At 40.2% G+C, this 226,435-nt stretch overlaps 3 protein-coding genes and 1 pseudogene across 14 annotated transcripts; 3 read left to right on the forward strand and 1 right to left on the reverse strand.

Moving 5' to 3' along the window:
* The first annotated feature begins 6,552 nt into the window (after window positions 1–6,552).
* Window positions 6,553–31,125, forward strand: TM4SF18 (transmembrane 4 L six family member 18). Its single transcript, XM_059064232.2, has 6 exons — window positions 6,553–7,250; window positions 7,343–7,536; window positions 10,221–10,310; window positions 24,407–24,549; window positions 29,064–29,244; window positions 29,997–31,125. Exons 2-6 carry the CDS (start codon window positions 7,360–7,362, stop codon window positions 30,009–30,011), a joined length of 606 nt encoding a protein of 201 aa, XP_058920215.1. The 5' UTR covers window positions 6,553–7,250; window positions 7,343–7,359; the 3' UTR covers window positions 30,012–31,125.
* Window positions 31,126–44,486: 13,361 nt separating this feature from the next.
* Window positions 44,487–78,023, forward strand: LOC131757607 (ceruloplasmin-like; annotated as a pseudogene).
* Window positions 78,024–96,694: 18,671 nt separating this feature from the next.
* On the forward strand, window positions 96,695–221,138 carry LOC131757030 (ceruloplasmin). Of its 9 annotated transcripts, XR_010840608.1 has the most exons (22): window positions 96,695–97,100; window positions 105,367–105,614; window positions 107,639–107,851; window positions 108,216–108,389; window positions 109,990–110,244; window positions 111,757–111,928; window positions 116,401–116,540; window positions 117,700–117,837; window positions 118,872–119,086; window positions 139,113–139,263; window positions 141,140–141,352; window positions 142,164–142,371; window positions 143,868–144,007; window positions 145,087–145,215; window positions 148,417–148,523; window positions 149,975–150,191; window positions 150,619–150,758; window positions 152,101–152,263; window positions 157,435–157,570; window positions 163,856–163,960; window positions 172,643–172,768; window positions 206,070–206,232. XR_010840608.1 is itself a non-coding variant. In XM_067033598.1 (20 exons), exons 1-19 carry the CDS (start codon window positions 96,955–96,957, stop codon window positions 163,957–163,959), a joined length of 3,273 nt encoding a protein of 1,090 aa, XP_066889699.1. In that variant the 5' UTR covers window positions 96,695–96,954; the 3' UTR covers window position 163,960; window positions 176,002–176,022. The 9 variants fall into 9 exon arrangements, 4 of the variants coding, with proteins under 4 accessions (XP_066889699.1, XP_066889698.1, XP_058920174.1 ...); XR_010840607.1 differs by lacking the exons at window positions 157,435–157,570; window positions 206,070–206,232 and adding an exon at window positions 221,015–221,138; XR_010840604.1 differs by lacking the exon at window positions 157,435–157,570 and having other exon boundaries at window positions 206,070–206,229.
* Window positions 157,671–200,842, reverse strand: HPS3 (HPS3 biogenesis of lysosomal organelles complex 2 subunit 1). Of its 4 annotated transcripts, none has more exons than XR_010840610.1 (17): window positions 200,492–200,842; window positions 186,925–187,416; window positions 186,198–186,369; window positions 186,008–186,093; window positions 182,760–182,952; window positions 178,231–178,312; window positions 175,615–175,769; window positions 173,850–173,958; window positions 172,573–172,754; window positions 171,533–171,713; window positions 170,298–170,531; window positions 169,130–169,315; window positions 168,398–168,586; window positions 167,218–167,325; window positions 162,638–162,844; window positions 161,946–162,040; window positions 157,696–158,490 (listed from the first exon to the last, which is right to left on the reverse strand). XR_010840610.1 is itself a non-coding variant. In XM_059064194.2 (17 exons), exons 1-17 carry the CDS (start codon window positions 200,706–200,708, stop codon window positions 158,363–158,365), a joined length of 3,012 nt encoding a protein of 1,003 aa, XP_058920177.1. In that variant the 5' UTR covers window positions 200,709–200,842; the 3' UTR covers window positions 157,696–158,362. The 4 variants fall into 4 exon arrangements, 2 of the variants coding, with proteins under 2 accessions (XP_058920177.1, XP_066889704.1); XM_059064194.2 differs by having other exon boundaries at window positions 161,946–162,036; XR_010840611.1 differs by lacking the exon at window positions 162,638–162,844 and having other exon boundaries at window positions 157,671–158,490.
* Window positions 221,139–226,435: the final 5,297 nt, after the last annotated feature.

Raw genomic sequence — 226,435 nt, forward strand, 5'->3', positions numbered from 1 at the left:
CACCCCCTCCAAATCTGCATGACTATCTGTGACATGAAAGCGTCATTAGAGACATCTTTGGGGGCTTGGCCAAGACTGGGATATACTAGTCATGCATGTTTCCCTTCCCTGACCCCATCTCCTCAGCAGACATCAGTAATTTATCTGGCCTGTATGTCTCTCCCACTGAAACCAGCGTGTCTTCAAAATAGCAATGTAGGCAGCCACTACCAAAGAATCCAAATATCTAAACTTGAAACCTATTTGCAGTGAAGAAGAGGGGGTTAACGCCTAGACGTGTATCAGGCCAGGGTGAACATGGTGGAAGAGTTCAAAGAATATGTCTTAAATCTTGGGCTTAACTTCTAGTTCCTGGAAGTTTAAAATTTTTTCTTAGATCCATTGTTTTACATGCAAAAATGCCTTCACTTTAGTGTCATTGTGAAAATTTATTTTTTGTTTGTTTTTAATGTATGTGAAAGCTTCTAGTACAGTGCCTAGCACAAAGATACTCAAGAGATGTCAATTTATCATGATTATTTTGAGGGGGGCCCTGATTGGGAGCTTACCTCACTGACACTGAAAATTCCTGGAAGCCACAGCACTGATAGGTGGGAACTGCTCAAGGATTCTACCCTCCATACATTTTAACAAAAGGTATTCTTTTTTTCTTGTATCTTATTTATTTATTTATGGCGGTGTTGGGTCTTTGTTGCTGCACACGGGCTTTCTCTAGTTGCGGCGAATGGGAGCTACTCTTCATTGCAGTGTGCGGGCCTCTCATTGCGGTGGCTTCTCTTGTTGCAGAGTGTGGGCTCTAGGTGTGTGGGCTTCAGTAGTTGTGGCACGTGGGCTCAGTAGCTGTGTCTCACAGGCTCTAGAGCACAGGCTCAGTAGTGGCGGTGCATGGGCTTAGTTGCTCCTCGGCATGTGGGATCTTCCTGGACCAGGGCTCGAATCTGTGTCCCCTGCACTGGCAGGCGGATTCTTTCTTTTTTTTTTTTTTTTTTTGGTTTTTGTGGTACACGGACCTCTCATTGTTGTGGCCTCTCCCGTTGTGGAGCACAGGCTCCGGATGCACAGGCTCAGCGGCCATGGCTCACGGGCCCAGCCACTCCGCGGCATGTGGGATCTTCCCGGACCGGGGCACGAACCCGTGTCCCCTGCATCGGCAGGCGTACTGGCAGGCGGATTCTTAACCACTGTGCCACCAGGGAAGTCCCATTAACAAAAGGTATTCTTAATCACTCCTCTCCAAAGTACAAAATATTGGCAATAAAAACTTATGAAGTCTCAACTAAACCCTCTTAGAACCTCGCAAATAAGTCTGTAAAACACTGTTCTTTCTGGGTTTCTTGGTAGCCAGTTACCCTCTTCAGAGATTATCCTGTTCTCCCCTTTCCTTTTTACCTTATTTCATTGCCTGTTAGAATCTCTATGACTGATGTCTCAAGGTGAGAAATACTTAAAGCCAAGTTAAACATTTTCAGTTTTTTAAACATCTTTGCTTAAAAGTTGATGGGAGAGGGGTGGTTAAATATTGGCTGGAGAGACTGTAAATTTCAATGCTGGATGATACTGTGATCATCTCCCACCCTCAGTTCATTCCCCCTCAAGGTTACTTCCTTTGGTTCCTTGAAGAGTTTAGCACCTGGCTCTCCAAATGCAGTCGTTCTCTCCCAAACTACCATTGTTGTAATAGTTGATTTTAATATTCATTGCAAGGAACCATTCCAATATCCAGCCCTCTCAGTTGCTTTCTTGCAATCCTCCTGCTTTCCACCCTACTTAGGCCACTCACTCCCATGGTCACACCTACTAGTCTGCTAGGGATGCCATGACAAAATGCCACAGAATAGGTGACTTAATCAACAGAAACGTGTTTTCTCACGTCGAGGAAGCTAGAAGTCCAAGATCAAGATGTTGGCGGGTTTGGTTTCTCCTGAGAGCTCTCTCCTTGGCTTGCAGATGGCTGTCCTCTTTCGGTGTCCTCCTATGTCTCTGCACACAGTCACCTCTGGTATCTCTCTGTGTGTTTAAATTCCTTCTTCTTACAAGAACACTAATCAGATTGGATTAGGGCCCACTCTACCAGCCTTGTTCTAACTAAGGCCCTCTCACCAAATATAGTCACATTCTGAGGTTACGTGGCATCAACATATGAATTTCAAGGGAGCAAAATTCAGCCCCAAATATACCTCTAGACTTTGTCTCCACCAATTACTGAAACATCTTAATCTCTAATTCCAGCATCCCTTCTTCCCAATCACTGCCTTCTATCTTTGCAGATCTTTTTTGTTTCCATTTTTAAAAATTGAAGTATAGTTGATTTATAATGTGTTAATTTCTGCTGTATAGTAAAGTGATTCAGTTATATATATATATATATATATATATATATATATATATATATACATATATATATTCTTTTTTTATATTCTTTTCCATTATGGTTTATCGCAGGATGCTGAATACAGTTCCCTGTGCTATCCAGTAGGACCTTGTAGCTTATCCATTCCATATGTAATAGCTTACATCTGCATCTTTCCAGCTTTTTATCTCTCTGCTACTCAAAACCAGTAATTCTTCAACCACACTGGGACACACAATCTACAAATCCAACTTCTTTTTTTTTTTTACTGTTCCTCATATTCTTTCATGTCCTTACTTCCCTCCTTCTTCCTTCCACAATCCATCACTGTAATCACTCTCATATACATTCTTGATTCCTTTGTCCCCTCCTCTCTCTTTATGATAATCGCCTGGCAAACTCCCAGTCCCGGTTGACTCCAGCTTTCTTACTACTCTCTGCCCGCACCTCTGCAGTTGAACTGTACTGGGAAAAGCCCTTGACCACACGCTGCCTCGTCTCACTATAAATTCATGACCTCAAGGGGGCCCTCGGTGTCTGCCAGCAGCATCTGCCACATCCCTCTAGACCTTTCACCATCCTGCAACTGTTTCACACCTTCTCCTCTCCCTCCAGACCTGGAACACCCTCTCTCTCTGTCTTCATTCTCAGATGATAAGCCTGCTTCTGGTTTTCCTGAGAAAGCAGAAGCAATGAGCAGTTCCCACACCTCCAATTCCTTATGCTCTGTCTTCCTTCTGTTACTAAGACAGGGCTGCCCAGGCTGCTAGCTCAGGCCACCTCCTCCGTCTGTGCACACCTTCCCACTGGTTCCCATTGACTCAAGAACCCAGCTCTAGCAATTCTCCCCAGTTTCTCTCTTCCACACCCCTCCCCTCCCCAACCCTCAACAAGACTATTCCCATCAGTATAGCAATGTGCTATAATTTTTTCCTTTAAACTTTTTCCCTGGACTCCCACTTTCCCTCCAGCTAAACTCTCCAAAAGTGTTACCTCTTCTCTCTGTTTCCCACTCCTCTTTTCTCATTCTCTCACGAACCCATTCCAGTTGGACTCATGTCTATCCCACCGCTAAAGCGCCTCTTATCAAGCTCATTGGTGGCCTCCACATTGCTAAGTCCAATAGCCATTTCTCAGTCCTCCCACATTACTCGCTCTATAGGCAGCCTTAACTCTAATTGAACACTTCTTTCTCAACTAGGAACTCGACTTCCAGGATAAGCTCTTGGTTCTTCTAACTCCCTGGCCACTTCTCAGTCTCCTTTGCTGACTCCTCCTCTTGTCCCCAAACTCAATTCACTGGACTTCCCAGGACCTAGTCCTTCGGTCTCTTTCCTAACTACACTCATTCACGCATAGCGTTTCATGTCTTTAAATACCATGTATACACTGACAACTCTCACGTACTCCATCCCAGACCGCTTCCCTGAACTTCATATTTGTGTATCCAACAGCCTAACTGCATCTCCACTTGGATTTCTATTAAGTGTCTTCAGAACTTGGGATGTCTGAAACTGACCGCCTCATCTTCCCCTTCCAGACCTGCTCAACCTGCTGTTTTGCTCATTTCAGTAAATGACAACTTCATTCTTCACATTGCCTGGGCCCCAGACCACGTGGTCATCTTTGACTCCTCTCTTTCTCTTCCATTCAAGCTGTCACCCCGTACTGTTGGCTCTATCTTCAAAATATAGACAGAATCCAGCCTTTTCTCACCATCTCTGCTACTCCTGTCATGGTCTGAGCCACTGTCTCCCATGGGAAGCCTGGGTTGGTGAAATGGCTTCATCTCCTTTCTTTCACCCATACCCTTCACAGCCTAATCACAACACTGCAGCCAGAGTGAGCCTTTTAACGTGTCAAGTCATTTTTCTACTCAAAACTAATCTCAGATATTACTGCTCTTCCCCTCCCTCTCTTGGCTGCAGCGACAGTAGTCTCCTCACTGGGGTTCATTCTACCTCAGTGCTTTTGCACACTTGCTATTTTCTCTGCCTACAGTTCTTTGTCCCAAGTTCTCTACAGGGCTCACACCCTCTGCTTCCTTCAGCTCTTTGCTCATGTCACCTTCTCAGCAAGATCTTCCCTGACCACCCATTAGAAATGACATCCCCAGCCCCATTCTCTGGCACTCTTGCTTGTCCTTTCTTGACTTATTTTAGCCACACTTACCACTACCTGATAAGCTATATGTTTTACTTATATATATTTTTTATTGTTAGTGTCCACTATGGTAGAATGTAAGCTGCATGAGGGCAAGGATTTTGGACTGTCTTGTTCAGTGATCTCTCTCCCCAACCCTTAGAACAGTGCCTGGCACATAGGAGGTACTCAATAAATACTCAACCAAAGACATTGTTGCTCTCCCCATCATCCCCAAAGCTCTAGTAAATGTGATTTTAGGTTGCTTCTATGTCCCTGGGGGGAGGGGGTGCGGAATCTAGTGACCAGACTTTGTTGATGCACTTTGCCAAAAACACTAGAGGAAGAAAAAAGAATCACATCCATCAGGGGTGCCACGAAACCTCTTTGGAACCCACCATAGTTTGACTACTAGTTTCTAGTTTGTTTTATTTGAATCCGAATGTGGCTCCAAGTGGCTCAATTTTTTTTGTTGTTTGTTTGCAGTACGAGTGCCTCTCACCGCTGTGGCCTCTCCCGTTGCAGAGCGCAGGCTCAGCGGCCATGGCTCATGGGCCCAGCCGCTCCGCTGCATGTGGGATCTTCCCAGACCAGGGCACGAACCCGTCCGTGTCCCCTGCATCGGCAGGCGAACTCTCAACCACTGCGCCACGAGGGAAGCCCAGAGTTTTTAAAAAATATAAGTATAATACAATTTAAAAGTATTCATATAAAAATAAGTTTTTATTCTTTTGAGTTAAAAGCAGTTATGTTATGGAGTGTTAATACTTTCTGGAGGATAATACAAATTAAATATAAATACTTCTAGGGTTAAGATTTTCAGGGTTCATGATACAAAATTCTTTGGGTGTTGAGAGGAATAAATAAGCAGACTTTACTTCTGATCTCCGTACCATTTTGACCATTATGTTCCTATAACTGCTTTTTTATTATTAACGATGGTTCCCATTTACTGCCTGCTCCTTCTCTATCACCTGATACTGTGCTTTGCACACATAATCCTGTTAACCCACACATTATCTTTGTGGGGAAGGTACTGTTTTTTAATCCCCATTTCACAACTTAGGAAGTTGAGACTTGAGAAAGTTAAGTCAAGCAGGGTTCTGAGGTTACCAGCAGAAAGTGGCAATGAGGTCAGGCAACCCTTGAATTCTTTTGTTTTGTTTTGTTTTGTTTCGGTTTTGGCTGTGGCACGCCGCTTGTGGGATCTTAGTTCCCAACCAGGGACTGAACCCCGGCCCTACGTAGTGAAATCACAAAGTCCTAACCACTGGAACGCGGGGGAATTCCCAACCCTTGAATTCTTTGTTTTTAAATTAATTTTTATTGGGGTATAGTTGCTTTCCAACACTTGAATTCTTTTTTTTTTTTTTTTTTTTTTGCGGTATGCGGGCCTCTCACTGTTGTGGCCTCTCCCGTTGCGGAGCACAGGCTCCGGACGCGCAGGCTCAGCGGCCATGGCTCACGGGCTTAGTTGCTCCGCGGCATGTGGGATCTTCCCGGACCAGGGCACGAACCCGTGTCTCCTGCATCGGCAGGCGGATTCTCAACCACTGCGCCACCAGGGAAGCCCCCAACACTTGAATTCTTTACACCACTGTCTACATTATCTTTAACATATTAGTGCCAAGATTCCTTCCCATAATCCTCTCCTTATGTCATCAGAACTACAGGGATCTGTGGCTCTTTAAATTTAGGGCAATAATTTGGAAGGGAGTAGAGCATGGACTTGAGGACACGGGGAGGGGGAAGGGTAAGCTGGGACAAACTGAGAGAGTGGCATGGACATACATGCACTACCAAACGTAAAATAGATAGCTTAGTGGGAAGCAGCCGCATAGCACAGGGAGATCAGCTCAGGGCTTTGTGACCACCTAGAGGGGTGGTAGAGGGAGGGTGGGAGGGAGACGCAAGAGGGAGGGGATATGGGAACATATGTATATGTATAGCTGATTCACTTTGTTATAAAGCAGAAACTAACACACCATTGTGAAGCAATTATACTCCAATAAAGATGTTTTTTAAAAAATAATAATTTGGAAGGGAGAATTCCTAAATTCACTTCAAACTTATTACTCATAAAGTCTTAATCAAATTACCCAATTTCTTTTACCTCTTTTTCCTAGGCAGTAAGAGATATGAATTTATTCCTATTATTATTTTATTGTGAGGTAGAGATAATAGATGTGAACTCTTTAGAGGAAAGCTGTACCAGTCTTACAACAATAAACTCATCAACTGTGATGTCTTGTTTTCCTAACTCACCAGTCTTTCCCTTTCTTTGTCCTTTTTGTGCCCCCTGCAGTTTAAACAGTGCTTGGTGAATAGTGTGCATACAATAAAGAACACTGAATAAAAGACAGATACATAAAGTCAGAATATTTGAGCAAACCACACATCCGGTGCCCGTATAAGATCCCTTGGTAGTTTTCTGTTTAACCCTCCTGTCCACTGTGGGGTGAAATTTGCCAGACTCCATTCCAACCGCCCCCCTCCAACTTCCTTCTGCAAACATGCCCAGGATTCAGTCTTGAGTGCTCTAATCCAGAGGAAAATGACTTATTTTAAAAAGCAGTAAAAACACCACATTCCTTTGGCACAGGATGAAGACCAGCTCAGCTTTTCAGCCGTTGATCTTTGTCTATTGTTCTCCAAACAGTAAACCACTATTTCCACACCGACAGATTGCAGGCTGCAGTTCTGTCCGAGTCCTGGGCTCCTCATGAATATGAACTGAAGGGCTCTGACCCAGAAAGTGGTAGGTAATCTCGGGGGTGGGGGGAAGGGGGGAGACGGGTAAGGAAAAAAAACAGGCTTGATGTAATTCTCCACTCTTGAAATCTCCTGCAGGTTCTGAGCAGGGTAACATGGGGTCTTGGAAATGTGGAAGCTGCCTGAGTAGTCTGCTGATTCCTCTTGCACTTTGGAGTATAATTGTAAACGTATTATTGTATTTCCCCAATGGGCAAGTTTCCTATGCATCCAGCAATAAACTCACCAACTACGTCTGGTATTTTGAAGGAATCTGTTTCTCAGGTATTATGGTAAGTGTGACTTTGGAGACTTCGGATTGCAGAAGGGGGCGTTTTTACTAAGAATTAACTTGTTCCTAGTGAAAATGATGAATCATGGAAAAATCATTCTTCTAATCCTTGGTTTGGGTTTGGAAGATGGATGGGGGTAAAAAGGCAGGTAGTCCATGAGGACTTGGAGGGTAGCTTTGTTTTCAGTAAGCTGCTTATTTATGTAGCTCCAGCAATGCAGGAAATTAGTCCTAATGAAAGTTGGTGGGACACTGGCCTAAAGAAATATTATATCCTCATGAAAGCTGTGTGTCAACTTATGCTATTTAATCTCCAGTGGCATTGCTCTTTCCTAGAACAGATTTTCTGTCTGTACTCAGGATTTCTCTAGCTTGGAGTGGTATTAAGACAGTGGGAAAAGCAGAGATTTGAAGATTCAGACAAACTTGAGTTCCAATCTAAGCTCTGTCATTTGTGTCATGAGACCTTAAAGCAAGTTACCCCAATGTCTTTGGGTGGGTGTTTTTGAAAACTAAATCTAAGTATCCACAGTGAGAATCCATGGATGTCTTTCTGGTGACTTTGTGCTCTTTAAAAACAAACTGATAGTAAATCATGTTGGCAACTCAGAGGAAAAGAAGTTTTTCCTGATCATATCATTTCTAAAAAAAAAAACCACACTGTGCACTGCAAACTTCCTATACCAACAAGAATGCAAAAAAAAAAAATCCATTATAATCTACCCCTGCATCTTTGTGGGTGTTTAATTATGATAATATTTGAATAAATATGTTGGAAAGCAGTTTCATTTATTTGTCATTTTGCACATTAAATTAATAAACTTTGAAATATTAATACACAGTGCTACTGAAGGTGCTATGTGCTAGGTACATAATGACTGTTGGTGGTGGTACTATGAATAAATACAAGCTTTGGGGAGAAATTTTCCTTATGATATATTAAGATCCATGAAAATGCTTATGTCTTTTGACTTGGTAATCCTAAATCTGAGCATTCATTCTGAGGAAATAATCCAAAATTAGGAAAGAAATTTATACATAGATGTTTATGGCAGAGTTATTTATGATAGCAACAAGCTAGAAGCATCCTAGCATAGACATGGCAAAATAGATTATGGTCCATTCACTTTATAAAGGATGAAAATTGTAGTTATGAACATGTAGCAACATGGAAAACACATGTTATTTTATATTAAGTAAAAACAGATATAACAAAATTGTGAATACATGATGATTGAAATTATGTAAAATATACACGTGTGGGAGTACATACTTAAAAGCATGTGAGAGTAGTGGTATTTGGGGTAATTTTCCTCCATTATTCTTGAGCCCTCTGTATTACAGCTATATTTTACAACGAAAAGAGAAAGAAGTTTCTCTTTAAACACGGGCTATGCCTGTGTTTCTCCTTTGGCACAGGACTCTAGGGTCTACGGCTAATTATTTCTAACAATATTGTAATGAAGCTGGTTACTGCACCTGGTTTATTGTGGCTTATCTTGTCATTGTTTCTCTCGATATATAATTGTAATAAGTGGAAGATTTGTAAGACATTACTAAAGTTAAACCAGAATCTCTTTAAAATTGTGTTAATTAATGGTGTTGAAAGGAGGAGAATGTAGGACTGTTTGCTTATATTCCATGTAAAATTTAAAACTGTGAAAAGAACCTATTCTCTATTTTTCACTGTCTAGGAATTCTTGAAAAATATTCTTTCAAGATCAAATCCTTTTTGGAGAAAAGGAGAGGAATAGAGATAAATAATTGAATGGATAGATAAATAAATGACGGCTGAAGGAATTTGGAAACTGGAAATATTCACTACAAGGAGTAAAATAACAATGAACTCAACTACAAGATTCAGTACTGAACAGTAGAAGGAAAGGATAGGTGGAGAATTTGCCAGAAGCAATTTATGGTTCATACCTGCCCAAACCAGGACTATAATCTTGGGGTGGCCAAAAAGATAGTTCAGGTTCTTCTGTACCTGAACGAACTTTTTGGCCAAACCAATAGTAAAGAAATCCATGTTCTTTCCGGAACTTGAGCCCTTTGTCTAAGATACCAAGAAAGGGAAGTAGACTACACTGAATTCTCCCAGTTTGTTGGCTTCATACAGACAAAACCCACTGGGAAATCTGAATCTAAGATGATCTGAATACTCGGGGAAATTGAGTTTACTTTACTTTGGATTAAGAGATTTCATTTCAGATTCACCATACCTTTCACCTGCACGCGCAGAGGGGATGTACGTAGAAAGAGGCTGGCAAATGGCAAAGTCTGGTGACTGGTTTTCCTTTGTCCTCCACAACTGAGTCAGTGAGAAGTGCATGTTTGCTGCAGAGGGTGGCATTCTCATGTCTGTACCATTTGTCTCTCCTTAATCATTAGCTTTTGGTAACTATAATAATAACAGCTAACATTTATCAATCACATGTTATGAATCAAGCACACTATTCAAAGTTTTACATACAATAGCTCTTAACAACCCAAAGAGGTGAGTTCTCAGCACCATTTGATAGGAAAGGACTTTGGAGTTCATACAGTTATTAAGTGGCAGAACTGAGATTTGAACCCAGAGCTACCTGATCCCAGAGTCTATGCTTTGAAGCACTGTGCTCTGATTATGAGCATGAATGCAAACTAGTATCCCATTTCTGATATTTTTTCTCTTCCCTACCGTAGATGCTTATAGTAGCAGCAATTCTTCTTGTACTGGAGAATGATAACAACTATAAATGTTGCCAGAGTGAAAACTGCAGCAAAAGATACATGGTAAGAACAATAGTATTTTGAGGATGGTTGAGTTTGCTCTGGCTTTCTTTCCTCTCACTTGGAAACGTGAAAGTATTGACACTATTGTACCCTCTCCATCATCCTTTCAGTTCAGAGCCCAAGAGTTTACTCCAAATATTATCTATTTTGTCTACAGTTTTCCTCCACTTTTGTTCTGCTGATGTTCTTCTAGCAATTCAAGATTTAAAGATACATGAAATTAGAAACTAATATTACCTTTTCCTAACTGGGTTTCTGTGAGTCTATTTTTTCCCTTATCAACTTTATTGAAGACTAATTTACATATAATAAATGCCATCCATTAAAAGTGTAAAATTCCATGAGTTTTGACAGTTAACTCCACCCATGAAACTACTGTCATAGTCAAGATATGGAACATTTTCATCACCCCCAAAAGATAATCATTGATCTCTTTGTGTCATTATAGATTAGTTTGTATTTTATATAAATAGAATCATACAGTATTGGTCTTCTGTATCTGGCTTCTTTCACACAGCATTAGATTTATCTCAGAGTTGGGTATATATGATGTACATTTTTAAAAATTTTTATTTATTTATTTATGGCTGTGTTGGGTTTTCATTTCTGTGCTAGGGCTTTCTCTAGTTGTGGCAAATGGGGGCCAGTCTTCATCGTGGTGCGCGGGCCTCTCACTATCGCGGCCTCTATTGTTGCGGAGCACAGGCTCCGGACGCGCAGGCTCAGTAGTTGTGGCTCACGGACCTCGTTGCTGTGCGGCATGTGGGATCTTCCCGGACCAGGGCTCGAACCCGTGTCCCCTGCATTAGCAGGCAGATTCTCAACCACTGTGCCACTAGGGAAGCCCTATGATGTACATTTTTAAAGCTAGAACTTTAAAAATAATTAAAATAGAGTCAAGAGAGAATAATACAACCACACTTTCTAAGCCTGTGCTCTACACGTAAGCACTGGGTTCCTGTATTTCCACCATCATCCCCCTCCCCCTCCTCACGTCATCATTATTTATTCATATTTGCATAGCAGTTCATAGTTTGTTCACATTTACCCAATGAATTATATCATTGCTACTCCTGGTTTACAGATGAGTCACCTGTGACTCAAAGAGAATATGATTCGTTAACTAGGAGGAGCTTTGCCAGAGGTCTGGGAGACATTCTTTGCAGCAGTGGTTCCACATGTCGTCTGCACATTGCAATGATCTGGGAGCTTGGCCTTAGAGTCCCACCCCCAGAGACTCTGACTTAGTTGGTACGAGGTGCAATTACATTTAAATATGCAGCCAAGATGGTATGGCTTACTTTCTTTGTTGCTTTTGGAAGATTCAATTAGTTGTTTAGTTCACCATTGTGCCCCTAGTGGGGAAGAATTAGACCAAAATACTCTCCCTCTATGTGTGTGTGTGTGTGTGTGTGTGTGTCTATTTTCTTAACCAATTGAATCAAACATCCCCCAGTAACTGTTGGTATTATACTACAGGAAAGCTTTCAAAATGGTCTAGGTGAAGCAATGGATTCAGGTAAATTTTAACCTATGTACTCAGGGAATTTCTAGAAAAGAAATGTTTGTACCATTAAGTATCTAATAAAAATCCATGTGTTCAATTTGCCTTAACTCATTATCAGCACCTCCAGCACAAATGGATGCTAGAAATAGTGTAGAGTCTGGACACTGTCTTATAATCCACATTAGATGAGTTGACTGGCATCTCAGTGGGAAGAGCAGGAGGCAGGGAGAGAGGATCCCCTGGGTTTTCTGCTTGGTTCTTTCAAAGTGTGCTCTAGGGTAGCGGTCCGAACTGATATGCCCCCAGATGCCAAATACCTGATGGCAGTGAAATATGTAGACGTTAGAGAACATTTTCTATTCAAGGAAGAGAGGAAGCTGCTACTCAGGTCCAGCCAGTTGCTACCACCGCAATATTGGGCAATAATTCTCAATTTTCAATAGGAAGTAGAAATATGGGGTTTTAAGTAAAACTTCACAATTATAAAATGTTGGCAATGAATTCTCATTTAAACTAAAGAAGACACATCTTACAGGCCAAATTTGAGTCCGCACCAGGTTGTAACTTCTGAAGCTCTAGAATGGAAATTTAGGTCATCTAAGATTCATTCTGTAGAGGAGAAAACAAGTTTCCTCAACCCTCTTTGGGTCCCTGGTTGGGTCTGAAAATTAATCTGATAACAGGTGAACATGAGAAAAGCATACAAATTTCATTGAATTTTTACATGTACACGTGTGATTTCACAAGAGAATGAAGACCCGAAGATGTGACTAGAGCAGGAAGCGTCTAAACTTTTTAGGTAAAGAAATAATAACTTTGTGAAGAATTGACAAGACAGAGAGATTTGGGTTAAGGATAGAGAAGGGTGAAGAAGTAACTAGGAAGATAAGGTTTAGTTAAACAACATTTATTTATACAGAGTTCTTGGCCCCAAATTTTAGTCTCTGGTGATAAGAATGTCTTCCTTCCTCCTGGTACAGGGAGGGTATCTTTCACCTGGGAGGTTTTATGACTTGTTTCAGGGAAGAAGGGTGGGAAGGTGGGGGAGGTCAGAGTGCACTTCCTGCTTCTGCTATTTCCTCAGACCCCTTCAGCTTAAGATATTAATATGCCAATGTGCTGTATTTTGGGGTAGTGTGTCTTGAACCCCATCATTCTTCTGTCTGAAACTTCCCTCAAGAAGATTCACAGTCCAGAAACTGAAGGAGTAGATTGTCCCATAACCCAATGAACCGGTCCCTCAGCCCTGGACATTTGTATGTAAACAAACAAACAAAACAAAAAAACAAGTTAATGGTTAGAACAAACTATAAACTCAGTTTTTGAGTCTAGAGGGCAGCCAGTTGAGAAGATTTCTAGATGTTGGAACTCCAAGCATCTTCAGATGGAATGAGAACAGGAAAAGGTAATCTGACACTTCCCTGGTTCATAGTTTGAATGTCTCTGGAGATGTCATCAGAGACATCTCCAGAATGATGTTCATCATTCTGGTGAACTCTCTGAGAGACCTACACAGCAACAGGCACAAAGACTGTCTAATATGAGCTATGGCGGTGCTTCCTCTGAAGTTTATATCAAGTTGTCCAGCTTTAGCTTTGTCCAGTTTGGGGAAAAGGGCAGTTTTAGTTCTCAAAAATTCCAAATCAGAAGGATAGGAGAAAAACTGGAAACATTAATTTGGGGGAATTGTAGCCAGATACTGGAGGAAACTAAAAGAATTTAGGACTCAGTGCAGTGTATAGGTAGATAACAAAAACTCAAAGACAATGAATAGGACTAGAATCTGATATCCATGAGGGTGTGTTATGTCTTTCCAATGAAACATATTTTTTTCTCTTCAGTCACCCTCATTTCTATCAGAAATAACCAAAGTAAGACTAATTTGTTTGTGAAATAAATCTAGTCTCATTAAACTTGGCCTGATTATTTACATAAGTGCAGCAAGAATAGTGATGACCATATAAGCTCTTTTAATGTCTACTTTGCTGGAACTTTTCATAAAGAAGCTCAGATCAGACTTTTAAAATCCTCTCCAGGCTAAGAAGACAAGCCATCAGACTTTGTATAAAATTCCTATAGATTTGGGTTAATTTCTCTCATCTTTAGGTCCCCCAAATATCCTGAGATTTCTGGGCCTGCCAGGAAGTGACTTTCCTTACTCACCTGGTAAAGCTGCTGGAAACCCTGTAAACAAGGTACCAGGCCACCTTTTCCAAGGAACTTCATTGGCTCCATAAAGTCAACCCTAGATCCTTAAAGTTGTCTGGTCAGATCTGATTCTACGAACATTCTCAAATATGACATTCTAGTCAAAGCCTTGGTAATATAACCAATGTTTCCAACTGTGTCCTATTGCAAGGAGAACAGATTCTTATTGAACTTATGCAAATAATTATATTGCCATAAATATAAGAATAGCCACTAAGGGTTTTCAAATTTTGGAGGGATCAGGTAGGGAGAAAAAGTAATTGTTTCATCTTTGTTCATAAAGGTATGCTTTACAAAATTGCTCTAAGTCATAGATAGCTGAAGAGAAAAAACAGTTTCCTTAAATATGGAAAGCAAAATATTATGGAACCAGCAAAGTTTTAAAGAGAAAGTAATAAAGAATTATAACTCATCAGTTTATTCAGTCCCATGTAATTAATTTTTCTTCTGCTTGGTTTTGTGTTAGCCGTTTTATGAATCCATCAGTTTCTCCATTAGTGTTTTGGAAATTTTTACTCAGTTCAGTGATATGATCTTAACATTATCAGAAACCTATACTTGTTACAGTTCTTTCCATGAATCACCTTTAAGATGAGCACTTCTGCAAAAGCATCAGAGTAAAAAATAACTCTCTGTAAATGACAAAAGACTTTAAAATGGCCATGGTTAAACATCTGATGAGAGTTTATTATAATGCAAAAGACAGTAAAATTTGGTTATTTCTGAGACATATGACATTTGAAGATAATAACTAGAATTATGACTGATAACGTTATACCAGGATATAGATTTCTAGGAATGCCATATAATTTCTGGAACACTTATATAATAACATGTACCCATACAAATATAACCTAAAAAGGTTAAAAAAATCACTTCTTATTTGTCAAAGCTTCCCATGTAATTTAACATATCAAGTAAACCTAATTAGTTTGGTATCTCTCTGTCTCTCCCTCTCTCTCTCTCTTAAAGGACAGAAAACAAATTACTGAGATGTTCCAGGGGACCTCTGGAAAATCCCAAAGTTAGTTTGAGGTCAAGAAGACTTCATTTAGAATTTAATTTGGGGGGAAATTTGTCAGAAATATTAAATAGGATCATGTCACTGTGAAACAATACATAGTGATCCATTTAACTCAAGTTAAACAATTTCAAAGGTAAATACAGAAAATTACATAGTTGTAAAAAAAAAAACCACTTGACTCTTTAAGTAGAGAAGACTCAGTTGTCTTAAGTAATCAAAGATGTGGTAAAAACAAACAATTCCCTGAAGTCCAGGGCATTATTTTGATAATATACAAAATCTTTGCTTTTTGGGTAGATTACCCAAAAGGTTAAAAGCCTTTCATGATTTCTTATCAAGAGGAGACTAATAGTCCAATAAAATGTGTCCTTTTAGGGGTGATAAGACCCAATTCTAGTTTTGCATCAGTGTACTTTTTTTTTTTAAGCATCTTTATTGGAGTATAATTGCTTTACAATGGTGTGTTAGTTTCTGCTTTATAACAAAGTGAATCAGCTATACATATACATATATCCCCATATCTCCTCCCTCTTGCGTCTCCCTCCCACCCTCCCAATCCCACCCCTCTAGGTGGACATAAAGCGCCAAGCTGATCTCCTTGTGCTAGGCAGCTGCTTCCCACAAGGTATCTATTTTACATTTGGTAGTGTATATATGTCCATGCCACTCTCTCACTTTGTCCCAGCTTACCTTTCCCCCTCCCTATGTCAAGTCCATTCTCTATGTCTGCATTTTTATTTCTGTCCTGCCCCTAGGTTCTTCAGAACATTTTTTAAAAATTTTAGATTCCATATATATGTGTTAGCATACGGTATTTGTTTTTCTCTTTCTGACTTGCTTCACTCTGCATCAGTGTACTTTTGATATTAAGGCCAGCTTGACCACATAAGATTTCCTCTCTCTCTTTTCTCAGCTCTCTATATTCATTCAATTTGTCCTTTTATCTCTTTCTGAACAACCAACTTTTTTACTTCAGGACAAAATTACTGTTTTCCCTTAACAAAAACACATCTCCATAATTCATACCTTTAACCAAAAGCACATTGTACTTTTCTTGCATACAGAGTCATTCCTTTATTACTTCTAGTAGCTTTAATTACATATATTAGAATTCTTAACTCTTAGAAATTTTAATTTCTAGTGAAAAGTAGGAAGTAAGCAATTGTGAACTGTCTGTTACATATGAACATTCTGTTGGTTGGAAAATTTATGAAGATATTATTTCATAATTTCTGGAAGTATACATTTCCTCATAGTACAACTTTTCAGTGTGGCACAAGACATGTTTACTAACAAATTCAAATATCTTTAGTTCCTCTGTGATAGGAAGAAAAAAATAGGTAAAATTATGTTCAGTAATTAATGTTTCAGTATTTTATCTTATTCAGAAGTGATCTAGATATCCAATGAATTTCTATCACTTAACTTACTATAAATTTAAGGTTTCAAGTTAGCAAAAAGATTTTAGAAGCTTTTTTTCTTTTGCTATATTTCTTACCTGTGACTCATTTATTTTTTTAACTGGAAGTTTGTACTTTTTAATCTTCCTCATCTGTTTGGTGAGGAAGTTATTTTAAAATAGACATATTTTATAAAACATAATTATTGTTGAAAAGTTCATTTATAAACTTTTATCACACATTTATTTAATTCACTTGTTCTTAATTATGTTTAGATAACTCATGAACATTTATGAGACACTAGACAAGGTTAGCTGTTAGCTTGTTATTTTTCTGGTTGACAAACATAAACACCATAGAAACAAAGAATCTAAAAATTAAACATACAGTTTCTCTCTTTTTAATTACTGTGCTTGGCAGACATTAAACAATGTATTTTTAATGTATGTTTTATTTTTAGGTTGAATTTATGGTTTTTATCATCTTAAACATCTAGTAGAGATAACATGTTTTTTTCACTAGTAAACCTAGGTAGAAAAAAATAGTATGACTGCATTATATTTAATGCTGACAACTCTATAAAGTTATGCTTTTTTTTTCAACAATTTGAAAACTAGCTTTATTTACCAAAGATTATTCCAGATCATGTGAATGAAGCTTTGAATTAGTTTTTATATTTCTGAGAGTTTTAGGAATATTTAATTTATGTGAGTGCTCATTTATATCTACACTAATTTGAATAGAACTCCTTTGAGAGATTTGATAAATTAATTTGGTAATAACATTGGGAGGTAGGAAAATATCTCAATCTATAACATACATATATTGACACAAATAAACATATAGACAGATGCAAACAGAGATCTTACAGCTTTTGTTTTTAAATTTTAACCCTGTGTCAGGTACATTAATACAAAACTCATTAGTTTATAGAAGAATCCAAATTGGCAGATAGAACAAATTATGGTTTTCCATTCATGTGGCTGAACCTTGTTACTGATATTTGTGGAGATGACCTCTAAGATTTGTATCTTCCCTTGACAAGTAAACTTATGGAGGCTGTGGACTAGATTTTGAGTAAGGAAGCTTTTATAGTTTTTTTTTTTTTTTTCAAAGCCTCTTTTCCTTTTTTCCCCCTCACCCTCAAGTGGTTGTGAACAGTGTTTTAGCTATTTCCTGGGATTTTTACATTTCAAAAACATGGTAAGAGTTACGTCTCTGAGGGACAGAGAAAAGATACAGGTTTTCTCTTAGATGGAGTTTTAGGACATATCTTTCCATTATCAGAAATCTAAGGTAATCACTACTTAAATGTTTTCATCTTTTTCTTGAATACAGGACAGTTCTGTTTCCAACATCCTGATCTTTTACAATATCTGCCGACATTTTGTGTTAATATCAATAGAAGAGGTTTGGGGATTGGTAAGGTTTAGTGGACTTTTGCTTTTACAGCTGCATTTATGGTTTTGTAAAGCCTCAATTCGTAAGACAAGGACAGCTGTATTTTAATTCCTCAAAGAACTGATTTGCAGCCTGAATGATATCAAGGGGCTGACCTGCCTATCCGACTACATTATCTTCAAGTCGCTTCCTTATATCAGGTGGAAGATTTCCAACTAAGATGGAAAGGGAAAGATTTCTATGTTCTAGATTTAGAACTGTGTGTCTTTGGAATGTTTTCATAAATCATTCCACAAAGCCTTCGCATGTTTTCTTTTCCTGTGAGTACAGAGCTCCATTTCTGCTTAGGAGAGGAGGCCTTCACAAAAAATCTTCCTATCAGGCTCTGAATATCAACCTCAAATTCTGTCAACTTCTGACCATAAAGCTCTTTAGAAAAAAAAAAAAGTTTCAAATACTTAAACCAAAGGTATACTTTATCAAGTGACTCAAAACCAATACTTAACCATGGATGAAGAGGTGTCCCCAAAGAGGGTGCAAGAGATGTAGCCTTATCAAGATCCAAAACCACTTCCAGAGATAACTGTTGGGTTGCACTCTACAGGCCTACAAGGCCTGTGTTTGTCCAGCTTCAAGACTAAAGAAAGAGTGTGGAGTCAGCACAGAGACATCAATGGTTTAATGGATGGGGGAGCTTATGCATCTGAAGCAAGGTCCTGGAGCAATACCCCACTGTGTGCAGCGGATGGAGGGCAGGATGTGGTGGCAGTCTTTGCTCGAGGTGGGGGGAGGGGTAGATTGCCAACTATATAGGGGGAATTATGTCAGGTTGGCTCATCAGTTTCCAGGGAAACCAGCAGAGGGGCACGCCCTTCACTGCCCCTTTGATAAGAACAGTCTTTAAGTGGGGCCTGGGGCATGTACATAGGAAGGTCAGTCTTGCGAGTAGCATGTAGGTGAAGCAGGCACTGGTCAGCAGCAAATGCACAGAGAGCAAGAGAGCAACCATCTTGAGTGGCCTGACCATACAGTAGCCAAAAGAAAGGAAACTTGGACAACCCCTCCGCAGAACTGGTAACAGTCGGGAGACACTAGCCACAAATGGGGCGCAACTACATTTCTGTACAGCCATGCTGGGGAGGCTTGCCATCTGACAGTTGGCTGCCTGCAAAAGCAAGTACTGACACTTGCATGCCCTGATGGGCGGAAAGCCAAGCCAAATTCTCAGGACACACAACAAGAGACAAACAGGAAAGCAATAGCCGTCCCTGGGAGGGAAAAGATCAATAACCAGTGGGTACCCCGAAACCAAATTGGAATCAGAGTCACAATCTCAAGAACTAATTCTTGCAAATGTTTTTCTCCTGCCAAGCTGAACCTGGAAAGGAAAGGACCCTTATCATCTTCACCCGACTGGTTCCGTCAGGCAGAGGTTGAAAAGATAACTTGGCAAGAGTTCTTCTGCCAGGTTTTGTCAGAGGTCTAGGATGTCTGACTGCAGCTTCCAGATTCAGCAAGTGGGTCCCAGAAACTGTAGGGGAGAAAAAGTTTTCCTCAACCTTTTTAGGGTCCCTAACTGGGTCTGAAAATTAAGCTGACAAAGACAGATTGAGAAAAGCATACAAATTTTATTGACTTTTTCCATGTACACAGGAGTCTTCACAAAAGACTGAAGACCCGAAGACGTGACCAGAGCAGGAAGTTTCTACACCTTTTAGACAAAGAAACAACAATTAATTTGTAAAGAATTGGCAAGTCAGTGGGGTTTGGACTAGGAGTACTAAATGGTGAAGAAGTAACTAGGAAGGTAAGGTTTAGCTTAACAAGATTTGTTCATACAGATCTCTTGGCCCCAGATTTCCAGTCTTTGGTAGTAAGAATGTTTTCCTTCCTCCAGGTGCAGGGAGGGTATGTTTCACATGGGAGTTTTATGACCTGTTTCAGGGAAGAAGGGTGAGAAGGTGGGGGAGGTCAGAGTGCACTTCCTGCTTCTGCCATTTCCACAAACTCCTTCGGCTTAAGATATTAACATGCCAAGATGCCGTATGTTGGAGCAGCATGACGTGAAGCCCGTGAACTTCTTGGTTGCTATCCATTCCTCGGTGGTGTCTGTCACGTCTTCTGCCAACATTCTGTGCGTTGTTATCTCTGGAAAACAAATACTGGCCAAATAAGGGCACTTGAAGTAATAGATAATATTTTGATTATGCTTTTCCCTTTTCAAATAATTTTTATATGCATTGTGTCCTTTAATTTTTGAAACAGCCCTATTATGTAGGCACTGGAACCATCTACATGATCTACATTCTATGGACAATGACACTGTGACTCAGAGATTCTTATTCCCACTTTATTTTGAGGCTTACTTCTTTTTTCTTAAAATTTATTTATTTATCTATTTATATTTTTTGGAACATCTTTATTGGAGTATAACTGTTTTACAATAGTGTGTTAGTTTCTCCTTTACAACAAAGTGAATCAGTTATACATATACATATGTCCCCATATCTCTTGCCTCTTGCGTCTCCCTCCCACCCTCCCTATCCCACCCCTCTAGGTGGTCACAAAGCACCGAGCTCATCTCCCTGTGCTATGCGGCTTCTTCGCACTAGCTATCTATTTTACGTTTGGTAGTGTATGTATGTCCATGTCACTCTCTCACTTCGTCCCAGCTTACCCTTCCCCCTCCCCATATCCTCAAGTCCATGCTCCCGTAGGTCTGTGTTTTATTCCCGTCCTACCCCTAGTCTCTTCATGACATTTTTTTTCTTAGATTCCATATATATGTGTTAGCATACGGTATTTGTTTTTCTCCTTCTGACTTACTTCACTCTGTATGACAGACTCTAGGTCTATCCATTGAGGCTTACTTCGATTGTGCAATTGTATCCACTCATTAGATTGTAATTTATACATGTATACATATATATATACATATATGTGTGTGTGTATATATATATATATATATATTATGCTACGGTTGTAAGTTCACCAAATGAAGAAATTCTTCACTGATCTTTCCAGCAAACTGCTTAAGGCCCTTTGGTAAATAAGGAGCTCAATCTTTTGAAAACGTCCTTCTTCCTTTTTCAGAGATGGCATTGGCGAATAGGTAAATATTTTTTACGAAGTATAACTAACAGAAATCTACTGTCAAAAAAACTATCTCGGGGCTTCCCTGGTGGCGCAGTGGTTGAGAATCCGCCTGCCGATGCAGGAGACACGGGTTCGTGCCCTGGTCCGGGAAGATCCCACATGCCGCGGAGCAATTAAGCCCGTGAGCCATGGCCGCTGAGCCTGTGCGTCCGGAGCCTGTGCTCTGCAACGGGAGAGGCCACAACAGTGAGAGGCCCGCATACCGCAAAAAGAAAAAAAAAAAAAAAAAAAAAAAAAAAAAAAAAAACTATCTCATCTCATGATAAGGCAAACCTCTACTAACAATCAATATGAGAAACTTAACATGAAAGAGCTTTCCTCATATGTGAAGTTGCCAGTGAGATTACTAGTATCAAGTAGGAAAAAGTATCATTGTTCTTTCCTTCTTTGTGTTTTTAAAATACTTTTTTTCTGATTTTCCATAATAATCATGTATTGATGTTATGTTTAAAAAATAACTCCAGGGCTTCCCTGGTGGCGCAGTGGTTGAGAGTCCGCCTGCCGATGCAGGGGACACGGGTTCGTGCCCTGGTCCGGGAGGATCCCACGTGCCGCGGAGCGGCTGGGCCCGTGAGCCGTGGCCGCTGAGCCTGTGCGTCCGGAGCCTGTGCTCCGCGGCGGGAGAGGCCACAACAGTGAGAGGCCCGCATACCGCAAAAAAAAAAAAAAATAATAACTCCAAGCAAAGAAATATAATTTGATATAAACTGTGTTCCAAAAATTGCAGGTGTTTTGTTCTTTTTCTGGTCTCAGCTATTGAATTTATCAACTGGCTACTGCATGTTTCTGCTACTGCATGTTTCTGTTTCATGTTTCTGTTCATGTTTTTGTTTTCATGTTTCTCTCACTTGAAATCAACATTTTTTAAACTAAATTAAATTTTCTCCCAAACAATACTGATTTTCTTGGCATCCCTATTTCTGTCTCCTTTTCACTCAAGTCCCAAACTCTGAAATTTTTTTCAGCCTGTCTCCAGCTACTCACTTCCTGCTCAATGTCTTTTTGTCCAGTGCATGTCTTTGTTGCCGCAACTTGACGTTTTCTCCACATGGAATTCTTATTTGGGAGTTCTCTCATTTCTGGCTGGTATGCCACCACTGCCGGAGTAATTTTCCAAAATCATTTATTGGTTCATGTCACTTCCTTGCTCAAAAATTAATTCCATGGCTTGTTAGAAAAAGAGCTATTCCAGGTCTAAGGCAGCATAAATTCAAACTGATCTTGGGACATCTTGTGCCAGGAAGCAAGGAAGTGTTCAAAGTATGATAGGGGCATGTTGAAGGGTACAGGAATTGACTTGAAGGGATGTTCCCACTGGTCATATTTGAACCATTTGAGCATCGAGAGGAATAATAACAATTATGAGTTATAACATAATGAATTAGAAAATCCGTGCGTCCACAATAACATAGAAAGAGAGGGGCAGAGGAGAGAAATGGGAAATAGAAGTTCTTCTGTTCAGAAAAATGATAACTTACAAATGCAGGAGAAATGAAAGGATTAGAAAAGCAGTACCTTACAACCGCTTATTGTGATAATTGGCGATCAGTGAATATGATCATCGTCAGTAGATGCTAAATCCATCTGGTGAAATGTCTTTAGGGAACAAGATATGGCACAGTCTCAAAGTATTACCTCAGAAATTACTTCCTAATTGCAAAGTAGAAAATGTACACGTATAGATCTGAAGGACACCACTTTAACCAAGAGATCAAATTTAGTATCGTCAGTAGCAGTGAGAGGCCCATAATGTACCCACGCCCATCACAGGTTCTCGCCAAAGTGTTTAATCCAAGTCCAATTGTGAGGAAACAAACAGAAAAGCCCTGAATGTGGGACTTTCTATAAGACAACTGGCTGGGATTCTTTACAAACAATTTAATATCCTGAAAGAAAAAGCAGCAAGACTAGTATAGATTAAAGGAAACTAAAGAGATGTAACCTTGTACATAAGCCTTCATTGGATCCTGTACAAAAAAGGAAAAACAAATGCAGAATAATAGAATATTTTTATTCTTGGGACATAAGTGCTGGTGCATTTAGGGGTGAGATATCCCAATGTCTGCAACCTACTTTCAAATGGTTAAGCAACAAAAATGTAAATAAATATATGTGTTTGTCAATGTACATATACATACCGAGAGAGAGAGAGCAAGCAAAAATAGTAAAATAGTCACAAAAGTTGAGTCTAGGGGCTTCCCTGGTGGCACAGTGGTTGAGAGTCCGCCTGCCAATGCAGGGGACACGGGTTTGAGCCCTGGTCTGGAAAGATCCCACATGCCACGGAGCAACTGGGCCCGTGAGCCACAACTGCTGAGCCTGCGCGTCTGGAGCTTGTGCTCCGCAACGGGAGAGGCCGCGACAGTGAGAGGCCCGTGCACCACGATGAAGAGTGGCCCCCCCTCTCACCGCAACTAGAGAAAGCCCTCGCACAGAAACGAAGACCCAACACAGCCAAAAATAAATAAATAAATAAAAATTTTAAAAAAAGTTGAGTCTAAGAAAAAGGTACTATATTTTCAACTTTTTTGTAGATTTGAAAAAAAATTTTAATAAAAGGCTGTGGGAGAAAAATCCACTTACCCTGAAGGATGAAGTCCAGTCTCCTTGATCCAGCATCCAAGGCCACCTTCTGCCTGGATCTCCCAAGTTACACTCACGTTATAAGTGATATAAGGGCTGGATTGTGTCTTATCAGCCCTGCTTTCTCAGTTTTAGCACCATGCCAAGCTTCTCCCCTCTACTCATCAGTAGGAATCCCTTTTAGATCAGATCTATCTACTTAGTCTCACAACTTAGCTTGTATGGATCTGTCGGTGAACGTTGCTCATTCTTTCTACTCAAATGAAAATACCCTCCTCCCCATCAATCCCATGCTCACTTGAGTATAAACATGACCATCTAGGCTAACACATGATATTTCCCCTCATATTCCTGTGTGCGAACATATTCAAATATCATCTTCATAAGAGACAAACAAGGATCATAGCTTTCGATTCCTAGAGAACCCACCCTACCTAGAAAATAACATGTCTTCAATAAAGAAGTATAGATTGCTTGATCACATCCTTTCATTGCATTTATGTATGAGTTGATCATTATTTTTATATCAAAGCTCCAGAAAAAAAGGGGAGAAATTTAGTAAATTAACTCATTTTCTCTACGGAATGCCAAAGAAAAAAAATCATTAAAAAACTTATTTTTAAGATCAAGTGGGTTTGGATTAATGTTTCCTTTTTTCCTGTGGACATTTGTTCTTACACCGGCTGCAGTAGGCTTGGATGAGTCACACAGGCTGCAGTAGGCTTGGTGAGTAGGGGAACTTACCTATCTGATCACTTATTCACAATATCCCCTTGTCTCATTCTGTGGCACTAACCTCCTTCTATGTTTAATTTAGACACTGCTGTCGATGATCTTTTCTGCCCTTGGAATCGCTTTCTCTGGATACTGCCTGGTCATCTCTGCTTTGGGCCTGATTCAGGGCCCTTACTGCCGTACCCTTGAAGGCTGGGAGTATGCCTTTGAAGGCACTGCAGGACGGTAAGGAATGATTCCCTGACTTGGGAGGAGATCTGAAAGTCAGAGACACCTGGCTTCCATGCCCTACTCATTTTCCATGATCACTTTGCGGTTCTGTGTGTCTACCTTAGTCCAGAATGTTCCTAATAGCTTACTAATGTCCAGACCAATTTGTTCCTACACAGAACTCTGTTTAGATCTTTTTTTTCTCCAGTCTTTTAATGTCACATGTATTCACTATTTTAAGGCTGCCGTGGACATTTCCGAATGAAAGGCATGTTCCTGCCAGGCTGCAGAACAGGGCTTCGTCGTTATTGGGGTCTGGCATTTGCTGGAGCTTGGGGCTTGGGTGGCTCTGGGAAGTCAGTCTTGTTTTGTGGCCAGGTTGGACATGGAGTCTGTTACAGATGTGAAAGGGCTTGGCTGGGAGAGAATCACAGTGCGCTTGCATGGTGCCATCCGGAGCTATACCATTAGGGGCCACACGGAGGTAGAACCAGGCAAGGTGAGCACCCAAGTGAGATCCAGGGACATGAGTAGGTGCAGGAGTTTGTGGAAGGAGCCAAGAGCTTATCGAGCATGTACTGAAGAAGCGTCCAAGGGGTAGCCTTGCTCCAAAGGCTGGTAGTTCAGTCAAGTGTTGAGGGACCCAGTCCTGGATCACAGAATGCCTCACACTGGCATTGTGCTGGCTCATGGCTCTACCTGCTCAGGAGGGAGCAGGGCCCAGACAGAGATACAAGAAGATCTACTCCATCTCTCCCTGTCTTGTACTGCACAGACAATTCCAATGGAATAAAATGAGGGGGTGTCGGTACCATTCCCTGAGAAAGTTACACTTTCTTCTCAACTCCCCATGGCTGGCTCTATTGTTCAAAGCCCACATCCATTTGAGGTTTCACCTGCTCACCTCAGCCTGCACAGCACAACTGCTTCTGTGCCCGTAGCTGCCTTTATTCTAAAGTGTCCACGAGGTACCCCGTGCTCTGAGCAGAGCTCTCCCTCAGGTCAGGAGAACCTAGAAAATTACTTCAGGTCTCTCTGAACACTTGGAGGAGACACTCCTTTGGAATTGAAAGGGCTCAGGAAAGGGGACCCTAATGTAGAAAGTCGCACTGGGTACAAAGGGTCGTTCTTTATGCCACCAGCCCCTGAACTTTTCCCCATCCCCAAAACAAGTAAACCTCCAGGTTCAGTGCAGGAATCTGAGGCTGCCCACATGCCTCTTCATTCTTCCTTTAAAGTTGCCCGTGATATTTTTATTCACCTGATTCCAGCTCTATAAAAGTGTTTAGAGGGGAAAAATTGGAGGCCATGAAGGGAAGCTAAGTTTCTGGGCCCCTAAAGAAGTTTCCAAGACTTGGTGAATGCAAGGTGCAACAGCTGTTAATGTTGAACAAATCAGCTGAAAGTTGCCCAAATCACCTCTTCATATGTACACTTATTCAACAAATATTTATTAAGCACCTACTATGTCCCTGCCTTGGATTGGGTGCTAGACAATCAAAGATAAATAACACAGGTTCACTTCCCTCTAGAAACTCACGCAGATCTGATAGAACATTCTGCTGAGATGGAAGCCTTAGAATAACATTGCCCTTAGAGCACAGAGCTTCAGTGCTTGTAGATATGGGTTGAAGTCTCCCATCTCCTACTTACAAGCTGTATGGACTTAGACAAATATCTAGATATCTCTGAGCCTCTGTAAACTGGAGATAATAATCATTCCTACCTCACAGAACTGAAAATTAAACAGAAGTAAAGCACAGCTTATATTTAATAAGTTCTCGACACGCCAGATTTTATTATTAAAATCATTACTTTGCATAAACTTCTATACCACACGATGGTCTTCCACCTGCCAAGTGGACAGCAAGTTCAGCCATTAAGTTCAGCCACTGGCATGGTGACCAGTGAGGATCCTGAATCAGTTTCATTCAACAAGCATTTGTTGATCTTTGCAATGCCCCAGGCACTGCCTTAGGCCTTAGACATGGCCATTTAGAGATGCATAAATCATAACAGTGTTCTCACAGTACACTGCCTAGTGAGGAACTAGATATACAGATATAGCTATAGATAGAATTATAACATAATGAAGTACATGTTGTGTTAGAACGGTGTATAGAAATTGTGGAGAGAATGAGTATCAGGGCAAATTTCTCTATTCCTTCCAGACCCTGATAGTGCACTTATGACTCATTCCGTTTATACAAGAAGAATAAATAGGACTGTATCCTAGGAGAAAAAGAGAGATCCTGCAAGGCATCTTGCTTTAAAGTGTTGGATGATCTGTGCAGAGTATATACTGGGAACAGTCCAGAGCAAGGATCTTGAAGGGATTAGCTTCCCTGGTGTCTGAGACTGAGTTAGGAGTAGGAGGGTGTATGAAGTGGGTCTAGGGAAATGATAACAGGAAATTACATCTGTATTGTGCTTTATAGGTTCCAAAGCGTTTTTACATACGTCTCATCAAATATTCACATTAGGGGCTTCTCTGGTGGTGCAGTGGTTGAGAGTCCGCCTGCCGATGCAGGGGACGCGGGTTCGTGCCCCGGTCCGGGAAGATCCCACGTGCCGCGGAGCGGCTGAGCCCGTGGGCCGTGGCCGCTGGGCCTGCGCGTCCGGAGCCTGTGCTCCACAGCGGGAGGGGCCACAACGGTGAGAGGCCCGCATACCGCAAAAAAAAAAAAAAAAAAAAAAAAAAAAAAATACATATATATATATATATATTCACAATAACCCTAGGGTTAGATATTTTATACCCATTGTCCAGATCAAAGAGGTAAAATCCTTGGCCCAAGATCCTACAGATCCAGGAGTTCTGACTCCATATTTAGTGCTGTTTACCCCTTGAGACCTAAAGTCCATTAACAATACCAAGAAATTCTCAGAGTGCCTCTGAGTGTCCCAGAGCACAGAGAATAAGAAATAAAGAAAGGGAGGAAAGAGAGAGTTAAGGACCACTTGGCTGGCACCAAGGTTGCTTGAATTGCTGTTTTGAAAAAAGGCATCTTGCTATTAAGATACTTACAAACAGCTCTGCCCTGTAACTGGGCTTGATTGTTTTTGTTGGGGGGATTAGTTTTTTGGGGGGGAGACCAGTTTTTAATTTCAATTTAGTTCAACAAAGAGAGTGTCAGTCTTGGAGAAATGCTAATGGCCATAGCTGACCTGGAAGTGGGCAAAGGACAAGATAATTCAGCATGGTTTTAAGACTATCTTAAAAGTGGAGGTGGTTTAATTCTCAAAATCCTGTGCTACGCTAGACTGATTGAACCATTCAGACTTTTGCTTTTCCACCTCATAATCTCAACCTTTTTAAGAGCTGCAGAACACACAGTGGACCCCAGACCCCATCAACATCACCTGGGAACATAGAAACCCAAAGTCTCCACCCCATCCAGACCTTCTGAATCTGAAACTCTAGGCTGGGACCCAGCAATCTGCATTTCACAAGCTTTCCAGATAATCTTGATGTATGCTCAAATTTGAGAACTATTGTTCTAAAAGGCTTTGGGACAGAGTCTAAGAATAATAGCATCATTTCTCTTTGCTCTTTTTTTTTTTTAATGTCGGTTCATTGGTTTGTTTATTTATTTATTTTTGGCTGTGTTGGGTCTTCATTTCTATGCGAGGGCTTTCTCCAGTTGCAGCAAGCGGGGGGCCACTCTTCATCGCGGTGCGCAGGCCTCTCACTATCATGGCCTCTCGTTGCGGAGCACAGGCTCCAGACGCGCAGGCTCAGTAGTTGTGGCTCACAGGCCTAGTTGCTCCGCGGCATGTGGGATCTTCCCAGACCAGGGCTCGAACCCCTGTCCCCTGCATCGGCCGGCAGATTCTCAACCACTGCACCACCAGGGAAGCCCTCTCTTTGCTCTTTTACCACCTGTGTGATTTTATATCCAGTGCTAGCTCAGCTCAGCCCTGTCCCCGACAGCCTAGGCTAACTTTGGACTCCTAGAAAATGGGCAATCTCTACCTCTCTTGGTATTGACATGTGCGGCCTTTCATTGCTGTTGAACTCTTCAGTATGCATCTTGCCTCCTAAGTGAATTAGAATTGTCTGAGGCAGGCACCACGTTCATAATAAGCATAGCTCTGTGCTATGCATACTGTGTGTTCAATTATGTATATGAATAATTTTATATATTCATTCACATTTAATAATATTGTTTTTTCTTTTTTTTTTTTTTTTTTTTTTTTTTTTTTTTTTGTGGTATGCGGGCCTCTCACTGCCGTGGCCTCTCCCGTTGCGGAGCACAGGCTCCGGACGCGCAGGCCCAGCGGCCATGGCTCACGGGCCCAGCCGCTCCGCGGCACGTGGGATCTTCCCGGACCAGGGCACGAACCCGTGACCCCTGCATCGGCAGGCGGATTCTCAACCACTGCGCCACCAGGGAAGCCCAATAATATTGTTTTTTAATCATATATCAGTATCTTAATTTCCCAAACATATGAAAACTTGTAGACTTCTTCCTGGGACCAAGTCTCTGGCCATGCATCATGTTGACCATTTCCTTCCTCTCTCTCAGTTTCCTTACAGATTCTAGCGTATGGATTCAGTGCCTGGAACCAGCACATGTAGTGGAGTGGAACATCATCTTATTTTCTATTCTCATAGCTCTCAGTGGGCTTCAAGTGATGGTCTGCCTCATCAGAGTAGGCATTCAGTTGTCCAAGATACTGTGTGGAACCTATTCAGTCATCATCCAGGTAACAGAACCCCACTGGCGCCTGTACCTCCTCCATTTTACCCCCACTGTCCAGGATTCAATGGATCTTGTTGGAAGGATTTTAGAATTCCATCATTTTCTTTGCATTCTTACTGCCCTCATGTTTACTCAACCTCTAATACCTCCATTTTTTCTAATATTCCAATGTGTCTGTTGGCTTATCTAAATGGATTGAATCGATGGAATAACTATAAAATCACATTCCATGTTGTATGGTGAAAACACCACAGGTGTTTTAAATGAGCAATATTTCTATGGAGAAATAACTCAAAGCTCAAAGAAATCTTACCATTTATTGAGAATGTCCCTGTTCGTAAAATAGTCGAAGGCTCACAACCTAATCCCAGTGATATAATTTCTCTTTTGAGTGCTGCTACATTCAAATAATCCTTATTTATATTGAGTCTTTAGTGAGTGGTTTTGAAGAAGAGAAATATGTCTTTATCCTATTGAAATTACTTCTGCTTCATCTGCTAAAATATTAACGTTAATTTAATTATGGTGGAAACTGCTAAACCTATCCAGCAAGTCCAGAGTAAAGAGAAATCACGAATGAGACATCTTGTATCTTGTTTAACAACATATAATATATAATACCTTTCCTAGTAGTTTCAAATAGATATTTTCCTATTTTATCATGTTTTGCATATAAACTATAAGCTTAAGTTGCTACTTGGATTATGGATTATTAATCAAATCAAGTTTACTCACTTTGCTTTTTTTTTTTTATAGCCTGGAATCATTTGAATAAGAACAAGAATGTTTTTCTTTATCAAGATATTGTCATCTACCTATGTCTATTGTTTGGACTTGAGGGCCATATTCAGATGATGGCTTTTTTCTCCAGTTGGCGTTTATTCTCCTCATTGGAAGTGCCTTCCACTTAGAATTTTTTTCTAAGCTATATGTGTCAGGATCTTCAGAAATATTCATACTCTTTTATCAAATAAATCCAATTTCTATAACCTATACTATGAAAATAAATAAGCATACAGATAAAGCTTTATGCAACTACATATATTTGAAAATTATTTAACATTCTGGAAAATTAGAAATACCCAGAAAGTCTTACTTTAGGGGAAGGATTAAATAAAACATGGTACATTAGTTGTAATATTATGTAAAATGATGATTTAAAGATTATGAGCAGTACTATGTGAAAAAGCAGATTACAAATTTATGTTTACAGTATAAGCGTAACTATCCAAATCAAACAAAACAAAACCAAATAACAGAAATACAGGATAAAAACTAAATCTAGATGGATTTAAACAAAAATGTCAGCTATGGTTGATTTGGGTCATAGGTGACCCTTCCTACTTGTCTATATTTTCCAAGTTTTCTTTATTATGTTTTACTATTAAAATACTTTTAAAAAAAAACATTTTTACTATTAAAAGGTTTGCTATAGGAATACAATTTTTCCAAATATTTTCCAACGTTGACTATCTGTAAACATCACAGAATAACACTTCAATCAGTGTTCACCAGGGGGCTTCCCTGGTGGCGCAGTGGTTGAGAGTCCGCCTGCCGATGCGGGGGACACGGGTTCGTGCCCCGGTCCGGGAGGATCCCACGTGCCACGGAGCGGCTGGGCCCGTGAGCCATGGCCGCTGAGCCTGCGCGTCCATAGCCTGTGCTCTGCAACGGGAGAGACCACAACAGTGAGAGGCCCGCGTACCGGGAAAAAAAAAAAAAAAAAATGTTCACTGAGGAAAAGCAGTGAGACAGATAAACCACAAAATGTTGTACAGAAATTTATATAATCTAATTGAGCTCTTGGCATTTTTTAAACATCTTTATTGGAGTATAATTGCTTTACAATGATGTATTAGTTTCTGCTCTATAACAAAGTGAATCAACTAAATGTATACATATATCCCCATATCTCCTCCCTCTTGCCTCTCCCTCCCACCCTCCCTATCCCACCCCTCTAGGTGGTCACAAAGCACCGAGCTGATCTCCCTGTGTTAATTGGCATTATTTTTTTACTCCTGGTGGTGAATATGATGAGCTACAAGAAGTAGACTTGAAATGAATGAGCAGTTGAGGACATGATCAGTGGGTTATAGAAAGTGACCACTGACCAGTTGATACCTGTTTCATGGGGAGTTACCACTAAATATTTATTTAAAATTTTTTTTAAAGTAAAATATTTATGAACTTTTTACTTATACTTGGCATGACCTTCTGGAGGACAGCAGTCATGTTTTATGTAGGGCCTAGCCCAAAGTGGACATAGGAGACACTCAATGTTGGACACTCATGCCAGGCTTTTCTGCTCCTCGTGGCTGCTCTGCTGAGTACCTGTCTCCGTCATGGACCCATTGGGCCTTAATGTTTCCACCACTTCCCCATTGCCCTCCTCCATGGGCACTGTCAACATTGCTCTACCAACACCAGCCTGGCAGTGGTAGCCAGTAGTCTGGAGAATGCCTCTCTCCTTGGTGCCTGCTCAACCTATAGCCTCCTTTAAGATAGCTGCCCTGTCCACAGCCTTTGCTAAAGTGAGCATCTTGAAAGCAAGCCACGTTGGGTACCACATGACCCCCATGACTGGGACTTAGCTGACAGAACTGGGACTGGTACCCAAGCCATGGGCAACCTATTGTCACTCTAGTGGCCAATGATTTAGCCTAAAGTGAAACACTGTCCAAATGAGATTGGTGGTTATTCTTGCTTGAAAATTTGGATGACAAAACCAAAAATGAAGCAACGCAGACATTGCTGCCAGGAAAACAATTAAAGGATGAGGAAGAACGCCAGCATACAGAGAGTATCTGATTACTCTATCAAGCACACAAGCTTGTCATATCCAGCATCCTCTTTCTCCAAAAGACTCCTCAGTCCTCTTGTAAATGAACTTCTGGCAGGTCAACCCCACCAGTTTGTCATTAAGACTGTCTCCATTGTGTTTAGATTCATTATGGTACCATACATTGAGTGGACCATGAACAAAAGTCAGCTGAGTGACTCCACCACAGAACTGGAAGCAAAGTCTAACAACAGGGGCACAGTCAAATTCAGTACAGTATATCTATCAGTAAATCAAATATTAACACAGCCACCCAAATTTTGTATTTAAAGAGTATAGGCTGATGATGCAATTTTAAGTAAAAACTGTATATAAATCTTTGTGAGCAGTGTGAACCCACATTTTAAAATAACCATACAATCACATGTAGACGTGTAGAAACGTTCAGATACGTAGAAAAATGACTGGAAAATACCTAAATGTTAATAATTATCACCAAATGATGAGACTATGAGTTATATTTCTTGTCTTTACATTGTTTTATATTTTCGAATTTTCCTTGCATTACTTGAAGAATTAGAAAAAAAATGTCATTTAAAAAGCAAGCATCCTCTAATCCTTTCTGTAAAATCCATTTAAGGACCTTAAAATAGGAAAGAACTGGACATGAAGCTATGTGTGTGATAGCCCTTTTCCTTACCTTTTTTAGAAGATACTCTTTCCATTTTTTAAGTCTCAGATTAAATATTGCCAACTAATCCTAATTAAGAATGATTTCCATTTTGTTCATTTATGCTCTTATATTTATTATTTCTCTCTTATTTTCCTTGCTTCTTTCTCATTGTACTTTTCCTGACTTCTTAAATTGAAAGCCTAGCTTATTAATTTTTAACCTTTCTTCTTTTCTTAAAATAAACATTTACGACTATAGTGGTTCACTTTCACCTATTGGAAATATGGTCCAAGGCTCCCACTGAATGCCTGAAAGCACCAGTAGTATTGAACCCTATACATACTATTTTTTTTCCTATATCTATAGACCTATGATAAAGTTTAATTTACAAATTAGGCACAGTAAGAGAATAACAACAATACTTAATAATAAAATAGAACAGTGATATTGGCCTGTAGTTTTCTTTCTCTGTGACGTCTTTGTCTGGTTTTGGTATCAGGGTGATGTTGGCCTCATAGAATGAGTTTGGGAGTGTTCCTCCCTCTGCTATCTTTTGGAAGAGTTTGAGAAGGATAGGTGTTAGCTCTTCTCTAAATGTTTGATAGAATTCGCCTGTGAAGCCATCTGGTCCTGGGCTTTTGTTTGTTGGAAGATTTTTAATCACAGTTTCAATTTCAGTGCTTGTGATTGGTCTGTTCATATTTTCTATTTCTTCCTGGTTCAGTCTTGGCAGGTTGCGCATTTCTAAGAATTTGTCCATTTCTTCCAGGTTGTCCATTTTATTGGCATAGAGTTGCTTGTAGTAATCTCTAATAATCTTTTGTATTTCTGCAGTGTCAGTTGTTACATCTCCTTTTTCATTGCTAATTCTATTGATTTGAGTCTTCTCCCTTTTTTTCTTGATGAGTCTGGCTAATGGTTTATCAATTTTATTTATCTTCTCAAAGAACCAGCTTTTACTTTTATTGATCTTTGCTATTGTTTCCTTCATTTCTTTTTCATTTATTTCTGACCTGATCTTTATGATTTCTTTCCTTCTGCTAAATTTGGGGTTTTTTTGTTCTTCCTTCTCTAATTGCTTTAGGTGCAAAGTTAGGTTGTTTATTCGAGATGTTTCCTGTTTCTTAAGGTATGATTGTATTGCTATAAACTTCCCTCTTAGAACTGCTTTTGCTGTATCTCATAGGTTTTGGGTCGTCGTGTCTCCATTGTCATTTGTTTCTAAGTACTTTTTGATTTCCTCTTTGATTTCTTCAGTGATCACTTCGTTATTAAGTAGTGTATTGTTTAGCCTCCATGTGTTTGTATTTTTTACAGATCTTTTCCTGTAATTGATATCTAGTCTCATAGCGTTGTGGTCAGAAAAGATACTTGATACGATTTCAATTTTCTTAAATTTGCCAAGGCTAGATTTGTGACCCAAGATATGATCAATCCTGGAGAATGTTCCATGAGCACTTGAGAAAAATGTGTATTCTGTCGTTTTTGGATGGAATGTCCTATAAATATCAAGTAAATCCATCTTGTATAATGTATCATTTAAAGCTTGTGTTTCCTTATTTATTTTCATTTTGGATGATCTGTCCATTGGTGACAGTGGGGTGTTAAAGTCCCCTACTATGATTGTGTTACTGTCGATTTCCCCTTTTATGGCTGTTAGTATTTGCCTTATGTATTGAGGTGCTCCTATGTTGGGTGCATAAATATTTACAATTGTTATATCTTCTGCATGGATTGATCCCTTGATCATTATGTAGTGTCCTTCTTTGTCTCTTGTAATAGTTTTTATTTTAAATTCTATTTTGTCTGATATGAGAATTGCTACTCCAGCTTTCTTCTGATTTCCATTTGCGTGGAATATCTTTTTCCATCCCCTCACTTTCAGTCTGTAAGTGTCCCTAGGTCTGAAGTGGGTCTCTTGTAGACAGCATATATATGGGTCCTGTTTTTGTATCCATTCAGCCAGTCTGTGTGTTTTGGTGGGAGCATTTAATCCATTTACATTTAAGGTAATTATTGATATGTGTGTTCCTATTACCATTTACTTAATTGTTTCGGGTTGTTCTTGTAGGTCTTTTCCTTCTCTTGTGTTTCTTGCTTAGAGACGTTCTTTTAGCATTTGCTGTAAAGCTGGTTTGGTGGTGCTGAACTCTCTCAGCTTTTGCTTGTCTGTAAAGGTTTTAATTTCTCCATCAAATCTGAATGAGATCCTTGCTGGGTAGAGTAATCTTGGTGGTAGGTTTTTTTCCTTCATCACTTTAAATATGTCCTGCCACTCCCTTCTGGCTTGTAGAGTTTCGCTGAAAGATCAGATATTAACCTTATGGGGATTCCCTTGTGTGTTATTTGTTGTTTTTCCCTTGCTGCTTTTAATATGTTTTCTTTGTATTTAATTTTTGACAGTTTGATTATGTGTCTTGGTGTGTTTATCCTTGGGTTTATCCTGTATGGGACTCTCTGTGCTTCCTGGACTTGATTGACTAATTCCTTTCCTATATTAGGGAAGTTTTCAACTATAATCTCTTCAAATATTTTCTCAGTCCCTTTCTTTTTCTCTTCTTCTGGGACCCCTATGATTCGAATGTTGGTGTGTTTAATGTTGTCCCAGAGATCTCTGAGACTGTCCTCAGCTCTTTTCATTCTTTTTTCTTTCTTCTGCTCTGCAGTAGTTATTTCCACTATTTTATCTTCCAGGTCACTTATCTAATCTTCTGCCTCAGTTATTCTGCTATTGATCCCATCTAGAGTATTTTTCATTTCATTTATTGTGTTGCTCATCGTTACTTGCTTCCTCTTTATTTCTTCTAGGTCCTTGTTAACTGTTTCTTGCAATTTGTCTATTCTATTTCCAAGATTTTGAATCATCTTTACTATCATTATTCTGAATTCTCTTTCAGGTATGCTCCCTATTACCTCTTCATTTGTTAGGTCTGGTGTGTTTTTATCTTGCTCCTTCATCTGCTGTGTGTTTTTCTGTCTTCCCATTTTGCTTATCTTATTGTGTTTGGAGTCTCCTTTTTGTAGGCTGCAGGTTCGTAGTTCTCTCTGTTTTTGGTGGCTGTCCCCAGGGGCTGAGGTTGGTTCAGTGGGTTGAGCAGGTTTCCTGGTTGGGGGGACTAGTGCCTCTGTTCTGGTGGATGAGGCTGGATCTTGTCTTTCTGGTGGGCAGGTCCACGTCTGGTGGTGTGTATCGGGATGTTGGTAGCCTTATTATGATTTTAGGCAGCCTCTCTGCTAATGGATGGGGCTGTAGACCTGTCTTGCTCTTTGTTGGGTATAGGGTGTCCAGCACTGTTCATTGCTGGTCCTTGAGTGAAGCTGGGTCTTGGTGTTGAGATGGAGATCTCTGGGAGATTTTCGCCGTTTGATATTACGTGGAGCTGAGAGGTCTCTTGTGGACCAGTGTCCTGAGGTTAGTTCTCCCACTTCAGAGACACAGCCTTGACACCTGGCTGGAGTGCCAAGAGCCTTTAATCCACACGGCTCAAAGTAAAACGGAGAAAAAAATAGAAAGGCAAGAAAGGAAGGAAGGAAGGAGGAAGGGAGGGAAGGAAGGAAGAAAGGAAGGGAGGGAGGAGGAAAGGAGGAGGGAAGAAAGGAAGGGAGGGAGGAGGAAAGGAGGAGGGAATAAAGGAAGGAAGGGAGGAAGGAAGAAAGGAGGGAACTAGGAAAGAAAGGAGGGAAGAAAGGAAGAAAGAAAGGGAGAAGACAAAATAAAGTAGGGTAAAATACAGTTATTAAAATAAAAAATAATTATTAAGAAGAAAAATTTCTATTAAAGAAAAAAAAAAAAACGAACCCCCCCCCCCAAAAAAAAAACAGGTCGGTCTAACCCTAGGACAAATGGTGAAAACAAAGCTATACAGACAAAATCTCACACAGCAGCACACACATACACACTCACAAAAAGAAAAAAGGGGAAAATAATAGTATATCTTGCTCCCAAAGTCCACCTCCTCAACTTGGGATATTTTGCTGTTTATTCAGGTTTTTCACAGCTGCAGGGCACTTCAAGTTGACTGTGGAGCTTTAACCCGCTGCTTCTGAGGCTGCTGGGAGAGACCTCCCCCTCTCTTTGTTCGCACAGCTCCTGGGGTTCAGCTTTGGACTTGGCCCCGCCTCTGCGCGTAGGTCGTCCGAGGACGTCTACCCTTCGCTCAGACAGGGCGGGGTTAAAGGAGCAGCTGATTCATCGTCTCTGGCTCACTCAGGCGGCGGGGGTGGGGTGGGGAGGGAGGGGCACGGATGCGGGGCGAGGCTACGACGTCAGAGGCCGGCGTGACGCTGCACCGGCCCGAGGCGCGCAGCGCAGCGCGTTCTCCCGGGGAAGCTGTCCCTGGATCCCGGGACCCCGGCAGTGGCGGGCTGCACGGGCTCCCGTGAGGGGCGGTGTGGAGAGTGACCTGCGCTCCCACACAGGCCTCTTGGTGGCGGCAGTAGCAGCCCTAGGGTCCCACACCCGTCTCTACTGTCCGTGCCGACAGCCGCGGCTCGCGCCCGTTTCTGGAGCTCCTTTAAGCGGCGTGCTGAAACCCCTCTCCTCGCGCAGCAGGAGGCAAAGAGGGAAGAAAAGGTCTCTTGCCTCTTCGGCAGCTCCAGACTTCAACCGGACTCCCTCCCGGCTAGCTGTGGCGCACTAACCCCTTCAGGCTGTGTTCACTCGGCCAACTCCAGGCCTTTCCCTGGGATCCGACTGAAGCCCGAGGCTCAGCTCCCGGCCTCGCCCGCCCCGGCAGGTGAGCAGACAAGCCTCTCAGGCTGGTGAGTGCTGGTCGGCACCCATCCTCTGTGTGGGAATCTCTCCGCTTTGCCCTCCGCACCCCTGTTGCTGTGCTTTCCTCCGCGGCTCCGAAGCTTCCCCCTCCGCCATCCGCAGTCTCCGCCAGCGAAGGGGCTCCTAGTGTGTGGGAACCTTTCCTCCTTCACGGCTCCCTCCCACCGGTGCAGGTCCCGTCCCTATTCTTCTGTCTCTGTTTATTCTTTTTTCTTTTGCTCTACCCAGGTACGTGGGGGAGTTTCTTGCCTTTGGGGAGGTCTGAGGTCTTCTGCCAGCGTTCGGTGGGTGTTCTATAGGAGAAGTTCCACGTGTAGATGTATTTCTGACGTCTCTGTGAGGACGAAGGAGATCTCCGCGTCTTACTCTTCCACCATCTTCTCGCTCCCCGACCATTATGACTTCAAACATCTATTTTACTCCATTTCTTTCTTCTCCTTCTGGCATTCCGATTTTCTCTATGTTACATCTTTTGAAACTTTCCTACAATTCTTGGATATTCTGTTTTGTTTGTGTGTGTGTGTGTCTTATTGAGGTATAATTGACATATAGCACTATATTAATTCCAGGTGTACAACATAATGTGTTTTTTGTTTGTTTTCACTCTTTTTTTCTCTTTGCATTTCAGTTTTGGAAGTTTCTATTGACTAATCTTTAAGCTCACTGATTCTCTCCTTGGCTGTGTCCAGTCTAATAAAGCATCAAAAGCATTCTTCATTTCTGTTACAACGTTTTTGATTTCTAGCATTTTCCTTTGATTCTTCCTTAGAATTTTTATTTCTCTACTTACATTACTTATCTGTTTTTGCATGTTTATGTTTTTCATTATAGCCCTTAACATATTTATCATAGTTATCTTAAAATCCCTGTCTGACAATTCCAACATTTGTGTCATATTTGAGTCTGCCCTGTCCCTTCAGACTTTTTTCTTGCTTTTTGTCACGCCTTGTCATTTTTTGTTTAAAGAGGAAGATGTGGTATTGGGTTATGGATACTGAGGTAAATAGGCCTTTTGTATAAGGATTTATGATAATCCAGCTAAGAGCTGGGCTTGGTTTAATGTTTTTTAATGTTTGCTGTAGCTCTGGGTGCCAGAAGCTTCAAACTTTTCTAGTGTCTCCTTTTTTTCTTTTTATTTTTGGTCTCCCCTCTTGACTTTGGGCCACCTTAAGTATGTCTTCTTAGGGACACGCTGTGTCTTGTGGCTCTTTCAATTGTAATCTGCTTTTTTTATACTCGAGCACAGTGGTAAGGTATGAAAGAGGAAGAACATTCTATAATCTTCTAATAAATCTCAGTCTTTTTCTTTTTTTAAAAATTTCTTGGCTGCACCGCACAGCACGTGGGATCTTAGTTCACCAACCAGGGATTGAACCAGCACCCCCTGCATTGGAAGCGTGGAGTTTTAACCACTGGACTGCTAGGGAAGTCCCTAAATCTCAGTCTTTTAGTCAGCCTCTGTTTCTCTCCTGTGACCTTCACAGGTGTTTCTTCTGGAATAGCACCTTTCTCTCCCTTAGATGAACAGGAAGGCTATAGAGGGCTGGAATGAGAGGCATACCCTTCTCTTATGCCTCTGGGAAAAACCTCTGATCAAGTCTTCCCTCTGGAGAATAAGCCTTTGCTATGGAGAAGTCTCTGGGCCTATTTCACTGGTTTTATTTTTCTCCTTCCCCTGCCAGAGCCATGTGGGGATCTTTCTCAGATCTTCACCTTAAGAACCTGGTGGGGCTCCTGGAGATAAAAGCCTATGAAATTATGGCCCTTCCCCACCCACCAGCCCGGCACTGAGGCTATGGCTCCTGGAGTTTCTCACTCTCATGCTGGTCCATACTCAGCCTCCAGCAGTTCATTAAAAGTACCTTTCAAGTGTTCCTAACATTACACTCCAGGGGCTTCTACTCCAGGTAAGTAGATGTCTTCTAGATTCACCTGACTCTCCAGATGTGAGGATAGCAGTTTGCCCTACAAATTCCATTCTCTGATGGGTTCAAGAAAAGTTGTTGAAGTCCGGCTTGTCCAGTGTTTCTTGTTATAAGAATGGTAGTCATGGCTTCCAAGCTCTTCACAAGTTGGAGTTAAAGCTAGAATTCTTAGGAGTTATTTGGGCATGTTGATTTTGAGGTGTCTGTTGGATTCTTGCTACTCCAGGCATGGTTATGCACCTGCAGCATTGTCATTATCAGAGAGCCAGTGCAGAAATGCAGACTTTCAGGCCCCACCCCAGAACTACAAAATCAGAACTTGCATTTTAAAAGACCCACAGATCTTTCTGGAGATTCATCTGCACATAGATGTTTGAGAAATACTGTATTAAACAGTGAAGTGAAGATGTGGAAGAAACCACCATATGCACTGGAGTCTCGAGTTAAGCAGAGAGGTCCAGGATGGAGACATAAATTTCTGAATTTTTTGTCATGTCGTTAGTATTTTAAGCTATGAAATAGGTTTCTTTTTCTAGGGAAAATGAGTGTCAAGGCATCTGTAGTTGAATAAGTTGTGTTTATTGCTCGTTGCAGTGTGAGAGAACCCACTCCATCGAGAACCTGGAGTATCTCAGAAAAAGTGTGCTAGAAAGGACTTGTTATAGGATTAGGACTAACGTTAGGTGATTTATGAGGGTGTGTAAGGAAGTAGGGCTTTGCTCTGGATTGAAGGCAGTGAGGAAGTAAGGGTAATTGTATGATTGGATGTCTTCATAAATCTTTTCTGTAAGGTAGGAGGGTTAAAGCTAAAGGTGTAATAGGTAAAGAAGCAGCCATCAGTTATGGCCAGGTTAAGGGAATGTTTGGTTATTCTAAAGGTTTGGACAAGGTTCATGTTCCTCATGTGTGTTTAGACATTATTATGGAGTGGTCTTGTTTTTGTCTTGATCTATCCTGGTCACAGTGGTGTTGACTGATATTGGTGTTCTAGAAATTGTCTATATTCAACAGGAGAACACCAGGCCTACCTTTGAGTGCTAGGCCAGCTCTGCATGTCAGGGGTTGCTTTTCTCTTTCTCATCGGTCCTCAGTATCTTCCCTCTATGCCCTTGTTTTGTGGGTATCTGGTCCTTCATGGAGTCTAGCTCATACTGTGAAAGCTTGCAATTTATATAGTCTTAACCTGAAAGGGACAGAGGGCTTTATCTGCACTCATCTGCCCCAGCTACTAGTTGCTGTACTTATTTAACCTCCTCTAACCCAGAGGAGTTCAAGGAGGTTAAATAGTTTTCCACAGAGTAGCCTAGATTACAAGGCAGAGCATTTGGTAGTTAGAACATCCACCAGCCTTTAAGGCCTGCATTTAAATTCTAGCAATAATACCTACTTGCTTTAGCAAGTTGTTTAAAACTCTCTAGTTCTGGTTTCTTCCTCTAGAAAATGAGCTTAATAAACTTCCCTTTCGGGATTGGCTGACACAATTAGACCTAGTGTTTAGAAAGCAGCTAAGGAAAATCTGATGGCCATTTCAACAAATGGTGGTTATTGGAAGAAGTAATACAAAGAATAGAAATGGGTGTAAAAATTGCTGGCATCTTCCCCTTGTCTTTGAACTCCCCATCTTGTCCCCACACCATTTATATTGCATTGGTTTGCCTTATTGGAAGATATGGTTAGAATTATACATTCTGAGTAAAACTTAACATTTGTTGATAATATAGAAGTATACACTCTTCAATTATGGGAGCCAATTAGTAAGATCACATGAAAGAGACATTTGACTTGGAAGCCAATGATTTATATTTGACTCCTGACTCCATAACTGGGAAGTTTACATCCTACAGCAACTTACCTGACCCTCGAGCTGTAGATACCTCATCTGTTAAACAAGTATGAGGGGTGGGAGCAAGGGGAGAGTGTTTTGAAGATGACTTTGGGTAATATTTTTCTTTTGTAAGGTATTTTATATATTGTAAAGCTTTTTACAAAGAAAGTTCTATTATCATTCGGTCCTTATGCATATTTTTATGTGCTCAGTTTATTCCTTAAACTTATTTTCAGTTATGGAATGGAAAAACCAGGAAAGCATTCAAATTTCCCTCCCAGGTATTTGAGCTCATACTTTGGGAACCAATTCAGCGAAGTGTATCTAAATCAGTTGCCTTATGTTCTTGGGCTACCAACCAAGAATATAGTCAAATAATGGTGACCAACTTCAAATCCTGCTGTACCAAAAGACTGATCTACTGAGGGCTGTGCAGGAAGGGAAGGACAGGACTGCAAATATAATTTACCTATGGATGAGCCATAAAATACAACATTACCTAAGATAAAGTGCCCCCCTCACTCCTCCCAAAATAGAAGCCAATCCTAGTCATTGGTTGAGAAGAAAAGAAAAGACCAATGAACATTTACTAACACCATTTTCATTGTCTCAGGGGAGGATGCTAACTTTGAATGCTTACATTGTGTCAGGCTGGAAGAGGTCCTCACAGGAGCCCTGAGGTTTCATTATTATTACCTTCATGTTACAGGTAGGAAGGGACTGGAGTTTAGAATGATTATGCAACTCATCCCAAATCACACAGCTAGTAAATGGCAGAGTGAGAATTGGAGGTAGATCTGTTTGAAGTGAATACATTAGACTTTTTTGAACTTATTGGGGTACTTATTGAGTGAAAAATATCCCAGCTGAATGGCTCTTCTATTATCTACATTCCAAAGTAAAATGAATGTTCCTAAAAGAAAGAGGAAGGAAGTTATAGAATTTCAATAAAGGGACATCTGAAAACCCATTTAAGGCATCCTGTCCCCCTGCCTGATGGGTGGATCCTTCTACAGCAGCTGGTCTAGGTCACAGTGACAGGGAAGGTTATAAGGTTCTTACATACACAGAGCGAAATGTGGGAGACTGTAGCGTCCAACAATTCCAGCCCGATTGGATCTCCTCACTTAGGTCAGAGAGCCCATCCCTAACTCCTCTCTCATGAAACCCATCATGTCTGACCTGCATCTTCTACCCACTCCTTTCAACTGCTTCCCAAAGGGTGCCAGATGTGAATCCCTTCCTCATGGCTCTCTTGTGGGTGATTTCTCCACCCACCATGGTCTCTCTAGGCCTAGCTTTTCTGAATTTCTTCCAACATCTGCTGGTGACATAAAAATCTGCCAAAGCAGTGGGCTGTTTCCCCAGCTTCCTCTTACAACCCTCCGAAGGATTCACAATATGAAAAACGTTGTGATATGACAGCCTGCATGTTTTGACCTGTGTAGAATTTAGCAACTGTTGCTTATAAGGAAAATATTTATAGCCTCATTTTTTAATGCAAAAAAGAAAACAAATTGCAAATATTTTGTTGATTTTCTTAAATCAAGTAAATGGAAATGTGCTCTCCTTATAAAAAACATTTAAAATATAATAATCCTCTCTCTTCCTCTCAGAACTATATTTAGTTTATGTCCTTAAGTATGCATATTTATCTATATGAACACCCAGAAAAAAATGTACTTTGATCTTTTGTATTTTAAAAAATAAATGAAGTACACTCATGATAGAAAAAAATATGCTGCAATTAAAATGAAAGATGTAGACATCTAGGTAGTGATATATAAAGGTCTCTAAGACTTGTAGTTCAGGAATAAAGACCAAGCTGCAGAACAATACATGTCATATTTGCTGCCTTAATATTTCTAAGTGTGGGTTTCTAGACCTAAATCAGAGCGGCACTCTGACTGTTGAAATCACTGTGGCTTTCAAATTATAAAGTCTCAAACAATACCTAATAGTAATAGATATCCCAATATATGACGATACACAGATCGATGGCAAATAAAGACTCCTACTCTTTTCCTCACTTTTGTAATCCTGGCCAAGGCACTCTATTTATTTGTCCCCCCAAAATTTAACATTTATTTCTGGACATCTCTGGGAGATATACAGAACAAAAAGAAGTGGTCCCTAATCTATTGGAGTTATAATCTATTAGGGGTAGAGAAAATACCACATAAAAATTTAAACAATGCAAACTAGTGTGTGGTTAATTGCCAGCTTTGATACAGCTGCTTGAAACTGAGGACAGTTATTAATTAGCTCCATTAGACAATAACTAGCTTGTCTAGGTATTAGAAAATTGTAATCTGTCTTCACTTTGTTCTTGCACAATTGCATACCTACCAAGCTTTACATAGCTCAGACAAGGTACCACAAGACTCACTTCACCCTCCCCCATAAGTAGTACCTCTGGCATACGAGCCTTAAGGTGTGTGCCCAAGCTGTTTTTCAGGAACAAGGAGTGACCTCTCATTCAGTTCAAACCCGTTGAGACCACCGATCCCTCACCTGGGCCTGCTCAAGTGTCTGATAGGTGACCTTTTGACACCAGAGGGCCAAAAACTCCACCCTCAGAACATACTAATGCCACAATTTTCTGAACATGTGTCCCATGAAGAAACACGAAGCTCATTTTTACCTGTGCAGAACAGCTGTTACTTCACCTTTTTCTTACCTCCAATCACCTTCCCCCAAGTCTCAGACCACCCTGCTTCTTTATCCCATAAGTATCCCAAGCCCCTCGCCTTTGAGGAGGCAGATTTGAGACTTGTTCTTGTCTCTTCTCACTTGACTGCTTGGCGAAGAAACCTTTTCTTTGACGCAAACCTTGGTGTCTCAGTGTTTGACTTGGTGCCCATCGAGCAAATAAACCTGGTTCGGTAACATAATGAATTGAGAAAGAGGGGGATGTCTGTAGACTAGACTAGACTAGAGGTGATTCTTATAATCCAGAAATATATAAGAATCGTTAGGGGTTGATGGATGATCTGGATAGCCCATCTACCTGGTAACTCAACAAGCTCTTAATTGGCAACATACACTGGGTCAAGAGCCAGTATTCTCTGTGTGCAACACTTCACCTGGCCTGACTAATGAAAACTAAATGCATTTGGAATGGAAATGACATATATGTAGATGAAGTGTTTGATGAGCTCTTCTGCAACCCTGATCTATGTAAACAAACACAAATAAAGGAAGAACGTCTGGATTATAAAAGGAAGGCAAACATCACTCAGTTAGCCTCTCCAGGAGCCAGGTTTGAAAATGAAGATCCTTTTACCACTGACCTTTCTGGTTTTTATTAGTTCTCCAGGTTGGACAAAAGAGAGGCACTACTACGTAGGCATTAGAGAAACTACTTGGAATTATGCTCCTACTGGTAAATACATGCTCAATGTAATGCCTATTTCAGAAGATCAGTAAGTAATACCTTCACACTGAAAAAGCTGCTATCAGAAGCAAACGTTGATAATTATTATTCACTGATAAAAGGCTGCTAAAGAATTGTCCATGATTGACCCTTTCAGGGCACATTTGCTATTAGAACTGCTTCCTTTGAATTTTTAGTATAAGCATGACATGGAAGACAGCTATTAATATAAATCAGAAACTGCTCCTTCCTGGGATAATTGCAACTCTTGCCCTCATGATGCATATTTCAGGGATCATCTCTAATTCTGTATTTATCATCGATTTTGTTTGAGTGGTGCTCAAGATGTAAAACAACACTTTTCCTTCTGATATGGAGTCTATGGCGGAGATTGTAAAATTGCAGCTCTCTTCTTGATTTCCCTGTTCAGATAATTGGGATGAGGAAATCTAGAGGTTATGAGTCGGGTTCTGATTTACTATGTTTGTGTGCCAGATTGCCCCCAATTACCAACAAATCCACGAATCATTGAAATGTGTCAACAGTCTTAACTTGTAGGAATTGATCTGATGCTTGAGAGCCAAAGTAACCTCAGGGTAGGGTTAGAGACATTTCGTGGCTCAGTACAAAGAATTTGGTAAGTCATTTAAACCGAAATACCATGTATATTACTTGCTACATTTGCATTTGACCTCTTCACCAGAACTTCCAAACTTCTCCTTGCCTACTACCCTGTTTTTGACACCTTCTAGATTTTCACCAGTGTCTGGGTTTGCTCTATACAATTAGGCTGTAATGCTTCTTACTTCTAGTTTCAGTTGATTTAACACTGTTTTCTTTCCAGTCAAACATTGTTCAAGTTCTTGTTTGTTTGTTTGTTTGTTTACAGAGAGTTTCAGTCCCAAACATATCTAAAACGAAGCCAAGATAGGCTAGGACCTGTTTATAAAAAGGCTTTGTATTTTGAGTACACGGATGATACATTTCAAACGATCATTGAAAAACCATCCTGGTTGGGATTTTTAGGTCCAATCATGAAAGCAGAGACTGGAGACCTCATCTGTGTACATGTGACAAATTTTGCTTCAAGAAACTATAGTTTCCATCCTCATGGAATCACCTGCACTAAAGAAAACGAAGGTAAGTGGGTCCCCTTTTCCTTAGATTCCTGAGCTTTGGCTTATGAAGAGCATGAGCCCAAAACCTCAGGAAAAGCAAGGTAATCGTGAAGTAGAGTAGTTTGGGGTGAATGTGGACTTCTACTTCAGATGTCTTTAATTTGTATATCCCAGATTGTTCTTCATTTTCTCATTTGAAATGAGTGGACCCTCCCCCCTGCACCCAGTGCAATTTCTGGGAAAGAAAACACACTTTTCTCTTATGTAAATAAATAAGTAAATAATTTGGGGATGGGTAGGAGACACTCATGAGCTAAACGTTAGGTTGGCAGAAATATTGTTCTGCCTTCATCTCATTTCCATTTCCTAGTGGATGAGGATTAGCTTCTTGGAAAACATCACTGTCAGGTGAAGTCACTATTTTCCAGACAGGATCTTCTCCCCTAGACATCCACACTCACAGCTGCCTGATGGTGTTGGAAAAAGGAAGGGAAGAGAAAACTAACAAATAGGGTTTTGTGTTCAACATGGAGCACAGTCTTCTCAAAAGATGATAAATGATAGGTTGGTCATGCTTCAAAGTCTTCTGTTGAATGAAGGAATGTTACCTATAATTATCAGATTCCAGCTTCCAGAGGTGGAGATCTGAAGCCAAACTCTAGGAGAGGAAGCAAATAAAGAGAGCAAGACCCCAGATTCAGACTAAGGTAGTAGCTCAGTATCATATCAGCTGTGCAGAAGGCCACTTCCCGGTGCCTGTGGGCAGCTTGTAGATAACATGGATGCTCTTGAGGCCCTGGGTCCCAAAGTCTGATTTGCAGTATAGCAAATATGGAGGGCAACTCAGGATCCTAGCTCTCTGTATCCAAGACCTAGCACATAGTAGGTACACAATAAATATTTGTGGAATCTATCAATAAAGGTGATGACAGTCTGTTAATATGCTGCCTGACTCATTCCAATTTAGTCTGGAAACTGGCCAAACTTGGCATTCAGGTAGGAACCAAGTAAGGGGGCTCTAGGGAGACAGGAGGCAGGAGAGAGGAAGGTGGAGATGCACACTTTATTCTAAAAATACAAATTAACATACATTCATGACTTAATGGAGAAAGCGTGGGTCACATTCAAAACAGTGTCGTCCGGTGGTTACTGTGACCACACTGCAGGTTGTTTTCTAGGCACTCTCCATCCTGATAACACTACAGGCCCGCAAAAGGAAGGTGACCGGCTAGAGCCGGGGGCAGACTATACTTACCGGTGGTCTGTAGAAGAAACTGAGGGGCCTTGTCCCAGTGACAGTAACTGCATGACACGGATGTACCACTCCCATGGAGAAACTCTAAAAGATGTGTCTTCAGGGCTTCTCGGACCAATTCTGACTTGTAAAAGAGGTTGCATTAAAAAAAATCTCATTGTAGCAATAGAGCCAAACAGGATACGTGAGGTCTCCCTCACTCTTCCAGTGGAATTTTGCTATCAAATGAGCTCTCTTTGCCCGCCTTGACCTTGATTCTCCAGTCAAGAAAGTAACGTTGCTACTGGAACTCTGAGCTCTAGATGGCAATCTTGAGTCCAATGCCTCCATTCAAGTCCAAGAGTGCAGGTTGTACACTAGATGGTAGTCAAACCCAGTAATCTTCACCTTAGCCATCTTCACAAAAAACTCTGCCACCCTTCTACAGAGAAGTGCTGAACTCACAGGGTGGGAGGAAATAGGGAGATGAGAGGCTGTCTGCCTGTTCCTTGCATGCTCAGTTTCTTAGGTTTCTGTCTGTGGAGGTGCAAGATTTTACTTTTACATTTTGAGTGGAATCAGTTAGAATCACTAGTTTATTTCATAGCAAGAAGAATTTCTGCAAAGAGGAAGTTTTGCTGTTTTGCTGTTTTGTTTCAGGAATCCTGGATAGAGACATGGAAAAAAAATATCCACGAGTCCTACGTTCTGATGTTTTCTATAACTGGAAAACCGTAGCTGGTATATCGATGATAATATTAATACATATACTGAATCTGGCCAAGTTAATGCTAGAGATTCTGGCTTCTGGGAGAGCAATCTCATGTGCTGTAAGATTATAAAGAACTTTCTCATTCATTATATCCTATAATTCTAACTTCTATGATTCTATTTCACGAATTTCCCTTTGTTTGAGTTTGTTTAAATGAGTTTTTATTTCCCAGTTTTTTACCCCGGGTATGCTGGTTGATAGGCAAGTCATCTAGTAAATCCTCTTGGTTTCCAAAGTTTCATAGCAAGTAAAGTTAAACAGATGCATTTGTTTCTAACATCTGATATTGACCAAAAGTAGGTGGTGACAGCAAAGCAAAGATGTAATTGTAAGGTAATAAAATATTATAGAAGAACAAAGACATAACTGACCAGATATCTTAAGGAAATGTGTTTCTATGTAGAACTTTTCAGAAAAGGTGCTCTTGTTATCTCAGTCACCTTTATCCTTGTTTTCTTCTTCCATGGACTTAGCTTCTTTCTATTCTTTTCCCCTTTTCACTGTTTCCCGCTTTTTAGCTTACTTTTTCTCCTCTTGCCTCTAAATTTGTGTGCTCCTCAGCTTTAATCAGAAACAATGCTTATGGCCTCTTTTCTGGGAAAACAAATCGAGTCCTGTCGTAGATTATGCATGAGAACTATGATGATACTGCCAGGCTTATGTGACGAGAAAATGCATAGAATGTATACCATGTGGCCTTGATCTAACATGCTTGATAGGTTAATTTACATCTGTTTTCAGCAATAAATGGATACATGTATGGAAATCTGCCCATTCTCACCACGTGTGCAGAGGACAGGGTCAAGTGGTATTGTATTGGCATGGGAGGTGTGTTGGACACACACTCCATCTTTACCCACGGACAAACTCTGATCTTTCGGAATCACAGAAAAGACACTTACTGTCTTCCCTGCCTCAATGCTAGATGCCTTCTTCGTGGCCAGGGTGCTGGAGAGTGGATGCTGGGCTGTCAGATACATAGTAGGGATTTATTCCTTTTACATAATACAGGGTCAGGGGACTCCCAGGGTTACGACCCATTACAAATGCCTCATCTTTCAAATGGGGGCAACTGCCATTGGGGAGGTGATAAGATTGCCTTTTGGAAAGTCAGTGACACAGTTAGGACTAGAACCCACGTCTCTGACACCTTTAACTTTATGCTAATAAACCCTTTTAGGTATATAAGGATTTTTGTTGTTGTTGTTTTTACAAAAAAGAAGTGTATATTCATTAACTGGTGAGCCTTACAAGAACGCTGAGTGTCAGACAGAGCATGTATTATTACACCTTTTTTTTTAATTTGAGAAAACAAGTTCCAAGAGGTTAAAACACTTACCCAAAACCCTATGAGAGCCAGGAATTATGTAGGACCAAGTAATTCTAATCCAGTACCCAGTAAACCTCATTTTAGTTTATTTCCCTCTTCAATCACACTTCACATTTAATGATAGGAAGGCCTGTTACGAAGTTATTGATCTTCTCTATTCTTAAATATGACTAAACTCTACATATAATCATGTAAATGTTTTATTTCTCAATCAGTAAACATGATTGTTACTAGAACTGAAGAATTTTTTTCTTTTTTTTTTTTTTTTTTGTACAAAAATGGGGTTTACTTCTCTGAGAAAAACCTTTTTTTCTAAGTCCCATATGTTGGTTAGCAACATACTTCAATTAATTATTTAAACAACTAAACAACAAGTATTTATTGGGATTTCCTATGTGCTGTGTCCCTCCCAGGGTTGTGAGAAAAAGGAGATCCACACACAGCTATAATAACTCGACAGAATTTAATGATAAAAAGGTTCTCACTTAGAAAGGAATATTGTTTTAACATATGTTTTAAAGGTTAAAATGTCCACTCAGCCCCACTCCTCCTATTTACCTCGTTTACAGATCTTGCCCTTAAATCAGGTCTTTCCTCCTCAACTCTGCAGAAAAATATGGGGCCAGCCTAGGCACAGTTGAGAAAGCTTCTGAAAGTTCTTTGGCTGATGGACCCCATAGCCTTCCCCTGTGTTTCTTCTCTTCCTGTGACCTACAGTTTTTTTTTTGGGGGGGGGGTTGTTTGTTGGTTTTGTTTTATTTTTAGGAATTACAAGAATACATGAATAGACTTGCCGGAAAGAAAGGAAGAAAAGAAAGAGGAAGGAGCAGGGGCGGGGGGAGCGAAGGAGGGAGGGAGAATTTGGCGGTGGCAGCAGACAGAAAGAGTGAAAGTCTAATATGGTATCTGGGAGTCACCTCGTAGGACCTCCAGAGAGTTGAGAATTAAATAAACCAGCTGATAAACTTGTGGTAGCTTCAAATTGGCCAAGGGGGAGAGTTTACACTACCAAAATTAGCAAAAAAAGAAAAAGAAAGAGAAGAATCAGATTTCGTGTTCACTTTTAGAGAAATGGTTTAAGAATGGCTGTTAGTCTAACCCTACCCCACTACCATCTCAGTTCCCTCTCCAGAGAATAATCCCTGTAAGCAAGTTTGCGTGAATACCTGTAAACCTGTTTACCATGCATTTTCATACAATATATATGAACATGTAGAAATAAAAAATACACAGCTATTGTTCTGTGTTTTGTTCTACATAAGTAGATCACACTACATATAAGTTTTATTTAATTATATAACTTAAAAAATAGGCTATCATTTTTATTTAATAGGTTTTTCTTTATTCTGCTGCTTGCTTTCTTCACTCATCCATATGCCTTGAAATCTTTTCCATGACAGTCCCTATACCTCTAACTTACTCTTTTAAACAGTTGTATAGTTTTCCATATTTGAGATATAGCCTAATTTATTTAACCATTTGCCTGCTGATAGATATTTAAATAGCTTTCACCTTCTTGGTTCACTAACAGCGTTATGGCTAACCCCTTTTTATTTCTATCTTTTTATGTATGTGCAAATAGGTGTCTTGCTTAACTATGAAGAAGTGAAATTTTTTAATGGAAGCATTTTTAATTTTAACAAATGCTGCCTAATTGCCTTCCAAAAAGTCTGTATTAATTTACTCTCCCACCAATGTCACTCTAAAATCAAAACACAGGACTGATGCCCTCATGGAAATGTGCCTGCCTTGATTTTCTTCCTGCCTGCCAACTAGTTAATCTAATAAACCAACTAACTCATTAGTAATTAATGGTAACAATTTCAGACCCATAAGGGAAAATACTTTTGGCTAAACAGACTCTCAAATTCCTCTTGGTAGGCAGGTGCCATATTCATGTAGGAGCTGTTCCAATGCTGGTTATTATTCTCCACTAATACATGTTCCTCTAATATTCATCTTGGCCTCCTGAATTTTATACTTGCTTCATACATTTCAGGTTTTTACACAGATTCCATAAATAAAATACCTGAAATTTCTCAAAGGAAGGGGAAGTTGCAATGTTGTTGGCTACAATTTTAAAAATACATATGGACTAAGAAAAATGTTTTAATATTTTCATAACATTCTCTACTTGGGTTTACTGTTTTTCAGAGGGTATGCAGACCTTCTTCAATGTAAGGAGTTACCAAAACCCTTCGACAGATGTTATTGGGACACAAGTTTTATATTATTATATTGCTGCTGAAGAAATTTTTTGGAACTATTCTCCATCTGGTATAGATTTCTTCACTGGAAATAATTTAACAGCAGCTGGAAGGTAATGATTCAGCAATTAAAATATTTATAATTAAATAAAGATAATTGGACTTTTTCATAACCTAGCTACTCCTGAAAAGATTTAGGTATCTTATAATAAAAAGATACTGATAAAATAAAGGTAGGAAAATAATTATAACAATTATTGGAAAATATTGAGTCTAAGGATCATTGCTACACAAAATTTTTCTCTAAAAGCCTTGAAAGTCACTGCCAAGAAAAACATACTGCTTATCTTTTTCTAAGAGCTAAATTTTAAAATGGATTTATTTATAATTATGAGATATTTAACAGCACAGTGGATGGTGTTATCAACTGTGTTGTTAAATATCTCATAATTATACAATAATTTTTGTAAAATAGCAAGAGCAATTTTACAAAAATTCAAAAATATTCCTCATGTGTAATTGGTACCTTCCTGCTAAGATCTGAGGATATAATTAATAATTTCTTATGACATCCTTAAATAATTTTATATAAATATTTTTTACTCAATAACACCTAAGGATATATTACCAATTGCTTCTTTAATAACCAAAAACTAAAACTATAATACATTACTGTGACATTGGCATTTAAAAGCACACAAAAAGTTTTTCTGATGGCCCAACTGCTAAATATATTTACCAATTTGAAGATTACAGGAGTTTTAATTCTTTTGGTCTATTGAATGAAAGTTTTATGTCAGAAAATACCAAGTTCTATAACCACCAAAAAATAATGTTTCCCATAGTATTTTTTTTCTAATTTACTCACAGAAAATTTAAGAAAACTAAGAATGTTATATCAGGTGAATATTTTCTCTTCTTACATTTTAAGCTCATCAATAAATTCAATCTATGTAGTGGAAATTTTGTATTAATTGTGAAAAGGCTATCTGGGCTTAGAGCAAAAAATAGATTCAACTCTCATTTTATATTGACTAAAATAAGTATGAATTAATAGATTCTTTTGGCTTGCATGATTCTCCTGACTATCATGGAAAATGTTGACAGTGGTTATATAGAGATGGTGGGATTATGAAGATTTTAATTTTCTTTGTCATATTTTTCTTTATTTTCCAAATTTTCTACAATGAGTATACATTGTTTTTATAAATAAATTACAAGTACTTTAAAACAGATGCATGTAGGTTCTTGCTTGCTTTTCACATGATCTCTGTACATTTAAACGTTCTTTGTGTATCTGCTTTCTCTGTACAGTGAATCCCGGCTCTATTTTGAACAAGGCTCAAACAGAACTGGAGGAATTCACAAAAAACTAATTTACTTTGAATACACAGATGCTTCCTTCCAAACACAGAAGGCAAAAGCAAATCACCTCGGACTCCTTGGTAAAATTATTTCATAGCTTGTGGGGTTATAAACACCATTTATACATATTCTGTGCCATCAAAAGAATATTCGCCAGTTTACAGTTTTAGAGATTTTATCTCTCATCTTACAGCTTTATGAAAACAGTACACGCCTGTTCACCTGATTTTAAACTGCATTTTTTTGTCCCTGTAAATCCAGTAAGATGAATGTATCCATGTGAATTTCTAAGACCCTGAATCATCTATACCTCTTGTAACTGGACGCATTTCTGGTTCACGGCATCATCCCTTTAATTTGTTCCTAGAAGACCTTACCCAAGTACACAACTTGACAATGACGTTTATGAACGCTGAAGACAGTGCTAATTCTGTTGGTTTCCAGGCCCTGTCATTAAGGCAGAAGTGGGACAGACCATCCAGGTCACCTTCTATAACAATGCTTCCCTGCCGCTCAGCATTCAGCCCCATGGACTGCGTTACAGCAAGAGCAATGAGGGCGCCTTCCACAAAACACCAGGAAGAAGTAAGTACCACAGCTCAAGGGAGGCCCAAGCAAGGCAGACTGCAACACAATGTCAGCAAGAAAGTAAAACTCCTCCTAAAATCCTTGTGCAGACTACTCTCCACATCATGGCAGCTCTGTGTACTTATTGTGGCAGAGGAGTCCTTCAGCCCTAGTCAACTGGCACCCAAGTTGCCACAAAGTGAGCAAGACACAGTTCTTGCTGTCAGAGACCTCACAGTCTAGACTAGAGTACTTTTGTTCCTAGGTTCTATTTCACAAATGTTTATTTCTTACTAGGTACCCCTTCACCCTCCTCATATGTAAATCCTAGCACAACCTATGTCTATACATGGGAAGTTCCAACAGATGTGTGTCCCACCTCCATGGACCCCAACTGCCTGACCTGATTCTACTACTCCTCAGTAAATTTTTAAAAAGACATCAACAGTGGCCTGTAGGGCCTCTCCTCGTGTGCAGAAATGGAAGTCTTGGAGAGGATGGCAAACCGGTAAGTCATGGGATCTATGTCCAGGTATGCCTTGGTGAGAGGTTGCCTGAAACAGAACTGCAGGGGAAAGGCACGTGGCAATGGGCACCTTCAAATTCGGTGTGCTGATGTCCCCCAGTTTTACTCTTTCCTCAACTCCAGACCTGTGTCTTCTCGTGCCCAGTGAACACCCAGCCTGGCATGTTCCATGGACACCTCTAAATCCGCTTGACTGTTTTGACTCTTCATCTCCTTCTGGACAGCCACTGCCTGACCCACGCTTCTCTAAGTCGGTCCCTTTTCCTGTATTCTGTGTCTTTTTTTTTTTTGGCTGCACCACACGGCATGCAGGATCTTAGTTCCCCAACCAGGAATCAAACCCAGGCCCTCTGTATTGGAAGCATGGAGTCTTAACCACCGGACCGCCAGGGAAGTCCCTATTATTCCACCAAGCCTAGGATTTCCATCAACAACTCCTTCTTTCTCAGTCACCAGCTCTCCGATACCATTGCATCATTTAAGGCAGCATCATCTCTCTCTGAATTCCTGTAAACTCCTAACTCCTGTCCCCACTTTCACTCTGCTTCAATATAGCTCCACATTCCTCCCTTTCCAATCTGATTATAGCACTCTCCACCCTAAAAATCACCCTACAACTTGTTGGCTCAGAAGGCGACACACCAGACCCTACTGCGTCCTCCAGATTCATGCTCCCCTCCCTGCCACCCTGCACGTGCCATTCTGGTCTTACTGCAGAATTAGCTTGTTAGTCCCTGAGTAAGGACGGGTAATTCACACCTCTTTGATTTTACACTTCTTCTCTCTGTCTGGAATGGACTTTCCTCACTGTTTTACCTGCTAAAAGGGGAGACTTTTTAATAAAAAGTCAGACTGGGGGGTCCCTTCCTTTTCGTCAAACTATATTCCCTAACTGAAGTTAGTTCAAGTTCCTGGAGGTTACTGTAGTTCCTTGTGTATGTTTCTGTTAGAGCACTTACCCATGCAATTATTTTTACTAGCCTGTTTCTCCCACTAGTCTATAAGTGCCTAGAAACCATAAAAAGGGTTTTATTAATTTTTTTGTAGCAACCTCAGCCCCTCTCTGGCATGTAGTAGGTGCTCAATAAATGCTTAATGAGTGAATTTCCCTTGTTCTTCACTCACAAGTGAATTGAAATCCAAGTTCTCTTCTGCATTTGTAATTCATATGTCATAAAGCCTTATAAATCCCCCAATATAAATATATATAATTGAATGTATATTTTATTTTAAAATATGGCTATGTATTTATATTCATCTATATAATGAAAGTCATAAAATATCATAATTCTTACAGTACATACAATTTTTATATTTTACCCAAAATACAAATGTATACATATATTTTTTCATAAATCCTAAAAATACAGACTTTCTAGAATTGAAAACATTTTATTTAACTTACTTCTTACAAAACTCCCTATGAGAAGCCTCCATAAATATCTGTGATTATACAGTTTAGTTTTATGGAGTTAAGATACAGGAGGACCCTAGATTAAGAGCTTTACATGAAAACAGTCATTTCTCCCAACTTCTTAGTTCTGTGATAAATCCATTCACTGGGATTCATGCCTTTATATAAAATGTCCATAAGTGGGGAAGTCAATTGATCAGTTTTTCCAGGAGTCTACAGATCCCCTTGTATGGGAAATCCTGTATAAGGATCAACCATGTGACTAGATTTTGAATACGGACCATGTATATTTCACATCTATTTATTTTTCTATTCTCATCCACAGAAAGGAATAGACAAAGAATTTTACCTGCTTGCCACGATATTTGATGAAAATCAAAGTTACCTCTTAGATAAAAATATCAGGATATTTACCACAGAGCCTGAAAATGTGGATCCAGAGGACCCAGACTTCCAAGACTCTGAACGAGATGTACTGTAAGGTAACACCTAATTTATAAGATACATGTGTTCAGCAGCTGTTTAATTTCTCTAGGCCTAAAGTGTTACAGATTTTTAAAGAGAGACTTACACTTTCCCCCTCAGCGATTGGCTAACATGTTTCATGTTTTCTTTAAATATAATTTCACAATAAAAATGTTGCCTACTAGGGTGATTATGTTCCGCTCAATTTACCACATATTTACCAATGCCTTTTTGGTGTAAGCCATTGTTTTAGCTATTGCTAAATGTGATACAGAAAAGTCATGTGTTTCTCTATTGCCAAAGTAATGCAGTGGATGTGTGGGGTGTTTGCTGAGTTGGTTGGTTGGTTTTTTTTTTTTTTTTTTTTTTTTTTTTTTTTTTTTTTGCTGTATGCGGGCCTCTCACTGCTGCGGCCTCTCCCGTTGCGGAGCACAGGCTCCGGACGCGCAGGCTCAGCGGCCACGGCTCACGGGCCCGGCCGCTCCGCGGCACGCGGGATCCTCCCGGACCGGGGCCCGAACCCGCGTCCCCTGCATCGGCAGGCGGATTCTCAACCACTGCGCCACCAGGGAAGCCCGGTTGGTTGGTTTTTGAAGACTGTAAAGTGTGCTGGGAAAAGGATGGGTCTAGAATGTGGAGATTTGGACCCTGGTCTTAACAGTTCCATTAATTAGCTTAATGACACTGAATAAGTCTCTCTGGCCTTAGTTTCCTCAAATCTAAAAGAAAGGGGCTGACTTGGATAATATTGAGATCTTACATGAATGAACTGCTTAATGATGAGACCTTGGTTGAGGTTCAAGAGATGTCAAGTACCAATAAATTAAGTACACTCTTCTTTGTCACAAATGTCTTGCAACCATAAATGGAAGCATGTATGGAAATCTGCCTGGACTGGATATGTGCTTAGGAGACAACGTTTCCTGGCATATTCTTAGTGTGGGATCCAGTAAAGACTTACATGGGATATATTTTTCAGGAAATACTTTCACTTCCTTAGGAGCAAGGGATGACACCATAGCTCTGTTTCCCCACACCTCCCAATTTATGATACCCTATTTCACAGGTAAATTGTGGATCTTCTCCATCAGCCAGAAATACGTCCAAAGTATAAAAAAGTGATGTCTTTATATGAACTGAATATTGTTTGTACAGGAAAAAAGAGGAGGTTTTCCAAATAGCATTTAGAAAACTTTTGCCCTGTTCCATTTTATTTATAGGAGCATTAGTATATCATTTTCTTGTACACAAAAACCCCCTCAGCCTTTCCCATTTTTCTCTTCCCAGGCACCAGGCTCTAAATCAACCCATACTTTTCAAAAGCAATGAAGATGCTTTGAAGCATTTGAACTTGTTTTCTATGATCTGCTGCGTTTCTAACTCTTCTGTCCATTTGTTTCCCAGGTCTTCCTCCTGCATCTACCTTCCTCTATTGTCTCCTGCCTTCCTCTCTTGCTCCTCTCCTTTTTACCTTTGCTCTCTAGGGAAATGTTTTTACTTCAGTGAAGCTGATTGTTCCTGGCAATTTGTTTAAAGGCACCTTGTATCAGAGAATTGTTGTGGGGATCAGAGGAGCCTCCCCTCCCCTCTGAACCTAATACCCTCATTTGTAAAGTAGGGATTGCAATCATTTACGATCCATAAAAAGGAATGAACACAATCATATGAGATAGATACAGTATAGCAAAGGGCCCGGCATATGTTAGACTTTCAGTAAAATGTTAGTTTCTTCTTTTATCCTGCAGATCTACCTTAAGAAAAAATAAGTAAATAAAATAAAATAAACAATCAAACAAAATCCTTCTTGGTCAAAAAGTACTGGCACCTGTCGAATACTGGCTACATAATAAACAAATTACTCTGTAAATACCATGGATTGGTATCTTAACTCTTTGTGATATCACAGATTCATCTGACTACATCTTTTACATTTCAAAACATTTTATTTTACTTTCCAAACAAAGCCTGTGCTTATGAGTAGTCAGAAGATTACTGAGCCATAAAAAAAAAGTTGCCATTTGCAGCAACAATGATGGACATTATCATACTAAGTGAAGTACATCAGACAAAGAAAGACAAACATCATATGATATCACTTATATGTGGAATCTAAGAAAATGACACAAATGAACTTCTTTAAAAACAGAAATAGACTCACAAAAAAAGACATAGAAAACAAACTTATGGTTATCAAAGGGGAAAGGGGAATAAATTTGGAGGTTGGGATTAACAGATACACACTACTATGTATAAAATAAATAACAAGGACCTACTTAAAGCACACGGAACTATATTCAACATCTTGTAATAATCTATAATGGAAAAGAATCTGAAAAAAATATATATATTACTGAATCACTGTGCTGTATGCCAGAAACATTGTAAATCAATAATTGAATTAAAAAAATAATTTTTTAAAAGATCATCCAAAAAAAAGGAACTGGAAGAAAAAAAGAAAGATCTTTCTCCAACACTTTCTCTTCTCTGTTGTACACATTCACACAGTGGCAAGTTATCACGCATTCCCCTCCCACTTCCTCGTCTCCTTTACCCCTGTAGATGTTTCCCTGGACTTAAAAAAAAAGAAGTCTGCTTTTCGTTCTCTTTCCAAACAGTATCCACAATAGTCAACACCTGGAGATGTCAAGGGCTGTGCTATACGGAATCATTGCTTTCTAAACAAATTCTCTTTCCCAAACCCTTTGAGTCTGAAGGGTTTGCTTCCTTGTCAGTCTTCTTCACTCTTACCCTCCATGAAAAGTAACAGCAACCACAGAAATATGTACAGAGTTGAAAGAGAATGTTAGTGTTGATGAAGGTGATATTAAGCAGCAAAGTCAGAACATCATGGGCATAAAATTGTCAAGATAAAAGACAGCTGGATGTCAGGTGGAATTCTCTGGTCTGAACCACGCTGGAGTTTTGTTGTTGTTGTTGAGGTCGTTTGTTTTTGTTGTGGTAGTTGTTTTGGGTTCTTCTTCTTTTTTTTTTTTTTTTTTTACATCTTTATTGGAGTATAATTGCTTTACAGTGGTGTGTTAGTTTCTGCTTTATAACAAAGTGAATCAGCTATACATATACAAGTATCCTCATATCTCCTTCCTCTTGCATCTCCCTCTCACCCTCCCTATCCCACCCCTCTAGGTGGTCACAAAGCACCAAGCTGATCTCCCTGTGCTATGAGGCTGCTTCCCACTAGGTATCCATTTTACATTTGGTACTGTGTATATGTCCCTGCCACTCTCTCACTTTGTACCAGCTTACCCTTCCCACTCCCCGTGTCCTCAACTCCATTCTCTACGTCTGCGTCTTTTTTCCTGTCCTGCCCCTAGGTTCTTCAGAACACCTTTTTTTTTTTTTTTTTTTTTAGATTCCATATATATGTATTAGCATATGGTATTTGTTTTTCTCTTTCTGACTTACTTCACTCTGTATGACAGACTCTAGGTCCATCCACCTCATTACAAATAACTCAATTTCATTTCTTTTTATGGCTGAGTAATATTCCATTGTATATATGTGCCACATCTTCTTTATCCATTCATCTGTCGATGGACACTTAGGTTGCTTGCATGTCCTGGCTATTGTAAATAGAGCTGCAATGAACATTGTGGTACATGACTCTTTTTGAATTATGGTTTTCTCAGAGTATACGTCCAGTACTGGGATTGCTGGGTCGTACGGTAGTTCTATTTTTAGTTTTTTGAGGAACCTCCATACTGATCTGCATAGTGGCTGTATCAGTTTACATTCCCACCAGCAGTGCAAGAGGGTTTCCTTTTCTCCACACCCTCTCCAGCATTTATTGTTTCTAGATTTTTTGATGATGGCCATTCTGACTGGTGTGAGATGATGCCTCATTGTAGTTTTGATTTGCATTTCTCTAATGATTAGTGATGTTGAGCATCCTTTCATGTGTTTGTTGGCAATCTGTATATCTTCTTTGGAGAAATGTCTGTTTAGGTCTTTTGCCCATTTTTGGAATGGGTTGTTTGTTTTTTTTGATATTGAGCTGCATGAGCTGCTTGTAAAGTTTGGAGATTAATCCTTTGTCAGTTGCTTCATTTGCAACTATTTTCTCCCATTCTAAGGGTTGTCTTCGTCTTGCTTATGGTATCCTTTGCTTTGCAAAAGCTTTGAAGTTTCATGAGGTCCCATTTGTTTATTTTTGTTTTTATTTCCATTTCTCTAGGAGATAGATCAAAAAAGGATCTTGCTGTGATTTATGTCATAGAGTGTTCTGCCTATGTTTTCATCTTAGAGTTTTATAGTGTCTGGCCTTACATTTAAGTCTTTCATCCATTTTGAGTTTATTTTTGTGTATGGTGTTAGGGAGTGTTCTAATTTCATTCTTTTACATGTAGCTGTCCAGTTTTCCCAGCACCACTTATTGAAGAGACTGTCTTTTCTCCATTGCATATTCTCGACTCCTTTATCAAAAAAAGGTGACCATATGTGTGTGGGTTCATCTCTGGGCTTTCTATCCTGTTCCATTGATCTATATTTCTGTTTTTGTGCCAGTACTATATTTTCTTGATTTCTGTAGCTTTGTAGTATAGTCTGAAGTCAGGGAGTCTGATTCCTCCAGCTCTGTTTTTTTCCCTCAGGATGCTTTGGCTATTCAGGGTCCTTTGTGTCTCCATACAAATTTTAAGATTTTTTGATCTAGTTCTATAAAAAATGCCATTGGTAATTTGATAGGGATTGCATTAAATATATAGATTGCTTTGTGTAGTGTAGTCATTTTCACACTGTTGATTCTTCCAACTCAAGGACATGGTATATCTCTCCATCTATTTGTGTCATCTTTGATTTCTTTCATCAGTGTCTTACAGTTTTCTGAGTACAGTTCTTTTACCTCCTTAGGTAGGTTTATTCCTAGGTATTTTATTCTTTTTGTTGCAATGGTGAATGGGATTTTTTCCTTAATGAACTTTCTGATATTTCATTGTTAGTGTGTAGGAATGCAAGTGATTTCTGTGCATTAATTTTGTATCCTGCAACTTTACCAAATTCACTGATGAGCTCTAGTAGTTTTCTGGTGTCATCTTTAGGATTCTCTATGTATAGTATCATGTCATCTGCAAACAGTGACAGTTTTACTTCTTCTTTTCCAATTTGTATTCCTTTTATTTCTCTTTCTTCTCTGATTGCTGTGGTTAAAACTTCCAAAACTATGTTGAATAATAATGGTGAGAGTGGGCAACCTTGTCTTGTTCCTGATCTTTGAGGAAATGCTTTCAGTTTTTCACCGTTGAGAATGATGTTTGCTGTGGGTTTGTCATATATGGGCTTTATTATGTTGAGGTAGGTTCCCTCTATGCCCATTTTCTGGACAGTTTTTATCATAAATGGGTGTTGAATTTTGTCAAAAGCTTTTTCTGCATCTATTAAGATGATCATATTGATTTTAGTTTTCAGTTTGTTAATATGGTGTATCACATTGATTTGTGTATAATGAAGAATCCTTGCATCCCTGTGATAAATCCTTCTTAATCATGGTGTATGATCCTTTCAATGTGTTGTTGGATTCTAATTTTTTTTTTTTTTTGTAGTATCTTTATCTGCTTTTGGTGTGAGAGTGATGGTGGCCTCATAGAATGAGTTTGGGAGTGTTCCTTCCTCTGCAAATTTTGGAAGAGTTTGAGAAGGATGGGTGTTAGCTCGTCTCTAAGTGTTTGATAGAATTCACCTGTGAAGCCATCTGGTCCTGGACTTTTGTTTGCTGGAAGATTTTTAATCACAGTTTCAATTTCATTACATGTGACTGGTCTGTTCATATTTTCTATTTCTTCCTGGTTCAGTCTTGGATGCTTAAATCTTTCTAAGAATTTGTCCATTTCTTCCAGGTTGTTCATTTTATTGGCTTAGAGTTGCTTGTAGTAGTCTCTTATGATGCTTTGTATTTCTGTAGTGTCCTTTGTAACTTCTCCTTTTTCACTTCTAATTTTATTGACTTGAGCCTTCTCCCTCTTTTTCTTGATGAGTCTGGCTAAAGGTTTATCAAATTTGTTTATCTTCTCACAGAACTAGCTTTTAGTTTTATTGATCTTTGCTATTGTTTTCTTTGTTTCTATTTCATTTTTTTCTGCTCTGATCTTTATGATTTCTTTCCTTCTACTAATTTTGGGGTTTTGTTTGCTCTTCTTTCTCTAGTTCCTTTAGGTGTAGGTTAGATTGTTTATTTGAGATTTTTCTTGTTTCTTAAGGTAGGATTGTACTGCTATAAACTTTGCTCTTAGAACTGCTTTTGCTGCATCGCATAGGTTTTGGATCACTCTGTTCTCATTGTCATTTGTCTCTAGGTATTTTCTGATTTCCTCTTTGATTTCTTCAGTGATCTCTTGGTTATTTAGTAACGTATTTTTTAACCTCCATGTGTTTGTGTTTGTTTTTTTTACATTTTTTTCCCTGTAATTGATTTCTAATCTCATAGCACTGTGGTTGGGAAAGATGCTTGATACGATTTCAATTTTCTTAAATTTTCCAGGGCTTGATTTGTGACCCAAAATGTGATCTATCCTGGAGAATGTTCTGTATGCACTTGAGAAGAAAGTGTAATCTGCTGTTTTTGGATGGAATGTCCTATAAATATCAATTAAATCTATCTGGTCTATTGTGTCATTTAAGGCTTGTGTTTCCTTACTAATTTTCTGTCAAGATTTAATTTCGTCTTCTGTCCAGGAGTGAGGAAAATTACAGCCTTTTCCTCCACCCTAGACAGATCAGCTAGGAAACCTGCAAGTCACTCCCAGGCACCCACATATAAAGTTTCCATAAGTCACATGGCATTTCTGTAGTCACACGACGTTTTCATATGTCAAATGGCATTTCCATACATTGCCTAGTATTTCCAGAAGTCACATGGCATTTCCATACACCCAAATCTTGTTTCAGTCTTGATATCTGTGTGTCTATTAGAGTCCATTTTCTGGCATGGACCCTGAGAAGATGGATGTACGTGCTGATGGGGAGAAACTTTTACTTTTCTTGGCTCCTCATCAGCCTCTTGGGCTTTGCAACCCCTGGAAGGAGATCTGTTCTCTTCAGTTCCCAGTGCTTTTGAGTGGGCTCTTATTTTTTAGTAACAGCATCATATTTGTTTTCTCTAGGATTCTGGCCAAATGTACTAAGATAAATAACAAAATAAGAGCCTCTAGATTCCTTTATTATTTATACAAAAAAAGCACCCTTTTTAGAAAAGGAAAAACAAGCATAGTGTTTGAGACAGTAGAATTGCCATGGGAGGCAAAGAGTTGCTTTACTTTGCTAGCATCTGATGTCCACAAAGTCTCTTCAAGGCTCTGATTTTAGTAATTATAGCACAAGTTTAAGGAGAGTTCTTTCTGCTTAGTTCATCTCAAAACCATCTCTGTTTCAGAATTTTTAGAGCCACAAATTCAACCTGCCTTCAAATAGAAAGAAGTTTTATAACAAATTATATACCTCCAGTGCTCGGCTTGGGTTGAAATGGAATGAGAGTAAAATGAAGGTTCTTTACTTTGTGAGAGAGATAATTGCCCTGGGTCAATAAAGATGCCTTGCAGCTTCTCCCAATCCTCCACTAGGGTGAAAGTGGAAAAGAATAAAAGGCATAAATGATGAGGCTGGTCAAGAAAGAAAATAAAGTGTTCCACTTCTAAATTGAGTGTTTTCATAGGCATTAACTGATGCTCATCGAAGTAAGTTTTCTAGATCTGTAGCTTATAAAAATTCTAGATGACTTAAAGGCAAAAACCATGTGTCATAAACCAGCAATGGTCCATTTGTTAAATGTGTTTTTGTTTCAGTTGGCTGCATGTTAGGGAAAAGAATAAGTCACTGTGTATATACTTAAGGGGACAGATGACTCATACTTTAAAATAAATAACAACTATCCACACATTTTCCTTTTTCTATTTCTTAGGTCCCATAATATTTCTTAGCCCTAGCGAGAAACTCTATGCTGTCTTTAAAAATAATGCCTCAAGGCCGTATTCTATTCATGCTCATGGGGTGAAAACAAACTATTCCACTGTTGTTCCAACACAGCCAGGAAACTGCTTTGGGAGAAAGAAAAGTCCCAAAGCTTTAATGCAGGACTGTGGGGCTAATGTTTGCTCTTTTTTTCCTGTTTTTGTTTGTTTGTTGGTTTTGTGGAATACCTACTATATGCCATGCCATATATTTTTTTCATTGAAGTACAGTTGATTTACAATATTATATTAGTTTCAGGTGTACAACATAGTGACTCAAAATTTTTATAGATTATACTCCATTTATAGTTTTTATAAAATACTGGCTTTATTCCCTGTACTGTACAATACAATATATCATTATAGCTTATTTATTTTATACATAGTAGTTTGTACCTCTTAATCCCCTGCTCTTACCTTGCCCCTTCCCACTTCTCTCTCCTCACTGGTAACCACTATTTTGTTCTCTATATCCACGAGTTTGTTCCTTTTTTGTTATATTTACTAGTTTGTTTTATTTTTTAGATTTCACATATAAGTGATATTGTAGTATTTGTCTTTCTCTGTCTGAGTTATTTCACTAAACATAATGCCCTCCAGGTCCATCTGCATGGTTGCAAATGGCAAAATTTCATTCTTTGTTATAGTGAGTAGTATTCCACTGTGTGTGTGTGTGTGTGTGTGTGTGTGTGTGTGTGTGTGTGTGTATAACATCTTCTTTATCTACTCATCTGTTGAAGGACATTTAGGTTGCTTCCTTATCTTGGCTATTGTAAATAATGTTGCTATGAAATTTAGGGTCCATGTATATTTTCAAATTAGTGTTTTCACTTTCTTTGTATATATATCCATGAGTGGAATTGCTGGATCACATGGTAGTCCTATTTTTAGTTTTTTGAGGAACCTCCATACTGTTTTCCATAATGGTTGTTTCAATTTACAAACAAAACCTAAAGTTAGTAGAAGAAAGAAAGCATAAAGATCAGAGCAGAGATAAATGAAATAGAGATTTCAAAAAGCAATAGAGAAGATCAGTGAAACTAAGAGTTGATTCTTCAAAAAGATAAACAAAATTGATAAACCTTTAGTTAGACTCACCAAGAAAAAAGGAGAGAGGGCCCAAATCAATAAAACCAGAAATGAAAGAAAATTTACAACTGACACCACAGTAATATAAATGATCGTAAGAGATTACTACAAACAATTATATGCTAATAAAGTGGACAACCTAGAAAAAATGAATAAATTCCTAGGAACATAAAATCTTCCAAGATTGAATCAGGAAGAAAAATAAAAAACATGAACAGATCAATTACCAGTAATGAAATTGAATCAATTAAAAATTGTTTTAAAAACCCAACAAACAAAAGTCCAGCACCAGATAGCTTCACAGGTGAATTCTACTAAACGTTTAGAAAACAGTTAACACCCATCTTTTTAAAACTATTCCAAAAAATTGCAGAGGAAGGAATGCTTCCAAACTTATTCTATGAGGCCAGCATCACCCTGATACCAAGACCAGACAAAGATATCACAAAAAAATAAAATTATAGGCCAATATCACTGATGAACACAGATGCAAAAATCCTCAACAAAATACTAGCAAACCAAAGTCAATGATATATTAAGAGGATCATATACCATAATCAAGTGGGATTTATCCCAAGGATGCAAGGATGGTTCAATATCTACAACTCAGTCAGTGTGATACCTCACATCAACAAATTGAAGAGTAAAACCATATGATCTTCTCAATAGATGCAGAAGAAGTTTTGAAAAATTTCAACATCTGTTTGTGATAAAAACTCTCAACAAAGTTGGTATAGAGAGAACATACCTCATCATAATAAAGGCCATATGTGACAAGCACACAGCTAACATTATACTCAATGGTGAAAAGCTGAAAGCATTTCCTCTAAGATCAGGAGCAAGACAAGGATGTCCACTCTCACCACTTTTATTCAACATAGTATTGGAAGTCCCAGCCACAGCAATCAAACAAGAAAAAGAAATAAAAGGAATCCAAACTGGAAAACAATAAGTAAAACTGTCACTGTTTGCAGATGATATGATACTATACATAGAAAATCCTAAAGATGCCACCAAAAAACTGCTAGAGCTCATCAATGAATTTGGTAAAGTTGAAGGATACAAAATTAATATACAGAAATTTGTTTCATTTCTATACACTAACAACAAAATATCAGAAAGACAAATTAAGGAATAAATTAAGAAATTAATCCCATTTACAATCACATCAAAAGGAATAAAGTAGCTAGGAACAAACCAACCTAAGGAGGTAAAAGACCTGTACTCGGAAAACTATAAGATGCTGAGAAAAGAAATTGAAGACAACACAAACAGATGGAAAGATATACCACTCCTGGAGTGAAGACAAACTATTCCACTGTTGTTCCAACATAGCCAGGTAGCTGCTTTGGGAGAAAGAAAAGACCCAAAACTTTTATGCAGGACTGTGGGGCTAATGTTCTTTCTTAAATACGGGCATAGTTCCAGATGAGAGAGATTAGTAGACTAGTAAGAAGGGCCTGAAGAACAAGTTTAGGAGAGAAGTTCCTTTTGCAAATGGGATTTGCTTCCAGGATGGGGCACCATGAGTATACAATTTGTATACAACCCTCTAGTGTATACAATTTCTCCTCTAGGGCCACCCTCTCTCCCACCTCTTTACCTGTCCAGCTGTCAGGTATTTGTGCTACGTTCAATCTCTCCAACTCAAGTGCTAAAGTAGGAGTGGAGTACATGATGCAGTGTGTGAGGGAGGGGGCAAGGGAGAGAGTTAAGCAGGTAAGAAAAAGGGATGAACCTCGTGTGCTAATCACTGTGGCATCACCACTATACATGTGGCATGCTGCTCAGCATTCTAAACTCAAAGAAAATGAATACTTTTTAATATAAATGGCCCAGGAGGCAGACTCTAAAATGAAGATTCGTGGACAGGTAGTGCTCTTGGGGTCAGTAACTATGGGGAAAAAAGGAAAGAAGCAGAGTTGGGCAGGAGGAAAGTTTTAATAGGGATGCAGCCTCAATAGAAGTCACAGCCACAGCCCTGTGAGAAATTCCAAAGATTGGGTGGCCCTCAACTCTCTTGAGTTGGGGTAAGAGAGCTGGACTTTTACGTCCCTGCCTCAGTCATTGGGTGCAGGGATTGGGCGCATGGCTGTTGACACCTGGTGGAGCATTTTCAAGAGGGATGTGAAAGGGGCATCCAAAATGTCCTCCATAGTTGCCCACCAAAATAAGTAGTTCTGGGAATTAAGGGTATCAAGGAAAGAGCCAAATTCAGAAAAAAAGATTTGCGAGGCAGAGGGACTGAAGATAGCCTTTGATGGTATGTGAAATATTCTCTTTTGATTTTAAAAGCAGTCAGTCCTATGGTGGGACCAACAGGAATCTCCTATCAAGGGAGTTTGCAAGTCAGCACTTTGTTCTAATTAGTCAGGAAAGGATCACATTACACGCATTTCACAAACACTTCTGAGTACATGATGTGCTCCTGGCACTGCGTGGTGTGCTGGAAGGGGAGGGTTAGTACTAAGATGATTGTTAAAGATTTGGAAGTGGGGAGGCTGAAGATGGGGTTGGTTAGTGGAGAAGGAAGACTATGTCACAGGTGCTTGGGAAAATTAACTTAAGCCTCTGGAAGGGGGAGATGTAGAATGATATAGCAAGGGGTGAGGGTGGGGACCAGAAGAACTTTCCTGCAAGAGTCAAGAGGATTTATATTAAGTAGGGTTAATGCAAACAGCTTTGGGGGCGGGAAGGAGGTGCATGTGATCCACAGATTGGAAGGTTCAGAGCTGTGATTCAAAACAATTTTGTCACATTTCAAAGGCTGAGTTATCTTCACTACAATAAATATTCATTGAACAAATGAATTAGATATTTAATGATTGATGTTTTTCAATGGCAGAATCACTATAAAGTTTTGATCCTGTAACACTGAGAACATAATAGCCAACACTGATAGTGACATCGACCTTGCCCTGTGGGCCAGGTAATGCAACACCAAGGGCTTCCTGTGCACCATCTTGTCTAATCCCTAAATCCCCATTTTATGTGCATGAGGAAACAGAAGTCCAGAACGTGTAAACACATTGACTAAGACCACAAAGCAAGGAGCTGTAGAGCCAGAAGTAAAAACAAGGACTATGCTGTTTAATATTTGTATAGCTTTAGAGTTTGTTCATTATCTGGTTCTCCATAAAGAACTGTGATTTGAAAGAGTCTATTTAAATACATTGTATTTGCCTATTTCAGGAGAGATCCGAACATACATTTGGCAGATTCCTGAAAGAGCTGGTCCTACCTCAAAGGACTTTGAGTGCATACCTTGGTTTTACTATTCAGCTGTGGACGTGGTTAGGCTAAACTTTAAATCCCAGTTTTTATCTTATCTCCTCTTAGAAATTATAATGAAAGAAAGGAGTTTATTTTTCTTTTTAAAAAAATCTTAGTTTTATGTAAACTTTCTAAATACTGCTCAGTTTTTAATTCTACACAGGTTTGCATTTTTCAAGAGCGAACTGAATTATTACATTATGATTACTTAGATTTAGGATATTTCCAAAATGTTACAGTGGATTGGAATATATCTAGATATATAGATATAAGTAAAATTATGTGATAATACCCTCTTCTTTGCTTTATTGAAAAAGATTTGGGTTCCAGAAAACAAAGTATGGAGTTTTAAATTTCTATGATTAGTGACAAATAAATGCATACATAGTATATATCTTTTAAAAACTCTCAACTCTGAGTTCCAGTTTGTTTGTATTTAAAAAAGAAAAAGAGTTCCCTCTTTGGCCTTTTAGTTATTTTTGGCCTACTCTCCACTAAACCAAGAACAGACACAGACATTCAGCCCCAAAGCAAAATAAATATAAACAAACCAAAGTTCCCAGATGAAAGTGGCTGCGGAGGCAGAGGCATCACAGAGGGGGGGGATCTGAGACCTTTAGACACGTCTGTCAACCAACTCCAGTGCCAGGGACTTCTAATTAAAACCGAAGTTCTGTTTTTTAATTAAAATTTCAAAGATAGAGCTAAATCCACTAAGGAATGTATCTAAAATCCCTTTCAGGAGTTTGTTGTTCTCTTTAGACCTCAGCTTTAATGAGTGAGATGATCACTTTTTTCAGTCAAGAATTTAGCATGTCAAATATTTTGTTCCTTACACTCAGAATCCTAATTCAAAACTCAGGATCTGACCTCACTCAAACTAAAACTTGTTTCCACTCTTTTCCTTGACTGGGGAAAGTCGTGGGCACAGTTCATCGTCTTGCTTTGCTTCTCCAGGATCTGAATAGCGGACTGGTAGGTCCTTTGACCGTATGTCGAAAAGACACCAAAGCCAGCATAGTTCACCGTGTTCTCCACTTCATGATTTTTAATGAGAATGAATCCTGGTACTTTGAAGAAAACATCACTACCTATTCTCAAGAATCAAACCAAGTAGGCAGGAATGATGTTACTCTTGACCTCAGCAACTAAATTCACGGCAATGCCCACTCACTAACTCACTGACTGTAGCCACAGGTTGTTCTGCCCAAAGGAAACAGACAAAGGTTTACATCTGTCACTCTCAGAACAGTCTAAAGAACATGAACACATGGAGCTGGGGTGCAGATCACGTGGACCAAGAGCCAGATGGTAAAGAGTTAGGCTTGTAGACCGTAGGGTCTCCGCCGTGAGCTGTCTTCTATTCAACCCTTGTGGCACAAAAGCACCCACAGTAAAGACGTAAACAAATGGAAGTGGTAAGTAAATAATGTAAGTAAAAGTCAATAAAACCACATTTATGGGCACTGGAATTTGTATTTCACACAATTTTCACAGGTAAGGAAATATTATTCTTTTTTGATTTTTTCCAACTGTTTAGCAATTTAAAAACCATTCTTTGCTCACAAGCCATAGAGAAAAGGGCAGTGAGTGGGCTGGAACTGGCGTGAAGGCTGTAGACCGCGGTCCTAGCAGCATTGTGAATTCTAGTGTCTCCGGAGCCCTGCGGGCAATGTAAAACCGAGGAAATCAGCTATCGTTTCTGGAGGGTCTGACTACAGGCTCTTCTAAGTATTTTCCCTGAATGGACCCAGGGAGAGCTCGGGTTTGAGGCCAAGCGAAGAGCACACGCCCCCCCCCCCCTCTTCCTCACCACCATCACCAAAGGACCTTCATAGGAAGAACCTTTAAAAATCCCATGCTCATCAACCAAAACTCTTTTCTAGGTTCATTGTGATGAGATTCACCTTATTTATGACCTACACCCCCATCATCTAGAATCACAGTAATAAGACAGTTATTCAAATAAAAAAAAAACCTATAAACAATCTCACTTATCACAGTCTTACTTAGTCAAACTTCAGGTCCCAATCGTTTCACCTGAGGAAGTTCAGGGATATGACTGGTTAAGGAATCCTTAACTAAGGGAAATCCAAATATGATCATTTTTAACTTCTTAGGTTTTATCCCCTTGTAAGAAATATATGTAAATCTAAAATGAATTCGAGGACAACATCCATTCTATCCATCGTCTTTTGATAAGCATCACAGAGGGCACAAAGCACTGTCCTAGGCCCTAAGGAGATAGAAAAGCCATAAGATGGGTCATCGCTCAAGTGGTTCAGTGTGTTGCCACAGTACAAGGCTGACTTGAGGAGTTGCCGTGACAGAAATATAAACAGTGCTGTGTTTTAAATTCTTATATGAGAGGTCAAAAAACGCTTCTTGAAGGGGAGGAGAACTTTGAGTTGAGTATTTAAGGATGCTTGTGAGTCTGTCTAGTAGAAAACGAGGGGAATGACCTTCCAGGTGGAAAGAAGAATGTGAGCTAAGTCACACAGCACCTGGAAAGAGAAAGCCCTCTGTGGTTGGAAGACGCTGAATATCCTGTTAACCATTTAAACTTGATCTAAACCAGGGTTTCTCAAGCTCGCCACTGTTGACATTTTGGGTCGGATGACTCTTTGTGGTGAGGCTGTCCGGTGCACTGCAGGATGTTTAGCAGCATGCATACCCTCTACCCCCTAGATGCCAGTAGCCCCTTCCCCCAAGTTGTGAGGACTAAAAAATGTCTCCGGGCATTGACTCCCCTGGAGGACAAAATCCTGTTGAGAACCACTGTCCTAAAGGCTTCAAGAGCGCTGAGCTAGGGACCAATAGGAATAGACGCGTGTTTTAGGAACAACTCTGGCACTTATGCTCCAAGTGTGGTCCGTGGTCCAGCACTAGCAGCATCCCTTGGGAGCTTGTTAGAAACGCAGAATTTCAGGTTTCACAGACCCAGTGAATCACAGTCTGCGTTTTAACAAGATTCCCCCAGCTACGTGCACATGAAAGTTTGAGAAGCACCGGTCTAAAGCAGAGTCTCCTAGTTTTTTTCTATTACATCCCTCCATCAGCTAAAAGTGTTAGAGCCCAGCCTCTATAGATAAATGGTTATTAATTATATGTTTGTGCCACTGTAATAAAGTATTCTCTGCATTCCCAAAGATGCACACAAAGTAGAAAAGTAAAAAGGAGAATATGTATAAAGAGAGGCCTTTTTTTAAAATTTTAATATTTTCTTCCCATTACCCGTTGGAAGCCACACCTGGAGAGGATTAGAGAAGGGGCGAGACAAGGCCTCAGGCAAACGGCCATTCCAGTCATACTGGTGACAGATCATGAAGGTTTGATGGAAGGCAGTTAAATGGGAACACATTCTTAATATTCTAAGCCTCTTGTGATACTTTTAAGTATACTTAAAATATATAGATACATTTAAGTATCCACCAATGTAAGTATCCTTAGTTGTGAACTATTCTACACCCATCCGATTGTGTTAAAGCAAAGTCAGTGCCTCATTTCCTGAGGCAAGGAAAACTCTCTATCTAGCATTAGACACACCCAGGAATGGGTGGCTTGGTCATATTTAACAGCTTTCTTAGGCTGGTTTTAAAACCCACATGGCCTCTGAAAATATCATGGTGCTTTTTTAAAAAAACATATTACTTCAAATCCTTGATGAATATAATAAACTGTGCCCCCCACAGCAATTAACAGAAGAATGTTTGGAAATAACCAAGTCCTGACATTTCACGTTAGGGATGAAGTGAATTGGTATCTGATAGGCCTGGAGGGTGAGTTTGACCGGCACACAGTTCACTTTCATGGCCACGGCTTTCAATACAAGGTAAGAGGCCTGGTCAGCTCCCTTTATTTACTGTGGTACCTTGTAATCCAGTTATTGGGGCAGCATGGCAAGATAACAGGACAGGAAAGGAAATGACCAAGCCGGAACTGAGCTTCGATACATACAATCTGCACTATCTCTGATGCAAGTAAATAGTTATACCTTTAGCTTTTTATATCCCACAGACATTTGATAAATGCTTCTGAATATATGAATTGCATTTCTTACTCTATTCTGATGCTCCTCAATAAGTAAATAAAACATCTATAATCATCCTTAGTTTTACCCTTTCTTTCCCAACTTATTTTAAAAATTTTCAAACTCTCAGTAACATAAAAGAAAAACTCCTTGAACACTCCTATACATTTTGCTGCATTTGCTTTCTCTCTCCATATATATTTTTTCTGAATCCAATTGAAAGTAAATTGCAAGCATCGTGACTCTTTACTCCTTAATACTAAAGCATGTGCATCCTAAGAATAAAGACAATCTGCCTCAGCTACAGTAACGTTACCACCTGCTTCAAATTAACATTAATTCAATAATATAAGCTAACATGCAGTCCATTCAAATATCACCAGTTGTTCCCAAAACGCTCTTTGTAACTTTTTTTAATCCAAGATCTAATCATTTATATTTAGCATTTGGTTGTCATTGTCGTATCTTTCCGAAAATCAGGAGACCTTTTCCTTTTTTTTTCTTGATCTTTCATGGTATTTCGTTTTTGAAGCGTCCAGGTCAGTTTTCTAGAACTTTCCTTATTCTGTATTGTTCTGATCGTTTCCTTGTGATTGGATCCATGTCAAACACCTTTGGCAAGAGCACTACATACATCACATCAAGAGGCACACAAGGTCAGCAGGTCCTAATACTGTGAACGCTAACTTTGATAACTTTATGAAGGTGATGTGTACCATTCTCCCCATTTTAAAAGTATCATCTTCCTATTGTAATTAATAATAATCTGTAAAGTAACTTTTTATATAGTTTATTGTGGCGAGCATTGCCCTCTGAGGAAGGCGCCGTTAAGACCCTCATAAGCCTCGGGGCCCGATTGTACTCTCCTTGGTATATGCATCCTGGACTTTATGGTGTGAACGTAAAAAAGGAGATGGCCTTTGGCCAGATCGCTCCAGGGACCTGCTCAGTTACTGGGAGTCCCTGGTTGTTCCCTAAAGCTAGGAAAAGCAACCCTGGAGGGGAAATTGGTGCCTTTGAGGGAGAAGCCGAGAAGCCAATCAACCAGGTGATGCCGATAAGGCGTGACTAAGCAAATACCCTGCTTTAGGGGTATGTATACGGCTACGCTTTGTTGTTAAGCTTGCCTTGCAACCATCAGTTGTCTGTGCCCTTCTGATCCCATACCTTGGTGCGTTCAGTTCCCTACCCCCCTCTCGTCGATCGTTGCTGCACTTTGAGGACCCGCCGCGGCTGGCGGCAAGTGGCGCCCGAGCAGGGACCGGACGAGAGGGACATCTGAATCTCGGTAGGTGAATCCCCGGAGTTAGGAGTGAAAGTGTGGCCACATAGTAAAGTTGATAGTAACTCGGGGCAATAGTCAGAAGTAAAAAAATATGGGACAAAAAGTATCCAAGGAGCGACCTGAGATCACTGATCAAGAGAAGGAGTTGTCCACCAGTGCTTTCCAGGCTTTCACAGCTGGAAATTATGATGTCTGTCTGCAACATCTTGCCTGCCTACAAGATATAAACAAAGACATTATAAAATAATTTTGAATGCGGCAGTAGCTGAGTTTTTCAAAAGTAACCAGATAACAACAGATAGTTTAAGACAGACACTTAACCAGTTGAAGAATCTGGTGCACTCGGCTGTTGAAGAAATGGATGGATTAGATGATGTTGAAAACAGTATGTTGTATTACAATCAAGCAGTCATCCTGTATCATGTCCGACAGTATACAGAAGCCATATCCGTTGGTGAAAAACTTTATCAGTTCATAGAACCTTTTGAAGAAAAATTTGCCCAAGCAGTGTTTTTTGTTCGTAGACCTGTATATATTAACCTACCAAACTGAGAAAGCTTTACATCTTCTTGCTGTTCTAGAAAAAATGATTTCACAGGGCAACAATAACAAAAATGGAAAGAATGAGACTGGTAATTACAGCAACAAAGATGGATCTAATCATAAAGCTGAAAGTGGAGCTCTAATAGAAGCTGCAAAGTCAAAGATACTATTTTTGTGTTGAAGTATATGTAGGAGGACAAGGGACTTTACTGGCCGGCCATAGTTTAAAGGTAGTTAAAGCTGTTACAAGTTTGAAGTTTCCCTCCTTTGTTCCTTCTGATTTTCCCCAATCTGATTTTGAATTCTCAAATCTGGTGCACCTTAAATTATAATAATGGTACCATTTTAATTTCTTCAGTTTCTGTTACTAATAATAGTTTGGTTTTTTATAAGCATTGGGATTTTGGGAAGTTTGCATTGTCTTATTCTTATCAACCGGTTATTACTGGTGTTACACCCTCATATGCCTTGCAACCCTCAGTTGCTTGTGCCCTTCTGATCCCATACCTTGGTGCATTCAGTTCCCTACCCCCTCTCGTCGATTGTTGCTGCACTTTGAGGACCCGCCGCGGCTGGCGCCAGTTTATTACAACAATTTTTCATCTTGTAGTTTTAAAAAGGATCCACTGATCCTTGCCTGACTCAATTTTTATAACAAGAATTACAAATGGTGGCCTTCCAATTCTATTATTCCTTTAATATTTGTTATCAAATTAAAATATGTAACTAGGTGTGAACTGGCTTTATGGTACCTTTATTATTATTATTATTGTCATCTTCTACTTTATGAGCTCTTACTCTCTTTATATCCTCTGTCTGAATCGCTTTCCATCACCCCACCTGTCATATTTCTTTACAATTTTTTTTCACTGACCACTTTTGATAGCTATTTCTCTAATTTATTCTAAGTATTTTCAATTTTATCCTTCCTCTTTCTATCACCAACTTGGTATCATTTATTTACTTAAAGAGCATTCTCTTTATTTCCTCATCCTAATCCCTTATATAAACTTTAACGTGCAATTGAAGATGAATTATATTTTATGTATTTGACACCTCAAACTTTTAATCTAGCCACTTGGCATGATACAGTCTGTCTTTTACACATTGATAGAAGCTTCACAGAAAGTGTTCCTGAATTCTAGATGCATTCAGTTCATAGTTACTTTAATGCTCTGGGCCTATCATAGAAATAACTTAAATGATTGTGTGTGACAATCTACACAAAGTTTTATTGCTGTGTTGCTTTCTTTTCTTTAATAAACAGATTTATTTCCCTTAAACTTTTTTGGTTAAAAACTAATTTTTTTTTTTTTTTTTTTTTTTTTTTTTTTTGTGGTATGCGGGCCTCTCACTGCTGTGTCCTCTCCCGTTGCGGAGCACAGGCTCCGGACGCGCAGGCTCAGCGGCCATGGCTCACGGGCCCAGTCGCTCCGCGGCACGTGGGATCCTCCCGGACCAGGGCACGAACCCGTGACCCCCGCATCGGCAGGCGGACTCTCAACCACTGCACCACCAGGGAAGCCCCAAAAACTAATTTTATAACAGAGAATTTTATATAATAGAGAGAATAAAATAATGAACCTCTTTATCCATCACCCACGCCCAACAATCATGACATTTCTATGCTTCCATCTCTGCTCCCCATATTTTGTAAGGAAAAGCCCAGATAATAAGGTTGTTATTAAGTTCATAACTGTTTATATTAGACTTTAAAAACTAGAACAAAAGAGATTAAAGTCTGGTTATTGTTTTTTACAGTGTATTTGTTGTTCAATTCAGAGTGTTCAGTTCAGCAAATGCTTATGATCTTCCTAGAACCATGCCAAGTGTTATGTGGAAATGAAAGGAAACCAGAGTTATCTTTCAGGGGCTACATCTACATAAATGATCATATTATAGGGTGTCAAAATTAAGTGGACTTTATGGTAACATTTCTATAATGATGATTATAGCTAACCTTTATTAAGTCCTTATGTGCCAGATGCTACGCTTAGTGTTTCGCATGGATTTCTCATTGAACCCACACAACTTTCCTATGAAAGAGGTACTATTTTATCACCATTTTTATAGGGAAATAGAGAATTAACAAGGAAAAGAACTTTCCAACAAGCAGGAAGTGTTAAACATAGGATTTGAGCCCCTGGCTCTGACCCCAGAGCCCCTCACTCTTAACCTCTTCAGAAAGTTGTTTCCCTTAAGAATGATCCTATTTGGGACTTCCCTGGTGGCGCAGTGGTTGAGAATCCACCTGCCAATGCAGGGGACATGGGTTCAAGCCCTGGTCTGGGAAGATCCCACATGCCGTGGAGCAACCAAGCCCGTGCGCCACAACTACTGAGCCCGCGCTCGAGTGCCTGTGAGCCACAGCTACTGAGCCCGTGTGCCACAACTACTGAAGCCCGCGTGCCTAGAGCCCGTGCTCTGCAACAAGAGAAGACTGCGCACCGCAACGAAGACCCAACACAGACAAATAAATAAATAATTAAATTAATTTTTTTAAAAAAGAATGATCCTATTTGTACCATGGAACCTGGTACCATCAGCTGTCAACTCTAGCCACTCACTTCAAAGCCATCACAGATGGACTCAAATAGTCTTGCCCTCCCCTTGAGGTTAAACTTAAGTACTCCAGCAATGATGCAGCTGCTGGTCTGTATTCCCTGGAACATCTAGGGACAGCAGAGCAGCTCCCTGGGGTTACTAACTGGGCCTTGGGACAAGCCAGCCAGTCACTTCCTATTAATTCCCATAATTCCTATTCCTAAGGCTGTGGTTTCCTTCGGTGCCAGGGCTCCAGGTACATATGGTACATGTACTAATACCTTGGACATGGTCAGTTCTTAGTTAAAATTGTTTCCTGTTCTCCAAATTTTCTGACATCTTAGAAATGTATCTATATCATCCATATCATTGTCACTTGAGATGCAAATTTAATTTCCCTAAATAGCAATGACTCAGGTGGGAGACGGCTCAGCCTTCCCCCTACCTTGTAATACCTCCAGGGAGTCTTGAGAGCCTAAGTTTCTTCTAGCCATCTCCAGCTCTCATTTCCCGCTTCTGCTCAGCTTTCTGGCTTCTCACCTCCTGTGGCTGGTATTTCCTCATGTCTCTGTGCAGCTCCAAATTGGAACACACCCCCATTTCTTAGGACGCACCTAACCAAGCACAAAATCAAGGCCATTGTGGGTCATACACCTCAAGTGAAATTTTGGGGGTAAATAAGAGGGGTTTTATTATTATTATTACACCGTGAAAGCATCACCATTTGTTGTTACCATTTGACATTAAATGCCCTTGTCTTTAATTATCCCTCTGCTCTGCATGGCTGAGAACCTCTGGCTCTCCTGCTTTTTATTCTCACCCTCAAGACTTCTTTCTCTGCATTCTTCCTCTCCACATTCTCTTGACTTCTCTCCTCTCCTCACATTATTCTGGGCCCCATCTTGAGCTGCACTCTCCAACACATCCCCCATCCTCCAAATACCTCCCATATTATTATACAGAGAAATTCATCTCCTTCTTATTCTCTTTCTAATCTAACCTAGCCAGGCCCTGGGCTTCATTTATCAAAATCAAAGTAGCCTACAGATGAGATAGTCTCCTAAACCTCAGGTTCTCTGCTTAGGAGAGAAATTGGTCATTGAAGCCCTCAGCCCTCAGGCCCAACCCCAGAAGGCAGAGGTAGCTCCACTTCTTCCTGTAACTATGAGTTTTCCTGATAGCTACATCTAGGGAAATGATCATCTTCATATCACCAACATCCCTTGTTAGAAATATTTCAGTTAAAACCTTTGGGATTTGTGTAAACCGATGTTCTCTGAAATCTAGAGCGTTCTGTGTGAGACACTGACAAGGTACCTAACACCGATACGGACACAGGCATCCTGTTAGAGCGAGAGGTTTTCCCTGTGGCCTATCCCTAAAAAGTTCTAGGACTTCCTTCTCCAAACTCTCAGTTGTATTCAGAGGAGAGGTGCAGTGGTACCTAATGCATTCTAATCATCATCTGATGAAGTACATAGAAATGAGGAGTTACAGCAAACAGTAAGGTGTGTAAATGACTGATACCTCTTATAAGCTATTTAATTGTGTTTTTGTCTTTTTGTTGAGGATTCGGGAGAGTGTCACTGATGTTTATGACCTTCCTTCTGGGATCTATCAAGCTGTAAAAATGTATCCAAGAGATGCTGGAATCTGGTTATTTCATTGTCATATCATTGTTCACTTTGGGGCTGGAATGGAAAGCACACTGTAATCAAGTGAAAAGGTAAGCCAAATTAATTAGAAGTGATGATATTTACATAAACTCGGTGTTTATATAAGGATATCTGATCTGCTGGACATTTACATGACGTGACACAGCACGCGTTCATTCAAAGACGACTGTTTTGACAGGACCAAGATAATCTAACTTTATTTTCTTTACCAAATTTAGGTAACTATATCTGATCTGATAAAAGATACTTTAGAATTAAATGTAATTTCTAGATTCCTACAATATATGCAATGAGGATTTGAGCAGATCATTCATAGATGATGAAATACAAATGACTGTTGAACCTATAAAGATATCTAAACTTGCTCATAATCAAATCACTTAAAATTGCATTTAAACAACAGTAAGATACTTTTTGAATGAGAAAGCCATCAATCTGGCAAAGTTTTTTGTCTTTTTTTTCCAGTGATATTATCAATAACAGTGTGGTGAGTGGGTGCAATGCACATACTTTGGTGGAAGTATATACTGTTTCTGCAGCTCTGGAAAGAAACTAAATAACGATTCTATTAATTTTATTTTCACATTCAAGTGACATTTTATTTCCTCACATTCCCATCTCCCCTTTCTCCAATACATTTTATTAGCAACTTCAGTATGCTTTGTTACTGAGATTTCCATCAGCTCCTTAGTTACTTAGACTGTTCATGAAGTCATTATCCTTTTTTGACAGAATGATTCTAATATTTTGACTCAGTAATTTTATCAGACAGTTGATCTCAGAAAATTATCAGCAATGCTGAAAAATATTTATCACCATATTATTTTGTGTTGGTGGAAAACCGAAAATGAGGAAATGATCTACTATAAGTTTTGCTACATTTATCATCTAAAGTATTATCCCACTTTAAAAATCATGCCTTAACATTTTAATGAGAAAATACTTATAATACAATACTAAAAGATTTAAAAAGCAGTCTACAAAATAGTATTTGAAATATAATTCAAATTTTATATATACAACATATATATGTATATATACATATGAAGACTACACAGAAATTTACTGAAATGTTAATAATGATTCTCTCTAGGTAGTGAAATTATAAGTGAGGTTTATTTTCTTCTTGTATGTTTCTGTTTCTGCTGAGGTTACTGTAAAGTTTAAATTACTTTTAAAATCAGGAAAACTGGGGCTTCCCTGGTGGCGCAGTGATTGAGAATCCGCCTGCGGATGCAGGGGACATGGGTTCGTGCCCCGGTCTGGGAAGATCCCACATGCCGCGGAGCGGCTGGGCCCGTGAGCCATGGCTGCTGAGCCTGTGCGTCCAGAGCCTGTGCGTCCAGAGCCTGTGCCCCGCAATGGGAGAGGCCACAACAGTGAGGCCCGCATACCACAAAAGAAAAAAAAAAAAAAAAAAAAATCAGGAAAACTATTGAACGAATTTTTCATACACTATTTAAAATAGGCTGTGCCACTCTCGAGTTTTGTGGATATTTTTTCCGGGGGTTCCGCTCTGAATACAAAGACCACATTTCTCACAAAACCAAAAACATATTAGCCCCAGATATAATTTTTACCTGCAACATCATATTAATACCAAGAATAATATTATTAACACAGTAATAGTAATTATTACTCTTATTCCTATAATCATTCCTATTTATTCTATTTTTTTAATTCAAGTATTATTGATTTACAATGTGTTAGTTTCAGGTATATATATATATATAATATATATACACTTTATTCTTTTCCCTTATAGGTTATTACAAAATATTTAGTATAGTTCTCTGTTCTATACAGTAGGTCCTTGTTGGTTAGCTATTTTATTTTATTATTTTTTTGGCCACACCACGCAGCTTGCAAGATCTTAGTTCCCCGACTAGGGATCAAACCCGTACCACCTGCAGTAGAAGCAGAGAATCTTAACCACTGGACTGCATAGACTGTGTCCATGGAGTAGAGTTTATGGGGTATAACCAGGCTTTTAACAAATGGCAACGAGGTGGACAAGAGGGACAAAAAGAGCAGGTATAAACAGAAGTCTAGCTTGGTTAGAAAAGAAACACACCATCCAAGATTTTTCCCTAAACTAGGACATTTGCAAATATTTGAAAAATGAAATCCTCATATCATGGGTAAGCATATGAATCAGTATTTAAATGCAAATCCATATACTCTACTGTGCCTTAGGCTTGGAAGACTTCAGTTTTCAGAATGAATAAGCTCCAGTTTTCCAGAACCAAAAATAAGGACTCATGCCCTGTCCTTGCATCTAGCAATATTAACAGTTGGGATGTCTTCTGCTAACAGAAAACCCAGCTAAAAGGGAATTATCAATGGTGTTTGTCCCAATTTTTTTTTAAAATTTAGGAGATAGGTGCCTGCTAGGTTGATTCAGCAACTTGATGATATGAGGGCCAGTGTCTCTAATGCCCTTGGCCTTTTCCTTATGACTGTTGCTTCATGGTTGCAAGATGGTTGCTGTGGCTCCAAATATTACTTCAGGTTGAAGGTAGAGAAGTAGAAAAAAGGAGTAGCACCAACCACATCTTTTCATTTTATCAAGAAAGCAAAAAATCTGCTAAGGAGACCCAGCCAACTTCTGCTTATGTCTCATTGGTCATAAATATTATCTGGCTACTCCTAATTGCAAGGAAGGCTGGAAACAAGCTTTTGTAGCCTCTATAGTAGAAATAACAGGGAGAAGGAATTAGAAATATCTTGTGGGTTGGCTAACAAGCCTCTGCCTTAGATAATTAGTAAGAATTTTTTTTTAGCGTTGTGGCCTCTCCCGTTGCTGAGCACAGGCTCCCGACCGGCAGGCTCAGCGGCCATGGCTCACGGGCCCAGCCGCTCTGCGGCATGTGGGATCCTCCCGAACCGGGGCACGAACCCGTGTCCCCTGCGTCGGCAGGCGGACTCTCTACCACTGCGCTACCAGGGAAGCCCAGTAAGAATATTTGAAAACAGGAATTGGTTAAACAAAAGGGTTCAACATGAAAATTGAAACCAAAATCGGACTTTTCATTCTTTTCACCTATGAATTTCACAAGTAATGCATGAATACCTGGAGTATTATCAAGCATATCCCTGACATCATATCATTTCACCCCAAAATACTCCAATATGTGTCTTCAGAAGAAGACTTTTTAAAAATCAATATCCTAATAATGCTATTGTAACATGGGACAAAATTAACAATACTATTTCACTCTTTGATTTTGTAACTAATCAGAACCTATAAAATATGCAACTACCACCCCCATCCACCCCAAGAAACATCCAAGTCTGAGAGTTTCTAAAAAGTGTTACTGATAAAACTAGAGTATTCTTTAATAAACTGCAAAAGATGGTGCCCAAATCTCTCCAAGAATAATGCCTAATTCATCCACTCATTCATTTATTTAAGAACACAACCCTAGATTTTGGGATTCAGAGACAGACAGGAAGATAGTCTATTAAAATAAACCCTGATTTAATGGGTATGTGAAATGTGATTTAGTGAGTGGAGTTGAGTGGAAGGGTAGCCATCTGCATGCATTCGTAACAGGGAGGAGTCAAAGGTTAAGGCTGCATCAGTGGGATGTGTCTCCTTCGTGACTATTGGAAGGTGCTCTTATTCTAATGATGAGTACCCATTATCTAAACAGAAATACTGTTAGTACAAAAAATTTAAAAATAAAAAAAACTAAAGGAATATGCTTTAAGAAAATGCACTTGGGAATTCCCTGGCAGTCCAGTGGTGAAGACTCGGCACTTTCACTGAAAAAAAAAAAAAAAAAGAAAGAAAGAAAAATAAAATACACCCCTCTACTCTGCTCAAATTCTATACTTACCAAGAGTGCTTTGTTCCAAAATATTTTCGAAGTCTATAAACAAAGTTTTTAAGAGGCCAATAGTATAAGCCCATCTTCCTTTACTTTTCAATGAATAAATTATTATATTGATTTATTCTCCAAGTTTGTTTAAAATCAATTAGCCGGGGCTTCCCTGGTGGCACAGTGGTTAAGAATCTGCCTGCTAATGCAGGGGACACGGGTTCGGGCCCTGTTCCGGCCACAGAGCAACTAAGCCTGTGCGTCACAACTACTGAGCCCACGTGCTACAACTACTGAGCCTGTGTGCCACAATTACTGAAGCCCATGCGCCTAGAGCCCGTGTTCTGCAACAAGAGAAGCCACAAACAAAGACCCAATGCAGCCAAAACTAAATAAACAAAATAAATAAACTTTAAAAATAATCAATTAGCCCTCTAAACCTTGTCATCTTTATGTAAACTGACAAAAAGAAGGTTCTGAATCCATCAGCTGCCAACCAAAGCCTGGACAGCATTCTTCCAAAGGGCGGAGAAAGCTGGAGGCCCCGCCTACCATGGTGTGGAGCCATGCTCTGAAGCCCTCAGGCCAAAGTGCATCTCTGCGAGGCAAGCCTATAACTGAATTCCAGCCACCCACTCACTAGCTGGGGCATTTTGGACAAGATATAAAATGTCTCTCATCCATAGTCTCCTTATCTGTAAAAGGAAGATATCCGTGGTGTTTGTTTAAAAAAAAAAAAAGAGAGGGAGAATAGGCCCCAAACTGACTCACGTATGCTAAACCCCATGTCACCAAGCGGGGATTGAATATTTAAGATCACAGTTTTGGCTTCTCCCAGGAATGGAACTTTAAACCAGTCAATCTGGAATTACCTGGTCAGTACTAGTTAGGTTGTCTACCTGATAGACGACGCCTGCCATCCCCGAAAGGAAGAGGACCTTACTACGGAAGACTTGATGCTCCTTTCTATTTGCTGGATGCCATGCTGCCCTATTCATGAATCACTGAATAAGCCAATGGGATCTTCAAAATGTACTCAATTGAATTTTGTGGATTTTTTAATAGTGGTGTCCTGTAGGCAAAATAATAGCCCCCTGACAGAAGTCCACATCTTAATCCCTGGAACCTGTGAGTATGTTATCTTATATGGCAATGGTGAATTAAGGTTGCAGAGGGAATTAAAGTTAGCTCATCACCTAACCTTGAGATAAGGAGATTTTCCAGGATTATCATGGTGGGTCCTTAATAGTAGAAGAGGAGGCAAAAGAGGTCAGAGTATTGCAATGTAAGGAAGACTCAACCTGCCATTGTTGGCTTTGAAGATGGGAGGGGGCCATTAACCAAGGACTGTGGGCAGCCTCTAGAAACTGCAACAGGCAGCAAATAGCTTCACCCCTAGAACTTGCTAAAAGAAACAGCCCCACTGACACCTTGATTTTAGCCCAGTGACACACATGTCAGATTTCTGGCATACAGAACTGTAAGATAATAAATTTATGTTGTTTTAAGCCACTAAGTTTGTGGCCATTTGTGATAGCAGCAATAAAGAACTAATACATCTATCTAATTGGTTGCTGTGAGAATTAAAGGAGATAAAATTTATAAGGCTTTTACACAGTGCTGGCATACAGTAACCATCTAATAATTATGAATGACTATTATTATAGTTAACATTCGTTTGTTCTTTCTATATTTATTAAGCTATGTGTCAAGCACTATGCTAAGTGCTTGGGATTCAATAAGAAAACAAGGCATAGTTATTTGTCCCAAGGAGGCCCAGTCTAACTGAGGAGAGAGTCACATAAATAGTTAATTCTGAAATGAAACATGTATTAATTATGTTTTTAATTTTCAATATTTGATGGTGCTTTGACATCTTTGTAGGACCTTACTAGCTGGGGAGGGACTGCTACTCCCAGAGCTAGTTAATTCCTAGAGATTATAAACAACTTGTTTGTGAGCCAGACTTTTATACACAAACCTGCCAATCCCAAGTCCATATCGCCAACAGCCTCCTTTATCTAGATTTCATACACCAAGCCAATACCTCCCTTGCCCTAAATCAACCTGAGACAAGTACCAGACATTTACAGTCCCTATGCCTCTAAAGCCTGCTGGAATTGTTCAAAGTAGCCAATCCTAAACCGTCTATTGTGCCCTGCCTTGCCTTTTTCATAGAAACCGCAATGAATGCTGTGGCCGCCTATGCTTTCCCCTGGTTCCTGCTTCTGAACAATTTTGGTGCCTCTTCGTGTGGCCGTGTGACACGTCTGCCTCTCATATCTAGGGGAACTAACTGTGAGTCACAATGAACTTTTCTTTCAGTGGCGTTGGCCTCTTCGTGTCATCACTCAGTCACCTTTTATAAATTAAGACCAGGGCACAAATCAAAGTGCTAAGCTCTGCACTGACTATATTAGCCTGGCATGGAATAGAGGCAGGAGAGAATCAGTCCGGAAAGACAAGGGAGGAAGACATTTCAATAAGTCACCCAGTGATGTTCTTGTAGTCAAACCTTGTGAATGCTATTCTTTAATCTTTTCGCGAAAATAGTTCTAGTATTGTGGTTCTTTTTCATTGTTAATAAATCATATGCTTTGATTTCTACATCATTCAAGGGAAGCGAGAGAACAAGAATGAAGGAGTAATTGAAATCCTTATGCCATTAAAAAAAAAAATCCCCTTTCAATACCACTCTAGACATCAATACCATCAAGGCTTTTGCTAGATTAGAGTTTTGGCTTTCTCTCTTCCTCTGCCTTGGACTCCTTTACCTGACAGAACGTGATGAGCAGGACCTTGACCCACTGATGGGCAGCCAAAGGGCATGGAGAGATCAAAGACCTACCTGCACGATCATTGCCAACACAGTCCTGAACTGATCCATAGCGGAGAAGAGACTCAGCCAACTCACGCTGCGCTAGGTCGAGTCAGGGACTCATTATCAAAGTTCTGTACGTGGCCACACCCACTGATGAAATTCCAGAGTTACATAACTTTCTGTGAAAAAGATAGCCTCGTGGTGGTCTGACTCGTCACGGCCAGAATGACCTGCTATTTTATATTCAGTGTCTCCCGCTGTCACAAAGTGAAGCACTGTCCTGGGTGGTTGCTTTCTGATGTCATGGAGTAGAGGTTTAGAGCCAGTTCTCATGGGTCAACAAGAAACAAATTAGAGAGTATAAGCAGGAATATTGGAGATAGCGAGAGACTGCATCTTGCCAGAGAGAAATAAAGCTGGAGCGATATTCTGTAAAGAAGACTGCTTCCTTGTTTTTATTCATTACCAGTCATTTAGAATCTCGATTGCTAAACGCAGAGACGACCCACCCAGTCCAGAAATCTTTAGGCAGACAAGAAAAGAAACTGTGGAAAACGATTAAAACTTGTGATATGTGGGAATTCCCTGGCCGTCCAGTGGTTAGAACTCCACGCTTTCACTGCCGAGGGCCCGGGTTTAATCCCTGGTCAGGGAACTGAGATCCCAAAAGCTGTGTGATGCAGCAAAAAAAAAAAAAAAAAGAAAACCAAAGAAACCAAAAAAACTTGTGACATGTAACTTTACTTGGGTTACTAAACAGTTAACTTGGGCATATAGTAACTATTTATAACAAGCTACAAAGTTATACCCTGGGGTTCTGAGGTGAAAACCTCTGACAGACACAGCTAAGAGGAAGGGGTGTTTGGTCTGGTCTAGATTCCTCTCTTCTCTTTCCCCAAATACTTTAAGCTGAGCCTCTCCTGGTGGCTCCTCCACCTTCTTTTCTCATCCCCGTCTATGCTGAGGGCAGAAATTCTCAACTGCGACATTGTTCTAAGTTCACTTTTAAGTATCAGCTCTGGAATCACTATAAGGAGGTTTGCAGTGTTAACTCTGTCCACGACTGGCTGCTTATTAGCCCCCAGTGACCTGTCCCTCTTATTGACAGAGTCCTGAGGCTCACAGCCCTCTCCCCACTTCCTGCCACAGAGCAGCTACATGCCTTTTAATGGGAAGGTCAACTGTCTCAAAACAGGACAGAAATATGACTTCATGACGACTCCTGTATTACACCATAAAATGTTTACTTGCACTGGTCAGGGATGTTACTGTTTAACCATTTCATTTCACCACAGATATGAGTGTTGTAAGTGTATATTTTGGAGCTCTCAGCTCAGTAACTGTCTGAGCATTTGTGTGTGGGGGTAGAATTTTCTGGAAAATGTGACTTCGAGGATTGTTGCTGTGCTCCGATCACTGTCCCACAGGGCTGAGTTTGAACATGGAGTAGAAAATGAGTAAGAAGAAAATGCCTGGAGGGCTTCCCTGGTGGCACAGTGGTTAAGAATCCGCCTGCCAGTGCAGGGGACACAGGTTCGAGCCCTGATCCAGGAAGATCCCACATGCTGGGAAGCAACTAAGCCCATGTGCCACAACTACTGAGCCTGCGCTCTAGAGCCTGCGAGCCACAACTACTGAAGCCCGCACACCTAGAACCCACGCTCCACAATAAGAGAAGCCACCGCGGCGATGAGAAGCCCGTGCACCACAACGAAGAGTAGCCCCCGCTCACTGCAGCTAGAGAAAGCCCGCGTGCAGCAACAAAGACCCGACACAGCCAAAAATATAAATAAATAAATAAATTTTAAAATACGAAAATGAAAATGCCTGGAAACTTGCTGGCTGTTGTATGACAGAGGGAATGAAAAGTGTCCACATGACTCAGAAGTTATCTTGAAACCAAAAACTGAGGCAGACAGCTCCATATAATCCATTTATTACAGGATAATTTACTTGCTGAATAGGATTAGGTGGACAAGGATCCAGAAGCATTCGTAGCAGCTGCTCTCTGCACCACCGAGGGGCCGTTGGGACAATTTTATAGTTAAACTAGGGTATGGCGGTAGATGCTTGGAAACAGGAAGTACATTCCTAAGTCAAGATTCATGAATTAGTAACTAATTTCATGCTTTGCCAGGAATATGCCAGTGAAGGTCTTCATTACTGGAGGCTAACAGAGCACAGAGGCCACCTAGACCTAACGGTCATTAACCAGTATCTATTTACTACCAAGCCCTTGATGACAGAGAAGCGATTTCCCATGTACTACAGTCTTGGGTAGGGTCAGTGGAAGGACAGGAGGCAGTGGATGAGCCCAAGATGGCATCAGTTATGACAACAGCCATACCCTCCACCCCCAACAACTTGATGGTCCCACAATCTTATCCGTCATTCTTCTGCGTAGACCCTAGGGCCAGACATCCAGGGTGGATTGCACTCCAAACCCATAGCAACAATATGAGCAGCAGGAAGAACAAAGGATTCCTACTAAACATAAAAGAATACTAAGAACTACGCGTCCCCATTTACCTAGGAGAGAAGTACGTCAGAGGTAAAAGCATCAGCAAAGGAAACCATTTGACTACTGACTGTTTTCACACAGGACAGTAAATCAGTTATGTTGGACTCCTATGAAGGCATATATGTACAGCATTCCTGTCCCATTAAGGTACAAGTTTTGGTAGCCTTCCAGAAGCCCCAGGTTAAGCTGTGCAGGTTTCTGGCACAGAACATGGGGCCCCAGTCTGGGGTCTGCTGAGGTCCAAAGCCACAGCAGCCCTCACAACTTTCCATTGCATAGCCTTGGGGCCAGTTGTCCCTCCCAACAGTTTTGAGAAAAATGCAGATGCATAGACCCTTGCCTGATAAACTCTGACAGACACCAAAGTTTGAAAGTCATTGCTTTACCTTCACTCCGATTAAAGAAAATACAGTTGCCAAAATGACTGCATTCTCTTTTCAGTAAAGGATAGGACTGGTTCAAGATGGAGGAGTAGAAGGATGTGCGCTCACTCCCTCTTGCGAGAGCACCAGAATCACAACTAACTGCTGAACGATCATTGTCAGGAAGACACTGGAACTCACCAAAAAAGATACCCCACATCAAAGACAAAGGAGAAGCCACAATGAGACGGTAGGAGGGTGTAATCACAATAAAATCAAATCCCATAACTGCTGTCTTCAGGTGGGTGACTCACAAACTGGAGAACAATTATACCACAGAAGTCTACCCATTGGAGTGAAGAGTCTGAGTCCCCCGTCAGGCTTCCCAACCTGGGGGTCCAATAATGGGAGGAGGAATTCCCAGAGAATCAAACTTTGAAAGCTAGTGGGATTTGATTGCAGGACATCGACACGACTGGGGGGACAGAGACTCCACTCTTGGAGGGTACACACAAAGTAGTGCACACATCATGCCCCAGGGGGAAGGAGCAGTGACCCCACAGGAGACTGAACCAGACCTACCTGCAAGTGTTGGAGAGTCTCCTGCAGAGATGGGCATTGGCTATGTCTCACCAAGGGGACAAGGACACTGGCAGCAGAAGTTTTGGGAAGTACTCCTTGGCGTGAGCCCTCCCTGAGTCTGCCATTAGCCCCACCAAAGAGCCTGTAGGCTTCAGTGCTGGGTCGCCTCAGGCTAAACAACAAACAAAGAAGGAACTCAGATCCACCCATTAGCAGACAAGCAGATTAAAGTTTTACTGGGCTCTGCAGACCAGATCAACACCCAGCTCTACACACCACCAGTCCCTTCCATCAGGAAGCTTGCACAAGCCTCTTAGAGAGCCTCATCCACCGGAGGGCAGACAGCAGAAGCAAGAACTACAATCCTGCAGCCTGTGGAACAAAAACCACATTCACAGAAAGATAGACAAGATGAAAAGGCAGAGGACTATGTGCCAGATGAAGGAACAAGATAAAACCCCAGAAAAACAACTACATGAAGAGGAGATAAGTCACCTTCCAGAAAAAGAACTCAACATAATGTTAGTGAAGATGATCCAGGACCTTGAAAAAAGAATGGAGGCAAAGATCAAGAAGATACAAGAAATGTTTAACAAAGACCTAGAAGAATTAAACAACAAACACCTGGAAGAATTAAAGAACAAACAAACAGAGATGAACAATACAATAACTGAAATGAAAAATACACTAGAAGGAATCAATAGCAGAATAACTGAGGCGGAAGAACGGATAAGTGACTTGGACAACAGAATGCTGGAATTCACTGCTGTGGGCCAGAATAAAGAAAAAAGAATGAAAAGAAATGAAGACAGCCTAAGAGACCTCTGGGACAACATTAAATGCACCAACATTCACATTATAGGGGTCCCAGAAGGAGAAGAGAGAGAGAAAGGACCCAAGAAAATATTTGAAGAGATTATAGGTGAAAACTTCACTAACATGGGAAAGGAAATAGCCACTCAAGTCCAGGAAGAGCAGAGAATCCAAGGCAGGATAAACCCAAGGAGCAAAATGCTGAGACACATAGTAATCAAATTGGAAAAAATTAAAGACAAAGAAAAATTATTAAAAGCAACAAGGGAAAAATGAAAATAACATACAAGGGAACTCCCATATGTTAACAACTGATTTCTCAGTAGAAATTCTACAAACCAGAAGGGAGTGGCACGATATATTTAAAGTGATGAAAGGGAAGAACCTACACCAAAGATTACTCTACCCGGCAAGGATCTCATTCAGATTCAATGAAGAAATCAAAAGCTTTACAAACAAGCAAAAGCTAAGAGAATTCAGAACCACCAAACCAGCTCTACAACAAATGGTAAAGGAACTTCTCTAAGTGGGAAACACAAGAGAGGAAAATGACCTACAAAAACAAACCCAAAACAATTAAGAATATGGTCATAGGAACATACATATCGATAATTACCTTAGACGTGAATGGATTAAATGCTCCAACCAAAAGACACAGGCTTGCTTAATGGATACAAAAACAAGACCCATATATATGCTGTCTACAACAGACCCACTTCAGAACTAGGGATACATACAGACTGATAGTGCGGGAATGGAAAAAGATATTCCATGCAAATGGAAATCAAAAGAAAGCTGGAGTAGCAATTCTCATATGAGATAAAATAGACTTTAAAATAAAGAATGTTACAAGAGACAAGGAAGGACACAACATAATGATCAAGGGATCAATCCAAGAAGAAGATATAACAATTATAAATATATATGCACCCAACATAGGAGCACCTCAGCACATAAGGCAAATGCTAACAGCTATAAAAGGGGAAATGGACAGTAACACAATAATAGTGGGGGACTTTAACACCTCACTCACACCCATGGACAGATCATCCAGACAGGAAATTAATAAGGAAACGCAAGCCTTAAATGACACAATAGACCAGATAGATTTAATTGATATATATAGGACATCCATCCTGAAACAGCAGATTACACTTTCTTCTCAAGTGTGCACCGAACATTCTCCAGGATAGATCACATGTTGGGTCACAAATCAAGCCTTGGTAAATTTAAGAAAATTGAAATCATATCAAGCATCTTTTCTGACCACAACGCTATGAGATTAGAAATAAATTACAGGGGAAAAAATCTAAAAAACACAAACACATGGAGGCTAAACAATACCTTACTAAATAACCAAGAGATCACTGAAGAAATCAAAGATGAAATCAAAAAATAAATAGAGAAAAATGACAATGCAAACACAACGATCCAAAACCTATTGGATGCAGCAAAAGCAGTTCTAAGAGGGAAGTTTACAGCAATACGAGCCTACCTCAAGAAACAAGAAAAATCTCAAATAAACAATCTAACCTACACCTAAAGGAACTAGAGAAAGAAGAAAAAAACAAAACCCAAAGTTAGTAGAAGGAAAGAAATCATAAAGATCAGAGCAGAAATAAATGTAATAGAAACAGAGAAAACAATAGCACAGATCAATAAAAGTAAAAGCTTGTTCTTTGAGAAGATAAACAAAATTGATAAACCTTTAGCCAAACTCATCAAGACAAAGAGGGAGAGGACTCAAATCAATAAAATTAGAAATGAAAAAGGGCAAGTTACAACGGACACTGCAGAAATACAAAGCATCATAGAGACTACTACAAGCAACTTTATGCCAATAAAATGGTCAACCTGGAAGAAATGGACAAATTCTTAGGAAGTTATAACCTTCCAAGACTGAACCAGGAAGAAATAGAAAGTATGAACAGACCAATCACAAGCACTGAAATTGAAACTGTGATTAAAAATCTTCCAACAGGGCTTCCCTGGTGGCGCAGTGGTTGAGAGTCTGCCTGCCGATGCAGGGGATACGGGTTTGTGCCCCGGTCCGGGAAGATCCCACATGCCGTGGAGCAACTAAGCCCGTGAGCCATGGCCACTGGGCCTGCGCGTCCGGAGCCTGTGCTCCGCAACGGGAGAGGCCACAACAGTGAGAGGCCCGCATACCACACACAAAAAAAATAAATAAAAAAAAATAAAAAATCTTCCAACAAACAAAAGTCCAGGACCAGATGACTTCACAGATGAATTCTATCAAACATTTAGAGAAGAGCTAACACCCATCCTTCTCAAACTCTTCCAAAAAATTGCAGAAGAAGGAACACTCCCAAACTCATAATACGAGGCCACCATCACCCTGACACCAAAACCAGACAAAGATGTCACAAAGAAAGAAAACTACAGGCGAATATCACTGATGAACATAGATGCAAAAGTCCTCAACAAAATACTAGCACACAGAATCCAACAACACATTTAAAGGATCATACACCATGATCAAGTGGGATTTATCCCAGGGATGCAAGGATTCTTCAATACATGCAAACCAATCAATGTGATACACCATATTAACAAACTGAAGAAGAATAACCATACGATCATCTCAATAGATGCAGAAAAATCTTTAGACAAAATTCAACACCCATTTATGATAGAAACTCTCCAGAAAGTGGGCGTACCTCAACATAATAAAGGTGGAGAATAAAAGACCATCAGTGCCCTAGCAGACCGATAAAGGCTTGTCATTCTTTTACATTGCAGGGCACGGGACAGGCCTGTACAGTAAGTCCCCTATATACAAACAAGTTCCGTTCCGAGAGCGCATTAGTAAGTCCAATTTTGTTCGTAAGTCCAACAGAGTTGGCCTAGGTATTCAATGAACACAATCAGCTATAAAGTACTGCACTGTAATAGGTTTATAATACTTTTTACACAAATAATACATTAAAAACAAACACAAAAATAAACATTTTTAACCTCACAGTACAGTACCTTGGAAAGTACAGTAGTCCAGCACAGCAGCTGGCACACAGGGGCTGGCATCCAGTAAACAGGCAAGAAGAGTTCCTGGCTGGAGGAGGGAGAGGAGGGCAGAGATGGTAGAGCTGAAGGATCGTCAGCAACAGGAGACAGAGGGCAAGCTGCAATTTTCATTCACACCTGACACTGTGGTCTTACCAGACCACGTAACTCCCAAGAACTTTATTGACTGTCCTGGTCCTTGCACCTTGTCAGCATTTACCTCCCATTCCCTTGCTTTTGAATGTCCCTGAAGAGATGCAGCAGCTTGGGAAAGAGAGAGCAAATCTTCACAGGTTAACATGATATCAAGGTAATGGTGGAGAACCAAAGAGGGAGGGAGAGCCCATTTCTCCAAGTCCTGGGCCACCATCCCATGACATATAGCAGGGCTGTGCAGATAACCTCGGGGTTAGACAGTAAAAGTCCATTGCCTTCCTTCCCACGTGAAGGCTAACTGGTCCCGGTACCTCTTAACTAAGAGTATGCTGAAAAAGGCATTAGATAAATATAAGACTCAGTGGTTTGTCTTGAGAGAAAAGGAGATTGTGTCCAAGAGTTGGGCTATGTTTGGAACTGCTGCACAGATACAGGGTGTTACCTTGTCTAATTCTCTACAGTCTACTGTCATAAGCCAGGTGCTGTTTGGTTTTTTCACCAGCAACATAGGGCTATAGAACAGGCTTTATGCTGGTCTTATAACCCCTACTTTCTCTAATCCCATGATGGTAGCATTTATTCCTTCCTGTCCCCCCGGTAGACAATATTGTTTTCTTGCCACCATTCTCCCAGGGATGGACAACTTTACAGGGTCCCATTTAGCATGCCCCACAATTACAGGCTTGATCGCAGATTCTTAAGCAGAGCTTGCTGGTGGTGTTTGTGAGGCCCAGGTCCTGTAGGACATCCACATCCAAAATATATCCAGGTATGGGTGAAATATAAACCAGAAAAACACGGGGAGTTAATCTTTCAATTTGTACATACAAGCTCACATGTTTCACCTGCACCATTTGGCCTCCATATCCATCAGTGGGTCGGGTCATATTTCCCCTTGGAACTTGGATGGATTCCCATAGATCAGGGTGCACTGGGCACCAGTGTCTACTAAAGCCAGAGAAGTCATTTTATTGGTGCAGGACCAATAAATAGTTCAACGTTGGGTCTCTGGTCACCCCCTTATGACCATACCAAGGAGCAACCCTGGTATCTAGCCCTGAACCCTAGAACTGGGGGGGTATCCACCCCGATCTTCATCTTTCCATAGTGGTAGGGTGTGGGCTTGTGCCCTTTCCTCTTGCCGTCAGGGGAGTAAACTGGTTTTCTTTGGGTAATGCCTTCTGTAAGCTTAAAAGGACTGAATTAGTTTGTTTATTTATATTCTCTTTAGGGGTCCTGGTTAATTCAAGTTCTTGCCGTAATTGCTGTGGGAGATTCTAGTTGGGTCCCTTTAATTTCCTCACTACTTGTGTTTTTATTTATTTTTTCTCTTTGGTGTTATCTACTGATCTATTTCTCCTGTGTCAGATCTTTTCAGTCTCCCTTAAATCAGCTATCATGGCCACAACCATCCGAATGGGTTGATTAACAATTGGGGCCAAAACTGAAACTAAGGTCCCTAACCAAGCTCCTGCAGTAGTCTTCTGGATACGATCCTTCATACCTGCTGTAAATAACTCCTTACCAGGTCCTCAGAAATTCGGGACATTGATCGCATGCTTCATTCCTAATTCTCGTGCTATTTCTTGTAACTCTTCTATAGATGCCATCCTAGGGGTGGGGACAGCACATCTCACTCAAGTTGGCCAGGCACCCTCGGCCACATAAAAATGTTGCCAGCGGCCAGGCTGCACTATAACTAAGGCCATTTTAGACACTTCTGACCCATTTAACATGATGCCATCTCCCCCAGTATTCCATAAATGGGGCATCCAGGCTGTTACTCCTTCCCTACTCTTCTGGTTAAATCTGCCAGTTAATTCTATTAACTCAGCGGAGGAATATTCTGGCACTGTTGTTTCGGGGCTGGTAGGGATCTCCTCTCAATTATCTCCTGGTTCCCTAGTGGCCTGCATTTTCGTTTGGATCAGAGGTTGTGCTTCCTTTTCCTCCTCTGTAATTATGTCTTCATCTTCTGACAAGTCATTATCCCAAGAATCACACCTCTTGGAGTCCCAGTTCTGCTGTGAAATAACAGTCCTCACCTTTGAGTGGGGCAGCCTACCACCCTGCATTTTAGCTGTCTTACATGCCGTCACTACAATATGCTCTTCCTGTTGTCTTTTCTTTGACATGAGGTCAGAAGTGGCAGAACATGCCCTCTGGACATCCCTCTCTAACAACAAAATCTCTTTAGTCTTCTCTAGTTTCCTGCTGAGCTGTAATTCCTTTTCTGTGCTCATCCTTAGAGCATATAACGAAGTCCATGCAACAGCTGAGACAGCTTGCTCACTTTTTTTTTTTTTTTTGGCGGTACGCGGGCCTCTCACTGCTGTGGCCTCTCCCGTCGCGGAGCACAGGCTCCGGACGCGCAGGCTCAGCGGCCACGGCTCACGGGCCCAGCCGCTCCGTGGCACGTGGGATCTTCCCGGACCGGGGCACGAACCCGCGTCCCCCACATCGGCAGGCGGATTCTCAACCACTGCGCCACCAGGGAAGCCCTGCTCACTTTTTTTTTTTTTCCACTTTCACTTTCCCGCTGCTTCAGTCAATGTATCTAGGAAGCCCTTTGGCATTTTCCAGGCATCTTGTACTCACACAGTGGCCCAAAGTGTCTCACAAACCTAGCCAGGTCACCCCACATGGAAGAGGCTGGCCAGCCTGGGATTTCCCCCACCACAGCGGGCTTTCCCCCAGCATGACCCCTTTACCCATCCCTGTGTCATTTTCTGTCTCCTCTCCGGCTCACCAATTAATTGTTTTAGGATGGAGGGGACGGAAAGTGCCCACGAACTGAGAAGGTATCTTGACACCAGAAATCGAGGCAGGCAGCTCCATACAATCAATGGATTCACTTATTATAGAGTAAACTCCTCACAGGGTAGGATTGGCAGACAAGGATCCCGAAGCGTTCGCAGCTGCTCTCCACACCACCCAGAGGCCATTGGGACGATTTTATAGTTAACCTAGGGTATGGGGGTAGTTTGGAAGCAGGAGGCACATTTCTAAGTCAAGATTTATGAATGGGTAGCTAGTCTCATGGGCACTGGCAGTATATCAGTGAAGATCTTCAGGGCATAGAGGCCACCTGGATCTGAAGATCATTAAACAATATCTATTAACTACAAAGCCCTCGATGATAGATGAGTGATTTCCCACATAGTACAGCCCTGGGTGGGGTCAGTGGAAGAACAGGAGCTGTGCAGTCCCAAGATGGCATCATTTATACCATCAGCCATACACTGGCTCATATAGGGGCTTCACGCCAATTAAAAAGTGCCCCCTCAAAAAAAAAAAAGTGCCCCCTCTACAAGAGTAAACTACTAAAAGATGTTCTCTCTGTGTGGACCATTTGGAAAAAAGGAACCTTTCTGGGCACCAATTTTTCAAAGGAACAGCATCTTGCAAGACACAGGGTTTGGCCAGTGCAGTCTGGGCAAGATTTTAGTACGACTCAGGTCCTCTCAGTGGGCATGAGGGCACAATTGTTTAGGTGCCTCCAGAAGGAGGTCTTGGGACATCCTGGGCTTTGTGACTCAAATTTTCTGTATCAAGATAATTAGTTAAGATTATTGTTAGCCGGTGAAAGGAGAATCTCCACTATGTGACCTAACATGGGTCATTTCAATTCATTTGGACAATAGCCCTCTGAGGCTGAGATTTTAAAGATGAGGAAACTGAGGCTGGAGTCGAGTATGTATCTTGCCTGGGGTCACATGGTGTCATCAGATTTTGATCTTCACCCTGCTGTTTTCCTTAGCATTCAGTCTCCTTCTCTGATTTATGTTTCTCTGTAGCACTTGTTGCTAATAATAAATATTTCACTCTTCATTTGTATATAGTTGGTCTCTCCCCAGTAGAACGTAAGTGGATGAGGGTAGGGTTTCACGTCTGTTTTATTCACTGCTGTATCCCCACAGTGCTTAGAACAGTGTCTGGCACACAGAGGGCTCTTTCAGTAATACTTATTAAATGAATGAATCATTCAAACATTGGGATGCCTTCTCCTATACCAATCCATTTCTATAAACACCTTTTGGCAAATACTTACAAAACGCATTGAGATACTCTAGAGAAAAAGATTACATCGGCACAAAATGTGCACTGGGGTATCATCAGGATTTTCTTCAACTAAAAAATAAAAAGTCTTTTACCCCCAAATTCATGTCCACATCAAAGAGAGAAACCCCAGGTTAATAAACTAGAGCTCTTTCTCTTTACTAAAATCAACTTTTGCCTTTGAAGACAGGTTTATTTATGTCTGATTTCTTTGATAATTAAAACAGAATCATCAAGCCCTGTTATTCTCTGCTAGTTATTTGCATATAGCAATACACAATAATCTGATAAACTTTCTATGATGATGTGTTTGGAGCTTACAAAATAAATAAAGCCTTCAAAATAAATTCTTATTTGAGGGTACTTAAATCTGGCATGATAAATATCATGTTTTGTAGCTTAAAGTTGGAACTAGGTATTGTTAGGCTTTTCGGAAGGAAAGAGGGCATTGTATTGTAGCATATTGCTGGAAGAACAAGAGGAGCATTTAGCCATGATCTTTGCCCTCCTGGAATTTACACAATGCATGGTAGAAGCACAGAGTTATACACACTCCAGCGCCTCCAACAATAACTGTTGACTTTTTATTTGCAATCAGAGAATCCTGGCAATGGACAGCTAAGTTTTCCCTGGGTTTACGAGAACTGAACTGAAGTGGAAAACGTTATTTGCTTTAACAAAATAATTTCGTCTTGTGCAACAAAAAATTCTGTCAATCAAGCAAATGAAGGGAGAAAGGCTTATTTATAAAGTTGCCGGCTTCTGATTTCATTCCATTGCTTCCTAGGCTCCAAGAGGAAAAAAAAAATGAAGATTTCCTTGCTCTGTATTTTTCTAACTTTATGTAGTACCTCAGCCTGGGCAAAAGATAAACATTATTACATTGGAATTATTGAAACAACTTGGGACTATGCCTCTGACCACGGGGAAAAGAAACTTATTTCAGTTGACACGTAAGTCACTATTTTTTCTTGATTATAGACCAGATTTATAAATTATTGATTAACAAAATAAAGCCAATAAGATGAAATATTTCTTTAATTTGTATATACAAAAACTGAGAAATATAGACTTGAAACATTAGACACTTTAATAAATCTCTAATTCCTGGGATTTTGTTTGTTTGTTTTTTGAGAGTCTGCCTTACTCCTTTCCACTTGGTCCTGAGGAACTGTGTGGGCTTCTTATTACCCCCTCTGGTTCTTATCACATCTCCCATCAGGGTTCAGTCTTTTTGTCTGTTTATGCAGAAGTTCTTTCATCTAAAGAATGACTGTATAAAATTTTATATTTCCTATACCGTTTATGGATTACTAGTGGTAAAAATAAAAGGTTTTTTTAATCCTTCAAAGAATCATTTATAGAAATCAAATACAATTTTAATATGACTTTGCCTAATACTTGTTGGGTGACTCTGGACTGTTAATTACATTCATCTTTCTCAGACTCAGCATCCTAAACTGTAAAATGAAGATAATGAGAATACTTCAGGGGGTTGTTTAAAGAGTGGGTGCATGTAGAGCTCTTCGTACAGTCCTTGGCACATAATACATGTGCAAAAAAATGTGAGATAGTTATTTCATGCCTCCTCAAAAAGCTCTATGCAACTTAAAGGTTTTCTTGTTTCAGTTGAAAGGTCCCTTATTTCCAGCAACATCCACCTCATGAAAAACCAGGGGTATAGTTTTCCTTGAAGTTTTTTGTGATGGAAGTTTATCTATACAGAGGTCATCGCTTTTAATAATGTTAGTTAAACATTTAACACCAAATTGAAATTTGTTATTCAAAACCAATATTCACAACATTTAAAGATGTATTTTAGTGGTGAAAATATATTTTAAAGATGATAAATGTATCTTAATAGTGATACTTAAAAATGTATGTTAATGGTGACAAATGAACCCAATGACCATTAACTGCTGAGACTGTATATTTAAAAATTGGCTATAAAGTATGCCAAATTTCATAACATTGACTCTGTTGATGGGTATATACTATTCTCATTAATTTTATGTACGTTTGAAATTTTTCAAAGCTGATAATAATACCTAATTGTTAAGTTATTAATTCAGTAATATGCAGTGAGGAAAGTTTCTGACTTAAAGATAATTAATTGTAAATAAAACTAGTATATCTTGCCATTATTTTTTCTAAGCCTGGTTTTGAGCTACTCTTCTCTTCTTAGGGACATGACATATTTTTATGGCTTCATAAGGACCATTATTTTGTATGCATTCAGCATTTTCCCTAACTAAACATAATATAAATTACGCATTTTTAAATAGGGAAACTAGACACATTTTTTAAAAGGTTAGACATATTAGGGGAAAAACAGTCCTGTCCTACTCCACGCCCTCACCCACCATCCTTCTGCCATTATTCATGGTCAAAAATCAAATAAAATCAGTTTTTTTGGGCATCAACTAAGTGCGAGACATTGCCCCAAGCACGCTTTAGTAAAGTCTTCTCTAATTCTAGAAATTTAGAAGAGAAAAAGTCTTTGTTAAGAATTTTTTTGCAGGGAGGGAAGAGAATTCCTTTATTTTAAAATACTCTAAGGATTTTCCTGGCAGACCAGTGGTTAAGATTGGAAGCCCTCCCGCTTCCAATGCAGGGGGCTTGGGTTCGATCCCTGGTTGGGGAACTAAGATCCCACATGCTGCACAGCACAATCAAAAAAAAAAAAAAAAAGATTAAATACTCTAATGTCCTGTGTGTGCTGGAGAGGTTATACAGCACTGGCTTGATCATCTCCTTTTGCTTCAGCAACAGCCTAGAGTTGTGCAAAATCTAGATAACAATGATCACTCTGTCTGTGAAACTTTTGACACATCTGAACAGCAAATATTGAATATAGGCCTTTAGCAATTTTGCCAGTACTATGCTAACCTTTTTGTATCGATGAGTTTAGGTAGCAACTTTTTGCTTCCTCTTTGTCTCAGATTTGCAGAATGTCCAGCTGCTTAATCCATTCAGCCTTCTATAACAAAATACACCAGACTGGGTAGCTTATCAACAACAGAAATTAATTCCTCACAGTTCAAGAGGTTGGGAAGTCCAAGGTGCCAACATGGTCACATCTCTTCCGAGTTCATAGCCTTTTTACTGTGTCCTCACTTGGTGGAAGGGACTAAGGATCTCTTTGGAGCCTCTTTTATAAGGGCATCTACCCTGTTCATGAGAGCTCCACCCTCATGACCTAAGCGCATCCCAAGGCCTCACCTCCTAATACAATCACATTAGGGATTAGGATTTCAACATATGAATTGGGGGGGTGGGGTAGGACATCAATATGGCAAAGACTGATGTGATATCACCAGGCATGATTACTGACACTGTTGTGTGAGAGCTAAAAAGGAGTGGAGATAAATAGGCTGAGAAACAGGTTGAAAGAGTGCAAGATAGTTAGTTGTTAGGCAGAGAGTTAGGTTTAAGCGGATGTTGACCTTGAAGGTCTGGAACAATGAAGACGAAAGTATGTATTGAGCTGGCAGAAACTCCATCTGTTTCATGCACCAGTGATCAGTAGTACCTAGAACCTAGGAGATACTAAATAAATATTTTTGAGTAAATGAAAGTGAATGAATAAAAGCATATTGGAAGCTAGACAAAATTATAGGCTGTGTTGTAAAAATTTTCCCTTGCTCCTAGTATGGACAGATACACACCTTGAAATAAATCAGAAGATGCAACGAAATAAGAAAAGTCACTTTATTGAGTTATATGTGGGTTAGTGGAACTGAAAACACTGGCAGATATAAACGAGAAAATGTATGGATTTCTTTTAACTAGGAAAATAGAGTTTACTTTTTTTTGTTATATCAGTAATATTTATTTCTAATGGGGTGAGGTAGAAAGCAATTTCCTTATGCTCAGCACTGCCATTTACTTAGGTCCGTGACTTATCTGTCATTTCAACAAATCAATAAGTAAAGATCTATAAAATATAGTTCCTGCTCCTAAGTTATTTGTACTTAAATGAGAATAAAAGACATACATATGAAAACAATTAGCAAATGCAATACTTTGTTCTGGGCCCATGGTAGACACTAATTAAATATGTATTGACTGTTGGCTACATAGTAGCAATACTCCTGTTATCTTCAGGTTACTTTTTTTCCTGGTGACCTATAGGATGCTAGAAATAAGTGAAAAGAATCCTTAAACACAGGAAGAGCCATCACAAAACCCTTTTACACTAACTTCATAGGCTCTCCCTCAGGCTTGGTGACTCTTAATTAACATACAGTTCTTACAAACATTGTTACCTAGTTTTCCAGCCCATTGTAGGCTTGAGAAATAAATCAGAAATATTACAGTGAAGATGTCATCATAAGCAGACCCAATGACCAGAAGAAATGACAGCTCAAATTTTACCCAAAGAAATAGAGAACAAACCAAGAACATTCCACACTATGGTATAATCATAAGTATTATAATTATAATATTGAGTGATCAGGATACCATAAATATTCAATAAATATTAATGTTTACTATCATTATCAGAAAAGAAGTTGATTTTTTTTCCAGAACACCCTGTTTAAGAAAACAAGGAAGCAAACAAAACATTTTTAAAGAAAAAAATTTGCACCAAAGGCATTCATTTTACCCCTTCAAAAATGGTCTTAAAATTTAAAATAATTCTTAAAGAGGTATAATTATGAGCTAAAGTTATCTGGAAAAGTCACTTATGATGACTCATATTCCAAGGTTGCCAAATAAAAAATAGTAAGCAAAATCTGGTGTGGTATAAACACTTCATATAGGACAGCCTGTGTGCAGGAACTAATGAAGTAACTACACCATTTTATACCTTTCGGGCTCTACAATTTATTATCACAGCTATTTTCCCCAAGAACATATCCAAAAGAGGGCTGACACCTAGGTACCATTTTCATGCTGTGTTAGTGAAGCCAGGCCAGTGAGAACCTATAATTCACCTGAGTTTGTGCTATGCATACCCAGGTTAAGTCTTTGCCTGCCAGTTAATTTTTGACTGTTTTCCTTGTGATTCCTGTGTGTAGTAGGCAGAATTTTTTTAATGACCCACAAAGATATCCTACCCTAAAACTCCAGAACCCGTGAATATGATGAGATATCAGTCCCAAGATTTATGTTATATTCAGTGATACAGTTGACTTTAAACTAAGGACATGATCTGGGTGGGTCTAGTCCAAAGCAGAGAATTCTCTAGTAGAAGAAAAGGAAGTCAGAGAGATTCAAAGAGGTCTGAGGGGGATTCAACAAACTGTCGCTGACTTGAAGATGGAAGAAGCCACTGGGAAGGAATATGGGTGGTCTTAAAGAACTGGGAGAGGTCCTCATCTGGTAGCTAGCAAGGAAGCAGGAATTTCAGTCCTACAACCATAATGAACTGAATTCTGCCAATAAACTGAGTGAGATTGGCAGTGAACTTCTCCACAGATCCTCCAGACAACTACTCAGCCCAGCCAACATCTTGATGCCAGCTGTGGTAACCTGAGCAGAGAACCCAGTCATGCCATGCCAGACTTCTGATCCAAGGAACTGTGAAATAATAAATAGGTGCGGTTTTAAGCTGCTTTATGATCATTTGTTACACAGCAAGAGAAAACTGATATACTATGTCTCAATTAATGAAGCTAAGAACCCAGAAACTTTTCACGTGTATTACCCACATTTTAGTAACCATGGCTAAACATAAACCAAGGCCCCCTTGAGTGCACTCTGGATTTATGGGAGGGAGTAGCATTATCTTACTAAGGCAGTGTAAAAAATGTTTTAATTCCCCTACCATTAAAAACTCACTTCTGGGTCTGAATCTACCAGAAATTAGAGGAATTGCTATAGGATTATAGGAATTGGGGGCACTAAAAAGGAAGGATGTGTTTACTGAGAGGGGGACATATCTATTGTAATGAATAGAAGAGAACATGTTACAGTTGCTAACAGAAAGAACTATGATTAATGTGAGTTACTTGTTTGGGTCAAAGAACAACCATAATAGATTTTTTTGACTGGATATCTGACTGGCAAACTTCCTGCAAGCTTCCAGTAACTGATGTTTTGTCCTCCAAAGCCATGCTCTTAAAGTTAAATAGACATTCCCTAATGACAGTTTGATGTTCCCTTGGAGACAGTGCATAAGCAAACAGGCCTCCCCCAAGCTATCACATGATGTGAAATATTTCCCAATTTGGTTAAGATTTAATTTTGTTTCAGAAAAAAAGACAAGATGGGAAACACATTTTGCATATTGCTATGTGTATAAAAGGAATTCCGGATGTTAAAAATACTGGATAGATTATAATTTCAGATTATTTTTTAAGTAATTTTCACACCCCTCCCCCCAAAATCTTTGTATACAAAAAAAACGAATTCCAGGGGCTTCCCTGGTGGCGCAGTGGTTGAGAATCCGCCTGCCGATGCAGGGGACGTGGGTTCGTGCCCGGGTCCGGGAGGATCCCACGTGCCGCGGAGCGGCTGGGCCCGTGAGCCATGGCCGCTGAGCCTGCGCTCCCGGAGCCTGTGCTCTGCAACGGGAGAGGTCACAGCAGTGAGAGGCCCTTGTACCACGAAAAAACAAACAAACAAAAAAACCGAATCCCAAAACTTAGACAATGCTCCTCCTATTTTAGGAAATGAGTAATACAGGAGAATTTCAATACAATGAAAGCAAACAAAGTCTGCTACAGTTTACTGAAAAGGGATGTGACGTATTCCTTAATGCTTTAGAGGCACATTTAGGAAATATAAATACACACTATAAATGAAGCCTTGAGAACTTGAGGGCTATTTTTAAACTCTGGCTTTATTTAACATGTGGATCAACAGAGCATGGTAGAACACAGATTAGAATCTCTATTTAAATATCATTGGGGCCAATCTCTTAGCAATAAGAGTATGTACAGACTCTGGAGAAAATTTACCCCGAGGCTTAGACGGACTTGTGTAAGACTGAGTTGTCCAGGTCCCTGTGGTGTGACCCAAGTGTAATTCCATCCTTGCACTGTAAGCTTTGCAGCTGCCGCTGCGTGCCTGACTGAACTGCCCTCTTCCTGACCTCCTCTCAGCACTGTGGACTGGATGAATCTGCCTTTAATCTCAGTGGTCTTCAGTGCCTCAGAATTTTGCTGTTGGTAAAACATCTATTTATTAAGAATACTCCTGTCCGTACTAATGCTGCAGTTTCCAGGGAAGAATGTTTTCCCATGTATTTTGATGTCCTCGACGTCTCTCAGAGCCTTTCTTAATTTTTTTTTTTTTTTTTTCCTGTTTGGTTCTAACAAAATGGAAACTGCAACAAACAATTAGAAAATGAAAACAAATACGAGAAATAAAGGCCTAAGCATGGATTTGCCATCCCGGATACAAAAAATGTCACTCCTTTATTTTTCTAACTTCCAGCTTGGCCCTTCTCCCACCATGATAGGGGAAGGGAACCCCATCTCATTCATCTTTCAGTGAACAAGTTGAGAATCCTGGGGTTTAAACAATCCAGGATTTTAAAAATTGGGGTCCCTAGTGTGACAACTATGAGATGCTCATTGTTGAAACCCCCTGGTCAATTCAGAACCCCGGGGGCTCCACTATCTCCAAAGCCTGTCCCCAATGCCCAAACGCAGCCACCAGGACCACTGCCAAGTGGCCCTGCTCGCTGGCCCCAGCTCTCAGGCTCAATCTGGTGCGTCCATGCTGCCATGCCAGCAGATGTTTGACCACGACCAGGGTATGGCCTGGAAACAGAACCTGCCACCTTTCTGTCTCATGTCCTCCAGGAATCCCACCGCCTATGGGATTGGGCCGCTTTCTTCCCCTTCCCCTTGCAGCCTCCCCTACTCAGGTTGCCCACGAACCCAGAGCCGAGCATCAGAACACACAGGGGTGTTTGTTAGTAAATGCAGACGCCTGACCCTCACACCAGCAGCAAAGAAGCAGAATCAGTGGGGCTGGGGCCTAGGAACTTGTATTTTATCAAGGTCCTCAGTAGATTCCTGTGCACATGAAAACTTAAGAAACATTAGGCCAGAGCCCTAGATTTTTAAAAACACAGATCTTTAAACTTGGACCTTGCAACAGAGAAAGTCCAGAGGTCCCAGACAAACCCTCATCTTGAAGAGAGAATGGAAAAGTACCCCTCACTCTTTCTGATGAGCTTCCCACTGAGGAAACAAGACAAAGTTTACTTCTCCTCAGTCAGGCTACCTGTCCTCATGTAGGTTGAATGGAAAATGGTAAGGTGTCAAAGGTCACCGAGATCAAAGTAGGCAAAACACAGGCACGCACGCGCACACACACACACGCACAAACACAAACCCCAGACCATCAGCTGGGGTTAGCAGTTTTTATTCTAGTGGAGGAGACCTCAGTTGTGGAAGGGCTTGCCAAAGTCCAGGTTTTAAGTGGGTTCCCCTGAAAGGCTAGATGGCATTGCCCACAAATAGATCCCACTGAACTCTGTGGGCTTGCATTAAGGACAATAACTTAAGAATCAGTTCAAAAGTTTGAATATCAAACTTGCTTTCTTTTCTTTTTTTTCCTGGCTACTATTCAAGTTGCTGATATTTTTAGGAAAGTTTTAAGCAACTATTAATCAGCCACTAACCAGAATATAAACATTCAATGTTCAAGTATTTTTGTTAGCAAGGGATTAAAAAACCACAGGGGTAATTCAAAGGCAAAGATAATTTTAAGACTCACACACATTGATGAATCAATTCCCACTTTGATTTAGTTTTGCTAAAAGAAATTAAAAAGGTGGAATTACTTTAGCATTATTAGTTTTACTTTAGGAAAAAAATATGCACTCACTTTCACATCTCACATATCCAGATTGAATGCTTATAAACTCAGATTTTTCCAGGGGCTGAAAGAGGTATGCCAGGAGTGAGAAATGTCTTCATTAACTGCTTTATTTTAATATTTCACTTTAATTTTGTATTCTATTCCACAATGCCTCTGTGTTTTACCATGAAAATCTTACAGGAAATACTCTGGTAAGATGCATTACATTTTTATGGTGCATCCACACATGGTGGTCTGCCATATAGCTGATGTTGTGACACCTCACATAATTAAAATAACAGGGCTAAGTGCCAGCTCTCCTCTTCAGTTTTTGGAGGCATCCCTACAACAACTGGCAAACATTTAATATGATATGGTCGTTCATTTCTCTTTCATTATAATGTTATCCCCAGAAGTGATAGCTTCTAATAGAGTTTGTCTTCTTTTCCTTTGCAGGGAACATTCCAACATCTATCTTCAAAATGGCCCCAATAGAATTGGAAAAGTCTACAAGAAGGCCCTGTATCTTCAGTACACAGATGAAACCTTTAGGACAGTTATAGAGAAACCTGTCTGGCTGGGGTTTTTAGGCCCTATTATCAAAGCTGAAACTGGAGATAGAGTTTATGTACATTTAAAAAACTTTGCCTCTAGGCCTTATACTTTTCATGCACATGGAATGACTTACTATAAGGAGCATGAGGGTAAGTTCAGCTCATATGCTAGCTGGAATTTCCTCTTCCTTTTCAGTAGGAACACTTCTTAATTTCTGAGATTATGGACTTTCCTCCTGGATAAGACCTGTACTATGTTGTTTAGCTCTAAACTATTTTAGGAATAAGTATTTTGGTTCATCCTAATAATGCTGTGTTTCTCTGGGTTGTACTTGTTTTGTGTGAAGTGTGAATGTGATAGAATTTCTGTGTGGACTTATGTAGGGAGAGTCAGAGAGAGCTGGGACTTCCTTCCCAGTGCTCAACGCCTTTCCAGACAAATGGTCAAAATAAGAGAAATGGGCAGTGTGCATTAAAGCCTGGAAAAGACAAAAATCCAGAAGGAAGAAACGGGACTCAAGATGGGGATTGTCTAATCTCTGAAGTTCCTACATGTGAACATACTGTAGCCACTGTCACCTTCCAGCCTAACTTTGGATAAACTCTGTCCCAGCTAAGGCAGCATGAGTAGTCTCATACAGTAGCCAATTAGTGCAGGTGGCTGGATGGTCCCAGAGTCACGTCTGAGACACAGTTAACCAAAAGGTCATTTGAATGTAGGACTTGGAATCCTTAAAGATGGTACAGGAAGAACAAATATTAGATGTGGTGCTTGTGATCTCATTCTTAGTACATGATGATGATGAAGGGAGATGGTGTTTTGCTGTGATTAAGACCAAGAGCTTCAAAATTAATAGACCAATGTTTGAGTGCAGCGTTGCCTTTTATTGACTGAATGACCTTGGACAAGTTAACTTAAATTCTCTGTGCTTCAGTTTTCTCATCTATAAAATAGGGACAATGAGAGTACACAATAATAGCTCAATAAATGTCAGCTACTATCATAGGCAAAAATGCTGAGGCCATGTTCATTGAAATGATAAGGATCAAGTTTGGAAATTAGGATGAAATTAGTTTTAATTAATGATTGGTTTTCTGTTTGAAAGAGGTATTGCTTTACAGGGTGAATGTTTTGATCTTCTATATTTTTAAATTTGTTTTTCTAAACCAAACAATTACATTCATAGCATAAAAGCTGACTGCCATCTTATTTATCTTTTACAATTTCATGGTATACTATGGTTTTCATCATTTCTAAGGTATGATCATTGTATTGTAGATATGTTAGAAGAAAAAAGAGTTCTTTTAGAGATACATACTCAATTATTTATGAATGAAATGAAATGATGTCAGAGACTTGCTTTAGAATAATTCACTGATGATGACTAATTCACTGTTAGGAGTGGGTGAGGGTAGAGATGAAACAAGATTGGCCTTGATGGGCTTCCCTGGTGGCGCAGTGGTTGAGAGTCCGCCTGCAGATGGAGGGGACGCGGGTTCGTGCCCCGGTCCGGGAGGATCCCACGTGCCGCGGAGCGGCTGGGCCTGTGGGCTGTGGCCGCTGGGCCTGCGCGTCCGGAGCCTGTGCTCCTCAACGGGAGAGGCCGCGACAGTGAGAGGCCCGCGTACCGCAAAAAAAAAAAAAAAAAAAAAAAAAAAAAATTAAGATTGGCCTTGAGTTATCATTGTTAAAGCTGGGTTGTTGGGCACATGGAAGTTCATTATATTATTCTCTCAACTTTTGCATATGTTTGGAAATTTACAAAATTAAACAATCCCATGGTTACTTCACAGGCAAACATCTGATATCATACAAGAAGCTTCAAGTGATAGGAGAAAGCAGCCATTTTGCTCTTACTTCCATACCATAACCCCAGGGCAAAAGTGGTTCTTTAAATTGCAAACCAACAGTCATTACGCTGCTGACATATCTATTCCTGCTCCTTGAAGGCTCAGTCTAGTATAAAAAATGATAACATTTTCTGTGAAACTTCCAGACCCTGTAGCCATTTGCCTTTCATTCTTCTGTGCTCAAATAGAGCACTACTGCGTTCCCGAGGGGTTACATACTAGATGTTGAATAAATGTTTGCTGAATGAATTAATAGACCATCTGTTTTCTCATTTAAGCTCAAACACATTCAATTTGTAATTTCATTGCGTGTCATTTCCTAGGGGCCATCTACCCTGATAACACCACAGGTTTTCAAAAAGCAGACGACAAAGTGCAGCCAGGTGAACAGTGTATGTACATATTGCATGCCGACCCAGAACAAGGTCCTGGTGAGGAAGACAGCAATTGTGTGACCAGGATTTACCATTCCCACATTGATGCTCCAAGAGACATCGCCGCAGGACTCATTGGACCTTTAATACACTGCAAAAATGGTACATTTTCTCATTATTATTCACAATAAATGACCAAAGACAGTAGAGAGGGAGGTTTGTTTTTTTAAAAATACTTTAAGTCTTATGCGTTATCATTGAGTAGGTAAGGTAGAGAGGCAGTGAGTCTAGAAGAAAAGGAAAGGAAGAGCAGGGAAGGGTAAGGAGAAAAATGGATACATGGAACAATATCCAGGTTACTAAATGTAAATTCCCTAAATGTTTCCAAGTCTATAAAACAGAAGTGACTGGTTTAGATTTCTGGTTTATTCGGAAAATAAATATAAAAATGTTTTTAAACTATAAATCACATGCTAAAATTCATGCTAAAAATTAAGTTCTACTGAAATAGCAATTTTCACTTCAGATTCTCTGGATAAAGAAAAAGAAAAAAATATTGACAAAGAATTTGTGGTGATGTTTTCTGTTGTGGATGAAAATCTCAGCTGGTACCTAGAAGACAACATTAAGATCTACTGCTCTGAACCAGAGAAGGTTGACAAAGACAATGAAGACTTCCAGGAGAGTAACAGAATGTATTGTAAGATTACACAAGATCTGTTAACTTTATCGTATTTTTCTCGGTCCATTAATTCTGCTACTCTTATTCCCTCACATGAATAAGTAGTGTGTTTCTAATCTAAGTCCTTGGTAACAAAGCATATTGGATGTGCAACTTGATATTCAGCTAAACAGGTCCAATCAAAACTCTGAGCCAGTAAAGCTGGATACATCAAATTGTTTCCAAACCAATAAGGATAAAACGTTATCAATTACGGTTAAATGTATATGCATGTTATATTTGTATATTTTTATTCTCCCAACTCATTCTAAAAATTATTTGAGGCAGCCTAAAATTGTTAAATGGTATTGTAAAGTATTGCACTATAATTAAGAAAATAGTTCAAACCACTAGTTCTAAAAGGTATTTCTTTTACATATATATTGTTCTTCACCCCCCCAACCTTACATCAATTTTTCCTATATTTTAGTTCACTTTATTTCTTCTAAAAATGCTTTCTTTACTGCCTGGGCTTCTCCTTGATTCTCAGACACAAAATAATGGGGTTAGTAAGATAGTAGTCTATCACTCAGAATTTGCATAAAAAATCAAAACCCTTAATATGAACTAAACCAATAAGTATAGATTTTTGTTAGTTTGTGTTTAGCTTCTTAAAAATAACCCTTACTCAGAAACTGAGGACACAAAAATAACTGTACTATCAAAGAAGAAAAATTAACTAATTAACAAAGTACAGATTTTTATTTCCAACTTTTTCTTATTTCTGGCTGAAAGATCCACTTTCCATATTTTAATCCAGCCTCTGTTATGTGCTAACCAAAACAGGTGTTAGAGACTCAAACTTCTAGTCTGGCTAAGTCTGGTTTGGTATCCCTGTTGCATCTGGTTACCTCGCAATACTTCCCAGAACTGATTTCTACCTTAACTCTAGGACCTCTCAGTTTGAGCAGTGACCCTTAGTTTCTTTGAAGAATCAGGCTATCCTGCTTTTGACCTCTTAGGTCTTTGTGGCTCTGGTCACTTGTTCCTATTGTCCTTCCCCTGCATTTCTTCTTTCCTCCTTCACATTTCTTCCAATTTTGTCTTTCAACCTTTAAAAAAAAAGCTTCCCTTGTGTTCTTATTACAAAAGCAATTCACATTCACTGTAGAAAATTGGAAAAGTTCTGATAAACAATAACAAAAAACATTGACATCATCCATACCACCAACAACATGATACATGATTGATTCCTAAATAAACTTCAGTGTTTTTTCTATTTACTATATGTGTGCCCATTTATAGATATGTATGTATATATGTACACATTTGTATTTACAAATATACACATGAGCATACCAAGGTGTAGAGTTTATAACAAAGAGAGCAAATAGATTTCATCTTCAGTGTTGTGTTCATGTGCTAATATTGTGTGTTGACAAAAATCTTGAGGCTGAATTCAGGTCCAGAATGAAAGAGTACTGTGCTTGATTAACAATGTCTGATGTGGGTAGAGGAGGGAAGAATAGCAGCATGTGTGCCAGGCATTTTCAATCCCGAACTGATTTTATTTAGAGGTAACTATCAATATCCCAGTCACCAATGTCTGTTAGTCACAATCTCTGCTCTTGACTTACAGCTGTGAATGGATATGCTTTTGGAAGTCTCCCAGGACTCTCCATGTGTGCTGAGGACAGAGTAAAATGGTATCTTTTTGGTATGGGTAATGAAGTTGATGTGCATGCAGCTTTCTTCCACGGGCAAACGTTGACTAATAAGAACTACCGTGTTGATACAATCAATCTCTTTCCTGCTACCCTCTTTGATGCTTTTATGGTGGCCCAGAACCCTGGAGAATGGATGCTTAGCTGTCAGAATCTAAACCATCTGAAAGGTAAGGCATCTTTAACTGAAATTAGCTGTCAGTTGAGAAAAGAGTCATGTCTCAGTTACACTATTAATGGGGTGATTATTGAAAATCAGAATCTAAAAGCTAAATAACTTTGGAATGATCTGAGCTTTGAACTGGTAACTTAATTTTATTCCTCTGACAGTATGCATCATAATGTAATTTTTTAAAAACACTGAAAGACTGGAGTAATTAAAAATTGAAAATATGTTAATTTTTGGAAAAGAAAAAATTAGCCCTGAGGTATAGTCCTACCCTAAAAGTATAATACTATATACAGCTTCCCAGATTTGTAAAATACACAATATTTTAAATACCAGAAGATTTGTATATTGTGCTGAAAAGTAGCTTGGTGTTTTTTTTTGACTTGTTCTATTAAATATAACCAACTTTGTCCTTTATTTGAGTCCAGCTATTCCTTAGTTTTTGTTTGTTTGCTTTTTGCAGTACGCGGGCCCCTTACTGTTGTGGCCTCTCCCGTTGCGGAGCGCAGGCTCCGGACGCGCAGGCGCAGCGGCCACGGCTCACGGGCCCAGCCGCTGCGCGGCACGTGGGATCCTCCTGGACCGGGGCACGAACCTGCGTCCCCTGCATCGGCAGGCGGACTCTCAACCACTGCGCCGCCAGGGAAGCCCATATTCCTTAGTTTAACATGCTAAATCTCTCCTCCATCTCTTTAATATAAGGCAATACAATATCCCCAGTTCTTGAAAAATATTAGTTTGCAATATTGGTCTTCTGAAGAAATTCAGTTTAATCTGGGTCTTTGAGTATGTTACTTTGACTTTCAAACATGTTCTTATTCATCAGATGTGATCATGGGAGCAGAAGGCCCAGCACAGCAGGTGCATAACCATTTTATCTAAGAGAACTATAATAATACATGCTCTTCGTATTCCTCCTCCTCCACCCCACCAGATCCTCTAAAATATGGCAGAGCATCTCTTCATCACGTATCTATTTTTTCTCATTAGAGCATTATTTATTTCAATGCTGACTCACTGATAAAATAAAACAGCGAGGGAATTCCCTGGCGGTCTGGTAGTTAGGACTCTGCATTTTCATTGCCAAGGGCGCAGATTCAATTCCTGGTCCAGGAACTAAGATTCCACAAGCCACGTGGCCTGGCCCCCCCCCAAAAAAAGTGAAATTAAATGGTGAAAGTTCATTTCTCCCCACATCACTTACCTATTAATGTGTCCTTTTTCTTTTCTTTCTCATCAAAAGACTTCCTAAGCGAAACCCCACAGAAACTGGTTCTACATTTTTGAAAACACTAGTAATATCACTTCTCTGTGCCATATAGAGAATTTTTTTTGACTGCTTGAATTTTCCATGAGTGATTTATATACAACTGGTTACTCTAGTTTATAGTATTGTTTCTAGCTATCTATTTCTTTAGTTTCCATCTGTCATTTCACCAGCAGCATTTACAAGGCAATAGGAGAGACAAACATTGGCTTCATTAACCAGTGTCTCCTCCTGTGTGGTTTTCAGCTGGTTTGCAGGCCTTTTTCTGGGTACAAGACTGTAAGAAGCCTTCATCTGAGAACGATATCCGTGGCAAACATGTTAGACACTACTACATCGCTGCTGAGGAAATCATCTGGAACTATGCACCCTCCGGCATAGACACCTTCACCGAAGAAAACTTAACAGCACCTGGAAGGTAATTCAGAAAAAAAGAAACTATTTCAAAATATGCCTCCCCCCAAAAAAAATCATAAAAGGCTGACTCAGTGATTAAAATTTTAATTGGTACCTGAAATTGAGTAACTAGACTGCTAAATATTTATTAAGGTTTGGTAGTGAGTCCAAGTTTGAGAAATAGGACTTCTGAGTCCATGAAAAAGTCCATGAAATAGGACTTCTGTGTCCATGAAAAAAAGCAAAAAGATCAGTTCATTTGCTTTCCATTTCTGAAAACATATCATTGTAAAATCCAGCAGCATTAAGTACATTCACAAGGTTGTATACTCATCAGCACCGTCCATTCCCAGAACTTTTTCATCATTCCAAGCAGAAATGCTGTGTCCACTAAACAAAAATTCCCCATCCCCTGATAACTTCTATTCTACTTTCAGATCTCTATGAATTTGCCTATTCTAGGCACCTTATGCAAGTAGAATCATGTAATATTTGTCCTTTTTTGTTTGGCTTAGTTTATTTAGTATAACGTTTTCAAGGTTCATCCATGTTGTAGCATGTATCAGAATTTCATTCCTCTTTAAGGCTGAATAATATTCCACTGTATTCATATACCATGTTTGATTTATCTCTCTATCTGTTGATGGACATCTGGGTTGCTTCTACCTTTCGGCTGTTGTGAATAATGCCACTATGAACACTGGAGTACAAGTATATGTTTAGGTCTCTGCTTTCAGTTCTTTTGGGTATACATCTAGGAGTAGAATTGTTTGATCATATGATAATTCTATTTTTAATTTTTTGAGGAACCACCATATGGTTTTCCACAGCAGCTTCACCATTTTACATTCCCACCAGCAATGTACAAGGGTTCTAATTTCTCTTCTAATTGCCAACATTTATTTTCCATTTTTTAAAAAAAATAGCCATCTTAACAGGTGCAAAGAGGTATCTAATTGTGGTTCTGATTTGCATTTCCCTGACGCTTAGTGATTCTGAGCATCTTTTCATGTTCTTGTTGGCAATTTGGAGAAATGTCTGTTCAAGACCTTTGCCCATTTCTTAATTGGGTTATTTGGGTTTTTTTGTTGTTGTTAAGTTATAAGAGTTCTTTTAATGTTTTGGATATTAATCCCTTATCAGATATATCTGCTTTGCAAGTATTTCCCCTTATTCTGTAGGTTTGCTTTTCACTCTCTTGATAGTGTCCTTTGATGCATACAAGCGACCTTTGGTACATATCTGATGACTCCCACGGTTCCCCAGCCGTTCTTTCTGCCTCCGTCTTCCTTTCCTACTGTACATTCCTCATAAAACAGCCAAAGCTATCTTTCAGAAATGTCAGTGAGATTATGCCACACCCCTGCTCCAAGGCTCTGCCCAAACATCACCTCTTTAGAGAAGCCTCGTTTGCCACGCATCTACTTGGAAAGGTTAAGTGATTCACTCAACGGCAAACAACAGGTCAATAGCTGGGCCTGACTGCCCAAGCTGGTGACTACTGAAGCAGAGATTTAAGTCCCCCCACACTGACATTCAGTTGCAATGACTCCCAAAGCTGTATCTCCAGCCCGGAAGGCTCTTATAAATTGCAGATGTGCATTTTGAACTGCTTAGTGGACACTCCACTTGGATGAGGCTCCTCCAAATCAATACGTCCAAGTCGGAACCCATTGTCTTCCCCACAAATCTGAGTTTCCCTCTCTGCATGAATGGTATCGCCATCCATCCATCCATCGCTCAAGCCCAAAGCCTGAGCACCACCCTCGACTCCCTCCCTCCTTCACAAATCCCTCCTTCTCGCCTCATCAAATGCTGCCTCATTATATCCTAAATATCTCGGAAAGTTGTTTGCTTCTCTCCAACCTCTTTGCTAATACCTCTGAAGTCATCACTACTTCTCACTGAGATTTTAAAAGCAGGCTGCTAACCCATCTCCCTACCCTGCCTGCTATGCTCCTGCCCTAGTTTATAAGAGAAGCCATGCTTGCTGTCTTCTCTGAGCCTTCCCACAGGCTGTTTCCTCTTTGCAAATACCCGCCCCATTCTCTCCACACACATATTCCATCATTTTAACTCCACTTCTCCTCTAGATAATTTTAAAGAAACTCTTCCTCTGGATGTGGGAGCATGTGTGTATGTATAACTGATTTAGTTTGTTGTAGAGGGAAAACTAACACACTATTGTAAAACAATTATACTCCAATAAAGATGTTAAAAAAAATAAAAAAAAAAAAAAGAAACTCTTCCTCTGGAAAGCCTTTGGGGCCTCTCCCCAACCCCAGGAGAAATGTTTCATAACACTCTGTGCTTATTACATGTTATTATATTGATTGATTTGTAGTCTCTCTTCTGGGACAGATGTAAAGTCCATGTGGACAGGGACGGGTCCAGCTTGCTTATGGGTATGTCATCAGCAGGGTTCCTGGTAAAGAGCAGATGTTCCATGCATTTGTCAAATGGGAGAAGAGATGAATGGGGTGGCTTTGGCAAATCAAATGCCTTTCCGAGATTTCATTTTTTTCATTTATAAAATGGGGAGAATGGGGAGCAGATGGCAGAGGAGTAGGACGTGGCGCTCACCTCCTCCCAGAAATACATCAAAAAATACATCTAGGGCTTCCCTGGTGGCGCAGTGGTTGGGGGTCCGCCTGCCGATGCAGGGGACACGGGTTTGTGTCCCGGTCCGGGAGGATCCCACGTGCCGCGGAGCGGCTGGGCCCGTGAGCCGTGGCCGCTGCGCCTGCGCGTCCGGAGCCTGTGCTCCGCAACGGGAGAGGCCACAACAGTGAGAGGCCCGCGTAACGCAAAAATAAAAAATAAAAAAAAATGAAGCATTCAGGCTTTCCGGGTGGCGCAGTGGTTGAGAGTCCGCCTGCCGATGCAGGGGACACGGGTTCGTGCCCCGGTCCGGGAAGATCCCACGTGCCGCGGAGCAGCTGGGCCCGTGAGCCGTGGCCGCTGCGCCTGCGCGTCCGGAGCCTGTGCTCCGCAATGGGAGAGGCCACGACAGTGAGAGCGCTGCGTACGGCAAAAAAACAACAAAAAACCCCATCTACATGTGGAACGATTCTCACAGAACATCTACTGAATGCCGGCAGAAGACCTCAGACTTCTGAAAGGGCAAGAAAATCTCCACGTGCCTGGGTAGGACAAAAGAAAAAAGAAAAAAAAGAGAGAGAAAGGAATTGGGACAGGACCTGTGCCCCTGGGAGGGAGCTGTGGAAGAAGAAAGGTTTCTACAACCTGGCAAGCCCCCTGACTGGCGGGGAGATGAGCCAGGACAGAGGGGGAGCTTCGGAGCCTCGGAGGAGAGCTCAGCAACCAGTTTGCGGAAGGTAAAATGGAGAGAAACCTGCAGGAAGGGTTGGTACCTCCACGCTGAGCTCCCCAGCCTGAGGCACTCGGCCACCGGTGTGGGTGGGGGCTGGCGGCTGAAGCTCAGGCTTGGGAGGTTAGACCCGGGGAGAGGACTGGCGCTGGCTGCGCGAAGACAGCCTGAAGGCAGGGTGCCATTGCATTGGGTTGCGCGGGGGGAGGGGCAGGACTGCCAAAGGACCGTCTTTACCCCGAGCATGCGCTCTCAGGCAACAGGACGCTGCCTACGCGAGCTCCAGGGGTGGGGGCGGGCTGAGCCTCCGCCCCTGAGAGAACCGGGAGCCAATCGCTGCCTCCGCCGAGGGCACGCCCGTCACCACAGCTGCACACCCTCTATCCAGGGGATAAGGGCCAGCACCTGCTGAGGAAAGCGGTAGAAGGCTTCCCAACTAAAAGTGGCCCTCACGCCAGAAAACAGTAAAACCACACGAGCTACGCAGGGATACTCCCGCATATAAATAACCTTCCAAGACTACGGTAGATAACTGTTGCTCCTAAACTCACAGAGTAAGAGAAATACAAGCAAATGAAGAAGCAGAGGAACCACTCCCAGTTAAAAGACCAAGAGAATTCCTCTGAAGGAACAAACAATGAAACAGACCTCTTCAGTCTAACAGACACCGAGTTCAAAAAGGAGGTAATGAAAATCCTGAAGCAATTAAGGAAGACTATTGACAGAAATGCAGATTACTGTAAACTGGGGAGGATAATACGAACCTTGTTGCATTGTCATGTGAGTTTCAGACAATAAATGAAAGCTTCTGAAGGCTAATAAGCAACAAACAACAGTTACTGTATTTTTAGACATTTCATACTTTATTAAAAAGATTCTATTGCAGGGCAATCGATTAACTGTCAGGGGTTGACATGGACCCTCTTGAAATTTTTTTCACTTCGCTTGAAAAAATAAGATCTCTATGCCATGTGTCTCCACCCCTTAACTGAACATGCTTCTACAAGGTGCCTAGTTCAATCTGCTCCTCTGAGGAGTATTTGGTAAATAATGGGTAATTACTAAGCACAGGTCATAATTTTCCTCTTCAGTTAGTATCCTATATGACGACCTGGCTCTGTTCTGCTTTCAACTCCAGAATTAAACCTTTTTTCTTTTGGCAGTGATTCAGAGGTATTTTTTGAACGTGGTTCTACACGAATTGGAGGCTCATATAAAAAGCTGGTTTATCGTGAGTACACAGATGCCTCCTTTACAAATCGCAAGGAGAGAGGCCCTGAAGAGGAACATCTTGGCATCCTGGGTGAGTCTGTGCAGAATACATATGACTAATGTGCTCTTCCCTTGAGCTACAATCAACCTCAGAAAGAACAGAAGCTTCAGAACCTGTGGCATGATTTCTACCTATAAACTATGGACGTGGAAGAGGAATCATCAGAAAAATGCAGCAGCTAATTACTTTTCCAAATGTAAATTACCCATAGTAAATCTTCATCATTAAAAGCCAGGCTGACTTCAAATGATTAATATTTTTTTTCTTCAAAGAGGTAAGGGGTTTGTGTGACTTTGTTTAAATAGACAGTGAAGCTGTTAGTTTTCGCTTTTAGCCAAATGTACGTTCCCTTAGAAATAAAATTCAGCTACTAATGAGACAGGTTGGGTTTGTTTTAGAGCCTCTCTAGGCTGCCCCCAGGCAGAGCCCAGAGACCTGTTCTTGCTCAGGCACTTGGGCAGGATAGCAAGTGAGTGGATTCAGACTGTCCTCACTCTTCACCTATTAGTTGTGTTACCTTTGAAAGTACTCAACTTTCTGTGCCTGTTCCCTTTCTGCAAAGTGGGAACAATAATAACAATAGTTCCTACTTCATAAAGCTGTTGTGAGGATTAAATGAGTTAATTCGCATAAACACTCAGAAGAGCACATAAGAAGATCTCCATAAGTATCATTTTATATATTACATAAAATATTTTTGTACTATATTTCTGTGTGTTTGTTCTATATTTAGTAATAATATTGACTTTGGTGATGGGAAATCCGCAACAGTGGTGTTACTTTTCACAGCCAAGACAATTTAACTTACCCCCTTTGGGTGGTCAAGGTTTATGGTATTCTCCTGACTCTTTGGACAAATAACACACATCTGGTCCACAGAAAAATAGGTGAGGATAGTGTGGATACTCTGAATAGTATTTTATAGACGTATGAAGCTTGTGAACTGACTTGGATAAAATGGTAACAAATTTCATTACCTGAAGTTAACTAAGAAAGCCCCTCTCATCTTTTTCTGGCCTCCACATGTCAAATTGATAATGGACTTTTTAAAAACCAAGCTTTCCATTTGCAACAATGAGCATGTTGCCTCCAGTGGTTCTTGCCGGAGGACAAGGCAAAGAAAACAACTGTCTTATGCATTCTGTATGCTGTATATCAGGGAGGAGAATAATTCTCTCTTTGTCCCTAGGTCCTGTCATTTCGGCAGAGGTGGGAGACACCATCAGGGTCACCTTCCATAACAAAGGAACGCACCCCCTCAGTATTGAGCCGATCGGGGTGAGAGTCGATAAAAGCAACGAGGGCACGTACTACAACGCAAGCAGAAGTGAGTACACACTCTGTAACTAAACAATAATGTTTAATAACCTATTGTGCTTGTCACCCCCGGGAAAATTGTCCTGCAAAAACCAAAGGCAGGAACTTCTGAGGAAACTTCTCATATACCGTTCTCAGAATCATGCCAGGAAGCAAGTAAATCTCTTCCTACCATTTCCAATATGTTTGTGGAATTTTGTCCTACCTTAATTGGATGATTATTGACAATGCTGCTAGTAACTTATTTGGATTGCATCCGTTATACATTTCCAGAGTTCTGTTTGGGTGATTGTTAAATTTGAAAAATATTCTTGCAATTATAAGATTAGATGTACATTTTCGAATATTTAAAAAATATAAAAAGGTATAGCCAAAAATATTATCCATAGTTCTATAGACAACCACTATTATATTTTTGTATGTCCTCTATTCTTTGATCTGTGTAAATAATAATTACATGTGTTTGAGATCATAGAATATAAATATACTTATCACTATAATTTTATACCCGGAGTTTGCTTTCTTAGCACTATAAACATTTTATAAATATAATTTCAGTGATACAAAATATTCCATTACATGAAAGTATTTAGGTATTTTTGTATGTCAAGGCTGACAAATGAAGACCCTATTCTGGGTCTCAGACTTCTTGTATCCGCATGTGGAGGAAGGGGCTAGGGAACTCTGTGGGATCTCTTTTGTCTGGGCACTAATCCCACTCAGAAGGGCTCCACTGTCATGACCAGATTCCCTCCTAAACACCACTTCGAACACCATCATATTACACATTGGGATTCCAATATGTGAATTCGGGGGAAACATAAACATTCAGACTATAGCAGGCACCAATCTCAGACAGAGGTTTAGAGGAGACTTCCTGGAGAAAATTACTCCCATTTGTGACCTGACACTGGTAGGATTCCACTCTAATTCATAAAAGGAGCACAGAAGTGGGTTATCCTAGACTAAACGCAGTCTACTCCGTGGCTCAAATGATGACATTAGAAAGCATAATTTACCTCTCCAGTGTGACCTTTCTTACAGGTGCACCTCCTCCTTCAGCCTCCCATGTGGTACCCAAAGGAACATTCACCTATGAATGGACTGTCCCCAAAGAAGTAGGACCCACTTACAAAGATCCTGTCTGTCTAGCTAAGATGTATTATTCTGCTGTGGATCCCACCAAAGATATATTTACTGGGCTTATCGGGCCAATGAAAATATGCAGGAAAGGAAGTTTACTTGCAAATGGGAGAATGGTAAGTCCAATGAGGGAAAATGAAAATGATTTTCTAATTTCTTTGAATTATCATTATTATAAGGAAAATTCTGGGGTTTGAGCCAGTGAGGGTTCTACGCCTAATGTTTATTATAATTTTTTCTTAGGCTTATATCTATATTGTGCAGAGATTCTCTGGCTAACATGATTGTTCCAAGATGAGTTGGAAACAAGATTTTCCTTGGAATCCAAAGTCTATTATGATACCATTAGACTTCAACACACACATTTTAAAACATCACCTATTAATGATAATAAGTCACTCAACATTCACTAAGGAAATGTTGCTTAAAATATATTTTATGTGGCAGCCTGGATGGGAGGGGAGTTTAGGGGAGAATGGATACATGTATATGTATGGCTGAGTTCCTTTGCTGTGCACCTGAAACTATCAAACATTGTTAATTGGCTATACTCCAATATAAAATAAAGTTAAAAAAAATGAAATGGGAAAATGACCCTTTGATCTAGAAATAGAAATCCCTTATCCCACCATTGTTTTTAGCTCTAAAATAAATATTTTAGTATAAATCTTTAAAAGAGAAAGATTCTTTTAAAAATGCATTCAATACAGTTATCACATCTTAAAGCATCATCATAATTCCTTAATATCATCAAATTTCCAATCAGTGTTCACATTTTAATTGAACATTTGTCCTTTAATTGTTTCAAGGTTGTTGTGTGGATAGGGACTCAAATAATTACACACATTACAATCAGTTGATATGTTTCTCAAGATATTTTCTTGCATTTTTCTGTTGCAAAAGTATTTTATCTTGTAGAAGTTCTCATGTCTAGATTTTACTGATTGCATTCCTGTAGTGTCGTTTAACATGTTTCTTTCTCTTTTACTCTATTTCCTATAAATCAGTGGCTAGATCTACAAGCTTGATCAGATTCAGGTTAGACTTTTTTTATTTTTTGCAATACTACTTCATGTGTGGTACTGGGTACCTCGATCAAGGAGTATATAATGTATACTTGTCTCTCAGTCGGGGATGTTGTCAGCTACTGATAAACATTTCCTAGGTTCATAAACTAATCAGGTGTTGCACAATAGTAATATTTTGATTCCATCATTCCTTCTGTGTTTATTAGCTACTATACTTATATAAACAGAAACGTCTCTTAATGGACTATTTGGTTGCCCTGAGGTATGTGTTATACAAGAAGGGAATGACAAATGCTTGATTCTTTCCCTTTATTTACAAGTTTTAGAATTACTAGTTCTCTCTTAGCATACTTCAAAGGTTTTTAATAGTTTATTTTTAAGTACTATTGTAAACTCATGGATTTAAGCATATTTAGTATGCTTCAATTCATTGCTATTATACTTAATGATGCTCAAAATGTCCTATTTTTTGCCACTGGGGGACTTGCTCAGGTTGACTTCATTTTTACATGAACTTAGTAGTCTTTGAAGCTTCTTTGACTTCTAGAATAAAAAGCTATTTCAGGTTCATATTGTACATTTTCTGAGCCAGACCTGAAATCAGTCATTTCTCCCCAAAAGTCCTGGTTCTTTTCAGTAGGAAATTAATTTTAAAACTACAGTCGGGGCATTAGGAGTGCTCAGTGCTATTGGATTAATCGTTGTTCCTAAGCCTTTTCAGTGAGCAGAATTGAAAAAAACGTTTTTTAATAAAATTCATCATGGGTTCATACTGATACTTTCTATTCAAATTCAGGTCTATGGATTTTGTTTGTTTGTTTACTTAACCTCATTGATCTTATATCTGTATCTCCCTTCAACTGCACTGAGAAAGCTGAGTTGTCAATAATACCATCATAAATATGCACTCATTTCATCCCACAATATAGACACAACAGTCTCAGGATTACAGTTACAAGACTACAGCCAACAATATAATTACTGAAAACAGTTTTGCAGCCCTTTTTGTCTTTAGAGTGGATCCCACTAAGGATGCTCAGTCAAATTATAGATTTATAGTCAATTGGAATAGTTCCTCCCTGTGGAGTTTTGCCACCCACTGGATACACAGATTTATTTATTTATTTAAATGTATTTATTTTTTAGGGATTGCTTTTTAAACTGTAACATTATTTTATAATTATGTAAAACATTTGCCTGACTCCAACATCATATCTACAAAAAGAAGTAGATTCAAAGAAATCTAGCATCTATCGTTTTTTCCCTGTCACCTATCCCCTCACTATAGATAACTTCTTAAAACTTTATTCTTTTATTTATTTTTCACTACTATTCTTATTAACTTTATTTTTTAGAGCACTTTAATATTTACAGTAAAATTGAGGGTAAAGTTCAGAGATTTCCTGTATACCTCTTACTCCCCCACACATGCCCTCCCCGAATATCAACATCCCCAACAGAGTAGATCCATGTATCCATCATTACAGTATCATACAGAGTATTTTCACTGCCCTAAAAGTCCTCTGTGCTCCATCTATTTATCCTTTCCTTCCAACCCCCAACTCCTAGCAAACCCGGTCTTTTCACTCTCTCCATGGTTTTGCCTTTTCCAGATTGTCATATAGTTGGAATCATACAATGTATAGCCTTTTCAGGTTGGCTTCTTTCACTTAATGATATGCATTTAAGTTTCCCCCAAGTCTTTTCATGGCTCCGTAGCTTATTTCTTTTTAACGATGAATAATACTCCATTGTCTGGACGTACTACAGCTTATCCATTCACCTACTGAAGAACATCTTGATTACTTCCAAGTTTTGGAAATTATGAATAAAGCTGCTTTATGAATAAACATCCATATGAAGGTTTTTGTGTAGACATAGTTTTCATTTCCTTTGGGGAAATACCAAGGAACCCAATTGCTGGATTATATGGTAAGAGTATGTTTAGTTAAAAAAAAAAAAAAAAAAAAACCTGCCAAACTTTCTTCCACAGTGGCTGTACCATTTTGCATTCCCACCAGAAATGAATGTTAGAGTTCCCATTGCTCCACATTCTTGCCAGAATTTGGTGTTGTCATGTTCCAGATTTTGGCCATTCTAATAAGTGTGTAGTGGTATCTCATTGTTGTTTTAATGACGTGCGACATAGAGCATCTTTTCAAATGCTTGTTTGCCATCTGTACATTTGTCTGTTAAGGTCTTTCACCCATTTGTTAATTGGGTTGTTTTCTTAATGTTGAGTTTTAAGGGTTCTTTTTATGTTTTGATAAACAGTCTTTTATCAGGTGTATCCTTTGTGAATATTTTTCTCCCAGTCTGTGGCTTGTCTTCTCATTCTCTTGACAATATTTTCTTCAGAGCATAAAATTTAATTTTAATAAAATCCAGTTTATCAATTCTTTCTTTCATAGATTATGTCCTTGGTGTTGTATCTAAAAAGCTATTGCCATATCCAAAGTCATCTAGACTTTCTCCTATGTTATCTTCTAGGAGTTTTACAGTTTTGCACTTTACATTTAGGTCTATGAGCCATTTTGAGTTAATTTTTATGAAGAGTGTAAGGTCTATGTCTAGATTCATTTTTTTGCATGTGGATATCCATCTGTTATAGCACCATTTATTGAAAAGACTATCTTAGCTCCTTTGTCAGAGATCAGTTGACTAAATTTATGTGGCTGTTTCTTAGCTCTCTATTCTTGCTATTGATCTATTGATCTATTCTTTCACCAATACCACACTGTCTTGATTACTGGAGTGCTATAGTAATGTTTGAGGTTGGGGAGTGTCAGTCCTCCAACTTCATTTTTCTTCAATATTGTGTTGGCTATTTTGGGCCTTTTGCCTCTCCAAGTAAACTTTAGAATCAGTTTGTAGACATCCACAAATAATTTGCTGGGATTTTGATTCAGACTGAATTGAATCTATAGATCAAGTTGGGAAGAACTGAAACTTGGCAGTATTGAGTCTTCCTATCCATGAACATTTATTTAGTTCTTTAATTTCATTCACCAGAGTTTTTAGTTTTCCTCATATAAGATCTTGTACATATTCTTTTAGATTTATAACTAAGTATTTCATTAGGAGGATGCTAATGTAAATGGTACTGTTTTTAATTTCAAATTCCACTTTTCATTGCTAGTATATATGAGATTGATTGACTTTTGTATATTAACCTTGCATCCTGTAACCTCGCTATAATTGCTTGTTAGTTACAGGAATTACCTTATCAATCCTTTTGGATTTTCTACATAGATGATCATGTGATCTGTGAACAAAGACAGTTTCTTTCTTCCCAATCTGTATATGTTTTATTTCCTTTTCTTGTCATATTGCACTAGCTAAAACTCCCAGTATAATATCAAAAAGGAGCGATGAGAGGGGACATCCTTGTTTTGTACCTGATTTTAGTGGGAAAGCTTCTAGTTTCTCACCATTAAGTATTATCTTAGCAGTAGTTTTTTGGTAGATATTCTTTATCAAGTTGAGGAGTTCCCCCATTCTTATTTTACTAAGAGGTTTGTTTATTTGTTTGTTTTGATCATGAATGGGTGTTGGATTTTGTCAAATGCTTTTTCTGTATCTATTGATATGACCACATGACTTTCCTTCTTTAGCCTATTGATGTGATGGATCACATTAACTGATTTTTTGAATGTTAAGCCAGGCTTGAATACCTGTGATAAATCCCACTTGGTCATGGTATAGTTCTTTTTATACAATTTCAGATTCTATTTGCTAATATTTTAAGGTATTTTACATCTATATTTATTAGAGTTATTCATCTCTAGTTTTTTTGTAATGTCTTTCTCTGGTCTTGGTATTAGAGTAATGTTGGCCTGCTAGAATGAGATAAGAAGTATTCTTTCTGTTTTTGTCCTCTGATGGATTTAAAGAGAGTTGGTATAATTTCTTCCTTAAATGTTTTGTAGAATTCACCAATGAACACTTCTGGGCTGTTCTGGAAGGTTACTAGCTATTGGTGCAATTTCTTTAGTAGATAGAGGCCTATTCAGAGTGTCTATTTCTTCTTGTGTGTTTTAGCAAATTGTGTCTCTCAAGGAATTGACCCATTTCATGTAGGTTACCAAATTTATGGGCATAGATTTGTTCATAGTATTCCTTTATTATTCTTTTAATGTCCATAGGATCTGTAGTGATATCCCATATTTCATTTCTGATATTAGTAATTTGTGTTCTCTTTCTTTTTCTCTTAGCCTGACTAAAGACTGATTTTATTGATCTTTTCAAATAATCAAAAAATCACTGATTTTTTTCTATTGATTTACTGTTTTCAATGTCATCGATTTCTTCTCTCTTATTCTTTTATTTAAATAATAAAAGAATTCTTTTATTTATTTTATTTAAAAAACAAACATGTGGGTATGTATTCATATTCTTTCTTTTTTCACTTAACAATATAATCTGTAAGTCTTTATACTGTAATATATGGAAATATTCCTCATTCTTTTTTACAGTGGATATTACTCCCTGGTGTAGACATGCCTTGGTTTATACAATCGGTCCACTATTTGGCAGGTGTTTGCACTCTTTGCAGTCTTTGCTCTTACAGTCACATTGTAATGGGTAGCCTTCTTCATATGTCTCTTTGTATTTTGACAACATGTCTTTGGGGTAAATGTGGTTCTGCTGGGGCAAAGGATAAACACATGTACTCTTTTGCTAGATACTGCCAAATTCCCTTCCATAGGAATTGTACCATTTTATACTCCCACCAGGTGTGAGATTAGATTATCTGTTTTCTATAGTTCATAAGTGTATTGTCAAATTTGGGGATTTTACCAGTCTGATAGGACATAAACAGTACCTCTGTAATTTTAATTTTTTGTTTCTCTTATTATTAGTTGTTGAACATTTTTTTCAAATCGTTAAGAACTATATTCACTTCTTTTCCATGAATTGTTCATAACTTTATCCCATTTTTCTATAAGGTTATTTTCTTCACTGATTTAGAAGCTTTCTATATATTAGTTATAGAAAGTCTTCGAGATATTAGTTGTAAATATTTTTTATTTTAGTTTATCATTTGCCTTCATACTTTGCTTATGGATGTTGTTGTTTACCATGTGAAAATTTTATTTCTATCATCTTTTCCTTTATTGTTAATGGATTCCAAGTCATAGTTAAGAAAGTTTTCACAACTCTCAGGTTATAAAGGAATTCACCCATTCTGCCTTCAAGTACTTGTAAGGTTTAATTTTTCACTTTTAAGTCTCTGTTCCATTTAGAATTTATGCTGGTGTACAGTTAAGGAATAGATCAAATTTATCTTTTTCTAAATGGCTATCGAGTTATCTCAACACCATTTATTAAGAAGTCACACTTTAGGGGACTTCCCTGGTGGTCTAGTGGCTAAGACCCCACACGCCCAATGCAGGGGCCTGGGTTCAATCCCTGGTCAGGGAACTATATCCCACATACATGCCATAACTAAAGATCCCACATGCCGCAACTAAGAGCCCGCTGGTTGCAACGAAGATCCTGCATGTGGCAATGAAGGTCCCACCTGCCACAACTAAGACCTGATGCAGCCTAAATAAATAAATAGTTTTTTTTAAATAAAGTCACACTTTAACCCATTTATTTATTTATTTATTTTGCAGTACGCAGGCCTCTCACTGTTGTGGCCTCTCCCATTGTGGAGCACAGGCTCCAGATGCGCAGGATCAGTGGTCATGGCTCACAGGTCCAGCCGCTCCGCGGCATGTGGGATCTTCCCAGACCAGGGCACAAACCCATGTTCCCTGCATTGGCAGGTGGACTCTTAACCACTGCGCCACCAGGGAAGCCCCAGCCCATTGATTTAAATGCTCCCCTTTATCAGATACTAAATTTTCATACACAATTGAGTCCATTTCTCGATTTTCTATTCTATTCCATTGTTCTCTATCTATTCATGCACCAATAGCATATACTCTTATAATTACAGAGCCTCTATAATGTGTTTAAATGACTTGTAGCCATACCTCAAGGCACTTTTTTCATCATTTTAATGGCCATTTTTGCTTACTTATTCTTTCTAATGAACCTTGTAAAAACTTACCTGGCTCCAGAAAAAAAAAATCCTGAGAGTATTTTATTGGGATTGTCTCAAATTAAATTAGGAAAAACAGCCATTACTATAAAGTTGAGTAACCCTGCACAAGAACATCTGTCTTTCCACTTGTTCAAGTCTACTTATGTGTTTTTCAGGAGTATTTTATAGTTTCCCTTATATAGGTTTTGGATTTTTTTAAGTGTATGCCTAGATATTTTATTTTTATTTGTCTATTATAAATGGTAATGCCATCATTTAAAAATTTTAAATATGTTACTGAAAAAAATGGTTTTCTACCTTTATTTTTTTTAAGATTTTTACAACCATTAAAAAAAATTTTATCTATTTATTTATTTGGCTGCATTGGGTCTTAGTTGTGGCACGCGGGATCTTTGTTGCGTCATGTGGGATCTTTTGTTGTGGTGCATGGGCTCTTTGTTGTGGTGCGTGAGCTTCTCTCTGGTTGTGGCGCATGGGCTCCAGAGAGTGCAGGCTCAGTAGTTGTGGCACGGGCTTAGTTGCCCCACCACATGTGGGATCTTAGTTCTCCGACCAGGGATCAAACCAGTGTCCCCTGCATCGGAAGGCGTATTCTTAACCACTGGACCACCAGGGAAGTCCCTGGTTTTCTACCTTTAAATTCCATTCTTTTGGGGCTTCCCTGGTGGCACAGTGGTTGAGAATCTGCCTGCTAATGCAGGGGACACGGGTTCGAGCCCTGGTCTGGGAGGATCCCACATGCCGCGGAGCAACTGGGCCTGTGAGCCACAACTACTGAGCCTGCGCGTCTGGAGCCTGTGCTCCGCAACAAGAGAGGCCATGATAGTGAGAGGCCCGTGCACCGCGATGAAGAGTGGCCCCCACTTGCCACAACTAGAGAAAGCCCTCACACGGAAATGAAGACCCAACACAGCAAAAATAAATAAATTAATTAATAAACTCCTACCCCCAACATCTTCTTTAAAAAAAAAATTCCATTCTTTTATCTTGTGCTTACCTTGGAAAGGAATAAAAGGAGACTAATGTTTATTGAACTCCATTTAGGCACTTTTGCACATTTTACTTCATTTAACCTTCACAGCAACCCAAGAGGCTAAGTATTGTTATCCCCATTTTTACAGAAGAGGAACTGATACTCAGTGAGTTGAGGTTTAAAATGTGAGTTTTTTTCTCTACATATTTTGTTTTCTTCATTTGTCAAATGAAAGAGTCACAACACAGGAAGGTCTACAGGAACTATTAAAAGTCCTCATCCTGGGGACCTCCCTGGCAGTCCAGTGGTTAAGACTTTGTCCTTCCAATACAGAGAGTGCAGGTTTGATCCCTGCTCGGAGAGCTAAGATCCCACATGCTGCAAGGTGCGGCCAGAAAAAAAAAAAAAAAAAAAAGTCCTCATCCTGTTTTTTTCACGTATTAGCCATGTGGCTTCAGATTGGATAAAATATTCAGAGTAAGTTAAATAGTACCTTGTTTAGTGTCTGAGATTAATGAAAACAAATCTATTATTTTACCACTAACTATGACATTGGCTATTAGTTGTTACTTTTTATTCTATTTCTGGTTTACTGGCACTGTGTTTTCTGTTAAAATCACGTGAGCTGCTAAAAATAAATAAATAAATAAATAAAAGTCCTGTGCTAGGCACAGAATTCATTGGTAAATAAGACCTGCTGTAATAGAGTTTATATTCTAGTGTGTGGTGTAGCAGAGAGGAAGGGGCAAAGGGAATGAAGGCATGGAAAGGAGAGGAGATAAGCAAACAGAAAAAATAAAAATAACCTCAGAAAGTGATATGTGTTTTAAAAAAACAAAATAGGGTAATGTGATAGTGAATAGAAATTATAATTTAGATAATGTGGAAGTATTGTTTGAGGTGAGATCTAAATTCTAAAGAGGCAGTCTTGCAAAAATCTGAGGGAAACACAAAAGGAACAGCTACTGCCAGAATGTCAAATTTTATAAAAATTTATTTTTAGATTTCTTTGAATTATTACCTATCTCTTCTCCTTTGACCAATAAGTGTGACCAAGTACATTAAGAATTTCCTATTAAACCATCCTTGCACTTCTGGGGAAAAAATATTACTTGGAGCATGGTGTTTTTTAAAATATATTTCTGTGTTGAATTTGATAGTGTTTTATTTAGAATTTCTCATCTAAGCTATAAGTGATATTAGTTTAGATTCTGTGTGCTTTTTTAGTGATATATCATAGTTGTACTATCTGCGTTAAATAAATAGGGAAGATTTTTTTTTTTTTTTTTTTTTCAGTATGCGGGCCTCACACTGTTGTGGTCTCTCCCATTGTGGAGCACAGGCTCCGGACGCGCAGGCTCAGCGGCCATGGCTCACGGGCCTAGCCGCTCCATGGCATGTGGGATCTTCCCAGACCGGGGCACAAACCCGTGTCCCCTGCATCGGCAGGCAGACGCTCAACCACTGTGCCACCAGGGAAGCCCCGGGAAGAATTTTAATACCTTTACATTTTTATAAATTTCTTTAGCTTTTATTAACTCCTTTTTATTTTTCTAAAATTTTCAGATATTTACAATATTTATTTTTATTTGGCTTTGCTTAAAATAAACATTTCAGACTCTCAGTTTATGTGTTTAATTATATTCCATACATTATGACTTGTAGTGTTCTCATGGACATTACTTACTAAATTCTTAGAAATTCAATTTTGTTTCTTCTTTGATCTGAGTTATTTGCACAAAATGCGATTTTTTTTTTTTTTTTTTTTACTTTTTGTCCTTTTATGAGTAATTTTCAGTTTTGTTGCATTACAGTTAGGAAATGTGACCTGTAAACTTTTCACTGAAGTTTTCTCTGCAGGTCAGTATGTAAGTGATTATAGAAATTCCCTGATGGAATCCTGACACATCTGAAAATGTCACTTTGTTGTGCTTTGCCTGTATAGAATTTTTCAATCATAATCTTTTCCCCAAAAAACGTAATTGCTACTCTGACTTCCTCTGACATTTATTGTACTAGAGGAGTCCAAAGTTCATGGTAACTTTTAAAATGGATTATTGTAGAAATTTGTCTCTCTGAAATCCAAAATTTTTACCAGTACATTTTTAGGTATAGGTCTATATTACTAATTTTGTCTTGTTTTCAGTGAAGTTTTTGAATCTGAATATTCTAGTCTTTCCCCTTTATAGTGGTGAATATTTCCACCATTTATTATTATTATGTCTCACCCTTTTATAACTTCTCTCTAAAATCATTACTAGGTATATATTTTTCATCTTTGAATCTTTTCTTCTGACTTATGGGAGCTTTCTTAAGACCATCTGCAACATTGATTCAGTTATCTGCAGGATCTAACCTTCAGGTTATTTGGATTTTTAAAATTTGATAAGCATGTTTTTCATCCCAAAAAATAATCTCAGGAAAAAGATATACAATAATCTCTCAAGTTTTCTTTTCTTTAAGGGAATAAGTTTTCCTCAAGGATTCATATGCTTTGATTCTTTAGACCAATTGCCTTCTTGTCAAATACTGAATCATTCCATAGACCAGATAGCATTTCTGCTTCCTTATTTGTCACCAAGGATAGGGGAAGGGGAAGTGAGAATGTCCAGATGGCTGGAGATTATGTGAATTCTTTTTCTTTTTTTTGAATTTTATTTTATCTTTTTATACAGAGGATTCTTCTTACTTATCCATTTTAAACATATTACTGTATATATGTCAATCCCAATCTCCCAATTCATCACACCCCCACCCCCACCCCCCTGTGGCTTTCCCCCCTTGGTGTGCATATGTTTGTGCTCTACATCGGTGTCTCAATTTCTGTCCTGCAAACTGGTTCATTTGTACCATTTTTCTAGGTTCCACATATATGCAATAATATACGATATTTGTTTTTCTCTTTCTGACTTACTTTACTCTGTATGACAGTCTCTAGATTCAAGACAGCTCTACAAATGACCCAATTTTGTTCCTTTTTATGGCTGAGTAATATTCCATTGTATATATGTACCACTTCTTCTTTTTTTTTTTTTTTTTGCGGTACGCGGGCCTCTCACTGTTGTGGCCTCTCCCGTTGCGGAGCACAGGCTCCGGACGCACAGGCCCAGCGGCCATGGCTCACGGGCCTAGCTGCTCCGCGGCATGTGGGATCTTCCCGGACCAGGGCACGAACCCGTGTCTCCTGCATCGGCAGGCGGATTCTCAACCACTGCGCCACCAGGGAAGCCCAATGTACCACTTCTTCTTTATCCACTTGTCTGTTGATGGGCATTTAGGTTGCTTCCATGACCTGGCTATTGTAAATAGTGCTGCAATGAACATTGGGGTGCATGTGTCTTTTTGGATTATGGTTTTCTCTGGGTATATGCCCAGTAGTAGGATTGCTGGGTCATATGGTAATTCTATTTTTAGTTTTTTAAGGAACCTCCATATGGTTCTCCATAGTGGCTGTATCAATTTACATTCTCACCAACAGTGCAAGAGGGTTCCCTTTTCTCCACACCCTCTGCAGTATCTGTTGTTTGTAGATTTTCTGATGATACCCATTCTAACTGGCATGAGGTGATACCTCATTGTAGTTTTGATTTGCATTTCTATAATAATTAGTGATATTGAGCAGCTTTTCATGTGCTTCTTGGTCATCTGTATGTCTTCTTTGGAGAAATGTCTATTTAGGTCTTCTGCCCATTTTTTGGTTGGGTTGTTTATTTTTTTAATATTGAGCTGCATGAGATGTTTATATATTTGGGAGGTTAATCCTTTGTCTGTTGATTCGTTTGCAAATATTTTCTCACATTCTGAGGGTTGTCTTTTCGTCCTGTTTGTAGTTTCCTGTGCTTTGCAAAAGCTTTTAAGCTTCATTAGGTCCCATTTATTTATTTTTGTTTTTATTTCCATTACTCTAGGAGGTGGATCAAAAAAGATCTTGCTGTGATTTATGTCAAAGAGTGTTTTTTCTATGTGTTCCTCTAAGAGTTTTATAGTGTCCGGTCTTACATTTAGGTCTTTAATCCATTTTGAGTTTATTTCTGTGTATGGTGTTAGGGAATGTTCTAACTTCATTCTTTTACATGTAGTTTTCCAGTTTTCCCAGCATGACTTATTGAAGAGACTTGTCTTTTCTCCACTGTATATCCTTTTCTCCATTGTATATCCTCCTTTGTCATAGATTAGTTGACCATAGGTGCATGGGTTTATCTCTGGGCTTTCTATCCTGTTCCATTGATCTATATTTCTGTTTTTGTGCCAGTACCATATTGTCTTGATTACTATAGCTTTACTGGCTATTGTATATCTACTATACTACTGTAGCTTACTGTAGTATAGTCTGAAGTCAGGGAGTCTGATTCCTCCAGCTCATTTTTTTTCCTTCAAGACTGCTTTGGCTATTCTGGGTCTTTTGTATCTCCATACAAATTTTAAGATTTTTTGTTCTAGTTGCCATTGGTAATTTGATAGGGATTGCATTGAATCTGTAGATTGCTTTAGGTAGTATAGTCATTTTCACAATATTGATTCTTCCAATTCAAGAACATGGTATATCTCTCCATCTATTTGTATCATCTTTAATTTTATTCAGCAGTGTCTTACACTTTTCTGCATACAGGTCTTTTGTCTCCCTACGTAGGTTTATTCCTAGGTATTTTATTCTTTTTGTTGCAATGGTAAATGGGAGTGTTTCCTTAATTTCTCTTTCAGATTTTTCATCATTAGTGTATAGGAGTGCAAGAGATTTCTGTGCATTAATTTTGCATCCTGCAACTTTACCAAATTCATTGATTAGCTCTAGTAGTTTTCTGGTGGCATCTTTAGGATTCTCTGTGTATAGTATCATGTCATCTGCAAACAGTGACAGTTTTACTTCTTCTTTTCCAATTTGTTTTCCTTTTATTTCCTTTTCTTCTCTGATTGCCATGGCTAGGACTTCCAAAATTATGTTGAATAATAGTGGAGAGAGTGGACATCCTTGTCTTGTTCCTGATCTTAGAGGAAATTATTTCCGTTTTTCACCATTGAGAACAATGTTTGCTGTGAGTTTGTCATATATGGCCTTATTATGTTGAGACTGTTTCCCTCTATGCCCACTTTCTGGAGAGTTTTTTATCATAAATGGGTGTTGAATTTTGTCAAAAGATTTTTCTGCATCTATTGAGATGATCATATAGTTTTTATTCTTCAATTTGTTAATATGGTGTATCACACTGATTGATTTTTGTATATCGAAGAATCCTTGCATCCCTGGGATAAATCCCACTTGATCATGTGTATGATCCTTTTAATGTGGTGTTGGATTCCGTTTGCTAGTATTTTGTTGAGGATTTTTGCATCTATGTTCATCAGTGATATTGGTCTGTAGTTTTTTTTCTTTGTGACATCTTTGGTTTTGGTATCAGGGTGATGGTGGCCTCGTAGAATGAGTTTGGGAGTGTTCCTCCCTCTGCTATATTTTGGAAGAGTTTGATAAGGATAGGTATTAGCTCTTCTCTAAATGTTTGATAGAATTCGCCTGTGAAGCCATCTGGTCCTGGGCTTTTGTTTGATGGAAGATTTTTTTTTTTTAAATTTTTAAACATCTTTATTTGAGTATAACTGTTTTACAATAGTGTGTTAGTTTCTCCTTTACAACAAAGTGAATCAGTTATACATATACATATGTTTCCATATCTCTTCCCTCTTGCGTCACCCTCCCTCCCACCCTCCCTATCCCACCCCTCTAGGTGGTCACAAAGCAAAGAGGTGAACTCCCTGTGCTATGTGGCAGCTTCCCAGTAGCTATCTAATTTACTTTTGGTAGTGTGTATATGTCCCTGCCACTCTCTCACATCATCACAGCTTATCCTTCCCCCTCCCCATATCCTCAAGTCCATGCTCTAGTAGGTCTGTGTTTTATTCCAGTCCTACCACTAATCTCTTCATGACATTTTTTTTTCTTAGATTCCATATATGTGTGTTAGCATACGGTATTTGTTTTTCTCCTTCTGACTTACTTCACTCTGTATGACAGACTCTAGGTCTATCCACCTCATTACAAATAACTCAGTTTCATTTCTTTTTATGGCTGAGTAATATTCCATTGTATATATGTGCCACATCTTCTTTATCCATTCATCTGTTGATGGGCACTTAGGTTGCTTCCATGTCCTGGCTATCGTAAATAGAGCTGCAATAAACATTTTGGTACATGAGTCTTTCTGAATTATGGTTTTCTCAGGGTATATGCCCAGTAGTGGAATTGCTGGGTCATATGGTAGTTACTATTTGTAGTTTTTTAAGGAACCTCCATACTGTTCTCCATAGTGGCTGTATCAATTTACATTTCCACCAGCAGTGCAAGAGTGTTCCCTTTTCTCCACACCCTCTCCAGCATTTATTGTTTCTAGAGTTTTTGATGATGGCCAATCTGACCAGTGTGAGGTGATATCTCATTGTAGTTTTGCTTTGCATTTCTCTAATGATTAATGATGTTGAGCATTCTTTCATGTGTTTGTTGGCAATCTGTATATCTTCTTTGGAGAAATGTCTATTTAGTTCTTCTGCCCATTTTTGGATTGGGTTGTTTGTTTTTTTGTTATTGAGCTGCATGAGTTGCTTATAAATTTTGGATATTAATCCTTTGTCAGTTGCTTCATTTGCAACTATTTTCTTCCATTCTGAGGGTTGTCTTTTGGTCTTGTTTATGGTATCCTTTGCTGTGCAAAAGCTTTTAAGTTTCATTAGATCCCATTTGTTTATTTTTGTTTTTATTTCCATTTCTCTAGGAGATGGGTCAAAAAGGATCTTGCTGTGGTTTATGTCATAGAGTGTTCTGCCTATGTTTTCCTCTAAGAGTTTGATAGTGTCTGGCCTTATATTTAGGTCTTTAACCCATTTTGAGTTTATTTTTGTGTGTGGTGTTAGGGAGTGTTCTAATTTCATACTTCTACAGGTAGCTGTCCAGTTTTCCCAGCACCACTTATTGAAGAGGCTGTCTTTTCTCCACTGTATATCCTTCCCTCCTTTATCAAAGATAAGGTGACCATATGTGTGTGGGTTTATCTCTGGGCTTTCTATCCTGTTCCATTGATCTATATTTCTGTTTTTGTGCCAGTACCGTACTGTCTTGATTACTGTGGCCTTGTAGTATAGTCTGAAGTCAGGGAGCCTGATTCCTCCAGCTCCATTTCTCGTTCTCAAGATTGCTTTGGCTATTCGGGGTCTTTTGTGTTTCCATACAAATTGTGAAATTTTTTGTTCTAGTTTTGTAAAACATGCCAGTGGTAATTTGATAGGGATTGCATTGAATCTGTAGATTGCTTTGGGTAATAGAGTCATTTTCACAATGTTGATTCTTCCAATCCAAGAACATGGTATATTTCTTCACCTATTTGTATCATCTTTAATTTCTTTCATCAGTGTCTTATAGTTTTCTGCATAAAAGTCTTTTGTCTTCTTAGGTAGGTTTATTCCTAGATATTTTATTCTTTTTGTTGCAATGGTAAATGGGAGTGTTTTCTTAATTTCCCTCTTGGATTTTTCATCGTTAGTGTATAAGAATGCCAGAGATTTCTGTGCATTAATTTTGTATCCTGCTACTTTACCAAATTCATTGATTAGTTCTAGTAGTTTTCTGGTAGCATCCTTAGTATTCTCTATGTATAGTATCATGTCATCTGCAAACAGTGACAGCTTTACTTCTTCTTTTCCTATTTGGATTCCTTTTATTTCTTTATTTTCTCTAATTGCTGTGGCTAGAACTTCCAAAACTAGGTTGAATAAGAGTGATGAGAGTGGGCAACCTTGTCTTGTTCCTGATCTTAGTGGAAATGGTTTCAGTTTTTCACCATTGAGAACAATGCTGGCTGTGGTTTTGTCATATATGGCCTTTATTATGCTGAGGAAAGTTCCCTCTATGCCTACTTTCTGCAGGGTTTTTATCATAAATGGGTGTTGAATTTTGTCAAAAGCTTTCTCTGCATCTATTGAGATGATCATATGGTTTTTCTCCTTCAGTTTGTTGATATGGTGTATCACGTTGATTGATTTGTGTATATTGAAGAATCCTTGCATTCCTGGAATAAACCCCACTTGATCATGGTGTATGATCCTTTTAATGTGCTGTTGGATTCTGTTTGCTACCATTTTGTTGAGGATTTTTGCATCTATGTTCATCAGTGATATTGGCCTGTCGTTTTCTTTCTTTGTGACGTCTTTGTCTGGTTTTGGTATCAGGGTGATGTTGGCCTCATAGAATGAGTTTGGGAGTGTTCCTCCCTCTGCTATATTTTGGAAGAGTTTGAGAAGGATAGGTGTTAGCTCTTCTCTAAATGTTTGATAGAATTCACCTGTGAAGCCATCTGGTCCTGGGCTTTTGTTTGTTGGAAGATTTTTAATCACAGTTTCAATTTCAGTGCTTGTGATTGGTCTGTTCATATTTTCTATTTCTTCCTGGTTCAGCCTTGGAAGGTTGTGCATTTCTAAGAATTTTTCCATTTCTTCCAGTTTGTCCATTTTATTGGCATATAGCTGCTTGTAGTAATCTCTCAAGAAATACAAAATCCTTTGTATTTCTGCAGAGTCAGCTGTTACTTCTTTTTCATTTCTAATTCTATTGATTTGAGTCTTCTCCCTTTTTTTCTTGATGAGTCTAGCTAATGGTTTATCAATTGTGTTTATCTTCTCAAAGAACCAGCTTTTAGTTTTATTGATCTTTGCTATTGTTTTTTTGTTTCTATTTCATTTATTTCTGCTCTGATCTTTATATTTTCTTTCCTTCTGCTAACTTTGGGTTTTGTTTGTTCTTCCTTCTCTAGTTCCTTTTGGTGTAGGTTAGATCGTTTATTTGATATTTTTCTTATTTCTTGAGGTAGGCTTGTATTGCTATAAACTGCCCTCTTAGAACTTCTTTTGCTGCATCCCATAGGTTTTGGGTCTTCATGTTTTCATTGTCCTTTGTCTCTAGGTATTTTTTTGATTTCCTCTTTGATTTTTTCAGTGATCTCTTGGTTATTTAGTAACGTATTGTTTAGCCTCCATGTGTTTGTGTTTTTTATGTTTTTTCCCTTAATTGATTTCTAATCTCATAGCGTTGTGGTCAGAGAAGATGCTGGATATGATTTCAGTTTTCTTAAATTTACTGAGTCTTGATTTGTGACCCATGGTGTGATCTATCCTGGAGAATGTTCCTTGCGCACTTGAGAAGAAAGTGTAATCTGCTGTTTTGGGATGGAATGTCCTATAAATACCAATTAAATCTATCTGGTCTATTGTGTCATTTAAAGCTTGTGTTTCCTTATTAATTTTCTGTCTGAATGATCTGTCATTGGTGTAAGTGAGGTGTTAAAGTCCCCCACTATTATTGTGTTACTGTCGATTTCCTCTTTTAGAGTTGTTAGCAGTTGCCTATGTATTCAGGTGCTCCTATGTTGGGTGCATAAATATTTATAATTGTTATATCTTCTTCTTGGATTGATCCCTTGATCATTATGTTAGTGTCCTTCGTTGTCTCTTGTAACATTCTTTATTTTCAAGTCTATTTTGTCTGATATGAGTATTGCTACTCCAGCTTTCCTTTGATTTCCATTTGCATGGAATATCTTTCTCCATCCCCTCACTTTCAGTCTATATGTGTCCCTAGGTCTGAAGTGAGTTTCTTGTAGATGGCATATGTATGGGTCTTGTTTTTGTATCGATTCAGTGAGCCTGTGTCTTGGTTGGAGCATTTAATCCATTCATGTTTAAGGTCATTATCGATATGTATGTTCCTATTACTATTTTCTTAATTGTTTTGGGTTGTTTTTGTAGGTCATTTTCCTCTCTTGTGTTTCCCACTTAGAGAAGTTCCTTTAGCATTTGTTGTAGAGCTGGTTTGGTGGTGCTGAATTCTCTTAGCTTTTGCTTGTCTTTAAAGCTTTTGATTTCTCCATCGAATCTGAATGAGATCCTTGCCGGGTAGAGTAATCTGGGTTGTAGGTTCTTCCCTTTCCTCACTTTAAATATATCATGCCACTCCCTTCTGGCTTGTAGAGTTTCTGCTGAGAAATCAGCTGTTATCCTTATGGGAGTTCCCTTGTATGTTATTTGTCATTTTTCCATTGCTGCTTTCAATAATTTTTCTTTGTCTTTAATTTTTGCCAATTTGATTACTATATGTGTCAGCATGTTTCTCCTTCGGTTTATCCTCTAGAGACTCTCTGTGCTTCCTGGATTTGGGTGGCTATTTCCTTTCCCATGTTAGGGAAGTTTTCGACTATAATCTCTTCAAATATTTTCTTGGGTCCTTTCTCTGTCTCTTCTCCCTCTGTGACTCCTATAATGCAAATGTTATTGCGTTAATGTTGTCCCAGAGGTCTCTTAGGGTGTCTTCATTTCTTTTCATTCTTTTTTCTTTATTCTGTTCAGCATTAGTAAATTCCACCATTCTGTCTTCCAGGTCATTTATCCGTTCTTCTGCCTCAGTTATTCTTCTATTGATTCCTTCCAGTGTAGTTTCATTTCAGTTATTGCATTGTTAATCTGTTTGTTCTTTAATTCTTCTAGGTCTTAGTTAAACATTTCTTGCATCTTCTCGATATTTGCCTCCATTCTTTTTCCGAGGTCCTGGATCATCTTCACTATCATTATTCTGAATTCTTTTTCTGGAAGATTGCCTATCTCCACTTCATTTAGTTGTTTTTTCTGTTTTTTTTTTTTCTTGTTTCTTCATCTGGTACATAGCCATTTGCCTTTTCATCTTGTCTATCTTTCTGTGAATGTGGTTTTTGTTCCACAGGCTGTAGGATTATAGTTCTTCTTGCTTCTGCTGTATGCCCTCTGGTGGATGAGGCTATCTAAGTGGCTTGAGCAAGTTTCATGATGGGAGGGACTGGTGGTGGGTAGAGCTGGCTGTTGCTCTGGTGGGCAGAGTTCAGTAAAACTTTAATATGCTTGTCTGCAGATGGGTGGGGCTGGGTTCCCTCCCTGTTGGTTGTTTGGCCTGAGGCAACACAACACTGGAGCCTACCTATGCTCTTTGGTGGGGTTAATGGCAGACTCTGGGAGTGCTCACACCAAGGAGTACTTCCCAGAACTTTTTTTGCCAGTGTCCTTGTCCTCACAGTGAGACACAGCCATCCCCCACCTCTGCAGGAGACCCTCCAACTCTAGCAGGTAAGTCTGGTTCAGTCTCCCCTGGGGTCACTGCTCCTTCCCCTGGGTCCCAATGTGCACACTACTTTGTGTGCGCCCTCCAAGAGTGGAGTCTTTGTTTCCCCCAGTCCTGTCGAAGTCCTGTAATCAAATCTCACTAGCATTCAAAGTGTGATTTTTAGGTATTCCTCCTCTCTTTGCCCAACCCCCAGGTTGGAAAGCCTGATGTGGGACTCAGAACCTTCCCTCCAGTGGGTGGACTTCTGTGGCATAAGCGTTCTCCAGTTTGTGAGTCACCCACCCACCAGTTATGGGATTTGATTTTATTGTGATCGCTCCCCTCCTACCGTCTCACTGTGGCTTCTCCTTTATCTTTGGATGTGGGGTATCTTTTTTGGTGAGTTCTAGTATCTTCCTGTCGATGATTGTTCAGCAGTTAGTTGTAATTCCAGTGCTCTCGCAAGAGGGAGTGAGAGCATGTCCTTCTACTCCGCCATCTTGAATCAATCTGTGTGTGAATTCTTGTTCCAACTCACTTGCAGGCTATTTCTTCACTTAAGGTGTATCTGCTTCCACCTGCTCTTCTTTACAGGAATTCTTTTAGCTTTCATGACTGTGAATAGCACCTTCCCTAATTTCTAGCACAAGCACAAAACCCCTGCCCTATTTTAACAATTTGGGGGTGTGTTCAAGTGGAATTGGCAGGGCTGGCAGAAAGGTAGGGAGAGGAGAGTCAGAACTTTTCAGTGCAGAGAGAGGCTTAGATGATCGTGTTGAGCCAAAAATCTACTACGCAGATACCAATCAAAACTCTGGTGGTCAACAGGAGTATATTGTGAGCTCCATTTTCAAAGAGGAATGGAAACTTCAGTTCTTGTCCTTCCTTTAGCATGTTTGTGCATAAATAGTATTGTATATATGGAAGTCTTTCTGCTTTACTTATTCTGTCTTCACCTCATTGTTCTTGTTTTGATTTACAGAAGGATGTAGACAAGGAGTTCTATTTGTTTCCTACAGTGTTTGATGAGAATGAGAGTTTACTCCTGGATGATAATATTAGAATGTTTACAACGGCACCTGATCAGGTGGATAAGGAAAATGAAGACTTTCAGGAATCTAATAAGATGCACTGTAAGTACTGCATCATCCACCAAAATCAAGTCATTTCAGTGCTGCACATGTAATGCTTTTAATTAAACCAAAATACTAATAGCTTTGCTCACTGATTAATTTTCAATAAATGATTAAATACCATAGTGCTCTAAGGGTAATACTGTTGATTATTTAACATATAAGTCAATTGAATCTTCGTTTCGCTTAATTGAGAATAATAAAACCTACAATATATGCCAATTAGATGCATGGTCCTTAAAATGTGGTCCCTGGGTCAGCCACCTCAGCATCACCCAGGTACTTGTTAGGAATGCAAATTCGTGGGCTCCATCCCTGACCTACTGAATCAGAAACTTTGGGTGTGCGGCTAGAAATCTGTGTTTAACAAATCCTCCAGGTTGTTCTGATATATGCTTAAATTTGAGAGCTACTGGATTAGATGCTTTTCTCATCTATGGCTTAATAATGACAGGCTCCTTTTATGATCTCTGTTCTCAAGAACTTAAATGGTTCTCATCCTTGACTACACGTAAGAATCCCCTAGGAGTTTTAACAAACTATTAAACTATTTTTTTAAATCCTCAGGACAACCTCCAGAGACTTTTATTTAATTGAAACAGCATCAGATTAACTTCTAGTGTAATTCTAAAATACAGTTAGAGGGACTTCCCTGGCAGTCCAGTGGTTAAGACTCCATGCTTCCACTGGAGAGGGCACGGGTTCAATCCCTGGTAGGGGAACTAAGATCTCGCATGCCAAGGGCGTTGCCAAAAATAAATAAACAAATGGTTGACTTATATGGTATGTGCATTGTATTTCAATAAAGCTGTTAAAAATAAAATAAATAAATAAATAAATAAAATACAGTTAGAGTTTAGAGATAGCGAGCTGATTGGTCATAACGTCCATGCCACTAATGGACAACATATGAAAATCACTGTAACTAGAAGGAAAAAAAGTAAAGTTGCATTACAAACTGGTGTTGTTTTTTAAATTGGATTGATAATAGTCACAACACCCACAATCTTTAAAATACTTCTTCTGATTTAGCATTTTTGAGGAGTCAAGAATATTGTCTATTAAAAATAGCAGTGAGGGACTTCTCTGGTGGCACAGTGGTTAAGAATCCGACTGCCAATGCAGGGGACACGGGTTCGAGGCCCGGTCCGGGAGGATCCCACATGCCACAGAGCAGCTAAGCCTGTGAGCCACAACTACTGAGCCCGCGTGCCACAACTACTGAAGCCTGCGTGCCTACAGCCCATGCTCCACAACAAGAGAAGCCACTGCAATGAGAAGCCCGCGCACTGCAACAAAGGGTAGCCCCCGCTCATTGCAATTAGCAAAAGCCCATGTGCAACAACGAAGACCCAATGCAACCAAAAATAAATAAATAAATAAAAGGAGCTATCAAACTGGATGGTAAAGTGAAAGAGTTATAAATTTAAAAAATAGCGGTGAGAGGAAACTTCCTGCATATACTCTTCCCTGATATTCAAGATGCATCAGAGAATTTTCCATCTAGAGCAACAAACACATTCCCGGCCTACAGTGCCCTGGAAGAGCTGTTATTATCCACCCATTTTGGTGCTCACAAATATGGCCCTTGAGAGAACTGAGAAGTGACTCGCTGGAAGAACAGTGAGATTCCCAGGACCCAGAACTTCAAGAGCCCTGCATTCAGCTCTACACCTTTCAGCCAAGGCCTGCCTGGAAGTGCTGGGTACAGCAAGGAGTTGCAGAGACACTCCTGACACATAAAGGGGTGGGCAGGCCTGAATGGGTCTTTAAAAAATTAAATAAACCCAGTTGGCTCTGGAAAGTCTGGGAGGTTGTCATGAAGTAGGACGTAAGATTAAACCACTTTCACAATGTCATTTCCCAACCTTTACAGCCATGAATGGATTCATGTACGGGAATCAGCCTGGTCTCAACATGTGCCAAGGAGATTCAGTTGTGTGGTATTTATTCAGTGCTGGAAATGAGGCTGATGTACACGGGATATACTTTTCAGGAAACACTTATCTGTCAAGAGGAGAAAGGAGAGACACAGCAAACCTCTTCCCTCAAACAAGTCTGAGGCTCTTCATGCAGCCTGACACTGAAGGTATATTCCTTTAAAGACAGGTTTCTGTTGGATCGATTTCTGTGGTTTCAGTTTAAAATTCTGTGTTGGATGATAAGCTCATCCCTTCCCCAAGCCTCCCAACTACCCTTCCTTCCCTTGGAAGATATGTCTGGGCTATTGTCAGCTAAGTGTATGCCAGAGAGGTCCATTTCCTGTTTGTTGGGGGGAGGGAAGGGAGTGACAAAAGTGTACTGAGGTTTCTCCCATTTCAACCTAGTCAAATCCTCAAGATGGTCTCCTTTTCAATTATGGGCCTTTAAAGATAGCTGGCAAATCAGACTAGAAAGGGAATGACTCCCACACAGGCTTTGCATCTAAACTTTTTGTCATGTCTCTGTACCCTAGATGTAGTGTTGGCTTATTAGTTGTCTACAATTGAATAGGCTATATTAGAACTCTAGCCATGCAAATTCAGAGACACTGACAGAACTGTCTCTGAATGAGTAAAACAAAAAAGAATTTTAACCAAAACATGAAAATATGCTAACTTGCTTCAGGGTTTATTTGGTTCATTAGATGCTACTAAAACGCAGGACATGTTCAGTGTCACCTTTCCTTTATTAGGCAAATGTAAATACAACAGTGAGCAAAAGAGATAAATTATCTGCTTTCATGGAGATGAAATTCTAATGCAGGGAGACAGACAACAAGCAAGTATATTAATGCGTATATCAAGTGGTTTTAAGTACTATGAAGAAAACTAGGGAAGGGGAAGGGGCTGATGACTGATAGGGAAAGGTGGGTAAAAATATTCTGAGGAGGTGAACTGCCTTTTTATTTACCATTCCAGGGACTTTTGATGTTGAGTGCCTCACAACTGATCACTACACAGGTGGCATGAAACAAAAATACACTGTGAACCGGTGCAGGCAGCCATCTGAGAATTCATACCACTACCTGGGAGAAAGGACCTACTACATCGCAGCGGTGGAGGTGGAATGGGATTATTCCCCAAGTAGGAAATGGGAAAAGGAGCTGCATCATTTACAAGAACTAAGGTAATTCTCCAGATTCTGATTCCCAATTTTTTTTTCAGCTTTCTCTTTCAGAGAAGTAAGAATTATGCTAAATTAAAAAACAACGAACAGTTGCATTAAACAATAACAACAAAAACAACAACAAAATGCTTCCTAGGGACCCTCCTCATTCATTTCTGCTTCTCTCAATCTTCTCACAGGAAAATTTTCATTGATCTCATTTGATTCTTTGCAGTTACTCATCTTACTTTCTTTTCTATTAGACTCTCTTCTCATACTCATGTGCCCTTGTCACTGATTTTCAAACTAAAACCAAAATTAATGCCTACATTCAGAGCTAGAATAATTTTATTTACCAACTATTTGTTGCTTATCTTTGCTCCAGATATTTCTTATGAGTCTAGTAATCAGTTATTTCACATTCTTAAAGCTATTTATTATATATGGAAGAATATTTAAAATTCTTGAGGGCACTACAGCAGATGTGGTCTCTGCTCTCTAAGCACTTACAGGATAATATGCTTCAAAAACCACCAATAACATGTATGCTGTGGAAATGTAAAAGTGAGGTCAGTGAACAAATGTAAGTAAAGGATGGTTATTGGAGCTTCAGAAACAATACATTTAGAGCAGCATCACCTGACACTTCCAGGTGTAGCTCTTTTATACTTTGCCAAGCACTCTGCCCTCTACCATCTCCCATTAGGCACTAACCCTTTGGGGATATGATTTGAGAGATCAGGGTGGGCTTGTGTTCAGATGTGGAGTATACAACATGACTGGTAACCTACAGCAAGGCAGGTGGTTAGCTGGTCAGTTTGACGGCCATGGTGAGTGTGATTTGTGGTGTAAGGGAGTAAAAGTTTATTTCAATGATTGGGAAAGAACTGTTAAAAGTATGCAGAGCTGTTAGGAGTCAATGAAAGCTTTAGATCAGGGAATGGCTGGATAACGTGGCCATTTCTGTTCCTATAGACCAGAAATACTGCAGTAAGCAGAGAGCACTTCATTGATGAAATCTGGACTCATAACATTTTAGAGCCATATAGAAAACTTAGAGACGACCTCATCGAATACCTCTTTTTTTTTTTTTTGCCACGCTGTGTGGCTTGCAGGATCTTAGTTCCCTGACCAGGGATTGAACCTGGGCCCTCACAGTGAAAGTGCAGAGTCCTAACCACTGGACTGCCAGGGAATCCCCTTGAATACCTCACTTTAGGGATGAAGAAACTAAGGCTCCGACGGGCAATGACTAGCTAGACATCATTTAAGCTAGTGACAGAGTCAGGGCCAGGACTCCGATGACTCCACTCCTAGCTAGGTACACTTTCTACCACACCTGTCTATTGTTAAAGTCTTATTCTTTCTTGCTCACATGGGACAGTGATATTAAGAACTAGCATAATTAAATAAAAATATATTTTTATTCAAAATTTAAAACTCAACTTCCACTTTCCTTAAGACAAATACTAACCTTAGTCGTGTGTGTGTGTGTGTGTGTGTGTGTGTGTTTTAAGTCTTTCAAATGCATTTTTAGATAAAGAAGAATTTTACATAGGCTCAAAGTACAAGAAAGTTGTGTATCAGAGATTCACTGACAGCACATTCCAAGTTCCTGGGGAGAGAGAACCTGAAGAAGAACACCTGGGAATTCTAGGTACTGCCCTAGCTCCAGTTCATCGGGTGTGGGTTGGTGATGTGGTGAGAGTCAGTCCATGTCTGTGGGCTTCATTTTCTTGGTTCATTTATTAACATTATTCAAATAAAAATGAAAAACAAAATCTATTTAATAAAATGAGAAGCCTATATTTTCTAAAAATATGGCATAAGAAAATATTACTTATTTCTATCAGAAACAATGTATAATATCCCATGTACTAATGAAATTATATATATTTGGTGTTTATCAAATTGATGCCTTTATTTTTGATGAAATTGCTAGAAATTACTTTCTACTGAAATTCTTAACCAAGTTCTCCCTGTTATTTTACTATTCCCCCCCCAAAAAAAATCATAGCTATTTACTTTTAAAATTAAGATGTAAATGATCAACTTTAAGAAGAAGTATACATATAAACAAGGAAATAAGGAAAAGGGAAAAGTGTTATGGTGCACAAGGCTGCGGAAAAGTTGACTTCAATTTTTCAGGAATCACTTTAAGACAGAACGTCTAAGAACTCCACCAACACTGGTCTTGGGAATTTTCTTTAACATCATCAAGTGAAGGGGAAGCCACTCCCAAGCCCACTGTGTTCCTACACTAACAGAATTCCCTGGGGCTTTCTTATCCTCCGTCCCTGGAGTGAGTAAGACACCCAAGGGAGAGTGGCATTGTTTTGGGGTCACAGAAATTCTCTCAGGCAGGAGACAAGCTAAAATTGGCTAGAGGGTAGGAATGGGTGGGGCAGCCCCACCCATCCTTTCAATGGCGGTACCCTCCTTAATTCACAGGAAGGTCTAGAACTTTCAGGCCAAAACCTTCCCTAGGACTCTTGATGAGAGTTGCACCCATAGTCTCCATCTTTAGAGACAGCCATAACTAGTGTTTTTATCCTGAATCCTCTGGGACCGGGTATCAATCCAAGAGTACTACAGCATGAAGCGGGCGGCAGGGGGGACACGACAAAGACAACATCCTTAACGATAAAAAAGTTACCTGATCTTTGCTTCTATTACTGAGTTAGAGCTTCCAATCTGACAGGTATATAAGCCAGTCTTCCTTTTCACTCTTGCCAGGTCCACAACTTCATGCGGATGTTGGAGACAAAGTTAATATTATCTTTAAAAACATGGCCACAAGGTCCTATTCAATACACGCCCATGGGGTGAAAACGGAGAGTTCTACGGTGACTCCAACCGCACCAGGTATTCACGGGGCGGGGAGGGGTACATTTTAATAGACGTTACAGCCTTTCCACAAACACCTGTTATCCACATGAGTGCATCTTGAGAGAGTGAAGAAGCAGTTGGTTAAGAGGGTACACACAGAGGTGTGGCTGTGTGATATATGCCTACATGCACATACCAAAAAAAAAAAAAAAAAATCCACAGAACTGTAAAGAACAAAATCTGATGGTACTGAACACCTGCACACACTCAAGGTTGAGTCAGCAGAGACGAGCTCCCCAGGCTCAGCTAGAACGCATCCCAGACAGCATCTATCATGTGGCTGAAAGTTTCCATGCCTGTATCCAAAGACAGGGTCCTAAGGGCAGATGCTGCCACTTGGAATTTCAAATCCCTCGAATCTAGCCCAATACCTGGCATGGACTAGGAACTCAGTAAATGTCTCTTTAATTAATACAGAGTAAAAAGTGCAATAGATTAAATACATAAATGTGTATTTTCTTTAATAAAAGCTATATTTTTCTTCTATTCGTTGGAAAGTTGGCTTCTAGGAAAGGACCATTTCTTGGTAATTTAGCAGTTCTCAAAATATATCAAGTGAGAAAAAATAAATTACTCTAGAATGTTGGTCTTGTCAGTATAGGGTAATAGAAATAAAAGGCCCTGCCTTCATGACCCTCACATTCTTCCAAGATAAACAGTAAATAAATATAATATCAAATTGTAGAAAGTGCTTTGAAAAAGATTAAGGCAGATGAGAGAAAGTAAGTAAAAGGGTGTTATTTTAGGTAGGGGGTTGGTCAGGAGGGCTTCCTTGAGGAGGTGCCACTGGTGAAGACACCTAAATGATGAGTAGTAATGAGCCTCGGGGAGTTGTAGAGGGAGAGCATGCTAGGTCCTGAGATGGAAGTGGACTTGGTGTGTCTGAGGAATGGCCAAAGGCCAGAGCGGAGCAAACAGGGGCAGAATGTGAGGAGATGAGGTCTAGGCAGGTCAGGGAGCCGGATGCAGTAGGAGGGAGGGAGACCTCAGAGGCCATGGTTACGACATTTCATTCTGAAATCCCATGTGAGGGTTTGAGCTGGAGAGTGATGATCCGATGAACACTTTTTAAAGCAGCGGTCCCCAACCTTTTTGGCACCGGAGACCGGTTTCGTGGCAGACAGTTTTTCCACGGACGGTGGGGCGGTGGAGTGGGATGGTTCAGGCGGTAATGTGAGCAGTGGGGAGCGATGGGGGGCGGCAGATGAAGCTTAACTTGCTCCTCCGCTGCCCACCTCCTGCTGTGCGGCCCAGTTCTAGACAGGCCACGGACAGGTACCAGCCCGCGGCCCGGGGGTTGGTGTGTGAAAAAGTGACTGTAGGGGACAGAGGCAGAAATCAAGGATCAGTTAGGGGACCATCGCAATAATCTGGGTAAAAAATGAGTAAGACTTGGACCAGGGTAGAAGCAGCTGAAGTGAATTGTATTCTGGTTCCATTTTAAAGGCAGTGCTAAAAGGACCTGCTGAAAGGTTGGTTGTTAGGGAAGGAGGAGGAGTCAAGGACAAGCCCAGGGCTTGGGCATCAAACGCTGATGGCAGAGCAGGTTGGGGTGGGGAATGGAGAAGAGACAATAGGAGTTTAGATGAAGAGACAAAATGTTCAAGGTGATGAATCTTCTCTTTAAATTTTCAGTGAAACATTCTGTTTACAAAAAGGGTGAGGACACAGGGGCGGGTAAGATGGAGGACTTGAGGAAAAAGGAAAAAGTCTACCATATCCTGAGACCATCCCTCAAGTCCTGCTTGATTCCCTCGTAAAGGTTTGTCAAATTCTAGCTAATTAAACTCTGACAGCAGGAATATATAATGGTGAGGTCTGCATAAATAGACAGTGAGTGGCCATGGCTGAAAGTCAAGGTCTTGTGAGTAGTTGTACAGGATGCCGTGAGGTGACTGGCAGTAAAGATCAGGCTGGAGAGAAGCCCAGGGCAGATGGAAGAAGGTAAAGACCTTAGCAAGAGAGGAGGGTGGAGGGCTTCCCTGGTGGCGCAGTGGTTGGGAGTCCGCCTGCTGATGCAGGGGACGCGGGTTCGTGCCCCCGTCCGGGAAGATCCCACGTGCTGTGGAGCGGCTGGGCCCATGAGCCATGGCCGCTGAGCCTGCGCGTCCGGAGCCTGTGCTTCGCAACGGGAGAGGCCACAACAGTGAGAGGCCTGTGTACCGCAAAAATTTTTAAAAAAATGATAGGAGGGTGGAGCTACTTGAAAGTGTGAAGGTCCAGGGTGTGGTCGTGTCCTGTATGTGACAGAGTTGTGACAGAACAGTGTATGGTATGACAGAATGGGGCGGACAAGAGAGGTCACTGACAGGTCAGTGACCCATGAGATCAAGCGGTCTAATGGTTCCTTGCCAGGAACTGTGAAATCACTGAGGATAATGGTGAAAAAGGAAAAACGGCAGGCGGTGGTGAAGCTGTAGGAGTTACACAGAATAGTGCAGATACACAGACACAAAGAAGACAGTGGGGAAGCAGCTAGCACTGGGGGAAAATCGCTTGAGAGTTGAAGTGCATTAGAGAAGCAGATTTCAAACTAAGGAAAGATCTACTGTGAAGTTTCTTCAAATTGTGATACTGAATTGCCACCTCCTGGCTTTGTAGTGTGGCCTGTGTTTCATGGCTAGTTAATTTATAACTGACAAAGAATATATAAAAGTGTGTCTTACAGTTGGTCTTAAAACTAAATTCTTTTTTTTTTTTCCAAATTCAGACAAAACTTACTTAGAGAAAATTATGTTTTAATTGTTGGCTTCATTATCCTTTAGGTCAGAGGTGTAACAGTTTTCCTTTTTAATATTCCTTTCATCATTGAAGACAATGAAACTTCTGCCTGTTTTCTGAGAAGCAACAAATAGTAATGGATGGTCACAGGTCTGAGCATTGGGATGCCTGTGATCTAAGTTGTACTTTTGCTATTTATTAGCTTTATAACTTAGAGCAAATATCTTGTGTGCTCCTGACTTTTATCATCTCTGAAATAATGGAGGTTATTATGTTTCCTTCTAGTAAAACTAAATTCTTGAAAAGAACTTTGAGTATTGCTGCTTTTTAAAACTAATTGCTTTGACATTTCCAGTTTCTGGGTCATTGGTTATCATGGCCTTGAAAACAATTTGACATATATATATCAAATACATACCAAATATAACCAGATACATTAACACTTGATTAATTTAGGTGAAACTCGCACTTACATATGGAAAATCCCAGAAAGATCTGGAGCTGGAATAGATGATTCTCCTTGTATTCCATGGGCTTACTATTCAACTGTGGATCGGGTTAAGGTAAACTTTAAATCATTTGTGTTTTGTGCAAATTCCCAAAATAGACACACAGTTGAAGGAAGATGAGGTTAGAGTTTTCCTGTGGTCCAATTCTATGTTAAAATTATAGGAAAGTAAGCTGCTCTGAAATTCACTTTGGGTTTTTTTTGGTTTGTTTAAGGATACTGTTATAAATGTATCAGCTCGGTAACTGCTGATTATGGGTGCCACAGGATTAAATATTAATATGGTATTCTATATCCCTTTTGATATGAAAATACATACTAAAGAACTGAGGTACATAATTTCAGAGCTCTATTATCACATAATAAAAATGCTGATCTCAGCAGTAAATCACAGCACAGCTACAGCTGCTGTTTGATTAAATATTTCAAAGACAAAAAAGCACTCAACAACTATAAATCAGAACATGTACCAAGACTCTTTTGTAGAATTAAACCTCTAGTCCAAATCTCTCTCCTGAGTTCCAGACCTGTCTATATAGCTGCCTACTGAACACTTCTACCAGCATGTCCCACAGGCACAGAAACTCAGCAAGTCTACAATGGAAACCGAGATCTCCCTCCACCTCCTCCTATATTCCCAATTGTGATAAATAGCACAAGTACCAAACCTAGTTATTTGTTCAAGCTAGAACCCTGGATATAGAGTATCTAATTGTTACCCCTGGCTCACCCAGGCAATTCACCCACCTATACAGAGCTCAGTCCATTTCTTCTATCTCCACAGATCAGGTGCTAGTAATTTGCCTCAACTACTGCAGTGGCCTCCTAGTCTCCAGTCTCTTCCCCATCCAAACCTTCCTTCACTCTACCACCAGGATCACTGGTCTAAAATGCATATACTGCCACTCCATGTTCAATTTTTCAATGACTACTTATGACCCACAAGACAAAATCTAAAATTCCAGAACATAATACCGCTCAAAGGCCATTCAGGATCTAATCTGCCATTACTGATGCCCAGCCAAACCAAAGTTCTTGTAGATTTAAGTCCATTGCGGTGTTCCCTGTGTTCACTGGCACTTTTTGTACCTCCGTCGCAGCAAGTGGTTCATTTCTTCTATTCATCTATTTTCCCTAGTAGGAGGCAGGGTCTTTGTGTGATTCATCTCTGGATTTTTAGTGACTGGCATAGTGCCTGGCTTATGATTCCATAAGCAAACCAGCACTGTTCACTTGGGGTTCTTTTCAACTGCTGCTCATTAGCTGAGCCAATATTTGGCCTCTGCAACACATTTCTGTTACTTGAGCATCACCCACACAAATTCGACATTGTTCCAATTCAACTACTCCAAGTGGAAAGTTACTGACTTGACAGAACCACACTGGGCAAAGTCTACTACCTAAATCAGTCCCTCCAAAGTTCCTGAGGTCATGGGGGACAAGGCCCCAGTTCTCTGAAATCTCGACCTATATCAAAAGGATGACTAAGTTTTTGCTTGTTTTCAGGATCTCTATAGTGGATTAATTGGCCCACTGATTGTTTGTCGGAAACATTACTTGCAAGTATTCAATCCCATAAAGAAACTGGAATTTTCCCTTCTGTTTCTTGTTTTTGATGAGAATGAATCTTGGTACTTAGATGACAACATCAAAACATACTCTGAACACCCTGAGAAAGTAGACAAAGCCAATGATGAATTCATAGAAAGCAATAAAATGCATGGTATAATACATTATTCTAAAACCTATTTTTTCCCTTTTCTTCTTTCAAATAAAATTACTTTGGAAACTATTTATTTATTTTATTTTATAATAAACCACTTCTGCCACACTTCACATGTGAGGTAGAATTCTGTTCAAAGCAAAATGGGGACTATATTCGAAATCATCCATTAACTTCTCTCCCAGTTCCAAAGTCTCATTCCCTTTTAAATGCAAAATTAGGAATAAGGCTTTTGGTGCTAAGTGACTATAAAAGCAGTGTGATATTATTGACCTTAAAGTACCCATTTCCCCTATCTGTAGTGAAATAAGTTCTATTCCCTCAAAACGATCCCATATATTAACCTAATAAACCTATTTTCTGTGAAATAGCTGTTGCTTTAATAAAATATCCTGGAAGGTAATAAAAACTCCTGTGTCTCCCCCAGCTATTAATGGAAGAATGTTTGGGAACTTACAAGGCCTCACAATGCATGTGGGAGATGAAGTCAACTGGTATCTGATGGGAATGGGCAATGAAATAGACTTGCACTCGGTACATTTCCATGGCCACAGCTTCCAATACCAGGTAAGGGCCAACCATGGTCATTATTCCTGCTCTATTTGAAAATGTTTTAAAGCAAATGAAGAAAATATTTCCTCAGAGAGACTTATAAAAAGTTAAAGGTTTCAAGAGACAACTAAATTCCCACTAGCTATCTATTTTACACATGGTATTGCATTTATGTCAAATATATATAGCACAGGGAGCTCAGCTCGGTGCTCTGTGATGACCTAGATGGGTGGGGTGGAGGTGGAGGATGGGAGGGAGGTCCAAGAGGGAGGGGATACAGGTATACATAGAGCTGATTCACTTCGTTGTACAGCAGAAACACAACATTGTAAAGCAGTTATACTCCAATTAAAAAAAAAAAGACAACTAAATTATTTTCGAATGTGGCACATAGCAATTTCAGTCACCATTACGGACCTTTTTACACCTTGGGCTCTCCCTTAGATTTCGTTTTTACTGGATTTTCTTGGAGTTCTGCTCACATTTTCCTGGGAGCCAATTCTGCTCACATTTTCCTGGGCAAGGCCTTTGAATAGAATTGACAGCAGAGAGGGTAGGAATGTTCACGTAATGATGGATTAGAGAGTAGAGACAAGACTTTATTATAACCTTTGCCTCTTCTAAGTTCTGGATCTTAAATGGCCTGAAGTGAACAAGATCGGTAGTTTGGTGTTAAGCAACTGATTGGTCCCTAGATCTCAATCCTACTTTGACTTCTCACCCAGTGCCGATTTCAGAAGGAATCTATAACCCTTTTGGAAATGCTTTTGTCTTACCTTCACGTTAACATAGAAAATTCAGAAGCTACCACAAAGCACACTGCAGAACCATTTTATTTTCGCTTTTTGGTTGACTTATTAGCAGACTTTCAATGCCGAAATATTGCCCAAATACTCTGTCTAGTCAAGACTCTCCCTGAACTGCCTACCCCTGGTTTGGGTTTCTCCATTGGCCTCCTTTCCTGCTCCCTTCATTACCTACCAGCCTTAAAGTTTCACAGACAAGCTCATCTAGGATAGGTTCAGCAAGAGTGAGATTAAGACTGAAATGGGGCCACAGCTAAATTCCTTTGTGTAACTCAAGTGCTCTGATAAAAAGGCAAACCAGAGTCAGATGTTCCTGACTGATGAAGTCACTCTCATCACATCTTTCCTTCACACCCATTTAATAGCCCATAGTGCAAAGGGTTTAGCAAAGACCACTACCTCATTGTTTGTATTAGACATAGCAATGTGCAGGGTCTCTCTCTTTCTTTTTTTAACAGATTTATCCATTTTCTAATATCCCTGAGCTGGCCAATGAAAGATTATTTGAACAAACTTTCACATATAATAAACATTATATTTTTTGAATTAAGCACAGGGGCGTTTATAGTTCTGATGTCTTTGACATTTTCCCTGGGACATACCAAACCGTAGAAATGTCTCCAAAAACACCTGGAATCTGGTTACTCCACTGCCATGTGACTGACCACATCCATGCTGGAATGGAAACTACTTACACCGTTCTACCAAATGAAGGTGAATATCTACTTAGTAATTCTAGAAGGTATACATCACAAATATAATTAAGATGTACTACTTTGCCTATATATCAATACTTCCCCCCAAATGAAGCGTTTTTGAATTTGCTGCCCTGATTTCTTCCTTCTCTACCTCCAAATAGGAATTTTTTTTACTGCTAAGTGGTGTGGGATACTGCTTATCTTCTGATAGCTGGTACTGATAACAGCACCAATAGTCTCTAAACTAATACAAATTGACACCAGTTTGATGCAGTGTAATTAATATTCCTAAAACTGACATAGGTAAGAGAGTAGTTGTGACTTAACAAAAGACATTTAAAATTTAATTTCTTTCTTACTAGAAAACATTAACTTTTTTTCCAGGAAGTACCTGGTACAGGAAAAAGCATCCCTTCCCCGCCCCCCAAAAAACCATATAACTAATATAATTTCAAATAGTCAATCAGGCAGAACAGTGTCTTTCTGTGCTTCTGGGGGAGGGGAGGAATTACTGATTATTGTTTTGTCAGTGATTGTCTTAGGCCATTCGGGCTGCTGTAACAAAATACCATACTGGGTAGCTTATAAGTAACAGAAATTTATTTTCCTAGTTCTGGAGGCTGTTAACCTGAGGTCAGGGTGCCAACATGGTTGGGTTAGGGTCCTTTTCCAGGTTGTAGACTTATTATACCTTCACATGGCAGAAGGGACAAGCTAGTTCTCCAGGGGCCTCTTTTATAAGGGCACTAATCCCATTCACCAGGGCTCCACCCTCATAAACCAATCACTTCCCAAAGGCACCACCACCTAACACTATCACCTTGGGCATTAGGCTTTCAACATATGAATTTTGGGGGCACACAAACATTTAGACCATAGCAAAGATCCAGGAAAAAAAAAACCGAATCTATTTTTAGATTCTAAAATCTTGTCGCTCCGCCCACCCCAGCAAGAACACTCCCTCCTATGCAGGCACATGCATATACACACACACAATAAAAACACAGGAAAACAAGCAGCCCTTTTATGGATAAACACTAAAAACTAAAGAAATGTGTTATATAAAGAGTAAAATTCCTGCTACCAACAAGGGATTAATTTCCAAAATATACAAACAGCTCATACAGCTTAATATCAAAAAAAAAAACCCAGTAAAAATATGGGCAAAAGACCTAAATAGTCATTTCTCCAAAGACACACGGATGGCCAGTGGACACATGAAAAGATGCTCAGTATCACTAATAATTAGAGTCATGCAAATCAAAACTATAATGAGGTATCTCCTCACACCAGTCAGAATGGCCATCGCTAAAAAGTCTACGAATAAAAAATGCTGGAGATGGTGTGGATAAAAAGGAACCATCCTACATTGTTGATGGGAATGTAAATTGGTGCATTATGGAGGTTCCTTAAAAAACTAAAAATACAGTTACCATATAATCCTACAATCCTACCCCTGGGTATATATCCAGAGAAAACTCTAACTTGAAAAGATACATGCACCCCAATGTTCAAAGTAGCACTATTTATCAATACAATAGCCGAGACACAGAAGCAACCTAAATGTCCATCGACAAACGAATGGATAAAGAAGATATGGGGTGTGTGTATATATATACACACACATATATATATATATATATACACACACACACACACATACACACAATGGAATATTACTCAGCCATAAAAAACCCCAAATAATGCCATTTGCAGCAACAGGGATGGACCTACAGATTATCATATGAAGTAAGTCAGACAGAGAAAGACAAATATTGTATGATATCACTTATATGTGGAATATAAAAAAATGATACAAATGAACTTACTTACAAAACAGAAATAGACTCACAGACATAGAAAACAAACTTATGGTTACCAAAGGAAATACTGGGCGGGGGGGATGGGCAGGAGATAAATTAGTAGTTTGGGATTAACATATACACACTACTATATATAAAATATGTAAACAACAAGGACCTACTGTATAGCACTATACTCAGTATCCTGTAATCACCTATAATGGAAAAGAATCTGAAAAAGAATAGATATATATTTGAACCACTTTGCTGTACACCTGAAACTAACACAACATTGTAAATTAACTATACTTCAATTTTAAAAACTGAGGTTAAAAACAAAAAGTAAAATTCCTGCTTTTTGGTCGCAGGCTTTGGTGTTTCCTGAGTCTTCTCAGTTCAGAATTGTTGGAATTGGCAATGGCAAATCCAATGAGGGGAAATGATGTAGAGAAAACAACTCTTGTTTCCTCCTCACACTGGCATAAAAGGGAACATATAAATGGAAGAAAATACAGAACTAAATATATTTCAAAACCTAAAAATCACTGAAAGATTACTTGTCAGTGCAAATGAAAAGCTTTAATTTCTGTTCCTGGGTCTTACACAAAGACCTCATAACATGAAAAACTATTTCCACTAAGACTCTTTATTACAAAGTGTGGTACTGAGAGCACCAGAACACCAAAGACTCAGAAAAACATATAAACCACTGGGTCTAATGCAGTAACTGCTGAACAAGGTGAAGAGTCTAACATGAGAAGGAAAACCTTAAGTAGAGCTTAAAGAACATTAGCACACATGTAAACCACACAAAAGGATGGTCCTGCTCAGACTGACAATCAAAAGTGAAGGAATACCAAGGCAGGCATTCTGGAAATTCATGTGTGAAAATGCCTGACATGTAGAGGATGCTGCTACAGGCTAAGCCTACACACAAAGACCATGAAAAAATTCCTCCTGTAGGATAAGCCTGGGAGGAGATGAGGGAAAGGACTGTTTCCTTGGTTAAGAAAGGGGAGACTGTTTTAAAAGCCCTACTAAAAACTGTAGAACAAATAGCAATGCGAAGGCAAAACACATGTTGGAAAAAAAGATTAAAGAGAAATTTGAGTTTACAAGGAGAAAAGGTATTGCATGGAACTGAAAGAAGCGGTAATGAACAAAAAAGACAGTCTGAACTATTCACAGAAAAATGGGGAGCCACATTTATCAGTCTGAATTATCTTTAAATGAAAGTTTTATAAAGCTTTGGCCAAGTTTACCTTAATTCTAAATCTTAGAAGAATTTCAGCCTATCATGACAGAGACAAGGGAGAAATCAAGTTATAGTGAAATCTTTCAATATTTTGCACAGGGAGACAATTTTTTCCACAAAGAAAAAAATCACTAGAAAAGAATTGTGGATATCCTGTCATGCTTAATGTAATGCCTTATTTCTACCAGAGGAAGCATAATAAAGACCTCCTCTGACAAATATAAAAGGTACTTTTTTTAGACTGACACTTCCATGACAGTCAGATAACCTCTTGGAGCTGTCTGAGGGGAAAATCTTACTTAGCTTTAAGTTCCTTATAGGCAGGGAGTGTATATTCTGTACTTCTAGTAGGTGCACAAACCCAATCCGATACCCTGCTTGGTAAATATCTAACCACATATTAACTCAATAAAAAGGAATTTAAAAAACTTTTTTGGACACAACGTCAGACTTAAAGTTGCTAGAGCAGTACCAAAAAAATTCCTGTATACCCTTTACCCAGATCCCCCAAATGCTAACATTTTGCACAGCATCATGTACTTTCTCGTCCTTTCTCCTATCTCCGTATCTCTTTATATACACACACAGGCTACAGATATTGTAAATACATATACTCCTATTTCCTAAAAACAAGAATATTCTTATACATAAAGTACACCTATCAAAATCAGGAAATTAAAAACAATTCAATACTACAGACCCCTTTCATATTTCACCAATTATTCTAAACATGTTCTTCAGAGAAAAAGAAAATCCACCTCATGCACTGAGTTCAGCTGACATGTCTTCTTGTCTCCTTAGTCTGGAGCAGTTCCTTGGTCTTTGTCTTTCCCAGCTTTGACATTTTTAAAGAATACAGGGCAGTCACTTTGTAGAATGTGACTTCAATTTGGGTTTGTCTAACGTTTCCTTATGATCAGATTTGGATTATGCATTTTTTGGCAAGACTCTCACAGAAGGGATATTGTGTTTTTCTCAGCATACATGTCAAGAGACACAAGATGTTGATGTGTTCCCTTACTGGTTGTGTTCATTTTGAGCGTTTGGGCTTATGGTGGTGTCTGCCAGGTTTTTCCACTATAAAATGACTAATTTTCCCTTGATAATAAATAAAGATCTTGCAGGGAGGAAAGTTAATTTGTCTTTAAATGAAGCAGTACTAGAGTGAGAGATGTGTTTTAAATATATAAAGAGCAGAAAAATATAAATGAATCAAGGATAAAGAAAATAACTTTTAAAAAACTAGAATATATTTAAAGCACCATGTGCCAATTTTTTTAAACCATATAATATATACTAGTTTTAATAATGGTCTTAAAATTTCTTTTTCTATAGAGAACAAGTCTGGATGAAAGAAATTAATTGGTGATAAGTGAAAAAAAAAAAAAGAAAAAACAGTGATTCATAACAATGTATGTGAAAGTGTTGAATAGAAGGCTTACTTGGAATGGCTATAAGCATTAAAAACAAAGACTGAAAACATATACTTTTGTGCATTTATGAGGATAACTGTGTTATACTGTTTCATATGAAAAGATCAATAGACTGTATTACGACACATGACTGACTCTAATACACATATTACCACCATTAGGGCTTTACAAAACTGTATTTAAAAAAAAAAATCTATGAGCAGATGTTGTCCTGGACAGTCCTCAAAGGATCACTATTAAGATTCAATGATTTCAATAATAAATAAAAAAATAAACAAATAAGATTCAATGAAGTGTTTCCAAACTTTGGCTTTCCATCAATCCCTCTAACGTACTGCTGACATCAGTCCTAATGGACCAGTGGAATAGGGGCACAGGTGTAGAGGAAGTAAAATAAAAAATTAAACAAGATAAAATATTAATAATAAAATTTCAAAACGGTGAGGCCAATATTGAACTTCTAATCTACAGAACTGTAAGATAATGAATTTTGTGTTGTTTTAAGCGACTAAGCCTGTGATAATTTGTTACAGCAGCAATAGAAAATCAATAGGGTACCCTTTGAAGATGTCAATTACAGCTAAATAAAGCTGGTAAAATTTTTTTGTTAATTTTAAATTTAAAAATGTTTAAATAAAATAAAACAGATTTTTAAAATAAAATAAAATGTTGCCAATCTGAGTTTTGTGAACCCTAGAAATGATGATCAAAAGGAAGTTAATATGGAACTGGAGAAAGGCAGAGTTGAGAAACAATCTATAAATTAAATCCTGGTAAAGACGAATGTTGCCATCAGGAGAAAAGTTTTCAAAATATCGTTGTGGAAACATCAGGTGAGTAACATTTTTGCCCAGCCTTAACTAAAGTCAAAGCACACTATCAATGAACTGAACTGGGACTCAAAATTATTTAATAAGAGGCTAAAAAAAAGACACAGTTCTTTATATTTCTTTATTTTCACATACACTCTGGCTAAAAGAGCAAGAGTACACATCCACAAAAAACAGAAACAAGGCTTTGGCTGAAAAACATGCACTCAACAAATCATGTTAATAGCCAGACAAGAATAAAGTCAGCTTTGTAAACTTCTATTTCATTTGATTCAGAGAGAAACATAGCATGAATTTTAAAAGTAAGAAGAAAATAAAGTTTGAAATCTTTTACTGTGGGAAAACATTAACATCTTTCTCAAAGAAAGTAACTGTTTTTAAAAGTGACCCAGTAGAAAAATCTGGAAGAATCAAGAAGGTTAAATTGTGGACCACTTGGAATGACATTCCTTCGAGCGTACTTACAAATTGTTTGTGTTCCCGGGATGAAAAAGATTGTCATGTCTCCAACAACAGTAAATTGATGTTCCTTGGAATAGAAGTCAGTCTCTACCTTTAAAAATATATGCCTTCTTTGAGGAAACTCCTATATCTTGTAGCTTTTTTACATTCTGGACAATTAAATGGACTCAGGTCATAAATTATGAAACTAATAATACCACTGAGGTAAGCATCCTGAAAGCACTTGCAATATATGTACATATTCAATATAAAAATCCTTTATTTTTTTATCTGGCATTCAGTTTTGAAAAATTCAGTCTCATATGCCATTGTGGTATATTTCAAATGATACCTTCAAGCCAATGATTTCTTTCGACTGCAGTAAAGAAGATATGGCAAGAAAAATGCTGCAGTGCCATCTTCCGGGAGGACGTTTAAGAAATCCCTTAGTTGTAGTTCCACAGCAACAACTGACAGTGTTTCTGTTTGTAGGAAAGAATATCTGAGTTAGAACTGAAATTCTGTCTTTCATCCTATTCTCTTACCACTCAACCACTTAGAAGCTAATTCAGGTGACAAAATGTTATAACTACGAGAGAAAGAGGAAAAAAAAAACCCCCCCAAACCAGTCTTTTAAATCCACAGACTGCTTTATGGTTCTAACAACTTGTTATTTATTCTTTCTAGAATCATTTGTAGGAAAATACAATCAATTGAACAGTGTTTTTCATGTTAGGACTATATTGCAGCTGATTTATAAAGACTTTGCTAGGACAGGAAATACTATTATTAATAGTTGGATAACATTTTCCTAAATCAGTTCCTATTATAAGATTTTTATGTTATTAATAAGCACAAATCTGTTTTCAAGACCATTTAATTTTTTCTCAAACTGCAAAAAAATGTGTTCTAATGAATATTTTAAATATTAAGGAATTTAGTAAACATTTTTATAAAGGTAACTATGTAATTTTATGATTCTGTTGTTTCTCGATGCGTGTATGCTGCCCTCTGCTGGGAAGAGAAGGGGGTGACATTTAAGAACAATGTTCCCAAACCTCCTTCAGTCCATTCCGTGTGTGATTCTTGCATGCCCACCAGTTATTCTATTTGCAGAGTAACCGAAATATAAAATCTCCGGCTCAGGTGTGTGTGCGTCCATCCAAAGTCATCTGTCCAATATCCAGCAACCTAAACCGTCCCTGACACAAAGGAATGCCATGCTCTTGTTGCTAAAAAGTTAATGAATAGTGTGACGTATGAGAAAGCTCCCTAGCTCTGGAATCGTACAGCCTCGGGCAGGGATCTCACTCTTCTACTTATGCTCTGGGTGACTTTTAAGAAAGTCAACCTCCTGCGTCCTGGTTTCCCGATTTCTAATGTAGTGGTTACCATCTGCTGGCCTTCCAGAGTCCTTTGTGAATTAATTTAAAATACAGTGATGCATATCTGACACAAAACAGAACTTTAATAAACAACAACTGCTAACTAATTTGTAAAACCCATGAATTGCCACTGTCTTCCTACCAAACTAGCTTATTTTGCCTAAATGTGGAAACCTGTAAGTAGTATCCTAGATACAAAAAACTGAGGTGGGGGCCAGTGTAAAGCAGGTATAGAGCCAACAAAAATCTTGCCACTGCTTGATTCTCCTCTTCCTCCAACTAGTGGAAGGCTAATAATACAGGTTACAACTCCAAGAACAAGGTCAGTATCTTAAATCCACAGAGTATTTAAAATCCTCCAGTGTGTCTAGAAAATACGTGTCAAACGTTGAAAATAGTTATTTCTGGCTGGTGAAGTTTAAAATGACTTTTTAAACTTTGTAATTTACTATAGTACTAGAATTTTTATTAATAAGCACAGCTCACTGTCACAAAAACAGTCATAAGTACTGCCTTGAAACAAAGAAGTCAACCACTGGTTCCCCAGTTTCAGTGGCTCTGCATTAGTGCAGCAGTTCTCAGCTAGTCCAGTTTTGTCCCCCAGGGGACATTTGGTGATGGCTGGAGACATTTCTGTTTTAACTGGGCAGGTGCTACTGGTGTTTAGTGTATTTAGTGAGTAGAGGCCAGGGATGCTGGTAACATCCTAAAATGCACAGGGGACACCTGCACACAAATTATCTGGTCCAAGATGTCAGCAGTGACAAGGCTGAGGAACGCTGCATTAGAGAGTAAGAAATCCAAGCTCCTAAGCATATTACGTAAGTCCCTGACCTCCATCTCCAACCTCACCATCTTCCAACTTTTGCCTAACATTTTACTCTAGAGTCAGCCCTGAACCTCCTATTAGTCCCAGGCAATTAAAAAAATTGGCTTGCTTCAGGATACTCAGTATGTAGCAGACTTGGAATTCAGTTCCAAATCTCCTCATTCCAATCCTGGTCCCTTCTTGGTATATACCACAGCTGCCAACAGAGAGACTCCCCGTGAAAACGGACCTGAGCTTATTCCGGTGTCTTCCCTTCCAATCAATAAACAGTTACAGAATACTCCGTATGGAGAAGCACATTGCTGGCAAGGAAAGTGCAACATGAGAAATGAATAAAACGCTATACCAGCTCTGGAGGTATTACAGTAAAGGTAAAGCACACACAGCATTTAGTCCCATAAGCCACACACATACATACAGGCACATCTGTGTGAATAATACACACATATTAGGGACACAGAAAAATGGAAATTTGGAGGAAAGATTATGGGGTAGTTATGAGTTTGTGGGTGTGGATCAGAAAAGGATGAAGAAAGAGTCGTTTGACTAAGACAACGATGTTACCGGGCTGTGAAGATGTGGGCTATCTGTACCGGGAAGTGATCGACCAACAAGGATAATCAGTTCAAATTTATGTGATAAGTCTGATGCAGATGTGGGGCTGAGCGATCAAACACCTGACACTTCCACCTTCTGACAACCAACAAACCTCACAGAGAGGTGGGTAGGACAAATAGTATAAAGGCACCTCCTCGTCTTCCCAATCACAAACATACAACTTTACTTAGTGGGGATTTCCAGAAAAACACCATTCAATGGCCACTTGGCTTTGCCTAACACTTTGAAAGTCAATTCCCTCCGCTGGAAAATACGGTTCCAACACAGTCAACTTCTAATATTTTATGCACACTGGTATCAGTCAAACCATACCTTTGTCATCAGGCCAACCATTAACGGGTGACGTTAACACACAAGAGTAGCGAAACTGATAACCATCTAGCTATCAAGATTTATAAATGACTATGAATTATAAAAATTCACACAGTAACTACCTACACTGTAAAATACTGCATAATTTAGACACACTACACTTCTAAATCTTTGAGAAATTTATCATTCCTCAGTACTTGCTTACAATTATGATTAATAATGATAATAATTTTAATTTCCTACATGAAGTACGTTAAGCACCCAGACCATTAATATAAAATGGACTTTAATGGCTATTCCAATTTTTAAAGTACTGAGGCTGTGAGTCTCTCTGATTGTGATAATTTGTTAAGTGTTTGTAAAGATTAACTTAAAAGCATCAGCTCGGGCTTCCCTGGTGACGCAGCGGTTGAGAGTCCGCCTGCCGATGCAGGGGACGCGGGTTCGTGCCCCGGTCCGGGAAGATCCCACGTGCCGCGGAGCAGCTGGGCCCGTGAGCCGTGGCCGCTGAGCCTGCGCGTCCGGAGCCTGTGCTCCGCAACGAGAGAGGCCACAACGAGAGGCCCTAGTACCGCCAAAAAAAAAAGCATCAGCTCTAGAGCTAAAAGAGATAAATGAATATTAAATGTGGTGGCCCATGAATGTTAAAAATAAGCTGTCCAGTTGATTCTGGGAAGACCCTCTTCCCCACACTTGAGAATCACATGAAAAACGAGAGACAGCAAGGCTTCAGCCAGTTATGGAAATGAGTACCATCAATTCAATTTATAATCAAGAAAAAAAATTATTTTACCTTTTAGTGATGATAAGTAAAGTTGATATTTCTCTCCACCACATTTTATTCTCTGACAAAGTTCAGGCAGCAGTTTTTTCCACCACAAAGTCTATCTTAGGGAAAAATGAATACTTTTTAAGTTTGATGCATTTTACATTCAGATTTCCAACAAGAAGAAAAAGATCGTGCAGGGAAGCCCAGGGCAAAAATACATCATTTTGGTTAAGGAACAGACTTTGTTAGAACAGTCTTCCGCTTAAGCTAGAACATAAAAGTCAGATCTGTAACTTGAAAATCTAATAATATATACCCTGTACATATGTACACCGCTATTTTCAAGAAGAAACAGAGACGTGTCTTGTTTTCATCACTTAGGTAGCAAGAAAGTTCTAAAGTCAAAAACTCTTCTAATTTCTAAAGACCAGATAGTCCACAAAGAATTTTCCCATCATTTATTATGTTTTCCAAATCTTCAGGTAATAGCCTACTTCATCGCCAAACAAGAGACCTTTAGTGAAGATAACATACAAGCACCATAAATGTTAACACCCTCTAATGGTACTCAAAACATGCAACACATATGCTCTTTTAACCCACACAGCCCTGTGAGGTTGGACTGGCATAATCTGTCCCCATTTTGCAGATTAGGCGACAAGATTAACATTTGATTATCACTGATAAAGCCTAGAACTGTAATCTGAAAAGCATACCCGATTCTCCTCTTTCAGTTCATGATTAGCATATGGGATGACTGCCTCCGGGCATCTCTCTAACAGCCTGTCTATGCACCGTTCATACTCTTCCAAACGCGTGCGACACAGAACATGGACACTGAGGCCAGCAAGAGTGTCTTCTGAGAGTGGCTCCAAGAATGGAACAATGGAAGCTATGTCAAATGAAGGACCACATATGAGAGACTATGAACAGAAAAGTGAAATGTTATGGAATGAGGCACCCAAAAAACTAAAGCACAACATACAGAATACAGTTTTTAAAAAGAATAAATCGCACTTGCCAAAAAAAAAAAAAAAGAATGTAATTTTAGAGCACAAGCATATATTTACTTAGTAAGTCTAACTAGACCAAAGTATTAAATAATCTTGAAACCACCTCTAGTTTAAAGAAAAAAAAATCTGTTTAATACAAAGCTATGATTTTTTTTTAAATAACATGATTGTGTTTGCTCTGAATAGACTGTAAGTTTAAACTAATGCAAATGCTTTAAGATTCTATCCTTAGGATATAATCAACATGGTGGTCAAGATTTATGTCCAACGATGTTCACCTCAAGAATATTTATAATACTGAAAAACTAGAAGAAATCTAAACAAATAAGAAGGGATGAGTAAATAAATTATGATATATTCAAATGATGGAATATTTTATAGCTATCAAAATTGTTTTCAAAGGCCAAAGGACAAAATGCTCATGATAAAATTAGTAAAAAATCTCAATACAAAATTATATTCAGAGCATGATCAGTTTTATAAAATCTCCATAGGTACATGCACATCTAGAAATGCCTTTGGAAGAGCATCGAAATTTGAAACAGAGGCCAGTTCACTGGAATGGGAGGACAAAGCCAACTTTTTTTTTTTTTTTTTTCACACTTCCCTGTATTTTCCAAGGTTTCTATAATAAGCATGCACTACACAAAGAACCAAAAATAAAATTTAACATTTAAGAAAACGACAGCAATCGTTAAGAACTTAATAATTTGTATCAATACTATTTGCTACAACCTGAATGACACAGAGCAGCTATTATTTCAGTAGTCAGAACTTGACAATATTTTACTTTTAAACATTTAAACTATAAACACTACTTTTGATTCTGCCACCAAAGTAGTCTCTGCTTTCCCTTTCTTCTGGATAAAAATGAAATGCTCATATCCTGATTTTCTTCTTCTTGTATCCTTTTTACTATAGCATCTTCTCAGACTCACAGGAGGACATGGAACATGAACTGTCCATTTACAGTCAGCATCGTGATTTTATTCCAAATATCTACCAAGGAATGGCTAGGAGAATAAGGTTGGTCCCTTTCCTTCCTGCAAGTTTAATATTCACCTTCATCTGAAAAATTTCCTGACAATAAGATAGCAAATATGAAATAAGGTGGTTAAAGTGAAATGAGTCAAAGCTTGGTACAAAATGGGTTACCCATGAACTTTTAAGTAGTTATATTCATATCATCAAGAAGTTTAAAAATAAGAAACAGCAGGGAATTCCTTGGCGGTCCGGTGGTTAGGACTCCGCACTTTCACTGCTGAGGGCGCGGGTTCGATCTGTGGCCAGGAGACTCAGATCCCAAGGCCACACAGGGCGACCAAAACAAACAAACAAAAACCCTCAAAATGAGAAACACCAGACAACACATATATCACTGGATAAAAAATGGTCCACAGGTTGCTACTACTCTAAAATACTCTTAGTGTTGTCAGCTTCTTAGCAGTGTGGTTTTTTTTTTTTCAATATTGGAAATGGACTCTCCACCCCCAACACAGGCACTATTTATTCCCTTTTCTGATCTAGATCCCTCATGCTCAGCTGACTCTGCAGGGCTGGAACCCACAGAATTCTCTACACAGTCACACCCATGGCTCTAAGAGGGGTGGATGGCAAGGAGGAGGGGGGGAGAGGACCAGGACAATTCTGGTAAAAGGCAGGGCATTTACTAGTTAATGTGTCGTTCTGAATAGTGGCTTTTTGACACATAGATGATTTATAGATTGTTTTTAATTCTTACACAAATATACTATTACAGTGATTAAGAACAAGAGACATAGATTTATCTCAAATCTGTGTGGTGGTGGTGGGCTGGCGGGTAGAGGGGAGTCATACTGTTTTGAAAAAGCTCTCCAAGTGATTCTGAACCGACCCCTCGTTCCTCTACGTAAGAGCAGGTGAGATCTTTTTGTTTCTTGATGGTTAGTTTTTTCTTTTTTTCTTTTTTTTTTTTGCTGTACTCGGGCCTCTCACTGTTGTGGCCTCTCCCGTTGCGGGGCACAGTCTCCGGACGTGCAGGCTCAGCGGCCATGGCTCACGGGCCCAGCTGCTCCGCGGCACGTGGGATCTTCCCGGACCAGGGCACGAACCCGTGTCCCCTGCAAAGGCAGGCGGACTCTCAACCACTGCGCCACCCGGAAAGCCTGAATGCTTCATTTTTTTTTATTTTTTATTTTTGCGGTATGCGGGCCTCTCACTGTTGTGGCCTCTCCCGTCGCGGAGCACAGGCTCCGGACGCGCAGGCTCAGCAGTTGTGGCTCACGGGCCCAGCCGCTCCGCGGCACGCGGTATCTTCCCGGACCGGGGCACGAACCTATGTCCCCTGCATCGGCAGGTGGACTCTCAACCACTGCGCCACCAGGGAAACCCCTAGTTTTTTCTTAATGACTAAGACTAATTGACCCCAGATAATTTAGAAAGAGTTATAATTAGGAGAAGGATTTAGAAAAGTCTAGACTGACTAAACTTTCTATCCTTTAATGGCAAGGATTCCCAGAAAGAAGATACCCTTTTTATTTATTTATTTTTATTTTTTTATAAATTTATTTATTTTATTATTATTTATTTTTGGCTGCCTTGGGTCTTCGTTGCTGTGCGCGGGCTTCTCTAGTTGCCGCGAGCGGGGGCTGCTCTTTGTTGCGGTGCGCGGGCTTCTCATTGCGGTGGCTTCTCTTGCTGCGGAGCACGGGATCTAGGCACGTGGGCTTCAGTAGTTGTGGCGCACGGGCTTAGTTGCTCCGCGGCATGTGGGATGTTCCCGGACCAGAGATCGAACCCGTGTCCCCTGCATTGGCAGGCGGATTCTTAACCACTGTGACACCGGGGGAGTCCCAAGATACCCTTTTTAAATACCTTAAAATGGATTCTAAAGATCACTGAATTATACTTTTTCAAGCAGAGATGATAAATATGCTTTGAAGATTTATCAGGGGATATTTTATAGCACTTATTACAATTAGCATTTTAAATACGTAATTAGTACATACATTATAGGAGGGCAAGGTCTTGCCTGCCTCGTCCAATGCTGTACCTCAATCACATTTACAGGACATGATTGAGGAGTATTTGTGGAATGAACAAATCTGAGACTAAGCGCTCGGCAGCCTCTGTACCATAAGGGTACTAGAGATAAGAACCAACCAGAACCTTTTTTGGCAATTTTTAAAAAAATGTAAGTAACTCCATTCCTGGTGACATCACAGGCTGTCTAGAGGCTAAGACTAAGCAAGATGGTCTCTTGAGCTTTGCATCCTGACACCCCATCCCCAATTTGACATTTTGGTTTCTACAAGCAATAACCACGCTTCCACTAAGTTCCCAGAGTAAATCAGGGGTTGCAAACTCAAAAGCTTAACAAGGCCAAACCAGATGATGAAAACGCATGAAGGCGGCTGAGTGGAAGGAAAACGGATGCCAGACGCTCGGCATCGGAACCAGGGAGACACGGGGGTGGAACTGTGGCAGACAGGACTGCACGAGCACTGCCCAAGGAGGGCGGCCAGTAGGTGGCCCCAGCCTTCGGCTCTCGGGCAGTGAGGGCCCAGGGTTACTGCTGAAGGAAAGTTCTGCTGAGTTTCTCAAAGAGAAACTTGAAACTCAAAATTCTGAATTTGAAACCTCAAGTTTCATATGTTAGCAGGCTACACTGGGCAGACCAAACACAACAGATGTGAGGATTAATACTCAGTCCTTGGGCCACTGACTGCATTAAACAAAGTCACATCCACATTGAGCCCAGCCCAATCCACCAAGTCAAAGGTGGGCTTCGTTTCTCATTCTCAGTGAGAAACGCTCACATTCAGAATTCTTGCAGGATGGCCTACATGCTCTTGATCATATTTCGTACGTTAAAAAAAAAAAATCCTTTCAGGAGCCAGATAAGCCGGCTACTTTGACCTATTTCCTTTAAGACAGGTAGTAGTGCTTGGTTTGGGCTAGAGGCCTAAACTGTGTGAGTGAACACGAAAACACAAGTGAATCTCGTCAGTGAAAACACCGCGAAACATACTTTCATTTCACAACGTGTCTTCAAGCACCTCCTGAGAATGAGGCAAGGGTCACAGGACTCGTAAGCTCACTCACCGACTGGTAACGAAACCAGACTTCCCGTCAGCAGTTTCAGGCAGAGGCAGGAAGAGCTCTTGAGTGTATGCCTAACTATAGATTCTGTGCCCAGAATTACACACTCTAACTTAACGGGACACCCAGGGGCTTACCAAATTTAAGTCCTGTGCTCTATGGTAATATGCATATTCATAGGCAAAGGAGGCATTTTTATTTACCTGTAATTTTGAAAGGTCTTCCATATAATTTTTATCGGCCAAGGATTCAGACGATATTAAGACATTAACCCATGGACTGATTAAGCCATAATGACTACAGGTGTTTATCTAAAACGTAAAAGAAATGTATCATAAACAAAAATACAGCAGAACAAGACTGTCTACATCCATCCCACAAACAGCAAGCAAACTCTAACATTCTGCCGTGTCCAAAAATTAGGTATTCATTTTCCTGGTAATGGGAAGAAAGTCTTAGAATGTGTGTCCCCCTGGAAAAAGCTTTAGTTTTGCTGCTTCTCACGGAATAAATCCTTACTAAATATTTCCTAATATTTTAACTTCCAAAAAAACTGCAAAGAGGCGCTTTCTCACAACAAGGGCAATACTTCCTTGAAGCTAACTACACTCAGAAAAAGTTAACGGTAATACTGAAAATAATTTTTATTTCTACGACTTTCCTTGGGAGGCAAAAATCTCTTCCATAAGTTCTCAAGACAATTCCCAGAAAGACTCCCTTATTCAAGCAAACCCACATTAGCCGCTCTGTCACTGTGAGGGACAGAGGGGCCGCCGGGGGTCGGGGGGGAACAGGAAGGATAAGAGTAGATTGTTAGGGCTGCTGCGGACTGCGGAAGAGCTCTTGTCTGTGCAGCTGACAGGAAATGGAAGTCTGGTAAGGAAGTCTCTCTCCCACAAGCCTTCTGCAGTTCCTCTCCCAGCAGGGAGGTCTGCAGATGTCTCTTCTCCCATGCTCCACTTCATGACTGTCGCCTAAGGGAGCACGGATGGATTTGGGGAAAAGCCCTTTCTCCCCCACTTTGGCTACTGAAGTACCCCTGTAGGTAAGTAATACAGGAGCAGTACAAGGCGCTCTTTAGCATACAAAAGTGTTTAAAATGTGGGCAGCTTCACCCACAGACAAGTTTTAAATGTATTTTTAACTCTTGCTTTAAAAAGATATCCGGTAATATGAATTACGACTGATTTTATGCCGTTAAAAGTAAGAAGGGTCAACAGAAATTAAAACAAGAAGAAATAAAAATTTAACAAAAACATAAAACACACACACACAAAACCCAAAACAAAAAAAACACAAAGGAAAACAAAAATAAGAAGGGTCATTATCATAATGTGTAATGTACATGAAGTTTAATGCACTGTACTGTTTCCATCATCTTACCAGATCCTCTGATGTTCTCAGTGGTGTGGTGTCAGGTGGCTGCCTCTTAGATAATCTCCAGATGTACTGTGATGTGAGCTTGAAAAAGAGTTCCTGAAGTACCACATCTGGGAGACATGCTACCAGCTGAGCTTCCCAAAAGTCTACTAAGAGCTGAGGAATCGTATCTTCATCTTTACCACACAGCACCTTGAGAACAGTGAAACAAGCCCCCATAGCTCAGATGAATATAGTACCGATCAAGTTACAGCCGTGGGCCATGTATTCCATAATTTACCACTAGCATTAGTGCCGTGGCAAAAGCGAACTGAGACATTTTAACAGACTCCGGGTTGCATGAACAGAATTTTTCTAGATACATATTTTTTTTTTTTTAATTTTTTTGCGGTACGCGGGCGTCTCACTGTTGTGGCCTCTCCCGTTGCGGAGCACAGGCTCCGGACGCGCAGGCGCAGCGGCCACGGCTCACGGGCCCAGCCGCTCCGCGGCATGTGGGATCTTCCCGGACCGGGGCACGAACCCGTGTCCCCTGCATCGGCAGGCGGATTCTCAACCACTGCGCCACCAGGGAAGCCCTAGATACATATTTTTAATCTGTACTTTTATAAGTGGTTAGGTGTAAGTCTCATTTTTCAATAAACAACTGAAAACTCACTTCTCGTATTCTGCTCCCCATCCCCCCACCAACTTCATCAGGCCGTCCAGAACAATTACATTTTCAAAGTGACAGACCTTAAAGAAGGAATCTGCTTCTTCAGTTCCAATTTTGTTGTTCTTCTGTAAGCCAAGGACTGAAGCCACAAGCAATCCAGGCTGAGTCTCCTTCAAGTGAACTGCAAATTCAGTTGGAACAATCTGTCCTTTCCTCTGCTGAATCAATAGCCGAGGTTCCAGAATGAAGCCACATACCAACTTCATCTTCAGATAAACATAAATTTAGGAACAGAATAAACATTGCATTCATCTTGGAAATACATGCTAGTGAATTCAAGAATCAATGATAAGCCATGAATAATTTATTTTAATCTTAATTTTCTCTTTACAAAGACAGGTTCTAAGGACGTCATTGGGAACTGTCTTTGTAGAAGTTATTATTACTTAATTAAGCATCAAGATGTCCTATTTTGTAGACAGCTTTACATTTAGGTCTATATAAGATTTTTCAAAATTATGAAAAGAAAATTCATCTTTCTAGAATTCTACTCTTCAAAGTAGAGGACATCTCAGTGTTGACTTGCTCTCCTCCTCATAATAAAATGTGCCATTTGTACAGCAATAAAGCACTCCTGCTCATTTTGGTTAGACCTGAGGCATAATAAGTGCTCAATTAATGTCACTTCTTAATTTCTTTCTCTGGTGATTAACTTTTTTGGCTTATGTCCCTAAATGGCCTCTCTTCCAGCGGGAAGCTACCTTTTCTTTGATACACCATTCAAATGCCTAATCTCCCACACAGTCATTTGTGGTCTTCCCAAATGCAGGCTATTTCTGCAACTACTGGACTCTTAAGACTCAAGGAGTCTTGCTGTACTTGAATATACATCACTGTTCTGTTTTCAGGGACAAACCACACCACCCCTCATGCCAGGTCAGACTGTCAGCTCAGCGCAGAGCCTGTATACTCTTCAGTGCCAAGCACTGTGTTCTGAACATACCTGACACTAAGTTGAAAAGTCTTTGGATACCCATTGCTGCCATTTATCTTTCATTTTTCTTTTTCATTTGCCAAATCCAAAGCCCAAGCACTCCTACTTTGGGCCACTTCCTTTTTAATATTCAGTCTATTTGCCTTTACAACTAAGAAAAAAATGAGCTACACAGAAGCCAGAAGAAAACTAAACACCTCAGGACCACTGAGTCCTATTTTAGCTTGCTGTTAATACCAGGCAGGGCACCATACCTCTGAATGGCTTTTCATTTCATTTCTGTGCATGTCAAGATCTCTCATTTTCAAAGCCATTGCTGCCTTGGTCAGTGTCACTAAGACTGATGAAAATCCAGAAGTATCCAGCTTCCTTAAATAGCTTATGGTAGTTAAAGGATCAATATTCTTCATAGAAGGACTACAGAGAATATGGGGCAGTTGCTTCGGCTCAGCGACATAAAACATCTGAACCACTTTTGCTGCCAATTCCTTTGGTGAGCGTAAACGAGAAATAAAAGTCAGTCAGCCGATAGAAAGCAACAAAATCAGCAAAAAAAAAAAAAAAAAAAAAAAGGATAAAAGGCCAAGATACAAACATTCCAGTTAAGATAAAATTACAGTACTATGCTTCGATTTAAAAAGAGAGTTGAAGGGAGGCGGTTAGGGGAAAAAATAAAAAAAATAAAAAAAATAAAAAGAGAGTTGATGGTGATAGCATGGGAGAGCTGAGATGACCTAAAGTGATCTCTTTGCTGAGTTATAATGAAGAAAAAGCAGGGAAAGTGTATACCAAGTTGTGGCCAGCATTTCTAATTTTAACAAGAGTTCAGAAGAAGAAAACAAATATTGGATTAAGTTATACTCAAACGTCCATTATAGAAAATTACTACTTAATACAAAATTTACTTATTTTTAATGTACAAAATATACTTAATATTTATAAGAGAAAATTTCATCTCTCTTAAAACCTTAAGACACTTGGTATCACAATACCCAACTTTGCATATTGGCATTCAACTCTTTAAAAATACATGAGGGGCTAAAAATGATCCTTAATAATGTCTGAAGGTTGCTGGGCCAGGATTTCATAAGGGAAACTCTGGATACCTGGAGAGTGGGGCAACTAGGGTCGTGAAAAGGGCTGCGGATGAGAAGAAGGCAGGCAAAGCCCAGGTTCTATGTCATTCTTCTAAAGACATTCCACTGTTACGTCGGGCAGGGGTCACTCAACTACAGTGGACCACACCCCCCTGTCTATGTAATGAGAACGTATGAGAAGATGATTATAAGTTCTTTTCCAAGCTGTAATTCTATGAGTATTATTAATGAAGAAAAGGGCACACTAGTTACCTTTTTTAGAAAATAAAAAAAGACTATAATACCAATGAAAAATACTTGGAACTTGATTTCTCAACAGAATTACATAAAATAAATTGCTAAAATGAAAAATTAAAAATATTAGATGTGACTAAATAGAAAACTGTATTCACTTCACTTAATTCTTCATCCAGGTTTTCATAAAGTGAATGATTAATGTAAAAGATTAATCCCCTCTCGTATTTCTGCGATCCATCCTCTACTGACCAGTCCACTCGGGCCAAAACTTCAGCCATAGACAAACCAGACATCTTATAGTATGGCAAGGAGAGGTGGGAATACTGGGTGTCAAGCCTAAAGGGAAGGTAGTAAAAAACAAACAAACAAACAAAGAAAAACTTCAGATCTGTCATGTTTTTAAGTTTGGATGTCTAACACATTTAATAATAAAACAAATCACGATTTCCAGAAGATATAAAATCTCAAAATACTTTTCTACGGCCATTAGGAGTTGGAACAAACTCCTGAGTTTTGTTCTGCAAAGTCATTCTAATTAATGTAGCTTCTTTTTGCTTGCTCATAAGAAAAACAAGAACAATTCATTAAGTGAATTTTAATATTCACAATGTGGCTCTAAAATAATGGTGTTTATAAGTAGGAAAAGTCTTTTAGTAATTTATAATGACTCCCATGGGTCAAGTAAGCCTTGGAAACAATTATATATGAAAAAAATTCTAAAGATCATTCTCAAAAAGAGAAATCACTATGGAGCCTAGTGTCCCTTTCTGACATCGTAAAAGCACTGACTACTAAGATTAAAATCACAGAGGGTGCAACTAGTATCTCTCCCTGGAAGCTAACAGTGATACGGTTGTCTCAGGGATGTTCACTGGTCGCGCCCCTCCCGCGCCCAAAGGTCTGAAAAGAAACTTCAAATCCCTAAATTAACTGATGGGAGACTCACGAACTGCTCATCTAATAAACTGTAAGGCCTTGAAGGCAGGCAACAGGTCGTGCTCATCTCTCTAAGCTTAGCCCAGTACCTGACCCACAGGACGTGCTAAAGGAACGCTGTGGCGTAAATGAACGACTAAACCGCCTCCCCTCGTGCGTCCTCGCATTTGTCAGGTAACTGCCAGAGGTGGAAGGGGTAGCAAGCACACCTGAAGCTCAGGGTGGCTTCTCTGACAAGTTTCCAAGTAGCATCACCAACCTGCTGTAGCAGTCTCCAAGGTGCCCACAGCTTTCTTTAAACGCTTCTAAAAGCTCTGCTTTTTCCCCAGGCTCCAGCTGACTGGCGTCCATCAGGGCAGCTCTCACTAACAGGTGAGCCTCGCTGAGAAGGTGGATGCAGCTGTGCGTCTTTGCAGTCTTGTAGGTGTTACTGTAGTCCACCTAACACAAAAAAGGTAAGCAGCTCGTGTTGCTGAAGACGCCACCCCCACATTTCCCAGTTCTTGAGAATATCTATCCACGGGGCTTCCCTGGTGGCGCAGTGGTTGCGAGTCCGCCTGCCGACGCGGGGGACGCGGGTTCGTGCCCCGGTCCGGGAAGATCCCACGTGCCGCGGAGCGGCTGGGCCCGTGAACCACGGCCGCTGAGCCTGCGCGTCCGGAGCCTGTGCTCCGCAAAGGGGGAGAGGTCACAACAGTGAGAGGCCCGCGTACCGCAAAAAAAAAAAAAAAAAAAAAGAATATCTATCCAGTTGGTTACTAAGTCAACATCTGAACACAGTAAATCCTAAAAAATAAAACGTGGTTATTTATCATTCTGATAAGGCCTAGCTAAAGTGGTTTTCTTTTCCCCCATGATCTATGAGCCAGTTTAACACACACGATTGTAAATATTCTCTTGTTAAACAGTGCTAATCATTAGAGAAGGTACAATTAATACTGTAATACTAATAATACTGTTAACTTGGCAATAATTTGATCACAATTTGATAAGGCTAATGAACATATCTGAAAACCTTAACTTTATTATTATTATTATTTTATGAACAAAATAAAGAGTTCATAAAAGTGGTCAGAGATGAGTAGGCAGTTGTCACTCTTAGAAGAGGAATAAGGATGCCTAGGGGACAATGCTACAAGTGCTGCAGCGCCCTGGGACTATCTGCTGATATTTCAAAGAAGCGTGAGATAGGGACATATGATCTAAGATTGCTTTCGGCTCCATTTCATGGTTCTCTTTGCTAGGGTTCAAAGTAAAGGTCAAAGGCTACTTATGTTTAGACTGGCTAATCAATTCTCATAGGAGAATCGGTATGAACAAGGGAATATTATTTTGGTGAAGGGAATTTCTCCTAGCTCCTCAAATATCAGGAGCTGTGAAAACAAGAAGGTGAAGATATACACTGCACTGTCAGACAGAGCCTGGAAGCTGGTTGGCTGTGGCATTCTGAATGTATGATAATTAGAATCAATTTCTAGTCATCAGTTAGACTCTAAAACTTTCTACAAATAAGAATTAGAAGTCTGAAAGGAATACCATTTCTTTGTACAGTTGCACTGGTGAGATCGTATTCACAATATACAAATTCCACCCAGCCTCAGCTACAGGAGGTGTTTTGAGATTAACACTGGTACCTTTTCTAGAACTGAAAGCAAAACAAAGGACAAGAATTATAAGACATATTATTAATTATTAACGGGAATTTTAAATGGTAAATATTAGATACCTAAAATATTGTAACTATGATATCATTTTCATTTAGTATTTTCTTTGTTGATTAACTACACAGTCGATTTTTAGAGAACATTAGTGCCCAATGCTACGTAGGCCTAACGTCATTTAAAGTCCTGCACTCTCATGGATTGATAAACCAAGCACTTCCAATTCATTCCACAAGTACTGTTAAATAGGCAATAAGTTCACAGAACAGGCAAGACACCTCAAAAGGAAGAAAGACTTGGATATGGCCTTCATGAGGCCAGGGCTGCTGGGAAAAGGTAAAAGACAGAACTGAACATCTGCTGGAAGGACCATCTTATCTCTTGCTTTCACTATACGATGCATTTTCTGTAGTATGCAATCTTTTAAAAACGCAGACCCTAGGGCTTCCCTGGTGGCGCAGTGGTTGGGAGTCCGCCTGCCAGTGCAGGGGACGCGGGTTCGTGCCCCGGTCCGGGAGGATCCCACGTGCCGCGGAGCGGCTGGGCCCGTGAGCCATGGCCGCTGAGCCTGTGCTCCGCAACGGGAGAGGCCACAGCAGTGAGAGGCCCGCATACCGCAAAAAAAAAAAAAAAAAAAAAGAAAAAAAAAAAAGCAGACCCTAGAGCAAATGAATTTTCAAATAAATTAGAATTTTTTTTAAAAAATCATTAAAAAATATATAATACTTTTAAGATGTCAAATGTGTGAGATTACAAGCTATTTTTCCTCTTGCCAGAAAGCTTTTAGGATCAGTCGGTCTCAGACCTCTTTGTGCACACTCTAAGTGACCAGTTACCCAGGGGAACCTGGTTATTCCTGCTGGTGGAACAAAGCACAGGCACAAATAATTCAAAGAAGGTTAAACTTATGTTAAAAATGGAAAACAATGTTTGACTTGAAATACAATCTGTGTTCCTCCCCTGCAAACAGATTTCTTTCCTACTTAATTTTCCATAGAGGAATGTTCAAATTAGATTGCATTCCCTACCACTAAGTTCACAGTATAGAAAACATCGAATAGAAGCATAACTACTCTGGAATTAAGCATTCTACTCCAAACAATGTGAAAGCAGAAAACCGAAGTGTCAACCTGAGATTAGAATAATGCACTTTTACTCTAAGGTAGATTAACACATAATCTATACATCATGAATGTGCTTTAAGGTAAGAAATGCACTGTTAATTTCTTTTTCATTGAAATACCAGAAAATAATCTTTGGATAAAAATTTAGCCACTTGAAGGCCAAAGAAGAAAAATAATAAAGAGCCTTGTCATTTGGATAAGCATACGAGGCTCTGTCTTACTTGTTAATTACACAAAAAGGCATGCCCTTTAACTTCTTATCTAAAACACCACAGATATTTACTGAACTAATTTTATACTTCATCTTCTTCTAAAAGTTCAAGGTCAGTTATAAAGGATATTATAGAGATCATTAGAAACTTCTTTTCTTACTCTGGAAAAAACAACTAGAAAAGCTATCTGATCATTCAAGGCTTTTATTTAAAAAAATATCAACAAACATGTATGCAAAACAAAGCAGTAACAGTTCATTCCAGAAACTTCCCCAGGAATGTCTAGGGGTGAGGGGATGCTTACAGAAGCCTCTTGGGTGACTCTCTTCTCTCTGGAATTGCTTCAGGGTCTGCCTTGGTCAGAAGTATAACATGGTTTTTAAAGTGACAGATGGCTTTCAAGCCTATGAAAAGCTGTATTCTTAAAGCACAGACATCCATACTGACAGGTGGGCAAGCCTAATAAGGAAAAAAAAATCGGAAATTTAGCCAAGGAATAAAGTGCATGAACTTTAATCTTCAAAAATCAATCTGTTTGATACAATGTCTCCTTCCCCCCACTCTCCCCCCAAATAATTCAAATTCCTATTCTCATCAGAGTAAGAGGTTATCCTATCTAAACTATTTAACCAACTGTCTCACCCACGTGTCTGCCAAAGAGCTACTTAGTGTCTGCTGACTTTGATTTAAGGAATGCAGAGAGCGGGTGCACCTGAGGTCCCTCGAGGCTGCGGGAACTCTCTACCTTACACAGACCCTCCAGGAGCCCAGCCCTGGGCTCGTTACCAGCCACCCAGGAAACTCCCCACTAACAGTGGGCTGGCTCAGGGTACGTTCAAGTGGCCTCTTGAGACAAAATGAGACACTATAAAAGGACACTGTACTTCAGGTCGAGTACATAAAATGGTTCCTTAGTGGATGCGTGTGTACGAGAGAAAGACTCTCACGTTCCGATGGCCTCTGTGAGCTCTGTGGATGTGAACGCTGCCTGGAACAGCCAACAGGCTGAGGTGTGTCAGGCAAACTGGAGGAAATCCTGGACCAGGAGCCAGCCTCCTGTCATTATAAGGGACCATTCACTCAAGTAGAATGGATACGAAAGATAATGGAAGCGCTCTTTCTGCGACTCACAAAGTGATGCTGCCAGGCCTCCCTCCCCCCCTCCTCCAATAATGCTGCTTTGATTCTGAGCTCATCTTCACTGTCCCTTTTGTACAAAGCACGTGGGGGAAAACCTCCATCTACTTTTTTACATTCCTAAGAATAGTTAAGGTGGCCTTGGTGATGCTGAGCCAGAATCTCCGAGGAAAGGGAAATGAAGGTCGCGTGTACTTTGGTCGCGACTCTGAGGTTGTGACAGCTTTCTCAGACACTGCAGCTCCCAAAGCCCGAGTCAGCAAGGGAGCAGAAGGATGGTGTGCTCAGTCAGGGGCATCTAGGGTTTCAGAATGGTGGGATCGCAGGGAAGTGGGGGCCGGGAGGTGGGATCATCTCCGTCCTTCCCTCTACCGCCTTCAGGAGGACGGGCCTCAGGGGCAGCCCTCCCCGCCAGCTGCCCGTCTCTCCTCTTTCCTACCTTCCTTTCTTCTGTGTTCCTCCCCTCTGGTTTTATGAGACTCTGAGAAGGCCTAGAACGGAGAGCTATTTCCAAATGCAGATTGATCCTCCCTCAATCTGTGAGGGTCCCCTCACTCCACCATCACTACCTACACAAGCCTATGTCTCTCTGAGGTTTAAAACAAAGAACAAGGCAAGACGGGGTGGGGAGAGAGGAAGCAAGAGACAAAGAATCTGTCACCTTTCCATTTTTACTAGGGACATAACATCTATTTTTTAAAAAAAAAAAATCTCCTGAAAAGGCTATGTGTATATCTTAAACACAGACAGAAAGGCATGGGAAAGCTTTGATTTTGATTTCCCAAGAGGCTGAAGGAAGGCAGTAAAGCCTGGTCAGCAGCAGAAAGTGATAGGCAGCCCAGAGCAAAAAAGAACTCAGACACCATTTCCAGAAAACGCCAGTGCATAGCACAATTTGGGTGCCAGTGATCATGGAAGAGTGCCTCAGACACATTAAGTACTACACACCACCATCACTGAACACTCGTTTGTCCAGAAAACGGCGTTCCAGGTGCCAGATGGACATAACATGTGAAATAGAGGCCATCGTAACTTGGGGGTTCCGTGCAGCATGGATATATGCACAACGAACACCCACTCAAATAGCTGATGCTCCAGAGGTAAAACTGCACGTGAGGAATATGATGCAAACGATCAGTGTATTTCTGAGAAGAGAAATTCAAGGTCAGAAAATGGAGAATTTCATCATAAAACTGCCTCTGTTTATTTGGCGGCCAAGAGCTTTTCAGAGACTAAGCGTATTACTACTCACTAAAAACGAGGTCATTGATCTAGGATATCCATTTACACTAGATCAAAACCACGGAACGACAGAAAAGCTGCTGAAGGCTTTGTAAAACAATTCAAGAATTAAAGGCATATCTGATAACAGTATAAATAAATCATCTGAATGCGCTGTATTCACTTTTGTGCTCCTGAATATACTGATTTCTCTACTGTTTTGTTAACAGCTCTACACAACTGCCACCAATACTTCTATTAAATGAATAAAATTGTAGTATACCACAGTTGTGAAGTGCTCTCTCTGAAGTTACCCCATATATATATTCTTTACCAAAGTTTTAAAACTGTGCATTATATCTAAATCCCGAGTAAAATGTTTTCAAAGTCATCTTAAAAATTACCATCTAAACCACGAATCACAAAATGATTCATTTTACATTCCAACATTCTAATTGAAAAAACAAAGACTTTAATGTTTGCCAAGCTTAGCCACAAAGAGCAAATTTGCAAGCATTCCTACTGTGATCTTGAGGTTGCACTGTCATAAGCCAGCTCTAACCTTCAGGGTGGTGTCCACATAAGGGTCCTCCTCCCGCGCGGCCGCCGCACTGCACCGCACTGTGTAACACTGCAGGTTGTTACTGAGGAAGAGGAGAGATACCACTGAACAAAGTGGAGGCCAGGAACCAAGGTGCCCACTGCTGGAGGACTTCACAGGAGCACACAGCAATGGCAGGGGTGGGGGAAGACGCAAGTATTTGTCGAATGCTGACACGTTGGGCTACTTCTTAACAAGGAGAGTACCTCAGAAACCCTGCGGAGTGTTTTTTTTTTTAAATGCACGACTGGTCTCCACCTCGCTCCTACCCAAGTCATCATCTCTACGGGCCGAATCTAGACACGTACGTTTCTACAAAGCTCCTCGTGTGAACGTACACTCCTAGTGAAGAACCATGCATCTGGGGCAATACCCTCATCTTATAGACAAAATGATGCCCCTGGGATCTGCCCAAAGTACAGAGAGGTGATTATTAAAGCCAAGGTTAGAACCCAAGCTCATTGATTATTATCTCGGGATGAAATGGAGCCTGGATTATGCTGGGCGGCACACTTAGATTCTGCAAACCCAATCCAATGGTAGAAGAGAAAATCGGAGACTGTCTGAAGGAACCTTCAGAATTACCTAGTCCGGCAGCTTGTTTCTAAAGATTCGGGCCTGCAAGGTACACGATTGGTCCAAGTCCTCTCTGGAGAACGGAGAGAAATTAGACCCCAGGTCTCCTCACTCTTCACACTCCTCTAGCTCTTTCCACAACCCCAGGCTATGTCTGCACAGCAAAGCAACCTGGAGACCCCACAGTAAGTGCTTGGAGACTTACAAGTCAACCCTCCAACAGTAACGTTGAAAACCATCAATGGTTAACTTAGAAACTGCTACGAAACCCATCTTGTCGTGGGTTCCCAGGAATGAATTTTAAAACCGAATCAGAGGGCTCCCCGGGTGGCGCAGCGGTTGAGAATCTGCCTGCCAATGCAGGGGACACGGGTTCGAGACCTGGTCCGGGAAGATCCCACATGCAACCAAGCCCATGCACCACAACTACTGAGCCCACGAGCCACAACTACTGAAGCCCGTGCGCCTAGAGCCCGTGCTCCACAACGAGAGGAGCCACAGCAATGAGAAGCCCGTGCACCACAACGAAGAGTAGCCCCTGCTCTCCACGGCTAGAGAAAGCCCGTGCGCAGCAACAAAGACCCAATGTAGCCAAAATAAATAAATAAATAAACAAATAAATAAAACTTAAAAAAAAAAATCAGAAAGTGAGAGAAGTAAAAATGAACTCTTGAAATAAAAAAATGAAGGACTAAAGCAAATCTAACAATAACCTTAAAATAGAAGAAACACTTCTTTAACAAGACAATCACTCTGACATTTTCACAGCTGCAAGACTTGGCAGGATGTAGAGGCATCAGTCAGGACCCTCCATCTGTTTGCTGGGGCTTCCACTTTGGTCTCAGCACACTGTCAACTGTGTCCATGTCCAGAGAGCTCTAGGATGTGACCTCTGGAGTCATGAAAATAGCTGGGACGGCAGCACCACCGCTTAGAAATCTGGGGTAGAGGGTGCCCTCACGAAGGAAACTGAACAGAAGGGACTTTGAGGTACTGGGAACCAAAAGAAGTACCTGCAGTGGGGCCAGAATGACAGGTCAGAGTAGCTATGACCACAAAGATGACCTTTAGGTTCTAGAGATAAAAAGGCTGTGTCCTCCAACTCACCTCCAGCAACATTACTCCGGCTATTAGCTATCACTGGAATACTAAGCAGCAGTATAAGAGGAGAACAAAGTGACCTGAAGTGTGCCGGCCTGGAAAGACGTCCAGGATACGCTGCTGAGCGAAGCAGCAAGTTGCTAAAAAGTGGACATCATACGATCCACTTTTGTAAAAAACAAACCATAGCTGTGTATGTATTCTTTAAAAAAAAAAAAGTTGGATAGACCAAGTGTTGACAAAGTTGACCCTGAGAAGGCAGATTATGGGAGGCCTTCCGATTCACGTATGTCTACGAGGATGACATTTTATTACATGATTTTATATTGTTCTTAGCGTCTTTTAAAAAATAATTTATTGCTTTTTTTAGGGTATATAAACACATCACTATTCAAGAAACTTTTCAAGACAAACTTATGGATCAAGATATTTCTAAAATACATATCTATTGGGTAAAATAAAAAAACATGTAAAAATTAGTTCAACAATATAGGATTTTAAATATAGGGGTGGGGAATCTTTATTAAGAATCTGAATTTACATATAACAACGGCTATTCTAATGTCTAATGCTTCCACAGTCAGGTTAATGATGTCAGAGTATCTTTTGGTGCTAAGATTAAGAAAAGCTTCAATAATTTCCCACCTGGAAGCAGGCAAAACCCATAGATTTTAAGTCTCTTCAAGACCTCACTATGCTATGTTTTCGGGACTCTACATTCCAAACTAGATCATGACTTATACTTTGGGTGGAGGGGCATTTAGAGGGTCCCCTCACTAAATTCTCAGTGTCCTGTACATTTATGCAATCAGATGGATACAAGATAGTCTGCTGTATAAATATTTTGGTGCAGAAATAAGTATTTTCTTCCTTCTTTCTCCCTCTAATTGTTCCTTGGTTTCTGAGAAGCTATGGCATTCTGGATTCTTCGGCATCTTTACAGACCCTTCTCTTTTTCCCCTCGCTTTCTAAACATGACTTTCACCAGTTTCGTTCTCCGACTACTTTTCTCTGTCTACACATTCTTGGGGTCATGACTGCTGCTTTGATAATGAGCTCTTTTTTGTTGGTAATAAAAATGTCTAACCTTTCCTCTTTTCCCTAATCTTCAGTCCTATGTATCCGAAAACCTATCAACATTTCCTCTTGGTATTCCCTAAGCACCTCAAACTCCAATGTCTAAACCAAACTTTTCTTTCACCCCATGCCATAGCAGCCTCCATTCTTTCATAAAAGCAGGCTCAAAACTGGTGGGTTTTCTCGTGTCTTCTCCATTCCCAGGATCCCACTAGACATCAAGTCTTGTGATTCTCTCCCATCCATGCTTCCTTCTCTTCTCACTGCTGCTGCCCTGCCCCAATGCAACCCCTCATTATACTTACGGAACTATCCCGATAGCTCATTATCTATGTTCAAACCATCCTCCACAGTGGCCGCCACTTATTTTCCTAAAGCAATGCTCTATTCACATCCCTTTCTTTGGTCAAAATCTCAAAAAATTCCTCAAGTTCCAAAGCCCTGAGCTCTCTCTCAAGCACTGTTTTCCCCATTTCTCTATGTTTCAGCTCCTCTACGTTTCATGGACATAACTACACAACACCTTGGAAATTAAAAAGACTAGCTCCCTCCACACTGTTCGTTTAAGGAACACACAATAGCATTTCTCCCTACAGCAGGGAGTGAGAAGACAGGGGAGTACCCCCGCTAGGAGTGGGTGTCAGAATCTCCAGGTGGGTCCTGTGCTGTGTGAAATACACTCCAGCACCTGCTGGAGACTCTGATATTACCACTCAGTTGAAAAAAAAAAAACAACAACACTGTCCTATGCAATTAATAATTAGACACTCCTGCAAACCTGGACATAGCTTTGTTTATAGCTTTTCCTCTATCTAGAACGTCTTTCTCTTCCAATCTCTATCTGTCAAATTCTAACTAGCTTTTGGGCTTCACTTCAAACACAAAAACCTTACCTGTGTGACTCAGCCAGAAGTAATTTCCCTCCTCCCACAGCCTAAGCCCCTTTCAGGAAGTCTTAAGACATTTTTCACTATCTCCTAGTATTTGTGTCCCTTGTCTCTGGCCCTCTCTTATGTTGTTGCTTCAGAAAGCAGATGGTGTGCCTTATTCACAGGTGGTTGGCCAGAGGGCTTAATGCGGTGCCTTGACTATAATCTAAACTGAAAAAAACAGGAAATAAAACCATAAGTATCACTTACTGCTGAGATAAAAGGAAATGACATTAAAGCCCTGCTCAGGAACCCACTTTACATGCCAGATTACTAAGGTTAAGGCAACTCAGAAGACATCCACCACCAGTTAGCCACATGACCCGGACCACCCCCAACCTCTGGATCCTTTCCCCATCTACACTACTCAGAGGGTAGAATCAGGTAGTCTTTCTGGCCTGTTGACAGTCCTACACCATTATCAATTAACTCAACTCATACGGAAAAGATAGGACAGCACTGAAAAAAAATCAGGAAGTCTAAAACAAAGTCTGAAGAGATGCCCTGACTGGCCCCAGTGACTTTTCATTAGAATTCCCTATGAAAGGAGAACTTTATACTTCCTTAGAAGGATCCCCATTCAGTCTAAGAAAATAAAACAAAGGCAAAACCGGGATCTACATCTCTGACATTGAAAAGGCAGGTATGGGCCATTAAAAAAAGAACAAAAAACACCCCCAGATGTGTACCATTAATTTACAGTGCTATACACCGGTGCACATAATTCTCATTTAAGGATTTAGAAAGCACCTCAAGAACTTACAGAGAAATAAATGACTCAAAAGCCAGCAAGTGACTTGAACATACCTTGTGATGACATGCAAAAATTGTGGTGTGAGCACCGCCTGCTGAGACTTCTCAGGATACTGGTAGACTGACATTAGTTCAACAGACTTGACAACCATGTACAGATAGCCCACATGAGGTAATGAGAAAAAACAAAAGAGGCTCAGCAACTCTTTTTCCTGAGATGAATTTTTTCTCTCAGAAGTAAGAGACCCTGCAAGAAAAAAAACAAACAAGAAAACAAACAAACCATGAAACCAGTAAATAAAGGGAACCAATGTTTTGACTTTTCTATGCAAAAAAATCTATAAATGGAGAACCAAAGAGTTGCTTAGGGGAAGTTGCTCTTTATATAAGAATGCCAGTAAAAAAAAGAAAAAGGAGTGACATAATATCACCATTTGAAACCCCTAATAAATTAACAGATCGAGGTGATCACCATCAATGGTTGTTAACCACTGATTAACCAATAGTTGTTAATAAAAAGAGCCAACCTAATACTATGTACCTTCCAAGAGAACTCAATACTACTTGTGTTACCAAAAAAAAAAAAAATCATGATCATCACCATCATCTGATCAAGCCTGTCTAGAATAGCACCGTCAACAGAACTATAATGTGAGTTATATATGTAATTTGAAGTTTTCTAGTAATCACTTTTTAAAAAATAAAAAGCAGGCCAAATTTAAAAAATATATTGTATTAATCCAACACATCCAAAATATTATCATTCCAATAAGCAATCAATAAAAAATTGAGATATTTTATATTCTTTTTTGCTGTACTAAGTCTTTAAGACCTAGTGTTAATTTACAGCATATCTTAATTTAGACTAGTCACATTTCAAAGTGCTCAGTTGCAAAATGTGACTAATGGCTACTGTATTGAACAATGCAGTTTTAGATCACAGGGAAGTACAGGGGATACAGGAACATGTTAAATGACACCGTGGGGAGTCAATCAGCAAAATCCAGATTGTGGGAAATTCTGCAGTAACAGTCCAGTTTCCTGCTAACTAAACTGCAAAGAAAAAAGAAAGAGAGGGGGAAGGCAGAGCCTACATATTAAAAGAGATGTAGAAGACATCAGAACCAATTGCAACGTATGAACCTTACTTGGAATCTGATTCAAACAAGTAAATTGCAGAAAAATTTTTTTTAGACAATCAGGGAAATTTGAACAGCTGACGAGTATTTGATGATATCAAGCCATTTTTTAAAAATGTGAAATTACATTTGGGGTTTGTTTAAATAAAAGAATCCTTTTCTTTTAGAAACACATGCTGAAATGTTTAGAGATGAAAAGGTATAAACACTTGGATTTGCATAAAAATAATCTGGCATGGGGTGGGGGGTGGTTATGAGGCAACACTGTTGAAGCTGTGTGATGGGTACATAGGGGTCACTGTACTATTTTCTCTACATCTGTGTGCTTGACATTTTTCATAATCAAAATATTTTTAAAAAAACATATAGCTCTGATTGATACCCTTCAAGGACACCCATCAATAACAGAAGAAAGTTCAATTACGGCACTTTCCACAACTGGCCCAAAGCAATTGGTCCAGTTTCTACTTCCTCTTCTTTCCCACACACATCTGTGCTCTAGTTAGACAGAGCTGCTTGCTAATTTCCAAACACACATGGTGGTTTTACACCTTGCCTCTGTTGGTTCCCCTTATGTAATACCTTACCAAAATGTCCAACTTCTAACAATTGTACTCATCCATCAGGGCCCAGCTCCTATGTGTACTACCCATCCCCTCATTCGTCCACTAAGTAAACATCCATCAGACGCCTCAGACACCTACTACATGCCACTGTTCCAGGTTCTGGGTATACCACAGTGCACAAGACAAAGTAGCTGCATTCATTCTAGTGAGGGGGAGTGGGGTGGAGAATAAACAAACTCTGCAGTATGTGGAGAGGGGACAGTTTAAAGAGAGAAGTCAGAGAAGTTCTCTGTGGCGAGGTGACACTTGAGCTGTGAACGGAAGAACTGGAAGACACCACGTAGCACAAGCTCTGCGGAAGGTTCCTTCTGAGCACTGGAAGAGTAAATAACAGGTCTTAGATAAGAGTGTGCTCGGTGTATCTGAGGAACAGAGAAAAGCCACATGGATGGAGAATTGTAAGAGGGCGAGTGGGACAGGAGGAGCTCCGAGTCAGGGTCATGGAGGCCACGAAAAGGATCTTTCGTTATACACTCTCGAGACAGGGTTCCTCTCTCACAGAGCACTCAGGTCCCAGTGTAATTGCTTACTCCTCGTGATCATTCCATTCATGTCTGCCTCAAATTTCCAGGTACTGCCTCCCTCCCTGAAGACACGTACTTTGCCTACGTTTGCTCATTATTGGTTCCCTAGTATTCAGCACAATACCCGACATAGTGGGTACTCAGTAAATGTTTACTAAAAGAAAGAAAGAAATAATGAAGGTTATAAACACATTTAATCAGAAAGATATTCATATCTTTCCCTAGGCAACTCCTAAAGATCTGAAGCAGGCCAGGACTAAGTACAAAACTTAGTGGCGATTCTTAATCTCGGTTGCCCTTCGTATTGCTGGGGAGGTTTTAAAAATTACCAATGCCGGGCTTCCCTGGTGGCGCAGTGGTTGAGAATCCGCCTGCCGATGTAGGAGACACGGGTTCGTGCCCTGGTCCGGGAAGATCCCACATGCCGTGGAGCAACTAAGCCCGTGAGCCATGGCCGCTAGGCCTGCGCGTCCGGAGCCTGTGCTCCGCAACGGGAGAGGCCACAACAGTGAGAGGCCCGCATACCGCAAAAAAAAAAAAAAAAAAAAAAAATTACCAATGCCCAGGCTGCAGAGCTGACCAGTTAAGTCAGACTCTCCAACACGTAAAGACTGGGCCACAGTATCTTGAAAAGCATCCAAGTGAGGCCAATGTGCAGTAAGGTTGAAAAGCACCGCTCTAAATGGATTTCCATTCAGTCCGCATTCTCCCACGTGGCTCACAAGGCCGTCACAAGCAGCTCTGGCAAATGACCCAGCTGGACCCAGATGAACCTCAGCTATAACAGGGCTTCCATTTCCCTTCTGGGACCTAGTGACCGTTTCAAAAAGGGAAATGGGTTCTGTCAGTCACGTCCTCTCCACGGCTTCTCCTAGCAGTCACGACTTCGCTAAGGAATCTGCCCAAGGCCACGGGGAGCCTCAGTAGGAGAACCTAATCTATTTCTCACACCGGGCTGCCCTCCCATCAGAGGGCCTTTTCACCTCATTGCACCGCAGCACTGTCATACTTACCTGTTTGGTAAATGGGTAGCAGCTGAAGTGAATGCAACTTGATGTCATCCGACAAGACATAGGATGAAATATCGGGAGCAAAACGTCTGTGAGTTTAAAGAGAGAGAGAGGGGGGAGAGATCTAATTTCCAGGCACTTTAAGTAGGTAAATATATATTAAATGCTGGTGAATAAAAAGCTTTCTAAATACCTATAGAGCAGCTGCTGAACGTGGAAATATTTTATTTTCTCATCAGCTAATCCTGTTGACTCCAGTGTAACAGATATTCCAGACTGTTTGCTTTTTTCACCAAGAAGTTCCATGGGCTTTTGGCAGATAACAAAATCATCTGACTCAAGCTGCAAAGTTTCATTACTGATGTCTTAAAAAATAAAATTGAAGAAAATTATTTAATAACTCCAAGTACCCCTCCAATGCAAATCAGATTTCACAATATCCCCCCCACCACCAATTAAACAGACACAGTAATAATGTATGCACACACATCTCAGGTATTTATAAAGCACTATGATTCTGAAAAGTCTCAGCACTTGCTCATTTATCCCTCACAACTGTTACAGTACAATGGGATATCATCATCATCATCCCCATTTTACACATGAGGAAATTGAAACTCAGAGATGGTATTCCTAACCCAAGGTCATTCAGCTAGTAAATATGAGGACTGGGACTAGAAACTCCTCATCCAGCAGCAGCTGTTTCATTATTTCTCATGACAAATATATGTGGAAATACATTTACATGCTACAGAATAAGATATGGGCAGCCAGATCGTATCCAAATCCCATGTATTAGGAACAAGTACATCACAAATGATGTGGCTTGCAATATACATACTAGAGCTTTTCAGAGATTGCCAGAAATAAGGGTTTTCTCTGCACCCAGAACAAGAAAGTAAGCTATATTCATTATTTACCTTCCGACAGTTTCACTGGATGGTTGGTCTTACGTGGATGCGGGTTAACACTCTCTCCATTTTGGGGGTCTGACTCCAGCTTTAGGATTAAAACTTCTAAGTCTGACATGACAGCAACATACCCAATACAAAAAGAAATTTCAACAGGGGTGATATTATCTATATGGATAATTAAAGAACGTTCAAAGTCCAATATTGAGAATTCTTCATCAATGATCTGATACTTCAAACTAAATAAAACTAACTTATTTGTGCAGCCAACAAGAAGGTCTCCTTTCACAGGGCAACAGGAAATGCACAGGGGGGCCTCAGAAAGTGGCATTTCCACAATAGACATCTGGTCTCTGAAGGTTTCACTGAAGGGTGCCTCCACGTCATGTCCGACCATTCGGATACACACTCGGGAGTTTTCAGTCCTTTTACTTCTCCAGTTCACATAAGCACGTAGAAACGTAGCTTTGTTTTTCTCTTCAATTGCTACCAAATAGTCTCCTGAGAAAGAAATAAGATTATACTTAGAATTTGTAATTAGAAACCACCACTTACCTTGCACCATGAAAAGGAACTATAACTGAATCTAATGTGAATGTTTGAATTAAAGATTGACTAGAACGAAATTCTAAGTGATAGGATCTTAGGTGTATTTTTTTTCAACATTTATTTATTTATTTATTTATTTTTGTGGTATGCGGGCCTCTCACTGTTGGGGCCTCTCCCGTTGCGGAGCACAGGCCCCAGACGTGCAGGCTCAGCGGCCATGGCTCACGGGCCCAGCCGCTCCGCGGCACGTGGGATCTTCCCGGACCGGGGCACGAACCCGCGTCCCCTGCATCGGCAGGCGGACTCTCAACCACTGCGCCACCAGGGAAGCCCAACATTTATTTTTTATTTTATTTTATTTTTTAAATTTCTCCTTTTTAATTTTAAATTTTATTTATTTATTTATTTATTTTTAAATTTTTATTTTTACATCTTTATTGGAGTATAACTGTTTAACAATGGTGTGTTAGTTTCTGCTTTAACTAATAGACATTTAGATTCTGAAATACAACTTCCCACCATTTTAATGTCTTAAGATAATCCATTAATTATTCATGAAGCTTACAGAGAAATTCTACGATTTATTCCTATGATAGCTCTAAGTGTTATTGTAGCTCTGGATCTACAGCTCTAACAAAGTTCTCCTGACATAAAGAGTTTGGTATTAGTGTGATGTTAAAATTAAGTATAAATTCAGGAACTCTGAAGAGGAGAGCAGAACTTATACTACAACCCTTCCCCTTCCCACAAAAGTCATATCTTCATGTCAACTCTGAGAAATAGGATAAAGCCATACATATTAAATAAAATTTCAATCCAAGTTAATTTTCCCTTAATTGTTGATTTTCTTAGATTTTTTTAAATTACAAAGTAATTTTGGAATTACTCTTTGTTGTGAGAAGTCAAAGTGATAAAGAGGTGCAAAATGAAAAGCATAATGATCTCTCCCCGGCAGTCCGATCCATGAGGAGACAATGTTAACACACACAGCCTAAACCCGTGTCCTTCTAGACCTTTCTTTCATGTAAACCTAGATCACACAGTGGTAGTTCATCGTTTTTGTTTTTGTTTTTACCAAAATGGAATCACACTAAATATATTTAACAATCTGCAACTTTAAAAAATTACCAATGTATTAACAAAAGATTACCAAATATCTTTCCCTCCAGGTTAGATACATGGATATCTAACATCCTTTTCAATATCTGCAAAATATCCTGTATGTACATGAGCCATAATTTATTCAACAATTCCCCTACTGAGATACTACATTCAAGTATTTGTAGGGTTTTTTTGCTACTATACTTTATACTGTAATAAATAGGCCTATACCTATATATTTATTTAGTGGGGGGCAGGGGTAAGTTTCAACAGCATAGATTCTCAAAAGTAAGACTATCAGGTCAAAGGGCAGGTACATTTTAAATTTTAACACATATTGACAGACTACAATCACAATTGTGTAATAGAGATTCATGTTGTCACCAGCGCTGTTTAAACAGGCCTATTTCCCCACATCTTCAATAGAACTGACTCCATGTGATGGGGGAAACATGGACTCTAATGGTTATTATAATTTATATTTTCCAGACCACTTATAAATCTGGCCATCTTATCCTATGTTTATTCAGCCATGTATGATTTCTCTTCTGCAAGTTATCTACTATTTTATTAGGTTGATTTTTCTTATTGAGGAAGAGCAGCTCTCTGGGTAAAAGTGATAATTAATCCTTCATTGGCCATGAATAGCAAATCGTTTTTGGTAGTCTATAGTTTGACTTTTGACTTCGCTATGGTTTGACTTTGTATGGCATCTTTTACAATAGGTAACCAGCTATGTATCTTTTCCTTCTTGGCTTCTGTGTCTCCTAACTTGCTTAAACAGTCTCTTATGTCCTCCAATTACATAAACACACACTTACATATTCTATTTTAGTGGTTTCTTTAATTTAATTTTTTTTTTTTTTTTGGCTGCATTGGGTCTTCGTTGCTGCGTGAAGGCTTTCTCTAGTTGCAGCGAGAGGGGGGCTACTCTTCATTGCGGTGCACGGGCTTCTCACTGTGGTAGCTTCTCTTATTGCGGAGCATGGGCTCTAGGCGTGCAAGCTTCAGTAGTTGTGGCATGCAGGCTCAGTAGTTGTGGCTCAAGGGCTCATCTTCCCCAAAACTCTGAATCCATTAAACAATAACTCCCCATTCCTACCCTCTGTACATGGCTTTTATTACTTACATAATATAGTATAGCACCAATGGTGAACAGCATGATTATGTGCAATACATAAATATGAACTATTTGTACACATCTGCAGATCTAACTCAGAACTAAGGTACATAAAATTGAAAGCAAAACTAAGTGCGTTAAGAATAAAAGTGAGGGGGTGGAGTCAAGATGGCAGACTAGGAGGACGAGGAAATTGCATCTCTGCATGACCAAGGCACCTACCTTGCACCGGTGGGGGATCATGGACACCTAAGTGGACAGGAGGAAGCACCAGTGACCAGCTCCTGAGCCTAGGCACCGCCCCATGCTAAAATGTCACCCCTGCACCAGCCTAGGTCCCGCCCCACCCTAAACCCCACCCTTGCCTAAGTTCCACCCCTGCCTAAACTCTGTCCCCATTAGCCAAGGCTTTTTTTTTTCTTCTTTCCTCTTTTACATTGGGGTTCTGTTTTACCGTGCTGATTCATTATTGTTGATTCATTTATATTTTTATTTTTCCTAATAAATCTTTTATTTTTCTAATTTTATTTTTTTTAATACTTTGTTATTGTTCTCTCCTTTTGGCTTGATCCCCCACTCCTTTTTTTCTTTTTTCTGTTGCAGTTTTATTTTACCCTGTTGAAGCTGTTTCAAATATATTTTTATTTTTCCTAATCTATTTATCTTTTTAATTTTATTTTGTTTTTTATTCTTTGATATTATACTGCTCCTTTTTTTCTTTTCTTTTCTTTTCTTTTCTTTTCTTTTTTTTTTTTGTCACAACACAAAGCTTCTGGAATTTGGTTCCCAGACCTGAGGTTGGGCCCAAGCTCCTGTGGTGGGAGCTCCGAGTCCGAAATGCTGGGCTAACAGAAAACCTCAGACCCCAGGGAATATCAGTCAGAGTGAGGCCTCCCAGAAGTCCTAATATCAGCACCAAGACCCAGCTCTGTCCAACTCCCTGCAAACTTCAGTGCTGGACGCCTCAGGCCAAACAACCAGTAAGACAGGAATACAGCCCCACCCATCAAAAAAAAATGAAATGACAAAAAAATATGTTACAGATGAAAGAGCAAGGTAAAAACCTATAAGACCAAATAAATGAAGATGAAATAGGCAACCTACCTGAAAAAGAATTTACAGTAGGGATAGTAAAGATGATCCAAAATCTCAAAAGCAGAATGGAGAAAACAGAAGAAACATTTAACAAGCATCTAGAAAAACTGAAGAGCAAATAAACAGTGATGAACACAATAACTGAAATTAAAAATACTCTAAAAGGAATCAATAGCAGAATAACTGAGACAGAAGAATGGATAAGTGAGCTGGAAGATAAAATGTTAGAAATAACTGCCAGGGAGCAGAATAAAGAAAAAATAATGAAAAGAATTGAGGACAGTCTCAGAGACCTCTAGGACAACATTAAATGCAGCAACATTCAATTACAGGGGTCCTGGAAGAGAGAAAGAAAGGGACTGAGAAAATATTTGAAGAGCTTATAGTTGAAAACTTCCCTAATATGGGAAAGGAAATAGTCAAATCAAGTCCAGGAAGCACAGAGAGTCCCATACAGGATAAACCCAAAGAGAAACACGCCAAGACACATATTAACCAAACCACCAAAAATTAAATACAAAGAAAAAATATTAAAAGCAGCAAGGGAAAAACAACAAATAACATACAAGGGAACCCCCATAAGGTTAACAGCTAATCTTTAAGCAGAAACTCTGCAAGCCAGAAGGGAATGGCAGGACATACTTAAAGTGATGAAAGGGAAAAACCTACAAACAAGATTACTCTACCCAGCAAGGATCTCATTCAGATTCCACGGGGAAATTAAAACCTTTACAGACAAGCAAAAGCTAAGAGAATTCAGCACCACCAAACCAGCTTTACAACAAATGCTAAAGGAACTTCTCTAGGCAGGAAACACAAGAGAAGGAAAAGACCAACAAAAACAAACCCAAAATAATTAAGAAAGTGGTAATAGGAACAAACATATCGATAATTATCTTAAATGTAAATGGATTAAATGCTCCAACCAAAAGACATTGGCTGAATGGATACAAAAACAAGACCCATATGTATGCTGTTTGCAAGAGACCCACTTCAGACCTAGGGACACATACAGACTGAAAGTGAGGGGATGGAAAAAGATATTCCATGCAAATGGAAATCAAAAGAAAGCTGGAGTAGCAATTCTCATATTAGACAAAATAGACTTTAAAATAAAGTCTTGTAATAAATTACAGGAGACAAAGAAGGACACTACATAATGATCAAGGGATCAAACCAAGAAGAAGATATAGCAATGGTATATATTTATGCACCTAACATAGAAGCACATCAATACATAAGGCAAATGTTAACAGCCATAGGAGGGGAAATCAACAGTAACACAATAATAGTAAGAGACTTTAACACCCCACTTTCACCAATGGACAGATCATCCAAAATGAAAATAAATGAGGAAACACAAGCTTTAAGTGATACATTAAAAAAGATGGACTTAACTGATATTTATAGAACATTCCATCCAAAAACAACAGAATACACTTTCTTCTCAAGCGTTCATGGAAAATTCTCCAGTATAGACCATATCGTGGGTCACAAATCAAGCCTTGGTAAATTTAAGAAAATTGAAATCATATCAAGTATCTTTTCTGACCACAATGCTAAGAGACTAGATATCAATTACAGGAAAAAATCTGTAAAAAATACAAATACATGGAGGCTGAACAATACGCTACTAAATAACCAAGAGATCACTGAAGAAATCAAAGAAATCAAAAGAAATCAAAGAAATCAAAAAATACCAAAAAACAAATAACAATGAAAACACGATGCCCCCAAACCAATGGGATGCCGCAAAAGCAGTTCTAAGAAGGAAGTTTATAGCAATACAATCCTACCTCAAGAAAAAAGAAAAATCTCAAATCAACAACCTAACCTTACACCTAAAGCAATTAGAGAAAGAAGAACAAAACCCCAAAGGGGGCTTCCCTGGTGGCACAGTGGTTGAGAGTCCGCCTGCCGATGCAGAGGACGCGGGTTCATGCCCCGGTCTGGGAAGATCCCACACGCCGTGGAGCGACTAGGCCCCTGAGCCATGGCCGCTGAGCCTGCGCGTCCGGAGCCTGTGCTCCGCAACGGGAGAGGCCACGACAGTGAGAGGCCCGCGTACCGCAAAACAAACAAACAAACAAACAAAACAAAAAACCCCAAAGGTAGCAGAAGGAAAGAAATCATAAAGATCAGATCAGAAATAAATGAAAAAGAAATGAAGACAATAGCAAAGATCAATAAAACTAAAAGTTGGTTCTTTGAGAAGATAAACAAAATTGATAAACCATTAGCCAGATTCATCAAGAAAAAAAGGGAGAAGACTCAAATCAACAAAATTACAAATGAAAAAGAAGTAACAACTGACACTGCAGAAATACAAAGGATCATGAGAGAGTACTACAAGCAACTATATACCAATAAAATGGACAACCTGGTAGAAATGGACAAATTCTTAGAAAAGTAGAACCTTCTGAGACTGAACCAGGAAGAAATAGAAAATATAAATGGACCAATCACAAGCACTGAAATTGAAACTGTGATTAAAAATCTTCCAATACACAAAAGCCCAGGACCAGATGGCTTCACAGGAGAATTCTATCAAACATTTAGAGAAGAGCTAACACCTATCCTTCTCAAACTCTTCCAAAATATAGCAGAGGGAGGAACACTCCCAAACTCATTCTACAAGACCACTATCACCCTGATACCAAAAGCAGACAGAGATGTCACAAAAAAAGAAAACTACAGCCCAATATCACCGATGAACATAGATGCAAAAATCCTCAACAAAATACTAGGAAACAGAATCCAACAGCACATTAAAAGGATCATACACCATGATCAAGTGGGGTTTATCCCAGGAATGCCAAGAGATTTTTCAATATACACAAATCAATCGTGTGATATACCATATTAACAAATTGAAAGATAAAAACCATATGATAATCTCAATAGGTGCAGAAAAAAGCTTTAGACAAAATTCAGCACCCATTTATGACAAAAACTCTTCAGAAAGTGGGCACAGAGGGAAACTACCTCAAAATACTAAAGGCCATATATGACAAATCCACATCCAACATCATTCTCAATGGTGAAAAACTGAAACCATTTCTTCTAAGGTCAGGAAGAAGACAAGTTTGCCCACTCTCACCACTATTATTCAACACAGTTTTGGAAGTTTTAGCCACAACAATCAGAGAAGAAAAAGAAAAAAAAGGAATCCAAATCGGAAAAGACGAAGTAAAAGTGTCACTGTTTGCAGATGATGTGATACTATACACAGAAAATCCTAAAGATGCTACCAGAAAACTGCTAGAGCTAATCAATGAATTTGGTAGAGTAGCAGGATACAAAATTAATGCACAGAAATCTCTTGCATTCCGATATACTAATGATGAAAAATCTGAAAGACAAATTAAGGAAACACTCCCATTTACCACTGTAACACAAAGAATAAAATACCTAGGAATAAACCTACCTAAGGAGACAAAACACCTGTATGGAGAAAACTATAAGACACTGATGAAGGAAATTAAAGATGATACAAACAGATGGAGAGATATACCATGTTCTTGGATTGGAAGAATCAACATTGTGAAAATGACTATACTACCCAATCAATCTACAGATTCAATGCAATCCCTATCAAACTACCAATGGAATTTTTCACAGAACTAGGCAAAAAAATTTCACAATTTGTATGGAAACACAAAAGACCCTGAATAGCCAACGCAATCTTGAGAAAGAAAAACGGAGCTGGAGGAATCAGGCTCCCTGACTTCAGACTATACTACAAAGCTACAGTAATCAAGACAAAGGATTAATCTCCAAAATATACAAGCAGCTAATGCAGCTCAATATCAAAAAAACAAACAACTCAATCCAAAACTGGGCAGAAGACCTAAATAGACATTTCTCCAAAGAAGATATACAGATAGCCAACAAACACATGAAAGGATGCTCAACATCACTAATCATTAGAGAAATGCAAATCAAAACTACAATGCAGGGGGACTTCCCTGGTGGTGCAGGGGTTAAGAATCTGCCTGCCAACGCAGGGTACATGGGTTCAATTCCTGGCCCAGGAAGATCCCACAAGCCTCAGAGCAGCTAAGCCCTTGAGCCACAACTACTGAGCCTGCGCTCTGGAGCTGGTGAGCCACAATTACTGAGCCCACATGCCTAGAGCCCGTGCTCCACAACAAGAGAAGCCACCGCAACATAGAGTAGCCCCTGCTCGCAACAACTAGGAAAAAGCCCACACACAGCAAGGAAGACCCACTGCAGCCAAACATAAATAAATAAATTTATATAAAAAACAAAATTACAATGAGGTATCACCTCACACCGGTTAGAATGGCCATCATCAAAAAGTCTAGAAACAATAAATGCTGGAGAGGGTGTGGAGAAAAGGGAACCTTCTTGCACTGTTGGTGGGAAAGTAAATTGATTCAGCCACTATGGAGAACAGTATGGAGGTTCCTTAAAAAACTAAAAATAGAATTACCATACGACCCAGCAATCCCACTACTGGGCATATACCCTGAGAAAACCGTAACTCAAAAAGAATCATGTACCACAATGTTCACTGCAGCACGATATACAATAGCTAGGACCTGGAAGCAACCTAAATGTCCATCAACAGATGAATGGATAAAGAAGATGTGCCACATATATACAGTGGAATATTATTCAGCCATAGAAAGAAACAAAATTTTATAGTGAAGTGGATGGATCTTGAGTGTCATATAGAGTGAAGTAAGTCAGAAAGAGAAAAACAAATACCATATACTAACACATATATATGGAATATTTTTAAAAATGGTTCTGATGAACCTAGGGGCAGGACAGGAATAAAGGCGCAGAGGTAGAGAATGGACTTGAGGACACAGGGAGGGGGAAGGGGAAGCTGGGATGAAGTGAGGGAGTAGCACTGACATATATACATTACCAAATGTAAAATAGATAGCTAGTGGGAAGCAGCCGCATAGCACAGGGAGATCAGCTCGGTGCTTTGTGACCACCTAGAGGGGTGGGATAGGGAGGGTGGGAGGGAGACTCAAGAAGGTTATATGTATGCATATAGCTGATCCACTTTGTTATACAGCAGAAACTAACACAGCATTGTAAAGCAATTATACTCCAATAAAGATGTTAAAAAAAAAGAATAAAACTGAAAACTAGGACTGAACACTGCAGTAAATCAGAAGTAGTGCCTCAAGTACACAGACTCTGACTACCAGCATTGCACTTTGTCTCTCTGAATTCATAAATTGAATCATACACTATTTGTCTTTTTGTGTCAGGTTTGTTTCACTTAGCCAAATGTCTTCAAGGTTCATTTGTGTTGTAGCTTGTGTCTGAATTTCACCCATTTTTAAGGCTGTATGGATATCGTATATTTTACTTATCTGTCAATGAACATTTGGGCTGCTTCCACCTCTTGGCTCTAGTGAAAAGTGCTATGAACACCGGTGTACAAATATCTGCACAAGTCCCTGCTTTCAATTATTCGGTGTATATACCCAGAAGTGAAATTGCTGGATCATATGGTAATTCTATGAATTTTTTGAGGAACCACCATACAGTTTTCTACAGCAGCTCTATCACTTTACACTCCTACCACCAATGTACAAGAGTTCCAATTTCTCCACATCCTCATCGACACTTGTTATGTTCTATTTGTTTTGATAATGGCCAACTTAATGGGTATGAAGTGGTACCTCATTGTGGTTTTGATTTGCATTTCCATGATGATTAGTGATGCTGAGCATCTTTTCATGGGCTGGTTGGCCACTTGGAGAAATGTCTATTCAAATCCTTGGCCCACTTTTGAACTGGGTTGTTTTGTTGTTGAGTTATAGGAGTTCTTTATATATTCTGAATATTAATCCCTTATTGGGTATATGCTTTGCAAATATTTTCTCCCATTCGGTGGATTGCCTTTTCAATCTGTTGATAGTGTCCTTTGATGCCCAAAACTTTTTATTTTTGATGACATCCAATTTTTCAATTTTTTTCTTTTGTCAGTGCTTTGGTGTCATATTCAAGTTACTAAATGAATTTTAAAACTAAGAATATTTGTTTAGTTATAATAAAAGCTTTTTATCGTATGTCTATAAATATATGCTTATTTCATTGGTAAAGTCTATATATCAACTGTTTTATATATAATTTGCAAACTATAGATAGTACCTATGCTGTCTTATATTAATATGTTTTCAAATTAATAACTTGTCTTACAAATGATGAACTAGAACTTGCTGTGTCTACCAGGTAAGCCTTTTGAACGGAGCTTTAGAGTTCTCTCAGTTAATCCTCACAACTCTTCAAGACATTATCCCCTTCTCCATTTTATAGATAAGGAATCTGAGACTCAGATAAGCTGAGTAACCTGCCTAAGGCAACACAGCCAACAAACAGATGGCACTGGGGTTTAAACCTTGATCTGGTTACAATCTGGTCAGCTCAAAAGCCAAGGTTCATTCCACGCTGTCTCTCAAAATGTTCGAAAGGAGATATAAGTCTAGAGGATTCTGTGGAGGTTATAGCCCTTTATAAGAGAAAGGAATTAAACTTTTTAAGGTATTATGTGCCCAGGGCTTTATTTTACTTATTTTACAACAGCCTGTCTTCATTAAGTAAATTAAAAAATAATTCTTGGGGCTTCCCTGGTGGCGCAGTGGTTGAGAGTCCGCCTGCCGATGCAGGGGACACGGGTTCGTGCCCCGGCCCGGGAAGATCCCACATGCCGCGGAGCGGCTGGGCCCGTGAGCCGTGGCCGCTGAGCCTGCGCGTCCGGAGCCTGTGCTCCGTCCGCAACGGGAGAGGCCACAACAGTGAGAGGCCCGCATACCACAGAAAAAAAAAAAAAAAAAAAAAATTCTTACATTCATCCTTAAGCTGAGAGTCATTGATTTTTTTAAAAAATAAGTAAACTTTTCCTTTTATGCAGCAAGATCATAAACCTGGTTAACACTAATACCAGATTAAAGGAAAGGCTGCACTCCTATGACAAAATGGATATCAGAAGGCAGAAATAACATACACTGTATGAAAATATGTTTTATGACTTTAAAAAAGTTGAGGGAGGGTAGGGCTTGGGGGGAGATAATAGACATTCTAGGACTCTTTAATGCACTCGTGCTAAAGGACAGGCAATGAGGGCCATGAGGTCTTGTCCTCTCTGCCTCACCACCTCCAGACACCCCATAAGCAACTGTCCAGCACCAGAGCTCCCCACACAGCACTCAACTCTGGCCACCAGGTCTTTCTCCCTCGAGAGAGAGTTCTCACGTCTCCTCTCCCTCCCTTCGCACACAAAACCTATATTAAATTTTCATTATTGATGATGATATTTGGGGCCCATCCTTCAAAATTTCGACCTACATTCTAATACCCCCAAACTTTATGAAAGGAGACTGGCATCCTGCTAATTAGAAATGAAAAAAAAAAAAAACTTGAAAATGTTTTCTGTTTGGATAAGAGACCTGCAAAGCATTTACAGTAAATATAAATCCCTGATCTAAGATTCACTTTGTTTTTGAAAGGGTGGGGGGTGGAGGAGACCCTGGGCTTAGAGCAGGAATCCCCGTGTCCATGTTACTGTGAGTGGAAGGACAGAGACGAAAAAGAAAAAGCTGAAAAGTGTAAGACGAGTTATCTGGATATCAGCATAGCTAGGAGTTCGCTACCTGTGGATTGATAGAAGCTGTACCCAGGCATTAAGTTCAAGCTGAAAGTTACCCTTGAGCTATCTGACTCATGCTAATGCCATACCACAGGACTCCTGAAGTTTTTTAAGACAGCCAACTGAATTACAAAAATATCTTTGTCTTTCAAGGCTTCACTACCATACTACTCATTGCCTACAGCAGTGATTCTCAATCCTGACTAAACACCAGACTCAGCCAATGCTGGGCCACACCCCAGGAAACACTGTTTCTCTGAGGTTGCGGTTCAGGAATTGGGTTTTTTGAAGCCCCCCCAGGTGATTTTTATACATAAGTAGCAGCATTAAAGGGTTCCCCAGAATCACCACTACTGACAGGCAAGAAAGCTAGAGGTTTACCTGATGCCTGCCATTTCCGAGTCTAGATTAAACGTCCATTTGGAAGACAAATGGTACAAATCATGTAAACAGTGTCTGTTTGTCTGTCTCTCCCTCACCAGCACACACACACATACTAATGTTGAAACTGGTGTGCTCGCCACTCAGCAGAGCTCTTGAAGGTGAGAACTCCTAGGTCTAAAAAGGAGGCGGGATGGGGAAAACTACTAATACTGTGAAATGATTAGGAGAATAATATCATAAAAAATACCCAAATCAGAATATTCTGCTGAAAGAGAACTTACAGATCTAATAAGTGGTTTTCAAACTGGTCTGTGGGCCTGCAGGCCCCTACTGATGTCTTCACTAATCAAAAAGAAAAAATAATAACAGGATAGTAAGTTGCCCATAAAGAAAGACATCCAATGTTTGGAGCTTAGTGTTTCTCCTATTATCAGTATAAATAACGATGACGGTAAACAGTAGGGCTTTTCATTTTTTTTAAATATATATCTTTACTTGACAAAATGAACAGTCAGATACTGTGTATGGTAGCCCCACAATTCTTTGCTGATCCACAAAATTCCAATGTCTGGAAATCACTGATCTAGCATTCAAATTACTTTTTTTTTAAAACATAAACTGAGACCCAAAAGTTTCTATAAATTCACACCTAATCAGTTGCAGACAGAGTAGCGATTAGGCAGACATCTCCAATCCTCCAGGTTCATGCTCTCCACTTTATTAGTAAAGTACCTCAGCCAAAGGCTTTTCCACCCTAAATACTCAATTTACACCTTTACACCCCTCTTGAAAAGCAGGATTCAAATTTTAAGTGTATTATCAGGCAGTTAAAAGAATCCTATGGTGAATTTTCCTGTAATCTGAAGTACCTATTTTTAAATGTTGGATTTTTCTAAAATAGGGATACACCCACACAGTACCCCCTTGGCACTGCTTCACGTTTCTTGTGGAAAAAGAGTAGTGTTGGGCTTCCCTGGTGGCGCAGTGGTTGAGGGTCCGCCTGCCGATGCAGGGGACACGGGTTCGTGCCCCGGTCCGGGAGGATCCCACGTGCAGCGGAGCGGCTGGGCCCGTGAGCCATGGCCCCTGGGCCTGCGCGTCCGGAGCCTGTGCTCCGCAACGGGAGAGGCCACAACAGTGAGAGGCCCCCGTACCGCAAAAAAAAAGAGTAGTGGATGCTGTTACCCTGTTTGGGGAAAAAGGGGTCTAAGACCTGAGTTCTATTTATACAGATTTAAAAATCAGCATGTAATGTGAGCTTTCAAAAATCGACAAGAAATAGATAAAGGGCTGGCCATGAGTTGGCATAACTGTTGAAGATGGGAGTAGTATCTTCAGGATACTATTCTCCCTACTTTTGTGTGTACTTGTTTTCTATACTAAAAGAAGTTTATTTGGTTTGAAGTGTCTGGGTTGAGTGTAATCCAGCCACCCAACCAAGGGACTTCCCGGCAAGGACGCCAGAAAAGCAGGTACAATCAGCGTCCCCCGCCCACCAAAGGTGGGCTCTAACCTGTGGTTGCCAGGACAACCGCACAGCGCACACCTTCCATCAGCCGCCAGGCCTGGCAAGACCGTCCGGCAAGCACGAAGTACTTCCCCATCCAGAGCTACAGGCGTCGCTCGGTCCTCTAGGAAGGAGGCCCCAATCCGGGGCCCAGGCGCCCCCTGACCCCACCGCTACTCACCGGCCTCACTGTAGGCCAGGCGCAGCACCCTGCCCAGCGTGGAAAAGGCACACCTCGGCTGGCACAGCCCCTGGCCGGCGACTGCGAACGCCTCCACCTTGCAACCTGCCGCCACGAACAGCGCATCGCGTCCCCCGCCGCAGAAGCGCTCAGGCTCCAACTTGCAGGGCACCACCTGCTGCGACCCGAACGGGTGCAGGTTGTACAATTGCACCATCACAGCTACCTGCTGCGGGCCGCCCAGCGGTGCCCGCTCCGGCCAGCCCGCCCCGCGGGGCACCCGGAGACCCCCTTGCGGGACGCGGAGGCTGGACCACTTCCGCGAGCGATTGAGCTGAGCGGAGTCACGTGAGTGCCAGCAGGCCCACTAGCGGCTCGGATTCTTAAAGAGGCCGTTACCGGGCGAGGGTGGAGCCGGAGGAGAGGTCGCGCCCGCCCCGCCCGGCCGCCGCCGCGCCCCGCGGGCCCTTAGTCCTTTGGCCTTGGACCAGGCCACTCAGGGCTGACCACGCCTCCGCGACCAGTAGTTGGTGGGCACAGGGGTCACTGTGTCCTTCCCTTCGTCTTTTCACGTTACTGATTTGGGCCTGGCGAGATGTTTAGACCCTTGAGTACATTTAAACACTTGATCTTCCGTTTCTTGTACCATTTTGTACTTGCTTCAGCCTGTGAATTTCTGGAGAACAGGGCTGCAAAAACCGAAGTGGAGGGACTTCCCTGGTGGTCCAATGGGTAAACGACTCTGTGCTCCCAATGCAGGGGTCCCGGGTTCCATCCCTGGTCGGGAACTAGATCCCGCATGCATGCCACAACTAAGACCCAGTGCACCGTACATAAATAAATATTTAAAGAAAAAAAAAACTGAAGTGGAGTGCACACAGCTCAACTCCAGGCTAAACACACTGAAGAGTTGCTCAAAAGTACTGAAAATTTCAGAATTGTTTAGTTGGAAAGAGCAACACGTAGAACATGCTTGGCAAAAAACATTTGCTGAAGAATTGTGGATGTCATCTAATGAACTCTAAATATTTGAGAAGATTAGTTGGAGCCCCAGAGGATAGATGCACTAGGGGTGAAATCCGCTCGTTCTCACTCCAGTGCTCCTAAAACTATCCTCTAATCTGTGCTCTATACCTATTCCTGACATCTCAATGTGGAGCTCCTGGTTGCAAATTCCAATTAAAAAAGAAAAAGATTTAGATGAAGCGGGTATTGGAGCTACTCTTTCCAATTCATCCAGAAAAAAAATGTAAGTACAGTATGGATTGAGGGATGCTGTCTTACTTTTGGCACTCAGGGAGAGAACTGAAAAGAAGAAGCAACATTTCCTTTCATCACCCTCATAACCTCTTCTAAGAATTTACAGATTAGGTGCGATTGGATTGAAGTCAATTAAGCTCTACCTCCATTTCCTAAACCCTCTAGATCAGGGGTCCGCAATCCCCACGCTGCAGACCGGTCGGTACTGGTCCCCGACCTGTTAGGAACCAGGCCGCACAGCAGGAAGTGAGTGGCGGGCAGGTGAGCCTCTCCCCATCGCTCCCATACCGCCTGAACCATCGCCCCCTAACCCGGTCCGTGGAAAAATTGTCTTCCACGAAACCGGTCCCTGGTGCCAAAAAGGTTGGGGGCCGCTGCTCTAGATGAATAAAGTTGCCCTAAGTAATATCCTCTCCTTCACCCAACCAATAGGGACTCTGTGGGAGACAACAGTTCACCAAACTCAGTGAGGCCAAGAAGTGGACAAGGAGGATTCTCTGGTCAGCCCCAGCTGGGGCCGAAAACTCATAGAAGGCTCCTATAGGAAACAACCAGCCCAACACAGCCCGCAACTCATTCTTTTAGATACAACACTCATGAATACCATACCTGCCGTATGACCCTCTTTTGATTAATTTTCTGCTTCGAGCCTGAAAATGACAATTTCAGTACTAAATTAAAACTTCAAGACTAAAGTTACAATTTTATTGTAATTTCATCTACATTAAAAATGTCTATTTTGGAGAAAGAAGTGAGATTTGCCCAAAGCCTGGAACTCCAATCCCTTCTAGAGATAGCCACTTCTCCCTTAACACCTGCACCTGGCTCATCTAAGATTCTTAGGGACTAGACATGCCAGCCAAGGGAAGGTGGGGAATGTGCCTTGTTTCCGTGTTTGTCCATTGCTGTAAACAGGAACTGTCTATTCCTGTTACAAATGCAGGGTCAGCGGTGGGCATGTCATCATTTCCTTACGGGAGGCTACGTTAGTCTGCTAGGGCAGTCATAACAGAATACCACAGAATAGATGGCTTAAAAACCAAAAAAAAATTTTCACAGTTCTGGAGGCTTGAAGTCCAAGATCAAGGTGTCTACAGTTCTGGTTTCTCCTAAGGTCTCTCTCCTTAGCTTGCAGATGGCCACTGTCTTAACCCACTTGGGCTGCAATTAGAAAATACCACCAATTGGGCAGTTGATAACAACAGAAATTTCTCACAGTCTGGAGGCTGGAAAGTCCAAGATCAAGGTGCATAGAATAGCTGGGTGAGGGTCCTCTTCAGGTCTGCAGACTGCTTACTTCTTGCTCTGTACTCACTTGCTGGAAAGGGCTAGGGACTCTGTGGGATCTCTTTTATAAAAGCACTAATCTCAGGAATTCTCTGGTGGTCCAGTGGTTAGGACTCTGCACTCTCATTGCCAAGGGCCCGCAGTTCAATCCCTGGTTGGGGAACTAAAATCCCACGAGCCTGTGGCAAAAAACAAAACAAACAAACAGACAAAAACACACTAATCTCATTCATGAGGGCTCCACCCTCATGATCTAATCACCTCCCAAGGCTCCACCTTTTGACACCATCACACTGGGTATTAGAATTCCAGTATGTGTTCAATGTCATTAGTCATTAGAAAACTGCAAGTCAAAACTACCATTGGAGACCATTTATTATAATGACTAAAATTTAAAAGACCCATCATAACAAGTTTTGGTGAAGATATGGAGCAACAATGTGAATGTCAAATGGCACAACTTTTGAAACAGTTTGGCAGTCTCTTAAAAAGTTAAACGTAAACCTACCATATGATCCAACCATTCTACTCCTAGATGATTACCCAAGAGAACTGAAGGTGTGTACCCTTTAAAAGACTTGCATACACATTTTCATAGCAGCCTTATGTGTAACAATCAAAAACTGGGACAAAAACAAATATCCATGAACAGGTAAATGGATAAACAAATTTTGTTTTATCCATACAGTGAAAATACTACTCAGCAATGAGAAGGAATGAACTCTTGATAAATACAGCAACGTGGATAGATCTCAAAATAATTAGGCTGAGTGGAAGAAGCCAGACAAAAATAGCACTTACTATTATTTATATAAATGATTATTTATATGAAATTCCAGACAATACAAGTTAATCTATAGTAACAGACAGCAGTGGTTGCCTGGGTCTGAGTGGGGGGCAGGGGTGTGAGGGAGAGATTACAAAGGAGCACAAGTAAATTTTTGGAAATGATGGATAGGTTCATTATCTTGATTTTGGTAATGGGTTTATGGGTGTGTACATATGTCATAACTTATCAGATTGTATATTTTGAATATGTGGAATTCTTTTACAGACCCCAAGACATATAATGGCTAAGAGACTTACCCCAAATTACACTGCTACTTCGAGGCAAAGTAAAGATCATTGTATGAACCTCAATTACATAGTAGGTACTTCATAAATATTTCTTCAAACATTTAAAATAAGAATGATGGGGCGATATAGGGGTAGGGTATTAAGAGGTACAAACTATTAGGTATAAAATAAGCTACAAGGATATACTGCACAGCAGGGGGAATATAGCCAATATTTTATAATAGCTATAAATGGAGTATAACTTTTAAAAATTGTGAATCACTATACTGTAAACCTGTAACTTATAGTACATCAACTATACTTCAATTTTTTTAAAAAGAGAGAGTATCACCTTCATACTCAAAGCATTTTAATCGTTTCCCATGATATTCAGATTAAAACTAAAATTTCTTAGCTCGGCCTGAAAGACCCTACATTATTGGTCCAACCTCATTATCTCTCTTCAGCCCCACTTCCTACCACTCTCTTTCACTGCACCCTGCACACAGACACCCTCTCTCTGTTCCCTGAACATCCCCCACTCATTCTCACCTCAGGATCTTAGCACTTACTGTTCACCGTGCCTACAACTTATTCCCAGGTCTTCCCATGACTTACTGCCTTGCTTCTTTTTAGGTCCTTCCTAATAGCACTTCCCTGACAGTCCATGTAACGTACCCTCCACCCCAGATTTCTGGTATTATCACCTCACCCTATCTTACTTTTCTCATTCTTATTTACCTTTTACCACTATCTAGCATCATATTATACATATATATATAATATGTATTATACATACATGTTTGCTTTTTGTCTTTCTCCTCCACTAGAAAAGAAGCAAATTGGGAATAGAGACTTTATCTTCTTCACAACTATATTCCCAACACCTAGAATATTGCCTGACATACAGTAGGTGCTTGATAAGTATTTGGTGAATGAATGAGCTTGGACCCAGTTGAATGGGACCCTTATGGTCTCATAGTGATTTAACTTCTCACTGCTTCAGTTTCCTCATTTTCTACCATAAAGAGTTGTTGAGAGGATTAAATGGGATAATTCATTTAAAGCATTTAGCACCGTGCTCAGCACATGGCAGGTGGCTCACACATTCCTTTATTCTTTTATATGTTGGTATCGTAACTGCTATTTCTACGATATTTCTTTTTTTTTTTTTTTTGTGGTATGCCGGCCTCACTGTTGTGGCCTCTCCCGTTGCGGAGCGCAGGCTCCGGACGCGCAGGCGCAGCGGCCACGGCTCACGGGCCCAGCCGCTCCGCGGCACGTGGGATCCTCCCGGACCGGGGCACGAACCCGTGTCCCCTGCATCGGCAGGCGGACTCCCAACCACTGCGCCACCAGGGAAGCCCTCTACGATATTTCTGTGACCAAGACTCTTTCCCCCAATTTAGGCAGTAGGAACCAGGAAATTCTATACTCACCACCCTCAGGGGAAAGGATGACAGAGCAGAACCAGAGAATCTAATTCATGTCCTTTAAGTTTTAAAAGTTTAGACGGATTTATAGGACAAAAAGATTTGGGAAATTATGCCATCAGGTGGGACCAGTTGCCTCCCAAACCATTGACTGTTCAAAGTGTGCTAAATTGAGGTGAGAGAGGGAGAGTTTGAGGGAAGTAAAGGAGTTAAAAGCAGGTATGTGTCCCTGAGAAGGGGTCCTGGCTCTGCCCAAACCCAGCCTCCCCACCATCACACAAGAGGGGCCCAGGGGAGGATGAAATTTAAAAAAAAACCCTCTAATTTAAGGAATCCAAGAGGTGAGGACCAGAAAACAACAACAAAAGCAAAATAAAGAGCTGGCAGGCAGAGATGCCAAATGCCCTGCAGAAGCAGTACTGAGGTGAGGATAGACACACAATGGGACCTGAGCAGCCCCATGCCTCCCTGTGTACCCCAGGGCAGCCAAGGATAGTGGGGAGGTGGGGAGGGCCATACTCAGCCCCTTTGGTTTCCCACAGTCCTAGACCGGAGGGGAAGGAAGGAAGGAAGGAAAGGAACAACGTGAAAAAAGCCTTGCAGTCACAGGCAGAAGACCGACTATGGAAAATCAACGGAGAAGACAAACATCTCAGCAGATGCCAGCCTGGAGGCCATATACATCCGCTCTTCTTCTTTATGGGTTTGCTGAAAGCAAGAGCAATAATCACAACTGAAACTAGAGACATATTATCTTAATAGAACCCTTGTTATTAATAGGAATTTTAGAGGCCTCAAGCAGAAGTGGGTTCCAGCTGTGGAGATCTTGGAAGACTGCCAGGGACTCACTGGGCACCCCTCACCTCCGCTGATGGTCTGGCACTTAGACCCCAGAATGTGCAAATCTAGGGCATTCAGAGGCTGGCACTTGGACAATAAGGTGATACAAAGATCTTAAACTCTTGCTCAAGTAAATCTTACTACTTTTAGTACTTAGGCCAGTTTGATGACTTCTACGGAAATGGAGAGTTTCTCTCAAAATCACACCATGCCCAATTCATTGATCAACCCTGTGCTACAATACGTCCTTGTTGTTTATTTTATATATAGTAGTGTGTCTCTGTTAATCCCAAATTCCAAACTTATCCCTCCCCCTCTTCTCCTTTGGCAACCATAAATTTGTTTTCTGTATCAGTGAGTCTATTTCTGTTTTGTAAATAAGTTCATTTGTATCATATTTTAGATTCCACATATAAGTGATATCATATGATATTTGTCTCCCTCTGTCTGATTTACTTCACTTAGCGTGATAATCTCCAGGTCCGTCCATGTTGCTGCAAATGGCATTATTTCATTCCTTTTTATGGCTGGGTAATATTTCATTATATTGTGTGTGTGTGTGTGTGTGTGTGTGTGTGTGTGTGTACCACATCTTCTTTATCCATGCATCTGTTGATGGACATTTAGCTTGCTTCCGTGTCTTGGCTATTGTAGGTAGTGCTGCAATGAAGCTTGGGGTGCATGTATCTTTCGAATTAGAGTTTTCATCTTTTCCAGGTTATGCTCAGGAGTGGGATTGCTGGATCATATGGTACATCTATTTTTAGATTTTTAAGGAACCTCCATATTGTTCTCCATAGTGGCTGCACCAGTTTCCATCCCTACCAACAGTGTAGGAGGGTTTCCTTTTCTCCACACCCTCTCCAGCATTTATGATTTGTAGACATTTTGTTGATGGCCATTCTGACCTCACTGTAGTTTTGATTTGCATTTCTTCAATTAGTGATGTTGAGCAGCTTTTCACAGGCATCAGGATCTTTTAAAGATTCCATTTGCAACAAAGTTTGGGAACCACTGTCTTAACAGACTCCTTTTCCGTTTGTGTTTAGGGTGCTGTATAAATCAAAGCCTTTACCTGGGACATTGTTTCATTTTTCTAAGTAATGTGTATTAAACTATTGAAAGTACCAGGGCTGTCTTCAAATTGTGAACTGCGTAACTGCTTTTCAGACAAATAGCCAATAGTGACCTCTGGTGGTGTGATGAGAACCTAAAATAAAAATCTAATTTTGTCCCTGTGGGAATGCTGTTAACACAGGGAAAAGGTGTCAACGACCACTCTCCACTACTCCACGCCCCTCTGCCCCATACACATATTATCCAGAAACGGAAACTGAGACCTAGAGAGTAAGTTGACCGAGATCACACAAGAATCATTGATAGCTGTGGAACTGAAACTTGACTGGTCCGCCAACTTCCCCTTCCTCTCAAGGACATCCTCCCTCAGCGTGGTCTCATCTTCTCAACTTCCCAGTATGAGCACGACCAGTGTGCATCAATAGTTTCCAAGTTCTATTTCTAGCGCCTAAGCATGACCTTGATTCCTGCAAATGCCAAACACAGTCACATAACTGATCTGAGCCAGAAGTGCCTGGAGAGGAGGGATGATCTCTCTCCTCTATGCCCTACAGTTTTGATTTCTCCTGTGGGGTAGAAGACAAAGGTTGCACTGTTGGCAAGGGAAATCTGACTGACTGGGCCTTCTGGTTAAGGATAGCCATTTTACAAATGGAGAGAATAAGGCTCAACGTAAGGTATTGCCTAGACCATCCATCTCAACGCACCCCATTCTCTCTGTCTTGAATCCAAGAGGCTTCATATCAGGTGGGGAAACTGAGGCCCAAGTACAGAACTGCCCTCTCCAGGCAGGCTTCTGAAAATGCCTGGCTAATCTAATCTCTCATTAGAGCCCCAGCTCTAATGAAACCCTAGAGGTGTGACATTCTCACTATGAGGTAATATGGAGTGATGCCGAGGTAAGTACAAGGGCAAAGTATGGGGTCGTAGCATCTGAAGGAAGAAGCTAGTATATCAGTTGAGTTTGAAGATTTAGGGACTGGAGGGTGGGAGTAGGGTGGATCCTTGCACCCACACCGGCAGAGTTGAGTCCCTGAACCAGAAAAGGAGTGGAATTTGTGACTGAAGAGCAAGGGAGAAGGGGAATCTGGGGCCTCATTCAGGTAGCTTCCTTGGAGACTGAGAACAGCCAGCAGCGCCACTGCTTCTACCTCTCCTTCTGCAACAGACACCCAGTGGCCACCAAGGCATGATACCCAGGGCACTGGGACCCTTGGGAACCAAGAAAACCTTTCAGGCCAGCGTGAGCTGGAGAAAATCCGCAGGTCTTCTACCCAGCCCTCCGCCAGGCACTAGGCAGCTTCGGGCGCAGCTGTGGCAATACCCACCTCTTGTACTCCCTCTCCCATCTCCGCTTCCCGGACCTTCTTATACACCATGACCTAATGAACTTTCAATTCTGAGCGAAACCCTGCGGGGAATTCTGGGAAATATAGCTCCGGATGAAGAAGATGCACTCCCAGAGGGTTCTGGGAACAGTAGTTTTCGGGCTCTGGATAGCCTGCCCAACTTCTGCGAGTCACTGCCTTTTGGAGCCTGCTGCTTAATCTCGCTGGCTGTAGGCAGTGAGGTCATCCGCTGAGGCTTGGATTGGTGCAGCCTGAAGGCAAGCCAGTGGGCATGCGCGGCTCTTGCTCCTCCCTCTGCCTCTTAACGGAGGCGGTATGTGACTTTCCTACAGGATAGGATTTAGTCCTTCCAAAGCTCACAGTCTGGAAAGAGCTAACAGGCAAACTGACGAAACCGTGTAAGTCAAAGAGCACGCGTCTTAATGGCTGCGTTGGGGGGAAGCATGTGGGTGGGGAAGGTTTCCTTGAAGGATTGAGGTTCTACCTGAAACCTGAAGGCCCGATAGGCAAGAACTCGGCAAGGCATGTGGCCATATTAACACAAGTTCGTGTGGCCTACGCACGGTGAGGCCAAACAAATTGAAACGTCGTAGTGTGGAGCAGAGAAAGGTTTATTGCAAGGCCAGGCAAGGAGGAGAGGTGGCTCAGGCCCTGAAAAGCCTCCCTGAAGGGTTTCGGCAAAGCATTTTAAAGGCCAGGAGAGGGGTGGGTGGTCGCAGGGCACGTGATCGGCTTGTGCACAGTTCTCTGATTGGCTGATGGTGAGGCAGCAGGGTGGTGTCTCAGGGGTTAACATTATCAGTCCTTAGGCTCCAGGAGGCCTGGGGATCTGTGCTCTTGGTCATCCAGTAGTTTTTTTGTTTTTTGTTTTTTGTGTTTTTTTTTGCGGCACGCGGGCCCCTCACTGTTGTGGCCTCTCCTGTTGCAGAGCACAGGCTCCAGACGCGCAGCCTCAGTGGCCATGGCTCACGGGCTCAGCCGCTCCGCGGCACGGGGGATCCTCCCGGACCGGGGCTCGAACCCGCGTCCCCTGCATCGGCAGGCAGACTCTCAACCACTGCGCCACCAGGGAAGCCCTCATCCAGTAGTTCTTCCATTCGGTGGCGGTGGTGGGGTTTCACATCTGCAAAACCACTCAGGAAATGTGCATCCAATACTATTATCTAGGCCTTTCAGAGAGGAGCCACAGCAGAGGATACAGGGGAAGGCCTGTCCCAGGAAAGCCCCATAGGGTCCTGCTCCGTTACAGCCAGGGCCAAGGTCCCTGGTGGAGGAATCGCCCACAGGGCCAAAGAACAGAGCGGAAGTGATCAACAGAACGTCACCATTTTGTAGGGAGAGAGATGAAGGTAAGGGGAGGGGGGCGGGGGAGAAGGACCGCCTAAAGCGGAATTGAGCAACGTGACTGTTATCCCCAGGGCCGCGTGGAGACATTAGAGCTATAGTCAGAGACCTTACCTGGTCTGAATCGGATATTAGAAAAACGGGGCACCACTGTGAAGCCAGTTGGAGGGGTTGAAGTTGGAGTCAGGAATTCGTGGGAAGACATGGTAATGGTCTGGGCTAGAGTAGGAGCAATGGAGATAGATAGATGATATTTTGGCAATGAGATATATGTAGGAGATGGGCTAGAAAAAGAATGGTTATTGATGTATGGGGGATGATGGATTCCTTTGGGCCGTCATGGGGTATCAAGGTGCCAGTTTCATGATAGGGAAATTCACACACGTGTACCCGAACATTCTTATACAAAGATGTTCTTATTTATAAGTAATCTCATTGTAAACGTAAACTTAAAGAGGAGATTCCTAGCCATTTGTACAACACGTGCATTTGGACTCGCAATTTTCCCGATAAACAGACATAACATTTACACAAAGGCACATGTTGTGTTAAACAGGGAGGACACAAAAAATCAAACTTATGTCCCTTTCTGGGATCTAAGCTCCTCACTGCTCCCCTTACACACAGCAGGGTCTGTTCCTTTTCACCATGTGCTGGTTTTTTTTTTTTTTTTTTTTTTAGAAACTTGGCTTTATCCTCATGTGCTTCTCTCTCTCTCTCTTTTTTTTTAAATTTATTTGGCTGCATAGGGTCTCAGTTGTGGCACTCAGGATTTTTGTTGCAGCCTGTGGGATCTTTTGCTGCAGGGCATGGCCTTCTCTCTGGTTGTGGTGCAGGCTCCAGAGCACGCAGGCTCAGTAGCTGCAGCGCACAGGCTTAGTTGCCCTGAGGCATGTGGGATCTTAGTTCCCCAATCAGGAATTGAACCCACGTTCCCTGCATTGGAAGGTGGCTTCTTAACCACTGGACCACCTGGGAAGTCCCTCACCATGTGCTCTTGAGCAAGTCATTTAACCTCTCTTGGTTTAGCTTCCAAAAGGCAACTGCTTAGGGAGTGACTTTGTAAGGAGGATGTGACATTTTAAACATGACTCTTACATACTAAAGGATTTCTAGTGTATCTGTTCATGGATGATGGCACCTGGAGATAAGAGATGCCTCCTTGGAAGAGAGGAACCCAGTATGACAGTTTAAGGAGAAGTGGAAAGAAGGATTGAGATAACACATCTTTCAAGATTTGGATATGCAAGTATGGTGGTGAGGTGGGGATGTGGGAGAGCAGGATTTATTTGTGTTGATTTCACCAGATGGAGGTTATGGTGAAGAAGTTAACAAATATAGCTTCCATCTAACCACAGAACTGTCAGCATACATGTTTGGGGTGGAGGTGGGGGACAAACTGGGAAATGACAGGGAAACCAAAAAGTTGTTTTCTTCTCATGCTCTCCCAGAGGCAGGCTGGGGCCACAGACAGTGCCAGGCTGAGCCAGGGCAGGTAAGGGCCTTCCCTGTTAGGCAGATTCTTGTTGGCCAGGCTGAGGAGAGGCCCCACAGGGCTTGTAACACAGGTCCTTGGCAGGAGGAAGATAGAAGGGACCTAATTTACCCACAGGGACAGAGAAGTGAAAACTAGGCTAATGGTTTTATTCCCATCAGAAGTAGAGAAGAGTACAGAGGAGACCTCAAGTTGAGCAGAGAGTGGGGAACTTCCATTTCAGAAGAAGCCCTAAGTCTCCATCTCCCTCTGGACTGGTTCCCAGATGTGAGGTAACTGAAGGGGGCCTACAGCAGGGCAAATCTTAGCCTATTGGCTTGGAGGAGATGGTGGTAGAGGGATGGTTTTTCTCTGGGGATTGTACGAGGTTTTGTTGTCGTTGTTTTTTTTTTACATCTTTATTGGAGTATAATTGCTTTACAATGGTGTGTTAGTTTCTGCTTTACAACAAAGTGAATCAGTTATACACATACATATGTTCCCATATCCCCTCCCTGTTGCATCACCCTCCCTCCCACCCTCCCTATCCCACCCCTCTAGGTGGTCACACACCACCGAGCTGATCTCCCTGTGCTATGCGGCTGCTTCCCACTAGCTAGCTATTTTACCTTTGGTAGTGTACATATGTCCATGTCACTCTCTCAATTTGTCACAGCTTACACTTCCCCCTCCCCACATCCTTAAATTCATGCTCTAGTAGGTCTGTGTTTTGTTCCTGTCCTACCCCTAGTCTCTTCATGACATTTTTTTTCTTAGATTCCATATATATGTGTTAGCATACGGTATTTGTTTTTCTCCTTCTGACTTACTTCACTCTGTATGACAGACTCCAGGTCCATCCACCTCACTACAAATAACTCAGTTTCATTTCTTTTTATGGCTGAGTAATGCCACATGTATATGTGCCACATCTTCTTGATCCATTCATCTGTCGATGGACACTTAGGTTGCTTGCATGTCCTGGCTATTGTAAATAGAGCTGCAATGAACATTTTGGTACATGACTCTTTTTGAATTATGGTTTTCTCAGGGTATATGCCCAGTAGTGGGATTGCTGGCTCATGTGGTAGTTCTATTTGTAGTTTTTTAAGGAACCTCCATACTGTTCTCCATAGTGGCTGTATCAATTTACATTCCCACCAGCAGTGCAAGAGGGTTCCCTTTTCTCCACACCCTCTCCAGCATTTATTGTTTCTAGATTTTTTGATGATGGCCATTCTGACCGGTGTGAGATGATATCACATTGTAGTTTTGATTTGCATTTCTCTAATGATTAATTATGTTGATCATTCTTTCATGTGTTTGTTTGCAATCTGTATATCTTCTTTGGAGAAATGTCTATTTAGGTCTTCTGCCCATTTTTGGATTGGGTTGTTTGTTTTTTTGTTATTGAGCTGCATGAGTTGCTTATAAATTTTGGAGATTAATCCTTTGTCAGTTGCTTCATTTGCAAATATTTTCTCCCATTCGGAGGGTTGTCTTTTGGTTTTGTTTCATTAGGTCCCATTTGTTTATTTTTGTTTTTATTTCCATTTCTCTAGGAGGTGGGTCAAAAAAGATCTTGCTGTGATTTATGTCATAGAGTGTTCTGCCTATGTTTTCCTCTAAGAGTTTGATAGTGTCTGGCCTTACATTTAGGTCTTTAACCCATTTTGAGTTTATTTTTGTGTATGGTGTTAGGGACTGTTCTAATTTCATGCTTTTACATGTGCCTGTCCAGTTTTCCCAGCACCACTTATTGAAGAGGCTGTCTTTTCTCCACTGTATATCCTTGCCTCCTTTATCAAAGATAAGGTGACCATATGTGTGTGGGTTTATCTCTGGGCTTTCTATCCTGTTCCATTGATCTATATTTCTCTTTTTGTGCCAGTACCGTACTGTCTTGAATACTGTAGCTTTGTAGTAGAGTCTGAAGTCAGGGAGCCTGATTCCTCCAGCTCCATTTTTTGTTCTCAGGATTGCTTTGGCTATTCGGAGTCTTTTCTGTTCCCATACAAATTGTGAAATTTTTTGTTCTAGTTCTGTAAAAGATGCCAGTGGTAGTTTGATAGGGATTGCATTGAATCTGTAGACTGTTTGGGTAGTAGAGTCATTTTCACAATGTTGATTCTTCCAACCCAAGAACATGGTATATATCTCCATCTATTTGTATCATCTTTAATTTCTTTCATCAGTGTCTTATAATTTTCTGCATACAGGTCTTTTGTCTCCTTAGGTATGTTTATTCCTAGATACTTTATTCTTTTTGTTGCAATGGTAAATGGTAGTGTTTTCTTAATTTCACTCTCAGATTTTTCATCATTAGTGTATAAGAATGCCAGAGATTTCTGTGCATTAATTTTGTATCCTGCTACTTTACCAAATTCATTGATTAGCTCTAGCAGTTTTCTGGTAGCATCTTTAGGAGTCTCTATGTATAGTATCATGTCATCTGCAAACAGTGACAGCTTTACTTCTTTTCCGATTTGGATTCCTTTTATTTCTTTATTTTCTCTGATTGCTGTGGCTAGAACTTTCAAAACTAGGTTGAATAAGAGTGGTGAGAGTGGGCAACCTTGTTTTGTTCCTGATCTTAGTGGAAATTGTTTCAGTTTTTCACCATTGAGGACAATGTTGGCTGTGGGTTTGTCATATATGGCCTTTATTATGTTGAGGAAAGTTCCCTCTATGCCTACTTTCTGCAGGGGTTTTATTATAAATTGGTGTTGAATTTTGTCAAAAGTTTTCTCTGCATCTATTGAGATGATCATATGGTTTTTCTCCTTCAGTTTGTTGATATGGTGTATTACGTTGATTGATTTGCATATATTGAAGAATCCTTGCCTTCCTGGCATAAACCCCACTTGATCATGGTGTATGATCCTTTTAATGTGCTCTTGGATTCTGTTTGCTAGTATTTTGTTGAGGATTTTTGCATCTATGTTCATCAGTGATATTGGCCTATAGTTTTCTTTCTTTGTGACGTCTTTGTCTGGTTTTGGTATCAGGGTGATGGTGGCCTCATCGAATGAGTGTGGGAGTGTTCCTCCCTCTGCTATCTTTTGGAAGAGTTTCAGAAGGATAGGTGTTAGCTCTTCTCTAAATGTTTGATAGAATTCACCTGTGAAGCCATCTGGTCCTGGGCTTTTGTGTGTTGGAAGATTTTTAATCACAGTTTCATATCAGTGCTTGTGATTGGTCTGTTCATATTTTCTATGTCTTCCTGGTCCAGTCTCAGCAGGTTGTGCATTTCTAAGAATTTGTCCATTTCTTCCAGGTTGTCCATTTTATTGGCATAGAATTGCTTGTAAAATCTCTCATAATCTTTTGTATGTCCTCAGTGTCTGTTGTTACTTCTCCTTTTTCATTTATAATTCTATTGATTTGAGTCTTCTCCCTTTTTTTCTTGATGAGTCTGACTAATGGTTTATCAATTTTGTTTATCTTCTTAAAGAGCCAGCTTTTAGTTTTATTGATCTTTGCTATCATTTCCTTCATTTCTTTTTCATTTATTTCTGATCTGATCTTTATGATTTCTTTCCTTCTGCTAAATTTGGGGTTTTTTTGTTCTTTCTCTAATTGCTTTAGGTGTAAGTTTAGGGGTTGTTTATTCTAGATGTTTCCTGTTTCTTAACGTAGGATTGTATTGCCATAAACTTCCCTCTTAGAACTGCTTTTGCTGGATCCCATAGGTTTTAGTTCATTGTGTCTCCATTGTCATTTGTTCGTAGGTATTTTTTGATTTCCTCTTTGATTTCTTCAGTGATCACTTCGGTATTAAGTAGTGTATTGTTTAGTCTCCATGTGTTTGTATTTTTTACAGATCTTTCCCTGTAATTGAGATATAGTCTCATAGTGTTGTGGTCGGAAAAGATACTTGATACGATTTCAATTTTCTTAAATTTACCAAGGCTAGATTTGTGACCCAAGATATGATCTATCCTGGAGAATGTTCCATGACCACTTGAGAAAAATGTGTATTCTGTTGTTTTGGGATGGAATGTCCTATAAATACCAATTAAGTACATCTTGTTTAATGTATCATTTAAAACTTGTGTTTCCTTATTTATTTTCATTTTGGATGATCTGTCCATTGGTGAAAGTGGAGTGTTAAAGTCCCCTACTATGATTGTGTTACTGTCAATTTCCCCTTTTATGGCTGTTAGTATTTGCCTTATGTATTGAGGTGCTCCTATGTTGGGTGCATAAATATTTACAATTGTTATATCTTCTTCATGGATCGATCCCTTGATCATTATGTACTGTCCATCTTTGTCTCTTGTAATAGTCTTTATTTTAAAGTCTATTTTGTCTGATATGAGAATTGCTACTCCAGCTTTCTTCTGATTTCCATTTGCATGGAATATCTTTTTCCATCCCCTCACTTTCAGTCTGTAAGTGTCCCTAGGTCTGAAGTGGGTCTCTTGTAGACAGCATATATATGGGTCTTGTTTTTGTATCCATTCAGCCAATCTTTGTTTTTTGGTGGGAGCATTTAATCCATTTACATTTAAGGTAATTATTGATATGTATGTTCCTATTACCATTTACTTAATTGTTTCAAGTTTGTTCTTGTAGGTCTTTTCCTTCTCTTGTGTTTCTTGCCTAGAGAAGTTGCTGTAGCATTTGTTGTAAAGCTGGTTTGGTGGTGCTGAACTCTCTCAGCTTTTGCTTGTCTGTAAAGGTTCTAATTTCTCCATCAAATCTGAATGAGATCCCTGCTGGGTAGAAAAATCTTGGTTGTAGGTTTTTCTCCTTCATCACTTAAAATATGTCTTGTCACTCCCTTCTGGATTGCAGAGTTTCTGCTGAAAGATCAGCTGTTAACCTTATGGGGATTCCCTTGTGTGTTATTTATCCCTTGCTGCTTTTAATATGTTTTCTTTGTATTTAATTTTTGATAGTTTGCTTAATATGTGTCTTGGCGTGTTTCTCCTTGGATTTATCCTGTATGGGACTCTCTGTGCTTCCTGGACTTGATTGATTATTTCCTTTCCTATATTAGGGAAGTTTTCAACTATAATCTCTTCAAATATTTTCTCAGTCTCTTTCTTTTTCTCTTCTTCTTCTGGGACCCCTATAATTCGAATGTTGGTGCATTTAATGTTGTCCCAGAGGTCTCTGAGACTGTCCTCAGTTCTTTTCATTCTTTTTTCTTTCTTCTGCTCTGCAGTAGTTATTTCCACTATTTTATCTTCCAGGTCACTTATCTAATCTTCTGCCTCAGTTATTCTGCTATTGATCCCATCTAGAGTATTTTGAATTTCATTTATTGTGTTGTTCATCATTGCTTGCTTTCTGTTTAGTTCTTCTAGGTCCTTGTTAAATGTTTCTTGCATTTTCTCTATTCTATTTCCAAGATTTTGGATCATCTTTACTATCATTATTCTGAATTCTTTTTAGGTAGACTGCTTATTTCCTCTTCATTTGTTAGGTCTGGTGGGTTCTTACCTTGCTCCTTCATCTGCTATGTGTTTTTCTGTCTTTTCATTTTGCTTATCTTACTGTGTTTGGGGTCTTCTTTTTGCAGGCTGCAGGTTTGTAGTTCCTGTTGTTTTTGGTGGCTGTCCCCAGTGGCTAAGGTTGGTTCAGTGGGTTGAGCAGGTTTCCTGGTTGGGGGGACTAGTGCCTGTGTTCTGGTGGATGAGGCTGGATCTTGTCTTTCTGGTGGGCAGGCCCACGTCTGGTGGTGTGTTTTGGGGTGTCTGTAGCCTTATTATGATTTTAGGCAGCCTCTCTGCTAATGGATTGGGCTGTGGTCCTGTCTTGCTAGTTTTTGGGCATAGGGTGTCGAGCACTGTAGTTTGCTGGTCGTTGTGTGGAGCTGGGTCTTGGTGTTGAGAAGGAGATCTCTGGGAGATTTTTGCCGTTTGATACTATGTGGAGCTGGGAGGTCTCTTGTGGACCAGTGTCCTGAAGTTGGTTTTTCCACCTCAGAGACACAGCCCTGATGCCTGGCTGGAACACCTAGAGCTTTTAATCCACACGGCTCAGAATAAAAGGGAGAAAAAATAGAAAGGAAAGAAAGGAAGGAAGGAAGGGAGAAAGGAAGAAAGGAAGGAAGAAAGAAAGAAGATAAAATAAAGTAGGATAAAATAAAGTTATTAAAATAAAAAATAATTATTAAGAAGAAAAATTTTAAAAAGTAAAAAGAGAAAAAAAAACGGTTTGGTCAGAACCCTAGGACAAATGGTGAAAGCAAAGCTATACAGACAAAATCTCACACAGCAGCACACACATACACACTCACAAAAAGAGAAAAAGGGGAAAAAGATAATATATCTTGTTCCCAAAGTCCACCTCCTTAACTTGGGATGATTCGCTGTCTATTCAGGTATTCCACAGATGCAGGGCACTTCAAGTTCATGGTGGAGCTTTAATCCGCTGCTCCTGAGGCTGCAGGGAGAGATTTCCTTTCTCTTCTTTGTCCGCACAGCTCCTGGGGTTCAGCTTTGGACTTGGCCCCACCTCTGCGCGTAGGTCGCCCGAGGGCGTCTGCCCTTCGCTCAGACAGGACGGGGTTAAAGGAGCAGCTGATTGGGGGGCTCTGGCTCACTCAGACCGCGGGGAGGGAGGGGCGCAGATGCGGGGCGAGCCTGCGGCGGCAGAGGCCAGCGTGACGTTGCACCAACCCGAGGTGCGCCGTGCATTGTCCCAGGGATGTTGTCACTGGATCCCGGGGCCCTGGCAGCGGCGGGCTGCACAGGCTCCCGAGAGGGGAGGTGTGGAGAGTGACCTGTGCTCGCACACAGGTTTCTTGGTGGCTGCAGCAGCCTTAGCGTCTCGTAACCGTCTCTGGTGTCCGCACTGATAGCTGCGGCTCATGCCCGTGGAGCTCCTTTAGGCGGCGCACTTAATCCCCTCTCCTCGCGCACCAGGAAACAAAGAGGCAAGAAAAGTCTCTTGCCTCTTCGGCAGCTCCAGACTTTCCCGGACTCCCTCCCGGCCAGCCGTGGCGCACTAACCCCTTCAGGCTGTGTTCACGCCGCCAACCCCAGTCCTCTCCCTGGGATCCGACCAAAGCCCGAGAGCCTCAGCTCCCAGCTGTATGAGGTTTTGAAGTTCCTGAGGGATTTCCACACCTGGAGAAATCTTACCAAGTAGAGGCGGCCTTTGTTACTGTTTCTCAGACCTATCCAGGGCTCCAAGCTGCTTCCTTACAAGTATTGGCGGTGTCAGGGAAAGGACAGACAGAGGCTGCAGTGGGCAATGGCGAGAGAGGGGGGTTTCATTCAGCAGAACCTCCCATATAGCTAACACTTGGGAGTCCCTTATGGCCCCAGGACGTTTATTCTTCTAAACTGTTCTTCTTCCCAATGACTGATCAATAGGGCAGCCCAGTCTATTTTCCTGTGACAAGCAGATGGGAATTGAATCAGTGTGACAGTACAGTGACTTCCACACATAAACTAGATCGTCAGTTACTTAACACCTCCAGTGTCTAGTAGAAGGCCCTGTCACATAGGAGGTGACCAATAAATATTTTTCAAATTACTAAAGGAAAAATTGAATACAAACAGTATTCAGTGCTGTCTTAGCTAATGCAATAAAATAGAGAGGCCTGATGGGGAAATTAAGATATGTTCTCACCTGGAGAGAAGAGACCTCTCTAATTTTGACAAATCCTAGAAGAATCATACTTTAACCATCCATTATGCCTCTGACTTAATATTTTTTGAATAGGCTAAGTGTAGCCCTTCTTTCTTTTTTTTTTTTTTTTTTTTTGCTGTATGCGGGCCTCTCACTGCTGTGGCCTCTCCCGTTGCGGAGCACAGGCTCCGGACGCGCAGGCGCAGCGGCCGTGGCTCACGGGCTTAGTTGCTCCACGGCACGTGGGATCCTCCCGGACCGGGGCACGCACCCGCGTCCCCGGCATCGGCAGGCGGACTCTCAACCACTGCGCCACCAGGGAAGCCCGATAAGAGAGAATTAGGTACATTTGTGTTATAGTTTGGAGATAGATCTAATAGGAGGGATAAAATGTGTGGTGTGAGAGCAAGAGAAGATTCAAGGATGACTACGTTTTTTTACATGCTTTTTACCGAAATGGGGGAAACCAGAAGAATAAGCACGTTGAGGAAGGGGAGAGGTGGAATTCATAGTCCTGTTTCAGGGAATTCCCTGGCGGACTAGTGGTTAGGACTCTGTGCTCTCACTGCTGAAGGCCTGGGTTCAATCCCTGCTCGGGGGGAACTAAGATCCCACAAGCCGCCTGCTGTGCTGAAAAAAAAAGTAGAGTCCTGTTTGTGAGTCCAGCTTTGTAAATTTAAGATGTCTGTTACATATGAGTCTGGAGCTCATAGAAGAAGCTGGGGCTAGAGATACACATTGGGGAGTGATCAGCATACAGATAGAATTTAAAGTCATGTGTAGGTGGCAGTGGTTCTTAACTGAGAATAATTTTGTGCCCCAGGGATAACTTTGAAGCCAGCATGAGGGAAAAAGCAAAGTTAAACGGCTTGAAAATTTACCCCATGTATGATTCAGCCTGAGAACAGCCTTTACTCCCACTTGAAATTTTTACCTTATTTTTATAAACTGTTAATTTCACAAGTACTTTCTCAAATACCTGTAGTTTAAGAAAAACAATTATGTGTCTCTAGCTAAGTTTAGTCTGCAGTGTGATGCCACTTATTAATTCCTTTTCGGGGGGCATTTTTTAAAAACTTAATTTTCGTGTGCTTTTCATCTCTTTGTGTATATTTTCAATTATTAGATTGAATTGTACAATCTGGGGAAACCATTACGCTAGTCTGGGAATCAGGAAATGAGGATTTAGATTATAGGCCTTTGGGGATAATTAATCCTCAGTGATGATGAAGAAAAATGTGTAATTTTGTTCTGTTTGTTTTGGGACTTCCAACCACCTCAAGGATAGAAATCTAAAACAGTAATATGCGTAATGCTTCCCTTCCTCTTTGAATGGGGATATTCGTAAATAGGTAGCTAATTATATATTATGTAATCCTACTAGGATAACAGCATCCTATACAGTAAGACTTATAGTCTGATGTGGACTTTTATTTTTTTGTTTGCATGGTGTTTAACGTGCGGGGGAGGGGGTGGGAAGAAGGGTGAGGTGGCAAGGGAGCTAGTAGCAAAAGAAAAGATTATTTTTAGGCCAGGACATCTTCTTTTTTGGGGTGGGGTAGGGTGGGTAGGGTAGGGAACAGCAAGGGTTTTATCATGCAGATTGCCTCTTCTTCCTCTGGGGGATTGAGAGGGCCCAAGTAACAGATTACTGGTGCTTGACCAGAAGATTCCAGATGGGTGGATTAAGATGATATTTCTGGGAGAGGCTGAAACTGCAATTAGATCAGGTATTAAAACTAGGTTTGGTATCATGGGCTTCTAGCACGAGTGACACCATTTTTGGACTACGTTTTTCTTTTTAACGGACCAGAGTGGTGCTTTCCTGAAGCTGAGACAAAGATGCTGGGCACGAGGCAAAGGAGGGGACAGATCCCAGGCAGGCCTAATTCTTGGGCAACTCTGGTCTTCAGCCACGTAGGAGCACAAAGTGAGCCAAGGCCGTAAAGGAGGAGGAAACAATTATCTCCTGGGAAAGGCCTCTGTTATCTGGAACACCACAGATTTCTCAGAGTGGGAGTTGGGAATCAGAGTGTCTTCTGGTTCTTGATGAACCATTTCGGTCTGTTTCAAGGACTTGCACCTGGGAAAACGACTGGCTTCTGGAAACAGTGTTACTCTGGTATTTAGGAACAACTTGCTGCTGAGCACCAGGAAATCAGCCACAATCAACTATCTCCCTTGTTTGGTGCTGGAAGACTCATTAGATAGTAACTCTATTACAACAATAAGAGTAATAATAATAAGAGCATTTATTGAATGCTTACTTCAAGGCAGGCACTAGATATTCATTACATTATTTAATTAATAATTTACTCGGCACTCGTTTTACATTACTTCCTCTACCCCATCAGCTGTTGTTCTACCCATGAATCTGCCCCCAAATCTGTAGCAGTCTTGATTAAGTGTAAGAAAATTCCGTTGTAAATAACTAAGTCACAAAAGATTTTATTTTCTATCATTCCCTCTGCCTTGTCTTATTTTTAAAAATGGTTCAGAAATATTATTGTACCAGTGTTAATTTCCTGATTTTGATCATTGTACTGTGAGTATGTATGTTAAAGTTAACGGGGTAAGAGATATGAGGGAACTTTTTGTACTAATTTTGCAACCTTTCTATAAGTCTAAAATGAATTAAGGCAGAAATTGAAAAACTATAATTTCTTTACCACATTTAGTTTGTATCTTTTATTATTTTCTTACAGCAAAAAAGCAATACATCTTAAATACAGAGACTATTTTACATTCATGTAAGCAAAAAGAAGAAAATGTAAATCCCCTTATCAACCAGCTAGAGGTATCTGCTATAAATATCTAGATGTTAATTCATTGAGATGTGTGTGTATATGGATGTATAGCATGTATTAATTTCAATTACTGACTGTTTGCAAGGACAAAACTTGATAATTTTTTGTTGAACTTAATTTGTCTTAAACCTTCAGTTTGCCTAAAGAGAGGTAACTTAATTTAGTCACTTCCAGGTAGTTAAGTCATCTTAAGACTTAAAGTCAATTAAATTCAGGTTTCAAATTCAGTCTCCTTTCTCTAACCCTCTGGGGGGCTTAGCTTTGGACTTCATTCATCTTCTGTGGCCACCCACTGCTATTGTAACTCATCCCACCTCATCTTTAGGCACCAGCCTTCTGCTTCTGCTTGCTAGAACCGTGATCCTGGAGACCCACCAGAGACTCCGGTAGGATTTGCAGGACGGCCTTTGGGCCCCTTAACAGAACCACCACATTAGCCTTTATTCCTTTTCTGCCCTGGCACACTTCTGATCTCTGAGGCTTTCTCTAAGATCTGCAGAATCTTCTCTTTCTGACTTACTTCACTCTGTATGACACACTCTAGGTCCATCCACCTCACTACAAATAACTCAATTTTGTTCTTTTTATGGCTAATATTCCATTGTATATATGTGCACATCTTCTTTATCCATTCATCTGTCGATGGGCACTTAGGTTGCTTCCATGTCCTGGCTATTGCAAATAGAGCTGCAATGAACACTGTGGTACATGACTCTTTTTGAATTATGGTTTTCTTAGAGTACATGCCCAGTAGTGGTATTGCTGGGTTGTATGGTAGTTCTATTTGTAACAAATACTGTATGCTAACACATATATATGGAATCTAAGAAAAAAAAAAGGTCATGAAGAACCTAGGGGTAAGACGGGAATAAAGACACAGACATACTAGAGCATGGACTTGAGGACACGGGGAGGGGGAAGGATAAGCTGGGACAAAGTGAGAGAGTGGCGTGGACACATATACACAACCAAACGTAAAAATAGATAGCTAGTGGGAAGCAGCTGCATAGCACAGGGAGATCAGCTCGGTGCTTTGTGACCACCTAGAGGGGTGGGACAGGGAGAGTGGGAGGGAGGGAGACGCAAGAGGGAAGAGACATGGGAACATATGTATATGTATAACTGATTCACTTTGTTATAAAGCAGAAACTAACACACCATTGTAAAGCAATTATACTCCAATAAAGATGTTAAAAAAAAGATCTGCAGAATCTTGAGGCTACTCTCTGGAAAATGAGTCACAGTTTCCTATTCTCATAAGATCTCCAGGAACTTTGCTAGGCTACCGTCCCTCATTCTGTGGCACTTGGCCCAGGCATTCCAGGCCCTTTCCTTAAGATTCACTTAGAGATTTTCTCTGAACTCTCCTATGTCATTCCCCAAAATTCTCCTCTTCCATTGAACTTTGTCTCTATCTCCTTTTGGGTGAATGAATTGAAAAAAATAGCAAGTTCGTACAACATCATATATTCTTCCAGAATCTATTAGTTATAACATAAACTTGGAAGTTTTTGTATTGAAGCCAGCCTTTAGGAAAGTCAGACTCTTAAGTTATTTTCTTTGCCAAGGGCTTCAAAATTCTATTTTTGTTAACAAACTATTAAAGAACATTTTTTGAGACAATTGTGAAAATTGGACAATGAACTAGTTATTAGAAGACATCAAGGATTGATTATTAATTTTGTTGGGTGTGAGAATGGCCTTATGGTTATGTATATGAAGGCCATTATAGGCAGGGTGGGTTGGGAAGTGACAGGAGTGGGAAGTAGGGGACAGATTATAAAAAGCCATACATGCCATTCTTTTGTATTTTTAAAATTTTTAAATTTTATTTTATTTTTTTGGCTGTGCCGCGAGGCATGTGGGATCTTAATTCCCCGACCATGGATGGAACATGTGCCCCTTGCAGTGGAAGCATGGAGTCTTAACCACTGGACTGCCAGGGAAGCCCCCATTCCATTCTTTTGACTGCATGCTCACAGCATCAAACAGGGGAATGACATGTTTAATTTGCATAAAGGGGGGTAGAGGATGAGAAAGCATGCTTATGACGAGGAGTTGGGTGGCTGGCTGGAGGAATTTTTTATTCCTTCCCCTCCCTCAGCTCCCATATCCAAATCCATCAGTAAACCCTTTTGGTTGTCTTGGCTTCATCACCTCCCCGTTCTAAGCTATCATCATCTCTTACCTGGATACAATCGTTTTCTAATTATCAACTAACCAGTTTCTCCATTTCTGTTCTTGTTCCCTATAATCCATTCTCACAGAGCTGACAGACTGAATTTTTTAAAGCCTAATCTAGATTGTCATTCTCCTGCTTAAAACATTTAATGGATTTCTATTGCATTGAACATAAAATGCAAACTCTACCACAGACCATAAATTTCTATGTAATCTGGCCCTTATCTTCCTCACTATCCTCTTTGTGACACTATCCTCCTTACACATCAGTCCAACACACAAGCCACTGTACAGTTCCCATTCTCTTTTTAACAGTTACAAATGTTTATTTTTCAGAAAACATTTTCCCGTCTGAATTCGTGTTGTGACATTTTAATCAAACTAGTACAAATTGACTTCTTTTTAAAAAATAAAACTAAAGAACAATTAAATGAAAGTATTCAAGTTTAAGTTCAGCTGCTAGATCTGAGATGTAAAATAGTGACTATGGACAAAAATGTTGACTTTAAATAACAAATTTTTACTTCATTCAATCCACATTCTTTAACCATGGGATAGTCATTATTCATAGGTTTCAAGTCTTGAAAGGGTCAGGTTTACCTGATAGGTATTGCCAGATTTGAAATTTATCTTTCAGTCTGATGAGCATAACTTCTTTATTACTTTACACGCAAAACATTTTCAATTGGGGCATTTTGGGGCATATTTTTCAAGAACTTAATTAGATCTGGCACATTCAAAATTGAACTATACTGCCATTTGCCTTATAATACTTACAGCAGAAGAAAGTAAAGTAACTAAAATAGGGCTTCCCTGGTGGTGCAGCAGTGGTTAAGAATCCACCTGCCAATGCAGGGGACACGGGTTCGAGCCCTGGTCTGGGAAGATCCCACACGCCGAGGAGCAACTAGCCCATGCGCCACAACTACTGAGCCTGTGCTCTAGAGCCCGCGAGCCACAACTACTGAAGCCAGCGTGCCTAGAGCCTGTGCTCCGCAGCAAGAGAAGCCACCGCAGTGAGAAGCCTGCGCACTGCAACAAAGAGTAGCCCCTGCTCGCTGCAGCTAGAGAGAGCCCGCACGCAGCACCAAAGACCCAACGCAGCCAAAAATAAATAAATAAATTTATTTTTAAAATAACTAAAATAATTTGAAATGCCACTCCCTTCATCTTCCTTCTGTTTAGTGAGATGAAGTAATAAATTGCTGCAAATTCTATCTCTCATTCTACTGCAGCTTCATATTTACAGATCGAATAGTTTAAGATAGTGAACAAGTGCCTCCTGAAAAACTGTTGCATTGACCATCTCTCTTACTCTGCTGATGGAAGTGTGAAACGGATCATTCTTTTTTTTTTTTTTTTTTTTGTGGTATGCGGGCCTCTCACTGCTGTGGCCTCTCCCGTTGCAGAGCACAGGCTCCGGACGCGCAGGCCTAGCGGCCATGGCTCACGGGCTTAGTTGCTCCGCGGCATGTGGGATCTTCCCGGACCAGGGCACGAACCCGTGACCCCTGCATCGGCAGGCGGATTCTCAACCACTGCGCCACGAGGGAAGCCCGAAACGGATCATTCTTTGAAGGGCAAGGGTCAATACTAATCACTTTCTCAAATACATTTCCTCTTTGATCCTGCACATCTCTTGACAGTTACACCAACAGCTTCTTACCCCGGTGCTGTTGCTGCACCAGGTATTATACAAGCCTCCCAAGGCGTAGAGACCAGCCCTGCCAGCACCTTGGCTGGCAGCAGGACGAACTGGCCCACCCACTCAAAGCTGAATTCTCCTAAGTCTCCTCAGATTCTCAAAAGCCGTCCACGGAGCACTCGGGAGCGACCCTACAGTTCCCGGAGGAAAACCAGCTTCTTCCCACCTTGCAGGGACAGCCACGTGCCCTCAGGGGAGGCTGGACCACTTCCAGCAGCTACCAACAAGGTTCTTGTGCTCTCATCACATTTTATGGCTTCCCTCCAGTAGAAATGAAAATTGCCCCCCCCAAAAAAGGTGGGGGGGGGGCTAGGAGAGGGAGAGATGGAGAGATGTAGGGGGAACGCCATAAATCTAAATTGCGATTAATCTTTGTACCCGGTGTGGCTCATTGATTCGCTCGTGGGGCTTAAAATGCATATTTTGACGGCAACTACCCGGATTCGCCGCAGATAAACAAAGGAAAGGAGCTTACGCAGTGGAAGACACTACTACATGCCACATAAGATAAAGGGAAAATTAAAGGCAGGATGGTGGTAGG

The sequence above is a fragment of the Kogia breviceps genome, chromosome 5 (assembly GCF_026419965.1).
Source record: "Kogia breviceps isolate mKogBre1 chromosome 5, mKogBre1 haplotype 1, whole genome shotgun sequence".
NCBI classification, from domain to species: Eukaryota; Metazoa; Chordata; class Mammalia; order Artiodactyla; family Physeteridae; genus Kogia; species Kogia breviceps.

Excerpts from the sequence above, each read along its gene's own strand:
- TM4SF18 (XM_059064232.2), top strand. The coding sequence starts at position 7,360 with ATGGGGTCTTGGAAATGTGGAAGCTGCCTGAGTAGTCTGCTGATTCCT. Across the intron at positions 7,537-10,220 it reads TCTGTTTCTCAGGTATTATG|ATGCTTATAGTAGCAGCAAT; the intron begins GTAAGTGTGACT and ends TCCCTACCGTAG. Across the intron at positions 10,311-24,406 it reads ACTGCAGCAAAAGATACATG|ACACTGCTGTCGATGATCTT; the intron begins GTAAGAACAATA and ends TGTTTAATTTAG.
- HPS3 (XM_059064194.2), bottom strand. The coding sequence starts at position 200,708 with ATGGTGCAATTGTACAACCTGCACCCGTTCGGGTCGCAGCAGGTGGTG. Across the intron at positions 170,532-171,532 it reads TGGATGAAGAATTAAGTGAA|GAATTGGCAGCAAAAGTGGT; the intron begins GTGAATACAGTT and ends CGCTCACCAAAG. Across the intron at positions 167,326-168,397 it reads TGAGAACATCAGAGGATCTG|ATAAACACCTGTAGTCATTA; the intron begins GTAAGATGATGG and ends TTTACGTTTTAG.
- LOC131757030 (XM_067033598.1), top strand. The coding sequence starts at position 96,955 with ATGAAGATTTCCTTGCTCTGTATTTTTCTAACTTTATGTAGTACCTCA. Across the intron at positions 117,838-118,871 it reads GTACTACAACGCAAGCAGAA|GTGCACCTCCTCCTTCAGCC; the intron begins GTGAGTACACAC and ends CCTTTCTTACAG. Across the intron at positions 145,216-148,416 it reads GGTGACTCCAACCGCACCAG|GTGAAACTCGCACTTACATA; the intron begins GTATTCACGGGG and ends TGATTAATTTAG.